We start from the raw sequence: 244,801 nt of genomic DNA, 5'->3' as shown, positions 1-244,801 counted from the left end.
ATAATAATATAATAATATAATAATAGTAATAACAATATACTATAATAATAAAAATACTAATAATAAATTACTACCTCATAATAACAAAGCACACAATGTTATTTGTTCACTCAGGGTCCCTTTTTTTATCTAATATTAGATTTTGGTTCGAAGATCTGATAACATTTCAGTGTAACATTGCAGATTTATATTTATATAATCTTATATACATAAAAATATTATAGATAATTATTAATGATATATATATATGTACGCACGTTAGACCGCACAACCAACCGATTTGGCAGTGAGTTCCTCGTGTTTTATCTAACTGATAACGGGATGGGGAATGGGTGGATCGTTTCACTACCAATTGACAGCATATTTCGAGATAGTATGACAAAATACATCCAGACATAAATAAACAATTTCTCAGTGTGTGAACAATTATGAGTGACCACATGACGGATGTGTGCCAAGACTACAAGAAGTGGTGACGGTAGTAAGTAGAAGACCCAAGCACGCACCATTAACTCGATCGGGAAAGTCAGTGAATTACGAAACCTGGAAACAAAAGGGGACAGCAGTATCCGGTGAGGTTAACCATGTAGTTGACGGTTAACAATCAACACAAGCCCTTTAAAACCGGTAAAGTAATACTGGGCATGTGATCCCCAAAACTCAAAGGGTAATACCATGCTTCAGTTCTAGTTAAGAAGTTGAGTACCAGTACGAGCAAGGTCAGGATGATTCGGTCCCAAAAGTTCGAAAAGTCGACTTCATGGTACAAGGTCGACCTGGTGGTCCCACTGGCATTGATAACGTTAGTATTTGTCTCTGTGAAAAAAAAAAAGCGTTCATAGGAGCTTCTACCCTACCCAACAAGATTAATAGGTGACTCTACAAGAGGACGCTAAGACAGTTACTAGTTTGATAAGCACACGTACGATACGCTATAGTCCAGACCATTTTTATCAAGCTATGTTAATCAAACTGTGCACGTAATAGATCGTCTTGCCATATATCCTAGTACTTTCTAGTACAAGCGTAGATAGTAAGCTTTAATGTTGACGGAAGTATAGCTTATGGTGGAACGATAATCGGACAGTTCACTAGTCTTCATGACTCATTACCGGTCCGTCGTGACTATTGCCACATTGTTCGAGAACCTCTACTACGTGTCGATGATGAGTCAATACCGATGTCATTAATTCACAATGATATCCAATCTCTTGTAAGTAGTTATTATTGATCGCGCTAACGAGATGACGCAACACGGTAGAACTGTTGACCAGATCGCTGATTCTGACAAGCCCTGCGAAGATTACATATTAAGGCTATGTGATTAGACGATGCTAAGCAAGTACCCCCACAACGGAACAGTTTCAGTTCCATTTAGGGTGAAAAAGGGTTTCGAATGGAAGTCTAATTAAATCTTAAGTCCGCCAGTACTTCCTGTCATTATAGAGAAATGATTTATTCGTTTTTTGATCACTCTGCGACTTAGTATGCCATCATCTCAGTTAATTCCTTACGTAGTGCAATGAATTGTTTACGTCACATTTTTTGAATACAACTACAACACAAGTCGAATTCAGTAAAGTAATCAGCTATACTATATATCCTAGACTTTGTGTCTGATTAGACCCATGAAATACTTCATATATTAGTGACAGTATCCATAAGTTAATACATCTTTGTTTGTGATATCACATTCACGAGACACCGAATCTGCAAAACAAACATGTTAACATATCTAATAATAAACAATAGATGGTTCTACCAGAGATTTAACCACAAATTTCTAGAAGATTTGGAGTCTTGTCTATTATTATATATAACAAGCTAAGTCTTTATACAGCCTCCTGCAACTTGTGTGTGACACTTCAAAATGCAGATCTATTGCATGGTCGTCACATAGCAACGTAATGTGTTGTAACTTATAGGGGATGTATGCGCTGCCTGAATTCTTTGTATGAATGGGGCCTCACAAGGTCAAACTGCATCAGATGTTCATCGTGGTGTTTTTCGAGGCAAGCGAGGGCATCACAAAGTGGGGTGTAGGGACAAACCACAAATCTGGTAGGCGGCGAGACCCCAAACACAGGGTTCCAGGCCCTGGGGGCCGGGCGCGGCGAGAGAGGCGAAAGCAAAAAGGGATGAGGGCAGGGCGAACGTGGGAGGTGACGCCGCCGACCTGGGAAAGACATAGTGATTGATGTTGGGGGGGGGGGGGGGAGAAAGGGGGGGGGGGAGGCCGGAGCCATCGAAGGACAAAGGCGGGGGGACGGGGTGCAGAAGAAAAGTGGGAGAAAGTGGCAAGACGGGAACGTGAGCAGGGGAGTCATGGCGGGGGAAATGTAATAATATGCGAGACGCAAATGCTGGAATAAAACGGGGGTAGTAAGGCGGGGGACGCGGGGGAAATAAGTCGGGGAGCAAGGAACGGCGCAGGGGCCGGCCAAAAAAACGGGGCCTGAAACCAGGAGAAGAGGGATCCGGGCGGAGGGCCAACGCCGTGGAGAAACGCTGGGGAACCAGCTGCGTCGCAGACACGGGTCACGAGAGGAATCGGGCTCCGCCACCACCGGGGCACCGGCCACAGCGGGTCCCGGAAGTCCTGATGAACCCTGCCGATCGGATCGCGAGGAAGCGAGGCAAGAGATGCTTGGCATCGTCACTCTCTGAGGTCAGGCAGTGGGGCTGCACCTGCTCCTGTCTATCAGCAGCAAAACCCGAATGGCACAAATGTACTTAGCAGCCGCAGTGCGAATCATATGAAAATGTAAAGCAAGCTTGCACGTTTCATTTTACACAGTCTTGCTTTGAACAACTTACAAGTAGTACATTTAAGCATATTGGAATATATTGGTAAATATAATATAAAATAGAGCAGGAGTGAGGGTACCCCTGAACTCAAATGTTCCATAATATTCTCCAAGTACATACTGTACTGTATTTGTTACCCTTCTCTCCTGACATAACATGGCCTGCCAAAAACAATAATAACCTTTGCTGGTTTGCCTTGCTGTGGACACAGGCATGTATGGAATGTTTTACCCCATTTAAACCCTTTGCTTACTAAAGAAAAGATAATCGCCTGCTCTTCAAACATAAAAAGTTAACTCTATGCAAAATGATTCTTCACAACAGACCTTTTGTCTAATGCTTTGTATGTGTTATAAAATAGATTCATGTATTAGTCAAAAAGGGCTGTGTACTTGACTTAAATAGTTACTTGTAGTTTTAAGTATTACGTTTGAATCAATTTATTCAAAATGATGGACTCAGATCATTTGATATGTATTCAGCTAGAGGAAATTGCATTCCATAAGTTGTGTGCTCTGTAAGATGCAGCCTGGCTCTATTGAACAGCTGGGAATGTGGTGTCCTCATGAGTCATGGCCAGGTACAGAGAGCTGAAAACAACAATGGAGAATTCCTTTCCCCTTGTCCTACACATTCCTGTTATCCCATCAATCACAGACACCTTGCAAAACTCACATTTGCTAGTTCCCGTCACGTTGTGGTATGTTTCAGGTTCTTAGATTTGTGTCTCCCAGAGTTTCTAACTTACATTATGATGTTGCCTTTGAAATTAAGCATCTGAGTTTGCTATGACGGATGATTTCCAAGAAATACCACATTCTTACATTCTTCCCTCCCCTCTGGGCCACACCCCAACCAATGCCCCCCAATGGTATTAGGGGACACTGTGCTGTTCTGGCTGCTCTACTTCTCATAGTCCTGTCTAATTTCTGGAAATCCGTTGGCACTGAACCAAAGTAAGAGTAGCAGGTATAAATAGCTTTACAAATACATTATGGCACCAGTGACTCACCTAGTAAGGCCCTGCTATATGGTGAGTGGGGCGAATTATGTAAACGTGAGCTCACTGGTTCAAATTCTAAACTATGAGTTGCCTTTCTTGGCTCAGGAGGAAAGTCATCTAGGTTGGGTTTGCTTCACTGCACCATAGCAACCCCTACTGGTCAAGCACCAAGCATTCCCAGGTGCAGACAAGTTATACTGAATTCTAGGGATCAGTACATTGGGGGCGATTTAGAAGATACATTCTTTCTCTGTCACAGGCAGTTACTTACATAATAATCTCATTGAGATTAATGAGATTGTGTTAGTCATCAAAAAGTGTCAGCCTGCCAGACGATGCATTTTGTTTTGGACTTTGTTGGGTCTATATACTGCAAATCCATTGCCAAAAATAGCCAAACCCCTCAGCATAGGGATAGTATGCTAAAACCTTTGTACTGATACAACACTCATGTTCCTAAAAGTCTTTTCTTTTGTTCATCTAATTTCTAAAGTAGCTACACTGTGGGGTCATTGAGGTGAACTATTGTACAGAGTAGCTGAGAATGTTGGACAGGTAAAGCAATGCATAACCCAGCTCACAGACAAATATAAAGATCCAAATGAAACATGGAAGCCAGACAAATCAGTAATTCTAGATGAAACAAAGGCATGCATTAGTCTCTCTGCATCAGATACAGAAATAACTGGTCTAAGTTTGGCTATATTTCTGAAATGGTAAAGATACTTTAGTAACCTCCCTAATATGAGTCTCAAATGAGAGACCAATTTAAATGCCTTACCATCTCTTCATTTTGCCCATGCTGCACATAGCTCAGGTTGCCCACTCCTGCTCAAAATCCTTGTAGTGCAGGTGAAACTATTGTTTGACTCACCAACAGTTTTCAATGGGGGTGGGTTGGCATGGCAACACTGAATATAAATATCAAAACAGATCTGCTAATTGTTTTTTTGTTTGTTTTTGTTTTTGTTTGTGGTCCAAATATGATATATAAAGATATATAACAAATGTGACTAATAATTACAAATGTGCAGATAATTATCATCTAATAATTATCTCTTTAATACATTGTGTAAAAACTGTTTATTTACATGATTAACTAGAATCAAACTACTAACTTATATATATAATAGCTATATATATATATATCTTATATATATATATATATATATATATATATAATATATAAAAAGATCAAGGCCCTCCCAAGATTTATTTTCATATTTTTTTATATAGTAGCATTGACATGAAATTATAACTGTTCCCACAATGATCTCTTTACATACGAATGGCAAGATCTGAACATTTAAAGGGAAACAAATTGATTCAAATAAAAGATATATAAAGCAAAAGGTTAACATAGATTACAGTACCTACAAATGTAAATGTGTGATGTAATGGGTACGGTTCTAAAAAATTGTTATGTTTAACATGAATACATTTTTATTATTTATTTATTTATTTATTTATTTATTTATTTGCAGAGGGCCCTTATCCAGGGAATTCGACAAGGTTACAGTTGTATACATATCTAAGAAGCAAGATTACAGTACAATAACAGCAGTTATAAAGTACAATAAAATCAGTAGAAAATAAGATCAAATTCAAATAAGAGCAAAAAATAAAGAATACAGTAAATAATTGTATTTAAGAGCGAATTCGACTAAGAGCAGTAAACTGGTATAGTTGAGTTATTTCTAGGGTCAAGAAAAGCAACAAGGGAGGTAAGGCTTTATCTTGTAGAGCGCCTAAATATGTAATGTACAGTGTTTTGCAATACTTTTGTATAAAAAGTGCTATATAAATGCAATAAATAAATAAATTTAGCAAAAATGTTTGCTTATAAGTAAATGCAATAAATAAATAAATTTAGCAAAAATGTTTGCTTATAAGTAAAATTAATTCAGAGCATTTAATAAGCACTATAAATGGATAAGATCGGTTTCAAATGAGAGCCATTACAAAAAAAACGTGACTACAGATACATTTAAGAGTAAAATCAAATACAAGATACAGAAAATAGCTATAATTAAGAGCAGTAGTAGAATACAGCAAAATATGGAGCAGCTCAGTGCAAGAACAAGATGATTCAAGTACTGGTACAGTTGGGTGACACATAGTCCATTATAGTCGAGAGTTGAGGTTTATAGATGCTGTCTGAACAGATGTGTCTTGAGGAGGCGCTGGAAGGTGGTCAGGGACTGAGCAGTCCAGAATCAGAGTGTGAGCAGAATGGAGCGAGCCAACTGTGTATGACGCAGATGGAGGGAGCAGAGCGAGGGAGCGGAGCGGGGTAGTTGCTGGAGCGAAGCGCGGTGTGGACATTTCTGGCCTGTTCCTTTACAGGACTGAGAAGAACTGAGCATGGTTTTATTTTTCTTAAATACATAGGGTTTGCACAAGAGTTCTAAAAAAAGACAAATACAGATGCAGTTACTTTACAGTATTTTCCATCATGCCTGTGCATGGTAACCATTCATTTTCTAGTTTCAAACCAAAATTAGGCACTTTTATGTTTGTAGACTTCAGAATTCAAATTTTTTTTCTTTTATATTCAATGTGCATATTTTGTATGGAGCAGGGAGCAGAGTGGGAATCACAAACAGTGGAGCGGAATGAAAGACAGAGCAAAGCAAAACAGAGGATGTTATGAGCATTGAGTGGAATTTTATCACCGTTCACATTCTCTGGTCCTGATATCGGTGGGTAGGTCGTTGGAAGCGGGGGAGGGGGAACACAGCTAATCAGCTAGTGGTGCGAGAGGAGCAGAGGGGGCGAGAGGGGGTGTAGGGAGAACACTACAAATAAAAAAAAAAAAATAAAAATTAAATAAAAGGATAGAGAGGAGCAGAAATAGTCGAGGCCTATGAGGGAGCAGAAAGGTCGAGGCAGCGATTGGTGAGTACAAGAGCTTTGAGTTAAATGCGAACGGCGATAGAGAGCAAGTGGAGGAATGGAGTAGTGGTGTAGCATGGGAAAAAATGAGGAAGGTAAAAGACAAGGCGGGCAACAGAGTTATGGATGAGCTGGAGCGGACAGGTAGCAGAGGCAGGGAGGCTGGCCATGAGGGAATTGCAGTAATCAAGGCAGGACAGTATCAGGGCCTGAACTAGGAGCTCCGTGGAGGGGTTGTTGAGGAATTCTACATATGTTGCTGAGAAAGAAGCAACAGGAGCGTGCCAGAGTAGAGACGTGCTGAGAGTAGGCGAGGGAGGGGTTGAGGGTGACACCAAGGTTCTTGGTGGATGAGGAGGAAGAAAGGGTTGTGGATTCAAGAGGAATAGAGATAGAGATTAGCAAAGAGGGAAGAGGGGGAAGAAAAGGAGGTTTAAGATGATGCAAGTGCATCCAGGAGGAGATGGCCGAGAGGCAGGTAGAGATATGGAAGGAGATGTCAGAGTTAAAGAGGGGAAAGGAGAGGAAGATCTGGGCATCATCAGCCGTAGAAATGATATGAGAAGCCATGGGAGGAGATGAGGGGACCCAGGGAGCGGGTGTAGAGAGAAAACAGGAGGGGTCCCAGGACTGAGCCTTGGGGGACACCTGTCAAAAGAGAGCAAGAGGCAGAGGGTGAGCCACGCCAGGACACCTGGTACATGCGATCAGAGAGGTAGGAGGAGAACCAGGCAAGAGCAGTGCAGGAGAGTCCCAGGTGAGTGAGGAAGGGCAGGAGAATAGAGTGGTCGAGGACAGAGGAGAGTGAGGCAGCATGGGCAGAGAGTAGAGAGTTAGTGACGGAGAGAAGAGCAGTTTCAGTGGAGTGTGCCAGGCAAAAACTTGATTGGTGGGGGTCGAGCAGAGAATGTTTTGACAGGAGCCAGAGAATGTAATAAATCATTGTTGTGAATTATATTAATTAAAATTCAAGGTTCCAGTTAGTTAATATTAGGATCAAGCTATCATGAATTGAAAGGTAGTCCATTTAAATTAATATATGTTAGTTAATAAGTTATTAAGTTTGAATTAATGACAAGAAAGCAATGACACAAAGGCATTGTCAATGCAAATTGCAAAAGTTTGCTGTCATCAATTTACCACATGGAAGAAAGGCATAATGATGATGTTGTCTTGGCGCTTGATGTTAAAGCTGCCTCACAGGCCGCATGCCTAAAATCTTTTTTTTATTTTACTGCCAAGATCAGCAGGTTTGAATAGCCAGCAGGACACTGGATGTTATTAAGGGACTCAAAGGGGTTTGCCAAAATCAGAATACTGTGTGTGTCATTTTAATTGCCTGACTGCCATTTCCTGTGGAAAATCCACAACAGGAAAATCATTGTCAGTCCTTGGGATTCACTTACAGTCCGTAACTGAGAACTTCAACTGTTATCTCACATATTTTATATCATCACCCGTGCAACAGGAATTTTATACTCACAACCAAAGGGCTTCTTGCCACTGCAGTATATGTGGCTGTTAGAATGTTTAATATTGTACGATAATTATAATAGATAATATTATACCTACCTCCTTCCTTGTTTGGAGTTATTTTGATTAAGAACCTTAAAGCTAAATCTGTGAAAAAACAAAACCCACAAAAAACGGATTTGAAATGAACGCGGAAGCCTAACTCAATTTGTTAATAAACAAGCAGTGTTTGCACATTTAACTTTGGATATTTTTTTTTAATGAAAGGTAAACTTTTGAGCCTATCGATTTACATTAGTTTCAACTGCCTTTGTAAGCCATGTTTCTCTCAATTACCATTTTATAAGTATAATGTTTTGTTATTGTGCAAGATTTAATTGACAAATCCTGGTATTTTTTTGTTTTCTCCTGAGAAGTAACCATGACTACCACTAGGGTTGACCTTCCTCTCTGGGTTAACGGGGCAAAGAGGAAGAGAGAAAGTTTACTCCTTAGCTTAAATATGGAATGTCATTGCAGTGTATCCTTGATAGCCTTGTACACCAGTAAGTTTTTTTTTTTTTTTTTTTTGAAAAAAAAAAAAGGTGATACACTGCATTTAATATTTGGCCAGTAACATGTTATTGTCATTCTGCCTGAAATGAGACTGAGAGGTGAAACATGCACAGCAGTTTCATTTTACTGGGCCCTATTCACAAAAACATTCCTTAAAACTGTCCTTAAGGTTTTGTGACTATGGGAACGTTGTATTTCGGTGCTGACAATCAATCATTGTTTTTGGCTGGTTCTCTATCTTCTGAATTAAGGGCTTACTGAATGTCAACCAAAGGCACATTTTGTTATGTTGGGGCATGTCTGCCTACATATAATAATAATGTAGGTCATAAAGTAACCCACCTTCCCTCCCCTGCACACACAACCTTCCCCCGCACATACAGTCCCCACACACACACAAACCCCCACACACAAACTACCTGCACACACACACACAACACTCACACACACAAACCCTCCCACTCACAAAGCCGCCCACACACACAACCACGCCCCACACACACAGCCCCCACATAGACACAACCCCCCCACACACACACACAACCCCCCCACACACACACACACAACCCCCCCCACCCCACCCCCCCCCCCCCCCCCCCCCCCCCCCCCCCACACACACACACACACACACACACTATCTGAGGTGGTGTCTCATTTTTCATACTTCAGTGCTTTCTGTAATAGGTGTTTGTGTTCTCTGATTGCAGTGTAGAATTACACTTAAAGAAAGGAAACATTTTCAGAAAGATCAGTTCACATGTAAATGAGTACTGTATTCATGAGCTGTAAAGCTTTACTCAGAGTTCTTAATTTAATTATAAAGCTTTTTGAAACAGGCTAGTCTTGCCTTTGAGTCTTCACATTAGTTAATCTGAACATTAGAGGGGTATTGTTGCACACTTTATTGCTTGTATCATGTTGTATCATGTTTCTGTGTGCCTCACTGCACTTCGCCGACTATTTTCATGTGTTAACACTACTTTTATAAGGGTTATTGCGTGTTCTAAAGGGACAAAAAACTTTTCCATTTAACAAAAAACAAACAAAAAAAACTTGTCTGACCCGTTTTCGGAGCTATCTTTATGGTAAAATAATAATGTAAAAATAATTTTATGTCGCTCCCCAACCCCCCCCCCCCCCCCCACACCCCCACACACACACACACACACACACACACACACACACACACACACACACACACACACACACACACACTACTTCTTTCAAAAAAAACTGGTTTTAGAACAGAGGTATACCATCTTGGCAGATATGATAGCATCAGCTTTAGGTACGGTTGTAATGCTGTGGGTGTGACTGCAGTATAGAGGTATACACGTATATCTAGACAGCACAAATCCTATGGGTATTTGTTCAACATACTCTGGACATCAAGACAGTACCAAATAGTCTATTTATATACAGAATACATTCTTCCATACCAAATATTCCATATATATATATATATTCCTGTATTTTTAATAAAATCTTTACATTAAAAATAAATATAAAATATGTCATGTGTAGTGTTTATTTAGTAGTATGTAATGAGTACATTCCAGAATCCACTGGCAAACCAATAATAATAGGCAAATAATTTAAATAAATAAATAAATAAACACAGAAAAAAAAATGAATCAGTTCAATTGTAAGTTATTTTGCACTTACCTGTGGATAAGCTACAAGCACCCACATCTACAAGCAACCAATGTTTCCAATGGGGGCATCAATTTTCAATAGTCAATACCTTGTCTCAGTTTCCATTGTGGTACCATTCTAGTTATAGCCTAAGCAGCAATTGCACATTTAGATAAACTCAATATTACAATGTGGAAACCTGCAGAAGCATAAGGCAGCTGTGGTGGGCAGAACATTCATGTCCCACATTCTCACCAACAGCCATTATTAATTTGTCTTTGCAAATAATAGTGTAATTATAATGTATTGCTACAGGGTGCCAGCTAACACCATTTTCATTGTTCCTATTTTTTACACTCTGATGGAACCAAATGACTACTATTCTCAAATAACATTTTTACAAGGCCCAGCTTTGCAGTATTTCTTTTATACTAAAAACCAAAAAAGCCTCTTACAAGCTTTTTCCCTATTATAATATACAACATAATGGGGAAAAGGTTGGGTGGGATATTTGTTCTTCCTTTCTTGCATCAAAAATTATGTTTTCACCACAAGCACCACAAATCAGCAGAGGCAGTGCAACTCCTCTCCAGGACGATGTACTTTTATTATAGAAGATACATTTTAAATAAGGAAATAGTTTTATATATAATGGGGGATACTGAAAAAACATTTTACATTTTACACCCAAAGCTCACAAATTCAGTAATTATAAATATCTTAAAGCGATGGCTTTACTTTATTGCAGATCTGTAGTACTGAGTGCACAATCCTTTTTCACCATGCACGCATGCACACTGCTTTCAATGAACCAGCACTCTACAGTGCAACCATATTCTGTTAATCACACTGGCATGCTGTACTCGGGTCAGGACCTGATGTCATGCGGGTCGGCTATGTGATTTCACACTGCTTTTGATAAAGCAGGGTTGACCTGGGTGAAAGACGTAAGTACACAATGCGCTTGTCAATGCCCCAGAAGCAGCTTCTTATCGACGCTTCCATCCAAACTTCTCCGGACTGAACCATCGGCAAAAATGTTGATTAGAACAAACATTTCTTCATCCCTGATGAAATCTGGCTCATGCTGTATTTCTCCATCAAGCTGCAACCTCACATTTTGACATCCCAATCTACCTACTACAGTAATTTTGAGGGCACTGTGAGTGCTGAAGCTTTTAGTAACATGGATAGGGCAACATGCTCACATTTTGTTGAGTTTACAAGAAGCTTATTTCTTTACTATTGCTGTATTGTCAGTATTGCAGGAATTTATTTTAAACATAATTCTGATATCAATCGATCTGTCTTAATGATATTTTCACTCACACATCATGGATCATTATAAATCATTTAGGGAATACATTGTTCAGTTTTTCTTTACTTGTTCCATGAGAAGTTTCATTCTTGCTAGTTACAAAGTTGTTTTGTCTTAAAATGTACAGTAACTGAACATTACCTGTGTCGATTTCTGGGTCAAATTCTATTCACAAAAATGTATGTATTTATTACTGCCACATTTGTAAGACAAACTTGAGGCTGCCTTTAAAAATCTTGAAAATAACACAATTCCCTCCCAGCACTTCAGAACAACAATTGTTCCAATGTTTTGGTTGAAGAAATGGTTTAAATGTGTTAAAACAGTAATTGGTAGCGAACATTTTGGTATAAAAATACAATCAAAATAATGTTGCAATTGCTTGGCAATTGGATACAGTGAGACATTAATGCCCAGATATATTACAGCTGCTTATTGTCTTCTGTTTCCACAGCACACCATTCATTTCAATCCGTTTATGTAGGAGGGAGCATGAACTCAATACACTATGTTGCTTATAAGAAAATAATTCTATCCATGATATGTAAATAAAACAAGGAATACAGAAAAGGCAGTCATGCATTTCTTGCAAACACTACAATTTGAGTGTGTTTTAGACCCCTGGAGAAAGCTTTGCTTGCTGTGTTCAGCTATTGCAGCCTGTCTGATGTTTTGCCGCTCTTCAAGATGATTTTCTACTTCCTTGTTGTAGAATATCTTCAGTGTTCACTCTTGCACTACTGTATAATCACATAAATGGGAGCATGGGCCTATACTTGGGAACACACTGTTTCATATATAACTTCCACACACCTGTGTCCAAATACACTGTAAGAGCCTCCCTGTTTGAAAATGAATGTAAATTGAAGGCATGTGGTACTTATATATATATATATATATATATATTATATATATATATATAATATATATATATATTACTAATATATATATATATATATATATTATATACTGTAAACCAGCATAGCAATCGTGTGAATGTTATTGCTAAGCTAAAAGACCACATTAAAGCATTGTAATTGGATGTCTAAACGATTCACTTTTTTCTATAATAGTCCCATATGTACCCAAAAAGGGTTATACAGGGGTTAATATTTCTACATTGGTGGTTTGCAGGCAGCTTCATTAGGCTGATATGGGGTTCAGAAAAGCCTTATTTTTTCATAACCCAGACACCCCAGGAACAATTGACATGGGCTAGGGATCAGTCAGGTGGAAGATCGATGATTGTACTCTGCACTGACAAACCAGATTCTATCTTAATTATACTGACAGGCTTGCCTGGAAGTGCAGAACACAATACATATGAAGGGATCTGTCAGGGTTCTTTTTTATTATGCTGAGAACTTTATCAATAAAACCTGCATCCCAGAGGAATTTTCTGAGCACTGTGCTGGTGCATTGTAATAGCTGAAGGCAGCAGGTTTCATTTCCTGTTATCTGTCAAGGCCTTCCATAGGATTCTGCTCACAGGGTAATCAGTTAAAAGAATAACAAGTAATACAAGTTCAGTTTAATAGGGCATGTCATTTTTATTCTCATTTTAATATTACTGTACAAATAAAAACCTTATTCTAATTCATCACACACTGCATGATTTCACATGTTTTTAATCATACAAGCTGTAAAATAATACCTGCATTTTACTGAATTCCTTCATTCCTCTTTGTTCCTTAATTAATGTATTGTTGGCTAATTCACTAATTAAATGTATTAGTCTAATGCCCTGTTCACGCTAGCATTTTTATGCCGGTATTGTTGCGGAACCGTACCGAAACATCTGTCCACACTGGAGTTCTTATCGGCGTCGTACCAACTCATAAAAGAGCAGGTTTAGTACCGGTACTGTTTCGATACAACTCGGAACAGCTTAAGTGTGGACAAGTAAACCAACACGGTATCGATACAGTTAAGTGAATAGTCTGAAGCACGCGCACGTCTTGCTTTACAGTTTAAATATTTTAAACAGCTTTACATTTTACGGCGAGCAGTACGTTTATAATGGCAATACCAAAAAAATGCCAAACTAAGTGATAAAATAATCTCCACAAAATTAGTGATGATGACTATGAGGTAAAGCGTAATGCAGAGCCACTCTAAAATAAAACCCCTTGTGAGCGAATATATATATAAAAAAAATAAATAAAAAAAAACATTCCCAAAGCCGTGATGCAAGCCCACTGCCTTTGCAACCTCATGCTTTATAATAGTATGCAAGTTATTCAGTTAGTTAGTCATGTTTGAATACTGTCCAATACTCGCCGGGTCTCTAATAAATGCCGGTGCTTCTGGGAAATATGGTAAATAAATAGACTCCGGATCTCTCTTAAACACCAGGTTATGATTAATAATATGATGTGCGTCATACTGACTGTTCCAGCCAAGACACACACATGGCTGTACAATGTGTTTTTCAACAGCGATGAAGAGACCCAGGCAAGAAAAATAAATTGAACTCAGGGTTTTTTTTTTTTTTTTTTTTTTTTTTTTTTATGACGTTATTCATTTTAAAACCAGTTGTGAAGCTTTTTTTGAGCATGCTGAAATAAGTAAAATACAAACTTGTGTTCCAATATTTACAGAGCTGTCTTTAGTGGATTTTATAGTTTTTATTATTATTACAATATAAACTGTTATTACCCACTGACTCAACCTTTAATGATGTTGCTGGAATGTTGTAATTTACTTATGTCGTTTCTATAAGGTTGTGTGCAGGCAGCTTTTTCATGATTGCATCTGAAGTATTTGCAGATGTTAGTGATCTTACATAATAAACTGCGAATAGTTTTAATCAAATAGTCGCTGGTCTCCAATAGGCACTGGGGCTACTGGCAAATATTGTAAAAAAACGCTGGCGGCATTTATTTGAAGTTTTAGCGTATGTGTTGCCATAGTCAGTCACCTAAGTATAATGGTTTGCAGCTAATGTAAACATGACCCTATAGGTTAAATCCTTCAAGTATGATGTGATGATGTAATGGGTTCCATCAACACAAGTTCAATAGGAACCGTGCTAATGTTTAAATTCAGAGACAAGTACCCTATGATCCCATTTGAACCGAATACATTCTCCCATCACAAGTGTGAAGTGCTGGTGGTGGCTGTCCCTTTGTTTGAGGAAGACTGATTTAGGAAAGTTGTGAATTTGATCTGTTTTTCAACTTTTTTAAACAAAGAAAAACCTAGAGTCTTCCTTCCACCTCGTCTCATACAGTGCTCTATTTTATTAAAATAGTCAAATTGGCACGTAGAATCAGTTTTTCCTGGATATAAAACAAATTAATATGCATTTCATAAACCCCCTGAAAGAAAAAAAAAATACAAAATGTTTTAATTTGATGTTTTGCAGTCTGAAAAATTATTTTTGCTAACGTAGATTTGCAAATGTTTTCTATTATTTCATTAGGCTCTATGTAAGTTAAGGCTGGATGTTCAAATCTGGTCATCTAAGCTGGTGATGCTGATGGCTTGTCTCCACAGATTCATCTGGAGCAGATGCATAATACTTCATGAACAATATAATTTCCTTTTTTTTTTCAGAAACCAAACTTTCCATTTCTGCAAGTCTCCTGAATGTTTGTTTTACAGAAGTGCTGCAGGCATTTGATAAAGGCTTTCTTCTGCTTTAATGAATCATGCATAATTGTTTGCAAATATTTGCATTCCCCAGGCACGTATGTGTGAGTTTAACTAACCAATATTTTTCAACGAACACTGTGATTTCCTGTTTCCCTGTATACAACAACATTAATTCATGTAATGCACATTCATCTATACTGTTGTTTCCAACAGCAGCAGTATTACTGCTTTCCATACTCTTTGTGCGTGTTACACAGGTCTTTCCTTATAAAGAGTCTACTCCAACAATGCAAAGAACCTCTCCCAGCCTGCTTGTTAACTTAAAAGAGTTGTGTAAGCTCTCTGAAATTGAATCACTATCATTTACTGAAATCAGGAAACAACCCATAATTTTAATTTCTAATAAGCAGGCAATCAACCATCGATAACAGGTCATTAAGGTCTGTGAAAGATCCTTGTATGTTATCCATTCGTCCAGAGCCTTTATCTCTGGGAGTATAAACAGCACATCATTAAAGGGCTGGAAGTTTAATTTGCACAAAGTACCTAGCTTGGCTAGTTTTATTGATTAGCATAAGGAATAAAGAACATTGAAATATTATTCATTTATTGGCATTATGTTTAGAGAAGGGGAAACAGATAGTTAGTTATACTAACAATTCATAAGATTATTAGACAAAGGGAAATATTTAAATGTGCTGTATGGGCATAGATATGTTGCAACCCAAGCTACCCCATAAATTTGTTTCAGTTATTTTACTTTTGTGATCTGTTAAAATAACATTTGTAAAAAACCTACTGGTGAGAGGTAATACTCTGCAGACCTCACTCTGATGTCACAATTAAAAGATTCTGAAAAAAAAAAAAAACGGTTATTGATTTCAGGCAGGGCGGGGCGGTGCAGGGCGGGGGGGGGAGTTGACAGTGTAAACACATTCTCATTAATAAGATTTTAAACAATTCTTAAATGCTAAAACTAACAAGTCACTAGGTTTAACTGGTACAGCCGTGTTTAATCTATGTTACCCATGGCAGTAAATGCCTTTTTTTTGCCTTTTTTTTTCTCAATGTCAAATATATTGCAGCAAAGGGTTAAGATTATAACCACACTGGGACAGAATGTGGTCAGAACAACCAAAAATGTTTTGCTTATGAACACATTCATGACCAGGGATCAGGTCACACCAACTGCTGACTTGCAATAGTATCCTTAATTAACTAACTTTCATGAGTCTGTTGAAAAGATGTACAGAAAGAGATATATATATATATATCTATATATATATATATATTATATATATATATATATATATATATATATATAAAAGATTGATCACAAAAGGTTACGTAAATGTCAACATGACACATGCTTCTAAATCTGGGCAAGCCATTTATTCTAGGTTTGTGTTCAACCATATTTTTAAATGACTCGTTTAATCAAAATAAACATCAATCCAAGGCATGAAGTATTTACCTTTTTTACCATTTAATTTCACCTTTTTAAAATATAGTTGAATGACCATCTAAGACCAAAACTGTGCACCTCTAAATCGCAACATCTAAACATGCTTCTAAATATTAATTCAAATGTATTGCAAACAACACAAACCTTGTACTGTTAGATGTTTTGCTTATTTTAATGGATGGGCTGACAACTCCAGAGGGTTATTCAAATGTATATCAGGCACGGCTCAATAATGTGGGGACCGTATTTGTAACCTGGAATATAGGTAGCAGAAAAGCATTGTCACATTGACAGGTTTACCTCCTTTTATAGTCCCACAGATTTGGTCTCTTTGATTCTCCTTCATGCACCAGTCAACGTTTTTCTCACCCATTGTCTGGTTATTATAGAAAAGTTGTATTTTCACATGAAGATTCGTTAAATCAAATCCTGATTTGTGAAAAAAAAGATATATGTAAATTGATGGAAAATTGTCTCCACCCCTTCAATGGCTTCTTTCTTGTCATTAACCAACCGATTTCCTGACATGCTTTCAGCTGGTAACATGCTTGTGGCCAGCAGACACTGGTAAAATGATCCAGGAAGTGCAAGCAAAACAGATATCCTGTAAATAAGACTTATAAAATTGAGAACTTATTTTTTACTTGATGTAGAACCATGTAATATTCTTAAACTATCTCATGTCATTCTCAAACTTTCTCCCTAGAACATTGCCGTTGGCATAGTAACAGTACTTCAGTGAATCTTTCTAAGCTGTTCTCAGCAGCATGTGGCCTCATTCTTTCTGTATGTCTCAGCCTCTTGCAGGTGGCGTCTCTCCCACTGGTACCAGGAAAGATAAGGTGTTCCTCCCTTCCTGGTGCAACGCTTGTTTCTCAAGGTACAAGGACACAGATGGCATAAAGAGGACGGGAGGATTCCAAGACGATCTCTGAGTTTTATTCCTTCAAACCAGATGTAATGTTTTAAAATGAAAATATGTGTTTACTAGAACATGTGTTTCTTTCAACACTGCACATCTGAGATCTATGTCACTAATGGAAATGCAAAAGAGTTCATATTTATGACTTTATTGTTAGCTACAATCACTTTCATAGGAAACTAGAAACCGCATCTGTCAAGAGAGTAGCGCCTTCGTGCAATCAGCATGTTGGAGGCTGTACTATGGCAGTGTACTGTGGCTCATCGTCTTGGGTGCTCACAGCAACAATTTTGAACCTGGCAAAACGGTATAACCAGACACACTGTCAATGACAGGCCACAAACTGGGAGACCAAGAGTCACAACACCTGCCCAAGATCGACAGATCATTTTGCAGCATTGAAGTGATGTCAGTTGTTAATCAGCAGAATGAAGTCACTGCACGTGCTATAAAACAGAGTTTGTCATTTTTCGATCACATCTAGTGAATTTTATCCAGATATAAGTGTAAGTTTCTTTTGATGCTCAGTATGTTTTTAGTTGGTACCAATTTTTAAAAAAAAAATGTAATCATAGGTTAAATGATATATTTTTTAAAAAGTTTAAATAGCTTCCATGGAATCCCTGGGAATTTGATTTCCCATTCTGCTATACCATTATATTGGCAGGGTGAAAGTGTAAGAAGCATCTGATCAAATCCACCTGTTGCAACAGATAACATTATCTAATTATGATTGGGATTGCATATAGATATGAACATTGACCTGCTGTGGAGAAACAATGCTTAAGCATTTGGGCATTTTGATCATAAACCTCAGGTTCATTTTTAAGAACTTTTTTTAATGTATCAGAAGACAAACATTGAATAATTTCTGAGATTCTGGCACCAATTTTAAGATGGACACTAAGGCTGAATTGAAATGTGAAAGACTATATTTTAGTAGATCAACACAAATAATGTAGCTACACATAAACAACAGAATGAGTATTGTAGACATACACAGGCCAACTAATTGCCATAACGCTTTGTAGTTTATCTTACAACTCAAAGAGTACCATGTCTCCACCGCTTCTGAAGAGCACAGTAAACGTTCTCCAAGTGCAGAACCAAATGTAAAAAGAATATACTGTATCATGTTTAAAACCTTTTAAACGTTCTAGAAAGGAAAGTCATGAGATGCTTCCCCTTCTGCAATTTCAGATTGTACTTCTTTTTTCAGTAACCTGGTGTATAGTTGTTTCAAAATAAGAGGTATGTTTTTAAGTCATGTTAATTAGGATAAGGGAAATGTAGTTTAACAAGCACATCCCACTTTTTTTGTTACACAGGATGCTTGTTTTGAAAACTTCTGCTTTTGGAGATTTCATACAGTATATTGACTGCCTTGTTTGTTGCATTTTGTCTTTGGGTGTGTAAGAACAGAAAACAACCAAATCACAGTGGTCCTGTGTCACAGTAGTTTTTTTTTTTGTTTTTTTTTTTTTTACACTATATATGCTTATACTTCTTCTGATCTCCTCCAAATCCCTGACCCCACAGAATATTTAGGTGATAACTACAGGTCCCACAAGAAAATAAAAAACTTCAGACTGCTTAAAATCCGTGAGGAATTTGAAGATGTCATACTAGCGAGGGAGACCGTTTCATCCTAGTGTGCAAGATGCACCTGGTTTAAAATAAATTAGAAAACATTATGTGCTGCTTCTACCTATGATACGGTAACAGTATTTAAAATCTCAAATCCCAATCCCAAAATGTACATTATACAATGAATCCCAAAGACAATTGAGGTCCGTAATGGTTCGTTCTAATTTGTGGTATCTCTAATGAGACTGCAATGGGTTTTAACACATTTCTCTTGGCTCTTGAGCCTCAGTGTTATGCCTGTCCAAAAGACTGTACCTAATCCCCACAAGATAATGATATGCAGTGAGGCGTTTTATTCTGCGAGGCAATTCCTATTTCTCATGGAGGCACGTGTGCTGTCTGTGAAACCACTGCTAGCTGCTACATCCTATGATAGAGGATCGTGTCTAAAAAGACTAACACATTTTCTTTACAATTCTATATGTATTTCAGTGTTACGGCAATGCTAGTTTCAACTGGTGTTAAATACAGAGAAATGCTAATTCTGACAGAAGCTTTCCAAAAGCAATGACCCAGTTTAAGATGCTGTGAAAGATAACAAATTATGTATTTTCGATGTCCCACTATGAAGAGTTGCATAGTCACATTTTAACGACATGTCAAAGATCAATAATGAATAATGGCAAATCTGATCATTTCACATTTACTAACAGTATAAACTGGTGAAGTGGAAAATTAAACCTTGTTTTGGTTTTAAAATACTTCATGGCATTAATTCTTTGTATCAACAGTTTCCCCACATATTGTTGTAATATCAATAACAACCCTTTAATGAAGTGCAAATTATTGTCGTTTATAACATTTATTTGACTTTTTATGGGTCATTTCCTAGATATTCATTTATACACAAGTGACTTGGATTTCCTTGAATTACATTTCAGAAAATGTACCTTATTAGACAAAGCTAACCTTTTTTTCAGCAGTAAAAGACTGAGGCAGTCTATTTTAATGATCTGAATAGCAGCTGATTTAATAACTACTGACTATTAAAGTTCATATAACAACAAATGCTATTAAAATGTTTTCTGTTTACCCTTTCCATGCTTCTTGGACTTCAGAAGTCATGTCCTTCCAATTTTCTCCACCTGCTTCAGGGTGTGTGAAAGGTCAAAATATCACACGATTTCTCAAGCATAAAAAATGGATTAAAAAGCTGGCCTTTTTAACATCACTATTTATATACTAGAAATACATTTTAAACAGGTCAGTTCACAGCGAAATGTAAGGCAGCAGTGTCTGGATACAGCATGGTTTGGATCATAAAAATAGACTCCCATTTAATATTATCAAATTCAAGTGTTTTTTTTTTTATGTTTTTGCTTTTTAGCTGTTTTACTGCCTTAAAAACAACAACAAAACAAACAAACAAACAAAACAAATCCTTGTTAAATGTTCACAACCAATCAACTTTGTTTGTTCTTATCCTGATCACTTAGATCCTCCAAGTCAAAAGAAAATGGTTGGTCATAACCCATAAGATGGTTGTAGTCATTTGGGACTGGAAAAAGCATTGGGTTAACCAGCATGGATTTCTTGTTAGCGTAGAATGTCGTGAACATCTTGCTTATATCTGGCACCTTAATATCTTTCTGATGGAACACAGTCTTTTTTTCCACAAGGAGGGCACTGTATGTGACTGCTGTGTATGTGTCTGTTTCTGCATTGTGGTACAATCGGACCACATAACCTTTTGTGATCAAGTGCAGGAGCAAAGGTGTCAAGAAGGTGAAGACTCCAACAATGCTATAAAATGCCACTTGCAAGGCAAGGTTCTGAACTCCGACTCCAGATCTGAAAAGAACATATGGCATCACACACAGGCTAAACATACTGGAGGAGTATGAAAAGAATTTCACCCCTGTAAAAAAAAAAAAAATTCAAAAACTTTAATTCAGGTATCTTCAGGATTTAAATCTAAATTTGAAAAGATATGATTTTCAGTCAATTATTTTATATTCAAACTTGGGACAAAGGAAATCAGATTAGCATACTTTTGTGATCTTCACATTTAAAAACATAAAGCAGGTCAGAGACAGAAGGCTTACCAAGTACGGCTTTTGCAATGTTTCCAGTATAAATAAGTCTTCCCTGTTCAGACTCTTTTGTACTCGAAGTGTAGAAGCAACGAGACACCTTCTGGTAAGAAAACGATGCCTGTTTAAAGAATATTAAAATATATAATTGTATTACTATAACAATATAAACATATTTCAGGGGGGTGAAAAAAGTATTTTCTTGTTGAGAAAAGTGAAAAAATTGTATGGATTTAAACGTTATGCTATTAACACAATTTTTGTTCCTGGGTAGTAAGTGTTATTTCCTAATTGCTTATGCCTCAAAAGTATAGAAAATGGCTATTATTCCCCACAAACTTTGCTTTTGTGACCAGGACAGGTAAATTTCAAAATATCACCATTTCCAATGAGAAAACGGGAGCTTTTGTGTGTCTTCGTTCACATAAAGTCAGAAAAAAACAACATATGAATCCAAATTAACATGTATTTATACTAAAGTAATACAAAAATGACTACAAAAGATTTAGAAGCGAGTAGTTTTTCGAGATTTACGATTATACTGTTACAGATTTGTTACACAGTGATCTGTTTCAGAAGTGTGCTTGATAAGCAAAATAAATTACTGTTTTGTTATACTTTAAGTCATTTCAGTACTGTCACGTGCAATACGACCTTAAGAAATACTATACACATTGAAGTAGAATCATTCGGTGAGTACACTGTGTCTTATGTGGGCTCTTGATATGAGTTCTCTCACATATTGTACCTGTGGGGAAGTGTCAGCATGCCTGAGCAAGGTGAAATACCAACTCACCCCCAAACAGTTCATTTGTAAAATTACCTGTGTTCTGTTCATTCATTGGTCTCATGTAGAAATTCTACATGCCCCGAGACTACCCCAAAGGTCAAATATGCTGCAGACTTCCTTAAACAGTTTGGTGTCTAAATGATGATTAAGAACACATATCACTGGATAATTATTCCTTTTTTGGCAAATTGAAGGGAGCATTAAACTGCATATATTGCTAATTGCTACATTGGAAAAAGAAGGGTTAAATGCTCAAGCAAAGCTCCAATGCAGACCAGAACAATTCCATGACAATTTATTTAAAACCCTACCCCCCCCCCCTGAATTGCACAAAACTGTGCTTAGGGTTGCTCCAGGCCACAAAGACAACTTGTACATTTTCAGCTTGTTGTAAGTTACAAAGAAACAGAACAAAATGTTCTCATATACAATGTTAGAAGGTGGTACCTACTGTTTGACTGTATGTTATACTGTCCTCTAAATGTTATGTACTGTAACAAAAAGTAACATTTAGGCAACATTTTAAGCAACTTGTTGGTGACATGTTCAAGCAATTCTCTCCATGCAGCTTAAATCCAGGACGGCTTTCAAAGTTGTATTCACAGTCACCTACAAGTTTATTCAAAAGTTGCCTGAAAGTAGCTTCATGTTTCATGAGCTGAACAGGTGTGGGTTCTGTAAGGAAGGGAGGGCATTTTTATCATTTAACAAGTAGACTCTTTCAAGATGCAGTGGCATATAAAGACTCCACCCAGTAAAACCTATGTGATCCAATAATTTATCTTCACTTACTTAAGATTCTGGTTGCGCTCTTATTATCTGCCTGTGCACCTCACATGACCTTTCTTTAAGTGCTAATCACGCCGACTGAATTATCTACCAATGTGCACACTGGGTGATGTCTATGGAAGCAAGCAAAGTGAAAACCAGAACTCAAAATGACGAATATCAAATAGATAAAACAAAGACAGGAAAGACAAACAATCAGATCAAATTCGACTGGTTGTAATCAGATTGTTACTGATCGGTACTCAATAATTGTGTAGACGGGTAACCAAGGGAAGACTTTGTTTTGTGCGTTTTTTTTTTTATTCAATTGGACTTGAATATTGGCATACACGTTGGACCATGTCAGATATACAATATTATACAACGGAAAAATAGTTCGTTTTTCTTTTTTTTTTTTTAACCAGTCAACTAAGATGGCCATTTATAAAAACCTTACTTATTCTGTACGTAGGGCACCAAAGTCCCAGCACAGCATTGTATTGTTCAATAGAACATTTTTAATTCCCTGTGCACACGTCAACAGACGCAACACATTTTGTAAAGCTTGCCAGTGTGAAAGGGACTTCAGAGTGTCACTGTTGTTTGTAACGACAGGATGTCATCAACCAATGAAATGTATTTATCAACATACCATTTTATGTAGCGTATTGTTCAGGAAGGTCACGCGTGCAAAAGCCTATTTAAAAACTTGTCGATTTTTTTTTTTTTAGGATTTCTGAAATGTATGTGGTTGTCAACAACAAAAAAAAAAAATACTTTAGTGTCTGTGAATGTTGGGGACATTTATCTGAGGGGAAAAACTCTCATTGTGTGTAACTGCATTACTAATCTAATGAAAATAGCAAACAGTACCTTATTCACTCTAGCAGTGCTGAGAAATGACCTTCTTCCAGCCTCTGACGAATCCTCCAGCCACTTCAACGATTTCCATGACCAGTGCGGAAACGGGGTTATATTAGGAACTGGTTTTGGGGACCAATTTAAAGTACTAGCGCTGGGTTTAAAGCACTGCCCAGTGACAACTCGATTACTTTCCGTCACTGCAAATCGAAGACCAGACAACCGCTGTTTACCGACAGCCCCTTCTAATACAATTCGTAACATTATACCAATTGTTCAATCAATGGATATTTCAACACGAAATCAGGAATGTCTCAGAGGTTGTCAAAAATATTCTGTCTGCATAATTTGACATGAGAAGAAACTCGTGTAGGATTGGCCAGTTTATTTAACTCAGCCAATGACAAATTGGTTTGGTTTCAAGCGGTGTTCACCCCAATGAACATCTCCCGGTGCACACATTCTTAAAACTTTAAGTTCCTAGTAGTTCACATGCTGTGTGGTTAGTCTTGGATTGGCAAGCGCTTTTGTGCTACAGGTACATTAAATTACATCTTGTAATCAAATACTAATGTGCTTGTGGAAATTATTCATCTGATCGTATTGACCTCACATCGATGTAAGATAAATACGCGAATTAATAGGAATGCATGTGTAAATGAGTGTACATTGTAGCATTGAAATAACAATGTGTACTATTGGTTTTATTTTTTATTTTTTTATTTGCATTATTGGCTTATTGTTTGTTTGTGTTTTTATGGGCAATAAAGTAATAAGAACATTATCATAAATTTTATAATTTTCTTGAGTAAAAAATAGGGAAAAAATAAAAATAGAAGGCGGTGATAAAACTTTGTTTTTTATTATGACGATTCCAGTGTGAACGAAGAGGAATTGCAATATATAATGAACCTTTTGATCATTTTAAGTAAATTTCATATTTATAAAATTACATTTTCGGGAAAAAACCTAACAATTATAAATTAATCTGTGTTATATATAATATATATATATAATATATATATAATAATATATATATATATATATATAATTATATTTAATGGGCAAAAAAATCCTTATTAAAACAAACTAAATTTGATCCGTAAGTGAATCAAAAAATTTATGCTTATGTTTTAAAACTGAATTTTGTGGAGTTGAACAAAGGAAGGAACTTGTGTTGTTTTTGTTTTGTATGGTGGAATCTATCACTTTGTACACGTCCATTCACATGTTGTATTGTGGAATTGTATTGTTACGTTGTATTCAATAAGTTATTTTTAAAAATAAAATATTAAAAAAAAAAAAAAAAAAAAAAAAAAAAAGACTGCATAACCTCTGTACCAGAAGGATTCTTCAAGCTATGCTCTGCGCTCAGGGAAAACAAAAAATGCCGCTTCCGGAGTGACATGCGGAAGTAAATTTTACCGGAAGTTGCTGCTGTTGCTTAGTGTTGCTATCTTCACAGTGCCCCACGGAAGTGATTACTCATGTAGCTAATCGACTTCCCGTAGGGGGATAGACGGTTCTCAGAAGAGAAGTTAGCGCGTCGGTCAGGTGGTAAGTAATGATTATGAATGTAGAGTGCATATTATTATTTTCTACAAGTTAGGTTGAAAAAGTTAATCCGAATCATGTATTCCCAATGCATTTGCTGCCTTAAACACTTGTGTAAATCGTCAACGGAGATAAGAATCTGATAGAATTTAAGACCTAAGCTTCCCGAGACCGGGGCCTTGTTTCTTGCTGTGATGTGTTTGTTGTTACCGGTACTTATTATTTATTAGCTGTACATTGTTTTAACGTGTTGCTCTGTACAGAATCCTAGTCTGTTCTGTTTAACTTACTGTAGCTGCATGTTTCTTACATAGCACGGTTTAATAAATTGGTAACGTTTCGAGTTGATACTGGTCCTAAATGTAAATTGAAATTCTTTTAGTCTGTAACAGCGTTACACAGTTATGGAAATTCGGATGTTTAGTAATCTTGCAAATCTACAAAAAGCACATGAATCCCGGCTGTAGGACACTTTATTTTTTACTTTAGCCTACCGGCAACACAAAAGAAATCATGCTGCTGTATTCTTTTTATACTGTAGCCTACTTAGTAATCAATTAACAGAAAACAAAAAACACACTTTACAGACAATCATGTTTAAATTTACATAGACAATTTGATAGTGTGCTGCTTGTTTGTGTGTGTGTGTGTGTGTGTGTGTGTGTGTGTGTTCTGTTTTTGACGTCTTTTCCTTGTTTTTGACCTCGATATTTGTGTTTTTTTATTTGGAGGTTCCAGTTGGCAGGTTTCATTTTTGGTGGGTTTTAAAATCGTATCGTAGTAGGCCTTTAAGCATGATACTAATTATGTTAACGAGGCTCGACAAAACACTTGTCAAATGAAAGTCTTGATTGTTGTAAAGTAAATCTGGCAATTTATAGAACGTTAATTGGCACATTTGTTCAGTTTGTATGTCGAGATTAGGCAATAGCTTTCGGTTTGACAAAGACCTGGGGAGAACGGAAGCCAATGCGGTGCTTTAGCGTGACGTCATATCCGCTGTGAGTGGTGCTAGGTGGTTACGGCAAACAGGCGAGTCTACAGTACAACAATTAGTGCGTTTTATCAGTACAATTGTATAGTAAGAGGTCGTTTTTTTAATGTAAATCAAATTATAGGAAACAGCACGGTGTAGTGTTTTGCGGCAGACTGTAACCACCATTCAGAAAGATAAAACTGAAATGTAGTCCAAACACCCTTGTCATCTTCAGCCATATCTGTAAAACATTTAACAATTCAAAGATGAAATAAGACGCACATTTAATAGCAATTTGAGCCATTCCAGATTGTATGGTAATCTTAATTTTTGACACAGTTAAGCTTGTTGCTAATTAATACATCTGTTCAGGTCTGTTCTTCACAATAAACTATTGCAAATCTTTTCGCGAAAACAAGGATATTGTTTTAACAAAGGTTTTCCACTCAAAACACATTCATAATATTGCTTTCACTCAGGAGCAAATAAAATACCTGCCCTAACCCAGTTTTCCATGACTTTTCAACATGAGCTTAAACAGCAAACACTTTATGGGGCACCACTACACCTTTTAAATAAAAATACATTTAAACTTTCATATAAAATAGGCTTTTTCTTTTTATTTAAACAAAATACATAACATTTATTTACAATATTCTGCGGTAGTGGGTCCATACAGAGAACAACTAAGTGACACTATTAATGTGTATAACAGACTGATAAATCACTGTAAGCTATTGCATGTCATTTTCATTAATATTATCCACTACTATTCTTGTTTGTTTTATTTTATTTTTTTAATTTTATATCAAATGATAAATGAGTCAATTTTAGTGGGAAGCTTACCTCAACATCGTAAATTTTAGCTTTCATACTGGCATTAACTTTGGCTTTCAAGACACCAAGTGTACCATCACGTAAGAATGATTGAAATTTCCCTCATGTAAGAGTTTTCTCCCTTTTTAGTTCTTTTTCACTTTAAAAAAGTGAGAGCTGAAAACATTGAAAGCACGATGTTGTTTGGAACCAGGTAGTAACCATCTCTAAGACAGGGAGTAAGAAGAGGCGGGACTAAAGGAACAAGTTGCAAGCAGGAAAAGAAAGGGGGAGATCTGAAAAGTTTCACTGCACTGCACGTATACAGTTTAGTTGAGTGAAAACTAAATGTTTCTAGCCCTAAAGGCTGCTTGAGTAGGCTAGCTGACAGAGAAATCGTACATTTACTCATATTTGCAGTTTAATTTCTGTCTGTGTGTGGCCCCCTCTGGCGTTGGGGTCCTGTGTGCTGACAGCAGCCCTGGTCTGAAAAGGCAATTTATTTTTTTTCCACTACCAAAGCATTTTTTTAAGAATGTGTTGGTTTTCTGCGATAGACAATAATCTATAGCTATATACGAGAACATATGCAGTAAACCAGCAGTTTACATGTGGTATACTTACACAAACAAGTTTAGTCTGGTGTCGTGATTCCAGGTGGAGAACAGTCCGTTACAAAGCCACTTAAGACACCTGTGAGATGTTTGTCCATCTCACTATAGTTTATTTAAATTTACTGCTCTCTGGTGCAGTTTTTAAAAAAAAAAGTTTTCTATGTTTGAAACCTGTTCTAGTTTACAAATTCAGAGTAAGTACACAAATCAAACTCCTTAACTTTCTTTTGTGTTTTATTGTAGGTGTAAAACAAAGCTAGCTGTTAATTAAAAGGAATAATGGGTAAGTAGTTTTTTTATTAAGACTGAGGCGATGCATCAATTTATCAGTGTATCGTTTAACTGTCCATAGTCCACCCTGTGCATCATTTTTGTGTTAATGGTTTAAGCAAAGTATTTGTTTTTTATTGCATTTAGAGTCGGCAGTTATTTTTTGCATTAAGTGTAGAGCTTCTCTCCTCCCCTCAGGTCTGACTCACTGAGTCTGCATGCGATTGAACTCACCATCTTCCCCTGCCCCCACCTCCTGCAGGTGTTTATTGATGAGATTGCATCTGTGCAGGAATCTTCAAAGTAAAAGAGCAAGTTGAGAGCGTTGTGTAGAATTATTAATATCGGCTGAGGTACAATGCCTTCCGATGTTTGGCAATTATTTTCTAAAGACGGCAAGAAAGTAAAGTAATGTTTGGGATACTCCGGTAACACGACTCATTTATATGACCATTTAATGAGATGGCACCCTTCAAAACTTCAAACAAAATCTGCATTTTTTCATCTGAACTACCCCAGAGTAAAAATGAAGAAAAACAACCAAGATTGTTCCAAAAGAAGCTGTGTCTTTGGTCAGAAGTGTTAAGCATCCCGGCCACGTCAGTCTCCTTTGAGCAGGTATTCAGTAATGCTGGGCAGATTGTAATCAAGTGCCAGTAATCGCTTAAATTAAAACAAAATGTGGACACTCGTGTTCCTTAACACAATTGAAGAGTAAGCCACGGACAACACTCTTGTTACTAAACTGCTGTGGACAGTGATAACTGTTTTAAAATTAGGTTTTTTTTCCCTCTTGATTTGGTTTTGGGGCGGGGGACGGGACTTTTTTTGACCCCCAACTCATACAAATCAACACAAATAATGGAAAACAAATAATATATATTTTTTATTACAGTGTGCATAAACAGATATAGTCAATTTTAATGTGCACAGTGTTACACAATAATCCACATGTATTACTATGTTTTTTTTTGGGGGGGGGGGTACCCTTCATAACGTTGATGAATCGATGCATCAGCTTTTTTGGAGAACGATGTATTGATAATGAAAAACTAGGCATCACCCCATCCTTACTTTTTATATTAGGATCTTATATAAATCGAATGCCATGTAATTTATTTGGAAATACATACATTTACCATAAAACATATTTTGAAGATCGACAAAAAAAAGCAGATCTGCAATAATATTTATTTTTAGCAGAACTGCAGACTGATACTAAATTTTTAGTCTACATTTGCTGCTCCTACATTCAGCTCTTAGCTCCTATCTCTGCCATACCAAGTCAGTTAACTTTTTCCAAGATAGTCAATTTAATAAAATCTGTTCCTTGTAAACATTTTTTTTTTTAGATGGGGAAGAAAAGGCTTATGGAGGCTGTGAAGGCCCGGACGCTATGTATGTAAAGCTGATTTCCTCAGATGGCCATGAATTTATTGTGAAGAGAGAGCATGCTTTGACTTCTGGAACCATCAAAGCCATGTTGAGTGGCCCTGGTAAGTGTTATGGTACAGGAGACAGTCAAAATCAGAAAATAGTGAATGAAAAGATGGGTGGGTTCAAATTGTACTTGACATGTACTGTTCCACGTTTTATTATTTAGAAAGTATAAATTGTTTTTACATCAGTTGTTTTTAATTACAATTGCACTTTGCACCTTTTATTTTTTTTATTCCTCCTCAACACTAGTTTAGTTCAGAGCATCAGCTGAACTCAGCTGGTCAGTGAGGCAGACAGACATGCAGAATGTCATTCAAATCAGTCAACCTGAACAAAACTGCACAGTATTATAATACGCACTGATGTCTGCAATTACTAGGGGTGAGTCAGAATATTCTATGTTAACATTCGAATGCTTTGATTCAAAAGTGTTTATACAATAATTGTTTTTAAATGAATAAATTATTTTTTAAACAAATGGAAAAATGCATTGACTACACCTAGAGAACATTGTTTTGATGAGGGAGTTACAAGTGATGATCAGCCAGTAAAACTCTCATCTCACTGGCCACTGCAGATATAATTGACAGGTAGGCGGGCCCACTTCATTAGGTAGCTCTGCTATTGGCATGCCAGTGAAGCAGTTGTTTCTGGTACTCTTGCTTCTGCTGCTGTGAGTCTTAACGGCTACAATGGCAGCTTGGAATTATTTTGATAAATTAAATGAGACCACTGTGAAATGCAATCTCTGCAGCACAAGTTTGTCTTACCACAGATCAACGACTTAAATGCTTAATCATCTCAAATCCAAGCACCCTTCTGTTACTTTAGAACAAAACACAGTATGTGAGAAACAAACAAGCATTGGTTCTTTTTCTGCATTCATAGCAGTTGACGCTGTGATGCATCTCGTGCTGAAACAAGAAGTCTTGATTGCAAAAATGGTAGCTGAGGATATGCTTCCTATCAGTTTTGTGGAAGGTGACGGGTTTCAAGAGCTCATGCAATTTATGGAGCCAGAGTATACGGTTCCGGTAAAAATTACATTCAGAATGTACTGCTGCTGTTAGCAATAATTTAGGAATGGCAGAAAGTTGCCATTACGACTGATTTGTGGGCCGCATTGAATGCAGGGTCTTGTATTACCATCACATGCCATTTTATTAGAGACTGGAAGGTGGAAAGTTTTGTTTTGCTAGCTTGCGCTGTGGAAGAAAGACACAACAGAAAATCTAGTGGATGGGCTGAACACAGCTGCTGAGGCCTGGAATATAAAAGCAATATCACTGCCTGCATTCACAAAAATGCTGCTTATTGTTTTAGCAAACAATTCACTTGAATGGGAATCCAATCCATGCTTTGCACATACCCTCCAACTGGCTATTAATGATGGCTTTAAAGTTTGCAGCGTAAGTCGGGTGGTTGGGGCAGCAAGCCACAGCACCATCTTATGCAGTACTGTGATACATGATGGAATTTGATGAACGACATGTTTGAACACCTTCAGGAACAAAGATGGGCAGTGTTATCTGACAGAAGTTTTACCAACCTGGCAGATGCCTGAACGTTGGATGTGATAGATGATAGTTGAGCAATTATCAAAGAGTTGCTGCCGGTATTACATTGCCCGAAATGTGCTACAACTGCTCTGTGTGGTGAATCAGAGATATCAATATCTATCGTTTACCCAGTTTGTGCCACCCTGCCGTCAAAACATCTTAAACCAGTGCCTCATGAATCAAATACAGTGACAGAGTTCAAAACAGCAGTATCGGAATGTTTAAGGCGTCATATGGAACCTGCAAGTTTACATACAGCAGGAAAGGCATCACTTATCGCATCACTATTGGATTCCTGACAAAAATAAACTCCTCCAGTTTGTTGATTTTCCAATCTGAATAGCCGTAAAGGAGAAACTGGATCAGCTTGTTTCAAGTCTGCCAGATAGCATCGGGGGAGGGTGATCACAGACAACTGTGGAAGAATCCAACACTGGTAAAAAAAAAAAAAAAAAAAAAAAAAAAAAAAAAAAGAACACCTTTATACAGTGTGTGAAAAGCAGGTTGCTATGGCTACACTTTTTGGGGGTGATTATTACACATAGAAAGCATCAGTGTAAACTGAACTCAAACTACATCCTTGAGCCATGTGTTTCAAACTAAATCCTTGAGTCGTGTTTAGCCCGATCAGGACCCACTTGCATGGTGCAGACTAAATGAAAATCGCTACAGAAAATTAGCAGTTAGCAAAAGCCTATCTTTGCATTCCAGCTACATTTGTACCAGCCGAGAGAGTTTCCTCAGCTGTGGGACTTATTGTTAATAGACTGCATTCTTGTCTTTCCTCTGAACATGTGGACATGCTGTTTTTTTTTTTTGTTTGTTTTAAAACAAGAACTTGTAAAGTGAACATTCAAGCCAATGTTAGTTTTTTGTAAAAAAAACAAAAAAAAAACCTTTGTTTGGATTTGACTGTTTCAAATAGTTTGACAAGTGTAAGCCTTTTGTTATTCTACTCTACGGGCTTTATTCTGAAATCAGCAAGCAAGGCACATCTCCATTTTTATTTTAGATATTTTTTGTTGTACTTTGTTAGTTTATGTTGTGTGCTTTGGCTGTGACAGTGGATAGAAAATTAATTAGTTTGAAGATCCTTTTTAAAAAAAAAAAAGTTTCCTGTTTCATAAAGTAAAAACACTTTGTATTTAACTTGCTTATTGTTTGTTTGCCCTTTTGCAAGCAATTATTTGTCATGTATTTATATAATGCATTTCTGTGGGCATGGATGCTGCTAATAGGGAGTAGGATTGTTCTATGCAATTATTTTTATTTATTTATTTTAATTGGAGGTTGATTATTAGAACATTCGACATGTGAGGCACTTGTGTATTTGAATGTCTTATTATTCAAAGTTCCCATCCCTAACAATATATTTAGCTGTGTTCCTGGAAATGTGAACCTAAGATTCTTTTTTTTTTTTCCCCATACACTGTCCGTTCATCCAATGCAATTGATCCCCACCTTGATTTCAGATCCTGCAGCTCAACTGAGTTTGGTACTTTAGCCCTGGGTTTTATATGAACTGTCATAGTGGCCGAGGAGATTGAGGTTTTCAGATGAACTAAATTAAATCCAAGGACGTTGATTATATCACTGCCACACTGTTTCACTGATCTTTTTCAGACATTGTTTGTTTGTAAACGATACTCTGCTCTGTGCCCCTGGGATGCTGTATTTGTGTATTTAGCAAATACGTTTGTAATGGGTTAAAATTTCATGTGTAAAATGTGTTAAACTTGGCTCTACAAACTATATACATGGTAGTTTATTTTTTATTTTTTTCTGTTACAGGTCAGTTTGCTGAAAATGAAACTAATGAAGTAAATTTCCGGGAGATCCCGTCTCACGTCCTTTCCAAAGTGTGCATGTACTTTACCTACAAGGTCCGCTACACCAACAGCTCCACGGAGATCCCCGAATTCCCCATCGCTCCTGAGATCGCACTGGAACTGTTGATGGCTGCTAACTTCCTAGATTGTTAAATGACTTATAATTATATTGCAAAAATGTTTAGGTTTTCTTTTCCTGTTGTGGTTTTGTTTTTAAATAGTATTTAATTGTTTGCTATTGGAAGATTTTCTATACAGTTGAATATGCGATGGAATGTCCGGGTGTAGGCAGTATAAAATCTGAAAGTTGCTTGTTTTGTATGAATTTCTTTTATATTCTTTACTGTTTTTTTTGTTTAGTTTTTTTTTTCCCCCCAACAGAACTCTATTCCACTATTTTGTCCTATATTGGATAACAACAACATAAAGGGTCACTTTATTAGTATAAACTGATCTGGCTGTACCAGACTAGTAATTTGTAATGTTCCTACAAACCTTATTATTGTATCAGTTCTGTGTATGTATGTAAGCATGCATGAAGTGGAATCATTCATATAGACAACTTTTTTTCTTGTATATCTGTTTAATGTTTAACAACATTAAAGTCAGGAAAGTGGATAATTTAATCAGTCCTAAAAATGCAGACCTTGAATATCCTCAAGACTGCATACTTCGTGCAGTTGTGTCTGTGTGCTTTGAAAAGTATTAGTGTTTTTTAATGCTTTTCCCATACATTTCGGTGGATGAGGTTTCTATTTCTTATATTTCATATAGATTATTATTTTTTATGTTTATACACAAAGGCTGCTGTGCTTTTTCAGGTGTCATCATTAATAATTATGATTATATTGCCCATTGTACAGTTCAATTTTACACGATGATGATAGACATCTACATTGTTTTTGTCATGAGGCAGTGTTATACAAAGGATGTGAACTGTGTGATGTGTTATGATTGAATAAGGCATTTAAGGCCAAGAACAGTTGTGAGTCGGACATGCTAATGGGTTTATGTAACTGGGGGGGGGGGGTTTCAAACCTGGGGACCCCATGTGTCTTCTGGTTTTCATTCTAACTGAGCTCTCAATCACTCAACTAAACCCTTAATTTAACTAATTTGCTTAATTAGGCCTTTTTAATTGTTTTCAGTTCTTATACAGTTGCAGAGTTCGTTAATTGCAAAATGTTATAGGTAACTTGAAATCTGCAACTCTAAGCTGAAAACAAGTAAAAAGGTCTAATTAAGCAAATTATCAGTTCAATTAAGGGTCTATTTAAGTAACTGAGAGCTCAGTTGGAATGGAAAACCAGCAGATGCAGGGGGTCCACAGGACCATGTTTGAGAAGTTCTGATAAACTTATGTTTGCCGTTGCAGACAAAAGTATTGGCACCCTGCACTTATTATACCATAATTGAAGGTAACATTAAATAATGTAATAAACTTGAACCACTTCTTAATAAAACAAAAAGCAAAATGTATTTTTTTGTAGTCTTTATCAAAGAATAAGCAAGTGTATTTCATTAGAAGTATTCGTTAATGACAAAAGTACTGGCACCCCTGATTTAGTATTTTGTCTGTTCTGTTTTTGCTTTTATTAAAGCTTTTGGATGTTTATGATTTTAACCAGTATGTTACATTCTAGTTGGTGAAATCTGGGCCCAGTCTGTATTGCATATTTCCTTCAGCTCAGACAGATTGAATACTTGGCAACAGCTTTTATTTCAGATCAGTTCAAAGCATTTCTATTGATTTGAATTTTTATCTTTCGTTTTCTTAAAGAATTCCAGTTGACTTGGTCGATTGCTTTGGGTCGTTGTCGTTGGGAGATAAACTCTGCCAATCGGCCTGTGAGCAGATGGTATAATTGTATTTTCTAGAATGTTTTGGTAGATGGCTGCATTCATTTGCTCTTCAATCACATGGTTGTCCAGTCCAGTTCCCATATCAATATTGAACCACCTCCATATTTAACTAGGTACAAGGCTTTCTTCATTGAAGGAGTTCCTGTTTTATTTTGTTTTTTTATCCAAACACTAAGGTCTCTTTCTGGGGAAAAGTTATATTTTAGTTTCATTGGACCATAAAATTGAGTTAAAGACTGCTTTTGATTCCTGTTCATATTTCTTGGCAAATTTTTAGACCGTTTTGTTTATGAACTTTCTAAGTGGTTTGCAGGGAGGTCTGCATGCATACAACTCTTCTGTGTTCAGCAGCTTTGTACAGCTCTTTTGTACACTATTATGTCTGATACTTCTAAATCTTTCTAAGTCCTTGGCTGTTAATCTTAAATTTTTTTAGCTGCTCAGTTGATTCACCTACCTGTTGTACCCCAAAATGTTCTTTAGACATCCACTTTTTTCAAGCATTTCAGTTTCATTTGTCCTGTGGTGCCTCTTAATTATTGCTCTGATTTGAGGATATTGGTATTTTTTGTAGCCATTTCCTTTGTTTGTAGTTTGCTACGAGTACTTTTCTCAAATGTGAATCCAACTTCTTTGTCTCGATCATCATCAGAATGTTTTTCTTCAGCACATGCTGGAAATAATTACCTCTTCTGGCTATTGCCTTTATAATGCAGCTTAATTACTGTGCAATTGTTTTTAATCAGTGAGTATGTTTTACTGTGCAATTGTTTTTAATCAGTGAGTATATTTAATTAGTTCTATAACATTTTTAGAGACTTTTAATGTAAAGGTGCCAATACTTTTGTCATGAACAAATATTTGAAATTGCTAAAGTGCTTTTTTTAAAAAAAAAAAATTATGAAGAGTGTTAAACTATCAAAGTGTATATTTTGGTCTGTCATTAATTAGTGGCTAATATTCACTAAATGTTGTTTTTTTTTTTTTTTTCTTGAATTATCTTATATTAAGTGTAGCATACCAATACTTTTGTCTGACTGTATATCCTGGACTTAAACGTAACTTAAATTCATGGAGTAATTGGGCCAAAAACAACTGATTTTTTTTTTTTTTTTTTTTGTGCCCTAAAAAGCAACTCGTTAGGAGAGTGGGAAGACAACAGTTGTGTCTGAAAAGCACAATGGTTTGTAGGTAGCAAGTAAAGGAGTGCAGGGAGTTATGCAGCCTATTATAAGCCAATTAGTGGTTCCTGTACAATCACGTCAGATAATCATTTGTTTACAGATGTTCTTAGTCGATGAGCAATGACTTGACATAGATGAAATCAACACACAACTGGTCAACAGAAGTAAGACTCTCCAGTCTTCTTTGTGTGTGCATTCCAGGTTAATTTAACTGCTGTAGCTCAAAGGGGGAGCATTTGAGGTTTGAATATTAAAGCAATTAGCCTTTGACTCTAATTAATGGCATATGGTAGAAAACGATTCAGTACCGTCAGCCAATCAGCATCCAGTTCTGGCGGGCTCTAATAGACGGTAGACGCCCGCTAGAATGTCTCGGCACCAAATGTGAAAATCAAATCTGTGCAAGTGCTTGCTTTTTCGTTTTGACTTGCTGTATTTTTAAGCATAGTTCACATCTATTGAACACTAAATACTAAACAAAGACACAATTGGTGCAAATTCATTTTATCATCCACCAGATCCAGCCAATCAATACTTTGGATCGACAAAAGCAACCAATCCTGTACCTGCAAATGCGAGAGCCAGTCACAGACTGTCAGCTCGACTGGAGCTCAGACACAGCATCTTTCAACAACAAAGCCATTTATTAAGAAAAATGCTGTTTTTTGAGAACAGTAACATATTTGGCGCATGTGCAGAAAAACAGTGTGGACAGTACCTAACTGACCGATTTCACAGCTATTTTACTGTGGTACAATAGCAGTGCAGTAACGGGAAAATTTCAACTGCGACACAAGCAACATTGAAGCAACATTTGAACAAACTACCACATTTATTGAACAAAAACTTACTAATTGCAAACTAAATGAAACATTTAGCTATCTATCAAACAAATCTTATTCTAATTCAATTTTTTTTTACAAAGTAAATTTCTATTTGCATTAAATTTGAGAAGAGAAAGGAAGATGACTAGATAAACCATTGTAGAGATACCTTCTGAAAAGCAGCAAACAACCAAAGACAGAACGTTATCAAATATAGTAGTCTCAACCAGTTATCAAACATATGTTGTTTTTTAAACTTTTTCTAAGAATGTTTGAGTATTGCTGTAGTGTTGAACCAACCGTAGATATCAATATTTCATTTAGCAAAATATGGGTTCTTACAAAAAAATGTAGGTTTATAGTTCAAGATATAATAGTGTTCTTCCATTACAGTACTGGAGGGCCAAGGTGCTTCTGGATTTCATTCCATCAAATCCATTCAATTCCATAATTGGCTTTATTGGACCAATTTAACCCTTTTTCTAGGAACTTCAGTACTGTAATTGAAGAACACTACAATAACACAAAATTAATAAAAGTAAAAATAAATCAAAGCAGTATGTATTTAAATACATTTGTTTGCATTAAACAAAAGGGGGGGGGGTTACATATTTGGACTGATCAGATCAAGGGGTCATGCTGCAGAGATGATACACTTAAGTTTTTTTCTTGCTGCCACTGCTAAACTGGTGTGTTGCACCATTTATTTATTCATTTCTGCACCAATGCGGCATATGACAAATTTGTTGACAATTTTGTCAGCAAGAAGAATTGGCATGCCCTGGGTGTAGCTCAACAATTGAGCTAAAAGATGTTGACTGTTTACAGCACAACTTCAATTTCTTGCGTCATACTGGTTCTTGCCCAGACAGAGGGTAGTATGGACTGCAATTGATCATAAAAATTGTGAGAAACATGAGGGAAATAAAAAAAAAAAGAAATGGAACCTTCATAAATTCATTGCGGTAGCATAGTGTTTTGGCATTTTGGTTGTTTTAATTTAAATCAATGTAATGTTACTGCAACATGAGGGAAGGGGGAGAGGGGGGTTGAAGCAAAAAAAGTTGTAAAAATAAATAATAAACGTGTACAAATATGAATCGCTATTTTGTACAACAGTTTTATTCTAGGTTTATGAATTTTTTTATTATTATTATTATTATTATTATTATTATTATTATTATTAGTAATAAAATATATTTGTTACTTCAATGTCGCTTTTGTCTCCTCATTTGAAATTTTCCCACTACTGCATTGCTGCTGTACCACAGTAAAATAGCTGTGAAGACGGTCAGTTAGGTACTGTCCACACTGTATTCCTGCGCATGCGCCAAATACAGTACTGTTCTAAAAAAAAACAGCATTTTTCTTAATAATGATGTCATCATTTGCTGATTATGCAGTTTCATTACAGACATATTGGGCTACAGCAAAATTAACTTAAAAAGTTTGAGACATTTTAATAATGTATCACAAATGTACAAGACAGTGAAATTTGATACGGCTCCATTGACTCCATAGAACATTTTCGCGGAAGCACTCTCTAAATCCCCCCATTCTCTGTGCGGTGGGTGACAAAAATAGAGGCGGAGTTGGCAATCTAGAACATCTTTGATATTGCTCAATTATAAAATGGCATGGATAAATGAAGCGCTGTGATTGGCTGATCAAGATCACATGACTGCAGTAATAATTGGGTGTGTTCACGGAGATCATTTTCCGCAGAGTCTTTGCAGAATCTGACCAATTTAGCCAATGATCTGCTAAGAATGATCTCCTTGAACGCACCTATTGTCTTACCTGATCTATTAATATCACTACACCATAATAATAACTAAACATGAGGGTCTTTCCACACGTTCATTTTGACCTTTTAGAAAGATTTTCATTTGAACAATTTCTTATTGAGAGTGAAGCAGAACCACCACCCTCCGATTTCAGAAACAGATTTAAACAAAATTCAAATCTCGCCACTCTGCTGACATAGTGATGAGGCTTTTAAACAAGGTCTGATTGGACATACAGTTATATTTTGCTCACTGCGGACAAGAGGGACTGCATAACCTGACAGAAGTCGATGAAGATGAAAATGGTCTGGAGTTTGTGACCCAGTTGTTTAATGCGCAAACAAAAAAAAACGTAAATATGTCAGTGAGATCAACCGTGAAAGTACTTGTGGTTACATGTTTGCCCAGCCTGGTGATTCTATGTGCCCTGTCAACAGTTTTAAAAAATATTTACAAAAGTACTTATTGGTGTTAATTACAAGCTAAGCTCTTTACAATTACAGATTCTGACTTGCACTCTAAAAGCTTGGGTTAGAAGCCAATGTATAAAAAAATAAAATAAAATAACAGGTTTTATAATATGCCAATTAATCTGTCAGTCCCCAAGTTGGCAAGGCAGAAAGCTAAAGCTCCTGTACCTTGGTGACTATAAGCTTTCATTCTCGGGTTGATGTAATGTATTGTGAAACTCTGGGAACTGCTGCAGTACATAAGACTGAATTAACAGTGTCTATATCCAGTGCCACACACTTCATAAAATAATGCTATGTGTATTGAAGCTAAAACAATTTCAGGTCATAGAAATAAATTACCTTTTTTTTTCTTTTTACTTTTTGAGGGTTCAAAAAATGTGTTTATTTATTTATTTATATTTGTCTTCATTTTAATGGCACCATATTGTATTAATATTATTATTTAGTGAAATCTAAGACAGACAACAGAACCACATTTTAAACACTACTAAAAATATCACTAGCATAAATGCACTATTATTATTATTATTACTCTTATTATTATTGTGTGTTTATTTAGCAGATGCCTTTATTCAAGGTGACTTACAGAGACTAGGGTGTGTGAACTATCCATCAGCTACAGAGTCACTTACAACGTGTCACCCAAAAGACAAAGCAGAAGGAGGTTAAGTGACTTGCTCAGATTGGTCACGGCTCAGTGAGTGAGCCCAGATTTGAACCGGGGACCTGGTTACAAGCCCCTTTTTTTAACCACTAGACCACACAGCCTCCACTGTAATAATGTAAATCCATGAGATTTTAATTATGTGTGTGGGTGGGATATGCTTGTTTATGCTGATGTACACTTTTTCCCATGCTTTAGCTGTGGTATATGAAGGGGGAGGGGGTTTACATATTTCATAGAAGCACTTGGTCTTCTTTTACAATCTCAAGGATAGCAAACACAAGTACCATAAGTAGTATAGCTTTACTCAAAACTCAGCTCAATATTGCAATCCAGTTTTGTCAGGTGAAAAAGTTTGTATACTATATTCATATAGAAATATCTCAGTGTAGCCATGCTGTATGCACTGCTGGTGTGCTACTGCTTTATAAATACAGCACCAAGCCTCTAAAAATAACTATGCTGTTGAAGGTGAACTCTGAGGGACAAGGCAGGAGGCTCTAGATTCTTTGTTCACCTGACTGTTATGCTGTTTGCTTATTTCTACATGATTCAGACACTTTAGCTGTATATTTATTAGGGCTGTCAAGCGATTAAAAAATGTGACTCTCAGTTAATCTTGTTTGATACTGCATGAGGACTGAACAGATGACTAAAAATCGTTCTATTTACATGTTTTTTTGTATTATTATTTATTTATTTATTATTATTATTATTATTATTATATATTATTATCCAAAAAAAAAAACCAGCTTAAAAACTAATACCCCTGTTTCAATTATGTGATCACCCCCCACCCTTATCTTTTAAGAAAATATTAAAATTGCTATAAAATAACATTAATGACGTAATGCGTAGGCCTCCATAATAAAATGTAATAAATTTATACTGAAATTGAAATAAAAATATAATATAATAAATCGAATAAACATATTCATTACTGTTACCATTAATCTAATTATTATTAATAATAATATAATTAGTTTTGTTGGGCTAATTTATGGTATAAAAGGAAAAGAACTAGACCAAGGATAAAAAAACCAGGGCCAGAAATATCAAAATGGTATACAAGAAATGTTAGGTCACCTACAAACACAATTTCTCGCATTAAAACTTAAACGGTTGATGATCATCTTTATAGTTTTATATGTATTTACAATCCAGCATTTGTTGTTAAATTGTTTGAACCAACTACTAAATCACAATGGAGTCACCTTACTGCATTAAAGAATATCGGTTTCCTTTACAGTTTCTTAAACTTATAAACTGATGTTTTTCATTGCTCTATAAAAAAAAAATAATAATTTTAAATTCTCTTTTAATGAAAATTTGAAATTGCCTAAATAAAATAAACATTAAGTGAGTAATGGTTATATCCTCCATAATGGTAAATAATATAATTTATAATGAATTTGGTTATTGAAATAAAAACAAAGCTACAGTGTTAAAGGGGCTGCTAGCTATCCACTTTGCAACAGCACTGGATATAGTATCGTATTCAGCTTTATTCATGGGTTTGCAACGGTTGTCAATTTCTAAAAGAGTACTCTGTCGAAAATAGGTTAATTAAGCATGCAGCGACTAACATTAATGTTGAACAATTAGTATTTTTGCTCGACGAGCAGTGTTTACTTTTGTTTAATATATTTATTGTTGCTATTTAATAAACGGCGCATTGGCCCTCGTTATTTTGAGAAGTGAAAGCATGTTTAGCACACAGGTGGTACAGCAGACTAGATGCACTTCTACTGGAACTCCCTTTGACAAGAAATCCTTTTTCTATCCAATTAACTGTCAGAAAGTTTTTTAAAACACAACTTCTCATTCACAAGTCCTTCAGTTTGAGTGCTTTGCTACATAATGCTCATTTTATATTCAAGCAATGACTGCACTCATTCAATCCTGCCATGCACACAAGTGTATTAAAATGGTGCTGCAACTCCCTGATTTATACCATATTACTGTGTTGTGTAGGACTTTGCTTATGGACCTCTGCTACTGTTTATGTGCATACGTTCGTACTTCACCCTACAGAATTAATTAATTTCACTTCATAGTCAAATAAAACCTGCTGAATAATGTTAAATTAATATAATGAATGACATACCACTTTGTAGTTTTCTCATATGACTTCACAAAAACACTGACAACATTTATAAAATGTGACATTTCGAAATGTAACATGAAATACTAGGCTCTGTTTAACCGTTTTAGATGTTGGCAGCCGGGAGCCGCAGCAGCCGGGATACTTTATGGACACGATCATAAGTGAAGCAAGGCTACCGAATCACCGACCATGAGGGCACAGTGAAAAGGGTGTAGTAAAAGAGATCAAAACTAAGCACGAGGGGCAACGAGCTGAGGGTGTATAAACTCGGAGAGAGGCTTGCCGAAGCACGGGGGGGAACCGATGCACGAGGCTTACCCCGAGGCCCACCGAGCACGGAAGGGGTGATTTATTAAGAGGAAGGAACAAGGGCACAAAGCACTTAAATTTTACTGACAAGTGTAAGTTTTTTTTGTTTGTTTGTTTTTTGTTTGTTTGAATTATGTTTAATTATGTTTTCTAGGTGATGCAAAACTTTTGGCCATAGCTGTATATAACTGCATATTCTTTCAAAATCAGAAACATTCAATTGCTTCAAAATCTAGGTAGTTATCAAATAACTTGTCTATTACATTCAAATGAGAATGAAACAATATTATCAAGCTTTTCTTAAAGAAGTAAATTGTCCCTCTGTGCAAAGTATGCAGTATGTATATGAATAAACATATATTTATATAAATACTGAGTTTTATCAATTAATTTTCTTCTTCAGTAAATATATTGACTGTATCCTGTTGGATCCTATTTTTCTTTGGATATAGAGCTGTTCGCACTCTATCTCTGTGTACATTGTTGTGCTTCGTTGTTCTCTGTAGTATACAATAATATAATAACAATCAACACGATAAAATTACATGTTTATACACAAATTGTGGTGTTTATTTTTTATTAGTAGCCTATTCAACAAACCGACATGTCTTGCCTTATATGATTTAGGGACCAGCAATATATACAATAGACTAACGAAACTGCATTTTTCTTTCTCAGGAAGTTTCTGAATGGTGCTCGCAGTCTGCAGCACAACACTAGACCATGATGTTTACTCCTTTTTGATGTATATTACAAAATGACCTCCTACAGTTTAATTTACAGAGGGTTAAAACGCACTAATGCCTTCTTCCATTGGCTCGCCCGCTTGTTTACAACCACCTAGCAGCGGATGTGCCGTCACACTAAAGAAGCGCATTATGTACACACATGACGGCCCCTTCCACGTGACGTATTTGACGTTATGCTCTGCTGCGTCCTCTCTGGTGCAGGGGGGTTTCTATAATGGCGTCGATGCAGGTAGGTGTCTATCTGGAAGTGAAACGCTGTATTCAGTTGGTATATTTTCCTCTCGCCGCGTATCTAACTTCAAAACGCGTGGCATACAGACAGTCACAGTCTTGTTTATTTCGCCGGGTTATGAACTGTGAAGCAGAAAAGAGGCAGTTAGGGGGGGTGGATTTGAGAGGGACAGTTTTGTGTCCGAAGCCTGCTTAGTAAAATCACCTAGCCAACTAGTAGTAGCACTAGAATTAGAAAACAGTGGTGTGTAAAACACAGGTGATGGCGGCAATACCTGGAGCTCGGGGTGTGGGAACCTGATACATAGGCAAATGCACTCCGTGTTACTTTGTTGAAATTTAATTAAAAAAAAAAAAAAAAAGTTAGGTACCGTGGGACAGCTGGCTGATTAGATATAATATATATATATATATATACACACACCACACACACACACACACACTTAATTTATTTATTTATTTTTTGAGGTGACGACTGTGGTAACTTTTTAAAATCTAACAAAAGTCCAAAGAGGCGAGCAGTGTTTTGTTGACAACAAAATATGTGGAATAAATATATATTGCGGTGTTGTCAGTTGATGTTGCCGAGGTAACTTGCATGTTCAAATGGATCATAGACACCTGAGGACATCACGACCATTTCTATTTAAAATACATCGTCTCATGTTGTTATGCAGCTGGCTAAAGTCGATGGTGAAAAAGTAAACCGTGAGATTCATCCTGTCTTGGCTCCACCAGGAAGGAGTGTACTTACTAAGCGAAGACCTTGCAACTTGTGCTATGACTTTTATTTATTTATTTTTGTATTTATTTTTTTGTCGGACATAACTGTTCTGTGTAGTCTGCCCAAGATTGTGTTAATTAACTACAAAAACAAACAAAAAAATCCTCTTAACTACAGAACTCTTTCTCTTGCACAATGTACTAGTAAAATCGCAGTACGTATGATGCAGAAGAATACAATGACAATTTATATTTCCTTTATATTTAGGTACAGTATAACGGACAGGATTGTAATTGCAAGCTGTTATTTTGTATTGTGGGGAACATTTATGATCGTTGGGGGATTTTATGTAGATTTAGACAAATTTATTTCTGTTTAAAAGGCTAAAATGATCCCAGGATTATTTTGTTTCAATATCAAAAGCAGCTTTATTGTTTTTAATTTCACCACAGTATAATTGTTTTAATATCTACAGTACATAGCAGCAATTGTTACAATTGGACTGTTTTTAATAGCATTTGTTAACCAAAACTATTGCTTAAACTGATTTGGTAAATTCATATTTTCAGTATTCTTAGTAGGGCCTCATTTTTTTTTTTTGTGTTTTTGTTGTTTTGTTTTTAATTATATGAAAAACAAGTCCCATCCAAGCTTTTGTTCCATTTGCTGCGTTCTTATATCTTTATACTCGACCAGTATACAGGTTAACTGTGTTCTAAATGTGAGCAAAGTGAATTAAACTTGGTCTACTTCAGTCCACCAAGAGAAACAAAATGATTAAAATGAAAGTTTAAAAATAATAAAATGTAACATAGTACAGCATAATATAACATAGTGAAAGCATTATTAACCATAATACAAGCACTGCAAGTAGGATAATACCAAAACAAACACTAAATGTGCAGTAATAGCATTAATTTCAGACTACCTTACCCAATTTAACATTAGGCAGTCCAAGATAACTGCAAATCAGGGCCTGTGAAACCAAGCTGGCTTTGTGGTCGCAAGGGTCTGGCTTCATATGCTTCAATCAGTACTGCTGTGAAATTAATCTAGTTTATCTGATCCCAAGTAGCTAATCAACTTTTTGTAAGATTCAGTTGATCATCAGTGATACTAACGTTAGTCCAAGTTAGCAGATTAAATTTGCATACCTGTAATCCTTTGTTGGGCAACTCTATGAAAATTTTTACCTATTTAATATAATTTTAACCTTGAAAGTCAGCTGGTACTTTGCTCACTATAAACCTTATCCTATCATAAATGTTGTTTTCTACATGTTCTACTCTGAAGGGAAGATCTCAAATACTAAACAAAGTGCTAATCTTCCATGCCATGTGGAAATATTCACAAAATGTTCTTCCAAGTGGCATAGCAGATGAGCACTTTATTTTTCACTCGAGATTCTTTTTTTTTAGCAAATTTCATGTGTGATTTATGAAATGCTGCAGTTTTAGCAGGCATGTTCCCATATTCATTGTCTTGTATCATACCCTCCCAGTACTGCAAACCCTGTACCTTTCATAAGGACTACACACAACAAATACAGTACAATTATCTAGTTACAGTAGCTTTAGTAAAACGCCTTGTGAGGTTTTACTGGGTTTGTCTGTCATCAGGTCTGCTTTGTTTTTACAAAAGCTACAGTAAGATATTGAGATCTGAATCTTTCGTGAGCTTTTAAGTTTTGTGTATTAATGACTAACATTTGTTATTGTACATTGCATTAAATTAGCATTTTTATAATTTTGGAGAGTCACAAACAGTTGTAAATGCAGGTGACTAAATTCCAAAATCCTCTACAGGTATATGCAGTGTTAATTGTGCAATGTTATTTTAATATTTAAAAGCATGGTTTTAGTCTCTTGTGTTTTGCCGCTTGTCCTTGGTTTTATTATCTCAACTGTCCAATTAGATGCAAAAAGTTAGATGCCAGTGCATGACAGTATGCTGCTACTGGAACAATATTTAAACCGAGGGAGTAGTAGACCGGGACTAGAGCCTTATACTGTACACGATTGCATGAGTGTCCACTGTCTGCTAATCTGCTCCTTAAATAGTCTCCAAAAAGTTTACCTCAACTTCAGTGTTTTAACTTAATTGAGGTTGTCCAATGTGTTATATTTATATTCAATATTAAAGATACCAAAGGCTGTGTAGCCTATACATCTTAGATGAACACATACCCACACAAAGGCAACGTGTCATTTGGACATTTCATAAGAGGGGTATAACACAGTTTAAAAATAAACCACAAAATTCAATGTCTTGCATAAATGTTTGGAATGTTGAAGTCGCATTTCATTCAGACTGATTGTAATGGTCTGAGGTTGAACCAGACCTTAATTTAGGACCATAATAACGGTCTAAGTCAATAGATGCTTTGTGATCGATTAATTTAGGTTTCTGTGTATTTGTCAGAAATCTTCTAAGAGGTTCACCCTAGTGTAGTGTAATATATTTTTATAGTATAATGTTTTCCACCAGCTTTACCTCCTTCATTGCTAAATGGCAGTTGTGAATACAATGTGAAGGAGAAGCGATACCTTTTATTGGACTAGCTAAATAATAATTATTCACAGCTTTCAAGACCTCAAAGGTCTCTTCTTCAGGTGAAGAAGAGACCTTTGAGGTCTTGAAAGCTTGTGAATAATCATTATTTAGTTAGTCCAATAAAATGTATCGCTTCTTCTTCTCTTTGTCTATCATCTCTGGATTAATACGGCTACCATTTCATCTATCTATGAATACAATGTGAATCGTTTTTGCAGTACAATGTCTGGCAGTTTGGTTAAGTATTCAAAATTATTGACTGTTAAATGGTGCAAATGTTTGTTTTTGTTTCAGAAAAGGCTACAGAAGGAACTATTAGCTTTACAGAATGAGCCACCCCCTGGAATGACATTAAATGAGAAGAGTGTGCAGAACACAATAACACAGTAAGTACATCCGACATGTTTGATTTGTATTGTATGTGTTACAGACACTTGATGTGAAACTAACACAATCATTACATTTTTACAGGTCTATTGAATTTACACATTTAAATAACTTACCTCCTGTTTATTTTATCGTAAAACTGCTAACCATTAATAAACAAAAACATACATGCAAGCATAGCGTTTGTGTTACTGACATTTAAAATTTCCGGAAAGCAGAGAAGATGGTGAATCATATTAAGAATAAAACTTGTAATATTGTTATGTTAACAGAGAAATATGTTGGCAATGACAAGGGTTAACCAGTCCCCGAGGGACCTTGCTGTGTTGGGTTAAGATTTATCATCATCTTTCTGATGATGTGCATAAAACCTAGAAATGCAGTGATTAATTTCTCAGGAAATAATAATAATAATAATACAACAAAAGAAAATTCCATTGACAGCTCTCTGAGGGTGATGCCAAATTCTTAAATTAAAAAAGGTTATTTATGCTGATGCAAACAAACAACAAAGAACAGGGCTTTTGAGTAAAGGATTAATTCTTCAAAACATTGTTTCTGCCAACAGCATTTTATTATGATTAATCCAAATATAGCATGTCTCTTTATATGCTTTATACAGACTCAGTATCTTTATGAGTATACAGTACTACAATCTCCACACCAGTATATAAAACTTTGCTTTGTCTTTGATTTTATAGACTTGGAAAACTGTTAGCACCAAGTGCAGTGTTTTGTCCTCCTTTAATTTTTAATTAAAACATATTTCTGTTCGAAGTACTGTGTGTCTTTAGTCAGTCATTTGTAATGGGATGTTTAAAAGAAACATGTATTTTGGGAAATGTTCCCAAGTAAAAGATGAGTTTTGTTTACCGCTGTGTGATTAAAATATATCTATATATATATATATATATATATATGTATATATATATATATATATATATATATATATATATATATATATATATCAATGATCTGGAATATGTTGAAGAAACATTGTTGTGATAAGGACAAGATGGGATACAGCAAAGATTCTGTAACACCTTTTAAAGTAAAACAAAATATTTCCCAGAAGTAAGAATATGTTGTGAAGGTCTTTCTTTACCCCACCAAATTAACTACAAAGCGAAGGATGTCATACAGTGGGATGTTAAACTTTTTTCTTGTGTGTATCACTACATAAAACAAAAGTAATAAATGAGCCATCAGAAAAAAAAAAAAAAAAAATATATATATAGATATATATATATATATATATATATATATATATAATATAATATGTGGGATAGATAGATAGATTTTTTATATATCTTGCCATTGTTGTTTCTTCACAAAGTAATGGCATTGCAGAGGTTTACTTATTTATTTATTTTTTTCTGAACAAGCAAACATTATTCTACAGAATAATTTCACTTGAAAGCTGGGCTAGTGTTGGAAAACGTGAGGCATTTTGCAATGACATATCTGCATCTGTTTCCCCAGATTACTGGCATGCTTATGAAATCTGAAGCAGCACATGTGACTTTAGGTAGAGATGCATGTGCATTCTAATCTGGACTTTCAAAAACATTTCAAAGAGAGGGTCAAGAGCAGCTGAGTTGATCCTCTGTTTTTCTTTACACACACACATATACAGCTCTGGAAAAAAATTAAGAGACCACTGCAAAATTATCAGTTTCTCTGGTTTTACTATTTATAGGTATGTGTTTGGGTAAAATGAACATTTTTGTTTTATTCTATAAACTACTGACAACATTTCTCCCAAATTCCAAATAAAAATATTGTCATTTAGAGCATTTATTTGCAGAAAATGACAACTGGTCAAAATAACAAAAAAGATGCAGTGTTGTCAGACCTCGAATAATGCAAAGAAAATAAGTTCATATTCATTTTTAAACAACACAATACTAATGTTTTAACTTAGGAAGAGTTCAGAAATCAGTATTTGGTGGAATAACCCTGATTTTCAATCACAGCTTTCATGCATATTGGCATGCTCTCCACCAGTCTTTCACATTGATGTTGGGTGACTTTATGCCACTCCTTGCGCAAGCAGCTTGGCTTTGTTTGATGGCTTGTGACCATCCATCTGCCTCTTGATCACATTCCAGAGGTTTTCAATGTGGTTCAGGTCTGGAGATTGGGCTGGCCATGACAGGATCTGGTGGTCCTCCATCCACACCTTGATTGACCTGGCTGTGTGGCATGGAGCATTGTCCTGCTGGAAAAACCAATCCTCAGAGTTGGGGAACATTGTCAGAGCAGAAGAAAGTTTTCTTCCAGGACAACCATGTACTTGGCTTGATTCATGCGTCCTTCACAAAGGCAAATCTGCCCGATTCCAGCCTTGCTGAAGCACCCCCAGATCATCACCGATCCTCCACCACATTTCACAGTGGGTGCGAGACACTGTGGCTTGTAGGCCTCTCCAGGTCTCCGTCTAACCATTAGATGACCAGGTGTTGAGCAAAGCTGAAAATTGGACTCATCAGAGAAGATGACCTTACTCCAGTCCTCTACGGTCCAATCCTTATGGTCTTTTGCAAACCTCAGCCTGGCTCTTCTTTGCTTCTCATTGATGAAGGGCTTTTTTCTAGCTTTGCACAACTTCAGCCCTGCCCCTAGGAGCCTGTTTCAAACCGTCCTCGCCGTGCACTTCACCCCAGCTGTCGTTTGCCATTCTTTTTGTAGGTCACTTGATGTCACCTTACGGTTGCTGAGTGACATTTGAATGAGTTGGCGGTCATCCTGGTCAGTGAAGAGTCGTTTTCGCCCTCTGCAGGTCTGTAGCTTTGTTGTCCCCATTGTGTGCTGCTTGACCTTGTTCTTATGAACCGCCATCTTTGAAATTTTAAGGATGGAAGCAACCCGACGCTCACTGTATCCCTCTGCCAGTAAAGCCAGAATTGAACCCTTCTTTTCCTCACTCAAAACTTTCCTTTTCAACTCTTTGGGCATGGTCAATAGTTATTTTTTGATTCCAGTTACTTTTGAGGTACTACTAGCACTGTTTTGCCATCCAGCTGGTCCTATTGCAAGAGGATAGTGATGAATGACCACAGGAGTGGTTTTTATACTTTTCCTTGTTAAATAAGATTTGGTTCAGGTGATCCCCTAATCAGTACCTCATTCAGTAGAATGAGGTGTGCCTGTGTTGGAATTCAACAAACACTGGAATGGAATGGTTGCCATACATGTAGAGATGCTGATTTAAAAAAAAATTTGCAGTGGTCTCTTATTTTTCCAGAGCTGTATATATATATATATATATATATATTGGACCGAGCTCTTTTACACTTGCCATTTTAGAAACTGCTGTACGGATTCTTGCAAGATAGTAAATCAGTGCAAGGCAAAACATGTTGTGATATATATTTCTAATTTCTATTAATTATGTAATTGTCATTTTTTTGCCTTATTTTTTTTCACGGCACTAGAATAAATGATTATTTTTTTTAGGCTATATAGCCTAGGCACCTATTTTGAACATATAGTGCTGTCAGTTTTATTCATTTGAAACTACTATAGGGCTGAGCTGTACATTATTCAGGCTGGCATCCAGTTAAGTTTTGTATCGACTGCAAGTGCTTCTGACAATTCTGTGCATTGGTTTCGCGCCATCCTGCTTTTACTGGTTTTATTTCCTGAATCGCATCACGGTTGCAACCCCCTTTTTAATTAGTTACAGATAATTAAATGGTTCCTGGCTTGGATTGTCGTTCCCTAGATCCACTTAGATCTTTAAATCCCCAGATTGTGAGACCTTCATGGTAAATGGTATGGGTGTTGGTTTCTGTTTAATTTCCTAAATGTTTAAACTCTACTATTTACATGTTTTTAAACATCAACATATTGGGAATGTTTGTAAAAAATCAGAAAAGTCATCATAATATGCCTTCCATCTTCATTTTATATATTACTGCAACATATATTTGTGTAAGACTGTGTACAGTATATTGTAAATGGAAAAGGCAGTGAAGAAATATGAACTATTAACACCTCTAGTAAATGGCAGTGTGACAATGACGAAATGATTTCTTTAACTATTCATCTTAACATGACAACATGCCTCAACATTCAGATCTACTGTACAAATTACAATACACAATTATTAATTATAGTGGGTCTGGACAGACGTGTTTGAATGACAATTGGAGTCTTTCCATGAAAAAGAATGTGTGGTAACCAGATTTATATAATGAAAACCTGTTAACATTTTCAGTTGGTCAATGAAGCCAGTTATACTTAAGGTTATTTCAAAATCCTCCACTGCTGGAGGAAAAAGAAGAAAAAAATACTCCCTCCTTTATATGTAGCTTATGAAAAGACACTCTGTTGTCTTTTATATGTAGGTATAAAGGCACCTGACTTCAGCATTATTTTCTTCATTCTGCTACTAACAGTTTAAGAATTGTCTGCCAAAATAATTCCACTTTTTCCGGCATAAGTACCTAATCTGTCTTGTGTATTTTGTGTTGTTTTGTAGACCCATGCTCTCTTTAGAAAGATAAGACTGTGTTGTGTGATGCTAAGCAGTGCTCTGTTGCTTGAAGATTTCTACTAGTAACCTCTTCTGTGTTGCATGTTGTGGCACAGTAATGCACTCTTCATAAACATGTGTAAACACTAGCCTCATTATTTGTGTCTGTTTGCTTGACAAAAGAAAAAACATCTGTTAGACAATTTTCTCAAATGGAATTAACGGTGTAATGATAATTCTATTGCACACCTGTATCTACTCCAAAGGAAGTGAACTTTGTAGATTGTTTCACTCTTTCAGTGAGAAACAAAAAATAAAAAGCTATTTTAGAATCTTTTCCCAACATATTAACATGAAAAGCTAGACTGTAAAGCTGTGTTACAGTTAATACCGCAAGGTGTTTAGTGTCGTCATTCTCCTACAAACACTTGGTCATGCAACTGGAAAAAGAACCTAACTGTTCATTTGTTTTTCAGGTGGATTGTAGATATGGAAGGAGCCCCCGGTACACTGTATGAAGGAGAAAAGTTTCAGCTTCTATTCAAATTCAGTAGTCGATATCCTTTTGATTCACCTCAGGTACTTCCATATGTAATGTCTTTTCATTTGTTTGTTTTTATGATCTGTAGCACCAAAAAAAAGCACCTTCGGAGATGACCAGTCACGGTTTATTTTCAAGTGTTATTTTCACTGTTTATTCCACTTCCCAGTCCTGCATAAGCTGCACTGCCAGGCATGTCACACCTGGGCCAGCAAACAGTTCAGATTAAGAGCGTGAATCGGAAAATGAAATCATTTGCAGATTAAAAATATTTCAGCAAGTTTTATTTTCATCCTTGAATATCAGTTAATTTATTTTCTATGATTAATAAAAATATATTTTACTAAATGTTTCTTGCACGGCTTTATTTCCTGGCCACATAAATAAGGACTTCTCAAGTTTTAAACAAGCCTTCAGATTGTCATGATGTTTTACATTGTGTTGTACAAGCTGGCTCCTTGTGAATGATTTTGTGTGATTTTTATTTTTTGGGTAAATATTTGTTCTATATATTTTATTTTTTCAAAGTTTTGCCTTCTGACAACATAATGTAGTACTACTGATTTTCCAGAATCGTGGAATTAGGCATTGGGTACTGAATTCATTATTATTATTTTGCACTTCACCCAGCCAACTCACGTGTCTCTGCTGAAACTCAGCACGGTGGTTGCACCAAGAAATCGTCAAAAGACAGAGCTAAAACATGTTCTGAATATCTGTATAAGGATGGTGGGATACTATTCAGCAAATGTTGCTGTCATTCGATTGGTTATATACGAGGCAGTACCATTAATGATCACATTGCCAGTCATATACACGTAGAAAGCAAGAAGGGAATAAAGTCGGCAACAAAAAATGGCAAAGCACTGCATTCTTCTATGCTGAAAAACCTGCTCAAGACAGGGCTTTCCTGAAGTAAGCAATCTAAATTAACTGCATATTTAATTATTGTTTAGTTTATTTCTTTCCATTCCATTGACCTGTGACTTAAGATGGTTGTGGTCATGTAACTTTTTGTAACAACTACATTGTTTCAAAAAGAGTTTTTGCATGTTTACAAACTATTCTGTCTGTTAGAACTATAAAATGTTTGGGCAGCTAATCTAATATTGGTACTACTCATATGAGCCCCCATGTTGGTGCCAAGCAAGTATTCCATTCTGCACTCACGCTGTTGAATGCAGATCGCATTATGTGGTATTCTCTATGCAAGAAAGTGCATTCCATCAGAGAAGAGTTTACATAGTTCTTTTTACAGTGACTGTATATGAATGGCTAAGTCATTATTTTTTCAGCTACAGCACCATGATTCCATACCTAAAGAAGGAAATGTTAATAAACTTTTTTTTAAATGTATTTGTTTATTTTATTTTTTAGGTTATGTTCACTGGTGACAATATACCTGTCCATCCTCACATTTATAGCAACGGTCACATCTGTTTATCCATTTTAACAGAAGATTGGTCTCCAGCTCTGTCAGTGCAATCAGTCTGTCTTAGCATTATCAGCATGCTTTCCAGTTGCAAAGAAAAGGTAAGAATTGTAGAATTTTTCCAAATACATCAGTAAATTGAAGATATCGAACATATGTCATATGGATTTCAGATTTTCAACATATGGAGTTCATGTTTTAAAGCATACAGTAATCCAACGTGTATCAGACTGCGGTGGGACTGGCGTAGGGGCGGATGTCTAAAAAGACGGATGAATGAATACTCTTTTTTTTTTTTTTTTTTTTTTTTTTTTTTTTTTAATTTAGTAGTCGCCAATGGTTTTCTTCCCAGTTGAGAATGCCCAATTATTATTTTTATCCCGGTTTGCCGTTGCAACTCCCTGGTCATTCGGGAAACAGAGGCTGAAACACGCATCCTCCGAAACATGTGCCTGCCAATCCATCATTTTTTGCACTGCGGATCCACAGCGAAGCCACCAGACCCATAGTGCCAGAGGACAACACAGATCTGAATGGCTCCACTGCAAACCCGCAGGCGCACTATCAGCCACAAGGGTTGCTGGTGCGCAGTGAACCGTGGATTGCCCTGTCGACCTAAGCCCTCCCTACCCGGGCAGCGCTCGGCCAATTGTGCTCCGCCCCCTAGGAACACCTGGTCATGGTCGCCAATGACAAAGCCTGTATTCGAACCTGCGATTTCCGGCTATAGGATGCATCCTGCACTCCACGCGGAGCACCTTTACTGGATGCACCACATGGGAGCCCTACGAGTCCTGTTTTAAATATTGTTATACACATCTGTAACAATTACTATATTCACACAATTATTGTTTTCAGATTGAGCTTTATTAGGGAGGTCCCCTAAATTTCCTGTTTAGAAAGATATAGGGTATTCATGCTTGTGACAGAGTAGCCGTCTGCCATGTGGGTGTATGCATTTTCTTCCGAGTGACAGGCAGGAGATCGAGAGGTTGAAGTTGATATGCTCTGCAGGTGAACAGGATTAATTTACATATCAACACACTGAACAGCTTATGTTTCACTACCAGCAATGGTTGCGCACAGAGCACATACAACACAGTGTACGAGAACTTGGGTAGGATCTACAGTCTGTGAAGTAATCATCTCTGTTCAATAATAAACTATCGTTGCTGAAGAGATTGATCATGGCATATAAACGGTTAGGTCAGATATGTGACGGGCAGGTACACGACAGATTACTGTATTAAAATATGGGTTTATATAGATATTTTAGGATGCTTTCACATGCACTGAATTTTGTCTGGTCAACCCCAGTTAAATGTTTTAGAAGCTGTCTGAAGCATCCTGTAATAAATTTGGTCTCCATTGTTATACAGGTCTGCTGTTACGCTAATAAGCATTTTATTGTTATCAGTGCTCCAGATAGTTTTGGGTCATTGAGTAATTTACTGTCCAATTTAGACACTATGCAAGTCAAATGTATTTTTGGTGAGTAAAATGCAACATTACCTTGAATCATGAGTACTTTCAATAAGTACTGTACATACTTTAATGCTAGCTTATGGGGTATGGATTAACTATAACCTTACATTTTAATATTGAACTATTGTACAAAAACTTGGTGTTACAAAAAGCGAAAACAACAATTTATAAGGAAACCAAGTCCATTGCGGAACTCAAAGCTGTATGTGTTGAAGAATGTGCAAAAATATCTCTAGAAAGATGCCAGGAACTGGTTTCAAAATACAACAAAAGACTGCAAGCTGTAAATTAAGCAAAAGCCCACTCTACAAATACTAATGTGAGAGTGCCCAAATACTTTTGTCAAAGAATGAAATTAGTTTTTGCATGTTATGTTTATTTTTAGGTATGTTATGTAATAATAATGAATATCATTCTTTTTATAATCTTATTACACCAATGGAAAAGACTGCTGCAGACTGCGCTTTGTATTTTTAATTTCTTCATTTCTGTTTTGATCCTGTAGAGACGGCCACCAGATAATTCGTTTTATGTAAGAACATGTAACAAGAATCCAAAGAAAACAAAATGGTGGTATCATGGTGAGTTTTAAAATACTAATATATTAGATTCTGCCTCAACTCCTGTTTTTAATAACCATGCGCAAGTAGTGCTTGAAGGGAAATACGTGAATAACAAAACTGCCTAGAAGTAGTTGCTTTGTGCATTAATGATTCTGACAATTGCTTGCATCCTCAGTGATGAAGATGTGGAGTTCGGCAGTTTCGGATCAGATGATGCAGACTGCGCAGTGTGACTGGTCAGATGATGCAGACTGCGCAGTCTGATTTGATCAGATGATGCAGACTGCGCAGTCTGAATTGATTATGATTACCTGTCATGCTATAATCCATATTTTTGGATTTAAAAGAAAAATGTGGCCACTGCAAGAGCTTGTAACTGAGGCATTTTTTTTGTATTGAACATTTTAATGCTATAGTGCTACTTTGGATGATCGTGTTTCACACTGGACACTGCAATTTCTTACTTGGAGATTATGCAAAGCCTTTTATTTTAGTGGACCGAAAATTTCATGGAGCTGGGGGGGGGAAGGTCGTTGAGACAGGGGCATTGACTCGGCAGAATCCGGTATATATAGCCTTTTGACATTTTGAAATGCACGGCATTATTACTGATTTGTGGTGAATTTCTGTTTGTTCGAATTTTACTTTTTCAGTGACTTGATTGTGAAACGTGCGTGAAGAAATAAGAGATTTGTGTTTAACGTACAGCTAGATAAAGTCCAAATTGTACATTGCACTCCATTTATAAGAATCACATCCCAGGTGTTTTGATTCTTATAAGTAGACTCATGTGATTACTGTGGTGCAGAATCAAACTTGGTATGAGAATGATAAAAGCTTGTTCCCTGGCTGCAGTGTAATGGATTGACCACTAGATGTAACAAGTTCCTGCATGTATGCACTCCCAAAAAAAATCCACAGCTGCTTTTCCTTAACGAATAATGGTTAGTAATCTGGTTTAACTGCTTGTTAATGTTAATGACACCTTGATAGAAATGGCTTAGCTGATTGATTTGAAATGGGGTGGTATAGAGGCGTAAGGAAGCAGAAGCAACAAAAAGAAACAAACTCGAGTAAGAGATCTGGTGGTTGTTCCACACAAAGTTTAGTTAGTGCTTCAGCTGAGAGCTAGGTTTATTTTGTTTGCTTTATTAGCGGTTGTTTCGCCACCGCTGTGTAAGAAAAATAAAACTAACACCGGTTTAAAACTATAAATCAAAATTCCTGATCATTTACACTGTCCTCGGCCACTCCTGTTGCATTACAATTAGCAAAAGCTTGCCATCAGCAGCTTAAGTACAGTATATAGATGTCAATGGTGCTCAATCACTGATTACAGTACATCAAAACAAGTCCTTGTGAGTGCCTAATTTAACTGCCATGCGGTGTTACATGTAATGGCCTTTTAAAATGACATTACAGTACAGTATTTTACTGTCAGAACTAACACTGCATTTAAGCATCTGTGGCTTACTTATTTTCTGTTGCGATGCAAATCTCACAGTTTTTCATTGTGGAGATGCAAATCTGCATTCCTCCGCGCCGCAGCCCCCCTCCCTCTACATGCATGTCACACAATAACTGCTGTAATCAATATGTATTCAATGAATGTTTATCCACTTAAAAAAAAAAAAAGTACCTGTACAATGTAGTGGTGCAGTCACGTTTGATTACAAACAGTGCAGTGTTTCCTTCATCATTGCACTATCCATGCTAATCATGCGAGATGTGGTCAAATTCAAAAACAGCTTTATTGGCTGTACACGTCATTGCACTTGATCAAGTACCGTACTACATGTAGTCAGTTTGCCCCAGAATGATTCTTTATAAGTGGATTGCTTGATTCTTACAAGCAGGATATTTTACATTGGTTGGTATAGGAATGATTTTGTCCTAGTGGTTTTGATCACTATATCCAATTGATTCTTATATCAGTGATTCTTATAAACGAGGTGCATTAAAACTCATAAATCTATTTATTTTTTCATCTTCTTGTGTGTTATTTCTGGATATGTGCTATAATGTTAAATTATTTTCTTTTGTTCTTTCACAGATGATACGTGTTAATGTTCAGTTTTGTAATGGTCCTAGAAGAAAGAAGTCCTACTGAGTACATAAGCACTTTGATCATACAGTCTTTGAACTTTACCTTTGACTGAAAAAATGGACACATTGCGCTGAAGACAACTTTCTTTTACTGCATTTCTACCAGCATGCAGTTTGATGCATGTTGATAGCTGGTTTTAAACAAACAAAAGAATATTTGAATCCACCCAACATGGTTTCATTTGCCATGAGGTATTAATGCAGAAAGTAAGGAGATTTATAGCAACATTATCCCTATTTTAAGTCATTTGTATGTTATTTTCCTTTTTGTTTTGAAACTTTTCAGGTCCTCATGTATTGTGCAATAATCGATATTGATGCATGTTTGGACCTACAAAGAAAGATTAAAACCTAGTGCATTTGTTCAACTCAAAAGGATTTCAGCATTTTAACCCCAAGGAAAACACTTCATCTTTTGGGTTTAAAGTATATGCACTGTGACAGTAACTTTGGAAGTTAACAGCTAACGTGTAAAATATTATCAACTCGTTCCACTGAAACTCCTTGCCACACTTTCTATTCAGGTAATAGGTCCTATAATGCTTTTTTTTTTTTTAAATTTTAAAGGGACAAATAGAGCGTACTTTTACTGTTGCCCTGAATTGATATATTCCAAATTCTACCCTTATAAACTGGTCTAACTGTTCATGAATTATGAGTTATCATGTGGATAACTGCACTGGATAGCTATTTATTAATCTCTAGACATATGGTTAAACATATTTTAACAGTGTTCACTTGCCTTCACTGTCTGCCCTAATCCATGAGAAAAGAAAATCAGACACTGTTTGAAAACCACCTACAGTGCCTATAGAAAGTCTACACCCCCTTTAACAATTTTCACCTTTTGTTGCCTTATAGCCTGGAATTTTTTTTTTCATTTATCAACACATCCTACCCCACAACTTCCAAGTGAAAAAAAAAAATTCTAGAAATTTGTAGAAAATTAAAAATAATAACTGAAATGGCTTGATTAGATAAGTGTCCACCCCCCTTGTAATAGCAATCCTAAATTCACATGATTTCAGAATGAATTTTGCAGTTCCTGTAGGTTCCCTCTGCTGGGTAGTGCACTTCAAAGCAAAGACTCAACCATGAGCACCAAGGCGTTTTCAGAAGAACTCCGGGACAAAGTTGTTGAAAGGCACAGATCACGGGATGGGTATAAAAAAATATCAAAGGCCTTGAATATTCCTTGGAGCACGGTCAAGATGATTATTAAGAAGTGGAAGGTGTATGGCACCACCAAGACCCTGCCTAGATCAGGCCGTCCCTCCAAAGTGGATGACCAAGCAAGAAGGAGACTGATCAGAGAGGCTACCAAGAGGCCAATGACAACTTTGCAAGAGCTACAGGCTTTTATGGCCAAGACTGGTCAAAGTAGGCATGTGACAATAATATCCCAAGCAATCCACAAATCTGGTCTGTAGGGTGGCAAGAATGTAGCCATTACTCAAGAAAGCCCTCCTTGAATACCGTTTGAGTACGCAAAAAAAAAAAAAAAAAAACAGTAGAATCTGTAGCCATGTGGCAAAAAGTTTTGTGGTCTGACGAAACTAAAATGGAACTTTTTGGTCTAAATGCAAAGTGTCACCCAAAGAACGCCATCCCTACTGTGAAGCATGGTGGTGGCAGCATCGTGTTATGGGGATGTTTCTCATTGGTAGGGACTGGGGTACTTGTCAGGATAGAAGGAAAAATGAATGGAGCAAAGTAAAGAGAAGTCCTTGAGGAAAACCTGCTGCCTGCTGCAAAAAAGTTGAAACTGGGATGGAAGTTCACCTTTCAGCATGACAATGACCCAAAGCATATAGCCAAAGCTACATTGGAGTGGCTAAGGAACAAAAAGGTAAATGCCCTTGAGTGGTCCTGTCAGAGCCCTGACCTAAATCCAATCAAATTTAAGTGTGGAGTATGATGTGTAGATAAGTGGGAAAAAATCCTCATTTAAATACATGAAACTCTGAGGCACTGACACAGCAAAATGTGAAAAAAGTTCAAGGGGGTGTAGACTTTCTATAGGCACTGTATATACTTTTGTGTTTTATTATTATTGTTATTATTATGCTTACTATTATTTGTTTTATTTTGTTGTGTCATGCTTAAATCTTCTAAAATATTGTTTTAAGTTTGAAAAGCTAAGCTTTTTTATTTGTAAGTTATTTCTCTTTACAGTAATCATCATCCTGACATTTCTTAAACAAAATACATTTTGAAGAATGATTAATGTTTTGAAATATTTTGTGGCAGTCTTTATTTTTCTACTCGTTTATCAGTAACCTAATATTTACACTAAATAAAAAACAAAGTAATTACTACACCAACAGCTTAGTCAATGAAACGGAATGAAAAACAAACATTTCTTAAATTTCAGATTTGATTTGACATTTTTCCTGTTTTTGGTAAAATGAATATACTACTTCAGGGTTTAATAAAGCTGATTTATAAACAGACTACTAGGGTGCATCACAACACACAAAGTGCCTGTATGCACTCTGTGCAGTCTAAGTAAATATATAAAGTAATTTCCTATTCTATAGAAAGGTGGTGATTAATAAATATACTATAAATTCTGGGGATGTATGGTCTTAAACGATACTTGAATGAGGAAAGATTTAGAAGAACTAAATACCTCAACTCTGGTGATGGTTACATTTCAGTACCGAGGGTGATAGATTGTGGCCCATTACTGTGATGTCACATTTCATTTACCCTCTTGAGGTCAGGATTCAGATTAAGTACAGGTAAACACCTGATTAAAATCATGGACTAAACAATGCTGCACCTAAGCAAAACTGCAAAGCAAAGGTGCAGTAGCTTAATTTATCAGTCAGAATCCATTGGTGCGTAGGTCTGTCCAGGTGTCATATGCCTTGGATTGGTTGTCAGAAACATGTAGGTTTTATCATGTTTATTCTTAAACTCAGAAATGCTAACAGGATACAAAATGATATAATAGTAAATCCAGCAAACCTTGCACTATTAAATAATTCCTTATTCTGAGCCATAACGGTTTACAAATGTATGTATCTTTTAATATATTGCCCAAGAAAAAATATGCAAACTCGTACTCTAGTTTTCTGGTTTATTAGTTGTAGGAACATTTTATTGTATAAAAAGTTCAGTATAACTACATTTGATAAATACATGGTTAATAGCCCAAGTATTTACTAGTAAATGCATTTTCTAAAATCCAAGCTGAATGTTTGTGAAAATCCAATCTTTATTAAAGAGATACCAAACAGGATTGAGAGTTTACATCAAAATACATTGCTTACTGTCTCTTGTGTTGTACATATTTATGCAATATATATATATATATATATATATATATATATATATATATATATATATATCATATCTATATAATCTGTGTTTCATAAGTTATATGTTGCCAATGTGACCGGAATCTATACAGATTAAGAACTAGTGTATGGGATAATACAGTACCTGCTTTTATAAACACTATTCTGGGTATTCAGACTAATTCAAGCTGCTGTCCCAGTTGATGATGTACTTGGAATATTTCATAGAGGGGTATGTAGAAACACATAAAAGTAACTCCAAATGGATATACAAGTATAATTTAATGGATCTCTGTGGCAGAGTGGTTGCAGTGCACAGGTGTAGTGACGTCACAGACCAGGAAGAAGCAACACAAAACAAAGAAGGGCGGGGCAAAACAGAAGCGCAATAGCACTCTGCGTGTTTATAAAAAATAAAATATAAAATATTAAAACAAAAGATTTAGACAAAAGACACAAAACAAAAGGCCACGTTGGCCAAACAATAAAACACTAACAAGTATCGTGCTGGTTTATTTACTAGCAGTTGTTATTTCTAATTATTTAGACTCTGGTCTCGCCTATGACACTTACCTTTTAATAAGCCTGGAGTGCGTCTTTTTATATTCTGTGGCTGGAGCCTTAATTACCTAATTTAATACAATAGTGTGTGTTTGTTTTCACTGCTCCCGAGTCAGTGCAGGGGTGGTAGCAGTGGGCTGAGCTTAAATACAATTGGGCATTTCAAATTGGGAGAAAAGCGGGGTACAAATTAATTGGCGACTACTAAAAAAAAAAAAAAAAGTTACTAAAAAATCGGTTACTAAAATGGAGGATCATACCAAATGGGTGGTATAGAACTCGAAGAGGCCCATCAAGAGAAAGACCTTGTAGTAATAGACTTATCAGTGTGATCAAGCAGACAGTGTGGGGAAGCAATAAAAAAGGTAAAGAGAATGCTTGGTTAAAAGTGTAGAGAACAAATCCAAGGAGGTTATGACGAGGTTATACAATGCACTGGTGAGACCGCATTTAGAATACTGGTCTGTACTGGTCTCCAATTCTGGTCACCACAGTGCCAAAAAGTCCAATGAAGAACAACCAGACTAAGAACAGAGGATAAGAGACACTTATTTTCAGAGAGTGGTGTGTACAGAATGGGCTCCCTTGCCATGTTGTTAGTGCTGACTCACTGATTCTTTCAGATCCAATTTGACTACATTTTGAGATTACTCAGCTTCTACGAAAAAGATGAGCATAGACGGGACAAATGACCTTCTCTTGTTTATTGAGCTACAGCAATTTCTGAAATATTTTCATATCCTCATTTGAAAAATAAATAAATAAATAACCAAAAGATTCTCAGCACAATTAAAGGGGCCCAAAATTATAATGTTACTAAGGATGATAAAGGCAAAGAAGATTAATTTAAAAACTGCACATCAGCACTCCTTTAATGATTACATTATATTGATCACAGAAACCCATTTTAAATACCATTTATACAAAACATTTTCCAGACGGCACCACCTAGTGGGTAGTCAGTAGAATATAACAAGGTTTAAATTGTATTTCAAAGCTCAAACAGAATGATCTTCAAATTAAAGATAACACCCAAATATCCTACTATATAGAATCAACAATTTAGAAAGGGTTTTTGGTCACTCCTGTAAGATAATTATAGTTATCTCAATTTATTATTATTATTATTATTATTAATAATAATAATAATAATAATAATAATAATGAGACAGTGATTTTGAAAGGGCAATTAATTTTTATGTAATGTAGTATTCGTAATGTAATGTAGTATTCGTATATTTGAAATCTTACTCGTACAAGTGTTTTGATCCTGGCATCTCTGCTCTATAGTTAAAATACAACTCATCATTTCTTCAGATGCACTATGGAGTCAGGAAAAAGGTGCCACAAAAATTTGCTCATTAAGGAGACGTGACCTTTGAAGCTAGGATAACTAGAAGTTTATATGTTGGTTAAATAAAGGTCAGAGTGCTATGGTGTGTTTAAAGGTTTGCACGTTTTATTTATATTTTTACATACAAGTGCAGCCTTTGAACATTTATCTTGAAAACAGATGCAGTTGATGTCCCTAAGCTAATTTACTGAAGCTCTTGAGAATGCTCTGGTTGGCATCCAATGTCATACACATGTATAAGGGCAGAAAAGCTGCATAGCCAGCTCTGAATGCAGTGTAATCTAAGCACATCCAATTGAATAAACTTGCTATTAATGTAAACTGAATGTGTAACAATCTAAATTTTTAAACAACCCACAACTTGCAGTACACATGTGCAGGTGACATTGAAATCTTTACATATAAAACCTAAAAGGAAAAAAAAAAAGCAAAAATAACTGTGAAAGGCAAGTTACTGTTGGTGGAAATGAAAAACAGGATTAACGGATAAACATGCCACATCTCTCCACCATATGCCATGTGAAACTGTATCTTCCTTAAAAGGTTGTAAATAATTAGATAAATTTATACATAATTCAAGAGTAAGTAGCATTAAATTAGGTGTTCAATGTGTTATCACCTTGTATTGATGTTTGCAATAATTCTGAGTGGTTCTTCTTGCACACGCAAAAGTTGTGTTGTTATTTTCCTTTTACCCTTTGATGTTTTCTGTGTTAAGGTTCTATAGACTATTATCTGCTAAACTGTCTATATAGGAGCAACAACCAGCACAACCTAGTGTTTACTATCAGCAATACAAAAATAACTTTAATCCTAACAGCTGTTCAAGAATTTGTGGTGACATACTTTGACAAGGACACTTTCGTTAATCTAGCCTGGGTAAGATATGTCTATGGCAGATGTTACTCAGACTCCACAAAATAAATAAATAATAATAATAAAAAATGTCATACATGCCAGGCCCTTCCATTCTCTCTATATGTTTCAAGTGTATAGTTTTTAAAATAATGTATGTTTTATTAATCGTGTATGTTAATTTTAAAACATGGTAACTGGTACTACACACTTGAAACCTCTGTTTACAGGCCTTGCATCTGATAGTCTTGTGCTTTCATAGTCGTTTCAATTGGCGAGTGAAATTGTTTCAGCTCGGACTCCATCACTAACAAGCACCTTAATAATGAACATTAAACACTCCATTGTATATGTAAAGGGAATCAGTGTATCATGGTTTTACACTAATCCCCGCTTTGATGTGTTGATGGCTTTTAAATCACACATTCGATGTATTTATCACCACCTGTTGTAATGTGGTAAATAAAATATCACCGGAGTTCTAGTGCAGTTTCATTAACACAAGTAAGTATTGCTGAAGAGAAAATTGGAAAAAAAACAAAAACAAAAAACAAACAAAAATCAAAAACAGAACCAAAAAACATCAACAAAAATGTATGGCACAAGTATATTGTTAGTTAAGGTGTAAACGCGTACATAATTTGCCATGATGACCAACTGAACGCAGGATTTGTCTGTAACTTATAACACCCCTCATTCTGAGGACATGAAAAAAAAAACAACAGTACCCATCCTCCAGCATTAACTGACATTTCTAATAGTGTCAGTAGATACTAGATAACTATTAGTCCTGTACAGTACCCTGCCAATTCCCCATTGTTGTTAAATTGCCAGTTGTGCCTGTGTAAGAAAAAAAAGGCTAACATTCTGCAGATACTAATTTTTGCTGCCGAGGGAAAAAAGTGCTTATAAATGTCTAGTTTCACGATCGGAAAACAGGAAAAGCATGGACTGTACCATCTGTATGAAGTGGGGGGTAAATAAACAATTTCCGCTTAGTGCTTAGTGTGTTTGTCAAACTTGATACAATAATTATATCATTTATAGATATTTTAAAAAATGACTTTCCTCAACTAGGCATATCTTTAAAATCAATTGTCCCTTCTTAAATTTATAGCAATAGTGGTTTGCGCCGTATCAGTTCTCTTTAGAGTTTGCCAATGTTGGAGGTGTTTGGGGGTCTGTCCCTGGAAAAAAAGGTAATACAAAAAAGAATCGTTCTACCGATAAAGCGATATACGTTACACGTGTGTTGTTTTGTTTGTCTGTCGGGTTTTCAGTATAAAAAATATGAAACCGGAGAAATGAGATGCGGAGTTTCGGGTGTTTGCTTGTTTTCAGCCATGATGCCTGTGTTGTGTGCTGAAATAATATTGAACAGTATATTGAAAAACACAGCATGATAATGTCTGATGTACTTTAACACTACAGTTAATAATAACGACAATTATAATTACATTAATGACAACACTATGGGCATGTGTATACACTAATATATTTTACGAACAGTGCTGTCAAGTGAGAATAGGGTCAAATAGGGACGAGTCTCTGAAGACGTGATTATATTTTATATTCTCACGTACATTGTCCTGTTACTGCATCAGTAAAAACTTTTTTTTTTTTTTTCTTAAAGGTTATCTTAACCATTGTGTGCCATACAGAATCCTAATGTGTTCTTGGTTATCCTGACACCAGTCATGATGTACTGTCACTGATCTGAGATTTGCATTAGTCAGTACATGGGATTTGCAGCACACCATTGAGAGTTAGTTTATTAATATGTTATTGTTTTTACAACAGGTTACTAACCTCCTACAGCATTTGCTGAGCAAGATTTTTGGTGGAATAGAAGCTAATTTATTCATTTGTCACCTACTGTCTGTAGTTATTGAACTAATAGCATGATAGCACCTACAGTATGCATGTGTGGAACAGAGAACCAGCTCATACTCTTGACAGGACAAAGTAATAATTCTTGCCTTCACATGTCATTTGATTATTTGGTCAAAATAGACAAGTATTGTACTCAAGACGTTTGTGTTCGTTACACTTCATTTCATGTTGCAGGATAATGCTCTGAAACACTTTCTACAAAGTGGAAAAGTCTCCTGTAATTTTTGTGCTTTCAGCTAATTATCCCTCAGGCAACAGCAGTATAGTGGAGATAGTGTATGTCACTTTATAGGGAACCATCCAAATTGAATTAAACTGGCTAAGGAAGCACTGTAGCAGTTTTTGAGAGTATCAGAGTCTTGGGGTAGGATGTATGGAATGGAGCCGACTATACTTGTGATGTCACTTTTACACATTAGGTTCCAGTCTGACAGACAGAGCACAGCAGTTGTATTTTGTTAATTATTCATTACCTGCCGAAGGAGAAGGTCAGTGGCTGGTGTGGATTGTCATTAAGTTGTCAAAGATTCTGGTCAGTGTTGTCCCACTCCAAATCCTGTCTTGTCTTTCACAGTCAGAATAATTGTTGTCTTGCACAAGAACAATGTATTCCTGGATTTTCAGCATTTTAATTGGCAGGGAGAAAAATGTATGATTTAGAAATGTAATGCTAAGAGGACATGTATGTCCATTGAATCAATACTGTAACAAAAAATTATTCCGTGATATCTGAGCATCAAGGCAGACTGAGACATAAAGAATGAGGATCCTGGCATCCAGCAGAATAAGTCTATTGGAGGTAGGCTTATCAGGAAAATAAATCTGAAAAACAAACAAGCATCTATTTCAAGCAAAGGAATCTCTGTTTGCAGATCTATTACTTCAGGGAAAAGTTAGTCTCTCAGATTCTATTTACAAAGTTACAAGAAGGTCCTCAGATAGTATAGCCTTTTTTGGAAGACCAAGGGAGGCTTTGGCTTTGAACAGTACAGCTTGCTCTCACAAGGCATAGACAGCATTTGGTTTATGGTAAATACATACATGATATGCAATAGTTCCCGAAGTCTAGTTTACTGTACAGTATGTACTCCTGAGACAGATGTGACTGTATCATTATATGTTTACATATACAAGTCGTGATTGGCTTTAAAGATTCTTATTTTTTGGGCCGCCCATTTACACTTGTGCTGGGCTCTAAGGCGCCTTAGAACCTGTACACATGTGACTAGCCCTTGGACTAAAGTGGTGTCTCTATGGCGACCTTGCACACACAGGATTAAAAATTTGAATATCCACTGAGGTCCCCGAGTTTACAGATGATTGAAATGTCCCTTCTTTATTTTACGATTAACATGGGTTATTTGGTCGCTGCAACCTGATGGCCTATAAAAAAAAGCAAGGACCATGCAGGAGTTTGTATTTCTGGCTGTATAAATTACTTACCAGTATAGGCTTAATTAAGGTTTTTTCTTATGCGTTTAGAGATTGTCAAACATTCTCTGTCTATTGCCTTACCTTCATGGAATCACCAGGGATCATCAAAAAATAAACTATACTTAAATGTTAAAAGGTGTACTTTCCGTGCCAGTGCTAGTTGCTGCCTCTTAGCAGTTACCAAGATAATTGTTCAGGATCCTGTGCATGAGTGACATTTCCCAGAAAAGACTATTACAAAAATAATAATAATCAACACAGGCGCTGATCTCTTTGGTCTGTCTGGAGCAACACCTGCTCTGCATGACAGCAGCTTCAAGTGAGCGTGTTTACTCTTCCTGTTCCCAAGGAGAAGGCTGAGTGACACTGACACTGGGGGCATTGCTCACAACGTGCCTTTGCGTAAGGTGCCTCAGGGACGGCTGTGTCCAGAGTAGAATAAGAAAAAGAGCTAAAGTGGTTCAGCCTCCTATCATCCTGATAGTGAAGTCGGATTAAAGTCATCCTAAAAGTAACAAGTGTAAATGGGCTATTATTGTCTTTGTGGTATACTGTAACCAACTGCAAGGAGAGGCATTCTGAGGAAGGATTACACTCTGTCTGTGTCTATGTAAGGTGTACCACATTGCTAGCTCTTCTGATGTTTAAAGGCTTTGTGGTCTGATGTGGTTTTATATAAAACCTACCTGCTAGAATGTTATATGCATTGTTGCTATGCAGTACTCCTTGTTTTTCATTGCAGATATAGAGGATGGCACAAGTTAAAGTACAGACCACAGCAAACCTCTCTGGATCTGCCATTTTTTCTGCTGTGCAGCCCCCGGCAGTGCCCAGTGCAGGTCCTCTAGGTGTGCAGTCCTCTATGAACGGATCAGTTCCAGCCTCCAGTACCAGCTGTACCAGTCCTGCCGCTGGGCTTGTGGATTCTACTGTTTCTGCAAACTCACCAGGTACCATCTATTACAGAGCACTGTGGAAGAGAATTGCACTGCATTTGAGACCACCTGAGACTGCTGCTGAGCTTGTCATGAAAATGGAATCAGTATGTCAGTCTACTGGGCGCAGGCCTAAGAATTTTTGATAAGTGGTCTGTGTTTTAGGACAGACCCATTACCGCTTGCTGTTAGTCTGAATGGGTGAATTGCCATTTCCTATTTTGCACTACTTGCAGTTTTGGTATCTTTACTAGAACAAAGATTTAATTGACTTGAACGCGAATCAGTTCTATTTGCAATTTACTCAAAAGAGTTCAGTCAGATAACACTTCACAGTAGAACAGTTCTGAACTGTTGAAGCAATGTTGAAGGCTCTGGTCGAAGTGTTTGACATTCTGGAAGTACTTTGTTGTTATGGAATTGAAAAACTTGGCCCCAGCTTTTTAAAATTAATTTTACTACTAGTTCCTACTGGAATAAAAAAGGGGGGTTATCCCAATTGTGATGAGTTTAACTTAGCCACTTTTACATGTTTACAGGGCTGACCCTTTTTCTAGCTATCACTTTATATGGCTGGACCCTATGCTAACTTAGCTGTTGTTGTACATGTGAAATATGTTTGGATAGATTTAAAAAAGTGCTTCAAGTAAGGGGTAAGAGCAAAATTATTTTAAGCATTGGTTAGCACTTTATTAATGTGATTTGATATGAAGTCGATATAAAACAGCAAGCCAAAATATGATGTACAAAGTAAGTAACAAATAATATTACGCGTCAACCCAAAATGGCTTGCTGAGGCTTCACCAACAGCAATTTAGCACTTGGCAGACAGAGGGCCATGCACAGAGAGGCACCGAGATCCCTGCAGTTGGCAGTCTGGCCAATTGCATTGCTGCTGAGTGGCTGGGCAGACCCCCAGCCATGCAACCAGCAGCCTAGGTTTGATTCAAGTTAGCAAGGATGTAGCTCCCTGCGCTGAAGGCATTGGCTTACACTGCTACACCATGGGACCATTTTGATCAGTTTTAATAGCATATATTCACAGTTTAACATAAGCTAAAGTCTGAAATATCCTTCCAGTTTGTAACATACAAATGCTAAGGTGCTGTGTTGCATTTGTGGAGGAACTGAAAAAACATACTTATTTTTATCATAAGATGGAAAATAATGATAATAAACACTGTAATACAATGTAGAAAAGTATTTCCCATCGTCTTGATTTTGTTGTGGAAAGAAAGGACATTAAAATAAGGGGATAACCATAATTGAACCAGAGTAAAAAAAAAAAAGAAAAAAATTAAACCTGAAAAAAACTTACCTACAAGTGGTTATCTTAAACATTTCTAAACTACTCACCTGGAAAAATGATCAAATGTGCAATGCTTCCACTTTTTCTGAGATGGCATTATTACGCATGGCAGAAATCCATGTGCTTGAAAGGGTAGTATTCATTGTTTGTTCCTTTGGTTTTTTTTCTTGCTTATGCGACTTAACCACCCAAACCACATAATTATGTTTTTGTTTCGATTCAAACACTTCTGAATTTGGTCTGTACAGACATCTATATTTGCTATAGCAAAAAGGGCCCTGCGGCCATAATTGCTGTGAGTAGACATACACTTTGATGGGCATTGTGGCAATTGAGAAGGGCACCCATGGTAATTGCTGTGTGGCTGCCCTTAATTTCGAGTTCTGGGTGCACAATAGCTGCAGTTTGTTATTGGTTTCTTGCCAGAATGGAATTTATGATAGCACATGGGTGAACGTGCTCCGTCTGTAGACGGAATTCAGTCAAAATGCCCTCTCCTAGGTCTATTCCTATGATTCATGTAGAAATGCCAAAAAAAATCTGGGGGTGGAGAAAAACTGTAGTGTACTCGATGATTTGTAACCTTGTGGTATGTTTTTCTTCTGTTCAACTGTAACTTAATTGAGACCATAGGCACCTAACCCACAGAACACAGGGGAGGCAAACGATATATTTTGCCACTCTTTTTTTTGCTCTGCGTAAACACACTATTATTCTATGTTTTGTTATGGTTTTGCCTATAAACGGTTTAAAATGTAAAAAAAAAAAAAAAAAAAAAAAAAAAAAAAGGAAAGTCATTCACAAAATGCCGTAAGTGTTTATACAAATATTTGCAATTTGACCATAGCTGAAATTTGATTGGCTCGTGGCGGCCATGTTTTTTTATGTAGCGAGTTGCTTTGCACGAACTTGATAGACAACCTTGCCAAGGCTATGTATGCAAAGTTTTGCTTAAATTGGCATACGTTTCGGAGAAAAATACATTTTAATATTTTTGACAAATCTAATATTGAACAACTGTAAATCTAGGCCATGAGGGTAATCTGTTGCAGAGTTTTATGTCACTGCTATAAGCGGTTTCAGAGAAGATTTTTTAATTTTCCAAAATTATCGAGAAATCCAATATGGCCGACACACCATGTGACCTATGATCTTCATTTTCACTCTGACACAATTTGCCGTAGGTGCCTACCACCCGTGAGTTTTCGTGCAATGGTGTTGATTTTACGGACATACAAATATTTGGCTTAGAAAATCCAATATGGCTGCCAAATCATGTGACCAATCAACTTCATTCTTTTGTTGACATTAATTTCCCATAATCCTCTACTACTGTATGAAGTTTCATTGCTCTTCCACATTGTACATTCTATGCAAAACTGTTATACACATGTGTATGCCCACCTCAACAAGATCACTGTTTCCTGGGCATGCCCTTGCGGGGGATAACAGCAGCCAGACTAGTACAGTGTGGAGCACCTACTACAGTATCCGCTCCTGATGTTTGTATTGTGATTATACCTTGTGAGTAATGTCACATTTTTTGAAGTTATGAAAAAATGCAAAGCATAAATTATGTTTAATTTAATTTGCAGCTGGTAGCACTGACCTGATTAGCTCTGTTCTTGGATTACCTTACCTAAGGTAACAACTGAGAGTGTGTACATTTTTCTTTGATTCAGTAAGTCACAGGTTCAAATGATGTGCAAATTTTGCCCGCTCATTGAAAAACACACTTGTGAACTGGGCTGTCATCTGTTAAATCCTGATTAAAAGCCTGGATCTGCTCCACGTGACTGGGAGTGTGTTTAGGGTTGTCAGATTTGTGAAATGTTAAACAAAGGTCATTTATGCTTTGTGGATAAAAGAACAGGAATATTGTCCACATTTCTTTAGAGCTTTCAGTCTTTCTCCAGCTTGGGGAGAGGTTTTGTGCAGTATAATATTAGTCTAAAGTTAAACATTGTCTCTGAGTTTTGTTTTTGTGGGGGGAGGAGGCACTTGTTTTCCTTTGATTTCATGTTTTTATAAATTAGTTTCTTTGTGTGTGTAGTCCCATTTGTGGGTATTGTGTAAAAACAAACAAAAAAAAAAAAACGAACCCGTTTTTAAGGCACTAATTTTACAAAGCTGTCGTCGCTGTACTACCAAAGGCTCATATGTCAGAGAACATTTGAAGTACTTAATTCAGATTTGCAGGATTATGTAAACACATAAACTCTATTTCATTTGTTCATTTTATTTCATCTGATCATGTTTACAAACTATTCCATCAGGGAGGTCACCTCAGATTTCAATGTATGCTTCTAGTTCAGTAAAGTGAACTAACTTGCTTAATTACTGTACAGTACTTTCTACTCCAGAAAGGTGACTGTCATCCAACACCGTCCAGTCTCTTCACTTAATTTAGTTCAATTTTTTAGCAAGAAACTACATGCTGTCTTACTCAGACTGAGCCACTTCAATTTTTCAAATTTTCCATTTGAACCATTGCAGGTTTTAATTGTTTTTTTTTTAATGTGAAGCTACTTCTTCAAAATGCATTAATAGTCTACTGCAGCTCACCTTGTAGAAGTGATTACACACTAGATTGGTTTCTTTGTCTAAGTGTAATGTATGAATTTATCATCTTAATATTAATTTTACAAGCATTTCACATTGTATCTTGCACACCAAGGGCCTACTATTCAAATGTTGTTAACTTATGTTCAGTTACCTCAGAAAGTTCAGATAAAGTCAATGGAGTCTTATATTTATATATATATATATATATAATATATATATATATATATAGTAATCCCATATATATATACTATATATATATGTGTGCAGAAAGTTTCAGAATGTGTACAACGTCAATACTTTAGTTGTCAAAGCTGCACAGTTGTTTTTCTTGATCACAAAAGATGACAATATTTGACTGTTGTCTTAACCATCTGCAGTCTACAACAGAGTAGTTAGCTGTTACGAAGGTCACCTTTGAAATCAGAAATCAAAGGATGTGTTGCAGTAAGAATACCTCTGTTAAAAAAGGGAACAAGACTAAAAGGCTGACATATGCATAAGAACACGGAAACTGGACAAAGGTGCTCTGGACTGTTGATGGATGGACAACGACACCTATGCCTTCTGCCAGTTCTGTTGTCAGTTCAACGCTTGTCCGCTTTCTATTCCTTAAGGATATCATCTTCAAGTATTGCTCATCCTTGTTAGACAGCTTTTTGGGTCTTCCAGTCTTGGGTTTGTTAATTATAGATAATGTTTTTCTGTACTTGTTGATTATGCTTTGGATACCACACCTTGAAAATGAAGTGATGCAAGCTATTTCACTCAACGTTTTTCCTTAAGTCAAGGTTGTTACAATAGTAGAAAACACTAGTGGAGGCTTTGCGTAACTTGTTGATGCTCATAATTGATCAGAGTAGAAAAATGCAAAATGTGTAAGACTTTTGCACAGCAGTGTGTATAAAACACTGTACAAAACAGAGCACCGCCGTTAAGTTGAAATACAAAATCAAAGCAGGTTGCATACGTTTTCTAAAAATCCATTTTCTATTTCAAAACACCAGTGATATACATAGGACTACAACGAAGGGTACTTTGAAGGTTCGGAACACATTACCTAAGGAAGGTTCGAACCTTCTATGCTACTAAGTTGCATAATTTACAAATGACGTCACCGTAGCTACTTGTTTATATTTGATAGAAAATCATATTATTTTACAGGTAATCCATATAAATGGAATTAAGCATTTACATGTAGTTTAAAAATAAGGTATATAGAACAGTAATAACGTTTTTCTAATTTCAACTGTTTATTTACACATAATTGATGCTACCTGCGATATATACATTAAGCTTGCATTGCAGCAGCACCAACTGCAGTAGATTTGGGCAAAACAAAGCTTTATTTAACAGTCACCGTTCCAAGCAGGTCATCGGTCACATTTTAATATTACTAAAAATATTAACAATAATGTGAACTTACGCTTGTTAGGCGACAGCGGAGGTTGGTTGTGCCTCCATGATGCATCAACAGTCGCTTGCACAGTTTGCATTCAGCTTTTCTCCTGGGCATTTAACAAAAAAAAGCCTAAACAGCAGAGGGATTTCAAGACATTTCTTTCAGTACAGCTTACGCTATACAACACTTTGCTGTCGAGATGGTGAATGAAGAAATTAAAGGTTTGCCTCTGGATAACACAAGCTGGAGGGGGGAGGGGCGGACAGTGCTCAGTTTTCGAAATAAAAATAATTAATGTTAGCATATATGTGGCATGTTTCAAACATATTCTACCATAGCTCACTTACACTGTCTTGTACACTAGGTACTCGTTACATATTTTACTGAAGCACTGCAACCGCTATATGTATGTGCCTCCCCCCGCCCCCCCGCGTGCTTTAGCATATAGAGTTGCTACGTATAACAATTTGGTAACGGATTTTACACAACTTTTGTTTACGTAATATGCATTATACAAATTAAAAGATAGAATTTTGCAGGTGTGCCGGTTAATGTGTGATTTATAGTGTTCACACATTGTCAAACGATTTCTGTTAACAGAAAAAAAAAATAAATAAATAAAACATACAGTACGTGATTGCCACCTGACAAACCTTCGAAGGTTTAAAAGTACCTTTTGAATTCCTGGGTAGCGAACGAACCTTCGAACACAGCCCTAGATACACAGTTGTGCTTTGTTTATTAAAAGGTTTATTCTATTTGCAGCTTCTCCCCAGGAAAACATGGCAAACCCCAAAGAGAAAACTCCAATGTGTCTAGTAAATGAGTTAGCCCGTTTCAACAGAATTCAGCCCCAGTACAAGCTCCTACATGAACAAGGGGCTGCACATGCCAAGGTAAGATGTATCTTAATGGGATACTTTAACTCATCATCATTTTCCTAATGTTTAATTTATAAGGATTGTTGTTAGGATTGTGTATTAGCACTAAAGCTTTGAGAAGGATTATTGTGCACTAAAGCATGTGCAATGCGGATATGCCTCCCCACCTCACTTCTTCACAACCAGCCTTGTTTGCTGGAATACCATGACAAATAATGGTCTTAGGCCCTGTCCACACTACATAAATGATCTCGAGAACCGTACTCAAAAACGATTAAATTAACCCAGCTCAAAGCGGCCATACTAAAGTACTGTTTCATGTTTAGTCAGACTTAATGCGTACAAACGCTATTAAAATAGTCTGGTTACTGTTCCTAGCAGCACAGTGGACTGTGGGACTTAATATGACATTATCCCAGCATGCACTGGATTTTATGCTTACAACCCAGCAAATATGGAGCCTGTGCTTACAGAAGACACAACGTCTCTTAGCATGAACGTTATGGCTTTGTTTCTTAAAAGCACAAGGTACGTTGTATCATGTGTGCGTTTCACTTTGAACTCTGAAGTTCTCCTTGACCGATTTCATCGCTACAGATATCAGTGTGCCTTGATTTCGGCATCTGTTCATGTCGCTCTATGATCCACCATTTTACAACAAGCCTCAGAAATTGTATACGGTACAGCAGTATTGATGGTCATTCACAGCTTCTAAAGACTCCTGTTCCGAGTACTGTATTTGTAACGTTCATGCGCCAAAACATCAGAAAGCATTATGGGATATTGGAGGATACATAAAAAATGTAGTTCGGTATTACAGTGTCCAGTACCTGATGAGATCTAATACAGAACCGGACTTGAGACTACCCCCTGGTCTCGAAGTACAGTATTAAACGCTGGTAATGTAGAAGCTAACCGTATTTAGCACTTTTCAGTTTAAAGGCAACTAATACGGTTTAAAGGCATAGTGTGGACAGAACCTATGCTGAAACAACAATGGAGAATCATACAGAATACATACTGTAGAGTTGTAAATTAAATATCAGAGAAATGTATATGATACAAAGAATCCCTTTAATGTTTCTGCTACAACATTTCAGTTGATGTATTTAAGGAAAGAAGTTGATGTAATACTACTTTTTTTGTGTGCAGCCATAAGCAAAGACTGTACAGTATGGATTGATAGTAGATAAATTACAACCTTTAAGCTGGGTCCACACCTGAGCGATCAATTGCGCATCTTAGTTGCATGCAACCGAGTCGCTTATACGTGGACGTCCCTGCAACCAGTTGCGAGCAGTTGCTCAACCAGTTGCTTGAAGTAGAGCCAGGCTCTACTTTCCAAGCAACCTCCTGAGCGACTTCTGTAGACAGAGCGATCATGTGGCAATTTGCGAACTCTGACTGATTCTCTTACAATGCTGACTGCACAGCTTGCATATCCTCTCATAAAGAAGTGCTAATTTTTAAACATGGCTTTGTTTTTTCTTTAGGGAATATGACATTTAAAATAACAGCTGAAAAAATAATAAGAACCAACTCTTCCTCGTTTAATACTGGACAAATTACGACCTGACCAAAAAAAGTGTCACCTCAGTTGTCAAAAATGTAATAAAATAAATACAATTCTAAACTTGTAGACATGGGACAATCAGTTAGACTGAGCATTGGAACCAACACATTTACTCGTACATAGGAACCAGGATTTTTGACGATTTAAAAAAAAAAACAATTAAAAAATGTTATATGTTGTAGTGCAAATATACTGTTAATTAGTGTACATTTGCAGGATAGTCTATGTAACCCCATTGTGCTCTGCCTACATCATTATGATTTATAGCCTTCTTGATAAAAGCTGTTTTTTTATTTTCAATATTCTTAATATATTTGTGTGGCTATTTTAAAATACAAAAAAAAAAAACCCTGCAATTAATAATGTGCATACATTTGCATGGAATTTTTTTAAATTAAAATATGCAAACAAATCAAAGATATATTTTAGTCAAACTGCACCATTTGTTTGATTTATTGTTCATTCATCTTTTGCATAAACTTGGCTTTATTACCTGATTTGACCATTAGCTTCAGTGGTTTCTGTCAGGGATAAACAACAATAACGGGTGAATCAGTAAAAATAATTCCATTTGAGTTCCAACATGAGTGCTGTTAACAGTTTGTATTATCGATGTGTGTATTGTAAACCCTGACTATTTCTAGTGAAATACAGTAAATTCAATATTTCAGTTGACAGTGTTTTCTATATTGTTGCGAATTTGCTCTTGCTGTCTGGTGCTTACAGATCTTCACTGTGCAGCTGACTCTTGGAGAGCAGATCTGGGACGCAGAAGGCAGCAGCATCAAAAAGGCACAACATTCAGCTGCAGCCATAGCATTGACTGAGACGACCCTGCCCAAGCCATCACTACGGCCGCCCAAGGTGGAGACTAACAGCAACCCAGGTACATTACACAGCGAGACAAGGCAGCACTGTGTAGCTGGGTTTACGTTATGGCAGATCACCACCCTGTATCGATCTCCCACAATGTTATCATGTGACTGCGTTGAAACATTTACACTAGGATACGGTAGCGGAAGCGTACGGAATATTTTGAGGTCAGTTTAACCTGCTTACAACAGATTCAATTACATGCTATACTACACAACATACTATATACCAAATACAAAATAAACCTTCACCAATCCACATTTGATCCACTGACTCTCGAATCCATGGATACCTTTCTAAGAAGAGCAGGGGTGTTGTTAACCCTGCTTTTATAGATAAATTCCAATCAAGGCCAATACAACTCAGGCCTTTTTCAACACTGTGAAGTAAAAAACAAACGCTCAAAAGAGCAGACCAATAACACACTGAAACTAGTTACTTTTTTAATGAGTTGCATGAAGAATTAAAAAAGTACTATTACTTGTAATGCCTTACCAACACAGTTTGTTATAAATAAAACTCAGTCTATTAATACAATAAATTACATTTCGCTACTGTATCATTAGCAAGATGATTTGTATTACTAACTTTTGTTTTAATTGAGTGACAGGACTTATTGTACAGCACAAAACAGAATGGTACATCACAATAATACTGTAAAACCCCAAGACCTGCCAGGTCATGAGAACACCATGTGACATTTAACATTGATTGGCAACTTGATTTCTTATTACATTTTACATGGGCGTTCTTCGAACACCTAGAATGATGCACACTAAGATTTATTTTGGGATGCAGTATAGTTTGGAAGCTTGAAATGAGAATAAACCCATTATCTAATTTAGAAAAAAGTAATTAATGAAGTTGTTGAAGGTTAGTTTTTTACCTGCACATCCACATGGTGTGCTTGGTGAGCCGTACAGTGAGGGGAGCGCAGGTTCATGTCCTGGCTGTGCGAAGTAGCCAGACTTTGCTGGAGATTCCAGAGGGAGCAGTGAATTGCATCTGGCACTGCCGCAGGTTAGGGAGGCAAAACCAGCAGCAGACCTGCAGGACTTACTCCAGAGGCCAATAGCTGGCCGACATCCGCTCCTGAGGCAGTTGGCTTGGTCGTGGGATCAGAGGATGCCTACTGATCTTCAGTTTTCCTGAGCTGTTGTGGGAAATTCATGCACCAGGGGAATGTAATTGGACATTCAAATGTGAGGAGAAAACCAGGGATAATATAATTAAGCAAAAGAGCTGCTTTTGCATTCTGGTAAATTGTTCACGCCTTTTGGGGTCTGGGATTATAAAAGCTTGCACTGGTGCAGGTCACCAAAATGCAAACTATTAATGAAACTTAATTAGAAATAAACAACATTCTAGACTTCATGCATATTCTTTCTTATATTTATGTTAGATTATTGAAGGAAAGAAAGTGTTCTATAGGTACTGTAAAATATAATATATTCTTATTATTTGTGTATTTTCTAATCCGCATGTAGGCAGTATAACCCCTACTGTTGAACTGAATGGCTTAGCAATGAAAAGAGGAGAACCTGCCATCTACAGACCTTTGGACCCAAAGCCTTTGCCAAATTACAGAGCCAATTACAACTTCCGGGGAATGTTCAATCAAAGGTAAACGTGCTTCATTGTAGTTTATTGTGTGATGATTGCGACAGGGCTTAAGCGACTCTTTCCAGGTCTTCTCCCTTGGGATAAAGAAGTACAGTCTTCTGTTACTGCTTCTTAGAATAATGCAAGTACATGCTATTACCACGCAGTGCAGGCTGATAGATGTATAAATAGTTGAGCAGTTATATTACACGCATTGTGTGCTCATAACATTACTTCATTGCTGATTGCTGTTAATTAATTTTAACTTGTGCCAAGATTTCTAGTCAATTTAAACGGACCCAGTGTGAATGCAGCGTAATGTTTCAGTGAGGTTCTGCAAACAATATCTTCATGTAGAGGTTAGTGTTGCTGACTTTGTTGTCCCCAGTGTGTCTTGTCTGCAATGTAGTCTTTAGATCTTAACATTATTTAGCCTTTTTTGGGGGAATGTAACCACAGTTGTTTTTTTCTGTTATTCTCGTTGCTTCTTTTAAGTTTTAAGTTGATAGCTAGTAATAAAGAATTCCTGCTGCCTGGACTGTGGTCGGCATTCTCATATTGAAACGCACTTTCACGATTAGGTTAAAATGGGAGCATTGCAGGATGCCCCTGATTAGTGCCCTGTGAAATTTATTTTTATTTTGTATCCTTTTTTTGTTTTATTTTTACAGGTACACATTAATAAAAAACTCAAATAGATGTACATCAATAATAGTATAGTATACATCATGTTTGAACTACATACATAATTTTTAGTAAACATTGTCCTTTTTTTTTTTACATTTTGACATAAACTGACCTTGCACAGAAAAACGATTTAGTTACCATAATTTCTCATTAGCGGCAGTAACGGTACAGTCCCCCCACTCTTTTTAATCAGCTGCCAGTTTACAGTAAATACTGCCCATGCCCTCTATAAAAATACAATACTATAACGTATATATATATATATATATATATATATATATATATATATATATATATATATATATATATTATATATATATTTATATTTATTTTACACTTTTACACCTACTATTGTGGGGCTGTCATAATAATTACACATACAGCAATCTACCCATTAAAAAAAAAAAATGGGTCTAGTATACAAGCTTGGGGTTTCTAAGTATTTAAACACAAAGCAAAGCAGGGTCATTTAAAATCATTCAACACCAAAACATCATTTGCTCAAGTGCAAAGTTTGCACCACTTGAAATAAGATAATTAGCATACTAATACAAAATATAAGCCAACAAGCCATATTTTCCCCAAAAGGAATAAACAGCTAATGCGTAACAATGGTATCTTTCGACTCCCATTCCAGCCGACAGTTGCAAAATCTGCACATCATTATTTTGTCACCGTCATGTGCATACTCAGAGTATTTGCAGTGTTGTTTAATTGTTATGCACGGTTTAGGCATTTTAGAAACAAATGTCTCTTCCATCACAATTTTTAATTCCCAAAGGACTCGCTCCAAATTATACATCTGCGCAAGTGCTAGTCAGAGCTTCCGTTTCCCTTCAGACTGTGTCCATGGTAACGGCTTAGCCTTGGCAACTACAATTGCAAGTGTTTATTTAAAGTATTTTTTGTATAAGCGTCCCAATTAAAAAATGTAAATGAAATTATATATAATAATTTTTCATTTTATTTCGTTTCATATTTGCATTTCGTTTTATATGTTGCATTCGTTTTATTTCGTGCTATTTCGTATTTGCATTAAACACAGGGCTCTACCCTTGATCATGTAAAATGCTTGTATATTCATGGACATAATATGATTCTAATTATTTAGAATGTGGCATTTACACTTGCTTGCCTATTTATAGCTTTTGTTGGTGGCTGCTCTTCAGTTTGTATGACGTGAGTGCTGGTAGATTTCAAGGGTGTAGTCTAGAATCAGTTTAATTTAGCATCTGTATATGTTCTTTGGGTGATGTGCCATAATATGTCATTACATTTTTATGTTGATGACACAGTTATATCAGTTAGACTCCCCTGAGAGATCTGTCTCCATTTTATTTGTTTGACTGTAGGGACGAAAAATAAAATCAGTCTCCAAGAGTCACAAAGGTAGTTTTATTCAAGCAGATATCTGGAGAGACAACACCTCACAGGCAATCTGTTGATGCTTCTGACATGTAGTTACAAGGTACAGCTTTTTATAGTAATGCACAAACAAGACAAAATAGTGTGTCCTTGCAGCAGAACGTATATTCATCTTAAAAGGAAGCAAAGTATTACAAGATGTTCATGGTACACACAAGATGTTCTCGGCACACAGCCAAAGTGCAATGTCCTTGTAAAGCGCTGACTCACCTATCCATATTTCAACACAGCCTATACAGGTATACTCAAGCATTTTCATACTACTTTTTTTTAACTAATATTTATTTCAGCCCTTCACCTCCCACTTTTGACCCGTGGCCAATAGAACCCACGAGGCCAACATGAGACCGTCTTCTGCGCACCCATCAGAGGTTACCAGCACATGACAGTGAGCATCTTCTCCACTCACTCAATTTAGAGGAGGGTATTCTTCACAGCCCTGACCGTCCATTGAGTGCGTTGATATTGACGGAGGGTGTGGCGCATTCAACAGTAGAGAAAGAACACCAGAACAGGGGTGACAGGGGACACCAAGGAGGCAACTCGACCGGAAATGTTCTACCAGCCGAACCAATCGACCCATGCCCCTGGTCCAAAACCCCATCCAGTACTGCAGTACTCTCCCCACTTTGTTACCTTTCCAGGACCTTTTCCTAGATAATCTCAATCAAAGCCTGATGCTTGATGTTTGCTCCCATAGTGGTTATAAACCCTCGTTTAGCCAAAGTGGCCATGTAGTCATGTACCACTCCAAAGGCATACCAGCTGTCTGTATAAATACAGATGTCCTGTCCTCTGCTCTGATGTAAAGCCATCAGTAGTGCTATCAGTTCCGCCTCTTGAACTGAAAAGCCCCCCCTGGTAACTTCCCCATTACAAGAGTTCCTTTCGGTCCCTTAGTGGGGTTCCATGTAGCCCACCTAGTTACAAAGGCCCTGCCAGTTGAATCCCAATAACAAGAGCCATCAGTGTATATCGGTGTTTGTGCTGATTCATGGATCTCACCCACAATCCCCATTTACTCTTCTCTGCTGGCACATATATGGTCCTCACCTGTCTCAGGTACTAAGTCTGTCATTGAGATCCGATTGTCTCGTACCACTGTGGCATCACTCTGTAGGCTTAGGGCCCACCTCGCCTGAGTTGCTGTGGATACACCTCTCAGCTTACCTGGCATCATCGTTTTCCGGGAGGTGCGTTGTGTGTGTATGATCAGTGGCGTAAATCCTACCAGTGGCTCAGTTGTTTGGATTGCCCAGCAGACTGCTCCCAGGTACGTTTCACATGCAGGGTACCCGTACTCGGTGGGTGTCTTCTTACTTGAGTAGTAAGCCGTGGTCTTAGATGTCCCCCATGTTCCTGTAACAAGACACATTGTACAGTGTTATTTCTGATGGAGACCTGTAAATGGAACTCTCAGTCTGAACACGGAATCCCTAATGCTGGGGCCTCAGATCTCTTGTTTCAGTTTCTCGAATCCTTCCTTTGCCTCCTTGGTCCAGTACACAGGGTCAAGCTTACCTTCCGTTCTCTTCAACATCTCATACAGAGGGCCTGCCGAGACAGCATAGTCTTCGATATATTCACGTATGTAGTTCGTATGAAATCCCTGGGGCAATCTGGTCCAGGTGAACTGTGTTCCTTTAATCGTGAATGCAAATTTCCACTGGTCTTGTATTCTAATGGACAGACTCCAAAAACCATTGCAAATGTCACCTGACAAGATTATCTTATTTCGACCAAAAGTCTTCGTTATATTTTGCCTTTTGAAATTTAGGAAGTAAATCAACATACATTTTTGCATCAGTAACTGACAAAGGAACATCCTTATAACTCTCCACCATCACTATAGGATCAATGGTTGGATCTGTGGGTTCCTGATTTATTACCATCGGAGCTACTTTGAGCACACTCCGTTTTGCACTCTGTTCCTCTGCCCACTCTTGGGCCTTCCATTCAAGATACCCTCAGTTGATACCATTAGCTTCTTCTCCTTTACGTGTTCCCATTATTTTACAGAGTGCCTGTACCATGGACAGAATAGGTTTGGACTTGTCTAAAGCTTCCCTCAGACTCCTGTCTTCCAGCCAGGCTTTGCTTAAGGACTTTATTTTCCTTTTCGCTGTTCTCAAGCCCACCTGTCATTTTCTCTGCCCTACGCATCATTACACTTGCTTTCTCCAACTTGTCTTTTGTTTCTTAAACCATTCTCTCCGCTCTTCCTGACTCAGATTACTTGACCGACCATCTTTCTATTTGCACTGCCCTCTATTCTGGTCTTCCATATACTTATTTAGTCATATTACAGCATGTACAAATTGCATCTGAAATATGATTCACTCGGTACAAATTCTCTGACAATACCACCTAGTCCTGCATTCACTACATTGGCTCCACATAATTTCATACAGATTAAAAAATTCTTACATAATGTGCAAAGGTTTGGTGTCACCCCTCTGGTACCTTATGAACCCACCTCTGTTTGGTCTTTCAGCTGAGACTTGCTGGTTACTGGGCTTTCCAGGTTGATGCCACAGGTTTTCAGCCATGAAGCCAAAGACATGAGGTACGATGCCTAGGGACAGGAGGGACTCGGAATCCCTTATGTTCAGGAAATAGCAAATTATTTGTATACAAGGCTTTTTCTGTTTTTTGACAATGACAAATTCCACTTTTTTTTTTTTTTTTTAGCTGTAGATGTTGTTATCTCTAGTAAACCCTGCTGGGATGTCTTGACATGGATTGTTCTATGTAAGAAATAACCTGCAACATGTTGTGCTATAAGACAGTTCTTACAGTGTGGCAAGAACTAACACTTTACAGTTTTTCACTGGCTGTACTATTTATTTTAATGTGTTATTTTTTCTCTGTATTTTTTTGTCAAAAATGAATATTGTATTCATTGTAGAATTCTCAAAATAATCAGTTTTACCTACAGAGGGCAGTAGTGGATTGTTTTAAATATTGTTGTGCTGTGGATAAGCTGATCAGTAAATTATTATTATTATTATTATTATTATTATTATTATTATTATTATTATTATTATTATTATTATTATTATTAGGGCTACAATCCCGATTAAAAAGTTGCTAATTTTTTTTATTTTAATAAGTAGAGTACTAATGTTACAATTAGACTGTATCCAACGTCAAATTAACAATGTTTATGACAAAGGTAGAGCTACACTTCTTCTTCTTCTTCTTCTTTATATTATTATTATGAAGACCACCTATAAGGCGTTAATAATAATAACAATATGGTGGATATTCCGCAATATAACATCGACTGGTATTTCCCTGAGATTGGAAAATGCTAATCTTTGACAGTCCCTAAAATTCGTGTGAACTCTTTCGAAGCCAGGGTACTTGCTCTCGATTTATATCATAAATGCTAGCTAAATTGAGTTAAATCTTTTAAATCCTGTTTGATAACATATTTGTTTGACTCTGTTTATTTGTAGCTGGATTATGTATTATTATATATTAGACACAGGCTTTTATTAGATATTTCTTTTGTAATGCTTGCATGAAGAGTGCTATATAAGTGAAATTTGTATTATTGAGCTATAAAACAAAACATTTTCAGCAGACAGTGAATCATGAACAATTTATTTTACCATTGCAGCTGTTTGTTTTTTTATTGCTGTGCTTAAGGCACATTGTTACATTGGAGGCCGAAGAGTTTTTTTATTAAACGGGTGGTTACCCATTTTTTGGTGAACATTCTCAACAGCAATCACTTGATACATCCAGTCTGCCCACATCCTCCTGTCCCTTTGGAAGCTAGTCTTGCAGTCATTGTTCTCCTGTGTTTACTGCGTTCATTAGGTAGTCCCCATGGAAATCTGTGTTTAATGAAAAACAGTGTTAATGAGTAATTTATTTATTTTTGTTATGTAAGTCACAGTTAATTAAATTCTTTTTTTACATTACTAAAATCTGAAAAAAAAAAACCCAGAACAAACATGTTTGACATATTTTATGTAAATCAGAAGAAAAAAACACATACAATAAAGCAAACATACAATAAAACCACTTTTTTAAAATATACATAAAACATAACAATTCTTAAAATATTTCACATAGGAGTAACAGAACAACGCTTTGCTTTGAACTTGCGACTAAACTATGAAATCCTTTTGTAAAATAATAATAATCTTCCCTTACTTCGTTCATCAGTAACCACTGTTTGTCTGTGCATGGTCGTTGTCACGGTCTTCTGAAGTTTTAACAGAAGTTATGACGGTGAATTATTGGAAATACTGGACTTGCATTTTGCGTCTGTGCCCTGTCTTTTGCCGTTATAATTGGTTCTAATTTTGATTTGTTTGTAGAGCTCACTGATGGTCTTAGGAATCTCTCCATGGCTGAACTAAAGCTCGCACTGAAACCACGCCATACTTCTCACTATACAAATAGCGTGTATGTGCTCTAGTGACAAGCACAGTGATAGTAGGGAGCTAATGTTTGAGTTTTCATTTTTTTGCAAAAAATTAAAAATTCTTTGAGAGAGAGAGAGAGCAAATTCTGTGATTATTATTATTATTATTATTTTTCCTGCAACTAGGGACTAATTAGGCATCACTGAGGATAGCTTGGATGTATTTGCAAATCATGCTACTACTACAACTGCTAATATCTCATCATTTCACTTTGCAGCTTAATTTGTGTTGGCAGCATCATATTTGCAAGGTTCTATAAGTCCCCTGTGCTTAAAGTGTATCTGATCTAATATTTAGCACATCTTTAAGTTTCTGCTGTGCAGACAGTAGACTTTAAAATTATTGTGTTAAAGTTTGATACACAGAATTGTTCTTTTGATTTTCTTATGAAGTTCCATTACCAATGTTTTAGCCTCAATATCAATGCCATATCACTGATACAGACCACATGCTTTGAAATTGTGTCTTCATAGTAGGTGCACTGCTGTATTCTTAATGTAGTTTAATTGCAGGTGGTGTCCAGTAGAAAAGTACCTGTGCCATTCAAATTGTGTGGAAAAGATTATATCATTCTGGGGCCTACAAATATCTAAACCATGTTGAAATATACACATTTTGGTATCCCTTACAAAGAAAGCAAACATACCGAAGTTAATGTGACATCTGGTAACATTACATACTCCTGAAGGATTATGCCCATTCAGGAGAAGTTTGGGTGGTCTTTTGGGACCCAAAAGGCACGCTTGGTACCACATACCAAAATTCAATGGCAAAAAGGCCTGGTGTCATTCTAGGGCCTATAAAGACCATTAATACCTATAAGATGAACACTTGCATAGATACATCCGAAAGGGTTATTAGGGTGCAGCTGTAGTGTAGGTGTTACATTTGTTATTGTTTTAGTCATTTTTTACTTTTACTTTTGTATTTAGTATTTAGCACTTTTTCTCATTTGTGTTGGGTATGTTTTTCATGTATTTTTTTTTCGAATTGACATATACAATAACCTCATGTGGCCACTAGGGGCTGTAGAATAATATAAACTAAATGTGTGACTCAAGCCAGGTTTAGATAATATAAAACAGAAATCGACAAAGACAAACTTTCCCCCATTTGTACATGTCATATCTTCGTTTAGGTGGACCCTTTATGCTGGCTGTTTCTTGGCTGTTGTACAGGTGAAATGTTTTTGTGTGTGTGTGTATATATATATATATATATATATATATATATATATATATATATATATACACACACACACACACACACACACACACTACTGTACAGCTTTTAAACTTACGTTTGTGATCACACTATGGTACACATGTTAGGTGGAGTCATTTAAAAAGATATTTAATATGAGGCCATCACAGACTGCCCTATTTACACAATGCAAGTAAGACAAAGCATATAGCAATTAATTTTCTTGTACTGTATTTTTTTATAGTCACTGAAGAACATTTCAAATTTTCAGAAAAAAAAACAAACATCTGGACTGATCAACGAAAGTTTTCCCATATGCCATTAAGTCACCCATCCAGCAAACATTTAGTTGCCATAATGAATAGCAATGAAGAACGGACATTGCTAAGAATGATTCAACAGACATCACACAATTATACAACTGATGGTGTTTGTAAAATTGGATTAAAAGTGTCGTTATAAGGTGCTCCCGAGTGGCGCATCCGGTAATGGTGCTCCACGTGGAGTGCAGGATGCACCCTATAGTCTGGATGTCGCCGGTTTGAGTTCAGGCTGTTTTACTGCTGACAGTGGACTGGAGCTCCCAGGGGGAGGCGCACAATTGGCCGAGCGCCGTGTTCCCATTGGTCCTTGGCCGCACACTTCAGACCAATGGGAACACACAGACAGGATCAATCACTAGGATTACACACACGGAGCTAATTAAAGCAGCAGCGGGAAATACAAAGCTGGGGAAGTCAATTACAGCGGGAATTACAGTACACAAACACAAAGGCACAGATCATTATAATATTTTGGTTTGCTGTAACCCACCCTACCCATCATTTTCACCCCTACCCGAAAACATCTCATGCATACTAAAGCAGTGGTTTTCAAACTTTTTAGGCCCTGTTCCCCCTTCCAAATACTCTAGTCTACCTCGTATCCCCATCTGGATAGTCATAATATACCTGTGAAAACAAGAACAAATGTGGTCTTTTCTTATTACTAAATTAAATACTTGCAAAACCTCTTAACTCTAGAAGCCAACGGCGTGTTAGAATGAGGCCAATTAGACTGCAAGCCAATATTTCGGTTTTAGGTTTGTCATGTGTTGCAGGGCAGAGTTCAGTAAAACTAAGCCCTGATTAGTAAACAATGCAGGCATACACAGGGTATGTCATTATATATCTAAAAATGAACCAATAGAACTTTACAAAAAGCTGTAAGTGGGCCATTAAGGAAAGCGCCCAGTCCAAGCTGTATGACTCATCCTGTGCTCCCAGTGCTTTAACTGGTTGAGCCACTTGGGGACCCCAAAGTCATGCATTTCTTCCAACAAATGCAGAAGTGTAGAGAGAAAACAGGTGGGGCAGTTTGCATAAAAAAAAAAAAAAAAAATATTAAAAAAAGTTACAAATGTAAGCTTTTTTTTTTTTTTTTTTTTTTATTGAATTTGAATTTTATCGTTGAACACTTGAACAGGGACAATGTAAAATGCTATGTGTGTCTTGTGTGGTATCACATCCAGCGAGAAGTGAATATTTCCAAAAGCTAATTTGTTGAAAGTAGAAAGGGGCTATTTATATCATGCAGTCAGATTTATAGCAAAATGATTACATGTTAAAGTGTTTAGTGCAGTAGTCTGTTCATGTTAATCAGCTGTAAGACCATTAAAGCTTGTTGATGGGCACTGTATGATATGAATACATTCAGTAGGTCTGGAGTAGGGAAGCCAGCTTTTATTAATAATTGCCGGTGTGGAGGTGTCGGGTAATGCAGTCGCACAACAACTGAGTTCTTCAACAAAGTAATAATGAAAAAACACACGCAAGCATTGCAAGTAAAGATAACGGTCATGGCGCTTCAGCTGCAGCTCAGAATGATCGAGTGATTTCACTGTAAGTAATCTGCCCAGCTGTCTGCTGAACTCATAAATACGGTTATTTAAAAACAAAGGTAGATAAAACACTGAACTGATTAACTATTAACACTGAACATTTAAACTTCAGAAAGTAAACTTACCTAGTATATACTACACATTCTTAAAAGAAGAAACATCATACAATGACAATCTTTGAGCTTTTTGGGGTTTTTTTAGCTCATAGACTGCAAAACCACCGCCCTGCTATTTAAATATGTAAATTAGCCATGTGTACTCAATGTCAGATTTAACCTCACCCAGCAGAAAGGAAACGTTCACCGGTACGGCTGTGGTTTTATGTGAAAGGAGACTCAACCATTGTTGATTCGATTGCTAAATCGTAAAGTACTACAACGTGGTAAAAAAATCTTTTGTCCTCCATTACAGGATTTTCTCGTGTACCCCTTAACGAGAGCTCACATACCCCAATTTGAAAACGAGTGTCCTAGAGTATGCTTTTATTACAGTGAAATAAACTAATAACAATTTTCCTACCTTCCCAATTTAAGAAACCTGAGGGTTACATGATTTAAACCTTTACATATAACACGCTGCTGTTTGAGACCAGGCATTCTTTCCGTGATGATATAACTCTGCTGGAGCAAATGTGACCCATCATGGTTTGGGAATACTGTGTCATGTCTCTTATTATGTGCAGTTTTTACAGGAGTGCATGAATAATAATGTGAAGGTTGCATGGTATAGTTGTAACTAATTGTTTTCAGAAGAGTCATTGTTTAGATTTCAGGCGTCGGACTTGGTGCTTACACATTGTGTGCTTCCCACACCTTGTTTTGATAATTTCAATTCAGTGTGAATGTCTAGGAACAGGGAAGTGGGAGATGAAATTCTTGAAACAACAATGGGAGGATTCCAGAAGTCATGGCTTGTGATTCACTCAGCACTTACGGTATGCCTATTTTTGGAAATATTGCAGTGTTTCTCTGCAGTCTTAAAATGGAAAGTGTTTAACAGCAATCCTTTCACAAATAATTGTGTCACTTGAAATCCCTTTCCGTATCCTGCAACTTGATTATTTTCATTTGGAATTCCAATTATTTTATCAATTTTTTTGGATCATTGTCTTGCTGCATGACCCAGCTACGCTTCAATTTCAGCTCACGGACGGATGGCCTGACATTCTTCTGTAGAATTCTCTGATACAGAGCAGAATTCATGGTTCCTTCAATGACGGCAAGTCGTCCAGGTCCCGATGCAGCAAAGACTCCCCAAATCATGACACTACCACAACCATGCTTGACCGTTGGTATGAGGTTCTTACTGTGGAATGCAATGTTTGGTTTTCATCAGACATAACGGGGCCCATGTTGGCCAAAAAGTTCCACTTTTGACTCATCTGTCCGTATAACATTGTTCCAGAACTCTTGAGGATCATCCAGGTGCTTTTTGGCAAACTTGAGATGAGCATTCATGTTCTTCGTAGTGAGCAGTGGTTTCCGCCTTGCTACTCTGCCATGAATCCCATTTTTGCCCAGTGTCTTTCTGATGGTGGAGTCATGAACACTGACTTAAATTTCAGTGGACAGAGTCCAAATAGAGGGCTGTAGCCCATTTATAAAACTGCAAGTACTGGTGAGATTAGACGTAAAATGTTACTGTTTGGGATATAGATTACACCAACATAAACAGGCTATCCAGAGATACTAAAAAAGAAACATAAACTTTCTAGATAACCGTACTTTGTCTAAAAACACTTACAGCATTGAAACCAAAAAATAAACTAATAAAAAAATATGCTTTGTCTTTTAAGTGACTAGCAAAAGCTTATCCTCCTAAACCTCAGTTCTGTTTTTCTTTATTCATTCTCAATAATAACATATCAACGTTTTGTTTCATGGTGGCCTAGAGGTCATCTATGCTTTTGGTTAAGTTTTAAGTGCTAATTGAAGCAGAATGTGCTCACATTCACATTGAAAGCTGGCAAGTTTCCCCACATGATCTAGATTTTAAACACTATGTTCTGAGATAGCCCTGCTTGTTTATTCTAATCTATGCTGTTAAGTGGGGCTGCAGTTTGTTTGACTTCTTTTGGACAGCAGAGTACAGTTAATGTGGGAGAGAAGCAATATACTGGCAATCATTGTAATCCAGAACTCCCCCTTCCCACGGTAACTGTAAATGGGGCCTTTTGTTCCACCCCTGCCCCACTTTTCCACATTTCATTTTTCAGTTCATAACTTACTTCATATAAAGCTGCAAGTGTCCTGTGTGTGTTTAATGCTTTGGCTAAAAATAAACTTTGTCAGTCTCTGAAAAAAACAGCCCTCCTTTATATGTTGTTATTTGAATTCTGACTCTTCCCTGTGTGTTTTCTTCCGGAGAGTATCCTGCTAGTCAAGGCCCTCGACACTAGAGGGTGCAATGCACAATCTGATTGGCTGAGCTTTATAGGTGATTGTTCTATCTGGAGAACCTCTCAACCAAATATGGTAAATCTGGTGTGTTATGTTTTCATAGAACTGACACCTGTTATGTGTTATTTGTATTTATTGTTTTGTTTGGTGGCGAAATACAGGACATATCCTGAAATACTGTACTTTTGTCATGGGTGGGGTGCATCAGTACAGGGCGGTTCACACTGGGTATACGATTCAGACGGACAGACACTACGAACGCACCACCTTGCGTTTAAATTTAGATTTCAACTTCTCAGCATCAAGTTGGTGACGTCACTCATGTTCAGCCAATCACGCCTTTCTCTTTCCTTTAGAATTAAAATACAATTTACCGTTTATTATTTGAAATAAATTATACTATAAATGTAGCAGAAAATGTCTAAAGAACTAATAATTAAGCATGTATGGTACCATAAATAAACAGATACATAATCAGAATGAAAACTTATCAACTAATTTGTTTGATGTGTGTCTCAGCAACCTATGTACAGTGTTTACTGAAAGCGGGATGGTTAAATTGAGCGGGTCAGCTCAACAAAGTCTGAGCGAATGTCTGTATTTTTACCATGAAACTGAATGGTGGCATTTGCTGTCAATCACACAATAATTATTATTTTTTATTTTTTTGGATTGCCTGTTCATAAGAGGCACTGCGATTATACATGCGGCTGTGTGCACGACTCCCTGAACCTCCAGAAGAGTGTTGTCTTTTTTAACCAATCAGAATGAACTAACGCAGGGAGAAGATCGCTCAGTGTGAACTACAGCCTGCATCCATTCATAGCATCCATATGAATTGTATGCCCAGTGTGAACCAGCCTTAACAATCAGTCACTTGGACAAGTTTGTTTTCATTCTGCTACACACTGTAAGAATATAAGAATATACTGAGCTGTAGCTACCCTACCTAACTTGAAGATACTATACGGTAATCTGTATATTTTGTTTTTATCTTCACTGATTTTCAGAAAACAGAAAATAAATATTCTTCTTACTTCCATTGATGTATATGTTGCTGGGTCAGCATTTGCTCCTTATCCATGTTAGTTTATAAGTGTTTGTTTGAGGAAAGTATATGTAAACATTTTACAGTAAATTAAAAAAAACAAACAAACAAGCCCTCATCTCCAGCTTTGATTTGCTGTCCTTGAGAGTGCAAGCAGTAGATCATTGATTTATTTTCTGTTCCAACTCATTTACACCTTGGCATCTTATCAAGGAGGGCAGTTGAAACAATGCCAGTTGTTCAGCAGCTGTGGAACAATGTTCTACATGCTCAACAGCTACAAAATGTTGTTATCAGTGTTTATACCCATTATATGAGATAAGCCTAAAGTAAATACTGAAAACACAGAAGGTGGTATGGTTGGGGAAAATGAGTAGGAGTCAGGAGAGACTGGGCTCAGATCTTGACCCAGCCAGCCCTTGTGTGACCTTGGGCAGGTTACCTGACCTGCCCAGTTCCTCAGTCCACCCAGCTGTTACATTTTCCAAATCACTGAGACAGAGTGTTGTCCGACTTCTGGGCTATCCTGTGTATGTTTGATATAGCTTGACCAACATTTAGGTCAAACCCACAAACATATTCTCATAAGCATATTTCATCAGGTGAAATATAGGAAATATATATATATATATAGGATAATATATATATATATATATATATATATATATATATATATATATATATATAATATATATATATATCATATATATATATATATATATATAAAGTTCTTTAGTATATTTAGCCTTTAGTCCAGTCAGTTGTGTAACATATTTCAAGAAGCCCTCGCTTAAACCAATAACTATAATGATCAAATTATCAATTTGTAGAACAAAGTATGAGGGATTGGCAAAGTTCGTACAGACAGTAGGCCCAAATTCATAAAGATTTTGAATGGTAAATAGTTTGATATTCACAGACAAGAAGAACAGTTTTATGAATACCAATCACTAATAATAGTAACACTACTTATAATTACATTATTACTGTGTATCTGTTGTTTACATATTATCTATTTTTAATTGTGGAGCTAGATATACACTATATTTGAATGGCCTTATAGTACTTCGATTTTCACTTTCCTAACATAAACGTATATGTAGTGATGTGTACTAATATTTGGCTAGACTTATATGTAAAAACCCACTCAAATTAGCCTTAAATAATCATTCTTGAGGATTCAGAAAGCTAAAAGATCTATGGGTCAGAAATATTTTGATTTAATTGCTGTATTTTTTTTGTAAAATAATTGTCAAAATCCCTTTTTTAAAGCTTTATGGAGGATAAATATGGATTCACATTTGAAGCCCTGCCCTGTCACTTTGAGTTCAGTGTTTGGTATAATTTTAAACAAAAGTATCTCCTTTTTTCTATATAAGGTGACTTACAGTATGTCATGCTGAATTTGGAAATAGGGGAAATTAGCTGATCGTTTTGTTGCAGTGCTATATATGTATGCTGTGAATTGGTTGTGATTTGTCATCAGATAATGCAACAGATATTTTGTCTCTTTTACAACAAAATCGTCTGGTGTGTGGTAAGCGTTAGGTTGGTGTACTCCTTACCATAATTTAAAGGGCTACTGTATCAGTATGTGTTAATTATTATTTATAAATGCTTGTGGGATTTACTGATGGTTTGAACAGTTGTTATTATGAGGTCTGTGGTTTTCTTGAGCTGTGTTTGTTACTGATTTTTCCAGTGTAACCGGGCAGAGGCTGGGCATGAACTGCACACTGCAAACAAGCGTCTTAACCACTGTGCAACAGCAAGAGGCTTGAGCTTTTCATCTCATCTGATCTCGACGACAGGGTGCAGTGCGTAACGCAACCCTGTCTGTTATGCCAGGTCACATATCATTGTAAATAAAAGCCTTGATCTTAATTGTTTTATGTTTTATTTTATAGTTTGTAAATAAATTATTCTTCTGTTGAGAGAAAAAAAAGAAACAAAGTGGTGGTCTCTAATGTATTCAATAAATTAACAACATTTTCCACAACTGTAAAATTAGCACAATATGTGTTGTATTTATTTCTGTGATTTCATTGTTTTGGAAATGTACTCACCCACCTCATCGCTGAATGAGAAAACCTCAACCTTATCCTCTCAGAAATTCTTCCGTTTCCTCTCTAAATACAAGCACTGTGCACACTGCATGTGGTACCACCTCCTGGACAGGACTTGTTCCCTTTGACAAGTGGCCTTTTGTGCCCCCTGGGTAGGTTACATGATCTAATTTTGTCACGGCATGTTTTCTGCATTTACTTTTAGGAAACACACTGTGAAAAAAAAACATGGTAATAGGATAGGAACCGCAGCTGGGAGAGTCGAAATGGTTCCAAGCTTCTTCTCATGTTCCCAGCTGGCTCTGCACTCTGAAAGGTATTCCTTCCTACAGTATCCGTCTGAAAAGGCAGTCAGCCAACAATGGTTCATCTAAAGTAATTCAACCTTTATTTTAGGCATAAGAAATAAGAACTTTTCTAAACTGATCAATATTATATATTAAACACAACAACTTGGCAACTGGTGTTTCACTAGAAATGTCCTTTAACAGTAAGATCAGTTCAGCAAACAAAGCACTGGTCTTCTGTCTTGAGAAGTAAACTGTCATCTTTTTAGGCTTCTCTGCCGTGGAGCTGTCAGGGGTTTCTTTGGTTGGAGGTGGCATTGTGAGAGGTGTTACACTGGATAGACGAGTTGTTGAGGAGAAACTGCTGCAAGCTCCTAATGAAAATATAACATTTTAGTGTAGTTCCCCAAATGGGTTTAAAATAATTACTATATATTTATTGTCTTAAAGACAATCGCACAACTTGTGGGTTTACAGCTGAGCTGCTCTGATGTAAATTGATTGTTCAAATGGGAGGATTTATTGTTATTGTACTAAACTCAATATAGCAAGCTGTACCAGTTTTATTTTTATAACATTGCCTATGATTATAAATTTGCTTTTAGGATATGATTTTTGTTTAGGGCTAACTTTGTTTTCTATATTTATTAGACTTGTGCAGGATAGTGTCCGAAATGAGACGCAGGTAGGCTGGAAAGCTGCAGTGAAAGCGCTGGTAATGCACATTTATTAAACAGACATAGTGACAACAGGAACAAACAGGGCATAAGGGCCAAAATAAAGTTAAAAAAAAAAAAAAAAAACACAAAAGAAGGACTATGGATATGGATATGGTACAAAAACAAGGCAATGCCTCATTTGGCTTCTCCTTACACCCTCTCTCAAACTCCTCCACCAAACAAAGGTTTTGGTCTCCCTTTCTGTACATGTGGCCATTCCACAATTAGCACTCAATTACCAAATTAGGGAATGCTCACATTTCATACGTGGTTATTGGCAGGGATGGATTTAACCCCATCCCTGCCAAACACATTCAAAACCAATCAATATTTATTACACTAAACAAAATATATATATTTTCGAGATACTGAATGGTAAAAAAAACAACATTGGAATGTATTGTGTTTTAGAAAATTTTAATAACTATTGCTGACCAGGGATATTATTTTAGGCAGATGAGAGGTGTTTGCTATGGTGTTGTGTTATGGCAGTGATTAGATTGATTTATGTTCCTCGTAGGACTCAGTGGAAGGGGTGTGGGTAATTCACTGACTAGGAGACAGACAGGTGTACTTGAAAACACCACACAGGTGCCCAGTTTTATTTTCAAACAGTTCTTGCTTTTTCCGGCAGAGGGCACTGTTGACCGTGGGCTGCCTATCAACGATGATAGACAGCACCACGGAAATACCACAGTTGGTACGTGAACAGCAAGTGCACTCGCAGGTGCTCAAAGAAATAATAATGAAAACAGAAGGCGAAAAGAACAAGGGAAAATAAAACAGTAATAAAACTACAAATAAAAGGTGCTGCACTCGGCAGCGTTATCCCGGTCGCCGCTACCCGCACGACCCGGATCACCGTCCTATTCTATCGGTTATCTAGCCTGCTCTTTCACAACACGCCGGGGTCTGCCCAAGGGTTCCCCGCTCTCTCTCTCTGTCTCGCTGTGAATCTTTATTTTTCTTCCGGCTGATTCCCGGTCCCGAATCAAAGCTTCCGCACTCTTAGCGCGTCTAAGTGGGCAGACCTGAGGAAACAACAGAGCGTTATTTTATAGGACCAACAATCACCCAAGATCCGCCTCTCAGCCATTCAGAGAGGGGGAAAGTCCACACACCCACTTTCCCACCTCCCCGTGTCACTGCTATGACTCACAGGCGGTTGTTGGGCGACTGCCGCCCTCTTCCTGCAGCCCGTGAACACGCCAGCAGAGTCAGCACAGATCTCTCCCTGTTACATATCCTTCCCTTCAGAATGACACCACCGGTTCATTCGAAAATCTTACACCCCCATGCCTTCCCGAGAGAAAAAGTCTGCGTTTTGATGCAGCTTTCCTGCTCGGTGGACTACCCTGAAGGCATAGGGCTGCAAGGCCAAGTACCACCGTGTGATTCTGGCGTTGCTATCTTTCATCCGGTGAAGCCATGCTAAGGGGGCATGATCTGTAACCAGGGTGAAGTGTCGCCCCAGGAGGTAGTACCGGAGTGACTCGACTGCCCATTTTACCGCGAGACACTCCTTCTCGATGGTGCTATAATTTTTCTTGCGGGGAAGGAGCTTCCTGCTGATATACAGGACCGGGTGCTCGCTTCCCCGAACCTCCTGAGACAACACTGCCCCGAGACCTGTCTCTGACGCATCCGTCTGCAGGGTGAACCTCTTACCAAAATCCGGGCTGCATAGTACTGGCTTACTACACAGCCTCCGCTTCAAGGCGAGAAAGGCCCTCTGGCACGACTCCGTCCACTGAACCGTATTTGGGGCAGCCTTCCGGGTGAGGTCTGTCAAGGGAGCAGCGAGCGTAGCGAAACTCGGGATGAACTTTCTATAATAGCCCGCTAGTCCCAAGAAAGAGCGCACCTGGGTTTTGGTTGTAGGAACCGGCCAGTCAGCCAAGGCTTTCACCTTAGCAACTAGCGGTCTGATCTGGCCGCCCCCTACTCGATACCCCAAATACTCCGACTCACTCTTCCCAATGGCACACTTCTTTGGGTTAGCAGTGAGCCCCGCCTCCCGCAAGGATTGCAGCACCGCCGCTACCTTACACAGATGACTCGGCCAATCCTCACTGTGGATAACCACGTCATCTATGTAAGCAGCGGCGTACTGCTGATGGGGCCGCAAGATGCGATCCATCATCCGCTGGAAAGTGGCGGGGGCTCCGTGCAACCCAAAGGGCATGGTCCTGAATTGGTACAACCCGAAGGGAGTCGAAAACGCCGTCCTCTCTCTAGATTCCGGAGTCAGGGGTATCTGCCAGTACCCCTTCGTTAAATCCAGTGTCGTCATAAAATGAGCCGTGCCTAGACGCTCCAGCAACTCATCTACTCGGGGCATCGGATAAGCGTCAAATTTCGATTTCTCATTGATTCGTCTGAAATCAATGCAAAATCGAGTTGACCCGTCTGGCTTATCGACTAAAACGATTGGACTGTTCCAGTCACTTTGGGACTCTTCTATTACCCCCAGTCTCAGCATTTCGTCAATTTCCGCTTTTATTACCTGTCTTTTACGCTCAGGTATACGGTACGGCCTCTGGCGAACTAGCGCCCCCGGCTCAATATCAATGTGATGATGGGCTACTCGAGTCTGCCCCGGGACTGAAGAGAACACGTCAGGAAACTCCGCCACCAGACCGCGAGCCTGACATTTCTGCGTTGGTGTCAGATTCTCAGCAATCTGTACCGATCCTTTTCTTGCCAACACAGAAAGATCAGGTCCCAGGTCCGTGACGTCATCTGCATGCGCCACTAACAACGCCTCTGGTTGTAACCAAGGCTTTAAGAGATTGATATGGTAAATGTGTTTCTCTGTCCGTCGCTCCGGCTGGCAGATCTCATAGTCCACCTTCCCAACCTGGCGTGTAACCTCAAAGGGTCCTTGCCACTTAGCCAAGAGTTTCGACTCAGAACTGGGTAATAAGAGAAGTACCTTATCCCCCGGCTGAAATGTGCGCAACCGGGCTCCTCGGTTATATTGTGTCTCCTGTCTGTGCTGCGCCTGCTGCAAATTGTCATGCGCCCATTTCCCAACAGACTCAAGACGTTTGCGCAGGTCCAACACATACCGGACGGTATTGGTCGAATTGTCCTGCTGCTCCTCCCACATCTCTCTGACCAGGTCGAGCACGCCCCGGGGTCTCCGCCCATACAGCAGCTCGAATGGTGAAAACCCCGTAGAAGCCTGGGGAACCTCTCTGATCGCAAAGAGAAGGGGAGGAATCAGCTGGTCCCAGTAACGCACATCACTACGAATAAATCTGCGCAACATGTTCTTAAGGGTCTTATTAAAGCGTTCCACCAAACCGTCGGTCTGAGGATGAAACACCGAGGTCCTAATGGTCTTAATTCCCAAAAGCTTACATGTTCCGCGGATTAGCCGGGACATAAAATTGGTGCCTTGATCGGTTAGTATCTCTTTGGGAATCCCCACCCGGGAGAAAACCTTCACAAGCTCGTTGGCAACAGACTTAGCGGACATAGATCGGAGGGGAATTGCCTCTGGATAACGCGTAGCGTAATCCAGAATGACAAGTAGGTGGGTGTATCCTGCCGCACTCCTTTCTAGTGGCCCAACTATGTCCATCCCAATACGCTCAAACGGAGCTTCCACTAGGGGCAAAGGCACCAGAGGGGCTCGTGGAACGGCTCTAGGGCTGGCCTTCTGACATTCCCCACAACGCTCACAAAACCGCTTAACATCGCCATCCAGCCCCAGCCAGAAGAACCGTGACACAAGCCTTGCTTTAGTTTTATCCCTTCCCAAATGACCAGACAGGGGAATAGCGTGAGCCAGCTGCAACAAATCCTCCTTAAAGGGCTGAGGAATGAGCAACTGATGACGCACTTCACCGGTCTGGGGTAATTTATCAACACGGTACAGTAGGTCTCGATCAGTTTCAAAGTGGGGGTACGTGGCGGCGCGTCTGGGCTCGACCACCCGACCATTAACCACCGCTGCTTGGTCAAAGAGCCTACCCAACACGTCGTCACGCCCTTGCTCGAGTCGGAAGTCACGGGAGCGAGCTAAGAAATCAGCTCCCATGGCTTCCAACTCGGGGTCAGGTCGGTCCCGAGCAGAGGCAGCCGAGCCAGACCCCTGCGCTGGCTCCGCGACCTCCCCCCCCGGACTCTTCACCAACCGCCCCCACCTGAAACTTCTCCGACTCCCTCCATTGCCAGCCCTCATTCTTAGCGATCCGACGCTCCCGTTTAGTTTTACGGGGTTAAAAATCTCTCCAATTACTTCCTCTTTCTTAGCCAATAAAGAAGACGGGGCTGTCAGAGCAGCCAACCAATCTTTAAACTGCTCACAGTCCCGTCCCAGAACTACTGGTACCGGCAATCGAGGACATAATCCTACCTGCACCTGCGTCACCTGCTGGCCAATAGTCATACACACATTTATCTTGGGATAGGAGCGGACATCCCCATGAACACATTTAATATGCACCCGTCCCAATATACGTTTATGCCCCGGTGAGATTAGGCTCTCCTGTACTAGAGACTGACTACACCCTGAGTCCAGGAGAGCCTGGGTGTTTGTACCATCCACTGTCACAGGAATAACAAAACCAGTGTGCTGAAGTGACTGAGGTAATTGAACGCGCCTACCTGGTTGGCTGAGGTCACACTCCATCACGGGGCAGTCCCAGGAGAGGTGGCCCACCTCCCTGCACGTCCAACACCTCGGTGGGCTGGTTTCTCTCCCCGAAGTTTTGAAAAGAGGGGGAAACACTGGAGCCATAAAAGGGGCTCGCCGATAAGGCGTCCGCGCGAGACCCCGGTCTGACACTGCAGCAGCCCGTGGGTATCCCCACCCTGCCCCAGTACCCGGGCCGGGAGCTCCCGCCGACACCCCCCGATCAAATCCTGGAATACCCCTTCCCCCCAGTCCCTTCGCCCTTTCCGGGGCCAGTTGAGGGGACGATCCAGTAGCCGCACTCCTCCCGGGCAGTTTCGCGGGCGTTGGTTCCACTGCCTGGTACCGCTCGGCAAGTTCGACCGCCCGGTCCAGCGTGTCTGGTGCCTGCCGCTGGACCCACAGCCGAGGTTCCGGGGCTAGACATTCCAGGAAGCGCTCCACCACGATCAACTCCACCACCCTGGCTTTGGTGTTCAGCTCCGGGTTCAACCAACCCAGTGCGTAATCCTTCAGACGGTGGGCGATGGCTCGTGGGTGCTCCCCTACCGCAAACTGCTCCTCTTGGAATTTCTTCCGATACCCCTCCGGTGTGGCCCCCACGCGATTAAGGATGACGGTTTTCAGCGTGGGGTAATCCATTATCCGATCCGGGGACAGCGTTCTCGCTGCTGCTTGCGCCTCCCCCGTGAGCTGAGGAAGCAGGTAACTAGCCCACTGGGCTGGATCCCACCCGGCCGAGGTCGCCATGGCCTCAGACACCTCTAAATAGGTGTCAGGTCGATCCTCGGCCGTCATTTTTGTGGGGTGTTGTAACTGGGGGTCTGGAGCTGCGGGTCTAGCCGCCCCCTGCACTGCTGCGGTGAGCGTCTGGCGCAGGAGGTCCATCATCGCAACAAACTGTGTGGCATCCATGGCTCGTCTGCTCCTTCCGTGGACGCACTGCTTGGGGCAATGCCAGTGAATCCCACTTCCTGACACCACGTGTGGAAGGGGTGTGGGTAATTCACTGACTAGGAGTCAGACAGGTGTACTTGAAAACACCACACAGGTGCCCAGTTTTATTTTCAAACAGTTATTGCTTTTTCCGGCAGAGGGCACTGTTGGCCGTGGGCTGCCTATCAACGATGATAGACAGCACCACTGAAATACCACAGCTGGTACGTGAACAGCAAGTGCACTCGCAGGTGCCCAAAGAAATAATAATGAAAACAGAAGGCGAAAAGAACAAGGGAAAATAAAACAGTAATAAAACTACAAATAAAAGGTGCTGCACTCGGCAGCGTTATCCCGGTCGCCGCTACCCGCACGACCCGGATCACCATCTATTCTATCGGCTGTCTAGCCTGCTCTTTCACAACACGCCGGGGTCTGCCCAAGGATTCCCCGCTCTCTCTCTCTGTCTCGCTGTGAATCTTTATTTTTCTTCCGGCTGATTCCCAGTCCCGAATCAAAGCTTCCGCACTCTTAGCGCGTCTAAGTGGGCAGACCTGAGGAAACAACAGAGCGTTATTTTATAGGACCAAAAATCACCCAAGACCCGCCTCTCAGCCATTCAGAGAGGGGGAAAGTCCACACACCCACTTTCCCACCTCCCCGTGTCACTGCCATGACTCACAGGCGGTTGTTGGGCGACTGCCGCCCTCTTCCTGCAGCCCGTGAACATGCCAGCAGAGTCAGCACAGATGTCTTCCTGTTACAGACTCATTTTAAACCAACAAACCAAAAGCAAAGTGGAAAAGATTTGAAAACTGAAGCTGAATTACCCTGGTTGAGTATAGTATTGGATTTTCATTTTTTTTTTTCTGAATATTTTGTGTTAACATACTTTGTCAAATACATCTGTTTTACAGAACAGCCTCTGTTAAATAGATTTCACTCATGCTACTGTCACTTTTCAAATTAAAAAAAAAAAAAAAATGGCTTAAGTTACCTTTCCCCCAGCTTAAATACCTCTGCTGTTGATGAATTCTCTTTCTGTGGAGAGTGAACTGTAAAGCAGGTAATGGTAAGCTTTAAGGTCTTGTTCAGTGCTATGAAATTTACACCATTCTGTTATCATCTTAAATTTTCTATTTTATTACTCTTGCCAGAATGAAATATGTAGACATTAATATGGTCTGTGCTTCGTGGTATGTAGTATTTTTTCCAGAATGTTTCTCATGAATTTGTGAAAAATGGACACCTTGTTTAAAGGTTTTCTGAAATTGTTTTTCATTTGTGTTGTATTAAAATGAATTGCTGCCTGTATGGTTTAAGAAAGTATATTCTACTATACCAACAAACTCAATTCTGTTCATTCGCTATGGCAACTTCTGTCATTCTGCACGCAGAGGGTTATGGGATATGGGAAGGTTTTTTTTTTTTTATTAAGCAGTATTGTATTGAGCTGCTAGTGTTATTGATGTATACAAATACATGTTTTAGAATTGCTTGGGTGTGTTGACATAATCCACAACCCTTGTTAGGGATGACATACTGTAATTGATACAATAAATGCACTTTTCTAAAAGCATTAGCGGAGATGGCCCATACGCACGCACACAAAACAGAGATTGGAGCTTCACTCAGCACAGAGAAGACAGGTACAAATATAAAAATGTGAATATCTTTGGGGAAACTCGCCTTCATTAGCTTGATTATTTATTTGCTGTGTTCTGCGTTTATGGCAGCTCTTTAGTGAATTCCTGAAAGACTCCATATCCAAATAAAACAAAATGTCAGTGATTGCCACTTTAAGTATTTTTTGTTCAAATGAGAATAAGCATGCAATAGGTAAATGCATGATGACACAGCTTGTCACTAACTCATCGCTGTGCACACCGAAGAACACGAAAAAGGCAAACACACAATCCCCCCCCCCACAAAGTGTTCCCAATCTGGATTTTATCTTTTGTAATTGGGACCAGACATTGTTTGGTTGTATTGTCTGGTTGTTTATTAGGTTTACTATGTTGCAGTGTGTTAGTAACAATTTTCCCACATTACTCAACGGGCCTCCCTCCGACTCTTGGATAGCAGCCTCAGCACCTGTAGCCAGGGGGTGGGGTGGCCGGGGGCCTTTCTGGTCTGATACAATGTTGCATTTGTCATTTAAGGGGAAAGAAGCTAAGATATTTTAGGCGTGCTTTTTCATTCACTATTTTCAATAAGAAGTAATCTATTTTGTATCCTTGCGTATTTTGAGCCACTACACACTACTTTATTAGAAGCACTTTCTTTTTTTTTTTTTTTTTTTAAAGCTCAAAGGGATAGTAGACTTTTCTGAAAAAGGCTTTTTTTTTTCAACACGATCACATTCTGTGAAGTAAACACTATTGTGAGCCTTTTAAGAATACACAGGGGTTTCGCTGATTTGCTGAATTTAAGTACCTCACACAAAAACAGTATTACTTGCTCATAAAATCTCTCATAAAATTGGGTCACAGGTTGCAGTAGTTCTCTTACAGTCTTAAATCTAGGAGGATTAATGCACAACTAAGACTTTGACAGCTCTGTAAGGAGAAAAAAGAATAAGAAACCTACATTCTGTTCCTTTGTTTTGTACTTTCTTCATTTTGAGCCAGCAGCGTAACACAATTCATAGACTGGCTATTGATATGTAATTGATCCCTTTCAGACATAAATAACCAAAGAAATATGCCTTGGTCTCCTCGTGAACAGAAATAAATCAGTTGTGTCTGCTTTTGATAGATTCCTCTTATAAACAAGAAACTGCATACCTGTTCAAGTACAGGAGTAGGGAGGCTATAATCTATTCTTTGTATAGCTACAGTGAAAAAGTTGCATACTTTTTTAAAGGTTTTAAAAATAATCAGAATTCATTCCTGCTTAGTAGTGCTACTTTGTAATTGCATAGAATCGTTAGCTAGCTGTTACTGTAGGTAGCATATGGAGGACAAGGTTTTTCATTTTCCAGGCACTGCATAGTAAAAGCCATGCAAAAAAAAAGTTGAATTACACTGTTTGTTTTACAGGATCTAAAAAAAAAAAAAAAAAAAAAAAAAAAAAATATATATATATATATATATATATATATATATATATATATATATATATATATATATATATATATATATATATATATAAAACAAACATTTTATCTGTTTATCTGAACATGTTGCTAAAACTTCAGCTTCCATATATTGCAGTTATGGTATTTTATAAATTAAAATATTAAAACAAAACAACAAAAAAAAGAAGTGTCTCTGGTTTCTTTAGCTCCAGCAAAAGAAAGATTTATTTTTATTTTTGTAAAGCTGTGTAGCTTGCAAAACTTAATCCTGTTATAAATCATAGATCTGTTTCCCATTGTTTCCCTTTTGGCTTGTTTCCAACTTAGGTACCATTACCCAGTGCCTAAGATATTTTATGTCCACCTGACTGTGGGGAACAGTGAGTTTATAGGAGAAGGAAGGACGCGTCAGGCTGCTAGACACAATGCTGCAATGAAAGCCCTTCAAGTTCTTCGAAATGAGCCCATCCCTGAAAAACCACCTCAGGTAACTGTCCAGAAAGGTAACCAGAAAGAAGTGAAGTTTGGTATGGGACTCACTGATTTGCTTTACCCTGGGTTTTCCTTACAGTCTATTGCTGCATTGCACTCTTTCCAATATTTCTTCCTGATATTAAATAGCACTGCTAGTTTTGTTTCGCACAGTTGAACCTTATTCTGCATTAGACATTTACAGTATTTCTCTTTCTCGGATACTTCCCTAAGCATGTGCACAGTCCACTGACTGTGTTATTCATTAGTTTTGGCCTCTATTATTATCTCCAACAGGGATATAATAGAGGTAATTGTATGTACTTATACACCTACGTAATCCTACATCTAGGGTCAACTTTAACGTTTTAAAAAAGAACTGTAAAAATGCTAATCCAATTGTGATACCTGGTATAGTTAGCACTTACATGATACTTAATTGTGATACTTACGACACTCAGATACACATCAATCGCGTTTTACCATACTTATATTAAGAAAGAAAATCAATCCCCATTTTATATACTGTATATACACCCCTTGAACTTTTTGTCCCATTTTGTTGTGTCAGTGTCTCAGTTTCATGCATTTAAATTAGGATTTATTCCACTTATCTACACACCATACTCCACACTGTTAAGGGGAAAAAAAGTTTTCATTGAAAAAAAAAAATCTGAAAAATGCAAACTGAAAGATCATAATTGGATAAGTCTCCACCCCCCCTTTGTTAATACTTGGTGGAAGCACCTTTGACAGCAATTACAGCTGTGAGTCTGTTGGGATAGGTCTCTACCAACTTTGCACACCTAGATTTGGCAATATTTGACCATTCTTCTTTACAAAACTGTTCAAGCTGTGTCAAGTTCCTTGGGGTACTTTGATGGACAGCAATCTTCAAGTCATCCCACAATATTTTTGATTTTTGGCAATTGGTTACACCTGAGCTAATTTAAGATTGCTATTACAAGGGGGTGGACACTTATCCAATCAAGCTATTTCAGTTTTTATTTTTTAATTTTCTACAAATTTCTAGAATATTTTTTTTCACTTGGAAGTTGTGGCGTAGAATGTGTAGATAAATAAAAAAATAATGCATTTTATTTCCAGGCTATAAGGCAACAAAAGGTAACAATTTTGAGGGGGTGTAGACTTTCTATAGGCACTATATATGTAACAAATGAATGCACTTACCCATCGCACGCGATTTCTGACTCCATAGTCCCCGCCACACAAATTCTCCCACCCAGCTTCTGATCCGTCACAGGATTTCTTGCCACAAGGGAAAGCTACTCAATCGCCAAAACGGTGGTTAGCAATGTACTCGTGCTACATTTATTCGGTAGACTGGCTGGTTTTGTTCTGTATAAAAGATTCTGTGGCAAAATATACAATTAACAGCACGGACAATGTTTTCAAGTTGAAAAATTACTTTTTATTGAGAAAATGATAAAATAAAGAAATAACAAGCTTAACACTGTCTAAATGGGTTAATAAAAAATAGTATTATAGCATTTTGTATAGCCTGCAGTGGTGATTAAAGTAGTGTGTCAGTGTGAGAGAAACGACATCAAAACAAAGTACTGTGACCATCTAGCAGAAATAAAATGACACCTGAGCTAAGATTAATACTGATGCTGAATTACTGCAGACAGCAGACAAGTAATACTGATTGGCTGCTCACTACAGGTATACTGCCTTCGAACAGACCTCATTGAACAGCTGTACAATGTTACAGATTTGATTGTGAGAGTAATTGCATGTTATGGCGATTTAATATTAAGTAACAGAAAATAAATAGTGACATTAACTCATTAGTGGCTGCAAGTAAGTAGTAGTAATAATAATAATAATAATAATAATGAATTGCAGCATTTCAACGATTGATTAAGTTTCATTTCACCCTCCAGAAAAGCAAAACCAAAAAAAAAACATGGATTTTAGTTTATGCTCCAATTGGAGCTTTTTGCTATTGTAATATCAAATCCTGTGACAGAACCGGAAGTTGGGGTGGGACAGTTTGTACGGTGGGAACTATTGTATACGACACTGTCACCAGTTTTTTTTATACAATGCCCATCTCTTCAATGTTACAGTTGATTTGATTATCCGCCACAGCCTGCGTTTATTGCACATTAGCTACTGTAATGTATTTTTTTCAATTGTGATCTTTAGTTGCTTTTGTGTATTTTCATTTGCAAGTGAACTGTGACAATAGGATCTTATCGAGCACTATTTTCTGCAATTTTGAGTACCGACTTTGGGTGCGGTTTTAGTTCTGGAAACTGTGTTGTTTTTTTTTTTAGTTTTAAATCTTTTGCTAAATTGCATTGCCTTTAAGTTTTACGCAGTTCTGTGCATGGGTAACATTTTGATTTAATTTTGCTGTTGGGTCGTTAATGGGGAACACATACCACATTTAAAAGTATTTCTATATAGCATGTGTCCACAGTCGTCTCTTTTGGCAAGTGATATTTTCAGAGTCATATTGTTGTGAATTTAAATACTTTTTCTGTTGAAAATATAGTACCGTACAAACAAAACCAACTCCATACATTTAAATGGAAGCCTACTTATTTTAAAACAGTAATTTCACCTATGTATTTTTTGCATTGTATCTTTTTTGTGTTCCCTGAAAAACAGGCAAGGGTTGGAACGGGCCAAAAATGAAATAATCAGATATGCTTCACATTCTTTTAACCATCACTGAAGTCAATATTTTATAGGGGTGGATATGTGAGTGCTGACTATTAATATTATTTAGCAAGGGTTACTGGGAGTATCAGATTTTGGGGAATTATGGAGGTCTCTCTTTGTCTCTACATCTGTCTGTATATTTTTACGTTTATCTTGTGAACACAAAAACTTATTGCAAATACTAAAAATCTGTCACTTCAGGGTTAGCTTGTTTTATGGCAGATGTATTGTTTCAGTAACATTAACGTTTCCATTTGATTCCACTGTTAGATTCCATTTGGAGAAGGCATAACGTAACTGTGCTCATAAAAGTATTTGGGAAATCTTTATCCCAAGCTTAACAGAGCGGAAAAGATAAATATACTTTTTGACACAAAGTGAGTAACACTCTCCACTCAGACAAAACTTGCAGTCTTTAAAGATTCAGATAATCTGAACAAATGATCTTCCTAAAGTATACAGTACGTCAGTGTACTTTGACAGCTCCTCTTACATGTGATTGACTTTGGTGCCTGTTGAGGAGATGACTATCTGCTTTTTTAAATGAAGTTTAAAGCATTGTGTTTCACTGTTTCCGTGGTGCTGATAGATTTCATTGTTGCAAGAACTCTCTGTTCTTTTAGAATTGTCACAATGCTGTTGCTGTTTGTATAAAACAATGTGATTTGTGTCCCTGTTCAATATGTCGAGGGATGTTCTCCAGATCAGAAAGAGGATGAATGTACTGCTAGATTTAATAGATTTGTATAATGTGTAAACAAATCAGTGGGGCTCGGTAGCTCAGGATTTCAATCTGAATATGTCACAGGTGGTAAAGTTTGCCCTCTGTGGTAGTGTTGCCAGGTCAGACCAGATAAATATGCCCAATTGACCTTCAAAGCAAGCCCAAACCACAACTGGGGGGGGGGGGGGGGGGGGAGGTTGACAGATGGCAAGCTCACAAGTACATTGCTCAGTGTGTTTTAAACACTAATAACTTTGACAACTTAAGTTGATCAACTACTGTAAAATGCTGTAACACAACATGTTTACAGTGATGAGGTATTTAAAGTAACAGGGTTGCTGCATTATTGTTGTTAACTGTATGAAAGCTTTAACTAAAATTGCACTTGTTTCAAAACAATGAGAAATGATTTTCTAACTGTAAAGCATCTAACCTTAGACACGCTGCATACTCTAGCCTCGTTGCTGGACAAAATCTTTCCAGCAAGTCCCCAGTCTCCTTAAAATATAACAGACTTGCAGTATGCTGGTCAGAGACTTGTTACCCATCCTGGTTCTGTGTTTGGAGTTGTTCATCTGAGAGAACACTTGCTCCACATCTGCTTTGCTTTAGAGGCATGGCAAGGAGGGGGAATGCAAACAGGCTAGCTGCATTTTTGTCATCCTTGGTCTTCCACTGCTGGAAGTTGATGGCTTGATTCTTGATTCGTGACACCTAAGACACCTTTAAACCTCCTCAGCATGGAGACAGGTGCAAAAGAAGGTTTGGCCTGTAAAAGAATACCTGATAGACTAAATGCCGAACAGGATTTCCACAGATGAATATTTGCTGGAAGTCTTAATTATACTTGTTTAGCTGCTTTTAACAGAAAGTATCGACATCTACTTTTCATATTTGTTTCCTGTGCATTATCAAGATTTGCATCTGCAAAAGCAACACTGAAAACGGTGGACACGTACGGTGCAATAACATTGTTTATCAGTGTCCTACATTTTGTACAATGCAGGGTCACACCTTTCTCAAAACATGATCCAACAAACTGTCCCAGGTCCTCCAGAGAAATAACTGCTGTGTAGCAGGCGACGTAACAGGCCAGTAATAAGCTCTATTTGGCGCATGGTTGTACAAGATTTAGACACAGTAAGTCCAGTATGGACAAAAAAGGCTGTGCATTTTTCTTGTGTTTGCCTGTGGTCAAGTGTTGAACAAGGTCGGCGTGGTGTGCACGTATTTCACATTTACACTTGCAGTACCCGCAGGTGGCTTTGCTGTCATCTGATCTCCTCCCACTGGTTTAATCCAGCCTTAGGGGCCTATTGAGTTCTAAAAGAAGCCACAGAAACCATTTTGCAAGCAAGCCCTAGTGAACATTACAAAACCATCTCACAATTCATAGTTCAGGAAAGGCCCAGGACTTATTTGAAAGCATGGCAGTTCAGGTCTTGCATTAATGTACATTGAAAGTGCTTTCTCTGGGAAAGCACTGGTTGTCGCCGGTTCTAGTAATCCTTCTGTTCATGAAGGTGAACGAAAAACATCTGAATAACAAGAAGTGCTATGTTAAGTTTTTGAAAAGAAACCAGAAGTAGGCTCCATGCCAAAGGAAACGAGGATTTTAACAGAAAAACGTCTAGCAGTGCTGGCATCACAGATTTTTTTTACTTTTTGTTTCAGAGCATAGAGGGAAAGAATGAAGCTGTGGAGGAGAGTGATGCCAGCAAGTCTGAGATTAGCCTGGTGTTTGAAATAGCACTCAAAAGAAACATGCCTGTCAGCTTTGAGGTAAACTAACTAAACAAATTACCTTTAAGTTACTTTTGCATAAGCCCAGTTAAAGTGTTAGTAACAAAGACTTAACTAACGTAACATTTTGAGTACCCATTTTTTTTCCAGCTCTATGTGCAGCAGGTATAAAGATCCCATCTGACACTAATTTCTAATATGTGTTGCACAGGGAGTGAATCTGCAGTGTGATGGCACATGTAAATGGAGATCACCACTAAACAGGCTACAGAAGAATCATAAGAGACTTGCAAGAAAGGTGTTATGATGATGTTGCTGAAAGCATTATTATTATTATTATTATTATTATTATTATTATTATTATTATTATTATTATTATTATTATTATTATTATTATTATTATTCCATTAATGGTAAAAAGAAGAATGAAATGTTTTTTAGTAGAAAAACAAATCCACATTTCTGGCAGGAAATACCTGTGTGGAGAACAAAAATAATAAATCGTAGTTGAAAATCTCAGAAGGCATTTCCTGAACAGGGCCTATCAGTTGAAGCAAGTTGATTCTTCAGTTGTTTTTCTTTTACTTCATTAAAATGTATGTATCCCTATATATCCTTTTAAAGAGTGTGTGTTTGCTGTTTCTCATAATGTACAATGACCTTATTTATTTGGTAGTTCATAAATTTATCATTTTTTAAAAACAACATTTATAATATTAACAATATTTATAATACAACGTATGTTTCTTATTTTTTTAACAGAGTAGGTTGACAGTATTTATTTTCTGTATTATAAGTTCCTCTCGACTATTTTAAACTCACATTCTCGTTCTCTTAAGTAGGATCCAAAGTTTATTATCAAAAATACTGACAGGAACCATTTATAACACACAGGTTGATGGTGAAATCAGTGAAGTTCTTGTGAAATATACATTTTAATTGTCTGCAAATATGTATGCCATACTCTTAACTTGAAACATTGGCTGCTGTTTGAAGGTATAATACTGTGTTTTATCTTTTTATCTTCCCATTTGCGTGAGAGCTGACACTTTGCTGCACATATTAATTTATAACACTATCAAGTTCTATCAATGAAGGCTATGTCCTCCAAAGCTTACATAACTGCTACTGTTCAGAAAGAGGTTCAGCTTTTAAATAGTAACAGATTACTTGCCATAGAAGTCTCGCTTTTCACCCAGATTCTTTTTTATCCCTCTGCCCCCCCCCCCCCCCCCCCCCCCATTCAAAGTAGGATTTTATAATTTATTTATTCTGTCAGTTGCCATTCCCTTGTTAGGTAATTGGGATCAGAGTTGACATATAATCCCTCAGTGTCTGGTTTTTTTTTTTGTATCCTTGGCTAAACCACAGCACATGATACTAGTCAACAGCTTAACTTGCTGCAGCAGCACAGGTGCTTCCCAATTAAGTATATGTTTAGCTGTGCCTCATAGTCACTTGTTGGATTGGAGTGATGCTTTAAATACAGCCACGTGCCCTGGACCAAGCGTAGCACATTTACATTTTTAAATTCTGAACAGCAGCATTTTAAGTGGCCATGGTGAGACTGAGTCCTCCTGATTTAAAAGAGCGAGTGTGTGTGAAAGCTACTACAACTTCTTCTCAGACCTACTCCTGTACCATCTAGGAAACTCCATCAGTACCCTTCACTTCTGTTACCTGAGATGGCTGCCATACTCTGCTAGATATGTTGATGACCATGAAATGGCTAGAGACAGTACACTTTTTAATTTATTGTCTTAATGTTTGGCACAAAGCTGTATAATAAGATTTTCTTACGTTTCATTACCGGTGTCCAGTCAAAAATAACCATTTCACTTCCATATTGTTTAACCTCTGGCCCACACCAGTGATACAAATTCCACACATTGACAGAGTGTCTTTCTAGATGATACACAGCTGCATTCTATGATTCTCACAATAGAGTTCCATTAAAGGTTGTGACCGTTTCAGTGCCACATTGTTTTAACCTCTCTGGACATTAGTGATGGCAATCTTTTTCACATGTCGGTAGTGCTTTCTTTTTGGGAACAACCACTCCTATTTCTGGTTTGAGATTTAGTGTTGTAGGTAGAATGTGGTCATGCGACGTAGCCATGTAAAGTGCTACCTTTAAAAAAAAAAAAAAAAGATCTTAAAACAGGAGCAACAAGTTTATACTTTTGACATAAATCCTTTTCCAAGAAAACAAAACAAAAAAACGTATCATGCTCTTTAGGGTGTTTTTGTCTCAGTCTTGATTTACAAACACTTTATGTTAAAAGCCTATTCTCTCGTGTTATATTCAGTACATAGCTGTGTTATGTGATTCACTATCCAATACAAGAGTATCAATGTATAAAGCTTTTTATTATCTCAGCAAATCTGTGAAACTGAGCAGAAGCAGGATGTTGAAAATACTGAATCTAGGCTGGGATGTACAGCACAATTAATGATTAAATGTATAATAGAACACAAGGAGAATTACAGTGTTTGGCTGTCTGAAAGGGGAATCCACTGATCTTATGACATTTAATGTGCTGTCAGAATCTTACGTCATGAATGCATTGTTGTAGTCCAGTGCTCTATTAGCTTGTAATACAGAGGTCTTTTGTACTCTGAGAATAATACTTAACAAGTTTGCTTTTCATAGCTGGCATCATCCGCCTGTTCTCATAAAAATCTATAAATGGCATCAGATCTCTTTTTTTAATGACAACCTTGTTCTAAAATAGTTCAGACTTTTTTCTAAACAAGAACGCTTCTTAATAGGAGCCTGTATGCAACTCTTATAAAAGAGCTTACGACAAATTGGTTATTGTTCCCTTCAGTCATAAGTGTTTTTATTTTATTTGTATTTATTTTTTTGTTAAGTAAGGTGTTGATTCCAGTGGAAAGTCTCTTTTGAATGTACAATATATTGGAGCTAGTATCTGGAACATTAACAGCCCTGTGAAGGGGATATACTGTAGTGGAAATGGACATACGTTCCACTTATTCATCTAATTTCGAATTTACAGCTCTGGCGGGAATGTGTATTACTGACCTACTTGTTTTCGATTTTAAAAAATGTGATCATCTTTGCACTGCAGTTAAAAGCTTAACAAATCTGCTCTATTTGATTTTAATGTACACTGGAAAACATTCATTGTAGCTCAATTTGAGTGAAAAGAGTACAATAACTGCTTATTGTGAACCACTACAGGTGGATGGGATTTGAATTCCCTAGGGTGCTTTTCTCTCTACCCACTCTTAGGTTTCTCTTTGAAGCACAACTGCTAGATAAACACAAACTGCCGTACAATAATCCAGCACACAAAAAGGTAAAACACACATCTATTCAATTTAAACCTTACATTCATCATCATGTTAGCTATTACTAGAAGTAGTTTGCCCCACCATTCACGTTGGTTCTCTGAAGTTTTCAGACTAAATAATCACCTATACCTGTTCATTTGAGATAAGAAACAAAACCATGTTTCTCTATCTTGGCTTCAACTGCTGACTAGTTATTTAACTTTGAACTGAGCTCTGCTAAAACATGTCCTTGCTTCTCATGTATGCATCGAAGGCCAGCCTGGTATCTGTAAGGCACATTGATATGCATGTGTAAGATATATTTTATAAGATAATATCACTTTTAGATATAAATCTTTTGTGGCTGTCAGTAGTATAACATCCCTGCATCTTATCTGTGACTGTTCCAGGTTGTTTGTAAGAGATTGTCAACCATTGCAGCAAAACTGCCTCCTTGTGGCATAATAGATTAGATACAGAGTGACATATTTAATGTATGCTCACTACCTACCAAGTACATGTATGGCAAGTAGCTGCAGAGCTACATCACCTCCAAACAAAAAGTTGGAAAACATTAGTCATATGGGAATGAATACAAAAAATATATATATATTTTTTTTTTTGTGTGACCTGGTCAAGAGATGAATGCACATGCTGAATAATAAAAATAATCAAGAAATATAAAAATAAATGTAGAAAGACACTTTTATGTAAACATAAAGTAAAGAAATAGAAAACCTGTGTATAATGCAGACCTGGAGTATGTTCAATAGGCAGAGCGCTATGTGGTGCTTTCTATTAAACGAGCTGCACACTGAGAGCGCTTTGTAATGTTAGCTTACATTCTGAGGAGCTTACTTGATGAGCCTTTCAAAATGGCGGAGATGCAATACCAGTGTGGCAACTGTGGTGTAATTTCCTCACATGTTGGACTTTTTGACCAACATGTCTGTGTGCATTCTTTTTCATAAGAAAAAGAGGCTTCACAGTGTAAACTTTAAACCCTTTTTTCGTGGCAGAAAGGGGATGATATATGCACTACAAGACTTAAATCATATTGGAGAGAAAAAAACAAACAATAGTACTTAAATTGTAAGACTTTTCAGAGGAACAGAAAAGGCAAATACAGGAGCTCATGGAAATGCAGAAGTTTGCAAAACAAAGACACTAACTGCCAAAGTCATTCCCAGCTGTATTTAAAGAATCACTGAAGAAATAATTTCTCTTGAAAGTTTTTTATTTATTTGATTTGCTGTATACAAATGTTCCTGGGTTGAATAATTGTTGAAAAAATAAATTGTTCTATTTTTTAATTTTTATTTTGAGTACAACAACACTTACATAAAGTAGAAACATCTTAATTGCAAGTGTAAACTGCACTGTAGCCACCTGTAAATGAAACTTGCATTAAAACAATCACAGTAATGGGGAACAATGCTCTCAACATAGTTTTCAATTTGTACAGAACTGTTGCATGTGTTTGAATTCACTGCCACTAAAAGCCATGGTGTTGGCTCTCGATGCAAGTGCAATAGAGGCATTCAGCAGCAGATTTTCTGCACAATCTTCCATAAGTTCATCCAAAAACAGCACTAGTGCTGTATTTTCAGCCATCTTGAAAGTTCTCTCTTCATAACACACTGTTCAATAAGAGTTTACTTATGTTACGTAGCGCCACGGCAGAGTGCTCTGCCTATTGATTGCAGCCCTGATCTCTCAATTTGTCCTGCTCTTAAAAAATTATGATCTTTAAGAGCTTACCCTTTAGTATCAAAAGACCCATTATTATTATGGATCAATGTTTTCTTAAAATCAAGAAAAACATAAACTCCTTCAGGGAAAATGTACTTTTTGTTTCTCTTCCTGCCCCCCACCCCTACAAGCACAATGTTTTTGTCTTGGGTAGGTCTAGGTAACTGATGAAAGAGGATCTGAAAGTTCAGCTGCACCACCACTGCTCCCACTTTATTTGATTGGGTTATCTGACATTGAACACGTTTTGGTTACCTACAGTCAGCTTTGTCTTCGTTCTCAGGTGATTAAAGAGTGTGGCCCACCGCACATGAAGAGCTTTGTCACGAGAGTGACGGTCGGGGATTTCGCAGCAGAGGGAGAGGGAAACAGTAAGAAACTTTCCAAAAAGCGGGCTGCAATATTGGTGCTACAAGAACTGAATAAACTTCCTTTCCTCCCTGTGAGGGAAAAACCCAAACTTCATTATAAGAAACGCCCTAAAACTATATTGAAGGTAAGGGGAATTTGGGCGAGGTTGGTAGAGCGTGACCATTAATCAACTGGGTGGTTGATACCAAAGCAAATTCACATCTTGTGCAAATAAATAAGCAACAGTATGCAGATATGGGAGGCAGCAACAGCAAGCTTCAGTGACCTTAGAAAATTCTTCCCAGTTGTACATAATTTAAAATTGATGTTCCATTCCTGGTTCAGTTTTGAAATGTTTGTCTTTTAGACTTAGAAGTTTCTTTAGTCTTACTTGGTTCAGGTGTATGTTTCAGCATTCCAGTGATTCTGGTGTAGCGATAATTTCCCCCTTTTAGACTGGCCCAGATTATGGTCAGGGAATGAACCCCATCAGTCGCTTGGCCCAGATCCAACAGGCAAAAAAGGAGAAGGAACCTGAGTACGCTCTGCTATCCGAGAGAGGAATGCCCCGTCGCAGAGAGTTCATCATGCAGGTAATAGTGACCTGACTAACCTGCAGGCCCATTTACTTAGATACACTTATACCACTTTTACACACAAATGCCAACACTTAACCGTCTCAGAGTTGTTAAAAAAAAAAAAAAAAGATTTAAAATACCCATTCACACAGCACGGAATTGCGCAATCTATGCCGGTATATAATATTGTCCTAACCCTTTCACACAGCCAAAGGGATCATGCGAGTACAACTTTCAAACCTGTCAGTCACAGATCGTTTTCATGGCAGTGGCAACAGAAACAAAACAAATAAATAAGCAGAATAACATGGGTAAGCTACTTACAAAAAATAATTAAAAAAAAATAGAATGTTATATACTGCATATCAATTTATTATCTTTAAATGAATGGCACTGGAGAACTAGTGTAAACTTCCCTGTGCTCGCATTGTCCTCTCTATTAATAATATATGTGGAAAATTGAAAGAAAAATATTTAAGTGGGGAAGCATTATTAATATTATTTTCATTCAGCCATCTGATACCAAGTGTATTAAAGATTTTAGGCTTGTCGACCATCAAACAAACAAAAAAAAAGTTCTACATATTGCATATACTCGTTCAGCGCCGTCATAACTCATCTGTGTGAAAGGGTATTACAGCTCTGTGCAGAGAAATAATGTTTAGTGACAGAATAAAAATGATTATAAATATACTATCCCTGATGAGAAGAAATCAGTGAGAATCAAGTTGTTATACCAGTATGTGGTTAATGTGCTGATATTTTTAATCTGTCTATGTGCTTTACACAGTGTTGTTCGAACCAGTGCGTTTGTTTTGTGGCTGCAACAAGAGCATAGCTGAAAAATCTTTATCACAACATTAGACATTTTAAGATGTGATCTCTGTAAAAAGATATTTAAGACACAGAGAAGACCTAACACCAGAAGCATTGTATTCCAATAATACCATGCTTGAACTTGTATGCATGTGTTTGTCTCTGCAGGTACTCGGTGCACAGGTACTGTACTGACTTGTGCATTTGCTAGAGTCTGGTTAATAACTTTCTGCCCCAGTTCTGTGGTGTACCTGTGGAAGTGAAAAACTCACAGGTGATCCCCTACTGTGGCTATGTGTATGTGCGACAGGGGGGATAGATAACTGTAGTTCCTTAGAGTATAAATTTGTCACAGTTAGTTAGAATAATGTGGCATCCTAAATGTGATTTCTGGCATTCCAGAGAGTGTGAATTACTTTGACATTGAGCCCATGGGCCACTTATTTAACTGTAATGTTGTTGTCTATCCAGAACATTACATTATATCTGTCTTTCTGCTGGTAAAAAAAAAACAAAACAAAACAAAAAAAACCTTTTAGTACCTGAAAGGACTTTAGAATAAATGTCTGATTTATCACAGCTTTGTAAAGTTGGTTTAAGTTTTTGATGAAACAGATATTTTCGTTTTCCCAGCCTACCAAACAGTATAATGCAAACCACTGCACTTGGAATGCATTCTGTGTTTGTTTGTAAGTGATGTCATTTTCTTTAAGGACTACTTTTGGAAAAAAAATATTCTTTATTGTCTCCTTGTCCAGTAATTGGACCGCGTTGTGTTTGTGTGTGCGTGTGTGTGCTTTCCACATTGTTCCTGTGCTTCTGCTCTGCTCTTTCTATATTTAATTGACTATAAATCAATGTGTTCACCAATAAACCACAGGTGGTATTGTATTTTTTTATTTTTTAAATAGTAAGCAGTCTGTTTGAAGTTCTCAACTTATTTTCAGTCTTTAGAGTCACTTGAACAACTTTTTTTTTTTTCCTAGTGGTACAGACTGTGATTAGATTTTGACTTTGTTTTATCTGATCTAGGTGAAGGTCATTAATGAATCTGCAACTGGAACTGGCCCAAATAAGAAAGTGGCAAAACGGAATGCTGCAGAGGCTATGATGCTGCAGCTTGGGTACAAGGCATCTACACCTGCTCAGAGTCAAGCAGGGAAGGTGAAGATCTCTACTAGTACTGTTGGGGGTTTATATAACTTGAACCAAGTTTTCTTTTTCTTTTTTTTATGAACATCAGTTTGCATCTTTTAACACTGAAGGCATGCAGAATGCAGAATTTTAGCAGATCTGTTATAATTAGATATATTCCTTCAAGGGAACAGATTTTTAAGCTTTCATGCACTAGCGTCAAAAGATTAGACAGTGGGGTGAAGTAAGAACATCAGATACATTTGAATTAAGCAATGGTAATACAATCCCAAATGTTCACAAAACACTTGTAATTTGCATGAATAGGAACGTTATGAAAGAAAAGCCATGTTAACAGGATCTTGGTACACATTTTAGTCCAATTGATGGAAACTATCAATCAATCAATCAATATTTATTTTATATAGCGCCTTTCATAGTGGACCACCATCACGAAGTGCTTTACAAGACAGTGAGGAACAATGCATAATGCATTAAATACCGTGAAATACAGGGCATAGTACATTAAATAAATGTACTAATTAGACCACATTGTGTTTGTGTGCTTTAAAATAACGTAACAATCGGTACCTAAAATTAGATTTGATCAGAATTCTGGATTGTGTAAAAACTAGGCTCCACACAATTACCTGAAAATAAAATACATTATTTTTCAGTTGTAGAGAGAAAGTTAGTATTGTGATAAATCGTGTGTATGTTCCTCCTTTCAAAGTGTGAAATTAAAAGATAAATGCAAGATGCTCATAAAAATTGACAGTTATATTTTCAGTTAAATATTTAGTAAAAATAATATACCGTTTAGAATTATTTATTTATTTATTTATTTTAATTAAGTGTTTAAGTTGTTTAAACATTTACACCCTTGGTTTAACTGTACATGAAATGTTAGAGTGAAATATTTGGTTTTTTTAACATACAAAATATACAAATTCTTCCTAATATTATTATTAATTTGTTTTTCAGTGATATTTTTCTACACAATGAAAAAGTAGTTACAATGAATAAGAATAAGCTTTTAAATTCCAGGAAAGGTACATCTGAATTATTGTTATTATAAAATGGATTGTTATAATGCTGCACGCTGATTGGCCAGTCAGTGGTTCTAAGCTGTGATATAATCCCTGGTATAGTAACTGTTGGGTAAATCACTAGACGTGTGGCACTATTGTATCACTGTGTCTATTGAAATAATGGTAATAAAAATTTAAAAAAAAAACACCTGTCAAAATACCTGGCAGTTATGGAATATACCACTGAAGGCATCACTTTTGAGCTCTGTGCACCGATGACAATAAATAAATGGGTTATCTATCTAATTTCTCTTGTATTTATATTTACATTAGTAAATCCATTTTATTAAAGCATTAAGGTACTTGAGGGCATGGGTTACTGTGTATATTGTCACTCGGCTACGCCTCGCACCTAACAGCACCAAGCAGTGACAATATCCACGGTAACCCACACCCTGAAGTACCTTAATGCTTTAATATAATCATTGAATGCTTTTAACCTAATTCAGGTCTAATGTTGCTTCCTTGAAGTTGTCTACTTTTATTTTTATAGCCTGTGGAGAACAAAGGCTGGAACGGGCAAAAGGTGGCTTTTCCTGAACCATCAAGCAATAGTACGTATTTCATGGTCTCTCCGTTTTTGTCACGTGGCTACTCTTAGAATAAATTGAATTTGTCTGTGATAAATAGGAGTTTGAATATCATCCATTTTGCTTGTATATTTAGTGTGTGGTGCCTGTAAATTTCCCCTCCATTCACAAATAACGGAAATTGGCACTGCTGCAACAGTGGTTTGCAGAAGTATTCACCCTTCTGCAAAGTTTTCACATTTTGTTGGCACCTGAGTGTACTGCACGATGCTTTCAAATTTGACTTTACATGTAGAATCTACACAAACTACTCCACATTGATAAAGTTAACAAATACATATAGAATATAAATAAGTAAGATTTACAGACAACCCCTTTGCTACTGCAGCCGTAAATCAGCTCAGGTGCAAATGATTTGTTGTAAAGGTCACAAAATGAGTGAAATGGTTTCAGCCTGTGTGTACTCAAAGAGGTTTAACTTGTATATAAAGACTTTCAAGCTGCGACTCACATAGTCATCCAAAAAAGCATCCATGAAGACTAAGAACCTTTCGAAACAAGTCAGGGATAAAGTGGTAGAGAGGCACAGAGCAGGAGAAGGGTACAGGAAAATATCAAAGGCGTTGATTATCCTTCTCAGCACAGTGACGTCCATCATTAAGAAGTGGAAGATGTATCATACCACCCAGACACTAAAAAAGCCTCATCTTAAAGCATGTAGATGATACTGTAGACATGTGGAAAAACGTTTTGTGGTCGGACGAGACAAAAATTGACTTTTCGGTCTACATTCCAAGCATTATGTCTGGCACAAGCCCAACACTGTACATCACCCAGTCAACACCATCCCAACTGTCAAGCATGGTGATGGCAGCATCATGTTATGGGGATGCTTCTCGTCAGCAGGGACTGGGAAGCTTGTCAGGATAGAGGGGAAAATGGATGAGAAAATTTGTTTGAGTCAGCTAAGACTCTGAAACTGGGGAGGTAATTTACATTTCAGCAGAACAATGACCCGAAGCACAAAGCCAAAGCCACACTGTAGTGTTTGAACAAGAAGAAAATTAATGTGCTAGTCAAAGTCCTGACTTGAATCCAATCGAAAATTTATGGCAAGACTTGAAGATTTCAGTCCGTCGACAATCCCTAACACTTATCAGAACTGGAGCAATTTTCCTGTGAAGAATGGGCAAAAATGTCACCATCCTACTGTGCAAAGCTAGTAAAGACCTATCCAAAAAGACTCATAGCAGTAATTGCTGCAAAAGGTGCTTCTACCAAGTACTGACTTAAGGGGCTGAATACTTATGCAACCACTACATTTAATTTTGTAAATTTTTGCAAGTTTTACTGACATTTGACCTCCTCATATAACAGTGTTCAGTTTAACCACTACAACTTTGAGTAAAAAAGTTAGTTTGAAAAACCATACTTTATTTGTAATTCAACAAAATGTGACATTATTGGTAGGGGGGGAATGCTTCTGCAAACCACTGTATCTAGGGTTTTTGAATTAGAGCTAGTGACAATACTTACTTTTTCATTCATTTGTTTGTGTCATTTTGGATTAAGCACCACTGTACATATTAAAGAAATTACTTGTATTTGCGGTAAATGTGGGATGTGTACTGATTGCAAACCTGAGTAGTGCTGCATGTTATTCTAATAATATAAAATATTCAAGTGCCCAGTATTTTAAGATACTCCCTTGTGAAACTGGCAGTTATAGGTTTCCTGTGCGGTGGAGTGAGTGAGTCATCCAGAAATTGTAACATAACTCCAGTGAGCACATAAAATAAAAAGGACCATAATACTTCATATTTTCAAGACTTAGAGATATTGACAGGTCAAATCCTGCAATGTTTAAAAGGCTGAAGCATCAGAAAAAAAGCTTCCTGTCATGTAATTAATTTTGTTATATTTTTTGTTTTTGTTATTAGTTTTTACATTTTTCTTTTTTAAAGTGTAATTCAATTATTATTATTTTTTTTACTCCATGTTGAAGTGAGGTATCAGTTGAAGGTTTAATACTTTTCGTTACTTTAAAAGAGACCTGTAGAGACAGTAAGCTAATAGTAATCAACCTGCATATAGCCCTGTGCTTGTCACAATCACAGCATTAAAATACATTTGTATAATATTCTGTTCCCTTTCAAGTACAAAATGTAACCATTACAGTATGGGTATTTACCTTCTAAAGACCCGAAACCTAAATAAGATATAACAAAGCTGTTCTCTGAGCTAGTGACACAGTCATGGCCTGCCCCTGAGGGCGCAAACAGACTGCTCTTGTAGATCTCAGTGCCATTTGTCCTTTCAAGACTGACTGGAGAGCCTTGTTTATATAAGTACTTGTTACTTGTGTCTGCTTTTATTTCACATTTATTGTGTTTTTTCACAAATTATATGTGATATTAATATAATTGCTGTAATAGTTTTTACTAATTACACATATTTGTGCACTACAGTCAGTTGCTTGTTACATCCCATTGCAGCCTTTAGCCCCGCATGAAGCCAACGGCTAGAGTTGTTCCTTCCCAGGGATACAGCAACATAAGTTGGCTGACTTTGTGCTGTCTCCCCAGGCTGCAATAGCTCCAACTGGAGTTATTTATTTCTTGTTTTGGTGAGATGTTTAATATTATTTATGTCATTATTTAAATGACTGTATTTGTTGGGAAAGTTTTTTCTCATGTGCGTTCTGGTTTTTTTCATTTTTTTTTTTTTTTTTTTCAGAAATTACGCACAGGACCAAGATACTTGCTTTGGTTGTGATTGCTTACAATCGCTTCTACAGTATCTTGCTGCCGCTGTTCCATCTCTGTGCTATCCGGGACTGTACCTGTCCCAACCCGGTGTTAAAGTCACCGTACCGTCCTGGTTCTGATGTGGTACTGACCCGGTCTTACACTGTGCAAAAACCGGTACCATACCGACCAGATGCTAAAGTCACCGAACCGGTACCGAACCAACACAGTTCCAATATGGTACCATTGCAGTTCCAATGCGGAACTATCCTAGTGCTAGAGTCACCAGACTGGTAACAACCTGGTCCTACATGGTGTAAAAAACACTGAACCGGTACTGAAGCGGCCTGTTGCCAGCCAGGTTCCAAACCAGTACCGCACCGGTCCTGAATCAGTACTGATCTGGTGTTAAATGCACCAAACCTGTACTGAACCAACCCGATACCTTCCAGGTACCTATCCAGCTCCAGTCCGCTACTGGCCGGTGCCAAACCAGTCCCGATCGGGTCTTGAGGCTCCGGGTCAATATCTATAAGCAGATTGAGGCAGCAGCTGTATACTGTACACTTCATTGCTTGCTTCTTGCATCATGCCTGGGTTTTATAGCCAGTCTGCCTATTGAGGACAAGCACAGCAGATGCTGTTCTTGCCTGGGACCAGAGCACGCCAAGGAGGCACTAGCAAATTGCAGCTTCTGCGACTTTTGTGCACCTTTCTCCAAGCGCACGCTTGAGAAGCGGCTATGCTCTATGGAGTACTCTGCGTCCCTTCCCATTCAACCTCTGTTAGAGCGGTGGTTGCATCCTCACCACATTGCTCTGTGCCAAGGGAGAGCAGACGACACACCTGGGAAAGTAGCCCAGGCAGAAGGCGTTCCAAGCAATCAACAGACTGAGTAACTGGAAATGCTTTAGGTAGCTGTTTCCCACCAAGGAACCGTTCTCGTGAAATTACTGCAGGGAACGTTCAATGTCACCTGCCCTCTTGGGGCCCCAGCTGGCATTCCTGTTTGAGGACATGGAGTGACCAGTCTGACAGCACATCCCCTGCAGTTAAACTCTCAGTCGGCAGAGCTTCTGCCATTGATCAAGAGGGCATCCAGTAAAAGCATCCTGGTAGCCTACCAGTGCCATTTCCCTTTCTGAGAACCACAGGCCATCATCACAACAGTTGGATGAGCAGCACCTGGTTAACAAGAACCTGCTGTGACCAATCTCAGTGGGCAGGTTGTGGGTAGCATTTCTAGGCACACGTGCCTGACGGGAACAGGGTGCCGCTGTTAGACACCCCGATTACACTAGGGAGTAAGTTTGGTCTCACTGTAGACAAGGTGCTGCAGGGTAAACCAGCGGCAAAATGGCGCCCTAGGCCATAGCAACCTCAAAGACCAGCACAGCCGGCTGCACCAACGTGATATTCAGAGCCGACCCGCGGCTTCTGTTCGTGGAGGCTTTAATAAGTTCTGCCACCCTGTGAAGAGACAGAAGCTGCAGGTAAGAAGCAGCCCTTGGAATTTGCTTACTACCATTCAGACCAGCAGCAACTCACTGCAGTTCAAGCATGGTCCCCTGCCCTTTCGGGGCGTGACTGCAACATCAGTCACGGACCCACACAGCGCTGCTGTGGTGTTTCAGGAGGTAGCAGCTCTTCTGCAAAAATAGGCTATTTGCGTGATAGACCCCACTCCAGTTGGAGGAAGGGTTCTACTACAGGTACTTCCTAGTGCCCAAGTGGGATGGTGGCCTCAGACCAATCCTCGACCTCAGACAGATCAACCTATATTTGAGCCGAAGGAGGTTCAAAATGTTGATGATGCAACAGCTGTTGCAGTCAATTAGGCCAGGCGACTGGTTCACCACGGTGGACCTCAAAGAGGCCTATTTCCACATCCCCATAAAACCAGCGCACAGGAAGTAGCTGGAGTTCGCCTTTCATGGAACAGTGTACAAGTTCCGTGTCTTGCCATTTGGCCTCTCCCTAGCTCCTTGTGCCTTCTTGAAGTGCATTAAAGCTGTTCTGGCCCCATTTAGATTCAAAGGCATAAGAGTGCTGAATTATCTGAACGACTGGCTCATTTGTGCCTAGTCTCCAGCACAGACAGAGGCCCGCATGGAACTTGTCACCGGCTACCTTCAAAGGTTGCGCCTTACTGTGAGTCATGCGAAGAGCCAGCTCATGCCTTCTCAGACAGCCTCCTATTTAGGAGTGTGCTTGGACCAGGGCCTTGCTGTCCACTCTGTCAGATAGCAGAGTGCAGAGAATAGACACCTGTTTGGAGCTCTTTCAGCTCAACAGAACGCTCACTGTAGTGGTGTTCCAAAAAATTCTGGGCAGCAGCTTCCCAGACCCTTCCATTAGGTCTCCTGTGCATGCGCCCTCTGCAGGCCTGGGTCAACAGCAGGGTTTTCCAGCTCACGTTGAACCGCGACCGCCTATTGACAGTTTCTCATCGCTGTCTAAAGGCACTGTCTTGGTGGAAAGAGCAAGCTGGGCAGTGTCATCGGAACGTTGAATCATACCATCTATCTTATGTTGTGATTTTGAACAGAGCCTTGTTTGTGCAGTAGCAGACATGCCAAGTGCTGTGATCCGTTACCAGTTGTATTATGGCGTTCTGACTGTCTCCCTAAGGCGCTTAATATGGAAAGCCATGTTACTTAGCAACTGGCTTAGAGGTCCTTCCGAAACTGCCACTCAAATGTCACCTTGCACATTGCTTACTTTATCAGGTAATAAAATTGGAAGCAGAATCGAACTCTCCTCCCTCTGAAGGCTCGTTGGCTTTTCAGAAATATGGTGTGTCTGACTGATACTAGTACTCACTTTTACTATACATACTACCAGACGGATTTCTCTGTAAAACATGTTGGCCATCATGACTGTGCAACTCACAAGGAGACCAGTGTTGGACACATTAATGAAAAAGAAACTTATTACTCACTACTCGCTTCTTTAGAAAAAAATAAATATATATATATATATATATATATATATATATATGTCCTTACTTATTACTTAATAAAAAAGTAGTGTGATATATTACTCGGTAGATTTCTTTCTCTTGTCTTGTCCTGTGAAATAGTTGTTGTGACTAATTCTTTACTATTTAACTATATGTCTGGTAATTTTATACTGTAAATACAGTATAATCGTAAATCTCGAAAAACTACTCACTTCTAAATCTTTTGTAGTCAATTTTGTATTACTTTAGTATAAATACATGTTAATTTGGATTCATATGTTGTTTTTTTTCTGACTTTATGTGAACGAAAAGACACACATTTGCCCGTTTTCCCATTGGAAATAGTGATATTTTTAAATATCATTGTCCTGGTCACAAAAGCAAAGTCTGTGGGGAATAATAGCCATTTTCTATACTTTTGAGGCATAAGCAATTAGGAAATAACACTTACTACCCAGGAACAAAAATTGTGTTACACAGTGTAATTGCAAAGTTTGGTGTTGGTGTCAAGTGTTAGCTACCTTTTTAAAGAAGCAAGATTCTTTCAATTAAGAATGTCATAGATTTACCACATTTTTATTTAATATATACACTTACAAAATGAAAATAAATGCTGAACATTTGTATTGAATGTAAATTAATTAACAGGAATTATCCATACATACAATGAATGCAAAATCCATTTCAGAATTGTATACCTAAAAGTTATTTATTTTTACCCCAGAGCCCAATGTAAGCCTAATGCATTAACATAGAAATTATAATTTAGGAGTTGTACAGTGGGACTTCACAGCTGGTGCTGTTTTTCTGTCTACTGGAAACTATTGGAGGTCTAATCAGTAATATGTAGAGTAAGCACTCTCTTGCACTACATGTATTAAACTCATAGCAGTATTATTTGAGAGGCACTGATCCTAATAAAAAAATGTTTTATTAAGTGGGTATCTTTTTACCAAGGGTTTCTCTTGACATTTGTTATTTAAACCTCTTGAATCATTTTTTTTTTTTTTTTAACGTGAATTATCTTATTGTCAAATTTGAAGTGTTTGATTTTTTGTTTAAAAGCCATGACTGAAATGTGGTTTTATTTTTTGGAATAGCTCCAGTATATTGTTCCAAAGATAAGGCTGTTATTTTGGGTGGAACACTAAAATCATTCAAATAGTTAAGGAAGCATGGGAAGTTTTTTTTTTTTTTTTTTTTCTTCCAGTATTATAGGCCTTATACTGCTTTTTACTGCTTAGTAAAATGTGAATTGTCATTAGGTTTCTGAAGTTTGACTGTCAAAACTACTAATTAAATACATCTTGGAACCTCCTCTTATCCTCCCAGTTCTGATGCAGGACAGACCCTCAGTGTGTAGAATTGAGCTTTCATCAGTTCAGGTTCAGCTGTTAATGAAGGGTCCAGCCCTTGAAAAATTTAATCCCTGTCAATTTCAACTACTAACAGCAGACCATTATTCATCGAGTTTTCTACACGATTTGTGGCCTTTTTTGGCCCTCACTCTCATAAACTTGTTCAGTACTTATTATTTTTGGATGTAAATATCTGAACGAAATCAGTAAGGACATATGAAACTAATTCTCAACTTCCTAGTTTCATTTTCAGATGTTCACCATAATGCTTCACATCAGCCACTTCTCTGCAGTACAGTTTCTTTAAATGTTTATTGAGGCAGCTTAATGTAATCTTAGATACCATTGCAGTTTTGTGGCCTGTGCTTGCTTTACTGCAGTTGTAGCACATAGGACAATAAGGGTGCTTTAGATTTCTAACAGTTGTACACTTTTGGAAAAGGGGATTGAGTTCAACCTTGTGCAAGCAAACATGTCACATCCTGCACATTAGTAAACTGGTGTCTGTTTTGAATTTATCCAGGTAGACAGAAGATATTGGCACCCTGTGCTGAAAACCAAACCGCTGCTTGTGGCTAAATCTGTGTCTGATACAGGAACTAGAACATGGGCCAAATCACAGATGCCTCTTTTTTGTACTTTTAATGACAGTGCATCATGTGTGTAAATCATTGTGGGGTGGAATGAAGAGAATGGCATAGTACATCCCTCTCATTTGTTTCCATCCACAGCTCAAAAGGGAATACTCCATCTCTCCCCTGATGTTTATCAGGCGATGGAAGCAAGCCGGAACAAGTCTGGTCCCGCAGCTGCTGTAAACTATATGCATCCAAAAGACATTGGCCAGGGCTCCAGTTCTTTCTTCAGCACCACCAGCAACACGGCAACCATTGCCAGGGAGCTCCTGCTAAATGGCATCCCTCCGACTGCTGAAGCTTTGGGTGTGCAAGGAAAAGCACCTGCTTCGCCCTGCGCCTCTGTGCAGCCTTCACAGCAGCTGGAATACTTGGCCAGGATTCAAGGCTTTCAGGTATGGAAAAATGAAGCTGTTAAGCAGAACTCCCAGCAGTGCCATGACCCTACAACTCAAGCTTAAATCTGCAGCATTTATCATACTGCTGTGGTATTTGCATCAGATTAGGACTGTTAAGTGAAACATTGTCACAAGCTTTAAGTGCCATAGCCTGTGCCAAGGTGGTTATTGCTGTGATTTGAATAAATAAATAAATACAATCTGGGAGCTTTTTGTTCTCTCTTTATGCACTGAAGTTTTTTTTTCCATTAAACATTTGCCATTTTCCTTTTTTTTTTTTTTTTTTTTTTTTTAGCATGTATTTGTTTTATTATTACTTAACATGTTCTTAAGCTTAAGGGTCTTTGGCATCACACAGTTATTATTATTATTTATTTAATTTTACTTTTGGCATGAGTGTAGTAGGAAATTACATCTCAGGTTGAAAGATAAGACACCTTAAATCACTTCTTTGTTTTGGACTGTTAGAATTTGCACAAGATAAGAAACAGCTACCTCAGCAGTACTCAATAGGAGCCATTCATCCTGTCTCACATTTTTTTTTTCTATTTTACAGTAAAAATGTTCTCTCACTAGTGCTGCCTTGGGGTTTCCATTGGTAATCCATTGTTGTTGTGTTGAGTCTCCTGTGTGCTGAAACCTGATGAGACAATATAGAACAGTCATACAGCAACCGTATGAAACATTTGGCTTGCATTAGGTTAGACAATTGTTTACGATGACGTTTACAGCTTTAGAACGTGGCAGGCCTCTGGCGTTATGCACCAGAAGGTTCCCACCAGTTAGCCCTATGTTTTAAGTATTTAAGTATTCTGGACTGATATGTTTACACTAAGTTTACAGTATCTTGTTTTCCTTGAGTTGCAAGCATGCATGCAGGACATCAGTAAACTTTCACTAAGTCTGTATAGAACATATTGGACCACATTTATCAAGGCCTTTACAAAACTAACAAATTACAAGTTTAATTTAAGGATTTAAAGGTTTTCCAAAAAAAAAAAAAAAGCAATTGGGCCCTATTTTGAAGCTAAATTGAGGGGCACAATTTTTTAGGAGTAGATTGTTAATATTTTGTGGTATGATAAGCAATTAAATACAAAAAGCAGGAGACAGATCCTTTACCATCTCCCTAGGATTCATGCTTTATCAGCATCATCAAATCATAATTTCACAAACACTCAATACCTCAGCCCTACACCTTCTTAAAAGGAGTTTTAGGACAGAGGATCAAACTCTAGCTCTTCACCACGTAGCTATTTTGTTGGTCCAGTATGTGGAGTTTTATGAAATAAACTAATACAATAAAGAAATATCTACTTTTGTACTAAAGCAGTTGCGTTCTAGCAGGCATCCACAAAGTTTAGGGGAATGAATGTTGGCATGAAGTACGTTGAGTATGTGCGTGCATTTAACTTTATGGTGTTGGCCTACTTCCACATGTGATGGCAAGAGAGCAGAATAGAGTAAATATATTAATAAGCAACATGTGCACTCTTTAAAGTCATTGAGTAATGGTTCAGCAGGCCAGTGTGCTTGTTACCAGCAGTTGTGCTGTCAGGGATGCTGTTTTCTGTCAAGGTGGAATACTTCACTCCCCCCCTCCCACACCCCTCTGCTAGCTGGTGTGGCTGAAGTGAAACAGTCTCTGCATCCTAATGTATTGGTTATAAAACAGCCTGGTCTGACGGGGTCTGGTGTTATTGCGGAACCTTGCCAGTGTTAGATGTGAATGGAATCTCTGTGGGAACTGGCTCATCGGTAGGTCAGGTGCATATCACAGAACCCTTTTAAAGCATTCTTTGTGCTCTCTTCCAAGCTAGAATACAGTTATCATTTTTGTGAGAATTGTTCTGTTAATATGCTTTTTACCCCCTCCAGAACTGGATCTAATATTTCAAAGATGTTAATTGATAGTAGAAATGTGCCCTCAACTAGGAATTGGAATTAACTATTGGACAGATGCAGGGATATAAATGTTTTCCGTCTAAAAATGAGCCCATCTAAAAATGAGAATGTTTGTACCCAGGTTTACTAAAGGCACAACGTAAAGTCTGATGTAGCTAGAACTAATATCTCAATACTTGGCTCTTAATTGCTTTGTCTATCTATCTACTAGGCCTGCTTATCTTGAACCAATGAGCTCCTTGCCATATATATATATATATGGACTGAAGAAAAGTATTTATGCAAAACAAAATTGTTGTGATTAGATACTAAATTATTCACGTGGTTTCTGGTTAGTATACAGTTTCTAAGGGTGAAATGTAGCCGTATTAATGGTGGCCTTCTTACTTTAGCCTTGACAATCACTCATTTATCTTAGCTCTTGCAAGCCTAATAAACACACTGTACATTGAATAGTGCACTACTAATAATCTTATTGAAACCCAAAAGCAGAGATTCATGTAATTGCCTAAAACTAATGCGGTGTGTACACTACTTTTTGTAAATAGTCCATATTTATATAACTTAACCTTTTAATCTTACTTGGCTGCTTTGGTAAGATAAATGATCAAAATCTTTCACATTTACAAAAAAGAAAAACACAATCATCAATATTAATAAATATAAAGGTCCAAGTAAGAAAGAAAGAAAGATGATCTCAAATTAAGCAAGACACAATTGGGAATGCACCCCCTCATTTATCATATGCGCTAACATTTTCAATAACAAGTTTCAATAAGGCTGTTGATGTGTTGTTTTTTTGGGGGTTTTTGACAGTATTAATGGCTAGATCTCCCCCAAAGTAACACCAAGTAAGACTCAATATAAACTGTAGCTGCAGACATATTTTCACAGTAGTGTCTGGCAGTTATTTGCAGCAAATCGGTAATCAGCAGAGAGGGGGCATCGGCGCCATCAGACTGATAATGAAGTGGATGTTCCTAAAAAGCTTTGAGATGTGTCATGCTAATCCTGGGGAGCTTCACACACTAAAGGGGTTGAACTCTTTTGTGCTGTCTGTAAAATTACGCTGGAGCATAACAGAAACGCACCGATTGATGATTGATTCAGCTGTGGACAAAAAGACAACAAAAAAAAAGTTGAGAGAGTCAAAATCTTTCTTTGGTGGGCATTTTTTTTGTTCTTGGTTTTTTTTTTATGATTAGAATTATTAGGAATTTTGTTGGAAGTGAGCAGTATAAAAATATATATTCCTGCCCTGTATTGCTTTCTTCACTATAGTTAGGATTTGTTGATTTGGAGTACCTTAAAGTACATTGAAACAGAGCTCTCACACAAAGTTAATTACTCCAAATTGCCATTGGCCTTTTTTTTTTTTTTTCAGAAAAGGAAAAACAAACCCATACGTTGTTTCGTATTCGTTTCCAAATTGTAATTGATGTTTTTTTTTTTTTTTTCAAAATCCTTGAGAATTTAGTCTCTAACATTTAAAATGCAATCATTTTACCAAATCTAGATCTGTTTTTCATAATATCCTAAAACACCCTTTATTTTACTCACTCATTTAGCCTTCCTTTCCCCGGGGGTATAACAAGACAACATAAGATTTCCTTTGTGAAGCTTTTGTGTTATGACCTTAAAAGTGATTAAGTGTTCATTTATATTAATGAGCCTTGCGTGTCTGGCTTTGTTACACAACAATGGGATTAAGGGCTTTTATAAATAAGTCAGACCTGTTAACTTGTAGAAAGCAAACATTCACGCCATTTATTTAACACCCCTTGCTGTCTGTATAGAACATAAAAACATCACATCAGTGTAGGTGCCTGTTTGTGGATCCACCATACACCCCAATGCTAGTGTGCAGCAAGAATGTGGATTAGTTATGCAACTCCTTAGATGTTCTGTAAGGAATTATTGGGGTTATATGTCACTGATCCTGTTGGACAGTGCTTGCTGGTCATTTTGTTTAATCTGCCCCCAATTGTGCTGAGCACTGCAGTTCACTGCCAGTTATTTCAGTACAATTTTACAAATAGACGTGCTAGCTACATAAGCTCTGAATGGATTGTTGCCAGCCTGTGTTGTAAAATGTGAGTTTTGTATGTCTTGAATGTGGGAGCAAGACTTTGCAGACACACTGATCTCCTATACATTTATACACACTTACATTTTGACTGTGCCGCCCATACAGTCAGTATTGACATCATGTGATTTCAGTCACTGTAAATGAGCATATGCTTAAATTACATTGTTCCCCTCTTAATGGACTGTGAAATGCCCACAGTCCTAAACAAAGACCATGATCAATAGGCACACAGGAGAGAACAGGAAAGTGAACCAGACCGTTAGCAGATCTGGATAAGCAGGGGGAAAGTAATGCCATTACTGTAGAACAGCCCTTCATTTCTTGTTTTCTAAGAAGATTCTTACTCTGCCCATTTCCTCCATTTGAAGTGCCAGAGCATTTTAATGACCAGATTTGTTTATTGGCTCTGAGAGGCTTGTGTTGAAACTAATGAAGATTTAACAACAAATGAATTGGCTGTCACAGCAGCGTGGAGTTCTTCTTGAGAGGTCCGGGAGTTGAAGTAAGTACGCTGGTGTATATCGTAACAGTTCTATCATCAATAACATGTTTTTTGGAAACTAAAAGAAATACTGTAAATGAAAAAGTAAAAAGTGTAGTCTTTCTGACTAGATACGTTTCACCCGTCACACATGATACAAAGTCACAGTACACACAATATGTGTATTAGAGTAATTCATATTTTGGAAAGAAATATACCTGTTAGCAACATCTCTGTCGCTTTACTATAGAATGTAGTTTGCTGGAAGACTGCAGTTGTTTCAGGTACAGTAGTGGCCTATCATGAATGGATTACATATTCAAATTTTACTCTGTAGTCTTTAGTTTTGCTTGTTCTTCATCTGACGAAAGATAATCAATTCCTTTGAGAGCTTATTTACCCACAGGTAGCCTTTGCTGGAATTCATAAGATGTTATATTGAGTAGTTATGTCCAGCGATTGTATGGCCAAAAGTTTTGCATCACACTCTAGACGAAGGGTTTAATAAATATACTCTGAAGAGTTTGACTTGCTAGCCTGTACCAGTACATAAAAGTACTAGTGCTTTTCTTTTCCCATGAAACGTTACAAAAGTTGGTCCATCTCCCTGGGTTGGTAGCTACGTTTACACTGACACTTAGTCATTAAGAAAAAGACGTTACACACTGCTGGGTGTTAGACACAGCGATTAATGAACCTGAGGTGTAATAATCAAACATATGTTTTCTTGACACAATGATTGTGCAATACATCACACAGCAATGTATAGGCCTTTATCCTTCCTTAATGATCTAGCAAGCAATCTTTTTTCATTCTGGTTGATTTTCATGCTTTCTTTGTCTCTGTGCTGCAGGGGTGCTATTGGAAACATCTGATAAACATGCAGTTGGCCTGCTTCCTGCTGAGATTAGTAAAATACGATGTTTAGTGGTCCCACGCAGATCAAGGAACTCCAGCATTGCAGGAAATAGCTAAATGTAACGCCTTGAGAAGAATGAATGTTTTTTTCTGAGACCAGGATGGGTTACGTTTGAGCTTGGAATGCTACAGACGTGTGTCTCCTGTTGTAGCCAATGTTCAGTAGATTTGATTATATTTTTCTTAGTATTGCCTGTGGTGTCAGCTGTTTGTTTTTTTTTGTTTTTTTTAATAAGTGAAGGGAAATAACTGGAAGCAGAAGAGACTAATCCAAAAAAATACTATGCTAAATATGTATTTAATTATTACAGTTTCTGATCAAATTACCAGGGTATGTCTGGAGAAACCAGAATAGTTTATTTGCATATCATTGGCTAGTATGACACAGTAAGATAATATTGAAATTAAATCTGAGATAATCGTTTCATTACAATTTATTTGATTAATTTCTCTAAATGGAAATAACTGCGTTATTGGGCTTGTCATGAGGTAGTCACTCCCTACCTGCTGAAGAAGGCAGCCCTTTCCTAAAATGTATATGCAGTAGTCTCCGGAGAGAACACCCCTCAGAAAGCAAGCAAAGTGTTCTTGAAGAAGGAGTTGACCACCAGACACAATATGAATCAAATAAATAAATATTTTTACTTGTCACGACGCATGTGCATCAGCATATGAAATGAACAGAATAAGTAAGAGAAAAGCAATAGGCAAGTGTATGTTAATAAACTATAATAATTAAATATCAGACAGACTAACGTTAATAAACTAACTGTCAAACTAAATTAACACAGCACCCCTACACACATTAAAAAACGGAGCAGCAGCTCTAGATTAATTATGAATACCTGTACAGGAGCAATATTCAAGACATGCACAAACTTATTTAACAGAATTGTGAAGCAGCTCACCAGAACAGAAAACACCAAATTGCTCAGCGACTTTTTTAGCAAGCGACTTTTTGTAGCAAGAGAAACAGTGGAGCATTTCGCATTTGTTTACATGCCATTTTGTAGCAATAAGGTGCACCCGTGGAAACCAGAATACAAAACGGGGCAATGATATGATGGTGGTTCTGGGAAGATTGAAGAAGCCAATCAGTGTGCCTCAAGACACTCTCGCGATGAAGATTTTGTAATCATGTTGTTAGGGTGAGATTCAGAGGCAAGAGAAACTGGTTTCTAATATTTCATTCTAAGTGTACGCCCCTGATATCCGCGCAAGTTAAGTGTGGCTTCTCAAACATTCTGTGAGACGCAAGGCCTGCTACATACCCTTATGAACAAATTAAATGTGCAATTCTATTTTTGTCATTCCATCCATCTGTTTTTCATTCAAAGTCATTTACTGTATGATATTTTTAATAGCTTTATATTAATTTGCTTATACCATTGAAATGTAAAGCTTAGAAACATATCACCTTTGTTAATGAATACTTTGTAAAATGTAATCGATGGTGTATATTTTTTGTAAATTCCACAAACTTCACTATAACAAACCCTTCTTGTAAAGAACACCTGGTTTTAACGATCCCAACAGCAAGAACTGATTTTTTCAGTACAAATTAGCCCTATTAGAACGATCACGTACAGGATCAACCCGGATATAATGATCTCAGTACTGACTGACACTAAACTTTCTCCAGTATCAAGTGTGTTATTCTCTCAGTTAAAACAAAGACAGTGGTTGACTAATTCAAAGATAACGCTAATTCAAAGATGACATACGGTAGTGTTGAGCTTTGACTGAACAAAAACGTCACTATTGTCACAACACTTACAGGTATTTAGGAACGCTTCGTTCCATCCTAAACTAAACGGTAAAATTTAAAATGAGCGATTCTGCATATTGGGCCTCCAGCTTCAGAATCTAAAAAGAATATTACAAAATCTTAAATACAAGCTTTTACCAAATATGCTGCATTACTTTGTAATATATATAGCTTGCAGTTATGTTGTCATATTTGCTGCGTCTTATTTGTTATACAATAATACATAAATAAAATAAGTCATATGTGTATATTAACAGTTACCGTTTTAAAATCAGACAACGGTATCAGTATCTGCATTTAAATCCCATTCATAATTTTTGAATAGCAGCTTAATCGTGGTTTTGGGTGTCACTATCTTTCTGTTGAGCAGCTTAGCAGCTCTGAGGGTCTGTGAGTTCATTGAGTCAGCGTTGAGGCAACACTGCACGTCACTAGCTCTCAACAGTGAGTTTAGGAGTTTATGCTGGATATTTTTTTCAAAAGAAAAGGCATGTAATTACTGTACTCAGCATGTAAGTGTACAATCTTTCCCTTTTCATTTCTTTTCTATTTTCTTTTAAAAATACCACCAAAAGGGAATTAGTGTTGGTGTACTTTATATGTGAAAATGGGTTTGTTTTCTGTGCTTTTTGGAGTTATTATGTTTAATCAAATGATTGTTTACAGACAGGCGCTTGATTGAGACTTGCTGCTTTCCTGTCTTGTATGTGCCCTCTGTGCGTTACCATTGTTGACAGCATCACATGACCCGTTTGTTTACTTTCTGTTTTGTGTTTAATAAATCCTGTGTGCCTGTGCTGGCGTTTCAACTCCAACTCCACTGTCTTGCAATGCGGTTACCCACACACGTGACATGAGTACCTTGTCACAATACTGTTTAAATGTTGATCAATGTGAATGAATCTTCATAAAAGTACTATATATTGATGTTCAATTCAAATTTGCCGTTTTGTCATTATTCTGATACATAAAAATGCCAACCCCTATTATCGTGAACACCCTGCTATAACGAACATTTCTCCAGCTCCCATGGGGGTTAATTATAGTGAAGTTAGCCTGTATATATTTTTGGAAACATCTTGTGTAATACTTGACCCTAGGTCTGTTAATGTCCCTGGGTGATGTATGTGTACACTGGCCCCTGCTAATGGGGTCAGCATGTTTAAAAGGATTGAAAGCTATCCACGGTTTGAACAGTGGTGGGCTCCCCAAAGCCAGAGAGAATTGTATGTTGCAGATCTGACTTTCACTTTATTACCCGGTTTACATCTGTCTGGCAGTCTGTGTTCCCTGCTGCTTCTTTGAATCTGAACATAATTCACATATCCTTAAAAAAATGGTTTTATGGTAATCTGACATCTTCTGAGTCAAGAAAACATACATCACACTGTTTATTTTTTTGATGAAATAAGCAATAAGAGTTTTACTCAAAACATGTAATTCATTTTAATTATTTTCTTGGCTTTCTATTATAAGTTAAAGCTACATTATTATATATATATATATATATATATATATATATATATATATATATATATATATATATATATATATATATATATATAAAGGCAAAGTATGACAATCGAATTAATTACTAAGCACCTTTTTGTGTGACGCACATGCAGGTGTAGCAGCTTCTTACCTGATCAAGTAGTTTCATTGAAACTAATTAGCATTAATATTGAACTACCTAATGTTGCCTTAGGCAAGGTAATTCAATTCTTTGAAACAAATATTTATTATAAAAAGACTCTCAAGTGAAAAAAAAATTGTAACAAGCAACAAGTTAATACAAATTAATTGTGTAAAGATCTTGATAGGTCTGGCCAAATGTTTTTTAAATCAATTTTATAACTAACTCTCTCATTAATAATCTAGTCCTGTCCTCGGTAATGTGGATTGCTCAGTTTTACACAACAGCTTTATTATATTATATGGTCCTAATATTGTCAGGGTAATCTACTTATCTACAAGAAACCTGATTAAATAAAATGTGATGTATGTAGAGTTTAATAAAACCAGTGAGTAGTTTTGCTTCTTGAGTGTCTGTAACAGTAAGAGGAGTGAAAATATCTATAGATGTTGGTTTAAAAGCTAATTATAATTAAATTATTAATATTATATATATATATATATATATAGATAATATATATATATATATATATAATATATATATATATATATATAAATTCTAAATATTTGATGTACCTGAAGGCTGTTCTTATCATTACTTTCAGTGGATTGTTAGTGCCATTAACAATTAGTATATTAGACTTGCCAATATTTTTCTTATACAGGTGCAGTATACTGATCGTCAAAACGGCAAAGAGTGCATGACCTACCTAAGTCTTTCACCTGTACAGATGACTTTCCTTGGCATTGGGAGCTCCATTGCAGCTAGCCATGATCAGGTACAGTTCAAAAAGATTTGCCAGGTGGCTCATTAGTTGTGCTGCCATTATATAATGTGTGTGTACACAAAATGTTTAAATTATTAAAGTTATTTCAGGAAGTTTCCATCAAAACCCTTCTTCAACTATATAGAAAGAAACACAGCTATACAGTTGAAGAAGAGCTTTTGTCCAAAATGTCCTGAAATAAATAATTTTTTCATCATTTAAACCTTTTGTGTACATTCCAAAAATACGTTTTTTTTTTTCATTTTTGTACACTGCAGTTGTACCTCCTTTCAAATCTATCTATCTATGTATCTGTCTATCTGTCTATCTATCTGTCTCTTTTCATGCTGTCTGTCACTGAGGTTGCTGGGAGGGAGTGTGAGTCTCAATGATTAGCGTGTGAGTAGGTTGTTTTTTTTGTTCTTTTTCTTTGTTGTGTTGGTTAAACGGATTGTTTGTTTATTTAAGTGTTTGTTCTTTACCAAACATGGCTGCGATGGCTAAGTCTGGTAGGACGCCAAGTGGTTTGCGTTTTGGTTTTGAAAATTTAACAAGAAGCCACGGCATTAAAATCGTTGTTGATGCTATAGTACCTGTGCCAGAATGTGTTATCGAACTCGGGAAAACTAGTTGAGTGTGGAAACATTCCAAAAATCGACTTCGATGATGAATAAAGCTGTAGTGGTTTTCCTCAGTAGTAATAATAATAATAATAATAATAATCTTTATTTTTATATAGCGCCTTTCATAGTGGACCATCATCACAAAGCACTTTACTAGATACAAGGCTAGGGTGTGTGAACTGTGTATCAGTTGCAGAGTCACTTACAACAATGTCTCACACCAAAGACGGAGCACAACGAGGTTAAGTGACTTGCTTAGGGTCACACAATGAGTCTGAGCTTGGATTTGCAAAAAACTGTAAAAACAATGAGGACCACGATAATGAAAGGGGAGAAACTAGTGAACAAAGTGGGAGTAGAGAGGTGCCTGTGAGTAAGGCAGCCGACACAGCAGCTCAAAGTACTGCAGTTGTGCCCGATGTGGGAGAGACTGGGGGAGCCATATTTGCAGCGGCAGAGTCTGTTGCTGAGAAAGAAAGAGAGCCAATGGATCAAAGAGCTCAAGAAACTGATAATGTTGTCAAAGAATCGGGGTCTCTAAATGAGGCTGCTGATGATTCAAATGTTCCCAATGTTTGGGTCAACCCTGCGTGTGTAGACTACACATTCCAAATGAAAATGAATGGCACACAAAGACCTCAGCCTGGTACTAGCCGTGGTGATGGGGATACTCAGAGCAAAAACTGAAATTTACTAATATGGAATTGGAGATTTTGGTACAAGCAGTAATTGTAACACATGAAGATGTGTTACAAGCTCGAAATACATCACCAGGACAAATTAATAAAATATGGAATGTGTGGTGGCTTCTTAATAAACAAATGTAGCACTTCAGAGTTTGTAGAAGCTTGCTTATACATTATGACGCATCATCCAGTTACTGTGCTTCCCATATTAGTTCAACTTCTTATTTCGTATAGAATAATTCCAGGCATATAGACTTTTCAAACTTCAGGAACAATTAATTATATTTACTTACATCCATGGCAGTCATACGGGTGGATAATCCTTCAATTGTTGTATAGCAATATGTTCAGCAACAGTAACTCCATAAACCTTCATACGAACAGTCTTCAGTTTAACTACGACTTATATCTTCTTAAAGTCTTATTCAATTACAACTCTCCTATTTTTTGTTTGTCTGTATTTCTTACTCTATGTATGATTTTAAAGCATATCTGTATGGTATATAATGGTCGAAAAACTACTTGCTCTCGCTACAAACTAACTGCGTCATCTGCCCCTCTGTCTTTTTTTTTTACCGTTTTGATATTGTTAAATACCAGAATGCCATATTACACGAAATACATTCAGTAGGCATTACTAAAATAACAGTGGAGGATGAGCCCTCATTGTATTACATGTATATGAGAGTTTTTCTTTAGTGCGCCTCAGAATATCATTCCATCTTAATCTCCTCCATCATTCTTATAATAATGCCTACATTCTAGAAGTAAAGGCTCTTGTTAGAACCGTGCTTTGTCACTGTGGGGAGACCTTTTTAGGTGCTTCTAAGAACCTTTTTTTACATGGATTCTGTATTCTCTATTTGCAGACTTTCTGTTTTGTCATGTAAGCTATGAAACATGCATTGAAAATTGGAGTTTGCAAAACAATACGGTACCGGTATTATAAACCGTAATTTACAAACTGACTTGATCAGAAGGGTTAAAAAATGAGCTCTTTGCAAAATGTTATAAAATGTTTGTCTGTCTTTGAAAACAATGTCTCCTTCTTGCTGCAGACAAGTCTCCCACACCCCGTAAAGACCGTGGAAGTTGGGCTTGAAATTCCATCTTTAGAGGGTGTGGTTTGGTTTCAAGATCTAATCTGTACATAACCTACCGTCTGACTGCGCAAATTAACGCCTGCTTTTCAGAGTTCTTAAAATAATCACCCAAATACGAGTCCCGCAATTACCGACAGCTTTAATAAATTAGACAGAATATTTAATAGAATCATTTACAAAATTCCATCCCAATTTTAGCGGTTTTGTTTAGAAACGCCTCAGAATTACATATGCATCAAGGGCTAAAGCGAACATAGACATTGCCCCCGCAAATCACATATTAATTGTGTGTGTTTTATAAATCCCATCTAAGAATTCAGAACCCTCAGCGCCCGTTTTACGGACGTAAAACATGCACAATCCTTCTATCAATCTGGGCCTCAGAGTATAATGGAACTGGAAGACAGCGAAGGCACTGACAATGATGTGAGTGAGAGCGATACTGACTCCTCAGTAACTTGTGAAATGTTCTCTAGTCAGTTGGAGAGAGGCGGGTGCAGAAGTTAAAGTATTCGTAGTTTTCTGGAGCTAATTAAAGGTAAAGGAAATATTAGTGTAGTTCATCACTTTCCCAACTTGAAATTATTTGTAAGTTCTGCGCAGCAGTTGATGGAATTGATAAAAAAGAACGAGACCGATTTGCAAAGTGCATGCGTCTTTTAAATCTATTTAAAATGTTTAGACACGCACAATTATCTTATTTTCTTTCTGTCTATTGGTTTGTTGTGTTTATTTCCTCTTTTACTTGTATTATGCAGACTTTTAACTTGGGTACCTTAAATATCAATGGTGGGAGAGATGTAGGAAAGAGAGGAAAGATTTTTGAGTATTTAATATTAGTACAGAAGAAAATGAATGTTGCCGTGCTTCAAGAATCATAATAAGGCAGATTGGTTTAAACAATGGGAGAGGGAGGTTATACTGAACCATAGCACTAATTTCAGTGCAGGATCTAAAGATTTTAAACCAGATTCTTTCATTGTGAGTGAAGAGGTTCAAGTGCGGCTAGTAAAAGTTCAAGTCAGTATTTGTAGTAAGATTGTCTTTTATAAATGTTTATGCTCCAAATGATGGGAGAGAGAAAGTGTTATTCTTCAAACTATGACTAAAGTACTGGCACAATGTCAGCCTGTGGATGTGGTTTTATTGGGTGGGGATTTTAATTGTACAGTAGATAACAAGGTTGATAGGAATGGCTCTGAACCCCATCCAAGGTCAGTTAGTGAGCTGGTCTCTGTCTTAAGAGAGCATGATCTAGAGGACATACGGAGATCGATGAAACCTGATGCTCGCCAGTATACTTGGCTGAAAGGGAGTGCTGGACATATTTCACTAGTTAGACTTGATAGGTTTTATATTTTTAAGCATCATTTAAATTTATTTACTACCTGTGATATATGTCCTACTGGTTTCTCCGACCATAGCTTGGTTAATTTGAAGAGGCTTATCCCTTCTCAATGTGTATATACTTCATATTGGCATTCAAACACTAAGCTTTTAAATGATATCCATTTTGTTAAATGTTTTACGGGTTTTTTTTGGAACTTATAGAGAAGGCAACAATGTTATTTTTCATCCTGAAGGCTACGGTAGGATGTTTCTAAAGGTAAGATTAAATTACTTTGTCAACAGTATACTAAAGAAATATCACTAAGAGTACTAGTTTACAAATGAGAGAGCTGGAGCTGAAGCATAAAAAAGTAAACTTGGTGATCTGCTGGATACACTTGTACACATCAGGTTCCTTAACTTGTCCCAAATGGATGCTCCTACCCAATACTTCTTTGCTTTGGAAAAGAAAACTGCTCAGAGTAAACGTATTTATTGTTTACGGACAGATCAAGGACAACTACTGAGCGAACCAAAGGTGATCCGGGAGTACAGTGTGGGTTTTTACTCTGACTTGTTCATGGCAGAGGCTAGGGATGAGTCTGGTAAAACTCAGCAGTTCCTAGAAGGTCTGGTCCAGGTTCCTGAAGAGGAGAAGGATCAGTTGGAGAGAGAGTTGACTTTCCAGGAGTTCTCTGATGCTCTTATGGGACTGAACAATGGTCAACCACCAGGAATGGATGGTATACTGGTGGAATTCTATAAGACTTTCTGGTCTACAGTCAGAAGACTTGTTTGAAGTGGTACTTGAGAGTACTGCAGAAGAGGAGCTGCCTTTGAGCTGTCGGTGCACAATATTGACTTTGCTACCAAAGAAAGGGGACTTAAGTAATATAAAGAACTGGCATCCATTAAGTCTCCTTAGTACAGATTACAAAATGTTATCAAAAAGTTTGGTGAACAGGTTGAGCAAATTGTGTGGTGCACTTCGATCAAACATACTGTGTCCCTGGCAGATCAATGTTTGATAATGTCTTTCTGATTTGTGATGTAATAGCAGCCTCCAAGCTTTTGGGATTTAAAGCTGGTCTAATTTCTTTAGATCAGGAGAAAGCTTTTGATCATGTAGATCAAAAGTATTTATTTAATGCAGTTAAGGCTTTTGGTTTTCATCACAGTTTTTTGGGCAAAATGCAGTTGCTCTACAATAATGTTTTTAGTACACTTAAAATCAATGGTGTGCTTAGCTCTCCTATTCAGGTGCAGAGGGGATTTTACTAAGGTTGTTCCATGTCTGGGATGTTGTATTTGCTTTCAATTGAACCGTTACTCCACAATTTAAGGCTTTTTTTTATCTGGCTTGTCCATTCCAAATGTGCCAGTGGAGCCTATAAAAGTGGTGGCCTATGCTGCTGATGTTGTAGTCTTTGTTTTGGAGAAAAAAAAGATGTACAAATATTAGATGATTGCTTGACATTGTTTAGAGAAGTGTCCTCTATGAAGACAAACTGGTCAAAAAGCAGTGTGTTTTTATTAGGTGTTTGGGAAGGCAGTAGGTCTACAGATGTCCCCCCAGGGTTACAGTGGAGTCAAGCAGTTTTTAGATACCTGGGAGTGTTCATGGGAGGGGAAGGGGTGCTAAAGAGAACTGGTATGGGATGTTAGATAATGTCAGAAGTAGACTGAGGAGCTGGCGGTGGCTCCTGATTAAACTATCCTATAGAGGTAGAGTTTTAGTGATTTTAACAACCTAGTAACCTCCATGTTATGGCACAGAGTAAGATGTGTAGACCCCCCAGTGTTGTTATTAAAAGAGATCCAGAGACTGATAGTAGATTTTTTCTGGGAGAGATTGCACTGGATAAAGCCAAGCGTGCTGTTTTTTGCTTGTTGAAGAGGGAGGGCAGGGCTTGGTTGATGTTGTGAGTAGGGTGGCAGCGTTTAGGCTGTTTTTTATACAGAGGCTGCTCTATGCTCTTGAATCTCTACCCTGGACAGCACTGGCTTGTTTTGTCCTCCAACGGGTGGGGAAGTTGGGTTTAGACAGGTTGGGTTTAGACAGGTGTTTCTATTGAATACTGCACAGCTGGACTTGTCTGTTTTTTGCCTATTGATTTATTTTTAAAGGCATGCTAAACGCAATACACACCTAAAAAGGGGACCAGTGATAATGTTGCTAGTGCTAATAAGAGGAAAGGAAAATCAATGTAAAAAATCTTTGTTAGCATGCCTTTAAACTATCAGGTGGAATATTCCAAACCTAGTCTAAATACTCTATATTGTAACTCATAATTAAGTAGGTCTAAAGAAAAAGATTAGTAATTGATAATGTGCTAGTGCATTTCTGAAAGTATTTTATTTATCCTTACGGCTTTCTTAATTATTGTATTTTGCAGTTGCATGAAGATTTTCAAAGTTGCCGTCTCAGCATGGGTTTATGTAAACAAATGGCAATTAAAATGTACAGCCTGTACATACCATATGAACAATCAAAATGTGTTACTCCAATTATTATTATTATTATTATTATTATTATTATTATGATTATTTTTTAGGTAATGATCATGATCAGTTTATAATAGGACTGTACCCTTTCTGTGTCCAGAGAAGCTCAATGGAAAATTAATTGTTGTGAAATATCCAACAGATTACATCAGTTTCATCCAGGCATTTATTCAGGAGTTGCTTCATTGTGTGTCTTCATCGAAGCATAAAACAAGTTGCTTATATTATCAGATCTAAGAGTAGGACGATCCTTTGTCCTGATCTTCAAAGTTCCCTGCTCAAATAAAGCTTTTAGATGATCAGCAGTAGGTTTTTTTGTTGTGTAGTCAGTGCATCAAAATGGAAATAAATGCTATATAGGGCAAATCCTTGTTGTTACCTTGGTCAGTGGTGCATAACCAACTGTTGAAATTCTTCTTTTTTTGAAGTGCTGTACAAAAAAATGGAAAACACTGATTTACAAAACCTGTTGTAGACTACAATGTGTGTCTTTAAATGTAGTTGAAAGGAAGTTATACAATTACAATATGAATGTGCTGTTATATGTGTCAGTTTTTTAAAATTTTAAATAATTCCAAAGGGTAAATGTACTGTATGTATGCTTGTATAATTACATGTGTGGTAGACTGTATACATTTGAGAGGTTTCTACCAGCTACTTGTATAGTCAGTCAAAAATATTTGGAATATGTCAAGGTAATTTGTTTTTTTGTTTGCTATTTGACACTAGGGTAAAACTTCAGTTTGATAAACGTTTTGGCCTCTGCCAAAATGTTCCCTCTGTACTACATGACACTGAAAACACTGACCAGATATTTCTTTGGCCATCCTTGTTCAGACTATCATGTAATATCTGTAGTTGTATACAATACTATAGAAGGTTAAATTGAGTAAAAAAAAAACAAGATGCCTCCTATTTTCTCCCTCAAAATCATGAATTCAATAAAATGTAGCTGCTTAGCTGTACTGGCTTTACATTAACACAATTTAACGTAACTGTAAAATATAAAACTATGGCTATTGAAATGTATGGTAACTGAAGAATATTGATTAACCCTATCATTAATATTTTTCTAACGGTGTACAATGATGTGGGGGAGGGGTGTTAAAAACATATTGAAGGCTAAACTTTTTTTTTTTTTTTTTTTTTTTTTTTTTTTTATATAAAAGACCAGAATAGTCTGTAACTTTAACTCTTATACCTATAACCCTTCATTAATATGTATCAGGATCGGTCTGGTCTGGTCTGGCTTCAGTATGCTTCATAACGTTTTTGCTGCCTGGCAGTCTACAGCTAGCAGAGGCTACAGCTAGCAACAACAGAGCTGCCAGATGTTATTGCATGATAGCCCTCCTGTAAATCCCTGCTTTATAATCTGCCAGACAGTAATGATATAAAGTTCTTTTGCTATTTTTACAATGCAATATTTTTTTTTTTTTTACATTTGTTACTTTACTATTCCATCTGTGGAAACAAACACTGACATCCAAACAAAGACTGCTGTGACTTAAAATACTGTAAAGCCCATTCTGTTGCAGATTCTAGCTCAATACACTATCTGTTTCATTGTTAACTTAAAAAACTGCAAACATGCCCACAGTCCAACACTCTTCTATTTCTTTCCTATGTCTTTTTTGTGACCTCTGTTACAGTATTTGTTACGTGAAATATGAAGCAATACAGTTGAATGGTGGGGAGATATATATATATATATATATATATATATATATATATATATATATATATATATATATATACTTATATCTTGCAAGAGCACGTAATACTTCAGCAAGTATGGAGCAGTGTTATATTGATATTATCTAAAGATACTTTATGATATATTTAATTGGACCGTTGATCTGCTTTACAGTCTGTTTCTCTGTGTTTGTTCTATGTATTAGAAAATGAATAATACAGTGCATTCATTTCCACCTGTATTCTGTACACATCCAATGTGAAAGAGAAATCATCTGAGTATGTTTCCCTTGCAAAGAGCTGAGCACTCTTGGGTAAGTGTACTGTACATTTACAAGCGTACCCAGTGTGAAAGAACCTATAGTGTCTGAATTTCTGTCTGCCTGAAAAAGGCCTGTCATTATGACAGGGGTGTAAAAATTGATTGTGTTGACTATCGAGTCACCTGTTAAGAAAATGGTCGGCTATTGTGAAGTGTGATTCATGACTGAGTAACTGCTCTGTGAGCCTTCACATGATCCATGCAGTGATCTGGTCGGCCACCTACAGAACAAGGGCTGTTTGAAGTCTCCACTGACATTTTTAAAGACGTTAGTGCAGCAGGACGCCACGGATGGGGGCCTTGGTGTCACCTAATCGTCAGCTGTTGAAAAGTTTTCATGCTGTTTACACAACAACTTAATTTTGTTTGACAGCGTCTTTACAAAGTCTTGTTCATTAAGTTAAAAAATAAACACCTTTCGTAATTGAATGGGATTTAGGGTGTTACAGGAGCTCAGGCCTGTAGGTGTTGTTGGTTGTTTTTTTTTTTTTTTTGGGCTTGTTTTATTTTTATTTAGATAGTCACACCTAGCTCGTCCAATGAGATTTAACTTCTCATTTCTTGGGGTACTGGAGATAATGCAAAGTTCACATAAAATTATTCCTAGAGAATTCACATGAGGACATTTTAATGTTTTTTTTTTTTTTTTTTTTTTTTTTCTGGAAAACTGTGTCTTTGTCCAAATAACAAAAATAGTTGTGCACAGTAGTTTAGCGATAATACATAATATTGTTAAAAAATAAATTCAAGATCATAATTTACTTTTACTTTCATTTTTATTTTTGCATTTCTGAGTTGTCCTGCATACCCCCAATGATCCTTAGAAGTACCCCCAGGGGTATGCGTACCCCTGATTGAGAAACCCTGTTCTAACTGAAGAGCTTGTTAGTTAAGACTTGGTCTCAAAGAAATGTTTCAATCATGGGGAACACCATTAACATATCGTCAATCGATTAGATTAGACTGGAGGGAGGATGTAATTAATCTCTGTGGTCAACCAGTGGTTCAAGTGATACCGCCCACTCACTTTGATTGACATGGGTGTCTTCATAGAAAAGAGATGTAAAATTAAAAGCAGAAAGGTAAAAGGGGAGGAATGAATTTAAATTTGAAAGCAGAAATGTAAAAGGCCAAAATAAAATGTAAAAAGCAATTGAAATAAATAAATAAATGCTGAAATAAATACATAAATAAATATATAGACATTTATTTATTTCTATATTCATGTTTTTGTTCTTTTAATTATTTACATTACAGTAAATCACATTAGTAGAGTCACTCGACAAATGTGTAAGGGAGGCAGCACCTGTGGAAGGAAGTGGGCGGCAAAGAAAGCCGTGGAAGATGCAAAGGCTTTGCCCTTTGAATTGGTGATATTATGGGACAAGTTCAGCATGGAAGAGGGGGTCTTGGTCTCAGTTCAGCTTCTCCTACATGCAAAAGGAGGATGGAGAGTCCGGGTTTACCCACCAGAGGTGGGTTGCTGAGGATTTGTGGCACACTCTACAACCCGGTTTCTCAGAACCGTCCAGAATCAGTGGCCAAGAGTTGTGTCGCACAGTGAAGAACTTATCTGAAGCAGCAAAGAGGAGCAGCAACTGGCTGTGGTTGAGACGGAAAGATTTTGGTTGGGGATCTCAAGCACAATAGAAAGAAAGAAATGCTGATGTACAGATAAGTAAGTGGGGTTGAGTTGAGTGGAGAACAGAGGGGGGTGATGCTGGGATACCAGAATCACCGTTGAGCCCTCTTGAGGTGCCCACTTGAAGACCCCAGAGATGTACCCTACTTGGCTCAATCCATACAGTTGTCATGCTGATGCGCTGGGGAGACCGCACTGTGGTTTATCCCCATAGCCAACATCGCAGCCATTGTGTGTGCTGATGTTTGCTGGGGAGGCAAAATAAGCTGATTCCTGAAGCCAGCATTACACTTCAGCCATCAACAGCAGGCAAAAGGATATCTACATCATCAGATGGAAGGAAATGCAAATGGATGGAGACGCAGATGGATCACATTAGTTTACTGTAAAGCTACGTCTTAATTGCTGCTTATCTTGGCGAGAGCCGAGTTTAAATCAGCATGAAGTTTTAACATCTACTCTCATGTAATGGAAATCATATCTTATCAGATTTCATTATATATGAGGAAAATTATCAGATCATTTTACATCACTACTTTTTTTTTTTTTTTTTTTACTCTGGAATTCCAGGTCCCTCTTAGTTTTCCAGACGATCCAGTGCAAATCAGGGGCTCAGGTTTCAGCGGGAGGCACAGGGTTGCACAGCACCCATTTGTCAAGTCGGCTGCTCTGTAGTAAGGTTACATTAGCTTGTCTTTGAACAGAGCTGAAATCCTATGCGGGGCCATCCTAACTGTCATTTACACTAACAGCCATCCTCTTCATTCTAAGCTTCATGGAAAAACAAAGTGATGCCACAACATAATCACTCACTCGTGGTGTCTGTCAACTGTTTTCTTAAGGAAATGACTTTCAAGTCAAAAGATTAGAATTCAGAAAATTAAAACTGATAAAGGCAGATCATTTGGATTGGAGGGGTGAGGGGTGTCATCACAGATCCGGGGAGCTATTTTGAATTCCAGACGAAAGGAAATGATTGTTAGGATAGCATATAAACATGAACTTGCACATTAGGAAACCTGTTGAAAGTTTAAGTGGCCTCTTCAAAAGCAAATGGTTGATATCAGGAAAACGTGCCCTTGCTTTCAAGTGCAGTGCTGGGATGTTATTGTGTGGCCGCATAAAATTTCCCCTGAAATCCTAGGTAGTCTGGTCTCTTAAAGTGTGACGTTTATTGTAGATTTTTATATGTGTATTAATATTAAAAATTATGGAATACAATTTAGAGAACAATTTTTAAAACAATTCTAAGTACTTAGAATGTTGTGGTTCTGTTCTCGCGTACACTGTAGTTAATTCATATTTGACAGATGCGAAATGGTCTAAGAGACTAAAACAATGGAGGCAAATGTTGATCTTGGTGTTACTTGAACATTTTAAACAACGGGGATCTAAAAAAATTAACTTTTATGAATTAAAATCTTACAAAGCAGTCAAGAAATCACCACGACGGAACATGTATTACCCTAATTCTGCTATTATAGTAATAGAAACAAAACTTCTTAATTTCAAACTTTCCTAGCAGACACATTTCAACCAATATAAATTAATTAATTAAAAAAACACTGACCTCAGCCTAACTCCTCAAAACACAACTGAACGGATAAGATATTCTACAGGTAAATTTAGCATAAGCAAGTATCATGCCAGACAGGCTGGGAGCTGTAATGCAGATAGTGTCGTTTCTATTGTAACGCTTCAATAGTTGTAAACTATAGAAAAATAGCAGTTTGGCAATTTATACAAAAAGAAAGAGTAATATGTTTCCAGCTGACACAGGGTTATGTTTTGGTGTTAATGTCAAAACATTTAAGACATTTTATTTTGATGTATTATGGGTATATGTGTGTTTTTATTTTATTTTTTATAACCCATCCACAAATCATTGTAAAATAACATGCTGTAAAAAGGTGGTCGTTAATTAGTGGAATTAAATGAGGTGTGTGACTTTGCTGATTTTATTGTGCTGAACTGCTAGTTTGCACCTTACGCCATTTATCATTAGTCAGTGGAAGATGCACCTTTAAGCCCCCGCATATTGTAAATGGATAGGGACCGTTCTGCCCATAGCTATTTTCCAAAATGTGAAAAGGTGACCCACTTGGATAAATATTTACCAGTTTGACAAATGGTGCTGGCATTGCTTTTTAGAGTAATCTGTAACAAAATGCATTTACTGGCAGTGGTTAATTGAGTCAGAGTGGTGTCTGCCACCTTTCTCTCAGCTTTCTGTTGAATGTATGTTAGAACTTATGCATTGTATCTGTTATAATTATATAAAAACACATTTTAATCCGATTGAAATTTCTCAAAGATTATTTAAATCATTTAAAATCTAAAAACAACAACCTGTAGTACCTGAGCCAAAAAAGAAACCCAGTGATCGACAAAGGACAGCTTTAGCTAGAGAGATAATCTACTAGTTGCCTTCCAGATCAATGTTTATTTTTCTTTTAAATGAACAAATATATAACAGTAAAAAGATATACAAGGTGAACAGTACTGGTCGAGCACAGCCCTAACCTAAACCTAGAAATGTGAATAGTATAATATATGGGTCAGAATATATTACCACACAATAATTTGTCTTGAGTTCGTTTTGAACCATAATGCACGAGTGGTGCAGCATTCCTAGCTCAAAACCAGTGAGAGACATATTTTTGTGTGGTAATATATTCTGACCCATATTATTATTTTATATGCTCTGTGTTTATCAAACCTAGTTGCCTTTACCGTATTCTTAAGCTGTTTTTTTTACTCACAAGATGGCAGTCAAAAGGTGTTTGTCCAGGACTTTTTCAGGTATCTGGTGAAATGATCTCTTTTCCCCCACAGAATGCAATTACTACTGTGAGGTTACTGTCAGTAAGTGTTTTTCTTCTTGTATTTTCATTTTCTTGCTCTTTTAAAAAACATTTGTTTAAATTATTCTATTATTGGTGTGAACCTCATTTTTTTCTAATTGTCCATATCTTTGTTTTAATTTAATATTATTCTCCACTTTACAGGCAATGATGTATAAAGGAGTCTAATATGAAAAATAATTATTAGTCACGTTCATACGTATGAACGTGAATAATATAGAGATGTATTATTTCCAGTTTAGGGGTCTGTTGCCATGGAAACATAGAATATAAGAACGTATACAGTGCATATGGTATGTAATATGGCTGTGTGCTTTTATAGTTGTGATTGCTTGAGTTATGGTTCTCAAGATGTTTTGACAATCGATTACTAATAGATTTCTTTTTGCTTTGATACTTGATTGATGGTAAGAGCAAATAGACGAGTTTGTGACTTAATATGTACAAGACGATTAAAAGCTGTATTAGTATTTGGAAGACTTGTGTTTGCCAGTTTTCCAGGAACAAACAGGTTAGGAGAAAGTAGAAGTACATTTTTTCTAGTATTACTGAAGTCATTGTATTGTGTATCTTGCTCTTAATTGTACTGTAATTCTAGATATGGATTTTTCATATACAACTGTAAGTCGCCCTGAGCAAGGGTGTCTGCTAAGAAATAAATAATAAAAAAATAATAATAATATATAGTAAAATTGTATCAGATTTTGGAAGGTATTAAGGCTTCAACTCAGTGTACTGCTGCAGTTTTTTCGGAGGCGGATTTTTACTAAGGTCTTAAGTGCTTTGTGTTACTCTTTGCCACTAAGAAGAGAAGGGACATGTTAACCCCGATATCCTTCATATTGTGCAGTACTTCTATGGTTAAACTAAATTCCTCTCGGCACTGGAATAATAACAGTAAAAGCTTTTATCGGAAAACCATGAACCATTAATGGTGTCTAAATACCAAGAACTTTAACATTTATTTAAACATCACAAAAAAATTTACTGTGTGTCAAATGTGTTATTTCAGAGTCGTGAAACAGCGACAGTCCATAGCAATTGTCAACCCCTATGCTGTGTCACAAGATTTTATGTTATGTAAATTACTAAATTAAATTAGTTTTAGGCAAACCCTGTTACGAAAGCCTACTTTCCACTGTAATTCGAGGCCTTCACGGATCGCTGTGTTAGACGTGTTAGAAGCAGTCTGCTTTAAGGGGACAGTAATATACTCAATGTGGATTACGACAAATGTGTTACTTTCTCCAGCTGCAAACACAAACAGTGATTTCATTAGTTTGCATGCTGCAACACAGCAGGCCATGTCTAGATTAAGATAGGACCAAGTGGATAAGTGTGATTTTTTTTTGTCAGGCAATCAGGAACAATAACATTCCATTTTGTGTCTTAAAACCCGTACTATACTAAAGGTGGTATTTAAAAAAAAAATGTTTTTGCCTCACACTCATCACACCAGATCCTAAAAAAAGGTATCATAATGTTTATTAAGCCATAGACTCCCTAGAGTACAGCAGCTGTTTTACATCAAATGTTCTAACCCTAATGCCTTCACCTATCTATATTGGCTATTTAATGTACACATGTATCATTTGTTCCAAGTACAACAACTGATACATTTAGGATAACACTGAGCATTGTGATGGATCTTCATTTCATTGCCAATTACATGTTCCCCCATACATTGACAGGAATGGTAGTTCCTCGCGTCATGTTATCATTGAGAACTGCCAGACTCTCTACACAGCACGGATAGTTTACGGAGAGTGTTTTCAGGGTATTGGCGCAGCAAAAGTAAATCAGCAAAAAGCACTGTTTCAGTTTTAATTTGTAGTTCCGAACACTCTCAGGTGAAATGCAGAAAAAAGTCAATACCTGTCATAAAGTAAGAGAAATTCATCGCTAAAGTAAGGTAAAAATGTATTTTTCTCCCTTTTTTTGTAGTTTTGCAGACCCCAGGCACATTTATCTACGCATATGTATATTACAGGACATCCAAGTTTAGTGACAGTTAACTTGTTTTGTCAACGTGAAACTATACTAGGGAACACATTCATTTTGATGTCTATCATTTATATGAAATGATTTATTGATTATTTTAAAATGGTCTATTCGAACGCAAAAAAAAAAAAAAAAAAACTTTTGTGAAGACCCCAGGCACATTTATCTACGCATATGTATATTACAGGACATCCAAGTTTAGTGACAGTTAACTTGTTTTGTCAACGTGAAACTATACTAGGGAACACATTCATTTTGATGTCTATCATTTATATGAAATGATTTATTGATTATTTTAAAATGGTCTATTCGAACGCAAAAAAAAAAAAAAAAAACTTTTGTGAAGACCCCAGGGAGACTTAACCATGCATATGTATATTACAGGACATCCGAGTTTAATGAAAATGTACTTGTTTTGTCAACATGGAAATAATCTAGGGAACACACTTATTATCACATCTATATCATTTATATTAAATTATTTATTTCTGTTTTAAAATGGAACATTTGCCTGCAAAAAATATATATATTTTATATAATATAAATATAAAAAATGGCTCTCATGTGTGGGATTTGCCACTATAACCTTCAGTTTGCAAGCATGTTGCGTTATACTGTCAGTGCTACATGATTAGTTGAGAAAACGAGCAGTATTTTAAAAGATAAAGTTAGCCAGCTGAGAATTCTCTGGACTCATTTTTTGCATTTTGGAGATTTTTTTTTTTTTTTTTTTTAGTCATCTCATCATTTTGAGATTCCAATCTTGATCTGAAAAAAATTTGTTTCCTGTCAGTGTAACACTCATTGTGATCCCTGTTGGCGTAAGGAAGTATGGTTTCTTCTCGATACTGGTTGATGAGAGTAATGCTATTTGTGGTCCCACTGGACAAAAACGAATGTTAATTTCTGAGAATTGGCTATGCCGAAGGATAGCCTATGTATCTGGCAAAAGTAAAACGTAAATAAACAAATAAATATAAATATTGAAATAAATTAATACATAAATAAATACATAGACATTTCTTTATCTATCTTGATATTTAATTATTTATTTTTCACTATCGGATATAAACACTGCCATTTAGTATTATATGAAATGAAAATAAATACTCAACAGTTATTGTTCAATTGTATATTAGTGAAGGTTTTTGTAGATACAGGTCGTCATGCTTTCATATATTTTTACTTTCAAATTAAAAATATATATTGTGACGACCTGGACAATTGCTTTGTTGCAGGACATTTTGTCCATTCAGTTTTTCTCGGCTATCTTTTATGTTATGTGTAAGGGGAACGATTCATGCCGTTAGTTAGCATGGGAAGGGGGAGTGAGTGAATGAGTGGAGAGAATGTGTGTTGCTGTTTTCAGGGGTTGCAGAGCATGGATGTGACTGGTTGATGAGCCGGACAGTGGCGGGAAACGATGGGAGGTTATATATGGGGGTACGTGAGCCTCGGGACTGGAAAACTTTACTGCTATACTATTTAGAAATGTTGTAAAATTTCACACTTTGTGGTGTGAAAGCTAGGGCATCTGCATTGCGAGCTGCACTGGAAGCATGTCTTGGGTTTGACTCATACACAAGGTTTATATTGCAAACTTTAAGAAAAAAAGGGATTTATTACTCAAGTACTCAAAAAAATTTAAATACTATCTCTTCATGAATGTAAGTTCAATATGTTGTAACAACCCGCTCAGTTCAGGTTGGCAGACTCTTTTCATCTGGTCCTGTGCGTTCACATTATCTGTATTGTTCTGGGGCGGGACCAAACCAGTATTTTCGGTCAGGGCCGGATTAACACAGGGGCTTTAGGGATGCAGCCCAGGACCTCAGATTTTGAGGGGCCTCAAAAATATATATATAATTTATAATACAATATCTAAAAAATAAATAAGTAACGTCTGACTGTACGGATCGGAACAACATGTCTGTTTTCACTTTTATCAGGTGTGCTGCGGCGCGAACGTGACACAGGTCACAACCTGTAAATGTCTGACAAAGCAGCATCTAGGAAGTATGAGAGCGACGCTGAACAGCAGAAACACAAGTACAATGTCATTGTGAGGAAGACATGTTAAACAAAACCCCAAAGCTGACATGCTATATTAATACAATACAACAGATGTATGTGAAGGTACCAGTACTTCGGAAAATAAATTGGAGAGAAATCAACAGTAAGAAACGACCTAGGTTTACATGGATTACAGTGGAAATTCTCGTTCCAAATACAGATAAACTAATTCATATTAAAATACCTGAGGCAGTATGTTTGTGTTCCAATTTGGCATTGTGCGACTTACTGATATCATGCTGCTTTCCTAAACCAAAGTTTTTAGGTTGTCTTAAAACACAGCCTGCCTCATTTGTTAACCAAAAAACAAACAATAAAATAAAATACGTCATTCCTGTGTGTGCATCTCTGCTGATTCTGCTGACAAATAATAATAATAAAAAAACAACATTCCATAAGAAAGTGCTGTGTACTACCCTTGTATTATTTGCTAAACATTTTTTGGCTACATACATATTTATTATAACCCTATTTTACATGTACATATTCGAAAGAGATAAGGACAAGACATTTCCAGATAACTTGCTGTTAAGAGAAAAGAGTCTGCAGTTTGCATTTCCCATTTTGTATTTGAAACTACCAGTAACTAACGCTGTGGCCAATGCACATTTTCAAAACTGGCGCTAATTCAAACATCGAATGACACTGAATACTTTGACATTAATGTTAATTGGGTGTGGTGATAGTACACCCAATTAACATTAATGTCAAAGTATTCAGTAGTGGTCCTCTTTCTTCTCTGTGTGTGAGGGGACTGATAGAGCCGGAGCCTGTGTGTGGAATAGAGTGAGCGAGAAAGTGAGCAAGTTTTTAGGATAGAGACATGAGGAAGGATTTATTGTTTTTTGGTGTCCTGACCCAAACAAGGACCCTGCTTAATTAATAAAGTAGTTTTGTTAGCGCCTCGATCCAGTCTCTGTCTCCTGCTTAGAGCTTCAAGACCAGGGGTTGTTACATTGTTTTATTCACGTATACCACCTTAACACTAGCCACAGAAGTCGTTTTGACGGGTTGAGGTTTTCAAATTTAAATTACTCTGTGTGTAGGATCATGAAAATAAGAAAGTTATAAGCCTGCCCACCTAGCAACAAAGCCGTAATTTTGACTGACTTTAATATGGTACATGTTTTTATTTTGCCTGACAAATAATAAAGCACTTTTATTTCGTAATTTTTGTTTTGAATCGTTATTGCATACGTTTGTTTTACTTATTATTCATCAGCCAATCAACTGGCACAACCCCTCAGGTCAGCGCCCTGCGGCCGCACTGCTCACACCCCCTTGGTATGAACCTGATATGTATACACAGTCCTGCTGTTACCTCTACTGGACCTGGCAGCCATCAATTCCTTAGTTTTGTACAAGGAATGTACCAGGAAAAAAAAAATCTATGTATACATTACCCAAAATATATTCACTGTCTATTTTAATGCTTTGGCCCTGATAAACATCTTTTACAATAACAATTAGCAATAATATCACATGGCTGTCCCCAAGCAGTAAGCATATTTCCCACATGCAGCTAACTCAGTGTGGCATCACAAGGCTTCTTCTGGCAGGAGAGACAATTGTTGCAACCTTGTGTGGTTTCTCTCTGCATGTTTTTGGATGTGTTTTAAGATAGTTCAGGGTTTTTTGGCCCTGGAAACAGGTGTACATTGTTTCTCAAGGTCTGTAGGAATGTACTGGTACAGTATATACACTATTCTATTCTTTTATAACCAACTGACATTCACTTTTTTTTTTTTCTCTAGCATAAGGTGTCTGCTTGACATCACTGGAAATGGAAAGTCTCTTGAGCCAGAATATTTCAGCCATAGACAGGATAATAACAAGTCTTCAGGGACAGCTATTACAAAACAAATCTGACATGTTGATTGTGTAACTGAAGTGGTAAAATCCTATTCTCTAGGCTGAAGAGTTTCAGTTGTGGCATCAGAATGATGTCTGCCTGTAGACATTTTCCAGTTACCGAAGCTGTATTAAGTTCCAGGGAACTTTTATTCTCTTTCGTGTGCTGTTCATGGTACATTTCATTGTAGTGTTTGAGAAGAAACTCTATATGACAATCCCAGTAAAACTAGTGTGGGTCTTTTCTAACCGTCGAGGTGTCTTTCTTGCAGTGTAGTACAGAAAGCATGCTTCCAGATGTGAAATGAAAACAAATTCAGTCAAGAATAATAATTTGCTGTATAGAGCAGAATATTAGATGTCCAGATATTTTTGGCCTGTAATTCATAATATGGTTTCAATAAATCATCAATAAATGCATAAAACTTAACAACAAAAAAAAAAATTATATAGCAAACATATGACAGCTTTAAGATACAAAATACACCTCCCACCCACCACTAGTCAATGCAATAATTTAAAAAGGTTAGGCTTTTACGGCAGTAATATATTACTTGAGGTTCTTGTGTTGCATTATTTTGAATATATCATACACAATTTAGCATATATGTTTATCTTTTTGAAGCACCAAACCTGTTTATTTTATCTTTGCTTATGCTACTATTCATTGGTGACTGGCAATTGTGCTCAATTTAGTACAAATGATTCAGACCCAGTGCAGGCTTTAAAGGTTACCTACTAGTGCATTGACTTGGGAAGGGGATGAAGTAACTCTACACTGTATGTCCCATCATTTGGCTTTAAGCTATTATATACAGCAGTAATGTTTTAATTAGTTTTGTTTTTCCAACCGTGTTAACAAAATGAAAGTTAAATTGTATTTCAGACACTTTAAAACCTATATCTCCAGGCAACCAGGCTTTCGAGTGAACCTTGACATTTCATTCCATTGGCTAAGCATGTCATTCATTGAAAACTGTGATTTTGAACTGTAGGGCATGTCAGGATCACTTAGTCAATGAAGATGTGCATGAGTACAGCAGACAACATTTGGCAGCTAAAAGCAATCGGGCAAGATTTCTTGAACTATTTCCCATTCCATGTGTCTGCTTTCGTGTGTCACCTTGTAGCAACTAATGACACATGTCAACTGCAATACTGAGTTAAAGCAACCATGATATTCCACCCAAAGCCAATGTATCTATTATTATGAAAAGATGTAATTGTTTGCTTTTCTTTTGACAGCGTATTTCTTAACAATCTAAACAATGGTATGTTACAGTCGGCCTGTTGTAACTGCAACACACAGGAAGGCATTTTCCCACAAGAAAAAATACTGCTTCTTAAAGCCTTTTTCATTTTGTGACCACTGTTTAATAAGCAATTTTGGCATCCAAACAAGAAACACTTGTGTACCTTCTGTTCTGTTGTGGTATTATTTTTCATACACTGTATTGTATGTGCTAGTGTCAAGTGAACTACCATTAATGATAGTATCAACTTCAACCTCCATCTCGATCTCCTGCCTGTCACTCAGCAGCGAATTCACACACCCGCACGGCAGACAGCTACCCTGTTAAAAGCATTAACACCCTGCATATTTCTAAACAAGGGATTTAGGGGAGCTCCCTAATAAAAGCTGAATCTGAAAACAGTAATTGTATGAATATAGTAATTGTTACAGCTATCTATAATGAAACAGGATTAATTTATCCGACTTTTTACATATCCGGCCATAACACACTGGATCCGTTAACGCATCCGAATTTAACTTGCATCTAAACAGAAAAAAACGATCATGTGCATTCCCTATTGCACCTTGCACACGTAATTATGGTACAACGATGATGCGTCAATTTTGGAATCGAAACAAGTTTGATTTAATCCGATTTGACATGCACTAAAAATGACATTGACCAATGAATAACGACTGGGATGACACATGGGTTCATGCAGTACCCTGAACAAAATGGAAAATCTTATTGTGTGTGCCGCCAAACAAAAATTACTTTATGATAAATCCAACAAAGATTACAAAGACTTTGTAAAAAAGAGAAGAACACATATGGAAAGACATTGCTGTGGACTTGGGCATGAATAATATGTATTGTGAAACATGAAGATGTGGATTTTGTGCAGTATAGGTTTTTACAAGCATATACTTTTTATTTAAATTGTAGTCGAGGAAGTAAAGAAACAATGGCGTAACCTGGAGACACATATCAGAGAAAGAAGTGTGACAGGGCAAGAGCGGTCAGAGCTTAACAGTCAGAAAAGAAGGGCAGTGCATGAAAGTGATGGAAAGTGTTTTTGGTAGCTCATTGCTAGCTTCCCAACTTTTAGCTCCTGATGCTATGACAACTGTGTTGTGTAATATCATAGTTGAAACGTAATAATTAACAAACGTTTTTCATCATCATTTGCTGATCATCAAGTTTATACTACATTTAACTTTTATTTTTGTGTTCAAAGTTATGTAAGAATTAACAGAATTGTATATATTATTTTTTATTAAAATACTGAAACTAGGTATATTTACTACAAAGCCTCTACTGCACACCAGCGCTCTGAAGTACGATAACAACAAATCTAGTGTGCAATGGATTGATGGACGATTCTAAATGGCAAAATGGATCCAGTGTGCAGAGGCCTTTACTCTGGTCTCACCACAGTCGGATGTTCGACGGACTGCTGTATTAAGTAGCCAAGTAAAGCATGCATTTTCATATATTATAGGATACACTTTTTTCATCTTTCTTATTCCTTTTAAATATAATTGTTATCTTTGCAGCACAAGGTTAGGGGTCTGGAGCTCATAATTCTCTGTAAGCAAGGCTTGGTATCCCATGCTACATTATGCTTCTTTCAAGGCCCTGTGTGTGCTTAATTTCATAGCTGGCTCTGTGTCCTCCACTTCTAATAAGGCCACACTGCTTCAAGAAATAGTCCTGGTCCACATGTTATAAGGGGGTGAACTTGAAAGCGAGTTAAAATGAAAAACTATGTTTACTGTTAGCGGTGTGCAGAAAGGTGTTGTAATGTCCCAGAAGTGACGAAGGAATGTTATTATCAGTGTGCTCCGAAGCATTGATCTGGAAAGCATTTTGGGCTTTATGGGATTCTTTTTCTTATGTAATCTCATATTACTGCCATATAGAGAGAGTCAGTCAGCCCTTTGTAATATATCCTTTAGAAAATTAAACAGATCAGCACAAATAATACTCCTATGCTAATGTTATGTCTTTGTTTTGTTTCTTCAAATTTTTTTAAACTGAATTTTATATCTAATTTAATTATACAACAGATTTTATTTTTTTTTCGTTTTGTAACTTTTTCTAAGTCGAGCTGACAGTCTGTGATTGGCTCTTGGTAGTTGCAGGTAATTTACACGATTGGTTGCTTTCGTCAATGCAAAGTATTGATTGGCTGGTTTTGGTGAATACTAAATTAATTTGGATCAATTCTGAATTTGTTTAGTATTTACTGTCCAATAGATGTGAACTATGCTTAAAAGATATATAAAAAAGAAAGGCAGCGCTTGCGCGGATTGATTTTCAGTTTGATTCACAGTTGGTGCTGAGACATTCCAGCGGGCGTCTACTGTCTAGTGCCCGCTAGAGCTGGTTGACTGACAGTACTGAATTTTTTTTCTCTCTCTCTCTCTCTCTCTCTCTCTCTCTCTCTCTATATATATATATATATATATATAGACCACTGCAAATTTTTCTTAAATCAGCATCTCTACATGTATGGCAGCCATTCCATTCCAATGTCTGTTGAATTCCAACACAGGCACACCTCATTCTACTGAATGAGGTACTGATTAGGGGATCACCTGAACCAAATCTTATTTAACGAGGAAAAGTATAAAAAACACTCCTGTGGTCATCACTGTCCTCTTGCAATAGGACCAACTGGATGGCAAAACAGTGCTAGTAGTACCTCAAAAGTAATTAGAATAAAAAAATAACTATTGACCATGCCCAAAGAGTTGAAAAGGAAAGTTTTGAGTGAGGAAAAGAAGGGTTCAATTCTGGCTTTACTGGCAGAGGGATACAGTGAGCGTCGGGTTGCTTCCATCCTTATAATTTCAAAGACGGCGGTTCATAAGAACAAGGTCAAGCAGCACACATTGGGGACAACAAAGCTACAGACCGGCAGAGGGTGAAAACGACTCTCAACTGACCGGGATGACCGCCAACTCATTAGAATGTCACTCAACAACCGTAGGATGACATCAAGTGACCTACAAAAAGAATGGCAAACGGCAGCTGGGGTGAAGTGCACGACGAGGACGGTTTGAAACAGGCTCCTAGGGGCAGGGCTGAAGTCGTGCAAAGCTAGAAAAAAGCCCTTCATCAATGAGAAGCAAAGAAGAGCCAGGCTGAGGTTTGTAAAACACCATAAGTATTTTGTGAAGGATGCATGAATCAAGCCAAGTACAAGGTTTTCCTGGAAGAAAACTTGCTTCCTTCTGCTCTGACAATGTTCCCCAACTCTGAGGATTGGTTTTTCCAGCAGGACAATGCTCCATGCCACACAGCCAGGTCAATCAAGCTGTGGATGGAGGACCACCAGATCAAGACCCTGTCATGGCCAGCCCAATCTCCAGACCTGAACCCCATTGAAAACCTCTGGAATGTGATCAAGAGAAGATGAATGGTCACAAGCCATCAAACAAAGCCGAGCTGCTTGAATTTTTGCGCCAGGAGTGGCATAAAGTCACCCAACATCAATGTGAAAGACTGTTGGAGAGCATGCCAAGACGCATGAAAGCTGTGATTGAAAATCAGGGTTATTTTTCCTCAATTGAAAGTGAGGAAAATGGCGTATGAATTTAAAAAAATCTACAACGTCCTGTATATGGAAATCAAACCTTAAGGGAGTAGCCACATGTGACCCATAACCTGCCTGTCAACAGACACATCAAGATGAAGTCTAATTATGAGTGGTAGGGGCTAGCTGAAATCTTGTATCTTGTAGCCAATACAAATACCGTACAACTTGACAGACAGAGGGTGATTGGAGGTGGAATACACAGATGTCTACATAGATGTCTACAGATAGTTCTTGCACAACTTTGAGGTGTGTTTCGGGTCATTATCTTGTTGAAGAATGAAGGACTGCCCAACGAGCCGTAATCCTGATGGAATGGCATGCCTGTGAAGTATGCTATGATAGCCATGCTGGTTGAGCTTACCATGGACTTGGTAAAGATCACCAACTCTGTCACCAGCAAAGCAACCCCAGGCCATGACACTGCCTCCTCCATGCTTGACAGTGGGAACCACACATGCAGAACTCATGCGCTCACCCTCTCAGATAAATTATCACTCTAGCTACAGGCATTATTGTTATATTTAAAAGAGCAACACATATCTTCACTCAATGTTTTTAACTTTTGTTACAATTACTCATGTGACTTCTGTTTGTACCACTGTTGCAGATCAAGATGCTTGTTCAAAGTAAAAGGTTCACTAGTTTTCAATATCAATCTCGCAGGACAGTGCTCCATAGAGAAGATGTAGAAAGAAGTTAAGCATTTAAATAAATGTTGATGTACTCCTGAAACGGAAATAGGGAGTTGATTAATCTTGGAAAAGGTTCATATAGTTAAGAGATTCTCATGATTAAAGTGCTAGATGCATTACAAAAGCTCAGCCAAAGATATGAAAAAATAATTGATTCATTTGTTTTCTTTACACACAACAATTTTATATTTATATATAGTTCTATATAGTTCTATAGTGCACACATTTTCTGTGTGTGAAATAGACATTAATCAATTACTTATTTTCATATATTTGGCTATTGTTTGGTGTGTGTGTGTGTGTAGAGGGGAGGCATGCCTTGATTTAGTCTTTTCAAATAACGAAGATAGAATAACTAAAACAGAGGTCAGAGAACCACTGGCAAACTCAGACCATAACATGGTCTCATTTGAAGTGTTTTTTAAATCCCCAAAAGTAAAGACTAAAGTTAAGGTTTACAATTTTAGAAAAGCAAACTATGAAGGCATGAAACAGAGACTAACAGAAGTAGATTGGAGTAAAATAGAGAAAACACCCACAGAAGAAGGATGGTTGTTCTTCAAAAATGTAGTACTAGAGGCGCAAAACAATTACATCCCTAAAGTAGACAAATCTAAATGTAAAACTAAATTGCCAAAATGGTTTAATAGATCAATTAAAAAAAATATTCAGCGAAAAAAGGCACTTTACAGAGCATTAAAAAAGGACCAAAAAGAAAGTACGCAGAAAGAGTACACGGAACTGCAAACGCAAGTCAAAAAGGAAGTTAGAAAGGCCAAGAGAGAAATAGAAATGAACATTGCTAAGGGAGCTAAAACCAATTCCAAAATGTTTTTCCAATATTACAACAGCAAGAGAACATTCAAAGAGGAGATTAAATGTTTAAGAGATACAAATGGCAAAATCGTAGAGGAAGAAAAAAAAATAGCAAATATGTTAAATGATTACTTTTCACAAGTTTTTACAAAGGAAGATACTGAAAACATGCCCCACATGTCATCCAGTTCCTATCCAGTTTTAAATAACTTTAGCATAACTGAGGCAGAAGTGTTAAAGGGACTAGGAGCTCTTAAAATAAACAAATCCCCTGGGCCGGATGAGATCCTCCCAGTAGTACTCAAAGAAATGAAATAAGTTATTTACAAACCGCTAACCAAGATCATGCAGCAGTCTCTTGACACAGGGGTGGTACCGACAGACTGGAAAATTGCAAACGTAATACCGATCCACAAAAAGGGAAACAAAACTGAACCAGGTAACTACAGACCAGTAAGCCTGACTTCTATTATATGCAAACTTATGGAAACTATAATAAGATCCAAAATGGAAAATTACCTATATGGTAACAGGGTACTGGGAGACAGTCAACATGGTTTTAGGAAAGGGAGATCGTGCCTAACTAACTTGCTTGATTTTTTTGAGGATGCAACATCGATAATGGATAATTGCAAAGCATATGACATGGTTTATTTAGATTTCCAGAAAGCTTTTGACAAAGTCCCGCACAAAAGATTAATTCTCAAACTGAACGCAGTTGGGATTCAAGGAAACACATGTACATGGATTAGGGAGTGGTTAACATGTAGAAAACAGAAAGTACTGATTAGAGGAAAAACCTCAGAATGGAGTGTGGTAACCAGCGGTGTACCACAGGGATCAGTATTAGGTCCTCTGCTATTCCTAATCTACATTAATGATTTAGATTCTGGTATAGTAAGCAAACTTGTTAAATTTGCAGACGACACAAAAGTAGGAGGAGTGGCAAACACTGTTGCAGCAGCAAAGGTCATTCAAAATGATCTAGACAAGATTCAGAACTGGGCAGACACATGGCAAATGACATTTAATAGAGAAAAGTGTAAGGTACTGCACGCAGGAAATAAAAATATACATTATAAATATCATATGGGAGATATTGAAATTGGAGAAGGAATCTATGAAAAAGACCTAGGAGTTTTTGTTGACTCAGAAATGTCTTCATCTAGACAATGTGGGGAAGCTATAAAAAAGGCTAACAAGATGCTCGGATACATTGTGAAAAGTGTTGAATTTAAATCAAGGGAAGTAATGTTAAAACTGTACAATGCACTAGTAAGACCTCATCTTGAATATTGTGTGCAGTTCTGGTCACCTCGCTATAAAAAAGATATTGCTGCTCTAGAAAGAGTGCAAAGAAGAGCGACCAGAATTATTCCGGGCTTAAAAGGCATGTCATATGCAGACAGGCTAAAAGAATTGAATCTGTTCAGTCTTGAACAAAGAAGACTATGTTTGAATTCAAACATTCAAAATTCTAAAAGGTATTGACAGTGTCGACCCAAGGGACTTTTTCAGCCTGAAAAAAGAAACAAGAACCAGGGGTCACAAATGGAGTTTAGAAAAAGGGGCATTCAGAACAGAAAATAGGAGACACTTTTTTACACAGAGAATTGTGAGGGTCTGGAATCAACTCCCCAGTAATGTTGTTGAAGCTGACACCCTGGGATCCTTCAAGAAGCTGCTTGATGAGATTTTGGGATCAATAAGCTACTAACAACCAAACGAGCAAGATGGGCCGAATGGCCTCCTCTCGTTTGTAAACTTTCTTATGTTCTTATGTTCTTATATATATATTATATACATATACATTACATACACATACACGTACACACACACACACACACAGTCAACACTCACATATCTGACCCTATAACATTTAAACTTCAGTGATGGTTAAATGACTGTGACACATATCTGATTATTTCATTTTGGCCCGTTCCAAACCTTGTCCGTTTTTTCAGGGAACACAAAACAGATAATGTCAAAAATACATAGCTTGAAGGACTGTGTTTTAAAATAAGTAGGCTTCCATTTAGATGTACTGTAGTTGGTTTTGTTGGTATAATGATTTATTTTCAACAGAAGTATTTTAATTCAGAACGGTATGATTCTGAAAATATCCAAAAGAGATGACACTTGCCAAAAGAGATGACATGTGGGCTGTAATACAGTACATACTTTTAAATTCTGTATGTATTTAGCAGTATGTAAAATTCCCCATTAATGACCCAACAGCATAAGGAAATCAAAATCTTACACATGCACAGAACTGCGTAAAACATAAAAGGCAATGCAATTCAGCAAAAGAGTAAAAAACTAAAACAGTTTCCAGAATTAAAACAGTAACCAAAGTCAGTATTCAAAATTGCTGACTATAATACTTGATAAGGCCCTAATGTCACAGTTCACTTGCAAATGAAAATGCACAAAAGCAACTAAAGATCACAGAGTTTATGATTAACTGTTTTATATTACCGTAGCTTGTCTCGTTTGCTTTGTTTTTGCTGCATTTTCTGATTTCTGATTGATTTGGCATGAGAGAAAAAAAACAACTCTGGGCTGTGACGGATAATCAAATAAGTTGTAAACATTGAAGCGATGAGCTTTGTATCAGCAAACTGGTGTTAGAGTCAGAAATTGCTTGTACCAAGGGGGTGCGAGCAGTGCAGCCTCACAGGAAGCCGACCTTAGGGGGGGGTTCCGGTTGATTGGCTGATGAATAATAAGTAAAACAAATGTGTGCAATAACGATTCAAAACAAAAATTACAAAATGAAAGTGCTTTATTATTTGTCAGGCAATCGGTGCCCCCTCAAGTCAGAATACGATCTGAGTGGAGCACCGACTGCCTGTTGAATAATAAGGTCAAATAAAAAAAAATGTGTGATTCAGGTTACCCGACCGACCCTATTTTTTTCCACCCGACGCAAAGTGTTTTTTTTGCTGGTAAGGGGCTGCATTCTTCACTGTCAATCTGAAAAACTGACCACTGTGCGCGGCTACGTTTTCGCTCATGCAATTTTCCAGAAGCCGCATAGCAAACAAGATCTTCAGTTCATATAAAATGTTGGGGTCTGAGCAGCACGGCTGCAACGTATTGCCAAGTAGTTGTTTTTGCAGTATTATTTGAAAAATGCAACCACATACCACAAAAAAATGAATTATAACCAGTGTTAGACTCGGGGGGGTGGGGGGTGGGGGGGGGCACAGACACATGGCACTATTTCTCACACCCCATCTTCATTGTTATTCATCTTGAATAGTAGCCTATTTTATTTCTCACCAATACTTCGTGTGCTCTCTGGCCTACTGAAATGAATGTGCAACTGTTTTTAAAGGGAGATTGCATTTAGTTTTTTAAAGACTATTATCACATAATGTGCTGATTTCAGTTATGACATTTCTAAAAATAAAAAAATTGTACAATAGCTGACCTTTTCTTTTTTCTCTTCCAAAAATGACAAACTAAACACTGTCCCACAACTCGATGAAAAACTACACACAACAGGCACTGCCTCCCTCATTAATCCTGCGTTCCTAACAAGATCTCTCGATTTGCTGAAAATTGTGAAAGCTTATAATACAAAGCAAAAGTTTTTTACTATCCCATCAGTGTTTACAAATACACAGCACACCTGTTTGTATAGGCTATAATTCAAAACCTTCTGTTCTTACATTTTGTCGTGTTAATTTTTTATTTGTGACCTGCTATTTTGTCTTATTTTAATGTCTTTTTTCTTTCTTTATTTAATTGCATGCATTTTATTGCTTGTTTGTTATTTCTGTGATCTGTAGTGTCTATATGGTCTTTATATGTTTTATTTTAAAAGAGCTTTGGGCTACTGTATTGTATGTAAAAAAGGCATAAGTGTTAGGCTAATATTGTCAGTTTTTTAATGCTTTAGACTTTATTTGCACCTCGCAGTTTCATGGTCTTTTTTTTTACAGCTTAGCATGCAGTAATCACATTTATTCGACTGGACGCATCCTATTAGTGTGTATGCTATATTGTGGTCATTTTGAGGACTTGTCTTATTTAAAAGAACTGAAAGAGTTTTTCAGAATTTGTTAAGAGTTAAATTGTATTGTTACTGATTGTGCTGTGAGAAAGATTAGTGTGTCATTTTGAGAGATGACCTGCTGTGTTGATACCAAGCTTTTATTATTTTGAGGGTGGAATATAGTTTTAAACAATCATTTTTTAAACAGACATTTAGAAAAATAGCTTTTTTTTGGGGGGGGGGGCTGACCAGTTAGGAGTGAATAGTCAGATTGTTTTCCAAATGGTTTCATGTGGGCACATCCGGCATTAACATTTTCAAAAATCCAGTGTTGCACAGAATTTAGCCTTGCAGCCAAATAATATTTCGTTTCAGAAAGCTGAAATTGATTAAAATTGATCTCCGAACCTCCATGTTCCAAGCACAGTTGTCCAGTCTAGCCATTATATCGATTCAGTTTGCATGGGCCAACTCTCTGAACTCTGACCATGGCATCAATGACTTTGCATCACTGAAGGCAAGACAAGTACACTTGTAGGCTCTAGGTTTTGCACAGGAAGCACAGCTTTTATATTTCGCACAGGGCACCATCAGTGATGGGTACGGCATATATATATATATATATATATATATATATATATATATATATATATATATATATATATATATATATATATATATATATATATATATATATATATATATATAGTGTGTGTATGCAATACAAGGATGGTAACCAATCGTGCAACACTGATAATGTACAATACAGAATAATAAAGGAAATAAATGGATAAATAGCATGCCAATACCATGATGCCTAAAGGTTTAAATAGAAACCAATAGCAGATAGTTACAGCATTAATTATGTAGTAAATGACATCACAAACACATTAATATATATCCATTTTTTTTTAAATCGGGTAAATCTAAAGTTTTACCCGTAACTGTCACCATTTACTAGTAAACTGGTAAATGTCTGGAATTATGAAATAATATATATTGCTTTACCGGTTTAAGATAGTTTATTTGTATTATTGCAATGTAGAAAAATTGCACATATAATTCCTGGCTTGTAGCCATCATTCCATTCAATGCCTTGAAAATAAAAACAGCCTGATAGCCCATTACCTACATTTCCTTTCATCACAAGAATTTGATTTAAGAACAAACTTTTTTAATTAGGCATCAAACAGTGACAGAGATGGAAGACTTCCAACTCTGTCTTGAGTAGACTAAACATATTCCTCCAAATTAATAGTTCAGACGATTCCTCTTCAATCTCCCCTTTATCTCATTAGAAAAATAATGAAGTAATTGGCTGATGTTACTGTAGATAGAAGTGTAGTATCTTCAGTCATGCAGTTTCTCATGTTTTGCCAGGGTTTTAGCAAGAAGTTGGCTTGGAATTGATTTATAATGTTTATCTCTCTGTAGGAAGAAGATATATTATCTGATTGTGAGATGGTAACAACTTACCACATTCACACTAGTGTGGATGCCATTAGAACCTAACCCTAAGATTCCATATAAAGTTTAGCACTGCTAATTTAACACTGGGTAAAATATAACAATATGATTCTGTAACTGTGTTTAATTATTTATTGGTAACACTGCAATTACATTTACTGCAATAACAAGCTGCTGTAAGGACAGCAGTGCCTAAATTAAAATCAAATCCTAGGGTCTAAAAAGAACCGCAGATGAGATTTTTGTTATCAGAATTTCACATTGAGAACAATCATTTCCAGCATTGCTTGAGTAGAACTTTGAACAGAAACAGGTTTTGTTTGACATTTGAGCATCATAAGACTTTATTGTACTCTAGCTGGGGAAAAAACACTAGGTAATGATTTGTATCTACATGATCCCACAGGTTATAGAAGTCATAACTACATTCTTTCAATAATCAAAATATTTATTTGTATTTAAGATGCATTCAATACATTGCTTGCCATACCAATTAACACTAGAACTACCAGAGCGGTCATTTTGACCGGTCACGTTTTTCTCCATATATGAATTAAACATCTCAAACCATCAGTAGACCCAGGGTTGCAGAAACTTATGGAGATATAATATGTTATGCCTAGAACTACCGGAGCTGGAATTTTGACTGTCGTAGTGAAAATGGTGGGTTTGATCAGGCATGATCAAGCTTCTGAATTTCACCTTTATTATGAATAGACACAACAGGATGCTTTTTCAGATAAGTGATTTATTTATCAACAACTGCAGAAGTACTTATTGTCTAGTAAAAATGAATAGACAGACACAATGCAGGACTGCACAGCAAGAAAATGCGCCAGACCAAGAGATAGTAATGAAACTTACTGTGATCAGAATGAGGTTACTGATAGTGACAGTGAAAGTGATAACGAAGTTGCAGAAATTTTGGGACAGAGACAAACACAACCTTAGCTACATACTCAAGTTAGATTTTTGTTACCACCTAGGAGGCAGCAAGAGGTTGATTTACGGGCCGTGTATCAACTTGCAGAAGGGCTGCATTCTAATAGTCTATAAGTCCATCCAAGAAAAAATGTAATTTTGCCTTCCATTGCCATCGGGAATGATGCAGAGATCCCAGAGACTGTACAGTTTTATAATTCCACAAAGTTTGGAGTTGATATAGTAGACTGTGCCGTGTGCAATAAGGCAGTGTGGCAAGTGCACTGCACGTGACTTTGTTGATTGCACAAACTAGACTCCACAAGGTATTTTTTTTTACATTCCACATTTTGAACAGTTATACGTTTCCATTTTTTTTAATAGTTGTATGTTCCATCTTTTGAATATTTGAACAATACACATTTTAACAGTTTTTTCCTTGCCATCTTTTGAACAGTTGAACAATCCGTGTTTTGAACAGTTGCAGGTTACATCCTTTGAAGAGTTGTAAGTTCCATAATTTGAGCTTTGGAACACTTTTTAAATGTAGTTCTATTGTACATGATTATATTACAAAAATAGTTACTGAGTAATAGTGTAGCAAACCATCTATTGCAAGACTGGAGACAGAAATTACTGTTGAACAGAGTCGAACTCAGAATCAAAATAAGACGGGTAAACGGAAAACAATTGTATTAAGTAACACACTCAAACAAATGTGGGCACTGTAATTCTCTACTGATCCACAGAGTATCATAAGCTCCCGCTGCATCTCAAAAGTCGTCTCTAAGTTGCTAAAACCACCCCATTTCATCATAACTCCCCTTCCAATACCACCCCTAAGCCTGGTGTCCATCATATGTACCAAGCAGGCTGCAAAAACGGTGTCAGAAACAATTCAGGAGGAAAACAAACAATAATGTGAAAGGAAAAGTTTGTTGCAACCCGGTTCTTCGTGTTCATTTGCACTCCAAATATCAGGAATGATGGAGAAATGTCTGATTGTAGCAGAGCAGCAATAGCCTGTTCTTTGTGATAAGCAGCACAAGAAATATGTAGATAAAGAATACAAAGACATTATGGGAAAATATAAGTGAGGAAATCGGAATTCCAGGTAAGCACTTTGTGTGGTATGTTAAAATAAACACATTATTTTGACTATAATGTAAAACTGCCTGTGCTGTCTGACATTACATTGGCGTTTACTGTATTTAAAAAAAAAAAAAAAAAAAAAAAAAATCATCAGAATGCATCGAAATGATTGCGTTTGGTAGTCCTATATGTACTTCTAATTGTGTTTAACACAGAAGAGTTTCGTAGCATGAGATGCTGCTGTAGTTTTATACACATTTCAATACAGCGGTTAAAAAGACCGCTCCGGTAGTTCTAGGTATATATGTACATCTGGTAGGTCTAGTGTTAAATTACACATCTATTTGTTTATGCCTCTTAGTTTATTTCCCAGAACATGTTGTTCACTCTGACAGGCTGACTGACATCCCAGAGGAGATTGGTACTTTTGTCAGTGCTGTGCAGAATTACAGTGACAGCCGAAAACATATATATTTAGCTGAAATTACGGCACAGTCTGTACTTAACACCAGTGGTGCATACCGTTTACAAGCCATATTGTAAGTGGTTTTAGGTGGGGTGTAGCCACTTGGAAGAATCTAAGTGTTGCGAATGGCTTATCAAATTGTATACCAAATACAGATGAAAAATAATTCAGTACTGGGAAACACCTTTCTTCTCATACCTGTTTGCTAGTAATATGAAATGGTATTAAAAAACAATTACAAGTAATACCAGTGGCGTAACTTTGGTTTCAAAAGTGTGGGGGAGTGAGCAGTTCCTGTAGCTGGGGCATGCATGAAGATTATATTACATATAGTAATGACGTTAAACTAACTAACCGGTGATATACAACTTTAGTACTGCTGCAATGTGAGGGGATATTTCCATGACATTGAAAAAGTAAGGGGGACATGTCCATTCAATTGGACATGTGTGTAAATTACAACTATGAGTAATGTAAAGTATTAACATAATGCTATTTACTGCAAATGGTTCATAATGTCAGCTGATGTTTAATATACATATATTTACTTTGATTTGACAGTTTGAAAGTATTTGCTTGCATGTAATTGGAAGTTGGCCTAAGTGAGTCATTTGAAATATGAACTTGATAAACTCTACCACTGTCGCGAAAGGAAAGTACCAATGAGCACATTTTGCAAGTTACAGTCTTTATTTTCTTCATTCTGAGACATTGTGAAACATTGGGTATACCTTCCCTTTTGCCAAGGTCTTTAGAAGTACCGTTTTTTGGTGCCACACTCAGGGAGACAAGATTAATTGATCAATTATGTTTTAATTGATTATCTTCGGTTAACTGAGACATTTATTCAAAACCATTACATCTCAAACATTCATGGCAATAATTGTAATTATTTATTATAATTGTTAATACCTTAATATCTAACATCTAAACATGTTGTTTTAATGCAGTAGACTTGCTTGCCATTGCTCCATGCTGCAGATTCCCTCCGATAGTGGTGCTAGTCGATGTGTTTTTCGATTCACCGCCAGCCATGTGTTTGATGGGGAAAGGTTTTTCATTCAGATCCTAACCAGATCCATGTTTCAGACCCTGAAACGTGCTGCATCTCTAGATCCGATCCAAGCCTTACCGGCAAAGGGATGGGGTCTTGAACTCTGACCTGCCGATACAGAGGGTCAGTGCACTAGTGGTGCGTCAACACATAGAGCCAGCTCACTGGCCCATGGGACAACAAGCACGACCCAAGCTTGAAGTCAATTGTTTTGCTTTAAAAGCAAGGACCTTTGGTCTTTAGTAAGTGTAGGAAAACAAGGAACCAAAAACGTAACAAGCAGAGACTTAAGGCAGGGCCTCATTTTGTACCCATTTTTTAATAGTATGATAAGCTTTGATGTATTGTAAAGGTACCGCAATGAGTTCTGTATTGCTTATTTTTTGGGACAGGTTTAACAATGGTTAAAGATATGAATGTAAGTGTTAAATTCAGCATCATATACAAACACCCCTAAAAGAATTGTGGTTGAAGCTATCTAAATGCAACCAGGAAGTGACATCCCCTCACACCACATGGTTGGACTCCTTTGCATGGTGATTAGTCTCTCAGATTTGTTTCTCTGGTTGGAAGGATCAGTTTGGTCTCCAGCAGCTTGGGGATTCCAGGGAGTCGATTGTGGGGGAAACGCTTGACTTTGGGAACCACTTTCACTTGCACAACATCTGTGAGAGTCACACTATCAAGGCTGTAATTGGGGAGTAGCTAAGTCCTGATTAATTTAGGATTGGAATGCACACATCTGTCTTCATACCCAGCAGCTCTCCTGGCCCTAAACAGGTCCTCTGCGAGACGCCCAGAGTGAGCTCAGTGGGATCTCTGTCAGCTGCAAGATTTATGTCATCTTTCTCCATCCTGAGAACTGCTCCATCGGCTTCAGACATCTGGATTCAATTGCTAAGACATCAGAAGCAAAGGGAGAGAGTGTATTCCAGGGATCATCAGCGAAGAGAGGTCTGTTAAAGGACCAGGTGTCTTTGCCAAGAGCCACACAAATCATTTTTACGTGAAAAGAAATGCCATCTTACAGAGTGTTTTTTTTTTTAATGCAAATGATGGCACGATACCTGCAAAAGAAGTTAAGACATCACTTAAATTTAAACCAAAATGATAACAGTTGGCCCGGTATATATAGTAAACATGGTTAGGTTTTACCGTTTTATTTCCACAAAAAATATACAATGTATGTCCTGTATTGGTTTAGTGGATTGGAGCACAGATTATATAAATGTTATTTATTTTCATTGGTAAGCTCCTCAAAAATAGGTGGTATATTGAAAAAGTTAAAGAACCTTTGAATTTTTGTATTTTTTTTTTTTTTTATTTATCTGTATTGGAGGGCAAATCTCATCTAAAGCTCTGCTTGGCACAAATATCCCAGTGATGGGAAGTTTTTCATTCACCCAGCAAGGTGGGTTTTATGTTAAAAAGGGTTTTAACAACATCCCTGTAATCATATATGTATTAAAAATCATGGGATCCTGTTTGATAAGATGTATTTGGCTCTATCGAGTATGAAGACCTGGTATTATACCAGTTAATCACTCAAATTATCCAAGCTCACCTTTCTAAATGAATCCATTAATTAGAGCAGTGGTGTCCAGTCACGGTCGTGGTGGGCCAGTCCACCCCAGGTTTAAAAGGTAACAATATATAACTACGACTTCAAGGTCTGGGTTAAGGTTTAATTGGTTCAATTAAACAATTTATAACAGGGTTGTTACAAAGACCAGGAGTGGCATGGCCAACTTTGGATTCCCCAGAATTAGAGAAAAGAACCCGATAGAGCTGTGTTTAAGGTTCGAAGGTTCGTTCGCTAGCCAGGAATTCGAATTTAGTTTTAAACTTTTGAAGGTTCATCAGGTGACATTCACACACTGTATGTTTTATTTAATTTTTATTTATTTGTTTTCTCTGTTAACAGAAATTGTAAATACTATTAGTCACACATTAAATGTCATTCACATGCAAAATTAGATATTTTGATTTGTATAATGCATATTACGTAAACAAAAGTTGTTGTATTAAAATCCACTACCAAATCATTATACGTAGCAATTCTGTATGGTGCCACTGCTGTGTATGGAGCAGGGTATAGTATGCCAAAGCACGAGGAGGGGGCTGTTAAATAAAGCTTTATTTTCCTAAGTCTGCTGCAGTTGGTGCTGCTGCAATGCAAGCTTACTGTATATATAGCAAGCAGTACCAATTACGTGCAAATAAACAACAATGTATTTTTATTTAAATTATAAAAACATGATCACTGTTCTGTATAACAGATTTTTTAACGACATGTGAATGTTTTATTCCATTTGTAAGGATTACCTGTAAAGTAGGATTTTCAATCAAATATAAACATGTAGCAATGGGGACGTCACCAGTAAATTATGCAATTTAGTAACATCGAAGGTTCGAACCTTCCTTCGGAAATGTGTTCTGAACCTGAAGGCCAAAATGTACCCTTTGTTGCAGCCCTAGAACTTGATAATATCGAGTTTGAGAAATGGTAATATTCACATGATTAACTGAAAGAATGTGTTTAGATGGTGAAAAGCTAATTCAATTCTAACACATTTCATGGCTTATATCATGATACTCAAAAAAAGAACATTAGCACAGAAACTGGCTGGGCCCATCACATAGGTCAGTGAGATCTTAAGTGCAAGTATTAAAGTTTTCTGAAGATCAATCATGTGATTCACTGTGCATGCCTAGAGCAGTATGAGCTATCACTTGCAAAAGTGCTGTTACAAAACTTTCATCCCCTGTGGAGAAAGCAGGAAGAATTATTCCAGTCTCACTGCCTTAGACTTACTAGTGATCACTTTGAGAGAACCCTAGATTTCACAGAATGGAAATGTTTACATAATAGTCATGCAAAAATATATTTAAAGGAATGCAGCCAAAACAAACACTGGCAGCAAAGTGCATCCTGTTGGCATGGTGTCTCCTAAGATAGATGAATTTATTTGAAAAGCAGGTGATGTGTAACATTTACAGAGCCATCTGTTTTGCTCAACAGGCAGCCCTAAGTGCCTTGAAACAGCTGTCAGAACAAGGACTGGACCCTGTGGAAGGCGCAATGAAGGTAGAAAATGCATCACGTGATAAGTAGGTATAAACAAGAATATCAAACAGGATTGGGCTGGGTTGGGTACAATGTGGACAAAGAAACTAGGAAGATCTAGGAGCCAAGAGATACTCCTATTTTTTTTTTTAAATGTGCCAAGGCACCATAAAATAGTCATACCGCTCCAGGACATAAAGTGTAATATACACTGTGCTTGATTGACCAACCAACATTATAAACATGGCATAACAGTAACAAGCTGCACCTTTATATTCACTGAATTGATAAAGGATTATTTGGTTAACTTTGACTTAAATATGTGGCTTTTAGTGTAATAATAACTATATTATTTATTTCTTAGCAGACGTCATCATCCAGGGCAACTTACAATTCTTACAAAATGAGTGCCTCTAGTTCAGTCATTTATTCATAACTTTCTGTGAAACTACCTAATAAAATAAATCAGTAATTAGCTTACTGCGTCAAACTATTTTTAGTGTGCCTGAATGCTGTACATAACTTGCAATCGTCACAAGCTTTTGAAAATTTAATTTAGTCATAATGAGCATAATGAAATACGAGTTGTTTCAATCTTTTGAGTATCAGCTCCCTGAACAAAAGGACACATAAGATCGTTTGAAATATGATAATGGAAACATGGGCAGAGAAAAGAAAGTAGCTAAAATGATTCAAGAATATTTTTTTAGGTGTGACTAGAAAAGGTTACACAAATGTTTTGTTGCACAAGTTTCAGGCTTTTCCTTAAATTAAAGTTGGACAAAGTGCATTCTTCAGGCTAGACTCCATTAACATAATTCTAAACCATTTTAATAATATGGAAAAACTACTTTTAAAAAACAAAAGGGAAATATATATATATATATAATTATATTATATATATATATATATATATATATATATATATATATATATATAATGATTAGCTTTTTAGCTTAGAAAAAAGAAAAGAAAGAAAAGTGGGTATCTGTGTGATCTCATGCCTTTGTTATCTGAATGTAAATATTGTTTCATTTAAAAGGAGTCACCTTTAGTGATGACCTATGATCCTAGGGTGGCATCTGCGTATAAACATGCCTTTCAAGACGTGCTGCCCTGGAACTTAGTGCTCTTCTTGACATTTTCATCTTTCAGACAACTGAAACATCTGGGAGAGAAGGCAGACAATAAACAGACTAACTCAGGCACCTCTGGTCAGGCCTGCAAGGATTCAAAAGCCGTCGTCTAGGAGCCCCTCCAGCACCCACGGCCGCCACTGCATCCTTATAAACCTGTCAACACACAATAGGGTGGATGTGTGTCAGGAAATGAATGACTAAACACCATTATTTGAGTCTATGTGAAGACAACACTATCCTAACACAAAAAAAGAAATTAATCGATTACAAAAATAAAGAATAATGAGTAAGAATAATTGTATAATTACATTGCATGATACTGGTAAATCAAGGAAAATCAAAAACCTATACAGAGTTTCCCCTTTTGTATATGAATATAAATTTTGAAGATAGTTGCCTAGTGGCAGAAAAAAAAAAAAAAAAAAAAAAAAAAAAAAAAACACACAATTGTGCTACTGAAAGCTAATTGAAACATTTTAATAGTGGGGAAAACAAATGTTAGTAGAATCAAACTGAAATTATCAGTTATAATTTTAAAAAAATGGTGTCTTAATTTCAGCTTTTTTATTTTATAAATGATGCTTTGGTATTTAAAAGTTAACCAATGAGAGTGCTGTGAGAGTTGTAGTTGTTGTCTTCATATAGTCATGCAGTTTATATTTCATGCTGACATTAAAGCATTCATAATTCTATATGAATATGAATGACTTGCAAATACAAATACCATATACTAAATCTGTATGCAAAAAAAGGGAAAAAAAAAAAAACAATTACTAAAAAATGCTTATTAATACGTTTCCTGGTGTTAGAACTGATCAGTAGAGGTAAAACAAAACAAAAAAAAAAACATGGCAGTTTAGCATTTGAGTGTCATGAACCTGTGGTCATGAATGAGGCATCTGACCTCTGGTTCTCCTATTCTCCCCCATCCTGTTGTTTCAAGCCCATCTACACCTATTATGTGTGTTGTATTGGCCCACTGTTTGCATCAACTGATAACTGCATTCTAATCTGAAAGGGCATTTTAGGCCTAGCACCAAGAAAGACCTAGAAGCTAGGGAGTTAGTTCCACAACAACAAAGAAAAAATAAGAGTTACACCTCATTGTATAAATAAAACACAAATAACAGTATGTATGCTGATTGTACTTTATAACAGCAACTTGTTATTAATGAATGGCCAAATGCAGTAAAACCATATCAGTTCATGTTTAATTTTGTATTGTGTGGGTTTTTTGTAAGTGTGTGTTAAAGGATGAGTAACTGGAATACACCTCAAATATCTGTTATATGAATACAAACAGTGCTACCTTGTTATAAGGCAATCCTTTGTAGCACAGAACCAGTTATAAGGTGCCTAACAACTTACCTATCAGCGTGGTAATCCCACAACGCATACCTTGGAGTGTTTTATTGCTTAATTATAGACTCCTGAGGATGTCAGCCACTCAGAGCACATGTCTCACCTCCTTTATTCCACAAATTACAACACAAAGAAACACAATTCATGACATCACAGTACCAATTTTTACTCTGAGTATTCTGAATTTCAGCACAGTTGGCATTAACTGCTTTTAAAACAAAAATCCACCTCTCTGAATTCCATTTAATTGTAAAAATCAATTCAAAACAGTGACATCACAATCAGACACCTACCTCAGCCACTTCACAGTATTCTCTTTGTTAACCCTTTCCATCTTTTCAATGAAAATGGCAATGGACTAAGCAAAGGTTGGTCATGATTTAAAAACAAATATAGCAGTTTTTTTTTTTTTTTTAATTTGTGTAATTACAATAAAGCAGTATATGATAGTCATAGGCCTGCGTGCATCTGCGTATGGGTTACATGGGCATGTTCCAGAACATTCCAGATAGATTCAGTGCTGAGTAAACTTGGAGTAACTTCTAGAATTTTCCAGTAATATAAATAGTAGTATAAATACTGGGGCCTTAAGCCCACCAGTTCAGTTTAGTTCCAGCTGCCTAAGTGGATACATATCTGCATTTTTCTGAGATGGCATCAAGAGGCTGCAAGCATCCGACAGACGCATTTTGCTATGTCTGCGGCCAATTTATCAAGACAAGAGCGAAAAAGTACTCTGTGGAAGCATCTGCTAAGATGCGTGAGGCCTACAAGGCATATTTCGGCATGCCTGTCGGGGATCAAGACAAACCCTGGGCACCTCATTTCACCTGCGAGCACTGCAAAAAAACTCTGGAAGGTAAGATGGACAATTGTTGCTCGGAATTTTATGTTATAAAATTTGTTAACATTTTTAAAATTGTAAAAGTTTTTAATTTTAAAATGTTTTACAATTTTCAATGTTATTGAAAAAATATATATGAAAAATGTTGCGAGAATCTCTTACACATTAGTCATGGGTGAAATAAATGTATTTTTGTAGGATGGTGCAGAGGGGAAAAGAGAGCCATGAAGTTCGCTATCCCAAGAATTTGGCGGGAACCCACTGACCACTAAAGCAACTGCTACTTCTGCATGGTGGACCCTTCCAAACGTCGGACTGGCAAGAATGCACCTGATATCACGTATCCGGACCTTCTTTCATCCATCGCCCCGGTGCCACCGAGTTCTCTGTGGGGAGGAACAACGTCAAGTGGGAGCCACTGGTGGACCCCCGGAAGGTGCTGATGCCACCACTGCACATCAAATTGGGCCTTATGAAACAATTTGTCAGAGCTCTAGATAAGGAGTCGGAAGCCTTCAAGTACCTTCAAGACTTCTTCCCTAAGCTGTCTGAGGCAAAGGTCAAAGCCGGTGTCTTCATCGGACCACAGATAAAGAAGATCCTGGAGTGCAATGAATTCCCCAAGAAGCTCACTAGTAAGGAGAAAGCGGCTTGGAACAGCTTTGTCGCAGTGGTTCGGGGCTTCCTGGGCAATCACAAGGCCGAAAACTATGTGGAGCTGGTTGAGACTCTGGTGAAGAACTACGGCACAATGGGCTGTAGGATGTCCCTCAAAGTCCATATCCTTGATGCTCATTTTGATAAATTCAAGCAGAACATGGGAGCGTATTCGGAGGAGCAAGGCGAGCGCTTCCACCAGGATATACTGGACTTTGAACGCCGCTACCAAGGACAGTATAACGAGAACATGATGGGAGACTACATTTGGGGGCTGATTCGTGAAAGTGATTTACAGTATAATTGTAAATCTCGAAAAACTACTCACTTCTAAATCTTTTGTAGTCATTTTTGTATTACTTTAGTAAAAATACATGTTAATTTGGATTCATATGTTGTTTTTTTCTGACTTTATGTGAACGAAAAGACACAAATTCGCCCGTTTTCTCATTGGAAATAGGTAAATTTAAAAATATCACTGTCCTGGTCACAAAAGCAAAGTTTGTGGGGAATAATAATAATAATTTCTATACTTTTGAGGCATAAGCAATTAGGAAATAACACTAACTACCCAGGAACAAAAATTGTGTTACATAGTGTTATTTTTGTTGGATTGCTGAGGACAACATTTGCTCTGCTGAAAAAAAAAAAATATCTGTATGTTTTGTCAATTCTGTTCATGTCTTTCAGGGTAGAAAAGAAGCGTGGATGTGTGGTGTAAGAAGTATAAGCTAGCTACAGCTTGAACAAACTGCTTTTTAAATATATAATTGCCATTTAAGTACGTACATTCTTAAATGAACAAATGCATAATTAACTGATGGTGTTTCTTTACAAAGACGCAGTGGTTATAATAGTTTCATTCTGAGGCTTCATAAACAGATGCTAAAATGTCACATTACTAATTATGAAAGTCTTCTCAGTTGATATTAGTGGTCAGCATTTGATATAAGTCTGTCTGTAATTTAGGTAAAAAAACATCTGTCTCTTGATTGAGAAATGTTACAAATGTCCAGATACAGAAAACCAGTTTGATCAGCTAGTTTCAGTCAAAAAAACTGTGACATTAAGAACAATGTGAGATATCTTGTCAAGGAATTAAAACAAACACCTACTTTTCTTCTGAGAGAATATATTTGCTATGTAGACAGTGTAAGTAAACAATGTTGAATACTGCAATTGGAACAGATGTTGCAGTATATCAGTTACAGTAACTACTGTGTGTCAAACTTAGCATCACAATAACTTTTAGAGAATGTGTTTGTTGTTAACCCCAAAGCCAGGGTTTGTTATACACTTTTTGGGGGGAAGTCAAATATTGATATCAGTAATATTTTTACCTACTGACGAGGTAAAATAGAGGTGTGCAGTCCATATATGTGCATTAAGCAATTAGACTTCTACACAAGTGTGACTGAGGTAGTATTGTATTAAGGTGTTCCCTATCAGTTATGAAATGTAACCATTACCGTATGAGCATTTACCTCTTAAAGACCCGAAACATAAATAAGATATATCAAAGCTGCTCCCAGAGCCTGTGATACAATCTTGTTCTGCCCCTGAGGACATAAAAGTACTGTGCTCACAGATCCCCCTGCCATTTTCCCTTTCAAGACTGATCAGACAGGAGAGCCTGGTTCAGATAAGTACTTGTTGCCGACCTATTTTTTTTATTGCAATTATTGTGTTTACACAAATGTTAAGCAATATTATTATGCTGTGTTAGTTTTACTAATTTTGCATATATTGTGCCCTTTTTTGTAGAGAAAGTTTTCAGTTGTGTTTATATTTCTATATTTTTTACAGATACTACGCGCACAGCTGCTGGGCTCGGCAGCGCAGCGCAGGACCAAGATACACGCTTCGGTTGTGATTGCTTGCAGTCTCATCCACAGTATCTTGCTGCCATTTTTTGGTGACTGCTTTTGCATCATCATTGCAAAGGCTATTAGTGCCTCTAACAAGTAGGCTTCCCTCTGTCTTTTGTGTGGTACTGACTGAGTGGTTTTGCCAGTGGCCTGTACAGATGGCATCCCTATACATTGCTACCCATGGTGACAGTGAACTGGTGGACCTGTATTGTACAGTACCGAGGTCACCAATCCTTACTTTACCGGTACCGCACCTGTGCCGACCCGGTACCTTTCCCATACCAAGCCGGTGGTAAAGTCACTGAACCAGTACCGTACCGTACCGAACCGGTGCTAAAGTCACGTAACTGGTACAGAACAGACCAGCTCCTACACAGCCCTCTACCGACCATTGCTATATATAAGCAGATTGAGGCAGCACCTGTACATCTGTATACTGTACACTGTATTTCTTGCTTCTTGCATCATGCCTGGGTTTTATCCCTGCGAGACATGCAAGGCCAGCCTGCAGATTGAGGACAGGCACGGCAGATGCTCTTCCTGCCTGGGGTCAGAGCACGCCAAGGAGACACTGGCGAACTGCAATTTCTGTTGGAGGAACGGTTCTGCTCCAAGTACTTCCTAGTGCCCAAAATGTTGACGATGCAACAGCTGTTGCAGTCAGTCAGGCCTGGCAACTGGTTCACACAGCTGGGACTTGCTGGCAGAAGATGCCTTGGCACACCAGTGGCAGAGGCAACTGTTGTATGCCTTCCCACCGCTTCCCCTGTTCCCACTGTGTCTGGGGAAAATCAGGCAGGAACGGGCAAAGGTGCTCCTAGTAGCCCCTTTTTGGCCCAGTAGACTCTGGTTTTCAATCCTGATGAGGCTCCTGAGCGGTCAGCTGTGGCGACTTCACAAGTCCATGACCTGCTCAGTCAGGCATGGGGGAAAAGAAAAAAGAAAATAACTTGCAAAAATACAGTATGCAAAGCAATAAAAGGGCCAGTCATAAAGTCTCTCATGCTAAAAAGAAGTGGATTTTATCTCTACTTTAAACCACATAATAAAAAAAAGAAACTGGTTCTGTCCACCACCTAACTTATACCACAGCAAAAAAAAAAAAAAAAATTGTTCAGCAGCAAGATGTCTGCATTATTACTATTTGGTCTATGTTATTTGAATCACTGTTCACTACAATGTGAATCTGTAGGCTGGGTCACTGCCTGGTAGCCTTGAGGCAATGAAAGGGTTAAAGGTTGAATAACTTGCTCCAATTATTGCTCATCAAATAGCACTCTACACCTTGCAGATAAGAGAACTGAAGTATCTTAGATTACACCTCACGTCTCGTCTATTATTATGCTATCATGTAGCAAGATAAACCTTTTGCAACATAGAAGATGATAGTGAACTATATGCTAATTTTGCGAGTCAATGGCTGAGAAGCCTCCTGGTTTGTCTCAGCCATCAGCCGAAGGGAGACACATCCTTCTTGACACATGCAAAAGAATCATGGTGATGAGCAAAAAGTCTGGCCTGTATAAGGCAGTATGTGGAGCTTTTATGGCCCTTAAAAAAATAGCATTACACATCTCCATGTGTTGCTACAACTGTTTAAATAATGTATCAGATTTTTTTTTCTTTTCATTGTTAACATCATGACAACTATTTACACTTATAACTTTAAAGTCTGCTTCAAAGCTCTTTTCAAAATGGCCGCTCTAGTGCACTAACAGTGTCAGGATTATTGCCCACATTGTAAAATATGTAACGCAGCAATAACGATCCTTGATGTTGTAGGGAACAGAAAAGCCAGAGCACTATACTTCTTTTTTTTTTTCTAATCGTTCTTCTGCAGTGATTTAAAGGACAGATCTCAAACCCCAGAGTAGTAGAATGTCCATTTTGAAAAGAGTTTTGAAACAGACTTTTAGTGCAAAAAGGTCAGGATGTTAACGATAAAAATAAAAATTACAGGTACATTATTTAAACAGTTGTAGCAACACGTGGGGACTTATAATGCTACATTTTCAGAACTCTGCTACTTACTCTTTAAAAGGTTTTGTGAGGAAGCTTTCAGTACTTCTCTTTATGCCAGATACATTTCAGTCTCCAGTGCTGTATTTCCAGCAATTTTCATAGTGACTCTTACAAAAAACACTGCATTATTTTGAATGCAGTGGCATTTGCAGTATTGCAATAATGTTATGGTTTTCAAACTACAATATATATTTTTAATTGCAGTTATAAAAAAAAAAAAACTATAGCGTAATTATTACCAAGTAAGACATGTATATAATTGTTGTAATTTACTGCATGAAACAAAGTCAGTCCATAAAAATTGTAAACTACATTTGATTTATTCAAAATGAAAAAGATATCGAAAAAAAATCCAGCATGTATTAAAAAACATTTTAATGTAGCTGTTATTCTGGCTAAGATCTGCTTACATATCATACAGCTCTGGAAAAAATTAAGAGACCACTGCAAAATTATCAGTTTCTCTGGTTTTACTATTTATAGGTATGTGTTTGGGTAAAATTAACATTTTTGTTTTATTCTATAAACTACTGACAACATTTCTCCCAAATTCCAAATAAAAATATTGTCATTTAGAGCATTTATTTGCAGAAAATGACAAAAAAGATGCAGTGTTGTCAGACCTCGAATAATGCAAAGAAAATAAGTTCATATTCATTTTTAAACAACACAATACTAATGTTTTAACTTAGGAAGTTAGTTCAGAAATCAATATTTGGTGGCATAACCCTGATTTTCAAGCACAGCTTTCATGCGTCTTGGCATGCTCTCCACCAGTCTTTCACATTGATGTTGGGTGACTTTATGCCACTCCTGGCGCAAAAATTCAAGCAGCTTGGCTTTGTTTGATGGCTTGTGACCATCCGTCTTCCTCTTGATCACATTCCAGAGAAATGTTGTCAGTAGTTTATAGAATAAAACAAAAATGTTCATTTTCCCCAAACACATACCTATAAATAGTAAAACCAGAGAAACTGATAATTTTGCAGTGGTCTCTTAATTTTTTCCAGAGCTGTATATACTTGAGTGACGTTATTTAGCACTAACCTGTCAATGACAGTAATATTACTACAGTGTGATTGACTATATAACTGATGTCATTTCTTGCTGCCCCAGTTGGCAGTTATTTTTAGTTTTTTTGTTTGTTTTTTGTTTTCAGTTTCAGCTACTCATTACTTTTCCTTTTAGAGCAAAAATTATTGGCAGCTAAAAAGGGTGCGCTGGACTTTTTTGTTCGCCCCCTTTAATACAAAAAGGGCTTCCAGTTTGAATCCCTCCTGCTAATTTCATTTGCAGAAAACACTGCCTGAGAAGAAGGGAATCTAATCTCTCGTTCTCATATGTAAGCTGTGAATGATGTAACTGATAACAGCAAGGACATTGTGTAACTGCAGGAGGGGCTTACAGTGTAACAGGTGATTTGGGGGCGGGGGGGTGGGGGGGGCGGGGGGTGGGGGGGTTGGGGGGTGGGTTGGTTGGGGGGTTGGGTTGCTTTGGGAAGGGGGTAATTTATCAGTCACAGATTAGTAATTAGTCACTTTCTGGAGCAGGCTATATGGTCTTGTAATTTTTTTTTTTAAGGAACACTATCCCCATGTTAAAAATGTCCAGATACAGAAGCAACATTGTGAGGCCCATTTTGATGTATATTTAATGAGGTTATGAAACATTTTGGTGTCATTGCTAAGTATTTGAATATTGCTTTGAAGAATCCAATCGCATCTTTATTTCCATGATTCTTGTTAAGTTTTTTTTTAATCTAAGGAAATGTGAGTGAAATAAAAGAAGACAAAATATAAAAAGCACAAGGTTAAAAGATCATTAAGCTGGCACGCTTCTTGTACTGTTCCTCAGTCCAGACAAGCAGTCCTTCACAGAGGCCCTGTAATGGGAAATCTGTTTACTGTACAGTATCTTGCCATCACCAAAGGATAGACCAAATTCCAGGAATCTTTCTTTAGGGAATGTATGGTGCATACATTGCAAGTTGTATATCTCTGTTTCTCTAAAATGCACAATTTATTATATACATTTACCTGCAATTCTACATAATGTTATAACCGCAGTTAACCTCAAATGTAAATTAAAAAGACAGGCTGTTCAAAAGTGTACCAGCTCAAAACGCCACACCTGTGTTTTACATTTGGTTCCTTTGGCACAGGAATGAAAAACGTTTTGCTGAATATACTTCTGATTGGATCTGAAACTCTATCAGCAGAGATGGCAAGAGAAATGGTGGTCACCTGAGTTAAAGTGAAAATACATTTCTGAAAACAAAAACATATGGAGGATTTGTGAAAAGGTTGTTACGCTAATAAAAGGTAACGTAAGAAAACTTTCTTCAAGCTTTGGTTACTGCCCCTTCAGTAAATGTTCCTTTCATTTTTTTATTCATGTAGAAATCATAGAGGCCCAGTGGAGTAACTTCCCTGCTCACTGTATTTGACACCCTTGGATCTTGTGGGGTTGCCTAACATCTGGAGTATACACTGAAAAACCCAAAACAAAATATGCAGACATCACACCTGGCATTAGAGACAATGTTCTAGCTAACTGGAATGCAATAATGAACATGTTCCAGGGCAGTGGTGGAGTTTGTGTTCTGTAGTAATGTTTTTTTAATTTTTTTTACATATATATACTGCTTATGAATCATGCTGTAAATAAGGTTAAACCCTAGCTCGGGTATTGCATAACGATGTGACCACTATGGGAAAGTTACTCGTCATTCAGAAGCAGGACCTCGCTGAAGCAGCAGGGCCAGGGCCATTAATTTCAAACAAACAAGTACAAATGGCTAGTACACAAGCCAGATTTCATTAGAGAATACAGCCCTTTATTCCTCAGTAATGTATTACAAAACAGATTTTGTTTTCACTTGAGTTCTCACATATGAAACTCCATGAGTCTCTGGTTAACGTCACTGTGCACCTGTGTTATGCATTTAAAGAGACTTTCTGCGGTAACAGTCTTCATACTTTAGGTAACACCCAAAAATTGCTTCATTCCTCATATAACAGCCTGTTGCTTCAATGGTCATTTTGACTGATGAAAGATTTTAAGCTTCCATGACAACTCTCCCTTTTGTATTAAGACCAATCCCCACAAAGGCCCTGATTAGTTATGCCTCAGTAAATTTTGGTAACTAGAGGCGAAATTATTGGTGTCTCCAAGATTGGCTTGAGCCCACAATGGAAAGCCTGTATTAGTCTGTCAAATCAAAAACACCAGTATTGCTCTCATCTCCCTTCCCTGAAGCAAACAGCCCAGAGGATTTTTTTTCTTTGATGGAAAAAACAAATACCCCTTCATACCAAGCATCAGAAAGGCTAATTTTTGGGGCGTTTAAAGTTAGTGAGCTGCAAGTATCAAGTTATGTCCAACCACCAAATAGAGCATCACATTATACACTTTAATAGTTGTTATATCCATAAATAGTCTTTCTTATACAGTAATCATTCATTATGTGTATAAGAACATAATACTACTAAACAACATCTTAAAACATAATAAATAAGCACATTCTTGTTTAAGATTATCTGTGAATAAAAGTAAATGTATGCTTTATATTCATTGAGGGTTATGTTGTACAGGCATAAATATTTTCAAGATTTAGCCATCACCATTTTCAGGAGTTAACCTAGGCTTTTGCAAAATGTGATTATCAATTTGTTAAACTTAAAATATGCCTTAGGCTTCAAACATATGTAATTTTATTTATTTTGAGAAATTACTTTCCAAGTACTCTTATCCAAATATATTCACTTGTGTAATATACTGAAAAATGTAAATTAAAACTCAAACATTGTGTTTTTTGATTATTAATCATATTTTTCTAATGCAAGCTGGGTAGTGCTTTAGAATGCTCTTCCTTTATGGTGAATTACATGTTTCCAAAAATGTTAGATTGACAAATGAAAACAATTTACAAAGGTCAGTTATAATCATGCTGTGGAAGCATTTTGCCTCAGAACTCAAGCGTTTGCTATGCAGCATTTTGACATTCAGACCTGAAGGAACGCTGGATGAAACGCTACTTATCAAATTAATTTATCTGTAAGAGATTATGAAGTAACAGAATAACTACATTATAACTTCTAATGTTCGGTTTCTGCTGTCTGCATGTGGAGATAAACATTTTATCACCTCACCCAGCTGGTTTTTTTTTTTTTAAGGATACAAATGTGTTCTCTATTAGCAGTAAAGGTTGCTTGGACTGAGTGCTGGTGTTTCTGATAGCACCCCCGAGTCATCACTGGGAGTCTTAACAGGAGAAAGCATTACAAAATATTTTTGGTATATGGAATTGTTGTTATGGCTATTATAAATCATGTTTACAGACTTCTTTATGTAGTATTTAGGAAGATCATACATCTTCATAGCAATCATGTACTTGATATATATTATGCACTGCACGGATTCTGACTCTGTTGGGGGGTAGTGAAGACTGATTGCCAAACAACTGGTCTGCATGGAGAATCATTTTCAGACAAAAAGGATGGGAAGTGTTTAGACTCTGTGGTTTGCTTTCATGTCTACTTGGTTTCCAGTGTGGAACATAAGGCCATTCTTTCCAGTTCAGGCCGTTGTAAGATGAAGAGATAGATAATCCTGAAACTTAGATTTTGTACAGTCCCATACTTCAATTGCTAAAAACAAAAAAAGCAGAACAAATGTCTTTGTCTAAATCTTTTATTAATTTAAAGTTAGGTTGATTCACTAAACATTTAAACAACCACATATATCACTCTGCTAAACAGCAGTCCCTACAAAGTTGACAATTACAAAAGGAGGCTTCTAATATCTCATTGTAAATGAATGGCATACAAATTGATAGAGGTAGAATTTTAGGCTTTTGACCGTCAATGAAGGAAAAAAATAAATACATCAGTATTATTGAAATTAAGTTACAAGTCAGGTGGGCTTTTTGTTGTTTGTTTGTTTAATAAAAGCATTCTAACAGTTTGAAAAAGTTTTATTAAACTCTCCTGGTACAGACTGTGGATAATACGTTATCTTTAGATCAGGTTTCATAGTGCTATTTCATGGGTAACCCACCTCCATGGTTCAAACAATAGACATATGAAAACAATTCACATTTTTATTGACTGTACACTTAGTCACTTGCACAAAAAAAAGTTATTATCAACAACTAATAAGACAGACAATTCACATGACTAATACAAAACTATAAAAGGGATTTTAGTCAGGATTCTTATTATGTAATTTTCTATTGAGAAGCAATTAGTTTTTTTGATAGGTGGGGGGGGGGGGGGGGGGGGGGGGAGGGGGGGCAAGTCTTTTATCATCATATTTTTTGGAAATAACTCATACATAATGGATTGACAGGACTGGCAGATGAGCATCTCCTTTGATCAACAGGACTACTGTGAAGTTTTGCTTTTAGTTAGTACAATTCGATACAAAAATAGTATGTTTTGAGAACTAGTGATTGTGATTGCATTGAACCAGAAGACACCTTGACCATATCAACATCCAAACCAAGAAAGATTTCTCATTATTTAGTTTCTGTATAGAACATAAGTGAAGGAGGCCAACACATGAAATGAAAACTTATGCTCTATAAACACAGCAGTAACATAAATAAGAAGTTGTTTAATCCAATTAGGATATTCACCCAAGAACTATTTCATCCCCACCAAGCACAGGCACACATCAGAAGAGTTGTAGGCGTCAACATTGCAAATTTGATTGGACAGAAGCAGGCACAATGCTTGGATGTTTTCCTTGCAGGGCCAAACCGTTAGACCCTTAGCATCAAACTCCCTCCCTCAATACAGCAGCATATTTTCAACAATGACAGCAAAAATGCAAGTGTTTATATTACTGGAAGGTTAAAAAAAAAGTAAAAGCATGTTTGCTGGTGAAAGTCAAATGTAAACTTTTGATACACCACTACCAAACGTCCTTTCAATGCTTAGTTTTACACAAAGTAATATTAAAAAAACATGTCCTTGCTGCAGTACAACAATCAGTGGTTTGTTTGTTAGACACTTTTGGGTTTAAGTGTTCCAGCTTATTGTTTCAACAAATTAAAAAAAAAAAAAAGTCCTTTTGGTTATCCATTTTGCAGAAGTAGGAACATGCTTGGTATTGAACAATTCTCACAAAATTTATGGCAGTGAAAAAACAAACCAGTAATTACAGTGCATATCTACAAAAACTAAAGTGACTAGATTGATTTATACAGTAACATACTGCATATTACCACATACAGACACTAAAAATTATGCTGGTGACTACACTAAGTAAATAACATTTGACATACCTTTTGAAATAATGTGTTTGCATATTTTCTAAACTTTTGTCAACTAAGTTTACAGTATTAAAAAAAAAAAAAAAAAGGTATGTTTCTTTATACAAAACTAGAACAAAAAAAAAAAAAAAAAAAAAAAAAAAAAAAGTGTAATACACAGCTTTTCTCCCCCCCCACCCTAGGAGAATTTAGTAAACCTTTGCATATGTATAATGCAAATGCATTTCAGTCTCTGATAACAGTGGTTTACTGCTCTGCTCCGGTTGGGTGCCGCTGTACTTCTTGGGAACACCGGCAGAGTCTAGATTCAGTTTTTAGCTTCATTATTGTTCATTGCCTGTTTTCTTTGAGCAATGAATGGATACATGCACTTGTCTGCTCCGAGAAAACGATACATACACACAACTGCTTCGAAAGGCAGGATGCTACAGGGAGAAGTGTGGGGAGAAAGAAATTATTCACTTTTTTTGTTTTTAAAAACAAGCAATACTTTATTTTACATTTTCTATGATACTACAGTCACTGTAGGAAGATACAGGGTTGCCACAATTACCAAGAATTTGTATAAATGTACTGATGAAAAAAAAACAAACAAAACGATACTCTCCTGTGGACTCTACCAATAACTTTAGACAGATATTCCAATGGGAATAAAGTGCATTGTGTGGTTCAGAACAAAGCTCACCTTTTCATGAAGTTGACCATGTACATGAGACGAGGCGTGCAGATCATGGCCTGGTCTGTGAGGATCGCCCGCATGGCTTGTTTTACACAGTACTCGGACTTCAGTGGTGGAAGGAAAGGTTCAATTTCTTTCCTGTAGGTTTCGGAAGAAAAACACACACCTTAGTAACTAACTAATTCATCATGATGCAAGCATGTACTGGGGAACATTAAAAGAGGCTTGGATTTCAAAAGAAGAAAAAAAATACAGTTTAGCAAGAATCACGATGTTAAAAGGGATGACATCATGTAACTTAACACTGTGGTCTATTTGAAGCATACAATGGTAATACTGGTCTCTACAAATCCCATTGCCAGTATCCAAACAAACAATACACAGGGACAACATTCTTTCATGCAATACATGGTGAACAAAGGGCATTGATGTGTAATAGGTAACTATAGTAGGAAGAGGTGGAAGGAGGAGGAGGAGAGGGGAAGGAAAAAAAAAAAAAAAAAAAAAAAACACACACACCACAACAAAACAGACACCACACGTACCACAACAGGACAGCCACAAGTAAAATAACAGAAACCACTTTCACCTTTAGTAAAAATGTAAAAAAAGAAATGTCAAATAGCGTGTATCATTCAAAACTAATAGAAACCAAAATGTAATTCTGCATCATATGTCAGGCCAGCAATAATAATACCTTATCACCCTAGCCACCTGCTGTGATAGGTGTAGGGGGGGTATTTGTCTGGTTCAGAGAGACCATTGTTGCAATTTAGGCTGGGGTTTTTAACTCAAGGGTTTCCCATTTATAGGGCTGGGGCATTCAAAAAGTATGTCAGTAGGATATAGTACACCCCTCAGCATCATGGAAAAAGCAAAAGGAAGCCACCATGACCTACATTCAGATGTAGACCTACTTAAAAACTTGTCTCCTTCAGCTGTATGAGTGGGCCCCAAGAAAAAAACACAACACAACCCACACACACACACACACCTGTTCTATGCGTCAGATCACTAAACACGCTTTCACTTCTACCCACTTTAAACATTCCTTACTGAGATACACTGTGCTTAGACTACCAACTTAGGGCTATTTTTTTTTTTTTTTTTTTTTTAAGACACATTTTCCATTTTCTTAGAGGCTCCATATATCTAAATCACATGTAGTCTGTCATATTAACAGAGCTTTATCCTGTAGATTTTAAAACTAATTTAGCCATTACAATTACAGCCAGACGCTTGGTGCCAGTCACACTCTGCAGAACATGTTCCTAAATATAATAGTGGTGGGAATGGTGAGACCAGGCAGGGCTGCCAAGAAGTATTACCTGTACTTTTTGTGATAAGCCCTTCAACTACGAAGTTATAAATCTTAAATCACTTGCCAACTTGAATAACCACTTTCACAGCTGCTGTATACTGCAACTGAAGTATCTCCTCAATTCACAAGAAGCTCAAACAAGGGAAGCACATAATCTGTCAATGAAGGAGACCTTTCTCACATGGTTTATCATCCTTGGTAGATTTTCTTAACACAAGCAGTGACCCAAGCCAATTTAAAATTAGCCTGTAGGGCACAATCTTTTAGAGACTCTTTAAAAGATTCATGCCATTCATCCAGCCATCCATTATCTGTAACCGCTTAATCCTGTAGAGGGCCACAGTGAACCGGAGCCTAACCCAGCAGACACAGGGCGCAAGGCAGGACCTCACGCTGGATGGGACGCCAGTCCACCACGGGGCAACTAGGCCGATTTTAGAGAGTTCAATCCACCCAGCCTGCATGTCTTTGGACTGTGGGAGGAAATCAGAGTACCCGGAAAAATGCATGCGAACATGAGGAGAACATGCAAACTCCACACAGACAGACCCCAGAGGCCGGAATCAAACCCAGGACCCTGAAGCTGTGAGGCAGCAGCGCTAACCACCAATCCAGAGTGCCGCCCACTTAATGCTATTCATGAGAAACCAATTTAAATGTTCCAACCACTTGAGACAGACGGAGAGAGACACAGAGATAAATGTCCCTTACCTGATCCTGCAGCCTCGGAACATGTTAGTGTCTACCAGGTATGGACAGACAAGAGTCATTTTGATGCCATCCTTTTCAGTAGCTTTCAGCTCATGACTTAAAGATTCATGAAATCCCACAGCTCCAAATTTACTTGCACAGTAATCCTAACAGAAACAAAATAAATAAAGTAGTAATGCAGGAGGGAGGGGGATTGTATTAAATGAATCACAGCATCACATTTAGATCTTAAGTCTCATTAGCTTTATTCTTTTTGTAGGTTAAGGGAAGGTTCACATTAGTGGTAAGCTTTTTGGCGTAGTTTAGCACTGAAATAATCTTCAAAGAGGCGTTGGCAAACACAGATGTATGCTGAATACACATTACTGAATAAAGGAGGTCTAATTGCCTGTTGTAATAGCAGTCAAAAAAGTCCAGAACATGCACAGCTTTCAACAGGGTTTCTGGAAAATATTAAACTATAGTAGAGCAAAAGAAACAAATGTGGGGAGTTTTCCTTTGAAATAATATTAAGCTTCACTGAAAGGATACTTATGAAATGAACACAAACAGAATTAAGAAAACAGAAAGCTGTTAAGTAAACACCTCAAAAGGCTCAAGAAAAATGACACGAGCATGCATTGCTGATGCTTGATCACACAAGTTTCTGCAATTTAAAAGGGTCAGAGGAAACCTCTTTCCAAGAATACTGAAATTTCCTTTATGGCTAGCTAAAAAATAAACAAAATAATGAACTGCTTTCATAACGGTGTAGACCACAGATGTTTCCCTGTGCTGTACTTTTGCCAGTATTGGTTATCAAAATCGATTAAACGTTGGTTTCAAACCGCACCAGCCATCATTAAACCACTTTCAAATCATATGCAATAAAGTGGAGGGGAGGGGGAAAATTAGCTGACAACAGAAGACCACATGATGACAGGGTTTAACTGTCGAATCCTAACCCTTTTTGTGGATTTGATTAAGTGGTCTGTCAAAATTAAGTAAGTTTAAGCATAGGATACCAGACATGCAAGACTCGAAGGGCAGGGAATCAGTGGTTTTTCTTGGGGGTAACCTGGAACTACAACAAACTTGGTCAAGAGAATTCCAGTGGTTTATTAAAATGGGCCTTGGACAGTGATGTAAGCTTACAGAGTTTCAGATAACTAACCTCTACACCAGCAGTGCTGAACAATCCAAGTGAACTGGCAACTGTCACAATGTGTCCATGATTCATCTCCAGCATCTTGGGAAGGAATGCCTTGGTGGTCTAATGAATGAAAAACAGTGAGATTCAGATAAAAAAAAAAAAAAAAAAAAAAAAAAATGGTAACCATAGCCACAAATTGGTGCCAGAATAGTAAACAACAACAATTCTAACATCCACAGACAAGTTCTATGGATAGTAACCACAACTATGATTTTTATTTTTTATTTTAAAGTGTACAATTGGGACAAAACCTTTATTCTATACAATCTTAAAGTATAACATATTACAGCACAGAGAATTAAAGATTATCCCCCCTTCCCTTTAAAAATAATTGTACAAACTCAGAAATCTGAATAACTTCTGTTCCTGGTCATAGGTATGACAAGCAACACAGAAATAAAAAAAAAGGTACAAAGTTACCAATTATCCAACGATGCATTCAAGAAACAAGATAGAAAAAAATAAGTTTTATAAAAAATGAATTCTGTATTCTGATCCTCTGCCATTCTTTTGAGAGTTGAACCGCTTCCACGGAATCTGTAACTCTCCCAATTCAAAACCTCCAATCTCCTCCAATGACTAATTGAGCTGAATTACCTGGTTCACTTCACTGGAACGGATGGCAAAAGAGCCATCTAGTAACAGTACAGCCGATGACAGCTCCTATAACCCCCCCCAACCTATTCAGCAAGTTATTTTTCCGACAAAAAGTACAATAGCTATGGGAGTAACAAAATGGCTCCTTTTTATAAAACGCTTTGTGTACAAAACAAAAAACAACATTACCTATAAACTTTGCAACACCGAGTTATGCTTGGCAGTATCGGTTAATAAAGTAATTGAAAAGGGAGGAATGCCATTGGCTCAAAATGAGTCTTCTGAAACCCATGCCCTCATGGCAAGGCCAGTATGTCAGCAGGGCCCTAATGACCTCCTGGACACTAAATGTGTGAAACCAAACAGGAGTTTATTTCTTACTTCATAGCTTTCATAACTGCTTCAACACTTACATTTACGCTAAATTACCCCCCCCCCCCCCCCCCCAAACACCAAATTGCTTCCTTCACCATGGTGCATCCCTGTTGAGTTTCCTAATTGAGACAAACTAAAGTGGGCTTTGCAGCACAAATAATCTCACAGCTGTGGTGTCACCCTAAATTAGTGCAACAGTACATTCTACAGGAACATGTGAAAATATTAAGGAACACCAGATGGCTACTAATTAGACTCCTCTATTAAGAGACAAATCTGACAGCAGAAATACCAGATCTTCTGAAATAAAATGGAGCATATAGGAAAGAAGTTGCAGCTTAAGGTTTCACCAGGTTATTGTTCTCTGCATAAACATTCTGAAGTACAACTAAAACAAAGAACACACTGTGGGCAACACTGATGACTGGCCATGTCCCCCAATTATTTATAACCAATAGTCTAGTATTCAAGTTGAAGCCTTCATTACCTACCAGACATGACACCACACTTACAAAATATAGTTGCCTTGGTATTTATTTTTTCTGGATCATACAGCTCAATAACTAGCTTAGCCATGGTTGTAGCAGCTATTTGTGGTATCTTAGAGGGAAAAAAAAAAAAAAAAAAAAAAAAAAAAAAACACTTTTGCATTAAGAGAATGGGTGCATTTCCCACACTTATTTTCCTATAAAATTCTGAAATGCCGAATAGTGCTGTATCAAGTACAAAAGAAATTAACTGTAGAATGAAATGTTAAATGAGCATGCACACAAGAACAAAGACACAGACAAGCATGAATCGTTAAATGAGAACTAGAATATATAAACCGATTAATGTCAAATAATGAGCAATACAGATAACTGGAATGCAGGTGCATGAGTCCCTCCTCACGACTCCACACTCAATGAAAGCACTTAAGTAACCCCCCCCCCCCCCCCCCCCTTCTGCCTGGACGCTTCTATTATCCTTGCAAGGCAGGAAAGCTGCATGGCTCCTTGTTTCCCATCATTTGGCATCTTGTCAAGCAGATACTAGACAAGAAACCAATTTTAAGAAATGGGTCAGGCATCAGCTCCCTATTACCAATATACATGCAGCACGCACACACAATTATATATATTTTATATATCACACACACTATAAAGACAGCAATCGGTTTAAATTCATATTGGCACAAAATACAAATAGGCATCCTTAACATGGTGATTGGAAAACTGGTAGTAAAAAGATACAAGACTCTACTGGCGATCAGCAGTATTTAATCTGATCTTGAATAACAAAAAATTCCCTTAGCAAGAAATGAACTTGCATCTATAAAATGTACTAGCCTACTTCTCAAATCATCACTAGCCACGCAAGTCATCGGTGATCACTGATGCACATGCAGCTGCAGAAAGTACTTCTCGTAAAATACGTGCTGCTGACAGAAAACCATATTATGAGAATTGCTTAGCTTCCTGCAGGCCCTTACGTCAGTACTATGTTCCCACCACATAAATCCAAATACTGAGACAGTCCATCTGGAAAAAAACTTCCAGGATGACGTTTAAAAAAAAAAAAAAAAAAAAAAAAAAAAACACAGATAAGACATTCATTGGAGTAAGCCATGTTATCATTTTACAATACACTATAGGCATATAAATAACATGGGCTGCAAAACAGAATTATAAAAACATATTTAGATTTTTTTTAAAATAGCCTGTTTACTGTAGCCCCTTTATAGCCTTCTCCTGCATCCCTGAAGCCAGATCAACCCATTTTCTGAAATGACCTTGACTGGGGCTACAATACTTTCTCAATCCACTCGACTTCTGAGCCAACTACAAGTACACTACACTTCGGCTCAGCAGAACAGTCATTGCTGTCTTTAGAAATACTAGTAGGATTTAAAGAACAAGTATTTGCAGATAGATGCACTTCCCGATGGTTTTTAACCAAGATTTATCGCGCCTGGTGATTGCACCCTCACATATTTCTTTAATCCCATAAGCAGCATTTTGGTCAAAAGAATGAAAAACACAACCTAGCAGTACCCAGAATGGATGTTTGGTGTATATCGGACTACATACTTGAAATGAAGCCCTGAAAGTCCAATTAAGTTTTGAGAAGTCTATAGAAAACAATGTGCTGCATATCACTTTGAATCCAAACACACATGTCCACCTCAACTGCACAACAGACTGGTAGACAACACACAGATTACACACACTTTTTTTTTTTTTTTTTTTTTTTTTTTTTTTTTAATATGGGTAACTAGACTTTTACAGCAACACTACACATTTTAGATTTGGTATGTTGAATTGTAGAACCGGATTCAAACTACACCAAACATTATTACTACTACTATTTATATTATTTCTGAATTTACAAAGTAACCAGATCGCTGTTATCACATTCACCATTAACTATACTCAATCAATAGTTGATTAATCTGTTTCACTTTTTGCAATAAACATTAAAAAAAGAACCCCAGTGTCCTTGGTAAATCTCAATATGGTCTCCTCCCGACTAATTCTTATATCTTAGCATTAGGTGTTTTATAGTTATGGATGAAGTGTGAATTCTGATCTGAGGTTCGGAAGACTTGGATTTGTTTTATGCCGACTACAGTTCTGCTGCTAAAGTATATAAACAACACTACTTCAAATCTACAACAGGTCAGGCCTTATCTAAACAACCCTGGCACAGGCCTTCCACTGTTTGATTGTTTAGCATCAACAGTTACTTAATTGATCTTTTTCCAAGGTTCACTCTTACCCCCACCCGATGGGGGGGGGGGGGGGGGGGGGGGCACAAATGGCATGTCCCCTCCTACCCACAATTAAGATAGAATTACCTAAACAGAAATGTGGATTTGTCTTTACGACTTTTGGGAATCCGTGAATACCCGACATACATATGGACTGTCTGTTAATTTCTTCTACAATAAAAAATATGGTATGGGTTACCAGTACCTTTCCATGGAAAGGTTCAGCCAAGTATAAAAGGGGGGGGGTTGGGGTGGCGGGGGGGAAATAAATAAATAAATAAATAAATAAATAAATAAATTTTTGCCCAAGCAAAAAAAATACAGAACTTGGTTGATTTGATAGCAGACTTCAGGTCTACAACTGTCTGTCAAGTCCCTTGCATTTCTGTCTCCAGCAATGAATCTGCACTGTAAACTTTTACAATGATCGAGGATTCTAGTTAAGTGCTGTGCCAATTATTCAGATTTTTAAATGCTTCCCGTTTCTCCTTCATGAATTGTAAATTTGTCTGTTTCCCAAGTATAGTACGATTATGAGAAAGCAGACAACACAGGAAGCACATTCCAAAAATAAAACAGAACAACTTGTTACAGCTTCAATATGTATTTCAAAAGAACCCCCATCCTTGCTAATTATTTTGTAACATTCAGATTAAGTTATGATGTTCATTTTATCCTGGGTACAATTCTCTATTCACCTCAGGCTTTCCAGGGGAATATTAAATATTGTTCAATAAAACAGAAAACTTGGATCAAGGAAATTAAAAATTAACAAACCTCTACACAGATTTAAAAGCGGGATACAGGTGGAAAACTGAAATTATAAAACAGCAGTAACACAATACAAATAAATCCTAAAAAAACAAACATTAAAGCCAAGTAAAAGAAGAATCCTACAACCTATATAGACTGCGTTACTGTAAACCTGTGTGTGTGTGTGGGGGGGGGGGGGGGGGGGGGGGGGGGGGGGGGGGGGGGGGGGGGGGGGGGGGGGGGGGGGGGGGGGGGGGGGGGGTGGGGGGGGGGGGGGGGGGGGGGGGGGGGGGGGGGGTCAGGGATCTGTCAGTTTACAAATGTGTTACACAACGGATGAACTTGGTACCATGGACATGGACATTCACCAACAGAGGGCAGCGAAAGCAAAGTTAAATCAAACTATAAATGATTCCATCACAGAAAGAGAAGGTGCAGAGATGCATGCAAGCTGCAACTTACCCAGAAGTGGGCGTGACAGTTTACCATCATTGTCCTCTCGATGAGCTCGTCGGGGCACTCGAGAAGGTGGTGACCGGACACCACTCCTGCATTGTTAATCAGGACATCAACATCACCCACCTCCCTTCGCACCTTCTCTGCGGTCAGGTACACACTCTCGCGTTTGCCCACGTCACAAACATAGGTGTACACCTGAGGCTGGAATGGAGGAACATCCTCCACACCATCCACAACACCTGTATTAAAAATAAATAAAATGTAAATAACTACAATGAGAGAAAAAGGATTGACAATTTACCATGGATTGACACACAACCTGCTACAGGTGTAAGTCACTTATGGGACATTTTGTGTTAACTGTGCATATTTTAAGAACTGAAACCATGCCCCAATTCACTAATTCACACAGACTTTGGAGAATTAGTTCTAGTCTCTCACAGGATCAGCCAATTACTTCATTGCTATTCTGCAATATGGGAATGTAACTGGCATGGCAAAATGAAACAACCTGGGAGATCAGCATCTTGGCAGCAGAAACAAGGCTAAAGTTATTGTCAGAGAAATAAAGATAACCTCTCACCCTTGGTCCATAGTCTTGTTAAAGTTACTTTTGCTTGAAGCCTGGTGAGCCCTGGTCCACTAGGGCAAGGATTGTCAGGTATTTATGGGGCATTTGCACTTTCTCTTGCCAATGGAATTACACCCTAGTCTGCAGGGCAGGCTTCTAAATAAAGTTTATCCTTGTTGTATCAAAAAAGGACCCTGCTTCATACATGGTCCCTCTTACCAACTGAGATCATTAAGCTTGCATAGGGCGAGTTAAGAATTTAGTCTTCATGGATTAGTTTTATGTTTACTAATGCTATCAATTAAACACATTAAATAAACTCAGCTCGCGCTAATCTCGATATCAATTACTAATTGTACACAATGTTAATACTAGTTTATGAAAAAGGAGGTAGCAAAAGGAAAACATCGTAAAAAAGTTTACAAAGAAAGAGTGCATAACCAATAAAAAGGTGAGCATTTTCAGACCCAGTTCCAAGATAAAGTTTTGGGCTAAAAATGTAGTTCTCGCTAGCTAGCACCAAGATCCTTATGGATAACAAGCAATGCAAATATATTACAAGCACCTCTACCGTACCGCTGGTGGAATCAGATTTATTGAGAAGTGGTGCCAAATGTACCTTCTTTGGGCGGAGTGCAGTCCATCTCCCGGTAGATTTGTCGGACCATCTCTGCCGTCTCCTCGTTGCCTTGGCTGTTGATATCCCACAGCACAAGAACTGCTCTCTGCCTGGCAAACTCCTTGGCAAAGAGCCGCCCCAGCCCGCTGCCTGCCCCTGTGATCAGGCAGACCTGACCAGCAACACTCTTCTCTTTAGGGCGGACCAGCCACTTTACCCCCGCTATCACGAAAGCCCAGAGCACTTTTAAAGTGACCAGGAAAAACTCTGCAGCGATGTTCATACTGGCTAGTGCAGTGCTAATGATATCCGAAACTACACTGTAGCTATACATAAGCCTACAAAGGTTATTACAAATTCACAAATAAATGACTCCTGAAACAACTCTTTCGAGCTTAGGACAGCGAAGTCATACTAAAAATGCAAATGCCTGTAATTAAAATAGTAATAAAAAAATAAACAGTAAAAAATCTTATTCAATGTTTTTATAGTACGATGGATCAAAACGGAATACAACAATATGACCTTTTAAAAAACGTTTGACGTTTTAGTTTCAGAAAATCTAGTTTTGAAAAATGATTTAAAAACAAACAGCACTTGACGAAATACACAAAGATTAGCATTAATAATAATAATAATAATAATAATAATAATAATAATAATAATAATAATACAGTTGTTATACAACGCAAAAAGAATTGCACTTGTTCCTATTCACAATAGTATTCTAAACAAGCAGCAGGTTTCAACAGCGAGATTTTCTTGCACAGGACAGAGCAAAGCCTTGTTCTTCAAATGCTCAAAAGAAACAACACCGACCTAACTAATGATTCAGTTAATACAGATACCGGCACACGATGTCTATACCCAGTAGCTACAGTAAACGACTTTGTTTAGTATAAACACTTCGCCGCCCCTCTATTGCCCCCTTCCGCTCCAAACCTGCTGTCAGAACTGTGATCATTTTCAGCTTTCACCCTCTCTATTTAAACCAGCCTGGCACCGCGAAGGACCCAGACACAAACCAGCACAGCACAACCCCTTTCTGCCAAAACCAAAAATACAGAACATTTCTTAATTTACTTTTTTTTTTTGCAACATATTACAGTCAAAGAAATACATTGTGTCTTACACTAAATACTGCTAACTTTGGGTTATTTTTAAAATGCATTAACATTTCATGAAAAAAAGAAAGCCACCGTTCTAGTCTTCTGATAACGTCTAAGTTAGTATGAGCGTACGTGTTGATTGACAATACGAATACTGTAATTGAGTTCATTTTCGTGTTAATTTGGTGTCCGGATAATTTACGCAAATATAAATTATTAAGAAAGTTGTTGGAAAATAATAATCAGGCAATTCAACAGACAGCTACAGTTGGACCCCTGCTTTAAGTGCACGGTACGCATGCGTATTGATCTCTTTTCCGTTGGTGGTAATGGCGGGTATAGAGTAAGTGCAGTTCTGTTCTCTATCGGGAATCCACTCGCATCCACCTAATAAATAAACAAATATCAAAATAAAACAACGAAATACATATATGTATACGCAGAGCACCTAACAAGTCTATATATTAATGCTGACTGACAAATAAGTAAGATTAAAGATACATATGAACCGGTTTGTGGGGGGAGGAAATAAATGTGTTATACCTGGGATGTGTATGAGGTTATGACAGCTGTCCGGGAAATAAAACGGTTTAAGAGCAACCAGTACAGGGGTATTATGCAATGTATGGTTTGTGTGTTGTTTTGTTTAAAAAAAGCCTGGTTTGTATTAAGCAATTTAAGGGTGTTGTCTGCGTTCGTGCTCCTGGTTGGGCCTGTTGACATACTGCCTGTGGGGTGTTTAAAATGAACGTACTCTCACTCCCTGTGTTTTCATTAGCACAGTGTATCTCTGAAGCGTTTCCTGAAGCATGGGACACACTTCAGCGGTTTCAAAAGTAAATTATGCTCCTGCCTATACAGCCAAACTGGCCTCAAATGATGGACTGGGGATCCACTGATGATGAGACGAAAGCGGAAGAATTTCAAACTAAATTATATGCCGTTTAGTAGTATGTCCACTATAGCAGTTAATTTAGTAAATCAAATATTGTGATTTACCGACCAGGAAAGAAACGGGAGCAATTGTACTGTGCAATATTATGTTTCCCATCATCTCAACACTACCTTGTCAATTACGAAATGTATGTATTGTTTTATTCTGTTTGGAGATTTCTTAGTTACATTTTAAATAATCTGCAATGAAATGTGTTAATTTAGTAAAGCGCCCCTACATTATGCTTTTAAAAAAAAATGCCTTATTTCTGAAAGCAATTTTTCCACTTAACTTTCTGTTCTTTACAGAATTAAATATCAATAACTGTACTGCACCAAATAATACCAGGCCAAAATGTTTTGAATTAATATAGATATTAATCACTCAAATCATGTTGATTTGTGAAGTTTTTATCCAGATGTGACGTATCATGAACCACCCATCTGATTGGTTAGAGCTAGAGTTGCAGCTGTGGGAAAATGTCAAAGCGATACTTTTCCGCTAAGGTGTTCTTTTCCTCATTGTAAGTTCAGTCTCAGAAATAAACGGCAAAATGCTGCAGCTTCCGCTCCGTCTGTCCCAGGCTTTGGCCTGAGGTTGAACAAGTCTGGATTGTTAAGGGATTGTTTGTGTTTAGAAGTCACTACCAGTATATATGTGTTCATATATATATAATATATATATATATATATATATATATATATATATATGTATATGTGCACTTTTGTGATTGTTGTATGATATCAAGTAAACTTGGTAAGTGCTTAATTAGACAGTTGTTCATTCTTCAAAAGTGAATATGTGTATTTTAAGACTTAAGTTTACACTTTAAAGCCAATACACCAATAGTCCCGTGTTGTTTGTTCACAATAAAATATGTATAAATCAGGTGATTGTTTTCTATTTATCCAACCCCTTTACCAAACAGCGGTACTAAGTCCTCAAGTTAGTAAACCTTCAGCTTATTAAAGTGACTTGCCTTTAGATCTTTGCTTTTTTGTATTTTTGTTTCCTCACCTTAAGAGGGAAGAAGGTACCTGCAGTGCCCGAAAGCCTTTTGAAAAGGCGAAAGGCCTTTGCGGCCATGAAGGCCAGGCGCATCAAGAAGATGCTTTCTGAAAAAAAGGTAAATGGTGATTAGACAGTTTAACCGGTAATTACATTTGTAAAATTCTGTAACATCGTTGTTTTTGGACTGATTATGAATTGTGGTATTGTCTAGATTCTACAGTGGATGAATAAAAAGTGCAGAGTACACTTGTAGTTTATACATTGAATGTCAGATAATTGTGATTTTATTTTTACTACAAATAACTTCTGTAGGATATCTAGAAAAATTGACTTTCGTGGTGTGCAAAATAAAATTTAGGCAGTTGACATGGTTTAATTTGTAAGAGATTTGTTGTGGAAATAGTGGTCTAAAAATGTTCTTGAATTAAAGTATGCCTTCTGTTTTGTAATTAATGATGGTAGGCCCGCAAATGTAGGCGATCACTGATCTACAGCAGAGCTGAGTTTTACCACAAGGAGTACAGACAGATGTACAGGCGTGAGATCCGCTTGTCCAGAATGGCCCGTAAAGTTGGAAACTACTATGTACCTGCTGAACCCAAGTTGGCCTTTGTGATCAGGATTAGGGGGTAAGCAATGTGCAGAAGGAACTACAGTCAAACTAGCAAGGAGTTTGGTTTAAAAGTACAGTAGTATCTTAAACATCTGTCTTGACTTGACGGTATTTTCAGTGTTCAAATACTATGGTTAATGATGTGTAAACTTTTTTCCCCATCTTATCGACAATGCTGATAACTGAAACTAAGCCAACAATGTCTGAAACCATAGTTCTAAAAATGCATACATGATTGTAGCAAGTTGTAGTGTTGATGTTTAATTGTACACATTTTCTCCCTTTCCCAGTATTAATGGCGTTAGCCCCAAGGTGCGCAAAGTGCTCCAGCTTCTCCGCCTCCGCCAGATCTTCAACGGTGTCTTTGTGAAGTTGAACAAGGCTTCCATCAACATGCTTAGGATTGCTGAGCCATACATTGCATGGGGGTGAGTTGTTTTCATAAGATGTTTTTTGAAAGTACTTCTCATTTAAGCTGATCTTTTTTAATGTTGGGGAATATATGGAGAAACCTGTCTATCTGTGCGTCATATGTTTTAAGTGTACATACATTGGAAGTAACAGATCTTGGTTTACTTTTTCAAGATAGCAGTTATACTTTCTTACATCTGTAGCATGGGATGTATGGGCCCCATTTTCGTACAGGGCTAGTTTTAATTGAAGTAGACACTCAACGCAGCTTACAACCAGTTCTAAAAATTAAGTTTTCAATAGGAACATTTGAAGTCGTAAGCCTGTGACTGTATAGTAAATTAGTATTTAAATGTACTCAGTAAGTACAAATACACCCACTGGCGAGGGTTGCACTTGAAATGTTTGAAAGACAAACAGTGGCTGAAATGGGTTGTCCTAAAAGAAGAGAACTTCACAGACGAAGAGCCGGACATTTTGGAAGACTAAATACAGAGTGATACATCTTTATTTGGGAAAAGGCCCAAGCAGAAAACATTGTAAAGCAAAATAGAGATGGCTTGGCAAACACTAGTTAACAGCTAATGTTGTGTCGAAAGCTTCAAGAAATATTGCAGAGGTCAAAAAAAAGCTATTACTATGTTAAAGCCCTTGCTTTAAGAAAAAAAAAACCTGAGGGGCACTGGAGGGGGGCCTCCCACAAACATACAATTAACCAGTGTTGAAGAACAGGTGTCCATAATTAGCAATCCACATTTGATGGGGCGAGATGGTGGCCATGATAATTTAGGACTCAGTGAAGCGGAATGTTTCACAGCCAGAAACGTCAGCAGGTTACATTGGCACTTTAGTTGAACCCCAGCTGGCAGCGTTGCTTGCAGCGGACATAGGAAAACGGTTAGTTTATTTGCCCTCTTAACCAAAGGAGCCATTATCTGGCTGATGCATTTAGACGTTTAAGACTGGCAGAAACCAGAAACATCCCCAGCTGGTATTTGGAATGAGACGGTTGTGTAAAAAGTTAAGGCAGTGGTAACCTTGCTATGCACTGGTATGGCACAGCTCCTGGCAGTAGCACTCTGTAGATGATCCTTTAACTCTGAATGCAGATCTGCCATAGCCTGTATTAATATTATTATTATTACAATTAATTAATTAATTAATTAATTAATTAATTCATCAATTAGTAGACACTTTTTTCCAAAGCGATTCACAGACTAGGGGGTGAACTAAGCATCAACTGCTGCTGCAGAGTCACATACAAAGTACAGATTGTGTCAATTGCATATGCTGTACTTAACATAAATGTTACCCTCGAACACATTTCGCACAAACTCGGCTATGGAGTGGGAGTTGGGGGGGGGGGGGGGGGTAAAACAAAACTTTTTTTACAGCTTATTCCAACAACGGCGACTCATTTAGAACTCAACCCACACCTGAGTCAGAGACGTAACACGTTGAGATTCGATCATTCTACTGATTGAAAATTGCAGGCAAACTGGGAGGTGGGTCAAAAAAAGCTGGAATGCCCTGAAACCCCTACAAAGTTCCGACAAACCCTTGCACCGATGCAAGACTAGTTTTTCAGTGCAACATTGATATTGAAAATCGGATGCAGCTGTCCTTGCACCTAAAAAACAATATTGTGCAAGCCCCACTGCGCCATCGCATCTTTTTTGAAAATGGGGCCCTATGTTGCTAACATCCATAACAGGACAGGATCCCACTGGTAACTCTGTGTAATGTAATGTACCTATAATTTGATAAAACATGGTAAAAACAAGGCACCTCAAAAGCCAAAAGTGGTCGAAAATCAGCATCTCTTCTGTTAATCTTAATACTAATGAAGAGTGAAACACATTTTTTGAGTAAACTGTTAACTCAATCTTGTCTTTGGAATGTGTCAACTGAAGTAAGTCGTCTGGTGTTCATGTACGACATGGAATTGTGCGGATTGGATAGGTATTTTTTAGTTAAATGTGTGTTTTTTATTTTTTCATTAGTATTCTAGTTTTGTACTTTCTGTATTAGCAAATGCTTTACGTTTGTATGTCACCCTGAAGCCATCAGTGTCTTTTAATACTGTGCATTACTTGAAGGTGGGATCTATTTATTAATAAGACAACATGTTCTTAATATTAGCTGCAGGGGTTCAGTCTGCCCGGGGAGGAATGGAGTTTTTCAAAACCATAAAATAATTTCTTCAAATTGTTTGGTGTCCCACTTATTATTTATGCAAGTTACTGTAATACTGCTTCACAACACAAAACTGATTTGTCTGAATTTCAACTGTAATGTATGTGTTTCTAATGGCTTTGGTAGGGGCTGCATGTAACTAACACTAATTTTTTTTTTTATATTATATAAATACCCCAGTTACCCCAATCTGAAGTCTGTACGCGAGCTGATCTACAAACGGGGTCACGGAAAGATCAACAAGCAGCGTATTGCTCTGGTTGATAACGACCTAATTGAGAAAAATCTTGGTATGTTTTTACTATTTTATATTTGTATTTAAGATCATTTGTATTGCTAAAGGGATACTGGTGTAAACTTTAATCACTGTGATTTACAACACTGAATTCTACACATTTCGGCAAACAGCTAGACGTCATCTGAAAGGTCTCGATCTGAAAAGGCTGGACAACAAGTTTTGATGTAAATTTTGTATTGCAGGCAATACTGGTATCATCTGTATTGAAGACCTGATCCATGAAATTTACACGGTTGGAAAGAACTTCAAGGCCGCAAACAACTTCTTGTGGCCCTTCAAACTGTCCACTCCACGTGGTGGAATGAATAAGAAAACCACACATTTTGTGGAAGGTGGTGATGCTGGCAACAGGGAAGACCAGATCAACAGGCTCATCAGGAGGATGAACTAGCAAGGTAAGGTTTGATACATTTTCATAATGAAGCAAAATCTATACATTAAGGTGCTGCAGTACTATTTCTTGTAAGAAAAATAACATGATATATAAAGATTATTTAGCAAAGTTCTCCCTTAGTGAAACATTCAGGGATATAGTTTTGAGTTAAATGTTTTTGACTTGATATTTAAAGATATTGGAAAAGTGCAACACTGCCTTAAAATGAACTGTTTTAAAGCTTTCTGATTTGTCAGTAAATTCCTGAAGGTTATTGGGCATAGAAAATGCCTTTACATGCACATTGCCTTTTTGGCTTTATTTTATGCATACATAATTAAATCCTGTTTATGCAGGAATGTTGCTGACATTCTTCACCATACGTAAGATTGGTATAACTTAACACTTGTGACTTTTTTAATGTTGTTTTTTTTTATTTAATTATTTTTGTTACTCATAAATGCTGTTGGGGAAACAAATTTACTTTTGACAGTTTCAGAGCTAAGACATGCTGTGTGACCAAAACTACCTTTTAAAAGTGTGAACTTTCAGATTTCAGTGTATGCAATGTACCATAGATGAACTACTATTCTAAAATTGGCAAATGCTCATTATTCAAACTCTTGTGTGTTTGGTTGGATTAGTCTCTTGTTCGGATATCCTCAAAACCTAAATTATTTAATTTGACCAGAGTATTAATAAGCAAAAGTTATTAACTATTTACATATGTTCTAACTTTTGTTTTTTGTTCTTTGTCGTAGATATTCCACAGAGGATCTATTATCACTGGTCTGTTGAAAAATAAACTGTTTTCAAAAAACGAAAAGTTGTCGTCTTTTTCCCCCTCTTTACAACCTTTTTCTTCACTAGACTGGTAAAACATTTTGGGGAAATAATTGAATCATTTTGTGATTTGTGTAATTGCCATGTTTGTCTCAAGGATCAAACCTCATCATGCTTGTGCTTTTTAAAATTAATTGGGTTAAATGCATGTTTTTCTTAGTGCTATATTGTGGTACGCGCCTTCATCCACTTACTGTGGTAGAGGTTAATTTTAATTGCCAGGCTTGATCTGGTAGTCTGTGAGGATGAATTTAACAGTTGCGTATCATTTGAAAAATCCTGGATTAAGTGTGACATTTATGTATTTGGCACAAAGCGGGATCAGTGACATAGTTGCAACATTGACATATCCAAAATGTGCATTATAAATGGCTGCATAGTTAATTATATTTAACAATGTGTTATTTTAACATGTGAATGACCCAAGAACACAATTCAGTATCATCAGCCAATCAGCTTCAAGCTATAGCGGGCATTAATATACATACTGTAGATGCCTGCTCGAACGTAATTTCATCACCTGTGAATAGCTTTTTCATTTTGATTTGCTTTATTGAAAGCTTAGTTCACATTATTGGACAGCAATTACTAAAAGACACAATTGGTCCAAATGTATTTTATTATTCACCAAAACCAACCAGTAAATCTTTTGCACCGACAAAAGCAACCACACCTGCACCCTCAACTGCAGAGTCGGCCAATCTCTGCCCGTCAGCTTGACTGGAGCTCAGACCGCATCTTTCAGAAACAACAAATCGAGGCGGGGACAATTCAGTAATATTGCTCCATTCAGATGTCTCACACTGTCCAGAAGAATTACAAGCAGCTTTGACAAGTAAAGTTATTTGTTTAATTAGTTTTTTCTCTAATGTATGATCTGTATGAATATTTTCCTAAAACTTGTCAGCGGAGTGGTACCTGACGAATCATTTTAAGTTCAAGGTAAGTCTAGGCTTTTAATATATCTATAAATTATATATATATTTATATAATATATTTATATTATATATTTATATTTATATATATATATTATATATATATATCTATATATATATATATATATATAGGATTATAATTGAAGGATTATATATATCAATAATGGTTATGGTGCTCTCTCGGTGGCTCTACAATGCGATAGTTGACCTCGACTCATTAGTGCTGTCACCTTCAGCTCCGGGTGCATAACCCTGCGGTCAAACCACATGATAGAGCTGCCTTTTTTTTTGTTTTGTTTTGTTTTGGCGAGTCAAGTCAGGTGCAAGTTAATGTTGACAACTGCAAATGGATTGGATTTTTTTAAATATATTTGAACAGGTGGATTTTAACAACTGATCCCTAACGTGATCTCAGAATTAGCAGGTGTCTGCTCATAGTGTAGGCAATGAAATGCAAGCAATTTACTGATTGGGGTTCCAAATATTGTTGCCCTACAATAAGGGAGTATGGTACAGTTTCAATAGTCAAAAGTCAAGGTTCACAACACACAGTATGCCACTGATTTCTGTTGAAGCTGATTTATAACATATTTGCACTTGTCAAACAGCTTGTAAGTAAAGGGCACACTGCAGTATTGTGTTCCTTCCATTTGGAACATTGTACACACTACAACCTATGCAAGTTTGTCATGCTGGGCCAGAAAGCTGATCTGACAGTGAAATGGTGTGATTGGTTGGCAGGTGCTTCAGAAGTCCAAGCTTCAGAAGATTTCCCACACAGTTGCACAGAAGAAATTAAGAACACGCCTATATAATCCGTATTCCTTCTGACAGTTGGGCCCTACGTCATATTGCAACTTGTTATGGCAGTTGGTTTTTTTGTCTTAAGTGTATGTGTGTGTGTGGGCTAACAATGTTTTTATATATTTCTATTTTTTTTTTTTTTTTAACGACATAACTAGCAGACCAGGTTGTTGCTGTGATTGTGTTACAGGCTACTGAAACATTTAGGGATGTGTACATTTCTCCCTTTTTAATTTGCTTTTGGTTGTTTTGCGTAGCGTCAGTACCACCTTGTGGCATAAAGTACAACTAATTTCTATTGGATTTTCTGAACAAGAATTTAAATGTATCGCTTGGTGGAACCAATGCTTGGACCTTCATTTTTAAAATGGTTTTGTTTAATGAATGCACCGGTTTTAAATCGGGGTTTTACATTATATTTTAATATATCTGTACAAATGATGCCTACCTACAGAGATTAACAAATTACATTTGAAGCATTATACTGGATTAAAATTTGAGTAAAACAAAACATTGCTGTACAAAACGAAACGCTCGAATGATCAATTTAAAAAAGCAAATAGTGCCTACCAAAATTAGCTTGTCATTTCGCCTAAACAGCATTATTATGAGGTCAATTGTAAGACAATCAAGGGCTTAAAATAGTCACCTAAGTAAAAAGATAAACGATGACCTGGGGCACAGTTCGTTATCGTCGCTGTTCAACAACACACTAATCACAAGATGAAAGTATTCGCTCTTCATCATGCTTATTTCTTAGTTTTTTGGTTTAGAAGTTAAATCTAATTAACAGAAAGTCAATTTACTTATAAACCGATGTCCGGTAAATATATTGTATGCCAATCCACAACCAAATGATGACACAGAGTGGTGTTTTCAATTTTTTATCGCTCGCTTACCGGCGAATAATGCATTGGCTGTTGCTTAGCGACTGAGCAGTGTGGTCCTCCCACACAGTGGTGAGTTTAGTCTGACAGGTGCTTTAGACGAAATGTCAATATGTAAATATCGACACAGAAAACAAACCAACGTGTACAAACAACAGCGTATGGCAACGCAGGGCTGGCAACAGCACATTAACGCAAATTCTTATAGATGAGACATTATTTTAGTTGACGAAGTTTGTAGTTAACGCCGATTTTTAATACTTGAGTGCAAACGAAACACATTTTTCAGTGCTGTTATCATAGCTTGTGTTTTATTGGTGATGTATAATGGCGACGCCGAAGTTGATCACCCTATCAACAACAAGCGACACTCGCCGTGTCCCATCCAACTGGGAACTGTTGGGGTGTTTGGGGGGTCTAGGGCAACAGATTCACCAGCTAAATCAGAATCTGGGTGTAGGCAATTGTCCAGGAGGATTGGTAGTATTACCAAAGCCAAACAGCCTGACGATGACGAGGAGAAAAAACATCCCGACTCTGCGTCTTCAAGACAGTAAGTTTAGGAGAAGCGATATTGTTTTAAAACTATATATATATATATATTTATATTTTTATTATTATATAACGTACATTTATTTTTTAAAGATTGATATAATATTATTATCTATACGGTTTATATTTTATTATAATTATTTCCATCTATATAAATTACCTGTTGTTACACATTATATTAATATATTATTATATTAAAGTATATATACTAATAGAGAACTATTATTAGATTATTGTAGTAATTTTTTATTATGTAGGAGATATTATATGTTATATTATATTAGAATATAGTGATTATGTAGTAATATTATATATTATGAGTAGATTTTGATAATAATAGTATATCATATTATATATTATTATTATGAATAGTATTATTAGTATATATAATGAATTTTATATTATGTATTAATATATAATATTATTTATTAATAAATATTATTCTAAAGAGATTCTAGATTAGGGTAATAGATGCGAGTACTGGATATTTTTATATATATATAGATATATTTAATTATTATTAATTATTATAATATTTATTGATATGATATTATAGTTTATAGTTTTGATTTATATATAGATATATAAGTCAGTGTATTATTATATATAATATTGATAGTAGTTGAATTATTTTATTATATTTTTATTATAGTATTATATAATGATAGTCTATAGGAGATTATTAAGTAGTTAGGCTAATTTATAATATATTTATTAATATGTATATGATATAGTATATATATATGATAACTTATTATAGTAAATATAGTGAATATGAATAATTAATATGTTATATATATAATTTAGAATAATCTTATGATATTAAAATTGTGATTTAAAATATATTGAAATAGATTATTTATAGATAGTAGTAGATATATTTAATGTATGATCAAATTATAATTATTAATCTATATGCTATAATATAAGAGATAAATTATTTATGATATATATATTAACTGAATTGATTATGTTGATATTATAAGATAATAGTTATATTATTATATAAATATTTAGAGTACTGATTTATATATTTAGAGTTAATGAAATAAGTTTTCTATTATATTATTTAGATCGTTATATTATATATATATCTATTAATATGATTAATTGTTATTATTAATTAATATTATATTAAACTATATTAGTATATGAATGACTTATAGTAGATATTAGGTACTGTGCACATCTTATAATATAGACTATATTTATATAGTATATTTATAATTTATATCAATATCTATTAGAATATTAATATTTATGAGTTTAATAATTATTTATATAATATGATGATTTGATTGTATTTATTTTGTATTTTATATTATTTATTAATTAAGATTATTTATTTGTATTATGAAGTGTATATGTTAATGGTATTGATATATTTTTTGCAGATTTTTGCAGATATATATATAGAGAGTTATAGCTATATATCACGATGTAGATTTATTCATGAGAGAGTTAGAGGCGTGAGTTGGTATTAATTAAGGTATATTATAGATTCGTACGTAATTATGATAGAGTAATTTAGATTTTTGGATATTGTAGAGTAGATAAATATAGGGTAGTATTATTAATAGATCCTTATTATGATATTTAGAGTTTTATAGATTTGTATTTGATATGATAGATATTACATATGAATATTCTATATATATATATATATATATATATATATATATATATAGAACAGCGGCGAAGAAGAATATTAAGTTGAATTATTGTTTTGTGTTCTCCTGTTTGTCAAGCATTACAATAAATATATAATAAATATAATATATATCATATATATAATAATATATATATTATAGATATATATTATATATATATATATATATATATTATATATAGTTACTATGTACTGTGTTCTCTTTCAGAATCCCTTTCAAAAGACAGGGAATATCCTAAAACAAACTGTGTTTCTGTCCCTTATAGAAGGGTATCTTCCCAAAGTTGATAGAGAAAACAGCAAATTTTGTCAAAAACCAACTACTACACCACCATATAAAAATGAGTCTTGTTTTTGAATTTGTATTTCCTGTCTGTTGTCAGGAACATGATCTGTTGCTCCTGATGAGACCCAGTTGTACAGTCATATTGCTAACATTAAGCATACTTGGTCCACATACAAGGTGGACACTTCATTGCTTCCAGTATAGGCAACATTTATTCTTAATAATAACCAAAAATTGCACTAACTCATCCCTAAGCTATATAATCATTGCTCTGGTTATTAACTTTGTTAGGGTCAGTAAACTGTTCTGTTTTCTTTTCTGCTTTTCTGATTTTGTTTCAACTTTTTTCACAATGATTTGATTTTGTCTTTGTACCAGATGGCACTGCAAAGAGATCAAATACACAGAAGTGAGAGCAGCAAAAATCTCCATAGGCCTAAAGCTTATTGAGCTGAACCGAAAAATAATCTCTAATAAACCATGAACTAATTACATGACTGTGGCAGAGCAGTGCTCTGCCCTGTGTAGATTGGCAGGGATGGGGTTAAATTCCCTTACCTGCCTGGTTTTATTGTGCTCAGGTGGTTGGGGATTGATTGGAGTAATTAACGATTAATCAGCAACCAGCAACCTGACATAAAAGGAGGCCTCAGCTTCTCATTAGGAAGCTGAGGAAGCTAGCTGATGTTTGGGTTTTTTTTTTTTTTTTTTTTTTTTTTTTTTTTTTTTTTTTTCTTTCCTTTCCTTCCTTCCTCCTCCCTTTCCTTTCCTTTCCTTCCCTTCCCTTCTCTGGTCCAGTGACAGCATTGCTCAGCCTGGAAACTTATTTTGTAAGTTTTTGCTTTGTGTTTTGTAATTTATGTTTGAGTACCTTTGTTTTGGCCCTTGTGCCCTATTATTTTGTGTTTATTTGTTAATAAAAGTATTATTTTTGAACTGAAGTCTGTCTCTGGCCTCTATCCACTTGCCAGCCTTTCACAGTGACCCAAGCCATAATTAAGTTGAAATATGTAATTTTTGTGTGGTTTATTTATGATTTAATATAGCAGAGTTCAGTAAACTACTCACTAGTGAGATTAACTATACGTTAATAAGTAACATGTAAAATAGTGCATTTTCCATTTTGGAAAGCTACTACAGCTAATACAAGAATATTGTAGCACTTAATAAATAAATAAAAATAATTATTGATTCATTAATTAGTTTTGAATAATAAATAAAAAAGCGAGGCTGACAATAAAATTAAAACACACAAACATTATTTAAAATATCAAAGCGGACCTTAAATTGCATGTTGAATGTAGGTGTTTAAATCTATTTCCCAACCAGCTGATTTGCATGATTACCTCCTGAAAAAGTCAAAATGTAGTTCAATGGCTGAATACAGTACATACCTGCTTCTAATCACCTCCACCCACTGTTTGGAAACTAAATCAGTTCCTCTTTTATACATCTCTTCAATGATGTTAAGTAGCTCTTATCTCTTGATTCTTTAGTTAAATCTGTTGGAGTGTAGTGCTAGTAAGACTGGACTGCAAGGTGACCCTCACATTGAGTGTGGTGCATAGCTACGGTTTACTTGGAATTACATTTTTTAGTTGGAAGAAGAGAAAATAAGACGGTTCTTCGTGGGTAACGCATAAGTGATAAATTGTGATCTTTATCATGTTATGTACTGCATTCTGTTATAAACTGCTTACCTCCCTGAGAATCTATTAAATATTCCCTTTCCAAACTACAGATCTGCTTTTTCCTCTCTGGTACCAAAAGAGGACCAGAAACGGACAACGTTGGATTCTGACCACAAGTACTTGAACGAGGATTTTCCTGAAAGGCATTTCCTGTTTCAGAAGTGGAATGGCGTGCCTGGCCCTCAGTGTGAAAACAAAGGTATTTGTCATAAGTACTGAGTGATGATAATCCCCTTGCTATTGGTCATTTTACTCATTTAATGGATGCAATATTTATTTCACCAGGTAACTCTTTGAGATGCAGTATCTTGTTTCCAGGTACTGACCTCATGGTAAATAGGAAACATTGAAGAGATAACAATTAATCTTCCATAGAGGATGCTGTTGACATGGCAAAGGAGTCAATACTGTTTTAAAAGGCAAAAGCCACACTAGTAAATGTAACCAAATCTAGACTATTATTTTATTATTTTTTTTAATTGCACAAGATTCTCATTAGGTACTTAAGTATCCTGTAACCCGGGTCCGTTTTCTGAAAATGTGTAATTGCACACACTACCATAGCATGTAGTACACATAACCAAGTAAGTCTCTTATATATTAATATATGTATTTATTAAAAAAAAAAAAATACAGTTGACCTTTTGTTCCAGATGCTGTTTTCTTCTGTATAGTTAGGCATACATTTCAATACAAATGTATTTCCTTGTTTCATATGTAAAATACACTACCCTTCTCATTGGCTGTGTTTATGAGTTTTGGCACCCATAATGGAGCGTTCTTCTAGAATTGTATTGTCATTATACCATAATTACTCTACTTTTCTGTACATTGGAAATGAATGTTCCAAGCATGAAGTGTCTGGAGGGGGTAAATCAGTGCCAGTTTGCTCAGTTAACATTGTACTTTGCTTCAAACTGTATGAAATTCCAGGAACAATGAAAGATAACACCGTGTAACAATATATATATATATATATATATATATATATATATATATATATATATATATATATATATATATATATATATATATATATATATTTTGTTCCTGGGTAGTAAGTGTTATTTCCTAATTGCTTATGCCTCAAAAGTATAGAAAATGGCTATTATTCCCCACAAACTTTGCTTTTGTGACCAGGACAGTGATATTTCAAAATATCACTATTTCCAATGAGAAAACGGGCGAATTTGTGTCTTTTCGTTCACATAAAGTCAGAAAAAAAACAACATATGAATCCAAATTAACATGTATTTATACTAAAGTAATACAAAAATGACTACAAAAGATTTAGAAATGAGTAGTTTTTCGAGATTTACGATTATACTGTAAATTTATATATATAATTATATATATATTATTATATATATATATATATATTAATCACTACCCGTGGTTAATAGTATAAAACTATACTATAGTGAGGAAAGAGGTATAACGCTATCGTATTAAATAAAAAAGACCCTTTTTAAGTGTATTTGCTAACGTATAACGATTTGTTTATGAAACACAATAATTATAACCGTTGTTTGCTATTAATATACAACAAACCCTATGCATACCAATCATGGTCCGTCTCGTAGGTAAACGCCACACACTAAAGTGTAATTTAACTATTTTGTTACATTGATTGTCGTTTTGCATGCTGCATTATTTAGAGATATGCGCATGGGTCAGAGGTTCATTGCATTTTGTCCGTGTCTTTCAGTTTTAGTTTTCTTGTTCAGCTACAGAAAATCGCAAGTAAACCTTGTGTTATTACTTGATGAAAACGTGTCGATGGCCACTGTTTACTATGAAGAAATGGCAATGGCAAGGAATGAAAAAAATCAATAAATAAAATGTGGCGTCAACGTTTATCTTGAACTGCTATTTGGCATCCTTTGTTTTGTAGTTTATTCACATAGGTAAAGTAAGGCCTACACAACGTACTCGTGACTCCTGGGATATTTTTCTGTAACGTGTTACATATTGTAACATCTTGCTGTAAAATACAGGCACACATACATTTTTTTTTTTTTCAATTAGTATTTTATTTTTGTAAGAATTCTCTGTTTAATAAAAAGATGCATTTTAATATCAAATTGTGGTTCCAGTGCTGATTTGAGTGCTGTAACTACTTTTGCCTCCAAAAGCATTTTATTTATTCTTTGTAGCTTTGTCCTTGGATATGAGATTATTAAAAAAAAACTCTGTAACTCGGGATCCCAGACGTATTCAAAGACTTCCGTTACACAAAGAACTCTTTCAAGGTGTGTCTAAACCATTTGCTTTTGGGTAAGTACCTTTATACTTGAATATTCATATTTAATAATAATACATACTATATAGATTTTTTTTTTAATGTTCTACGTGACACTTTCACAGACTTTTCTGTATGGCAGAAGATAACAATACATTTTTATGGGTACAGTATGAAAACCCAGTTTTATTGAACAATAGTAGAATAGATTATCCATATATCCAAATTCTACTAGGAGGCAGAACTGTAAAATGGTAGTAATTTGAATTTGCACATTTGGTCACTAAATGATAAACCCGTTTAGAGAAATCTTAAAGAGAATAAGGGTTAGGGTTAGACATATTGCCTTTAGTGTGCTGGTGGTGCAGTGATACATGAAGACAAGATTGTTATGCAGTATACAGAGAATGACAATAGTCCCCTGCAGTGATCCTATCAGACACTTCACACAAGCAACTTTTTGGATTTTATGCTAATAGTATGCAAGAACATTGAATTTAAAGCTTTGGTTTTCACTTCTTTAATGTTTGCATATCTGTTTAAATGATTTAAATGACAGAAGGTATTTAGAAGTCTACATAACTAGTGCTACCTCTTTCATTGTTCAAATAGTAATGTAGGTAAAGTATGTTATCTATTTAAAACAATCCCATTGTCCTTGATGAATGTTTAGCTTAGATAATACTGTAATGATGTAATGTAGTCACAGTGTAGTAAAAAACAAAAATATATGTATATATATATATATTTTAGTTCTTATGAAGGATTTCACCTGACTTCTGAGCCAGCAGTTTTCTTACCACCTTGTACCACAGCAATTAGTGAAAAACAGCACTTGACTGTGGATGAACACAAAAACAGGTAGGCCTACATGATTTAGATTTGAATCCAGTTACCATTGTTAATTGGTTTGAAAATTTACATTTAGCAGTGTTTTAAAGTCCATTGATTGTTTAGCAGTCAATGTAATTGTTTTAAATATATTTGTCTAATTTTGTACTAATTTATATGTTACAGTAAGTGACAGAATCTGGCCAATCTTAAGTTTTACTGGTAAATGTTAACATTTACCAAATAAGGTGGTTAATATCAGAAATTATGAAGAAATAGATTGCTTTTTGGACATTTACATGTTAATCTTACGATTTACCGAAGCTTATTGGTAAATGCAGGTATATCATCGAAGAATTATTCCTGCATATCAATTGTCAATTAATAAAATAATCATTAATGTCAAAGACTGTATTTCTGCATACACATTTTCCATTAACAAAGTACTTATTAATGAGCTTACAGTAATGCACCATTGAGCAATATAAACTACTTCGACATGGTCCTGAACAATATTGTGATCCACTTATATAGCACAACCAACATTCTGGTAAATTTCTGTATAAAACAATTCACAGTGGTGTTGAAGGATATTGTATTCCAAATAGAAGTAGTTTGATGAAAAATAACACTCTGTTCAATAAAATACAAACTAAATAATTTAGGACCTTAGTTTTTTCAAAAAACAGTCACTCTGGTTATGACACAAAACACCACAAAGACAGGCAGTGAATAGATATATTTACTTATTGCAGCATGGTAGACTCTTGTGGCACTTGACGTTACACAAGACTCCTGAAGCCTTACAAAAGCACTTTTTGTTGGAACACTTTTTATTGCACATACATCGTTTGAACCCTTGCCCACCAGAAAGAGACTGCTTAGAAACAATTTCCCTGTCATGTTGGCAACTACATTGATGTGCGAAAGTGATTAGAAAGACAGTCGGTCATTAGCCAAAGACACTTGGTTATTCTTGAGATTTATTATTAAATGTCCGAAGTAAAAAGTTATCATGTTTATTTCGGACATTTACTGATTTACTAAGTAAATGTTGACACTTACCAGTAAATCTTAAGATTTGCCAATATTCTGACTTTTACCATAACATATATACCGTTAAGTTCACAAGTGTGTATGTTTGATTTCAGCTATAAAAGTTGTAATAAATCTCGGAACTATGCCTATGATACTGATTTATTTGCTGATGTATAGAACTGTAAATTGAACAGGCTTTGTAAAATGACCAATAGACCATTCATCAATATTCTTTTTATCTAATGATTATTTCTCATTATTAGATCAAGCAATAGAACATCCAGTTTATACTCAATTCCTGGTAACCAAAAATGTAAGTAAACGTGTTTCAAACCTTGTACTACAGTATTTAAAAAATATATATTACTAGAGTTAATGATTATTCTGAGAAAGTATCACTTCCATGTAGTACATGCTGAGTTCCTGAATAAAGGTGCTGCCTATGATCATTTAAATATACAGATTATTACGGATGCAACAATATTGAAAATGTTAGGTTATTATCATAACCCTGTGTCCCTGAAATAGAAATGTAAACATTTACCTCCTAAAGACCCATAAAATTGAATATTCTATACTAAATATAGTATAGTATATAGCCTGCCCCAGAGGGTAAAAAGGACTGTGCGCACATATCTCGGCGTAGTTTTATCTTCAAGCCTGCTGCAATCCTGGATGCAGTGACCTTGAAGGTTAATGGTTACAGTTCAATTTCAGGGAACCAGGGTTATGATAATAACCTAATGTTCCCTTTCAAATATGAAATGTAATCATTACCTCATGGGTAAGTGTACCAAAGCTGTCGCAAGGGAAATATTGCAGAACAACTAGAATGCTACAAGGCTAAGCCAAGAGGCTGCGTTACCATTATGGAACCCCAGTAACAAGTAGCTAAGGATAAAAAATTGAGGGACAAACTGTTGTAAAGGTTGACTCAGAAGCCGCCTTTAACACTCTAGTTCCAAAGCCAGGGTTTTGAGTATCCATAACATTTAGTCTGTAGATCTAGTGAAAGTATGGGGAGTAGCCCACACCGTGCAGCCGTGGTCACGACCTCCCTTCTGTTAACACCACCTAGCGCTATGCTGAGCGTAGATGGGCTGGCTGTTTCCACCAATAGAGTGCCTTTTAGATAGTGATGAGACACTGTAAACAGGTGGTCGTGATTCAACGTGGGCTAAAAAAACCTGCTGTTGAACCAGGCCTGCAGAGGGCACATGTGCAGGAGACCCAGAGGAAGAGTCTGGGAAGCTGCTGCCTTCAAACCAAGAGGTTTCTGGAACGTTAATAATATGAGCACTCCGTTGAGCTGAAATAGATCTGAACAGTCAGCCATTCTTTGCACTCTGCCATCCGACAAAGTGGACAGTATGGACTTGGAGTCCAAGCATACTCATAGTAGGTGTGAGCTGACTCTCCACATGATTCACTGTAAGGCCCAACCGTTGAAGGTGGACGGTGACCAGTTCCGCATGGGCCTCTGCCTGTGCTGGAGACTGGGCACAAATGAGCCCGTCATCCAGATAATTGAACACTCTGATTGAGGATGGACTGCCTTGTCCCACTTTCTGTAGGTCACGGCACTTGCAAGACTGCAGTGGCCCTCTTGATCAGAGGTAGAAGCTGTGCCGACAGGGGATGTGCTGTCTGACTGCATGTCCTCAGATGGGAACGCCAGCTCCTGTTTGCCCACCTCGGAGGCGGCAATGGAGAGCACGTCATCCTGCTGCCAATCTGCGCTCTTAGCCCCATGGGGCCCCCCAAGGACAGGCGGGGCAGTCAGAGCCGAATGTTCACGCAGTAACTCTGCTAGTCCATTCCTTGGTGGGAAACAGCTGCCCTGAGTCTGCCAATCGCTTGGAAAAGTGACACTTCATCTCCTTTCTTGGGTGAGGTAAAGGAGAGTCAGGGGAGAATAAGGAAGACCGTGAAGACAGCTTTCTGCGTGGGCTACTTTCTGGGCTACTTTCGTCCGATCTCCCTTGGCACAGAGCCCTGGGGTTAGGACGCAGCCACCTCTCTACCAGAGGGTGATGGGGAAGAGCACTGTGCAGGTGTAAGGGACACAGCGCTCTGCACAACACTGTAGTTAACTGGGTCAGGTCAGTATGGTACGGTACGGTACCGGGTTGGGAACACAGCGGGTCGGTGACCTCGGAACAAGTACGGTGCAGGTCTACTGGTTCACAGTTACCGCAGGTAGCGCTGACAGGGATGCTTACCTGTACAAGCTACTGTCAAAACCACACAGTCAGTACCCACACAAGACTTAGGGAAACCTGCTAGCTAGAAATACTAACAGCCCAAAATGGCAGTGAGATACTGTGCAATGAGACTGCAAGCAATCACAGTCTGAAGCGCGTATCTTGGTCCAGCGCAGCACTGCTGAACCCAGCACCTGTGCATATGTTTCTGTAAAAAAAAATAAAAATAATAAATAACACAGAAAATACTGCAAGAGAAAAACATTTCTTCACAGAAAACAGTAATAACACAATTACAGTTCAGAAAATAAACGTCTTGTAACTTAAAACAGGAATTTTAATTGAACCCCAGCTGGTGCTAAGCAGCCTGGGAGGAGTCAGCAGAGTTAAGTTGCTTGATCCTTGGGAAGGAGCGACTCAAGCAGCTGGCTTCACACAGGACACAAGGCACCTGCGGGACATAACAAGCAAAGGTTGGTTGTGCACAATATATGCGTAATTAATAATAAAAATATTACAGCAAATAACATTTCTTAAATTACGTAAAACATAATAATTAGTGAAAATTATACAGTCATAAGCAACGTACTTATCTGGTACCAGGCTCCTCCTGTCACGTCAGGTCTTGAAAATAAAAATTGCACTAAGCTCTGTGTGCGCAGTCCTTTTATACCGTGAAAGCTGCATCACAGGCTCACTTGAGCAGCTTTGGTATAGAATATTCAGATCCCGGGGTCTTTAGGAGGTAAACACCGTTGCGGTAATGGTTACATTTTGTACTTGAAAGGGTACCAGTACAAATGCTAATTTATTATATTGATGATAAAGTAGAGAGTAATATGATATATAATGGAATCTATTTTGGTTAACGTCCCCTTATAGCTTGTGCCTACGCTGATCCTGTCAGTGGAGCTTCGAGTCCTTTCATTCAGAGGCTGTCAGAAATACTTTCACTAGAATCTGACACTGTGCGACAGGAGAAGATGAAGAAGCTGAAGAAGAACAAGAAACAGGAGTCATAAACATGCTGTATAAAACAGGCTCCACAGATTCTACAGCAATCATAACTATTACTTTGTTTTGCCAAAATATGCACTGGTGTTGATTAATATTCTACAGCTTTCCATATCAGTGTTCATTAAAGAAGTATGTTTAATGTACTTTATAAAATGACAGTTCAAATCTTAAACTATGGGACTAAGATGCTGTTCTGTTAATTAAGTTGGTCTCTCTCAATCTTCCCTGAGAGCATTCCTGTTGAACTACTTCAAAGACATAGATATTGGTAACAGGGTTGTAAATATTTGAATTGGGGAATAGTTTAGATTATCTGCTGTGCTGACCTGCCAGTCTGGTCTAAACAAACAAAGCTGATTCTTATCTGTTTATTAAGAATGTCTGTCTGAAATACAGTATACAATTTTCTTCCTATAAATGGTTATGAAGTGTGACACCTGGTGGATACGAGGTGCCATGAGTTTCTCACTTAAAATGAATTGTTACCATGAAACATGGAACATTTAACAATATAAATTACTAATTTCATTATTCTAAAAGTTAATCGACAAACAAACATTTATGGTATAATATTGACTTGTTCTACAATCTTAGGGTTTTTGATTTACTAAAACTATGAGAGTGAAACATAACAAATACATAACAACTTGACTGAAATTGGTTTTAGAATCATTTTAATAACTAATCTTGCAGATTCCAGTTTAGTATAATTAAAGTTAGAACAAAATGAAGTTTTGTTGTATAAATGTTACTGTTCTCTCTCTCTCTCTCTCTCTCTCTCTCTCTCTCTCTCTCTCTCCATGGAGAAGTGTTAATGACACATTGCTTGTGTAAAAGGAAGTGTCATTCAAATTCTGTAAGCCAGTGAAAGGACTGATATCGGTCAGGGATTAGCTTCAAGTTTTACCCAGAAGTAATTACATCACCAAAATAAACTCCTCTTTGGGAGCTATATTTAAAGCAAAACAAGCATCAACTTGCTCTTTTGGGCTTTTGGATCTAGGCTGTCATCTCTCCATGAAGTAACCACTGAGCCTTCACTTAAATTGGGGATCCATTCAAGCGTTGTAACTATCTTTGTCCTGAAGAAGACCTCTTGCCTCATCCTGCAACTCTACATGTTATGAAGAAGAGCAACTGCATACTAACTTTGTTTTTCAACAACGTCCACATCTCCGTAATATTCTTGTGTTTCAAAGGCTTAAGATTCTTGAAAATTCTATTTGTATAGGAAATATCTACATGCAAACAAGAAGTAAAAACGTTTAATACAGTGTAACACTTTGCTAAGATTAAAAAGACAAACAATTTCACTTTGATGAACAATTGAAACAAGATGAGACTAAACTGCTGGTATTGTGGGTATTTGAAACCAAAACTACGAACATCAGAACCATTTAACACTAGAACTACCGGAGCTGCCATTTTGACCACTATATTAAAATGCGTATAAAACTATTGCAGCATTGCATGCAACGAAACTGTTCTGTGTTATTGTTTGTTTTCCTTCATGATTATGTTTGGAACACTGTTTTTCCAGCCTGCTTGGTACACGTGAGGGACTCCTGTTAATGCACAAGACTCTGGGGTGGTGTTGGAAGAGCCAACTTTTGGGGTGCAGTGGAGAATAATACAATGCCTGAGATTTGTTTGTTTGACGGTTTTATTTTATACAAGTGTTTTCTGTTTACCAGTTTGTACCTGAGTTTGACTCTGTTGCTTAATCAATGGTAATTTTCGTCTCCAGCCTTGCAAAAGCTGGTTTGCTACACTATTACTCTGTAACTGTTTTTTTCAGTATAATTGTGTACAACATAACTACATTAATGGTATAGTAATATGTTCAAAAGCTCGAAGAATGGAACTTACAACTGTTCAAAACGTGGACTGTTCAACTGTTCAAAAATAGAACTTATAACTTAAAAATGTGGATTATTCAAGTGTTCAAAAGATGGAAAGTATAACTGTTCATGCCGCTTCTGTACATAGGCAATGCACTTGCGCACTTACCCAAAATTTCTGCAACTTCGTTATCACTTTCACTATTACTGTCAGTAACCTCATTGTGATCACAGTAAGTTTCATCACTGTCTCTTGGTCTGGCGCATTGTCATGTCCAGATTCGAGTTCCAATAACTGAAAGTATGGAAAAACTTGCTTTGCAATCTTACGTTGTTGGTCTATTCATTTTAATGGGACAATAAGTATTTTTACAGTTGTTGATAAACAAATCACATCTGAAAAAGTCTCCTGTTGTAGCTATTCAGAATAAACTCAAAGATTTCAAGTTCAGCAGCTTGATCATGTGATTGATCTCACGTGCACTAAGCCAAGCCCACTGTCTTACTATGAAGGTCAAAATAACAGCTCTGGTATAACGTATTATATCTGGGTCTACTGATGCTTTGAGATGTTTAGCCCTTAGCAGTCCATTTATTCAGTGCTTGTCAGGTGCGTCAGGTCCAATTTATTTTCACACATGCTGTTTACTTTACAAGCACTGTTTAATTATTTTTTTTTTCTCCAGAGTAAAACAGGTCTAAAAGGCCCTGAATAGCAAAAGGACACCAGTACTGCTTCTCCAGCCAAGCCCCACCCTCATTATAATCGTGCATACTGATAAATCCTCTCCTGATCACTCGTTTTATCACCAAACTCCTCAATAATGCGATCCAAGTCATTATTTTATTACTATAACATTTCCAAAGCTCTGCTAATGTCTGTAATATTCTTTGAGCATCTATCTCCTTTATTTGTGTCTGTTATCTCTGTGGTGCAGGGGCTATGTGTATTGCTCAGATAACGCCCCTTTTTTCTGGCTTCATTCAGCCCTTGAAAGGTTTTCTGTTTTTTCTGGAGAGAAAACAACTAGAGACATATGCTTGACATCTTGGAGAAAAATGGAGTGAAAATGTGACTGGTCAAAATGACAGCTTTGTTAATTCTAGTGTTAAACATTGATTGAGTTTATCTACAAGTTTGAAGTAACTCTAAATTACAATTTAATACTGAATGCAATTGAAACTACTTCTGAGATTAAACAAAAATACAGTCTTCATTTTCACACAAAACAGATGCTACTTAAACACCGTCACTGTAAGTAATGTTCATGAATCCTGCATGCTCATGTATTTAACCACACGGAATCCGGTGTGCACGTGTATTTAACCATACGGAATCCTGTGTGCTATGAAAACATTTGTTTAAATATTTTATTCCTGCTTGTGTCTATACTTATAATTGTGGTACCATGATTTCTAACTTTTACGTTCTTTTATGTTTGCGAGCCTCAATAAACTTAATCATTTGTATATGTTGAGTTTCAAGGCAAAACAGGCGAGCAACTGCAGATTTCAACCTGGGGCACGAGCAGCTTTTAAGGGTATATGGGCTGTGAAACCTCATAGACTATTATTACCCGCAGGCAATGAAATCTGTGGGGTCAGGATATAGTGGAGGTGTAATACTGAGATTCTTCAGCTCTGCTGAACAAAGCCAGTGAGCTGATGTGGGAGGATAGGAATGGATCACAATCCTTAATATTAAGGTTTAATTTGTGTGCTATCCTATAAATTAATTTAACTAGGTATACTAGCACATGCATGTTTCCCATCAAGTTTATCAAAACACATTACAAATATCAGTAGTCTAAATAAGTGACCTAAATACACTGCATGTAAAATATACCTTGAGTATATGTTTTGAGTGAACCAGGCATGGTAAACTGAAAATATATGCTTGGACAAATCGTTAGTCAGAATACAACAAATTAAATACTTAACAAATGCATTCCCAGTTACGATGACATGTTCAGTATTGTATGTAAGCAACACGAGGCTTAGGATATTAGAATGCATGTTATACTTTGTTTGAAGTATCCCCACAGGTTGAAATCTGTCATGTGAAAACTAAGATTAAGTCAGGTAGGGGTGGAGACAGTTTGTTATACATTGTGTGCTATGGTCCCATAAATTAGACCTTTAATTGCTAATAATTTGAAATAATTTGTGCCCAGGTTTTATGGTGTTTTCTATCTATGCAAGACAGAAGTTGACTAAAACAATATTAGCATTCAGATCTTTCATTTTAACATTGCACATGCATTAATATAATAATGGAAATTTGCTGGCCATAAAGGTAGATAAATACAATTAATTTGTTGCAAGTCATTTAAAAGGTGATGTTTACGTTAAAAAAAAAAAAAAAATGTGGTTTTATATGTGGTTCATATGGAGTTTGAGTAATTTCTGCTGTCAAACATAAGTCTGTTACTGAGCAGGGATCTTGAATCATTATAGCTTCAACTCTGCTTAAAGATGTTCAGATAACTGGAAGGCCATGGCTTTTAGTTTTATACCGTTCCATTAAAAAAAGAAGCCTTATTGGTTGGTAATGTAATAATTTAAACTGCATCAATAAAGACATTATTAATCGTTAGATTAAAACATTTTTGTTACATTAAGCAAACCAGGAAAGGCTTTTCCAATAAATTACATTATTAAGTTGATCTAACAACTGACAAAAATATTTGGAATAGGCCTTCCTTTGAGATCTCAACCTGGCTAGCTTCTAGTTTACAGGGCAATTACTCTATTTCTCAGGGTGTGATAAAAACCAAAACCACAAGTTTTTATAAAGAACTACTAATTACATATTGCAGAAAAGATGAAAAAAGCAAAAATTACTTTGATCCCCCAGAATGTATAGTTAAAATTACAGTAGTTTATAAACTGGTTAATAGGAGAATCTCACATTTTTAGTGGACCTCACTTGCAGCATTCTATTGCTTTGGCTGAAGCACAGGAACTTTTTAAATATATACATTTGGTGATGCGGGTACATTCAATGTTGGCTGGTAAGAATGGTGTATGTGTAATATTATAGATGTGCCAAACAGTTGACTTGTGTGACTGGACCACGGTGAGAAGACAGCACTGCAGATGCTATTGCAGGGTTTCTGTGTATGTTAGATAAGCTGGTGCAACCCAATTACCAATCCGGATGACTGAAAATCAAGGTGCAACCATTGCAATGACTGAGAGTAGATTTAGTCTCCCAAGGAAAGAAAAGCAACAGGCCAAAGCTTCTTTTTAAGCCATTTGGGTTATTTGTAATCCATGTGATTGCCAGTGAGACTCATTAATCTACTTCCCTAATAAAAACATACTTGCAAGCTGTTCTCCTCCTGTCCTTATTTTTCAGCCTCCCCTATTGCTGAACAGATGCTCTCCAAGTTCCACATAGCATCCCACTGGCATATACTGTATATACATTACCATGTAAATATCAGCAATCTAGTCGTTAATAGCATATATATATATATATATATATATATATATATATATATATATATATATATATATATATATATATATATAATTTATATTCTTATAAGATTGACTGTGTTATATGTATTAAATGTACCACACTGTATAATAATAAAAGAAACAATAGTATGAATTTATACTTTTGTGGTCTGACTATTATCAGCAGTACTGTGTGTTTTTTATATACTACAGAATCCTCAAAATCATAATTTGTCTGTTTGGGTTCCCCACTCAACATGTCCAAACCATCTGCTAGATGTATTATGCTTTGTTTTGTTCTTTTATTGTACAGTGTGCCATTTGTCTAAATGATATTGAGGAGTTGGCAAGAAAGAAATATTGTCTCCTGAATTGGACCATAATGGAAGCAAATATCACACCCCCCCATATTATATTGTAGTGCTTTTACAGTAATTATAATGACAACAAATATTATAAATACTGCTGATCATAGTCTTAGTAAGAACGTTGTGTTCTGTTGTGCAGAAAAAAACAATGTTCCAATTGCATTTAATAGTCTTGTCTGGATTTTAATAATGCTAATAGATTTATTTAACTGGCTATTATGTGATCTTCCACAACAAAATCTTCCTTTTTTGGTGCATTATACTTATGCACCATCCAATGCACAACATTGGTGCCAATCAAATTGTGCATACAGTAGGTATAATAACTAAAAGAAGGTCCAAAAGTTTTGTTAAATACTCAAGCAAGCTTTTGTTTCCTGATAATATATTTTTCTCAATCATCTGCCAAAAGCTAAGTCATGCTAATGAAATGTTCCTGAATAAAAAGTTTATAATGTTATTCTTGGAATAAAATAAATTGCTTTCAGGCAAGTCCGATAAAGGATTATTGTTGAAGCTCTTGTTGATGTCATCCGACAAGCCTGACTGGCCTTTTCTGTTTTTGGAATCTAGGAAAGTCATTGTAGAAAACTTTCCCACTCGCCCTGTGTGATGCACCTGCCTAAGTTAACCTGCACCTGCCTGAAAATCAAATGAACTGAAGCACAATCTTGTGAATGTGTGATTTTGTTACAATCTTAACACAAGAGCAGATGAAATTGAGGTATAAAATGTGTACTTTGCAAAACTTGTTTTCCTTCTTTGTCCACAATAACAACAAATGATTCCCTTGCATTTTTCTGTGAGCTTTTGTTCATGAAATTAGTTTTTCTTTCACATCCTTCATAAACAAATCCATTACTCCAACTTTTGAAAGTGACTAAGAAAACCCTTCGATATGGGTCCCATGTCTGCTGCTGCGCTCTACAAGTCGTGTCATGTGCTACTGGGGGAAGCCAATTCACGCAACAGGAATTATAAACAATGATGTTTAGTACCAAAGAGATCCTTTTTAATAATAATCGACAGCTTGTGTATTACTGAGTAAACAAAATTGGACCCGTCTCTGGTCCTCAGGTCTGGGTAGACTCGTTAAGACTTTGACTGTAAGGTATAACTGGAGAAAAGCTGAACAATTCTAATGTGTACTCTTACTTAATTATCATCATTAGGAAGGCAATGGTTCTGCCCTGTAACGATAGCTAAAATTGAATGAAGAGTTAAAGTGGCTCGAGAATCTGTTGAAGGATTTACAAAGTTTAAAGGCACCACTCTGCCTCATTACACAGGAGGACGACTCATTGACCTGACACAGTGGCTTGAATTTTTTTTATCTTTTACTTTTAATTTGTGAAAAACACAAAAGTAAGGACACACTTGAAATCTTTGAAAATAATGAATACAGCTAAAAGCCACTTCAGATTTTCAGTGCACCTTTTGAAGTGAGCTATAAAATAAAGCAGACTGATTGATTTAAGTAGTGGGTGGAGAAGCATGCCTATTTGAAATGATAGAAGTATGCTTTCTGTCTTTTAAATCTGCACTGATCAAGACATATTTAATTTTCAGTTGCATGCTGGCAAGAAGCAAACATGATTAATTATTGTTGTGTTCCCCATCTGGTGTTTTTAACCTGTCTTTCAAGTTTAGGCAAACAAATACATACTGTAGAAAACAAAGAGTCCTTTTGTGCAGTGATTCATCCAAAATAGGTCTCATACAACTCTATATATTCAATGTTTTTGTTAGCCACTTCATTGTGTATGTGCTTCCCATTGATGAGCCTGTCCAATTAAAGAGTCTCTGCTCTGTGTCTGTGAACATGATTTTTTATTTTTTTATTTTTACAAAAATTATAATACAGTAATTGCGTTTTGTTACATAAAAGTTGTTATGGTACATGGCCTTCAAGACGCTAGATGGCGCACTAGGTGTAAGAAGTTAAATACTTTCCTGCATGATCATTAGCCAGCAGCACTATGTTAGCAGACACATGTTAGAGACAAGCCTCTTAATAAAGCTGATCGGTTCCCTTAAGAAGTTGTCTTCATTGTTCCCAATTAAGATCAAAACATGGTGTCAGAAGTATGGACTTATAAGGTAAGTGCTAAATCTGACAAAGATAAAAGCAAATAAGTAATACTTACCAAAACGAGTATCCATGGCTGTATTAAACCAAAAAAAAAAAAAAAAAAAAACAAGACGCCTCTAGGTCAAATCCCTGTACCAGACATGATGAATATATACGTACAGCAACTGAACGTTTTTCAGATCCCAGTGGGAAAATTATGAAATTGCGACAGGCTTAGATGAGAAAGATGAAAAATAAGAGTTGCAACGCTACTGTCTGTAATGGGGAAAGACTGCCACATGCTACAGTGGCACTCAGACATGCCAGAAGCTGACAGAAAAACCCTAAAAAAATAGTCAATGCACATTTTGAGCCAACTCGAAACTTAATATGTGAAAGAATTCTCTTCAATACATGTGAACACACAGACACACAATCAAGTGTCTATGCTATTAAAACTGCAAAAGGAAATCGAACACATTGATGACGCCAGCAACATCAACTTCTCGACACAAAGTCAAAGTCAAAAAACACACACGACAAGATGCACTGCTACAAATGCTGCAATCTATTATCACAACAGGATGGCCACAAACACAAAACAAAACACCTGCGACAATTAGAGATTACTTATAGAGAGCTAAGTAACAATGAAGAAGGAATTGTGTACAAGAAATAGAGCTGTAATAATCCAAAGCAATACAATCAAACATACTATCAACTCATTCACGCAAGCCAGAGATGTGGTATAGTGGCCAAACATGACTCATGAAATAAGGTGTAATCAGTAAGTGCAGTACATGCAACGAGCATCAGAGGAAACAACAAAAAGAAACAAGAATTCAAATAGTTTGCTGCCAAATGGGAATTCCATGACATCACGCCGTCACCCTACCACCAGCAAAGCAGAACATGCAGTGAAAATAGTTAAAATACTAATGAAATTACCAAGCAAGATGACAAAGATCCATACAAAGCAATACTGCATTGGAGAAATACAGCGACAGAAGGTATGAAGAGCAGCCTTATCCAATGATTAATGTCAAGACACACACATATATTACTACCGACGGCAAAATAGCTACTCAAACCCAATGTAATTGAAGTTGTAAAAGACAGAAAACAAAAACGTCAATACCCTGTCAACAAACAATACACAGTCTACTTACCTGATGTAGGAGAAGATGAATCACCAAACGTGACACAAGCAACAGTAGAAACACAAGCTTCCAATGGACAAGATGAGTCAAGCTCAGTGGAGATGCCAGAGGAAAAAAGCATTAAGCTAAGGAACACTCAAACCAGATCTAATATTAAGCCACCTCTGAAGTACTCAAAGGACTACTGAGAAGCAAGCAGCATGAAGACAAGTCTCTTAATAAAGCTATTTGAATAAGTTGTCTTCATTGTTCCCAGTCAACATCAAAACAAAAGTTATTCATTAAATTTCGAGTACATCATTTATTTGTTGTTGTTGAATGCTTTATGTGTAAGAGATACAGAGAGTAGAGTAGGTCATGAGTGATACCATGTTTTATTAGTACCCTACATACAATACATTTTAATGTGGTTTGCCAGGAGCATAGCAAAGTGTAATAAAAACGCAGTTGACTATGGAAACCCCTCTCCATCTAGCCAGAATACTAAAAAGTAATAGTCCCCAGTCCCGAATCATAGATTGGGAACCAGTTCTAAACTTAAAACTAAATTAAACCCAATCAGCTATCTGCATGGATCTCAGAATGCATACTGTTCCACTGCCAGCAAATGTTGATAATGACAAGAAACTGAATCAAAAGAAATTGACTTTGACTGTGATCTACACTGGGCTTTAGAGAACAGTACCAATTTAAGCAAAGCTGGTGCTTAATGAAATCATTATTCATGCAAATAGAGCAATGTCATGTTGCATTTTTTATCCTTCACTTGATGTTGCTTTGGTTTATGATCAAGCTGACAGACTTGCAGCCGGTGTCAGGAGCTTTGATATTCCAGATCATTTCCCAAGAAAGCATATCTTCAATCACAGAACAAAACATTAGAAAAACACTACCAACCTAGATTGTAAAAACTAGTTTGTTGCAGTTTACACCCATTGTAAACATACTCTTGGTTTTATAGGTATTTCCTGTAATATGGTAACTGTGTGCTGACTTGCTTCCTGACCTGTGAGAGAGCGTCTTCATATAAGTATTACTAGACACCCTGGAGTCTATTAATAAGTTGCAATCACTTAAAAAAAGTAGTTGCAGGAGCAGTGGGGTGAGCTTGTTTCCAAATAGATTTAACTACCTTGAACAAGTACTCAAAAACCCCAAGGAATTCCGCCTATATTTTAATATAAACTGAAACAGAGGTTGAATGCAGTTCAATACCAAAACCCAGTTAAAAAAATAAATAAAATAAAATACTTTATCTTAATGCAAAATTATTTTGAATATTGTAAGGCAAGGCACAATTTCTGGTAAAGAAAAAAATTATATTTAACACAGCAAGAGACATTTGGATAGCTCTTACCCACAATCAGTTTTGCCAAACAGAGTAACATTCAACTGTGTTTGATATTTTTCCAAAAACAACCATGCACTTATCATATGATCTTCACTTTTTTGTGCTTCTTGTTTACCATCCTGTAAAGGTAATGTAAGTATTCCACTCAGTGACTACTGTATGTCTTTAACAATTTGCAGGGGTTTGTTTGCACTGTATATCAGATCATTAAAACATGTATGTCCCACATTGTGTTGAGAAGGTTGTTTTACTAAATGCAGAATGGACGTACAGTTGTAGTTTATTGTTGGCTCTGCAATGTTTCCCATTAGCTAAAAAGTCTGACTACTTGACTTGATACTTTATGGTAATGCATTGAAGTCTTGAATGAATTGTTGAAGGCTCAAATCAAAAGTTAAGAGCTGGGTAAATAGGCTTTTTTGTAAAAAATACACCCAGGCTTGTGTATAATATAAAATTTGAGTAAAAATGATTCAAGGACTCAGCATACAACCTCACCCTGAAGTTCTCGCTATCTTAAATATTGCTAAGACTATAAGACTATAAACCAGAGGACTCAAGGTTCATAGACTGACGTTCATATCCTGTGCAGGCAGGTAGTTCTGTATACAATGTACAGATTGGATCATGAAGTTCATTAACTACAAGTCTCATCATACAAAACTACAAGCAAATTCTCCTCATGCTCCTTACCCTTCTACTGTACATGCTGTTTACCTCTTTTTTTTAGGTCTTTGGATTCTCTGAACTTGAAGCAATATGTGGGCTTGTCTGGCTAGACTATTATTTTTCAGTGTCTAACAATTCTTGATGTGCTCATTTACAAAGATTATCTGATGAAAATTCAGTGACTCGAATAGAAGCCTTCATTATCTAGACTTTTGTGTCTAAATACAGTACATCAAACAAACTCAGAGGACACATGCTTGGCATCTTTCACTGGTGAAGAGTCGCAACTTCTAACAATTCCTTAAAAGGTAAAACAAACCCCTGCATGGTGAAAGGTAATTACTAAAGCTTTTATTTAAACAAATAAGAGTAAATCTGTACATTTTGCTTGCTGTGGAGAATTAATCAGGAAGACAGTTTAGGATTTTGCAAACATCTGAACTGCACAATACTGGGCTGGATAATTAAAGCAATTAAATGACATGCAGTGTATTTTACATGGTGTAAATAATCTGTACTAAACTTCTGACCAAAAACATTTCACATGTACAGAAATAACCAAGTTAGAACAAAGGTGTGCAATAAAGATGTTGTATCTATAAAATGATTTGGATGTTGACACCTCATAGTCCCATAAAGCTCACGGAGGAAGATATTCAATTAAAAAAAAAAAAAACACTGACATATTATTTAAAAAAAGATATCATAATTCTACAGAGTTGAAACACACTCCCTTCTAAATTGCATCTCTACAAAAATGCCAAGTTTCATCAAGATCCATCTCCATGCTTGTTTTGCGTCTTCGGCAAAGAGAACAGATAGAACAAGGGCATTAGAAGAACAAGATGATTTTGTTCACTTCATGGCTGCTTCTTTCTCCTAATCTAATGTGGTATTAAAACAACAAAAAATGACAATGTTGTTCGAGAGATTTCAGGGAAGAGGAACTATACCAAACCCATGGCTAAGATGTATATGGACTCTGAACCTATTAGCTATGCAGCTGGAGAGGTTAGGGAAGTCTTGATCAAAATAACATCTTCAGTTACTTTTTCAAACTCAAAACAGACACCAGGACCAGAGTTACACATGTGGAAGTTGAGTGGATACAGACAGTGGTGGTTCATAACTTTTCTTTCGTTGTTAAGTTATTAAACTGTCTTGTAACAGAACACTGTATTGTGCTTATTGTATTAGTTACTGCATGTTGTATTATGCCATGCACACAAAATCCACATTATGTGCAAAGAATAAACCTTATTTCTGTGAATAATCAAGCCGTGCCAAAGTGTAAGCAAGTAACAACAAGCTTTCACACATTATAACCCTGTGTAAATGCAGCAGGCTAGTTTAATGTCTTCTGTAGAACTATTTATTTGACTGTAAGTACAGTTCTGTCACTACCAAAAACACATTGCAAGTTAGCACAATTCTGTACATTCCAGGTGCTTAAATACAACATCAAACTACAACTTATTTCCTGTGACAAATCATCAAACCACAAATTATATAACTTGCTGTGTAATTGAACTACACTGCAGGCATTAAATGTAATGACTCTAAATGTAAAGCTGTCATGACAGGAACTTCAGGGGAGGGGAGGGGGGTAATTTACAGATAGAAGCAATGCCATTATATGAACCATAATAATGCTCTGTTGTTATATTGTGTATTAAATAGTTTGTAGGTTGTTTTTATTATGATTTTTTTTTAAAGTACTTATTTTGAATGTTTTAGTATTAATGTTTTTTGTTTTAAATTGTATGCTTGTTTTTACTGTAAAGCGCTTTGGGATGCCTTGGCATGAAAGGCACTATATAAAACACATTTGATTGATTTGACTGACAATATAGACCAGAGCAATGTTGAAAAGGTATGGGGAGCTCCTGAGTTGCAATCCCTACTGACACAGCATACCTAACAGTTTTGGTTAGTTGCATAGCTGTATAGAATAATTATAGCTTGTGATTTTTTTCATTGTGACATTTTCATTGTGTAGCCCACAGTACAGTATAAAATAGACTGAAGAAAAAAAAGAACACATTACAAACTGAAAAGCCCAAATTTTTAATAAAATGACATCCTGGTGTGAATCGTAGCTTTCAGCAGCTCCAGCATAATCCACCCATAGCTTTCCCCTGCTGTAATGAAATAAAAGAGACAGCAGTTTTGCACAAGCTGTCATACCACTGTTATTTCAGCACTGGAAATGATAGCCGTACTCATGTTGGAAAAAAGTTGTATTTATCGCAAACAACTGAATGGAGATTGAAATGCTGAAAGGATGCCAGTATAAAACATTGCCTTCTGAATTCCTAATTTGTAAACTTGACTGACAGGCAAGACCTGAAAATTACACCTTTTGATTAAATCTTTCTGTTGTTAAATACTACTTTATATTTTTTTTTACCCCTTTAAAATAAAATCATGCAATAACATTTTAAACAAGTTACTGCTCAGAATGACTTACTAAATTGAGGAATTTAATAAACAGTGATACATTATGCTGCCTAGATGTGTTCCACAATGATATTTGATTTTATACTAAAATATGATTCTTGAGTGACTGTTTACTGTACTATAATATCCCACTGAGATTACATAAATTTAGTCTGAAAGATAATTGGAGCTCTGGCTGGGTTAAATCATACAAAATAACAGCAACCATTACACAAAAACACTTTACTCTATTTTTTAAAAGTAGTCTTTTTGACCAGTAGGTAACTCTCTGTAACAGGTACAGTATGTAAGAATGCTTATCAATTGGAAGACCCAGAGCAGCTCCTGGGACTGAATTAAAGTGACATCATTATTCACATCATGCAGAACATGGGTTGGTAGGTTCTGGTCCTGAAACATTCCAAGTTTCTTCGGTATTCCAAGTTTCCTTCCCGCTTCCACCTTGCAGCGCGTCTTGTCCAAGGGGGGAAGGTGGCCCAGAGGACCACTTGTTCTGTCTGCTAGTTAAACTATGTCTATGTTGGCCAGTATTAAGGCAGCTACTGAGCCCCAATGGAGAAGACCACAAGCCAGACTATGTCATTATATTTATTAAACGTGGTAATTCAATAAACCACAATTCAACTCATAAGTGGACGTCTCCTTTCTGAAATAGTTGTTGAAAGAAAAGTGCAATGCCAAGGTTCTAATAAAATATTTTAACCCTAAAATATGACTTATTGTTAGTGCAAACTAAATTCTGTGTAGTAGATCCTTACTTGATCTTGTGCTGCTAGATTGCAAATTGACAAACCCCTGCTTGAGTCTGTGCCACTGAAACACTAGACCATCCTCACTCAAACCTACTGTCCACTGTATTAGCAATCTGAGTGCTGTTGAACATTCCCGTCTCAGATTATAATGAAGGATTGCAATTTAAATTGTTGTTGTCAGAGAACCAAACTGAATTGTAAAACTATTGCAGGAATATTGGTTGTAAGATGTTTGTCACATATGTTAGATGCTAGTATTATTTCTACAAACGTTAGTCCACAGTTAGGTCATGCATTTTATTCACCTTCAACGGGCTTGTCTTGCTGCAGCTTAAAGTATGAATTTTATGTCACTTTTAGAAAAGAAAGGTATGTATTTAGCCCGTCTAGGATTGATTGTAAATTCAATACAGGCAGCTAAAATGAAAGCTGTTTACTCGCCCCCTTTCAGTATGAAAATCAGTTAGCACGACACAGGACGTGAATCAAACATTCAAGGCATCTGGCCAATATGACTAACCTGGGCACAGCCTTTAAAACAAATGTGTTATCTGTCAGTACAGAATAAGGTGAAATGTAACATCTGCAACAGCTTATTCGGATCATCTTTTATTTAACACTCTCTCCCACACCTTAGTTAAAATGTCATTCAAAATGATCTAGACAGCATTCAGAACTGGGCAGACACATGGCAAATTACATTTAATATAGAAAAGTGTAAGGTACTGCACACAGGCAATAACAATGTGCATTATAAATATTATATGAGAGATACTGAAATTGAAGAAGGAATCTAAAAGACAGGAGTTTATGTTGACTCAGAAATGACTTCATCTAGACAATGTGGGGAAGCTATCAAAAAAGCTAACAAAATGCTTAGCTATATAGTAAAAAAAGTGTTGAATTTAAATCAAGGGAAGTAAAGTTAAAACTTTACAATGCATTAGTAAGACCTCATCTAGAATATTGTGTTCAGTTCTGGTCACCTTGCTACAAAAAGGATATTGCTGCTCTAGAAAGAGTGCAAATACTGTACTGTAAGAGCGACCAGAATTATTCTTAGTTTAAAAGGCATGTTATATGCAGACAGGCTAAAAGAATTGAATCTGTTCAGTCTTGAACAAAGAAGACGGCACAGCGATCTGATTCAAGCATTCGAAATCCTAAAAGGTATTGGCAATGTCGACCCAAGGGACTTTTTCTACCTGAAAAAAGAAACAAGGACCAGGGGTCACAAATGGACATTAGATAAAATAGAAAGTAGGAGGCTCTTTTTTACACAGAGAATTGTGGGAGTCTGGAACCAACTCTCTGATAATGTTGTTGAAGTTGATACCCTGGAATCCTTCAAGAAGCTTTTTGATGAGATTCTGGGATCAATAAACTGCTAACAACCAAACGAGCAAGATGGGCCAAATGACCTCCTCTTGTTTGTAAACTTTGTTATGTTCTTATGTTTTATGATAATGTAAAATGCTGTGTAACTGAGAAATAAATTAAAAACCTAAAATTTGGAAGTCTAAGTGCAAATGGGATTTTTTTTTTTTTTTTTTTTTTTTTTTTTTTAAAAGCAACTTGGTATGGGTACTCTTTTTTTTTAGTTTCAGTTTGTTTAAAGTACTATAAAAAAAAGTTTCAATGCCAACCTCTGCCTTCCAAACTTTTCAAATAACTGTCAAAACACACATACCTTTTAAATTCCATAGTTTATTTTCCCAGCCATGTAAAATATTTAGGAGGCTGCTCTCTTATATGAATGCTACTTATTAAATGTCATGCTGCAACCCGTAGGGTTACTATAAAAACATATAATTTAAATGCAAAGCACTTGAGGGTTGTGTGTATATGTGCTATGTGGAGTGTGTTACTCAGTTAAAAAAAAAAACATATATATTAAAATGTATATTTGGGATGTTTACAATCCCCTTGAAGTTCATTGTCAGCGTTCAGTTGTTGGATTGAATTGTATTCACTTTTTCATCTATTGTTTTTGGAAAAGATGAGACAGTTGCCGTTTAAACACAACAGCACTTTATGTGAAACTTGTTGTAGGAAGCTACAGGGAAAACAAGGCTGGAGAAACAAACCTCATACCCAACGGGAATACAGAGATAATACAGAGGAAAATGAACATGGTCGGGCTTTTTAGCTTTATAATTGTATTTTAACAATTCAATCTAGCCAATGTCGCAGTCTTGAGCTTGAACTAAATTACACCTATGTGGTTTTCTTGGCATTTAAAAGATTTCCTGCAAAATCCATGACTAATTAAATCAAAATCGTGTTGTAACGAGAACCTACTGTGCAAGTGAGATGGCTTTAAAAAGAATGCTTCCCACATAACTGCTAGTCAGGCAAATCAATAAAAAAGACAAAACATGGGGTCCAGGTATATGGACTGGGGAACTCCAGATCTGGTAGTGGCATTAGACAATGTTCACATACTGTTGCTGTTTTCTCCTCATCCTTCAATCAATTTAAAATATGTTAGCTGAGTAATAATCCATGAATATTGGTATTAGTATTTGAAGAGATGGTCCATAAAGAGAACAACACAAAGATAGTGTCCTCATTATTCCTGTGCATTGGGATAGTGCCAGTGTGTGCGCGTGTGGTTTTTTTATCATTTATAACAACAATAGAATGGAGCTGTTCAAAGTTACAAATACAATTTCTCAACATTAAAAACCTAAAAATATTAGTCCCATTTCCACTGTGTGCCTGTGCAACACTTTAAATATAGAGTATGGAAAAGGGTTTAATTTTATTCAGAATTATTGATCAATCAATCTCAATAAATCTTTATTTTATATAGCACCTTTCATAGTGGACCACCATCACAAAGCGCTTTACAAGACACAGTAACAACAAGAAAATCCATAATACTTCAAATACAGAGAAATGCATAATACATTAAATACAGTGGAAAGTACATAATACATTGTGTTGTGTAGATTTGTGGTTAGTTTTAGATCTGCTGTGGGGTTGTTTCAGAGCTACTCGACAACTAGCCCAAGTCTATAAGAAGGTTTAATAAAACAAAAGAATGCAATAGGCAATATGACTACTGCTTAACTTTATTTTGCATTATGATTTGGAGTTCACCAACTTAAACTTCTCATTCTGTTATATATCATAAGTGTGTTTTTGATCTATGCATTCCCCCCCAAAATAACTGGTATCTAGAATAAAAACAAGACATGCTGTGTCTTGAACAGCAGAAAACTACAAGCAGCCACACTGATTCAATGTATTTTAGACATTCCCATTTCTATAGCTGGTAGGGTTCTGGTCACCTAGGTACCAGAAAGGTATCTGAACCGTATATAAATGTCTAAATATATGGAGAACAGCAAAAAAAGTGTGTGGCTGTGGCTGTTTGGTTTATGCACAGCAGTAACAAGGAATTTGTATGTACCACACTATAGAGTATCCATGACAGCCTGTGGGCCAGTATTGGCATGTGAATGCAGCTCATTTTTCAGTGGAACAGTACAGGAATTGCCTAACCTAAGTATATTTCTTTTTTACTGGGCACTGCAGGAGTTCGAGGCAACAGCTGCTAACTGTATTCCAAAGGACATTCAAGCACACCTCTATACCCCGTAAGGGTTTTTTTGATGAAGACAACCTGCAGTATCATTGTCACTTACATAGTTGATGCTAAAGAGTAAGTAGTAGGGTTCCAAAAAATATAGCATTACACGTCCCCACGAGTTGCTACAACTGCTTAAATAATGTGCCTTTCTTTTCATTGTTAAATTCCTGATAACATTAAAGTCTCTTACAAAGCTTTTTTCAAAATGTTCGCTCAAATGCACTGATAGTGTAAGGATTATTGTCCACATTGTCAAAGCAAGAACGATCCATGATGCATGGAACAGAAAAGCCAGAAAAACACTTTTATTTGTATTGCTTTTCCTGCAGTGATTTAGAGGACAAATCTCAAATCCCAATGCACTACAGCAGCCATTTTGAAAAGAGCTTTGAGACATACTTTAATGTTACAAGTGTAAAAAGTTGTCAGGATGTTAAGATGAATACATTTGACTTCAGACTTCTAACTGCAAATAAACATCAGCAGATTAACTATAAAAAAAACTGTACTAAAATAGCACAATTACAACCAAATTACATCTACCAGAGCTATTTTAAGCTACATCAAGCAATGACAAAAACGCATGTCAAACTATCCCTTTAACTCATAATGAATCACATTAAAATAGAAATGTTTTATTGCAGAAAAAAAAACATAACTGTGTGGCAGGCTGGCAAGTGGATAGAGGCCCAAAGACAGTCTGAAGTTCAAAAAAATAACTATTTTATTATAAATAAACACAAAAATGAAAGTGCACAAGGGCAAAATAAAGATCTTTAAACACAAATAGAAAGATAAAAAACAAAACTTACAAAAATAAGGTTTCCAGGCTGGGCAATGCCTTCAGTGGAAACCCCAACCCCAACCCCAACCCCAACCCCAACCCCAACCCCAACCTGCTTCCTCAACTCCCTCCTCCCAAATGAGAAGCAGAGGCCTCCTTTTATGTCAGGTGGCTGGGCGCTGATTGATCGTTAATTAACCTAATCAACTAATCAACCCCAGCCACCTGAACATAATAAACCCAGGCAGGTAGGGGAAATTAACCCCATCCCTGCCAATTTAAAAAGGGCAGAGCTTTGCTCTGCCACAAACTGCAATTCATTTCAGTTAATATAACTAATAGCTTCAAATCCCAATAATATGTGTCTACCAATTAATTATTTATAATGTAAACAGAAATGATAAGAAATGAAGAAATGGGTCCCCAGAAAAGTTATCAAGCTCGTCAGTACATGTAAAAATGTAAAAAAAAAAAAAAAAAAAAAGTATTTACCACTCAGAAATATTTTGGGCTTAGTCAGTAAAGATTCTGTACAGTACCATGAGAAACCAGTTTGGTGTTTCCAACACACTTGCAAAAACGTACATGTGATTACTCAGGCTCCAGGTCAGTGAAATACAGCTGCTTCTACAGGAAGATAATCATAGCTCACTACCAAGCATACAAAAAGGCATATTTGTGTTTCGCTTATTATACAAAGTCCAGCAAAAAAATACAAAAATATAGTTACATTGTGCTAATTAGAAACACGATTTAATTGGTAATGAACTGCAAGTACCTTAATGGGTTGTCTTGACTTCAAGTGTCTGTACAACAGTACTACCATTTTGACAAACTTTTGTAAAACGTGTTTACATTTTATGTAGAGCTTTTATAATTGTAGAAAATATTAACATTCAGTTTAATCTTGATTTTTAATTATTTTCATTTGTTTTTAGAAAAAAATACTTATGTCAGATCTTTTTTTATGAAATAAAAAGATTCAATTTAGGTAAATGTTATATCATTTTATTTTTTTTTTTTTTATATTACTTGCAATAAGATTTAAAACCCACAGTTGTCAACGTGAACCCAGCTGAAATCGTGGTGCACACAGGAAGGCTTCACCTGTCTTGAACATTGGACCACATTCTACAACAAGGACTATCTATATAGGCAGGACAGACTGCACTTAAATAAAAAAGGAACCAATCTACTTCTAATTAAAGGATGAATCTTTTAGAAAAGTAGAAAGGAAGGGGGGGAGAAGTCAACAAGACTCAGAAATCAAAACAAGGGCAACAACTCAGGTAAGACAGCCATTAAATGTATTTATCTAAATGCTAGAAGTATCAAAAACAAAATGTTAGAACTTGAAGCTACTGCACTAACAAGTAACTACGATGTGATAGGTGTTACAGAAACTTGGTTATCTGAGAGTGATGGAGACGAATATAATATTAGTGGGTATACACTGTATAGGAAAGACAGACAGGACAGAAGAGGAGGAGGGGTAGCGCTATACATAAAAAACAGTCTTGAAGCCCAGGTGTTAAATCTGGAAGAAGAAAAACAACCAGAATCAATATGGGTCAGAATAATGGACAAAAATTCAAAGGGCATAATAATAGAGGAGCATGCTATAGACCGCCAAATTCAGACACCAGTCAAAATAATCTGTTATACAATGACATTAGAAATGTGTGTAGCAAAGGAGAAGCCATACTAATGGGGGATTTCAACTTCCACCATATAAAATGGGAAAACCCAAGTGGGGAGCACATGTTACTGATGAAATTGAAATGGTGGAAATGACAAATGACTGCTTCCTAACACAATTTGTCAAGGCACCGACTAGAGGGGAGGCATGCCTTGATTTAGTCTTTTCAAATAACAAAGACAGAATAACAAGAACAGAATAAGAGAACCACTAGCAAACTCACTACAAAATGTTAGAGAAACCATCAGTCAAACTAGAAATAAACATCGTCCAACTGATACTTAGAATCGTTAAGAGAACATTCAAAGAGGAGGTTAAATGTCTAAGAGATACAAATGGCAAAATCATAGATGAAGAGCAAATATATTAAATGATTACTTTTCACAAGTTTTACAAAGGAAGATACTGACAACATGCCCCACATGTCATCCAGTTCCTATCCAGTTTTAAATAACTTTAGCATAACCGAGGCAGAAGTGTTAAAGGGACTAGGAGCTCTTAAAATAAACAAATCCCTGGGCCGGATGAGATCCTCCCAATAGTACTCAAAGAAATGAAATAAGTTATTTACAAACAGCTAACCAAGATCATGCAGCAGTCTCTTGACACAGGGGTGGTACCGACAGACTGGAAAATCGCAAGCGTAATACTGATCCACAAAGAGGGAAACAAAACTGAGCCAGGTAACTACAGACCAATAAGCCTGACTTCTATTATATGCAAACTTATGGAAACTATAATAATATCCAAAATGGAAAATTACCTCTATGGTAACAGTATCCTGGGAGACAGTCAACATGGTTTAGGAAAGGGAGATCGTGTCTAACTAACCTGCTTGATTTTTTTGAGGATGCAACATCGAAAATGGATAATTGCAAAGCATATGATATGGTTTATTTAGATTTCCGGAAAGCTTTTAATAAAGTCCTGCATAAAAGCTTAATTCTCAAACAGAACACAGTAGGGATTCAAGGACATGAGTACACATGTATTAGGGAGTGGTTAACATGTAGAAAACAGAAAGTACTGATTAGAAAAGAAAACTAAAAATGGAGCGAGGTAACCAGTGGAGTATCACAGGGATCAGTATTAGGTCATCTGCTCTTCCTAATCCTCCTTTTATGTCAGGTGGCTGGGCGCTGATTGATCGTTAATTAACCTAATCAACTAATCAACCCCAGCCACCTGAACATAATAAACCCAGGCAGGTAGGGGAAATTAACCCCATCCCTGCCAATTTAAAAAGGGCAGAGCTTTGCTCTGCCACAAACTGCAATTCATTTCAGTTAATATAACTAATAGCTTCAAATCCCAATAATATGTGTCTACCAATTAATTATTTATAATGTAAACAGAAAAAAAAAGTAAGAGGATGCAACATCGAAAATGGATAATTGCAAAGCATATGATATGGTTTATTTAGATTTCCGGAAAGCTTTTAATAAAGTCCTGCATAAAAGCTTAATTCTCAAACAGAACACAGTAGGGATTCAAGGACATGAGTACACATGTATTAGGGAGTGGTTAACATGTAGAAAACAGAAAGTACTGATTAGAAAAGAAAACTAAAAATGGAGCGAGGTAACCAGTGGAGTATCACAGGGATCAGTATTAGGTCATCTGCTCTTCCTAATCTACATTAATGACTTAGAATCTGGTATAGTAAGCAAACTTGTTAAATTTGCAGATGACACAAAAGTAGGAGGCATGGCAAACACTGTTGCAGCAGCAAAGGTCATTCAAACTGATCTAGACAAGTTTCTGAATTGGGCAGAAACATGGCAAATGATATTTAATAGAGAAAAGTCCAAGGTACTGCACGCAGGCAATAAACATGTATGGTTACAGTTTCTATTAAGGTGCTGCTTATTAGTTTTTTATAAACTTATAATATATGCTTAACAGCTATGTTATAAAGTGTTAATAAAACATTATAGGTGGTTTATAACCATGCAAGAGTCATAGATGGAATCATATTTAAACATCCCAAAGTACAATAGGTGGCTAAAAACTGTCCCCTTTGTAAACTGTAATTCTGTCTATGGCTATTGCGTGGTCATAAACCATATATATTGCTGTATTAACACTCTATAACATAGTTATTAAGCATCTATTATATATTTATAAAACATTAATACAAAATTAATAAGTAGCACCTTAATGTAAAGTCTTACCAAATGTGCACTAAAAATATCATATAGGAGATACTGAAATTGAAGAAGGAATCTATGAAAAAGTTCTAGGAGTTTATTTGACTCAGAAATGTCTTCATCTAGACAATGTGGGGAAGCTATAAAAAAGGCCAACAAAATAATCGGATATACAGTAATCCCTCGCCAACCGCGTATTTGCCAACCGCGAAATTCATGTATACATGGTTTTCCTTTTGTATACCAATTTGTCTACCGCGACATATAGATTTGAGTATAAGGGGTTTTGCATGGAAACATATGACGCATCTGCCTTTGCTTCCACACCATCTTGTGTATTCTTCAGCGGTCCCATCTCGCCAGCATCTCCCGCTACCAGTACCAGCATCATCTCTCTCTTTGTCTCGTGTGCTAGTCATAGTAGCATGCGCATGCGGTCTCGTTGCTCCGTGTTAACTTAGCGTAATTGTCACCAGTCAACAACACCCTGGCCTTCAACTCTAAGGATTCAAGGTAAATAAAACATGATTTTATTATTATTTTATCATTTTATTACTTTTTACATGTTACAATACCCAGTATGTTATAGTATTTGCATTGTTTTTATGTTACTGTGTTTTTCATTTGTGTCTAACTTAGATAGGCTTTGATAAGTGCGGTTTTGCCAAGAACATAACACCCACGGTTGGCGAGGGACTACTGTATAGTAACAAGTGTTGAATTTAAATCAAGGGAAGTAATGTTAAAACTTTACAATGCATTAGTAAGACCTCATCTATTGTTTTCAGTTCTGGTCACCTTGTTACAAAAATGATATTGCTGCTCTAGAAAGAGTGCAAGAGCGACCAGGATTATACTTTAGAATTGTTATTGATTCAGTCTTGAACAAAGATGACAAGTCAATCTGATTCAAGCATTCAGAATTCTAAAAGGTATTGACAATGTCGACCCAAGGGACTTTTACGACATGAAAAAGAAACAAGGATCAGGGGTCAAAAATGGAGATCAGATAAAGCGGCATTCAGAACAGAAAATAGGAGGCACTGTTTACACAGAGAATTATGGGAGTTTGGAACCAACTCCACAGTAATGTTGTTCAAGCTGACACCCTGGGATCCTTCAAGAAGCTGCTTGATGAGATTCTGGGATCAATTAGCTACCAACAGCCAAGTGAGTAAGATGGGCCGAATGGCCTCCTCTTGTTTGTAAACTTTCATATGTTCTTATGTCAATGATGCTGGAAGAGGGCAGGAAGAGATGCAGTCCATTTTTACATTTGCTACCAACCACTGGATCAGATCCAACTGGCTTAATGGTGCTGATCTTAGAAAACTACGAAAACAATAGGTATGTTTTCACTTTGTCTCTGGATTTTCATTTCACATTTTATTGCTTAATCAACCACCAAAAGTTTTTGTTTTGGAAAAAAAAAAAAATACTGATCTCTCTAAATATTATCACAGGTGTGGATTTTATGATTCATCACACTGTTTCTTATAGACTTATTATAAAAAGACATTCAGAGGACTGTGCAGTCATTTTATAATCGATTCAACTCTTAATAGAGGTTGCCTGGTTAGTTGAATTGTCAATTTAAAGGCTTTTAGCCTTAACAATCAAGAAACTGGTGCTGAGTGTATGATTATTGTCTTTTAACAGGTCACAGTTGATGTCATCACATCAAATGGCACAAGAGGCCCAATAAGTAACATCAACTAGAAGGTGTTTAATCCATCTCATCTTTGGACATTTAGGAAAGCAACAATATCACAAATCACAGTGTGCTAGAAATATATCCCCCAAAACTGTTTTAATGTCCCGCAATAATTAAAATCTCCAGTAAAGGGCAGAGTAGCGTAGCGTTTGACATCTTTGCAGTCACATTTTGACATTGAGTTCCGTAGTAATTAGGACTCTTGTCCTAGATGTTGGTAGGGTGAACCAACCATCACTAATGGGACGGGAAAGTCCCTAAATGTAAAGATCAAGTCTCGGTCCCAGGCAAAATGACTTTGGGATGGAATTTGTCTCGGATTCCTAGACAGTGCAATATTACAGTTTAGCACCACAATCAACCCATAACATATCTGTTTGGAGCAAAGCATCACCCCTGACGCTTCATTTTCCAAAGCCTTACATAGCACCAGAATGACTGACACACTGGATAGCCAATCTAAGACATAAAACTATATTGTCCCACTAGAATGTGACTTTTTACACTCACATCACATGTTCCCCAACAGCCTGATACTGATCTGCTTTGGCAACAGCAAACACAATACAATCTGTAGAATAATTTAATTTCAGTGTTTTCTTTGTTTATGCAAGTTGGCAGACTATAAAATTTGAAGTGACATTGATAGTGATATGTCGGTAAAGGAATGAGTACCCTATACGGCATACTCCACAAAAGAGAAAAGTAAGCACCTGTGCAAATTCAGAGAGCAAAGGGTTATAATGGTCATGCAAGTGGATTAGAAAAAATGCTAATGATTTTATACATTGTGTAGAAAATATTTTAGAATTAGATACTAAGGTGAAAACAGTATTAAGTTGATGAGTTGATATTTCATTTTGAAATACTTTTATTAAATATAACATTGCATTTTGAAATAGTGATCATCCTAGATGTTGGTCTTATGTTCTCTTGATAAAAAAAACAAAACAAATAGAGCAAAGTGAGAATTATGTCCAATATTTCAAGACTGAAAATTGCAGAAAGGAACCACCGGAGCTAAAGTGAAAGTCAGTTGTAAGAAGAACAGATTTCAAACTTACATTATCACATTTAGGATAAGTTGATTTAAAAACAAAAAAAAAAAACCCCAAAAAAACAATAACATTTAGAAAATTCAAAAACACAAACAAACACCAACCTGCTTCCTCAGCTCCCTCTCTCCAAATGAGAAACAGAGGCCTCCTTTTATATCAGGTGGCTGGCGCTGATTGATCGTTAATTAACCTAATCAGCTAATCAACCCAGCCACCTGAACATAAGAAACCCAGGCAGGTAGGGGAAATTACCCCATCCCTGCCAATTTAAAAAGAGTAAAGCTTTGCTCTGCCACACACCTCCCCCCCTGTACAACGTACACCGGCCACAATCGGCCAACTCCCCCCCCCCCCCACCCCCCCCCCCCAACCCCCTCCCCCCCCTTCCTCCGGTTAAATAAGAGGAAGGCTCCTCCTCCCTCTCTGGCCCTGGGCAGCGTTGATGTCAGATCCTCCAAGCCTTCTCTGGCTCTGGGGTCGACGAATGTCCAAGATAGCTCCTCGACGGCGGCTCTGGTCGCTCTGAAGCGACAGGCAGATCCTCCTCCTCGGCTGGCTCTGGGAGCGGATCCGGCAGATCCTCCTCCCTCTCTGGCGCTCGGAGGCGACGGCAGATCCTCCTCCTCTCTGGCTCTTGGGACGACGGCAGATCCTCCTCCCTCTCTGGCTCTGGAGCGACTGCGATCCTCCTCCTCTCTCTGGCTCTGGGAGCGACGCAAATCCCCCTCCCTCTCTGTCTCTGGGAGCGACGGCAGATCCTCCTCCCTCTGCTGGCTCTGGAAGCGACGGCAGCTCTTCACCCCTCTCTGGCTCGGGGAGCGACGTCAGCTCCTCACCCCTTCTGGTGGCGGAGGCGGCGACGGCAGCTCCTCACCCCTCCCTGTCTCTGGGATGCGAGTCGAGGAGCGCGGGAGAGAACCGTG

The 244,801-nt window shown here is 37.0% G+C and overlaps 7 protein-coding genes, 1 long non-coding RNA gene and 1 other non-coding gene across 17 annotated transcripts; 6 read left to right on the top strand and 3 right to left on the bottom strand.

Annotated features, from left to right (window-relative positions):
• Positions 1-5,948: 5,948 nt before the first annotated feature.
• LOC121308660 lies at positions 5,949-10,505 on the bottom strand. The gene is made up of 3 exons (XR_005948536.1): positions 10,400-10,505; positions 8,279-8,326; positions 5,949-6,218 (listed from the first exon to the last, which is right to left on the bottom strand). It is a non-coding gene; the product is annotated as an uncharacterized LOC121308660 (long non-coding RNA).
• Positions 10,506-20,104: 9,599 nt separating this feature from the next.
• tmem70 (transmembrane protein 70) lies at positions 20,105-24,137 on the bottom strand. The gene is made up of 3 exons (XM_041245926.1): positions 23,783-24,137; positions 21,364-21,472; positions 20,105-21,176 (listed from the first exon to the last, which is right to left on the bottom strand). The coding sequence occupies exons 1-3, from the start codon at positions 24,032-24,034 to the stop codon at positions 20,722-20,724; spliced, it is 816 nt and encodes a 271-aa protein (XP_041101860.1). The 5' UTR covers positions 24,035-24,137; the 3' UTR covers positions 20,105-20,721.
• A 1,101-nt stretch (positions 24,138-25,238) lies between these two features.
• LOC121313410 (elongin-C) lies at positions 25,239-37,606 on the top strand. Its single transcript, XM_041245925.1, has 4 exons — positions 25,239-25,327; positions 27,974-28,013; positions 29,353-29,496; positions 32,791-37,606. The coding sequence occupies exons 2-4, from the start codon at positions 28,010-28,012 to the stop codon at positions 32,979-32,981; spliced, it is 339 nt and encodes a 112-aa protein (XP_041101859.1). The 5' UTR covers positions 25,239-25,327; positions 27,974-28,009; the 3' UTR covers positions 32,982-37,606.
• A 5,340-nt stretch (positions 37,607-42,946) lies between these two features.
• On the top strand, positions 42,947-57,440 carry LOC121313409 (ubiquitin-conjugating enzyme E2 W). The gene is made up of 6 exons (XM_041245924.1): positions 42,947-43,017; positions 46,591-46,682; positions 51,640-51,742; positions 53,082-53,237; positions 55,127-55,202; positions 57,238-57,440. Exons 1-6 carry the CDS (start codon positions 43,003-43,005, stop codon positions 57,249-57,251), a joined length of 456 nt encoding a protein of 151 aa, XP_041101858.1. The 5' UTR covers positions 42,947-43,002; the 3' UTR covers positions 57,252-57,440.
• A 7,019-nt stretch (positions 57,441-64,459) lies between these two features.
• Positions 64,460-174,949, top strand: LOC121313408 (double-stranded RNA-binding protein Staufen homolog 2-like). 9 transcript variants are annotated; one of them, XM_041245915.1, is made up of 16 exons: positions 64,460-64,564; positions 67,435-67,642; positions 73,666-73,796; positions 76,096-76,240; positions 77,715-77,850; positions 102,972-103,131; positions 108,208-108,315; positions 108,488-108,574; positions 113,609-113,821; positions 114,132-114,269; positions 116,103-116,234; positions 117,789-117,849; positions 125,624-125,922; positions 135,384-135,497; positions 172,552-172,640; positions 173,752-174,949. In XM_041245915.1, exons 2-16 carry the CDS (start codon positions 67,444-67,446, stop codon positions 173,843-173,845), a joined length of 2,106 nt encoding a protein of 701 aa, XP_041101849.1. In that variant the 5' UTR covers positions 64,460-64,564; positions 67,435-67,443; the 3' UTR covers positions 173,846-174,949. The 9 variants fall into 9 exon arrangements, with proteins under 9 accessions (XP_041101849.1, XP_041101850.1, XP_041101848.1 ...); XM_041245916.1 differs by having other exon boundaries at positions 76,081-76,240; positions 172,552-172,617; XM_041245914.1 differs by having other exon boundaries at positions 76,081-76,240.
• An 11,935-nt stretch (positions 174,950-186,884) lies between these two features.
• LOC121313407 (retinol dehydrogenase 10-A) lies at positions 186,885-197,759 on the bottom strand. Its single transcript, XM_041245913.1, has 6 exons — positions 196,795-197,759; positions 195,608-195,843; positions 190,633-190,731; positions 189,480-189,625; positions 187,454-187,585; positions 186,885-187,193 (listed from the first exon to the last, which is right to left on the bottom strand). Exons 1-6 carry the CDS (start codon positions 197,126-197,128, stop codon positions 187,076-187,078), a joined length of 1,065 nt encoding a protein of 354 aa, XP_041101847.1. The 5' UTR covers positions 197,129-197,759; the 3' UTR covers positions 186,885-187,075.
• A 427-nt stretch (positions 197,760-198,186) lies between these two features.
• On the top strand, positions 198,187-205,438 carry LOC121313406 (60S ribosomal protein L7-like). Its single transcript, XM_041245912.1, has 7 exons — positions 198,187-198,246; positions 199,861-199,963; positions 200,311-200,477; positions 200,752-200,889; positions 203,249-203,358; positions 203,549-203,761; positions 204,501-205,438. The coding sequence occupies exons 1-6, from the start codon at positions 198,233-198,235 to the stop codon at positions 203,755-203,757; spliced, it is 741 nt and encodes a 246-aa protein (XP_041101846.1). The 5' UTR covers positions 198,187-198,232; the 3' UTR covers positions 203,758-203,761; positions 204,501-205,438.
• Positions 200,589-200,677, top strand: LOC121313723. The gene has a single exon (XR_005950033.1). It is a non-coding gene; the product is annotated as a small nucleolar SNORD12/SNORD106 (small nucleolar RNA).
• Positions 205,439-207,528: 2,090 nt separating the features above from the next.
• si:ch211-171b20.3 lies at positions 207,529-219,082 on the top strand. The gene is made up of 6 exons (XM_041242274.1): positions 207,529-207,761; positions 211,457-211,605; positions 213,563-213,683; positions 214,402-214,509; positions 215,781-215,830; positions 218,604-219,082. Exons 1-6 carry the CDS (start codon positions 207,529-207,531, stop codon positions 218,741-218,743), a joined length of 801 nt encoding a protein of 266 aa, XP_041098208.1. The 3' UTR covers positions 218,744-219,082.
• The last annotated feature ends 25,719 nt before the right edge of the window (positions 219,083-244,801 follow it).

The sequence above is a fragment of the Polyodon spathula genome, chromosome 3 (assembly GCF_017654505.1).
Source record: "Polyodon spathula isolate WHYD16114869_AA chromosome 3, ASM1765450v1, whole genome shotgun sequence".
In the NCBI taxonomy this organism is placed as follows: Eukaryota; Metazoa; Chordata; class Actinopteri; order Acipenseriformes; family Polyodontidae; genus Polyodon; species Polyodon spathula.
The sequence above is the reverse complement of the archived record's forward strand: the minus strand, read 5'-3'. Positions and strand labels throughout refer to the sequence as shown.

Coding starts and splice junctions, on each gene's coding strand:
- tmem70 (XM_041245926.1), bottom strand. CDS start 24,034: ATGTTACGAATTGTATTAGAAGGGGCTGTCGGTAAACAGCGGTTGTCT. Junction 21,473..23,782: donor GCACTGCTAGAGTGAATAAG/GTACTGTTTGCT, acceptor TTCTTTAAACAG/GCATCGTTTTCTTACCAGAA. Junction 21,177..21,363: donor CATTGCAAAAGCCGTACTTG/GTAAGCCTTCTG, acceptor TTTTTTTTACAG/GGGTGAAATTCTTTTCATAC.
- LOC121313410 (XM_041245925.1), top strand. Junction 29,497..32,790: donor AGCCATGTTGAGTGGCCCTG/GTAAGTGTTATG, acceptor TTTCTGTTACAG/GTCAGTTTGCTGAAAATGAA.
- LOC121313409 (XM_041245924.1), top strand. Junction 51,743..53,081: donor ATCCTTTTGATTCACCTCAG/GTACTTCCATAT, acceptor TTTATTTTTTAG/GTTATGTTCACTGGTGACAA. Junction 53,238..55,126: donor TTTCCAGTTGCAAAGAAAAG/GTAAGAATTGTA, acceptor TTGATCCTGTAG/AGACGGCCACCAGATAATTC.
- LOC121313408 (XM_041245914.1), top strand. CDS start 67,444: ATGGCACAAGTTAAAGTACAGACCACAGCAAACCTCTCTGGATCTGCC. Junction 117,850..125,623: donor TCCTGAACCATCAAGCAATA/GTACGTATTTCA, acceptor TTCCATCCACAG/CTCAAAAGGGAATACTCCAT. Junction 172,641..173,751: donor GAAAATGCATCACGTGATAA/GTAGGTATAAAC, acceptor TTCATCTTTCAG/ACAACTGAAACATCTGGGAG.
- LOC121313407 (XM_041245913.1), bottom strand. CDS start 197,128: ATGTATAGCTACAGTGTAGTTTCGGATATCATTAGCACTGCACTAGCC. Junction 187,586..189,479: donor TTCCGAGGCTGCAGGATCAG/GTAAGGGACATT, acceptor CGAAACCTACAG/GAAAGAAATTGAACCTTTCC. Junction 187,194..187,453: donor ATGGTCAACTTCATGAAAAG/GTGAGCTTTGTT, acceptor TTCTCCCTGTAG/CATCCTGCCTTTCGAAGCAG.
- LOC121313406 (XM_041245912.1), top strand. Junction 200,890..203,248: donor GAGCCATACATTGCATGGGG/GTGAGTTGTTTT, acceptor TAAATACCCCAG/TTACCCCAATCTGAAGTCTG. Junction 203,359..203,548: donor CCTAATTGAGAAAAATCTTG/GTATGTTTTTAC, acceptor TTTGTATTGCAG/GCAATACTGGTATCATCTGT.
- si:ch211-171b20.3 (XM_041242274.1), top strand. CDS start 207,529: ATGTATAATGGCGACGCCGAAGTTGATCACCCTATCAACAACAAGCGA. Junction 213,684..214,401: donor TCTAAACCATTTGCTTTTGG/GTAAGTACCTTT, acceptor TATATATTTTAG/TTCTTATGAAGGATTTCACC. Junction 214,510..215,780: donor GTGGATGAACACAAAAACAG/GTAGGCCTACAT, acceptor TCTCATTATTAG/ATCAAGCAATAGAACATCCA.